The sequence below is a fragment of the Lissotriton vulgaris genome, chromosome 6, assembly GCF_964263255.1.
Source record: "Lissotriton vulgaris chromosome 6, aLisVul1.2, whole genome shotgun sequence".
In the NCBI taxonomy this organism is placed as follows: Eukaryota; Metazoa; Chordata; class Amphibia; order Caudata; family Salamandridae; genus Lissotriton; species Lissotriton vulgaris.
In genome coordinates this window covers 1,451,364,379-1,451,652,736 of record NC_141694.1, presented here as the reverse complement: position 1 = coordinate 1,451,652,736, position 288,358 = coordinate 1,451,364,379, and the positions used below count along the sequence as shown (strand labels likewise).

The window sequence follows — 288,358 nt, the reverse complement described above, 5'->3', positions numbered from 1 at the left end:
GCCGGTGCCAGGGATCGAACCGTGATCCCCAGTCCTAGCCGCGGCGCCACACCCTTGAGAATATAGTTTGAAATATAATTCATATAGGGGACCCACACTTCCAGATGTGAGTTAAAAAGTTTGCTTGGGGATCTGGACCGGGACCTGGTACTTTTGATGGAGGACTGGACCGTATTTCCTCTACTGACTCCCTACACTCAAATTCCATGGTGTTTTGCGTTTTTTTTTTAGCTTGGCTGCCAACAAAGGATAAATACACAACCATGTTGAATATTCCCTGCAGGAATACAGATTGCTAAAATAAGATACCCAATCCTGGGGTTGCACAAAAAAAATTCTACTGCCTTTCTACCAGCTATTTAGTATCTTTACCTGCTCCTTAACCTTATTGACCATTAGCTCCTTTCAACCCATCCCCACCTAACGGCTTTCCCATTATTTGAGAGCGTACCGACCCGGACTGGTGCACAACTAGTTCAGGGGGCTTTAGCTTGGGTACCCAGCTGCGAAAGACTGAGTGCATGATTGTCGTCACTATCAGCCCTTACGATGAGCACCATGTCATGCACAAATGAACAACTCATCAAGCTGATTAGGAAATAGTCAATTTGACTAGTGTGGCCTGGTATGTTAAATGCATGTCTGCCCTCAGTGTCTAAAACTCTCCTACTTGCTGCTCTAAGATAGAATGTTTGAGTTAATATAAGTAGTTGTTCCCCCCTCGGTGACCATTTCAATTTAGGTAGGTCTATGGGAGGGATTCTCCATTTTGCAACCTGCTCAGAAGCCATGAGATTTAATGTGTTTAGATCACCAGCAACTGTAACCCCCCCTTTCCCTTGTATTCTGTGAGGAAATCCTTTACGATGCTTATGGCCTTGTTTTCTCATATCAACCATCAACCCGGTTGTACACATTGAATAGCACCAGAGAATTGCTCCTATGGAAGTCCAGCCTAACTGCCAGTACATCCAAGGATGTGACTGATGGGACTCTTAATAAACATTGCAGTTCTCTCCTTACCTATATCAGACGCCCACCGAAGGTCTTCCTCTAGGTGACTGGATTGCTTGGGCACAAAATTAAGTATACCCATTTCTAGAGATGGGGGAAGCACTCCAAGTCTCCTGCAGGAGACAAATGTCATGATTATCTATGAACAGCCCAACCCCAATTTGAGACCTATGCCTGACACATTCCAGGACAACATTTTGATTAGCTTTGGTTGCATAGAGTCCCCTTGTTAACAATTGACCTATCAGGGGTTGACGGGGAACTAACCCTGCCACTGTCCACCAAGGAGCTATTTACTTTTGATCTGATTACATTATGCCCTTCTCCTGCCATTAGAGGCCTTGCTCTTTCCATGGACTCTGTTAACAATAACTCCAGACCCCCTGGATTGACTAACTACATGCACATCCTGAGTGGCGTTTTTGCTCTGTCAGTCAACATCACCCAACCTGCTATGCCAGTTCGATCCCTGGACTGTTAGCCTTGGGTCATATGAGACTTCTATGCCACCCTTGTATATAATCTAAATTTGTGTACTAGCACTGCATATTCTACGAGCATCCATGGACAAAAGACAGTCGACCAAGTCATAGTCATTCAAAACCACTCTCAACAGGTCGCAGGAATTGCCCGGGGTCTCAGTCTGTTCATCTCTCATTATATTGCTCCTAATGATTGACTAGCCCTTCTTTACATTCCGAAAACAATAGATACGTCTCTTGGTTAAGGAATCCAGATCTTTCCTATTCCCCTGAGTGACTTTGTGGACTGGGGACAGAAAAATCTGGCCCTTGTTCTAGAATGATGATCTGCAAAACTGAGTTCCGTTGGACGCTAAATCTCCCCTGTGATGGTAGTAAGAGTGGGAAGATATATCATGATCATTACATTCCCCATTTGGTACCCCACTGTGTGCATCTGGCTTCCTCGAGTTACCTCAACTTGGGCCAAAACAGTTTGTCCAACGTCCGTCCACCTCCCACACCCCACCTCCCTCCTGGTCGAGGAATCCGTATATATGATGGCTATTCGAATCTTCTAGTGTTAGGGTGGTGAAGAGGTGGCCGGGCCACAGAGCACCGTGCTGGGGGAAGGTCTTAGGGGCATGTCCACCTGTGCTAAAGGAGGAATATGGAGTTCTGAAATTGCATTCTCCCCATGGACCTCAACAGGTGGAATATATTTATAAACATGATTATTACACATATTTATACAAAGAAATACACATATACAGGTACATATATATAATCCAAACAACTGCGTATACACACAGGGATATGCTGAATATTTATGTTTGAGTATGGTGGTTATGTGGGGTAGAGCCAACTCTTCAGTAGTCTTCTGAACATAATGTAGTTATCCATGGATCTTATGTTTGGGGGTAAAGAGTTCCATAGTTTGGGTGCTTGAACAGAGAAGGGTATGCCATCTATGTTTTTTCCTTGTATGGAGGGATTTTGAGGCGAGGTGCCAATCTAGAGCAGAGGTTCGTTTGTTGAATGTATTTGGTGATTTTATTCCTGAAAAAGAGCGGCCCTGTTCCATGTTTCGCTGATATCACACAGACTCATGTAAAGCAGTACTGTTTAAGATATTTAGGATGTTCCAAATGTTGATAATGTTTTCTGAAAGCGATCTCAGGCTGTTGATTCTTACCTATGATTCAGGGGCTCAAAGGGTCAGGTTATGGACCCAGTAATTTCTGTTATTTAAGTACCAAAGTAAATGGGGACGCATTCCAAAAAATTAACAGAAAATTGAAAACTGAGGGGCATATTACCAAGGACCTTATCCCCGCTTTAGCTGCACTTTTTGGTACTAAAGCAATGATTTTTTATCGCCCTATCAGCAAGCTGTCGCTAACAGGCGTTAGCGACAGCTTTCTGGCGAAAGCGGACGGTTTTCCTGTCGCCTTGCATGCCAGAGATAATTATCGCTAATGACATGCAAGGTACGCATTCCCAACTAAAAGCGACTGAAAACAGTCGCTAACATGACTTCCCCCTATTAGCAATGCAGGCGAAGCGATAAAAAAGTCGCGCTAAGCGCGATTATCGCTAGAATTTAACACCTGTTAGAAACATGACTTAGTCTGAAAATCCACCTCCCATTGTGGATACAGGTAAGTCCACCATGGCAATAATGCGGGAATATCGCTGGATTTCCAGCGATATTCAGGCATTTCGCCGCTATCACTGGATATTTTATCACAGTGGAGAAAAACGTTGCTAATAGCATGTTTTCTCCGCAAAAATATCCAGCGATAGGCAGCGATAAATAGGAGCGTTTTGCGAGAAATATCGCAATTTCTTGCTAATATCCCCCTAAATTCCCAAATTGTGCCTTGTGCTTTTATTTTTTTGTAAACATGTTTATTGGCATTTAAGATTTTTTACATACATCACATCTTTCATAGCCGATGGTGTTGGCGTACAAGTTGTCCCGCCCGGGACCGAATATTATGACATGTGAACATATGGTTTTGAAGGATGTTGAGCCTTTTCGCTCAGTCCATTAATTGGCGATGATCCTCATGGGTCTGTGTCCATTTACAAGTAACCTTCATGCATGCCATTCACCCCGCCGTGCTGGGGGTGTGATGTGCAATGTCTCCCCGTACATGAGCTTGTAAGGGTTTTAAAATACCAGCCACATTCTAACCGTGAACTAACTTCGGGTATAAAACTGGGATGCACTGTCTTATGTTATGATTACGAGTATGTGAACGCCTGAGAGCTGTACTTTGCCTTGTGCTTTTATTGTACAATTTCATCATTAAGGCAGACGAGAAAACACCATTCTAGAGGGCGGGAGCAGGAAAAGGGATATTTACTACTTAAGGAACTGCATACACATAAAAACTCTGTTACATATGTGAAGCTTCAAAATAAATACGAACAATTCCCCAAAATGAAGGCTGCACTAACCAGATGCGTGAAAATATATAAATCAGACTTGTCCACCTTACTAAGGAACTTGGGGGCATATCAACAAGGGCCTTATCTACCTTAGTGTTTTGGCTTTAATAGCCAAAAAAGCCAAGATAAAACTATCGCCCTATTTACAAAAAAACGCTATCGCCATTGCACTATGCGTTGTTTATACAGCGCTAGCATGGCGATCATTTCCAGTGATAAAAAATCTCACGTTAAGCGGCGATAATGGGCTTGATAATATGCCTTTTAGAAATCCAATAGAAGCCCATGTTCTGGTGTGAACCTGGGCTTCTAATGGAATTCTCAATGGCATATTATCAATCCCATTATCGTCACTTTAGCAGCAGTTTCCTGCCGCTAAAGCAGCAATAATTTTAATGCTGTTCTTGATAATATGCCCCGATATAAAGATGGTAATGTAGCTTCCAAACGTACAAGATTCTGACACCCACCTGAAACATATTAATTAAAGCGATCATAAAGAAATGGGACACCTGTGGAATTTGTAAAAACACCATTCACCCAACTAACTGGATAACATTTGTAACTCGTTTTTTCTATTTCAGCTTTTCAAAAGAGAAAATAAATATAACTGGAAAAGTGCATTAGAATTGACAGTTAACACCACACAGTGTGCATTAACATGGTCTACACCTCTGTGCATATGTATTAGCAGATCCACCCACTCACACAAAATACCTTCACAGTTATATCGACGCAATAGATATTGCCAGCAGTAATGTGTTGTGTGGGTCCCCGCTGCACTGTTACAATAAATACCATCTTGAATCCACTGGTGAGTGACGGAAGCGAGCCCCTACCCTCTCTCACCACTAGATGGCGCTTGAAAGCAAGCATGCAAAAGCTATATATAGCCCAACACCCAAAAAAAGGGGGGATTTTGAGTGTGCCGCACCTCTCTACTGGTCTGGGGCCCACCCGTCTCCGTTATATGATGAATGCAGAGCTGTTAGCTCCTATGGTGTGCACTACCACTGCCCCTGTTGCTCCCAAGAGGCAATTTGTTTAGAAAAAACAATGAAAATTCCACCCGCTGTCACTTTTTGAAAACAAGAGCAGCCGAATGGTATGCTCATAATGAGATGATTCTTGAGATGACGGATTTCATTCTTTCAAAAAATGATTTCTTACATGACCAACAATGGTATCAACAACTACAGGGGACTGCAATGCAGCAAAATTTGCTCCATCGTATGCCGGACTGTTCATGGGCTACTGGGAAAAAGAACATGCGTGGGGTAGATATGCCTCCCCTTGGATAGAGAACATCATTTTCTGGGGGAGGTATATCGATGACATTCTGGTAATCTGGAATGGCTCTATTACCCACTTGGAAAGTTACTTTGATTTCCTGAACCAAAGTCCCTTTAATGTCAAACTGACTATGGTTCACTCAATGGAAAGAATAGACTTTTTGGACATAACTTTTTTCATTAAAGACAACAAAATTCAGAGCACACTATTTCGTAAATCCACAAAAAGCAATAGCACATTGCATGCGACCAGTGCCCATCCCAAAAGTACCATCACAAGCATCCCCTATGGAGAGATGGTAAGAGTACGTCGCAACTGCAGCACTGACACGCATTTCAGGGAACATCTACAAGAGACCAAGCTAAGATTTAGACAACAGTGGTATGAACAAAGTACCTTGAATATGGCAGAAAACAAGGTAATGCGAATGGATAGGGATATAACTTTAAAGGTAAAACCCGGTAAGAACACTCAAAAAAGGAAAAGGCCAGTTGGCCTAGTGACTAAATATAACCAACAGAGTCCAGAAGTATATAGGATTCTAGCTAAACACTGGCCACTCTTACAGGATATACCAGGCATTAAAGAGGAAATAACAGCTAAACCCAGGGTGATTTACAAAAAGGGCAAGACCCTGAGGGAGATGCTTTGCCCAAGCTACGTGACAAATACCAAGAAAAATGCGGTCACATGGCAACCAGGACCGACGCATGGATTTTTTACATGCACTGACTGTAACATCTGTCAATTTGGGAAAAATAAAACCAAAGACTTTTGTTACAACACAAAGAGGATCTATAATATTAGACATTTGATCACTTGCAAAAGTACATACATCACATACGTATTGGGCTGCACTTGCAATATTATTTATGTAGGCAGCACGATCCGCCCACTGAAAATACGTATCCAGGAACATGTAAGAGCTATCCGTAATCTAGATAGACGATACCCCATGGCACAACATATGAAGGAACATCACGGAGGGAGAACAGACATTTGGTTCCACTGCATAGATCACACACCACCCCATCCTAGGGGGGGGACCGAGAATTGGCATTGAGACAGAGTGAAGCAGGTTGGATTTGTAGATTGCAAAGCACCATGAAGGGACATAATACTGATGATGAATTACATTATTTTCTCTAATATGGTGGGAATATCTGAAAAAAACAAGTATGGGTCTATCAATTCCACGTCACTTTTTAATAATCAGAGATACGCAACATGTGGCCATCTAATTGTAATATAACACAACCCCTGGGAATCCATCCTTTGAGATATAGGGACATCACCGGACGATTAGACATAGGAATCATAATGGGACCCGGGGCAATACAGAACATAGGGTATTACAATGGATAATGCTATTATTATGTAGACGGCTCAGATTATTGTAAGAAAATTGTGGTAGTATCAGATGGAAAATAATATAGCCCGAAAATGACTATGGTCAGATGGGGATGTAAACAACAAGGGAATTTGAAGGATGTATGTATTATATTGTGACTTTATCTTTAAGAACTATGACAAATTGAATCTACATATATACAATCAACAAATCGAACCTATATATACAATCAACAAATTGAATCTATACTTATGTGGACGAGTATGTATATTATAAAAATGTGTTCTCTTAGAAGTTTATTGTGTACACAACTTCTCATGAATTATCCCTCTATGGCTCTAATACTTCCTAGCCTGGTGTCAGATACAGTGCTTCAGTAGTCTCGGGTGAATCCAAGTACGATCTGGATATAAAAAAACACGAGTAGCTTTTTGCTGTCTGTCCCGTAATAAGCACGTGTAGACTCCAATAGAGACTAATATTTGGGGATATTCCCTAATGTAACTTCTCAACTTGAAGATATCAGCGCCGACGTATCATAAATTATATGTTTGTTCACATAGTCACGGATAAATCTGGCCTTAAAAAATTAGGCTACATAGCGGTAAATGTTTTTGAAATAGGTGTAACACATGGCCGCACTTCCGCAGTTGAGCACAACAAAGGTTTAGCCAGGGTGGTCCAATTTGTAGAGACTCCCTTGGTATACACGTTGCGTGAACACCAGGTGCACTGCGGAAATAAAAAGCAGCGTTTTGGGCGTCGGCTGCAAACATTCAAACGGATCCAACATTTGGAAGAGCACGCTACTTTTCTCGGTGAGTAGGGGGTTACAGATGCAGTTCAGTAATGGGGGAGACGGGAGATGTATAGAAAAAACACAAAGTGCAGAGTGCTGAATAATATTTTTAAACGCGAAAGTTTGTAGATTTAACAACGTGTTTTCGATATTAGAAGTAAGATTGCCGTGTGTATTTTAACTCTGGAACAATGCGGTGCATATTAAAAGCCGGGACAAACGCGGTAGTCTAAGAATTGCGGAAAATATGTTCTCTGCAATCAAAGGGGGTAAGGGCACCTCTAATGCAGTGAATTTTAGAAAATAATAAAAAAAGCCTCCGTATATTGCAGAGGCTCGTAAACTCGAAAGAGGGTAAAGGGCACTCCCTACGATGTGCACATTAAAATGTCTTCATCAAAGGGGAGGTTTACGAACATATAAGGGAGCCCCCCAAAAAAAGCTCTAATAATGCGGTTAGAGCGGGAAAGGGGGGACTATATACCCAAGAGGTCGATAAGATTAGGCCTAGACACGACAATTCGTGATGACATCGCCAAAATGTAAAGATGTGCCAAGATTTAATTTATAAGAACAGCGCTCAAATGCAAATTAGAATTTAAATACATAACCTACATGGACTAAGAAAAATATTGCTTTTGCTTCTTAAAATTGGCACAGCAGCCGTTTACTTTTTCTTGGACGCATAACGCAGGGAACACGAAGTGATGTCTGTGCACATTGGACACAGCCAACACGGTAAGACACTACTCTGCACAAGTCCCATATGTATTGATCCCCATACATGGAAGGCCTTGATATTACTAATGCAATAGAATAGTCTAATATAAGATAAAAGTAAAAATTAATTTGCTCACCCTTTTGTAATATTGTAGTTCCCCTAGCTTTTTCAAAATATAGTAGGAATTAGTTTTGGCTCTGTTATCACATATGTACTAAAACAGCGAAATATTTCAATGATGAATATGTATATCTATTTAAAATACTGGGTCTCTCGTAATTCACCCAAAACACTGATGGCACTGGTCTCCACTAGAGTCTACTGGTAACAAAATAAAGTACTGGGCCATAATGAATAATGATATGTTGTAGCTCAAAGCTTGGAAAGGTGGTCCAAAGAAATATGTTGTGGACTAATAAGCTTTGAAGGGTAGTATTAAATAAATGGAGTGTATTAAAATACAAGTGAAGTGCATTTTTGGCGGATAATGAGTATAGAAATCTGGCTCCTCCCTAGACTCACAATTCTGATATCTCTTCCACATGCTAGTAGTGAAAGCAAATGTAAATTTGAAGAATAAGGAGTATAGAAATCTGGCTCTCGCCTAGACCTACAATTGTATAATCTCTTCCATATGCCAGCTGTGCAAGCAAATGTGTATATTGATGAAAGTTGAAGATCATATGTCTTGCAAATTGATGTTTTTTAACAATGTATATATAAAAAAGACTGGATCGGGTTTGAATACCAAGTTGGCATTCTGTTGATATGTAATTATTGTATATATATAATGTATAGTTTGTAAATATATAAAAGAGAAGTATAGAGGATTAGAAATCTATTTAGAAAGGATATGTGTTTCTGTCTTAAGATTGTAAAGATTATGATTGGAAAATTACACTTATTTGTGTATGGTTCTACATGAAATCTTTTTTTAAATGTTTTTACAGCCCTGATGAAGTTCTTTTGAACGAAACACGTTGGCTGCCTAATGAAAATGTAATAAAGAAGAGACAAAAAAACAAAACAACAATTCATGGACATTCTTTATTGACTGCATTTATATTTGTACTAAGGATCTCTGGTGGTGCAACCCGCAGCGGGTGGAATAAGCATGCAAAAGCTGTATACTTTATGAAGGCAAAAGGGGTGCCTTTTATATATCCCAGCAGTTCACCCACAGTTCTCTCCAGTCTATAATATATCATGTTGTCAAATTCCTTCAAATTCCTTTGCCAGTACAATTTCAAACCTGAACACTAACATGATAAGTGCGTGAGACCCGTACTCTCCCAGTTACGTCTTTGATTGACACCTGGCGTCAGTCATCAAACCATATATGTCTGCAGCCTGGCAGGGGAAGACTAATACTTGTGTATACATTCAAACTAAACACGCCTATATCTGCTACAGAGTAAAACACTTTTAAGCAACAAGGAACTGTACAGTCAGAGCTCGTCAGAAATTGTGCATTACAAATCCCGCTCCCATTTCAATAGCGCCCAGTCACCTATGGACCTCAGCCGTGGTGCTTCCATTGGGGCGTAGAGGTGTAGCCCCACTAAGCCTGGTGGACGCACCTGCGGCTGCAGAGAGAGCACCTAATAAAAATGAAGCGCAGCGCTTCAATCGGAGGTTCCGTCCGGGAAAGACCCGAAGGAATAGCTAGTGCGCAGGGGCTGGGTTAGGTTTAGGTTACAAATAACATCAGTGTTTGCTGTGCTGCGCATGAGGAATTTCGGGCGGAAACTAGCCCGCGCATGCGCGTTAGCCGTCAAGTTGACACAGACGGACCGAAGGGGCCAGGGGGTGTGTCTTTAGCAGGGCCCCATCGTTTGAGAAGGTACCAGGGCGAGTAGACTGTGTGCCCCACTAGCCAATCCTGGCGCTTATGCAGCGCCAGGATTGGCTGGTCCACCGCGCCGAAGGTCACAGGCAGCACTTTCAGTCATGGCCAATCACTGTGACTTCAGCATGTGAAGCCATTCAGTGATTGACCATGATTCGGGTACGTGCGCGCTGTGACGTTTCCTGAGGCAGCAGACCGTCACTTGACTTTCCTGCACTTGACTCACTCTGACTGCATGGGAGCTGCCCACCTTGGAGTTCAGCGATTCGTACTTGGACAGCCTGGACTTTCGGGACCGCCTGAAGTGTCACGAGAACGAGCTGGACCGAACCAACAAGTTCATCAAGGAGCTGATCAAGGACGGCAGCATGCTGATCGGGGCTCTGCGAAGTAAGGCGACCGGGCAGGGGGTTGCTGGGGGAGGGGAGAGGACGTCTGGACTCTCCACTGGGGGCTTGCTTGTGTGTTGGCTGGGGGCCTCTGCTCCATGAAAAATGCAACTTTGTTTGTTGCAGATTTTTTTAAACAACGCCGATATTGTGGAAACGTGTAATAATTGAAATATTGCTTGCAATAATTCAGCATGACTTTGTGGCCTTGGTATCTGGGTACACTGGACCGGTACATTGACTTCCCTGGTATCGACAGGATAGCATTTAGCGAGGCCTGTTTTTTTAAATTCTTTATTATGTACTGAGTAACAAGTTGGCCATACCCACAATAGATCAAGTTAAACCTACAGTTCCCCTCATGCTTGGTACTATTAGCTGAAAAAGTGACTTTATGGACTCGACTCTGGGGGCCATTTCCTGCCATGGAACAGTCGAGAGCCGTACCAAAGTATTGAAGACATCACTGACTTCCCAAGCAGTGAAGACTTAGCTTTGAATTGTCAAAATCACGTGCAATTAAACTGGGACAATGAAGTTTTTGCTGGCTGCTTGTGGGGTGCACTAATGCAAGTATTGGCCACAGAGACATGCCAATTTTTAGGGGTGGATGTGCCATGCACAAAGTCCTACTTTGATGTGATGAGATCATGAAACAGCCCATAAATACACATGTAGGATCAGGCTTGGACGGGTCCCTGGGGTGAAAGTGAAATGCAAAAAGGTTTAGAAAAAAAAAAGTGGAGAAATACCTCGAAAGGCAAAAATTTATTAGCCGGCCCTTTGAGCAATGTAACTGGTTCCAGTTAGATCAGCTTTGATCTCGGCCTTGCCTTGGTGCTTTTTATACAGTAGTGTGGGCGGCCTTCCTTTCAAGTGACAAGGCGATCATTAAAAATGGGTCACCCTTCTTTACGCGTAATCTACTGCTGTTTGAAGCCCACATTGGTTTATTTAAGAGGCGCAATCAGTGTAAAATGATGCCGGAGGCTGTTTGCTTGGAATTTGATTAACTCAATCATGGTCTCAAAATTCCTGAATATTTCAAGCTCCTCCCCTGTTCGATCGATCATTAGTTCAGCCATAAGCTATTCATTCAATCACCCGCCAAAAGCATTCTTTCCCTTTTATTCCTTTGGATGAATAAATGAATAAATATGTGTGTATTGCATGCTTCTGCGGACAGAGATGCTTCCAGCATTGCCCAGAAATAAAGGATGGTCCTTGGTTTGGGATAGTCTCACCAGTTGGCAACACAAGTCCAAGTGCATGCTTTATTTCTAATTTTCAAGCACTTTTTACATTCATATTTTATTATCCTCTTTCGAATTCTTACAGTGTTTTAATATTGAGTGCTACATATAAACAACTCATAAATCCAACGTGAGTGTGTAATGCTCTTTCCATTGTGCACCAATAGCTTTAGATCAGGGTTGTTTTAACATTGGTCTAAGAGGGCCTGATCCATGGCCGATTTTTAAGAGAATCACTAAATATGTAAATAATGGAATTTTAGAATTTTACAATGTTTACAGAAGTCAAGTACTGCAATTTTGCACATTCGTAGTTTCAAGTGGAACAATACAAATGCGTCGGTGGTAGAAAATTGGAGTTTATTTGTTGTAGAAAACCAGTGTTTGCTTTTAACATTCATGCCATGGTCCAGACTGACCAGTGCTGTGCAGAATTCCACATGCAGACGCATATTCCACAAGAAGGCCCTTCTCCTCAATCCCTATTGGCTGTACAATTACTGACAAGTGTTCAATAAAACCTATTGCATATTAGAGCTGGATAAGATGTTAAAATTTGTGTTGTGAAGTACATTTTTACACCTTTGATTTTCAAATGATCTTTGCACAGACATAGATAAGTGTATATAATCTCATTGGGCTGGTCCGTGAGTTCAAAGTTCACTGTTGTAAGGCCCGTTCAGCTTTCCATTCTTCCAAAGGTTGACCATCATTAAATTTGGAAATAGTAATGCATACAACTGACAATTGTTGTAAACGGCAAAGGTGTGGTGAGAAGTATTTCTATAACAAATATTACTACTAGTATTATTTTCACAATTATAACTATAGCAATATATTTTTCAATTTCTATGTATCTTAATAGATACTTTATCCACCTAAGTGGAAGTTCATTAATCATTCGGGGTGACACATCAATATGTTTTGAATTCTTGGTCCATGTTGAAGCATCAAACGCATGACTTAGAAACAACTTCAAAAGTTCCAGTTTAGCATCTTTTTGTGGTTAAACTAGGCACAGATTGATGCTTTGTTGTTTTTGCATCCTGAGTAACTGTAGGAAGGCTCTGCAAGAAATAACAACATTAAGGAAGGTGTTCTTACCAAAAGAGGTTTTTGAGGTATTTCAGAATTTTAACCACTTAATTTGGGCTCTTCTCAAAATGTTCATTTGGTCTGACTGATCTTGACCTTGCAGAAGACACTAATTGTGTTTAGTTGTCAACTGGCCCCTTCAAAGAGGGTGAGTTTTCTGTCAATTCTGGTTTATTCAACCCACTGCATTAAGCATGCAAGGAGTAGGGCTTGTAGTTTAATTTTAGCTATAATAAATACGGACCTGCAGGTCTCTTGCCCCTTTTATGAGGGAGAAGTTTTCTGTCAATTCTGTTTTTTCGACCCACTGCATTAAGATTGCAAGGACTTGTAGTTTAATACATACAGACATGCAGGTTTCTGCATGAGAAGGACAGTTGGTTAAACAGACAGGACTGACTTTGTGTCATATCATTTATGGTGACATTTTATATTGGTTGTTATTTTATTGTGTTGTGAATTGTAGTGATATTGCATTTATATAGCTCTTACTACCCCTGACGAGGCGTCAAAGCACTTTTTCACTGAGTAGCACGCTACTCTGGAACCCAAAAAGGATTAGAGGTGAATAAGTATAGTGAAATATGAAAGTAATTTGAGTGGTGGATATGTTAGTAAGTTATTTGTATTGAGAAGGATAGTGGAAGGATAGAAGAGGAAAAAGGTTTGCATTTATTTAGCGCTTGCTGCCCCTGATGGGGTGTTGAATTGATTTTTCCGCGAATAGCACACAACTCCGGGACCCTTAAAGGATTAGTGGTGAATTAGTATAGGGAAATATAAAAGTAATTTGCGTGGTGGATATGTTAGTCAGTTATTTGGATTGAGAAGGATAGTGGAAGCATAGAATAGGGAATAGGTTTACATTCATATAGCGCTTGCTACACCTGATGAGGTGTTGCAGCACGTTTCGATGAGAAGAATGCTACTCCAGAACCCAAACACGATTAGCATAGGGAAATATGCAATTAATTTGAGTGGTGGACATGTTAGTCTGTTATTTGGAATAAAAAGGAATAGTGGAGGGATAAAAGAGGGAAGGTTCTAGATAAGTTCTTTTTTTTGGGGTTGGGGGGGTAATAGCCGTAGGAAGGGGTTTGGGGTGTATTGCACTGGAGTAAAAAACTGATGCTTCCGAGCACTCCTATGACTGCAATAACGTTTCATCTGAGGTTTCATCTGATTTTTGAAGACACTCTGTTATGGTGGATTGCAGTCTACTTACAGTCACTACTAACAACATAAAGAAATTCATAGGACTTTTGCTAACGTGCAAATGGGGAACTAAGATATGGTATGTGGGACCTTTTTGAGATACATATCGGCAGACTTTGACTTGATATGGGAGACATTGACTTTGATATGATTTGAGTGAATTTGACTTTCATACAGTATGAGAGGGCATTGGCAGGCTATCGATCTATTTTGATTGTGATACATATTGAGTATTCTGACCTAGATAGATACTAGGAAACTTTGAACTTGTTTAAAAGGTTTATCTTTCTTTTGATGATTAATTTGCGTCACTCTGAGAAGGTGTTCTTGAAATCCATTCCTGCTCTCGTTCTTTCTGTTGTCATTCACATCTCTGCTTAGTTAACTGGTCTGTTACAATTAGAATATGTATTAAATAAAGCTTTCCTTTAGAACCACTTGTTAAGTATTATAGTTTGTATTTTTTTAGTATATGTTTAACATTTTCAAATTCTGCATGGGTTAACCTCTTCCAGGCCTGTCATCCTTATGCCTGGTGGTTGGTTAACAATTTTTAGGGAACCATGAAAGAACTACTAGAGAACGTGGGAGAGTAGTAACAATTGGCATAACATCAATGTTTGTGCAGAATGAAAAAAGTGGTGTGACCTTTTTTAAAATTAATTCTATTATCAAGAATTCCCTGCTGCACGGGCTTCACTACTTAAAAGGCCTAATAAATATAAAAAAGAATTGTCGATGGCGGACCTGATGCACAAGTTTTTGCTGTGACTAACTGTTGAATTAGTCCTGAGTTACCTTTCTCATAGTAAACGCTTTCTTAATCTGGCCCAGAGAGTTCACGTTTCTTAAAGAACCTGCTAAATCGATATTTATTGAAATAATATATCTATGAATATTATTATTCATTCCTTGTGTACTTACACAAAGATTGTAGTGTTGGCATCATGTGCTTGTACTTTACCAAGGAAGGAAGAGTCACTGCTCAGTGTAACCAATCAGTAAAGAGAGATGCATCACATTGCCAATTGACAACCTGAAACATTACCACATTTTGGTGCCATTTCTCAGCAAACAACCTCAACCTTGGAGGACCCCAACCTCCTTTGCTGCTCTTTCACCCCGGCTGAATAAGCAGCTACCTATGTTATGCCATCTATTAATGTAATAACTGCACTTTCACAATTGCTTTATTAACCTCCCTGCTTTCTCAAATTTGCTTGAAAATGCACGATTTTTCTTCTTTTTTTTCAAAATGTTCGTGGGGAGGTAACCCCCCAAAACCCCCCTTTTGGGGTTCAGGCTCGCTCGCTGCACTCGCTACGGTGCTGTATGCAAATCAATTTGCTCCCCACTACTTTAAAATCTCACCCACCACCCCTGATGGACATGTGCCTCAATGTTAATTAATGTCATCTGGAGATAGCGTGCTTCTTCTCACAAGCTTGTGTCAGGTAAGTGAGTGAAGGAAGAAGCTTAGGTTCGCAGCAAAAGCCCGCCACAACATCCCTCTTTGTCAACATAATCCGTTAGTGCAGTAACATGCGTAGGCCCAGATTTTTAAAACAGTCACGAAACGCAGTGGACAAACTAACAAGATACAGCTTCATTACTATGAAAACTCTGCAACACATTTTTCCCAGCCTGGGATTCCCACACAAGGTCCAGGCTAGCATTGCATATTAATTTCCCACGTGATATGATTTTAGATAGTCAAGCAAAGCTGTAACGATTAGCCATGAGGGCCAGAGAGAGCGGGGTACCTCCACCATGAAGGTCCAGAAATGGAGAATCTTGGGGAATAGACTTCATTCCTCATCGTTAGTCTACTCCATAATTAATGACCAAATCTATTGACTATAGGTGGCATGCTATATCATCAAAATACACCATAAATCTCATGACGTTAGGATGCTGATCTCCGCTAGAGGGTTACCAGAATATGAATACATAATTAGCTCGTTGTATTTACCTGTTTCCAATTGTGAATATAATGAATGCTGAGTTAGTGTTTTCTATGACATTTAGTGGTTAGTATAGCTAAGATTGCTTCTTTCCTTAGGTTATAGTAAGGGTTAAGGATGCATCATGATGGTGTGCTTGGAATGAGTTGTTATCTATGTCAAACGTAACCATCGAGGCATCCTTGGGGGACTAAAGAATTTAAACATTTAGGGTCAGATTTACAAGCCCCGTACACCACTTTTGCGCCGCCGTTGCAGAACTTCTGTGACGCAGCGGCAGCATAAAGCCAGCGCCATTCTGCGGGGTATTTACAACGTGACACATCTAGGGAGATGCGTCACGTTGTAAAGCCCTGCGCCACATGAAACCTGTGTCAGGTTTCATGTGGGCGTTCTGGAGCAGGGGGGGGCATTCCTTCGCAGGAACGCCTCAGAAAAGTTGCAGAGTGAAATCTACAAGATTTCACCCAGTCACTTTTCCGACCCCGATGCGTCTAAACCTCGCGCCTGCTTGAAGCAGGCCTAAGGCTTGACTCACCATGTTAGACATAGGCAGGGTTGGCACAGTGCTGGAGTTGCGTCGCGCTCGCGAAGCAACTCCAGCACTGCGCCAACGTTACGGCAGCAGATACGACACGCATCTGCATTTCCTTGCGCCATGACGCATGTCGCAAGTTTCCTGACGCATCCCTGCTGATTTGCAGGGGTGCGCCAAGAAACGTAAATCTGCCCCTTAAAGTATTAAAGTATACAAACAATTAAATCAGTAACTACGCGTTCCATAATGTGAGAAGAATTGGAACCACTAGGATTCATGAACTACCATAACACACATAATCTGAAATGCCAGTTGAGTATTTCGGCTTCAGGTATCCATTTCCACATGTGATAGATAATTGGTGAAATCCTGTAGCTCAAAGGTTTTGAGGAAGATTCTGTATTTTTTCATTTGGGAAATTATAAATCTTGGTGGGCATACAAAAGAGAAAGGAATGCTATATCTGTCTCATTTTTCATTAGGGCAAGTAATCCCTTTTTCACAAAACTGTGGGGATTTGTACAGCTGAAGTGGGGGATTGAGGCTTTACCAGTCATGGCTCAATGCCTCACTCCGCCACTTCAGAAACGCAAAACTGCACCATATTTATGAGACTATCGTGCAGCCTTGCGTTTCCCCTTGCGCTGGCGCTACACTTAGTAGCCTAACACCAATGCAGGTACCCTTGCACCATAGTGCAATGGTGTCTGCGTGCAGGGGAGAGATGGTTTATGTACCAGAAGCTTAATGCAGCACACATGGAAGTCCCAAAATATCATTTTTGAAAAGATTTTTATGTATGGGAAGGGTCATCCTCCTGTACATAAAAAACCCAAGGCTTTTTTCTGTTTCTATGTGTGCTGCAGAAGGCAGCACACATGGAAAAAGCAAAAAGGAGGAGAAATAGAGCATTTCTCCTTGTTTCGCTAACTTAAGACCAGGTTTTCCCTGGTCTTAACTTTGTACTGCCCTTGTAAATAGGGGGCAGCTTCAAAATCAGTGGGTGTTGCGGTGAAACACCCACCGCAACACCCACTGCCCACCCCTTTTTATACTAAGCATTGCATGAAAAGGGGGCTTGTTTACAAGGCATCGTTAAGCCACGTTAAGTGGCTTAATGCTGGCTTGTAAATAAGGCAAGGCACCTATTGCCACGGGAACGTCACAAAAAGTGATTTTCTCGTTGCGATAGGGGCTTGTACATATGCCCCTGTCTCATTAGCATAATCCTGAGCTATTCCAATCTATGCTGCATTACAGCTGATGCGTTGGATTCTTCTAATTTGTGTTAAGAGCTTTCCATATGTCTGAAAATCGTCAGCCTCAGTTTCATTGGCGACCAGTCATTTTATCTCACACTCATGTATTCACAACACACGCACCCATTCACAACACTCACTCACAAATACACATACATAAAGTCATACATACACACACAAACCAAACATTAAAAAAAACATAAAGCTTACCTTCACTGCAGCTGTCCGTGAGGGAAGCCTCAGAAGTCTCAGGAGAATTGGGAGTGCTGCCTTCTAGGGTCAGCCAATGATAGGACACAGCAGTCCCTCACGGGGAACATCCTTTACAATGAAACTTTTACCACGCAGTACCTTTACGAAGTAACTTTTACAATGCAAACCATTACAACGCATTGCGCTGGGGGGCGCTCTAGGATAGGGAATAAGTTTAATTTACTATCCAACACCTTCCCTAGTGTCCACGGGGACTGGAGTTGGAATAGTAAATTAAACTACTCACTATCCAGCACCCTTTAACATTATGCGTTGTAAAGGCATGCGTTGTAAAACTTGCGTTGTAAAGGCATGCGTGGTCAAAGCATGCGTTGTAATGTCATACATCCGTCCCTCACTCATCACAGAGTAGGATGGAGTCAGTAAGACTGATGACCCCACCCCACCCCACTCCACTCTGTGACGAAGTGTCACTTTTTTACATTCAGCCCTGGCACTTCAGGAATTGGAACTAAAGCGCCCAAATCAGAGGCAATCATTGACTCTCCCCCTCGTCCTGAGGGGATGGACTCAAGGCACTTTTTCCATGCTGAGTAGGTGACGCCCACAGGAATGTGAAATCCTCAGCCTGGCAACGTTCAGCTCAGGCAGCCAGGCTCCTGCATATTTAGCGCATGTTTAGTTCCTGGCTGCCTGATCTGAACAGGAAGAGTGTCTGTTAGGCTGACCTTTGTTCAGCCCAACAGACGCTCTGCTTGTCAGGGGAAAATTTGGCAGGTGTGGCCCCTCTGCTAGTAGGCATGTGCTGCATTTGCTCAGTTGTCAGAAAGTTTTAGATATACCAGGCATAATTTTCATTGAAGTTGGACGCTTGATACCAACCAAGCATCACCAGATTGAATCCTGTTGGCACACGTTGTACTCCATTATACTTTTGGTAAGCTGGCTACCTAGGAGACTTTTTTAAACACTTGTTTAAAAACACCCTCATCACGGATTGGCCCTTGGGTGTTTGATTTGACTAAGGGGACTACATCATGGTTCCTGTGATCTTTTTGGCTATATCTCCCTTTTTTCTTCCTCCTCTCTCACTCTCAACGTCTTTTTCACCTTTGAACTGTCACTCTTACACTACGGCTATTCCTGTCTTTCATAAGATTATTGAGGCGCGGTTCTTTTTCTCTTGGACGAAGACTGTCCATTCTCAATCTTAACTTTTTCTTTACTCTCTCTCTAATAAGAGATATTATGACTTTTCACCACAGATGTCTAAACTATGCTTATGTTGTATGCTATTACAGCCCTGAAGAAGTCCTTTTTAGGGCAAAACGTGTTGGCTGTTTCCAAAGATGTACACCAAGCGTGCATGAAATAAAGACATACATCGACATCAACAAACGACTATTGATTGTTTTTCTGCTTGTACGCTGGCAATTTGCAATTACTGCTCATGTGTATAGCCATAGTTTGTGTCGGCTTCAGAGTGGAAATTTCTGCTAACATCAAAACTGTGCCCTTGGCTGTTAATATACTATCCCACTCTTTGTTTTAACTCCATAAGCCAAGTTAGCTACCATAGTTTGAATAATAACTATTTCAATAGTTTTTATGTGCATGCAAACCTATTCTTGATAGTTTCATACTTACATTATAATTAGTTTTGTGCATCTGTGCCAGAGGACAGTTTGAACAAAGATAGAATCTGAAGACCGTGCAGTTATAAGCTTCCTCTGTATGAAGCTTGAGAAAAGGGATCGATGACATCTTATCGATGAATTGTTTTTGGAACTGTGGGATGAGTTTCAACTTGCTGAATCTTATTTTTTAATCCTACATTGTTAAGTTAGGCAGTTAGATTTGCTCCTGTCTGCCTTTCAATGCCGATGCCACTCTACCTCTCTTGAGACCCTATCCTTATTTTATTTCTGCACATAGAGTTGATCTCTCAAGCAAACACATTTCTCTTCTGTCTGACTGGAACTTTGATTTGGTTCTGCCTTAAAGGCTTCATTTGCTGACATCAGCTGCTTAAACTTCCCCAAACTCACATGAAACCTTAGCTCAGCATTAGCGAGGTTCCCTTCAGGGGACCAAATCCGTCACATCAATATAACCAGGTGATTATTGATTTATGAATAATCTGACTTATTTGAGTTTGTAAATTTTCTAATCTGCTTATAAAACTTTCGTTTGCTAAACCTACTACTTTCTGTCATTCTTGTGAAGAAAATGTGCTTCACTGTTACTGATATGCTGTTGAATATTTCTTTTTAACCCCCAATTTGAGACAAAGATCCATCCACTCGAGTACAGTTGGGATTCGAAATTTGCACCAATCCTTTGCACGAAGCAAACCCCCCCATACCCCACTTCATCAGATGGTTGCAGAGGATGGTTATCATGGAGACGTAGAGATTTAGAATCTGCCCCAGCCCAGTCGCGTTCCTGAGATTCCATAGTCCTGATTGGAGTCTTTTTTTTTTTTTTAATTTTTGGAAAACCTTTATTAATAATTAAATCAGTTACAATCAAAGCAGTGCAGAACATCATAATCAGCCATCGGAACGGGATCAGTCAAAACAAAGCAAGTAGTCCATGGCAGTGCAAGGCTCCGCTCCGCAAATACTCAGTTGCAACCCATGAAAACGCCCTTACCAGAAAGGAACAGGATTAAAGAAGGTTTTGTTTTAAAATAAAGAAAAAGGGCAGGATCTGTGGCATTACACTTAAGACAGAACAAATCAAGGGATATTCGAGAGTCAGGATGTTCATAGTCCAGGAGTACTGTCGGTAAGACATAATTATGCCAACACAGTATCAGGATAGTCAAAATGCAAGCAGTTCTCCCACCGACCAGTTCCTGACCACGGTGGCAAAGCAATCAAAATCACCCTCATTGGTCAAAATAAGAGGAGCATGCAGAGGACTATCTCCACTGTGATCCCAAATAAGAGGAAGAAGGGGGAGAAAGTAAAGTCAGCCAGAAGCAACAGAAATAAGGAAGGCCATAGAAACAAAAAAGAAAACCAAAGAAAACAACAACACCCCTCCCCCATTCCCCCACCCTGCACCCCTGCATGTGGCTACGGCCTACCCCCCTAGCAGCCTGCCTGTCGCCCATTATGAACCCGAAATATAGACAAGAGAATAAGAGAAATAAGGAGAAAGGGAATAACACACCAAAGGTAAGAAGAAAGGAGGAAAAGAAGAATAAACAACAGCCCACGATAGGGAAGGAAATATGAGGGAGATTCCCGGTATGGGAACCCCGACCCCCCCCCACGTCACACAACGATTCAATTGCTCAGAGAGTATAGTCGTAAAATGAGGAGCACCCACTTAAACAGGATAGTGTTAATCGCTACACATTTCAAATCCCACAGGAGGGTATGGGTCTCCCCCAGTGGCAACAATGGCGCCCTGAGCGCATTCGAGTCCCACGGGCCCCCAGGATCAATGGTACAGACCGCACCCGTCATGAGACGCCGGTCCGGGTAAGAAAGTACAAACTGGAGCACTCAAGTCAGTCCAGGAGAAACCAAAGCCTCCTCAAAGTCACACGGAGCAGTCCGCAAACCACCACCAACCGCCATCCACGGGGCCAAGTATCCTGTAATCGATCCGCTGCAAGCCACCAAGGAGTCTCCCAAGGGAGCACGTCCGCAATGGAGCCACCATTAAGTCACATCCATATCCGGCCGCAGCCCCTCCGCAGGGAGTAGTAACATTTATCACACAAGGAGTGACGGGCAAAGCTGGTGGCGGCTTACGATTAAGCGTTGGTTCAAATGTAATCAGAACATCCTCACGCCATTTCCAGTATGCAATTCTTCGGCCCCTTAGGGATATTCATCCGCCATCCCTCAGCGTCCAATACACCCGGCCGCCGCCGTAACTGGAAAGAGTCCATCAAGTCGCCACTTTCCCAGGAAGCGCCATCATGGCGCAGTACAGACAGGCTTAAGAGTCGCCGGCCCCCGCCAGATTGAAAATTGCGAATCGCCGGTGCCCCAGCAATAACGTAGCACAGGATGCCATTCTCCCCCTCCACTGGGTATTGCTTACGGGCCCCCCCAGCACAAAGGAACACATTAACATCATGTCCCCACTGGCACCAGTGAGCCGGAGCGTAAATCGCAGTTCAGTGCGTGCAGGCATGCAAAGTACCTCCAGGGAAACAAGGAGCAGTTCCCAAAGTCCGGCTGCTGATGAGAAGCGCTGGGGGGGGGGGGGGGGGGGGGAGAGAAGCACAGAGGGACTGTGCATCGCGCCTGTGGAGGGTTCCAGCAATGTCGAGAAATATATTGGGCTCCATGATGGGAGACCGGCGTCTCACAGGACCGTGTGGCCGCTGTTGTTGAACTGGCGGCCGGGTGCAGTGCAGCGCGAGGTCCCGGTCGCCGGCATTTGGCGGGCCGCCCTGAGTGGAGGAGCACATCTTCGCCCCTGGAGCGCGGAATTTCGCCGGAGTTGGACGCCTCATCTCGGCGTCCCCTCCGACGCGCAAAAACTCTGTTCTCGCACGGGCAGGCAAGTAAGTCAGGCGGTGAAGGGAGAAGGTCGGCGGAGCCGGGACTCCGTGTGGCCATCTTGGCCGCCAACCCAGCTCCGCCCCCCCCCTGATTGGAGTCTTGGCAGTTTCCCGGCATTCCTGAAGTGTTTAAAGTGTCCTGACAATGTGAGTATAGTAGGGTTATGCATCTTTGAGTGTGTGTTGTGATGTTTGCAGGTTTTGATGAATTTGTGTGTTTTGCGGTGGGGTCGCCAGAAAAGCTATGTACTTTGTTGGGTAGAGGAAGCTGGCTGGAGCGGGACAACACAAATGCTTGCCTTAGTGTTCTTCAGTAAGGAAAGCTGCTGTGGAATAAAATACAGGAGCAAAAGTACTCAAAAAATAGGCAGGCACGGATCATCCTGGAAGAGCAAACTCTGCCAAGGACTTTTGTTGCCACACTGTGGCACTATGCACCCTACCTCTTTGTCTCATTCCCCCCTATTCACTGGCTATTCACATGCTCCTTCCTAGTGCCATTTGCACTGTACCATCCCATTTTTTTTAACCTTCTCAATGTGCCTGGGCACCCATCTCCAGATACTATATTGCACTCTCTCCGTAATCCAAGTGCTTTTCCCTCCCTTCAACCATTAGTGCCTATTGATCTGTGCTAAAGACACCTATTACCCCGTAAAGCTACTGTAAGGATACACAAGATCCTGTTCTTAGTTGCCACTCCCAAGATGCTAATCCCAGTAATCCCCGTCCTTTCCTATATAATGTGTGTGGATTGGAAATCACTTTGCCATCACCCAGTCACTTATGATGCTCTTACTCACTGCAGGGATACTATTTGCATGTCAGGCTTACTTTACCATACCCCACCCATTGTCACGGATACCTTTTCACTGCCTTATTTGTCTCCTAACCCTCTTGCTTTCTGGCTTATGGCTCCCATGTTTCCGGATCAGTAAGAGAAGAGCAGCGCACTCGCGAGGAAAGCCAAGGATCGGGCGCAATAGTCCCATCCAAGAGCTCTACGATCCGACAGGAGCGTGTTAAACAAATGCGCGAGGTACCTTAAAACCTCCAGTACAGAGAAACAGGTCAACAACCTTTTTCTTTCACTTTTTGAGCACTTTGGTTATACTTTCTCACGTTATTTCACCAACGGTCCTGATGAATGCCCGTAAGTCCTAAACCCAGGCATATTGAGGCAGAAACATGTCGACCAATTTTTAAAACACCCCTCACAACCCCCAAACTTTTGATACTCTCAGTGCACCTAATACTCGTAACTCTGTCCATAAGATGCACTACCATAGAGTTTACCAGACCCAAAACCAGGCATAATAAAGAATCAGAATCTCTGGCTTTTGTGTCTTTTTAACAAAACCCTTATCACTGGCTCACTACTGCCTCAACCTTGGGTAAGAACCTCCTGGTGGAGGCTGCATAACCTAAAATAGACCTAATGATTATGCACACACGTGATCCATAAGCGGAGAACCAAGATATACCGCTTCAGATACCACCATACCCATCACGTGCATGAGGGTCTTTTTACACTGGGACATCCTCATTCCTTCCTGCATACCTAAGGGTGAGCAGGACAAGTGATCCATTCCCCTTTGATCATTATGGCTCCCAATGCCATGTGCATCAACGTCATATGCTCCCACCCTCGAGTGCCCTATATACCTTCTCTATGCGGCCGGCATATTTCCCCCTACCGTCCCAATAGGAGTTCTTTATTCATGAGCCTCATATGATTCTCCCAATGCCCCCGCCTGACTTGTCCAGTTACATGCCTTGTTTTCTGGTGGGATAACAACGTAGAAGTCTCGTCACTTAGGTGTTCCCTATTTGACCCTGTTTCGCTGCCTCATATTGTATTGTATTGTATTGTAATTGCATTTATATAGCGCTTACTACCCCTGACGAGGCGTCAAAGTGCTTTTTCGGCTAGTATTCCAATACTCCGGGACTCATAGAGGATTAGTGTTTAATTAGTATCGTGAAACATGCAAGTACATTTTAGGTGGTGGATAGGTTAGTCAGTTATTTGGATTCGGAAGGATAGCAGAAGGATAGAAGAAGGAAAAAAGGTTTGTATTTATAAAACGCTTGTTACCTCTGATGGGGTGTTGAAGCACGCTACTCCGGAAACCCATAAAGGATTAGCGCTGAATTAGTATGGTGAAATATGAAAGTAATTTGAGTGGTGGATATTAGTCAGTCATTTGGAGTGAGAAAGATAGCAGAGGGATAAAAGGGGAAGAAAGGTTTGCGTTCACTTAGCACCTGTTATCCCTGATGAAGCGCTTTTCTGGCGAGCAAGACGCTACTCCAGAACCCATAAAGGATTAGTGTTGAAAATTAGTATAGTAGAATATAAAGTAATTTCAGTGGTGGATATGTTATTCAGTTATTTGTATAGAGAAGGATAGGTTGCGGGATAGAAGAGGGAAAGAGGTTTGTATTTATGTAGCGCTTGCTAACCCTTGATGGGGTTTTGAAACACTTTATTGGCGAGTAGCACATTACTCTGGAACCCATAAGGATTAGTGTTGAATTAGTATGGTGAAACATGAAAGTAATTTGAGTGGTGGATATGTTAGACGGTTATTTGGATTGAGAAGGGTTGGGGAGGGGTAGAAAAGGGAAAATAGGTTTGCATTTATATAGCGCTGGTAACCCTGATGGGGTGTTGAAACGCTTTATTGGCGAGTAGCACGCTATTCTGGAACCCATAAAGGATTAGTAGTGAATTAGTATAGTGGAATATGGAATTTGAGAAATTAACATGTTAGTCTGTTTTTTTTTATTGAAAAAGATAGTGGAAAGATAGAAGAGTGAAAGATTTATTTTTTGAGGTCATAGCAGTAGGAGGAGGCTTTTGGATGAGTAAGAATGGGGTTTTGAGGGGAAGCGTCAGAGGGAAGAGTTTAGAAGGGTTTGTTTTGGGGGATCAGTATAGTAGAGGAGGTGTCAGATGATGCAAGGAGGGGTAGAGTAGGAGAGAGTCTAGAAAGAGTTATTTTGGGGATCATAGTAGTGGTATGGGGTTTGGGATAAATGAGAGTGGATGTAGAGGATATATTGATAGATGTATAGGGTGAGATAGGGTAGTGCATTGGAAAGAGTAGTAGAACGAAGTTTCAGATGATTCAGAAGGTTGGGCTAGAAGATATATTGAGAGAAGTATAGGCTGAAAAATAGGGTAGTGCATTTGAAATGCTAAATTAGAAGAAAGTGATAAATATATAGATCCATAATGACATTGAAAGTATATAGATGCATTAAGGAGGTAAGTATATGTAGATTAAAGATATTGACAGAGGTACAGGATGAGAAATAGGGTAGTGCATTGGATATGCTTTTCAGGAGAAAAGTAACAGACTCACAGATCCAAATACATGGAAGGTACATAGATGCACAATGGAAGTCAGTACATGTAGACCAGAGATGAATTTTATTTATTTATTTATTTATTTATTTATTTTCAACAACATAATTATTCTACATGTTTATACAAAGCAATACACAAAGATCGGTACATATCTATAGTGAAAATAAATGCTTATATACAGAGAGATATGCTGTTAATTTATGTTTGCGTTTGGTGCTTATGTGGGGAAGAGCCAATTCTTGAGTAGTTTTCTGAACATAAGGTGGTTGTCAGTGGGTCTTATGTTGGGGGGTAAAGAGTTCCATAGTTTGGCTGCTTGAACAGAGAAGGATGTGCCACTCATGTTTTTTACTTGTATCTTGGGATTTTGAGGCGAGATGCCCCTTTAGAGTGTAGGTTCCTTTGTTGAATGTGTTTGGTGATTTTATTCCTGATGAAGAGCGGTCCCATTCTATGTATTGCTTTGTGGGTGATACAAAGCAGCTTGAACGTGGATCTTCCGGCAACCGGTATCCAATGCAGGGCTTTCAAGGCAGGGGAGATGTGATCTCGCGTTTGATATGACAGCCGAGTTCTGAATCTGTTGTAGTCTTTTCATGATCATTAAAGGGGATCCGTGGTAGAGGCTATAGGCCTAATTGAGTTTGGACAGAACAAGGGAGATGGTAGCTTGGACCTTGTGTGGAAATCCCAAATGAGGGAAAAATAGTTGCAGTGTTTTTATAGTGACAAAGCTTGATCATGCTAGTTTTTCCATATGGACATTCATCAACAGAATGGATTCCATGGTCATTCCGAGGTTTCTTACTTCCTTCGATACTTTAGGTGGTGATCCCAGTTCATCAGGGAAGGCGGTAAACGGGTCATAATGTTTCCAATAGACTCCTTTCAATAACACCACTCAACTGCTATTGTCTGTGCTTCTTGTGTGTGTGGGGTGGGGGGGACTATTAAAAAATACAGGTATCCTCTTAAGTAATCCCTGCATTTGCCCCTTCCTTCTTTACCTCATATGACCCCTTCAATAATTCCACCCCAAGTGCCCTTAAGGGTATCTTCTTGGGGGAGGAACAATAAAAAGTGGCAGCCAGCCTTGCCCAAGTGTCCTACTTCATCTAGGCTTCACCTTTCAATACCACTTCACTTGTTGTGTGTTTCCAAGACTTATCTCTTGTTCACCTCCGTGGACAACATCTGATGTACACTTTGTGTGTTCTAGATGTCGCCACTTTGTTTCTCCTTTCTCGCACTATGTAGTAGACCCAAGCATGCTTCCCTTACTCCCCTAGATTGCCTGTGTGGAATCGGAAACATGAACATACCAATTCATGCACCATTTAAAGAAGAATGGGCCAGATGCACAAAGCCATTTTGTGATGAAAACATTGTGACTGTATTTTTGGGACATATTAATTAAAGTAATATTGCCAGTCTGGTAAGCCTTTTTAACTAGCAAAATGGGTTTAGTATTGAATCACAGTTAGGAAGGGGTAGAAAGGCGTGGCCCCCTAACTATGATTTGATATGCCATATATCAGTTGTTTCTGAACACAATTGCAGTCACAAACTATTAATCAGTTACAGACAGTTTGAGGAAGGTCATAACTAATCTGCAAAAGGGGCACCTTCGCCTTTGTGAATGGTGTCAGCAGCCTCATAGAAGAGGACAACTGACTCCTCAACCCTCTCTCCTGAAACAAAAAACCGGGGCCTAGATTTTCTAAGCCTATTCATAACGCAAGGCAATGCAGGGAAACACAAAGGCTTATTTGGAATTTTCAAAGCCATGCAATGTCTAATTTGCTTGGCCTTGCGGGCTTTGTAAAGATATGTAATGCAATGCAGCGGCTTGCCCTGCATTATCATACATTTCAAAATGGAAGGCGTTCCATGGTTGGAGCATGGGCGTTCCCTTGCTTCCACCCATGTATTTTGGCTCATTCCCAGATTTACTAAAGCTAGTAAACCTGGGAATGCATCAAAATGCTACGCCTTCGCCAGTGAGGCGCAAACATGCCGGCTGGTACACCACGGAACTAATAACCGCGAAACATGAATACAAGCAACTAGAAGGAAGTGGCGCACCAGCAAGAAGCCCACTGGCTGGACTGCCTTCAAGATATTGCTCAAACAGTACCACCGACTGATGAAAGAACCGAGAAATAATGCCTTCGCCAACTGCATTTAAGCCAGCTCTAACCACTAGGTATTATTTTTGACAAAGACCTCTCCATTTAAAATCACATCAGTGCCATCACTAGAGGAACTAAGCATCAGCTACAAAGAAACTTAAACCTTGCCTCCCCGCGACTGACCTCACAGCTGCGACTCATGGACTTGTGCTTTCGAAACTAGACTATGGTAGTGCTACCCTAGTGGACCTCCCAAAAGCCTCACTTGCTCCTCTTAAGACTACACTTAATGCAGCAGCTAGGCTCATCACGGGTGATCACCCCTGACCTTCAAGCTCTGAATTGGCTACCTTTCTATGCCACGATGCATTTCAAAATTGCTTGCATGACTCATGATGATATACCACAACACTCATTCCTTCCTATCACAGAAATTGACCATTTTGGTAGATAGAGATCCTCCAAGTATGAGCACCTTACTCCTCAAGCCACAAAAATTCAAGTAAAAGAAAACCTACAACAGATCATTTTCTGGAATGGCCCCAAATATCTGGAACGCCCTCCCTACTGAGATCAGACACAACCCATCTATATTCTGCTTCAGGAAAGAAGTAAAACAAAAAAAATCCAACAAATTCCTCTCTCACTGAGCACTTTGCCTCGCCCCTGTTCCCTATTTAGACCCCATCCTTCGTATGTCCGTTGCCTCTTGTCACACCATAACTTGCCTGAGTCTTGGACCTATATTACACTGCATCCTTATGTAAAACTATGCATTTCCATCTTGGCGGAAACTGTGAAGCGACTCTCCCCACCCTTGCATCCCCCTTCCACAACTACCTCAGAACTATTATATACACTGTCTTTCGTATTCTTCTTCTTTGAGTTATTGCTGATATGTATTTTTATGTACACTATGTGACTCGGGTTCTGGCTCCGATTTTGTTTACATATCCCACCTTATTTTGTTTACTCCTTTTTACCATTATTATATATTTTTATTCACTCTCTACGTATCCCTTGTTATTGCTGATATTCTCTCTCTATAAAGTGCTACGTTGGCAATGCTTGTTCATTACTTCGGGACACTATTCATCTACTCTCCCCACCCTGGCAACTTCCCACATATTGCCGATATGTATTTTATTTACGCTTCTTTATTGGATTCTATTTTTATAAAATGTTGCTATGTATTTTTATTTACATTTTATTTAACTCGTGTACTTACTTTTTTGCTTACATACCCCACTGTATATCATTTACTCTTTTTACTGTTGTCATATATTTGATCTATTCTCTATGCACCTCATGTTACTGCTGTTGTGCTAACTCGGTATAGCACTCTTGATACTTTCTGTTAGGCTTGCGCTATATAAAACTCATAAATAAATACCCCTATAACTTCACTGATTACTTTGATTAGTTCCATTTTCGCTAATTTAGTAGCAGTGTATCTGTCTCCCACTCCTGGGATTTAGACAGTAGGCACTCTATGGGGACCCGGAGATTAGGTACACCTTGCTGGATACTCTGCAAGCAGAGTAAGATTCTTGTGCGTTGCCTTTATTGACAGTTTAACCATTTCGACGCTCATGACGAGCTGAGCTCGTCATGAGGCACAGTGGAGCTGTGCTCATGACGAGCTGAGCTCGTCATAACAGCCTTGGAACGCCCAAGCGGGGATAATTGCCCTCCTGTGCGGGGCTTTCCATTGAGTGGGTGGAGTCGTGACGAGCTCAGCTTATCATGAGCAGAGTTCCACTGTGCAGCGTGACGAGCTTAGCTCGTCACGAGCAATGCGGCGCCGCGCGTAGTCCCCCCCCCCTCCCTCCCTCCGCACCGCGGGGGAATTAGCCCCGTGTGGAAGAGGTTAAAAACATGACACTATAGTATACAAAAAACATGATGAATGGAATGCTTAAATTTAATCTCATCCACTGGCAATTACTCATCCTTATTTTGCACACCAGGCCACCTCAGCTTGGACCCAGCCATATGCAAATGAGTCGTGATCCTACTCCAGTTGGAACTGTCCAGCCTGAACTGCCAGGCTTAGTACTCCCTGAACCGAAAGACAAGCAACCTAGGACCATTGTCGCTCTAATTAGGGCTCATCAGTTTATTGCTCATGTGACATCCATCCACAGAGAGCCTGTTGATCACTGAGTAAGCCAGTCATTTTCTGGAAACATTATATAATAAGCTTTAGGCATAGGAGTACATAAATATTTACACAGTCCTTTCGATAACTTCCTCAACTTGATTTTTAGTTTTGTTAATTGTATCAATTTCATTCATGCACCCATCCAGGGCGTCATCATGAATATAATTATTCATCATATTCTTATTCAGAAAGTGTACTCGGTCTTGTGGACTAAATTGACTTCTTTTCAACTGCTTAATTTCGCTTTCGCCTGCTCGTTTAATAAACTCTTTTTCTATGAGGCAATCCGTTTCTGGTCAACCACTACATTCTTCTTGAAGTGCTATTTCTCTCTGGAACCTAGGTCCTCCTGCTGCCTTGTATATTTCTTGTTTCCCGTGTCAGGACTACATTTTGTCAGGTACTTTATCTCTGGAATGCTGCTCAGATTTGCAGTATTTATCGATATCTACTTGGCTCTTTGAAGACACAGGATAGCACTCAGAATATCAGCACCTATCCAGAGGTTTTGTTTGCTTCCGATCTCTCAGGTGGTGTCTCCCTTGCTACTCCCCCTTGTTAATGGTATAATGAATTCTTGCTTTTCTTCTAAACAGATATTTTTGTAACTGTGGTTCATCTTTACAATTTCCTTAAAGTGGTCTTTATTTTTACTTGAGGCTTCAAACGTTTAATTTCCAGACTATCCTCTCCCATGGAAGTACATCCTTAGGATATAATTTGGCAACTGATCCTTTGGGAGAGAGGGGTGGGGGGAGAGTGAGCAGACCCAAAAACCATTGAAGTGTGAAAAAGGCCGCTTTATTGGAACAGGTGCACATTTACAAATACACACAACTCGGCAACCGCCTCACAATCTAAATCACAACCCAAGTTTTTGTTCGTTTTTATTTCAAACCCCAAACCCCGCCCCCACCCCACACCCTCCATCACACCCACCCCCACCCGTACATACCCAACACAAAACCATACAAACCCCAATAACATTATAACATTATAACATCACCTAACAAATATAAAATATCACATCTCCGACTATAAACCAACTGATCATATCCCCCGACCCATATTCTCCGAACCCCACCTCAATCAGTCTGAAAAATCCCCAAACAAGATCCGATTACAACTAACGGGTCCAAACTTGGCCCAAAAATGACCATCACATATCAAAACCGCCACGCACCTGTCCCAAGCGACAAAAGAACAACGTAAAACCCCATGAACACATGTTTCAAACAGCAGCCAAACAATTAAATAAATAATAGAAAAGATCCCCTAAGAAGAGGGAGAGGAGGGCGGGACAAAAATTCTAAGCTCAACCGGCCACCAGGTCACCAAGCCCAAAATGGTGCCCGGAGCGAGGAGCCCCGCCCATTTATAGCGGAACGCACAATACAACCAAAACCAGCCCAAAAAACGCCCAATGGAACCTGCTAGAATAAAAACCCCCACCCAGATCTCCCAAACCGCCCGGGGGAGGAGACCTCCCGGGGGTCGGCTGCCCTCCCCCAAGCCCCCCTTGGGAGAGAGGGGTGGGGGAGAGTGAGCAGACCCAAAAACCATTGAAGTGTGAAAAAGGCCGCTTTATTGGAACAGGTGCACATTTACAAATACACACAACTCGGCAACCGCCTCACAATCTAAATCACAACCCAAGTTTTTGTTCGTTTTTATTTCAAACCCCAAACCCCGCCCCCGCCCCACACCCTCCATCACACCCACCCCCACCCGTACATACCCAACACAAAACCATACAAACCCCAATAACATTATAACATTATAACATCACCTAACAAATATAAAATATCACATCTCCGACTATAAACCAACTGATCATATCCCCCGACCCATATTCTCCGAACCCCACCTCAATCAGTCTGAAAAATCCCCAAACAAGATCCGATTACAACTAACGGGTCCAAACTTGGCCCAAAGATGACCATCACATATCAAAACCGCCGTCCAGAAAGCCGTGGGGTGAAAGATTGATACGGAGAGAGCCCCACCTTTCTGCCCCCCACACCGACCTAAAACAGGGGGGGGGGAGGGTGGGGGGGGGTCGAGGGAGAGCACATAAGAAAAGGAAGGGAAACCAACAACCACAACACCGACTACCACTTATTCACCAACAAACTGTTGCACAGCCAAACAGCGAGATAAAACCTCCCGCAACTCCAGCAGATATAGGTCCATACCCATACGGGACAAATGGACACCGTCCCCCCTAAAAAATTCCACCGCATCATATTTAATGTCACTATGAACGATGCGACCGAAACCCAAGTCCCTACAAAAACGGGAAACCTCCAGATTCACCTTCCTCCGGGATTTATCCACCGCCTTCGGTTTCATCGCATACCTCCAAACCCTCCGCGGCACCATTTCCGTCCAAATGACATGACAACCCGACCACTGGCTGTGCAATAAGGCCAAATCCTTTTTAATTGCCCGGAGCAGGACAACCCCTTTAACAGAACCCATGTCATTTTCACCCAAATGAAGCACCAGAACATCCGGGCAAACCCCCCCTACCAACCAAGCGTTCAAGGCAGGGATAAGTTCCTTCCATAACATACCCCCCCTACCCTTCCAAACCACATTAAACAAACGATCATTGAAACCCAACGATGAACCAAAATAACTCTGACGAGCTTGAACTTGAGCTCTCTTAACGAAGGAATGGCCCACGATCCAAACTGTAATGTAAGCAGCCCGAGGACCAGCCACAGAACCTGTAAAAGAAAACAGAATCAGACAGGCAAAACAGATGAAGACGCCAGCGCTCCAGCAGCCTCATTACGAACATAGCGCCGAAAACAATTAGAAGTCCAGCGCCCCAGACCCATGATGTCCTCCCTCGACCAGCCCCTGTTGAAGGCCTCCGTGGCCGCCCCAATCCGAAAGGAGTGAGTACCGTATAAAGACCCATCCAAACCAATATGTCGCAGCGCTTTACGCAGCACCATGCGCAGTTGATAATTTGTCACACAAGAACCATTAGCATGGCGAAAAACTTGAAGATCCAAAGGCCCACCCGACAGTTTCTTCCAACAAATAGCCCATTTTAAAGGGCACGTTTCCGGAGGCGAAACCGACTCCAACCAGACACCCTTACCCATACTCCTCTGATCCGTTTTGGAGTGTGAGAGCCAGATGTGGACCCCCCGCTCCGATATTTGAACATCCCCCCACAGAAGGCCAGGGGAGGACCTGTTGCCAAGCAATTCAGACACACGAAAGGCTCCAAAAAACATCCACACCATCAACGTGGCAAACAAACACGCTTCCATTCGGTCAGTACACACAACCGGGAGAACAGAAATAACTTGAAACAGCCTTTGCCACGACAAAGGGGATCGCAAAGTGCGAATAGCACCACTCTCTCTAGACCACCCCTCCAACATTCTCCTACCCAACTCCCCAGCCGACGGAGAGTAACCCCACAAAAGCTTACCCATGAAAGAAACACCAGCCAGTTTACCGGAAATAGTAATTCTAGACAACTTCTTATCCATCAAACCCAAAATGAACTGTACCACATCCTCCGACCGTTGCCAATCCAGTTCCCGCCAACAAGCACCCGACTCCAAAAATTCCTTCCAGGCTAACTCATACGCTGTCCTCGTGGAAGGAGCCAGGGAACCTAAAACCAGGTGAAGGACCCGGTGTTGCCTACCGTCCACAGGTGGTCTGGCATGAGAGTCGGCTCCTCGTCTGCCTCCAAAGCAAGCCCACGGAATCTCTTCCACTGTGAACGAGACAAAGCATCCGCAATGTCATTGTCCACGCCAGGAACGTGCAGGGCCCGAAAACAAATATCATGTTTCAGACAACCCAACACAAACACTCTCAGAAGCTTCAAAATCTGGGGATCTCTGGCCGACTGTTTGTTAATCACCTGAACCACGGCCATATTATCGATCCGAAAGAGAACCTTTTTGTGGGCCAACTCCGCCCCCCACAGTGTGACCGCTACAACCACAGGAAAAAGTTCCAGAAAAGCAATACTTCTACCACCATTCTTCCACTGCAGGGGCCACTGTTGAGCACACCACTTTCCTTGCCAGTAGAGACCAAAACCCTCACTACCAGCGGCATCAGAGAAGATCTGTACCTCCCAACACCAATCCACCTCCCAACACAAAGGCACACCATTGAAGGAATGTAAGAAGAAGACCCACATACGTAAGTCCTCTTTCACCCCCGCAGACAGTCTCACCCTATGATGTGGAAGGGAATGACCAGACAAAGCTCTGCCCAACCGCCTACAGAAAGTCCTACCCGCCCGAACCACTCTGCAGGCAAAATTCAGATGTCCCAGCAAAACCTGTATCTCTCTCACAAACACTTTCTCTTTCCCCAACATAGTTCCAACCAGCTCAAGCATTTTCTGTTTCTTGTCCAATGGAAGACGAGCCTGCATCAAATGAGAGTCAAGCTCGATCCCCAAAAAAGACATGGTCGCGCAAGGACCCATGGTCTTCTCCGGGGCCAATGGCACACCCAAGTAACTCATCAATGATTGAAACGATGTGAGAGCCGCTTGGCAAACCAATGAATTGGCAGCACCCACAAAAAAGAAGTCGTCCAAATAGTGAGTGGCAAGGTCATGGCCACTCTGTGTAGTAAACCACCATTGAAGAAATGTGCTGAAAGTTTCGAACAACGCACAAGACATGGAACAGCCCATTGGCAACGCCTTGTCCACGTACCATTTTCCATGGAAATGGATGCCCAGAAGACACCAGTCTTCAGGATGGACTGGAAGGAGCCGAAATGCGGATTTGATGTCGCATTTTGCCATCAGAGCATCAGGGCCCGCAGAGACAACCAGCTGCATGGCTACATCCACCGATGAATAAGATACTGATGCAGCTTCAGCGTCAATGAAATCATTCACCGACCCACCTTCAGGCCACGATAGGTGTTGAATGAGCCGGAACTGACCAGGCTCCTTCTTGGGGACTACACCAATAGGGGATACAATTAGGTTCACCAGAGGCCAATCATCAAACGGGCCCGCCATTCGACCCTCACTTACTTCCTTGTCCAATTTCGACTGTACAATGTCAGGGTGTTCGCTCGCTGACTTCAAATTCTTGGACCAACGTCTTAAACGTGGTCCTTCATACCCCAAACAAAACCCCACTTGAAAACCCAACAACAAGACCGACCGCAGCTCGGCAGGCTCGTAGTCCCGTAAAGCAGCGGCCAATCGAGTAACATTAACCGGCGTACGAGCCTTTGGGCCCAGCACCGGACGAAGACTTCCCTCCCCTGGGAGCTGAGGGTTGCTGTGGTGGCACGAAAGTTCCTGAACTTTGTTGAGAACCCTGGGGCCCTGGAGTCCTAGGACCCCAGCAACGGGATAACGGATGACTCTTCCTCCCACATTGTGAACATTCGTGACGGAATTTACAGAACTGTCTAGTACAGGTCCCGGTATTAAAATCCCAACACGTGCCGGTAGGCGACTGGGTAGTAGAGATGGCCCCCACCCCTCCCCGGGTGGGACGGGACTGAAAGGGACGATATACTATAGGAAGACCGCTGGCTGTAAAAACGGTTTTACCAGAGGCAGACGACCCCATCGTTTGCTGCCAAAGGTCAGAGTCCAACTCACCCCATTTCGCCTCAGGATCCCAAGCCATACGCGCCCTAAACTCCTCATCATATTGAGCCCAAGCATAATCATTCCTAGTTATCTGAGCCTTACGGATAACATCCATGTACTTAAATAAGGACACGCAGCGCTCAGGGAACTTTTCACAGTAGACGCTGGCAAAAATTAAAAAGGCCGCCGTCCAATTTTCTATAGTCAAAGGCACTTTAGGGCGTTTTGCCAATTCAAACTCCTCCTCCTTGGAACCCTCTTTAGCACGGACCTCCCTGTGGAGCAATTTCAACAGTTCCACATACTCACCATTCCATATCCTTTCCTTCGTACTGAGCATCAAATGAGCCCCCAAAGGCTTCGTAACACCCATGTACGGCAACTTTTTGATTTTAAGTTCTTTACTGTGAAGTACATTTTTCGTAGTGCCCAAACCAACCGTGGACGTGCCACTATCCACCTTTTCACTGGTATTGATATCATCCCCGTTTGTACCTACACCTTGATCTCGTACAACACGTCCTTTATGTAACTTGCCATCCTTTTCAGTAGACATTAAATCTACACCAACACCAATAGACACCATATTGGGCCGCACGGCCTGAACCACATTCTCACCTGGACGTAAAAGAGGCGGTTGACTGGCTTCCGTCCTCCACGCCGTCTGTGCACCGTCGTCCGCCCTCCGAGGAGCCCTCACCGAGGGGCCGAGCACTCGTGGCCTTGACGATTCCACACGACTCCGAACCACTTGGTCCTGTAACATATCACGAGAAACATTAACATGCCCCCCCCCCAGACACCAACTCACGAACTTCGCCCTCTTCAGGGCTATCTTCATCATAATCTAAAATGAGCGATTCCTCTAACTGAGGGGGGGCAGGGACAACCACTGAAGTCTGCCTTGACTCCACCGTGTTCGAACGACCATGGGCCTTACCAGCCCTTACTCTGGACCTAGGCGGGGAGGACGACTGAACTCGTCTATACATCCCCCCACCAGAACTACTGACAACCTGTTGACTTCCAGAAAAAGATAAACCAGTAGTATAACCACCACGTGGCACGAGAGAGGTCGTACGTAACCCGCTCCCATGTACAACGCTGGAATCCACCGCTGAGGACGGGAAGGTCGTGCCGGACCCGGAGGCACCGCCCCTGTTGACATCCCTCGATGGGACCATCGAGGTCGTAGTAAACCTGCGTGTGATGGTCGCGGCGGGATCCCTCGAAGGTATGGGACGTGCCGCGCTAGGCTCCACCCGCACTTCTCCTCGGCGTACCCGGGCTGCCTGCCGCCCTGCCAAGTCTGCTGCCGTAGGTCGAGCGTCTTCCTGCAAAGAAAAAGGCCGGACTGGTGTGCCGGGTCCCTCACAAAAACCAACTCTATGTGCAGAAGACAAACCGCCAACAGCAAAACCGCCACCCCTGCCAGACACCACAAAACTTCCAGAACTAACAGCACTTTTTCTTTTTAAAGCATCGCAAAGCCGAGGAGACGGCGGACAAACCTCCTCATCCGAGCTACCATCCAACACAGCCTGAATAATCCTCGAAGCAGTTCCCTGAGCATCCCAATCCTGAACCCCCTTAACAGCAACAGCACCCCGAGATCCAGGCCCCGAAACCACCTTCATACCAGGACACTGAAACTCCCCCGCCAGCCTATAAAAAGACCCTTCTCCATCCTCAAGTTGCCGAACAACATCCTCTCCACTCACTACCCCTCCGATAGGAAGGTCTCCCACCATCTCCAACTGGCGGTAACTCCCCACCGACCCGCCCGCGTCACCCAAATCCCCACCAGGTATAAGAATGTCAGACCGACCAACACCCTCCCCCAAACCCATCTGGGCCCATTCCCCCTCCCCCAAAGAACTGCAACCCCCGGACACAGCTTCCCCCCCAACAGATCCCGAGGGAGAGAACAATAACGGACTCTGCATATCCCTCCCCACAGAACGAACAAGCACACCACGGCCCTCAGGCCCGCCAACTCCAGGATTCGATACCAAAGGACGCGCTATGGGCACACCTACTGCACCACCGTCAACCGTTAATGGGACCTGAACCACATGGCGGCGGATAACGCTCAAAGGAGCGACCACCTCCTGCATGTCCTGACCCGAAGCACCCCGTAACGGCTGCCGCGCCACAGAAACCACATTCAAAATGGCCTCCGCCCGCCCCATCTGTGTGACGTCAGCCCCCACCCCCGCGGAGGCAGAAGCCGAACGCCGCGTGCAACCACGTTGCCTGGAAGCACGACGGCCCCGCAAAACGGGAGCAGAGGCTGCTCTTTCCCGCAAACCCACCTCAGAAACCTCCCCCTCCACAGTAGGAAAACCACCTTCCCCAGCCACTTCCAACAATGAGGAATCCAAAGAAACGGCCGGATCAGAAGAACTGGCATCACTCCCCCGCCGGGCCCTAGAACCCGCCCGCCGAGTCCTGGAACGACCCCGTTCACTTACCCCATCCTGCCTCCGACGTTTCGGAGAGTAACATGCTGCCACCACAGCCGACACCCTCGCAGAGGCCTCCCGCTGGGGGCGCGGGGTCTCAGTCTGACCCCGGTCGCCAATGACCAGGTCCAAACGCCCCGCCTCGCTAAGTAGGCGAATAGCCTCCAACACTCGGTAATCCTCACCAGACATGACCACGAATCAGAAAGAACAAGGAAACAAGACAAAAATTCTAAGCTCAACCGGCCACCAGGTCACCAAGCCCAAAATGGTGCCCGGAGCGAGGAGCCCCGCCCATTTATAGCGGAACGCACAATACAACCAAAACCAGCCCAAAAAACGCCCAATGGAACCTGCTAGAATAAAAACCCCCACCCAGATCTCCCAAACCGCCCGGGGGAGGAGACCTCCCGGGGGTCGGCTGCCCTCCCCCAAGCCCCCCTTCTAATCCAGTGGAGTCACCTTCTAACTCTGGTGCCTGGCCAGATGGACAGGGTCTCTGTTTTAGTACCTAGCTATAATTACTCGGGCCGCTACCTAGCCCATTGTCATTTTGCACCACATGCCACCTAAGTTTGGACCCAGTCATATGCAAATCAGTCTTCATCCTGCTCCAATGGGAGCAGTCCAGCCTGAAGTGCCAGGCCAGGTCCTTCTTAAAACGTCAACAAGCATCCTAGGACCGATTGCACCCTAGTTAGGGCTCATCTGCCAGGCATAGTGTGGTTCCAGTGACACAGTGTGCATGGGACCCACCTCTAATCATACCTGATCCACTTAGGGAGACATATTAAAGTGTACAAAAAAAAGTGATGGATATAATGCTTGAATTTATCTCAGCCACAGGTAATTACTTGGGCTGCATCCTTTTCCACCGTTATTTTGCACAGCATCCCACCTTAGCTTGGACACAGCTATATGCAAAATAGTCTTGATCCTGCTCCAGTGAGAACACTCTAGCCCGAACTGCCAAGCTAGGTCCTCCCTGAACTGGCAGACAAGCGACCTAGGACTGGTTTCGCTATAGTTATGGCACATCAGTTTATTGATCGTGCGATCAAAGTACCAAGATTTTCAATTGATTTAATATGAAGATCAACAGCAGGGGATGGACCGTGTGGCACATGGTTATGATCTAGGCTTATCTTGAGGTGCTGAATTATGGTTTACAACTAATTGGTGTGTTTTATGCGTTTTGCTTTGTTTACCTGGCAATGCTCAATTGTCACTGCCATGGTTTGTGGAATGTCACAGTAGGGCATTGTAGAAAGAAACACACCTATTACAGCCTCATCATCTTTCACACCACTTAGGACTATGTCAAGACAGACCAGGACAGTGAAGTAAAAGTTACTTACCTTCGGTAAAACCTTTTGTGGTAGAGACTCTTCTTTAGCTGTAGATTGATTTCTCATTCTATTAATTACCCCCCGGCACCAGACTGAACCCGCAAACTTTCCAAGCAATTCCCTTACACATCAGTAGGTGGCGTTGTGGGGCTCCCTATCCGATCCTTCCAGCCCCCAATGTGATGTCGGGCCCCTAGATCTATGAGCTGACATCAGCTTCTTTCTATTCTTTAACTGCACCGTTGGACACAGAACCAATAGAAATACGAATAGCAGTGTGCAGGTCAGATACATCAGGGCATATTCCCAAGGACTTATCGGCACTTTAGCGCAGCCAAAATTGCGATAAATTTATCGCCCCATTCACAAGTTGGTGCTAACAGCACATATCACCAGTTTACCTACGATAGCAGCAGCAAAAAACTTTGCACAGATGACACCGGCAACTATCGCTAATGAGATGCGGAGTGGGCATTCCCGTGCAAAAAGCCATGACAACACAGCTTTGCATCATTCTCAACGACCAGCCAGATCAGCGATAAGACCACAAAAAAGGCGAAAAGGCCCGTTAGCAGCAGGAATTTAACACCTGCTCTGACCTGGTGTAAAGTCAGACAACAACCGGCACCAGAACAGAGAGCCAGCCCAGAGCCACACCTGAAGAACAACAGATGCCATGGAGCTACTGATCATGCAGCTCGGAGCCCCAACAGGGCCACAACACTCACCGCCACCACCCCCAGGCCCGGCACCGCCCCCCGAACCCTCCTGCCCCCCCCCCCACCGGGCCACCGCAGAGGCAGCACAGACATAGACAGCGGACCCTCAGGAAACGCACCAGCCTAATAGACTTAACACCAGAGAATGTCACTGCCCACTACAGGCTCAAAAGGACAACCATCCTCCGCATCCTGAGCATCATTGCCCACAGGCTGACAGTACCAACACAGCGGACAACCAACATCCATCCGCAGACAAAGCTGCTGGCAGTGCTGCACCTGTTGGCCTCTGGGACCTTCCAACCAACAACTGCCAGAGTCGTCGGGAGTCAAAAAGCCAGCCCTATCAAAGTTCATCACACCTGTCCTGGATGCCATCATCAGCTTGGTACCCAAGTATCTATATTTCCCCCACACTGCGCAGGAACAGCTGGAGTCCAAGCAAGGCTTCTACACCACAGCTGCCTTCCCTCACATGTTGGGGGCTGGGGGCAATTGACTGCACACATGTCCTACTTGTGCCCCCTGCCAACACTGCACACAATTACCGCAACAGACAGCACACGCATTCCATCAATGTGCAGGCAATAGTGGACCACCAGCATTGTTGTCGTAAACTACCCAGGCAGTGTGCATGAGTCCTACATTTTCCTACAATCCAACATCAACTAGTGCTTCCAGAATGGTAGCTAAGGAAATGCACTGCACGTTGGTGAGTAGCAAATTAAGACACCACACACCCAACTCCACAATCATGCAACTCACAACTCTGGAAATGGACATGTTACAAACTCACATACATGCCAAACAACATGCCCACCTACCACACACAACAGCACAACTTACTGTGGTAACCTGGGCTAGCCATGTACATGAGCCGTCAACAGCATGGCACCTCAGCCACACAATAGCGGAATGTGGGGAGAGGTGGTAACAAAGCATGTGCGGAGAAGGCAAGTGACCCAGGAATGAGAAGGTACACAATGCCAAGTGTGGTGTGGATGTGCTGGACAGACTGCAGAATGTAGACCACACATATATCCATGTCGACATACACCGCTGGTGTATGTCGACATACACCTGGAGTATGTCACCCTAGCCAGTGGAGAAGAGCGCGGAAATGTAGCTTTTTACGTCCCCCCCCTGTAAGCGTGGAGTGGGCTGGGCCGGCATACGCCCGGCTAGCATAGGGGTGTGAATAAAAAGCATGTAGCTCTGGGTGTGGTTCTCTTCCGGAACGCCCAACGTCTCTGCCAGAGAGGTGCCTTTCACCCCACCACGAGGCCGACGCCTTGATCGGTGTTGCCTGCGATCCTGTGCGCCTTCTGCACCCAGGGCCACAGGTCCCCGAACCCGTCTTTCCTGCCCCTGCACACCCAGGCCTCACTAGTCACCTACCGACACCGGCGTGTGTCAAAGAGGGTCCACCATGTGCCGGTGCAAGCTCCAAGCCCGAAGCCAGCGACATTGGCAGCCTCCTCAGACCATCACAGCATCCGCGAGCAAGGCCCGCAGTACTCCTTTCTCGTCGACGTACTCCACTGGCATACACAGCGGACAAGTAGGCCACACATTTGGAACTAAGTCTTGATTACACAATGGCAGAGTACATATTTTATGGCTGAGTCACTATACGCCCTTCGATGTGGTGCCATCAACTCTGTGCATAGCATTCCAACTTCACGTGTCCGAGGGCCCTTGCTGACTTCGGCCTACACAGCGGTCCAGCAGGCCTCACACCAATCCAATACAGCCCGTAACAGGCAGGGCACGGCATCGTCGCAGGCTGCAAACACACTCAGCTCTGGTTCCTCTACCTCCGTCAACCACAAATCATCTCCACGTGCCATTTCAACGTTGTGTGTTAGAGATCCAGGAGGAGCTGCCTGGACAGCGGTTGACCCGCGCTGACTGCTGCCTCAGGCCTACACTACGGTCAAGTAGGTCACACATTTGGAACTGAGTCTTGATTTATTCATGACACAGTTCATATCACAGTATGCAAGGAGAGCAGTAAAAGGAAGACACGGTTCTGTCCGGAGGAAAAAAGGATCTCCGTTACGTAGGTGATCGAACACTACCAATGACTGCACTGGTGCCACTAACTCTGTGCATCGCAAGCCGACGACACGTGGCTATGGGCCACTGCTGGTCGCTGCCTCTGGCACACACTGCGGTCGAGCAGGTCACACAACTGGAACTGAGTCTTGATCTCTTCATATCATTGTACAGGCCTCATCGCAGTCTGCATCCCCTTCCAGCTCTGGTGCCACTGACTGTGCCACGGAAGTCATGGGTACTCTGTGGTTGAACTTTGGTGGCATCTGAGTCTATGGCCTGGGGGTTGTCTACATCATCATGTAGCTGATACTGACATGGTGGTAAACAGGAGACTGTAGCATTCAACTCCTACATATTGTCTGTTTCTGCTTACTTCTGCACTCTACGTCATGCCCTGGATAGTCAGCTTCAACTGTCACCGTAGCACTGCAAAATTCTCCTTGGACATCATCGAGGACTCGCTCAGTTCTCATGGCCTTACCTCAGTGCACCGCAAGTCACTGTCCCGTATTGGTGTGCCTGTGCCGGCCGCAGTGCATCCGGGGCCACTAACTCTGTGCAGCTCAAGTCATGGGCCCTTGCTGTTTGAACTTTGAACTTCTGATTGTCTGATCGCTGTTGTAGTTGTTGCCAGGACCAAGCAACCCCTGAGGGGTGGCTTACACTACCCAACACCCATCCAACACATGCGTCACTGGACATGTGACCCAGGCAATAAAAGGTGACAGGCACACGTGTCCATAGCCAGTTCCACAAATTATCTCAGTGTGTCAGTGTTGTCATTATGTATGCATGAGGGTGCCGGGCCATACCACATTACAATGTGCTGTGTATAGCAGGCGCAACATTGTCACCTCAGGCAGTGGGGTAGACCTGGGACATGTAGCTGTGTCGTACCCCCCTGTGAGCGTAAGCGGAGCAGAGCGGACTGGCGTACGGCAATACAGCATAGGGCTGTGGTAATTCAACACTTGGCTCTGGGCGTGGTTCAGTTTAGGCCTTGCCAAGGAAGTAACTAATGTGTGTGTCTCTGTTGTAGTGTCGGCGCCACCCATCACGCAATATTCAATGTTGCCATGTAGCATGCCCCCGGAGTGCGGGCTCGGCCGAAGGGTGAATGAGGGGGTGCAAGCACGCTCGGGTCAGGGATTATGCATGCCCACTGTTGTGTGTGGTGCTATTAACGCAGCATAAGCCAAAGTTCTACCCGAAAACTGCATGGCAAGTTCAGCCAGGCATGGACTATACATCTGTGTCCGCCCTATCCTTACCATAGGCCTACACACACGTGGCCGCCCACCTTCAGCGCACAAGATCACTGTGTCGTTGTCAGGCTTGTGGACATGCCAGACAGGCATGACAATGGTGTGCCGTAGGGGTGCAAGTGATGCAACCGCGCTTCGCACACTGGTGAATAGGCTCGGGGGAGGGAGTAGCAGCAGTGAGGCTACATAATACACATTGAGGCCACTCATTTGCAACAAGCAGTACATGTCACACAGGAATGACTGAGTCACACATATCACACACCAATGTACCAGTGAGCCTACCAACACATCATGCAGTACGTAGTATTGACTTATGTCTCTCGACACTGTCACAGGTGATCAAGGATATGCACTCTGAGCTTGGATGATGACACTCCTCCGAACCCCGAAAACACAGGCCCAGAGGCAGTACAATTTGGCCCACACACGCACCAGGGGCATAGTGGAATGCACATTTGGCGTGTTGAAGTCACGTTTCAGGTGCCTGGACATCACAGGTGGAAGGCTCTTGTACAGCCCAGACATCGTGTGCAAGATGATCGTTGCATGTTGTGTGTTGCACAACATATGTTTACGCAGTAATGCCCCTTTGATACCAGTGCCAGATGCACTGGACGATGATGAGGAAGATGAGGCAGGGGGACCACACCGCACTGCAGCCGCAGCAGGAATAGCCCATAGGAACACCATCATTGACAATTTCTCAACATGAGCACGTCACATTGTGACAGCCCTTAGCAATCATGGGACAGTACAAAAATTACCACTGGCACAGCATGTGCAAAGAAATGCATTCCAAGACACATTCCCTGAGTGCATGTCACTCATCTGTACAAGCGCATCACTCAGTCAGGTGTGAGTGCGACATGTAGTGCTGACAATTTTATGATTTGTTGATGAATGGTGGGTGTGTCACCTCTGTGCAGAGAGGCGGTTTAGGGTGTCACGTGTTCGACCTGCCAGTTGTGTGTCACAGTTAGTACAGAATCCAACTCTTCACCGTTTCACATGAGTCCCAAATCATTCCATTTTGGCTGTCATTTGTGACCTACAATTGACAACTGGGCTTCTTTTTCGGTCAGTTATGTAACACCATGATGCAGGGATGCACCTCGTGACTCATGTCCCACAACAAGGGCAACATGTACCTAAGTGGGAGTCACTGCCCCTACATACGTCCATGTTTTCATAATTGATTGGTCATGGACATGACATATCTGTGTGCAGGAGGCGTTGATTTTCCCTCTGCAATGTGAAGGGGAGATGTGGGTTCACAGTGTGTTCCATATATTATTCCGCATTGGCGCAGTTTACATGCAGACTGCATGTCCATGTGCATTGTGACTGTTTGTGAGGAGATGCCTATTTGATGTGGGACAATGGTCATTTGTTCTACGTCACAGGTGTGGGGTTGTGCTCGTACATTGTCATCTCACCATTTTTTAACTCTGCTTTTCTGGTGCATTTCCCCCATGGCGCGTGGGAATTGCAGGCCTGTTGCTGGTTATCGCTGATTTTGGTATCGTGATTGGCCTCATCGCCACTTTTTTAGAGTTTGTGTTTCGCATTTTTGCTGCTTCGCGTTGAATATATCACGGACATTTGAAGCGTTATCGTGAGCCTATTGCATGGTACCGCCATGTTGAGAATACGACGTTAACACAGCAATATTTTCCAGCGATAGACTGCGATGTGAAGAGTTGCGTTAAGCTTATTTTGCGGAAATTATCACACGTTCTTGAGAATATCCCCCATAGGCTCTTATTTTATTTTTAAACATTTTATTGATTTTAACAAACAGCACCTAGCAGAGGTACATAGCACGCGGCACAAGTACATCATTATTTCTAACAAGACAACTGAACAACAAAGCAAAAGCACAGGAAAACATGGCACAACATAGTGAGTTCTGGGCTTCCCATCCCATGTGAGAACCACGTGTTTCAAGGCTACGTAAGAGTGTGTCCCCAAAAATGGCCCATGGTCTGGCTGTGCAAGGTTTCAACTGTATACCCTTCATCCAGCACATTCCCTCCAAACTTTGGGGTTTCTTGCCAAATAAACCAGGCGTTCCAATTCCATACTGTAGTTCGTACCTTTAGCCCATGTCTCTATGGGGGTAGTCACTGTGTCTTTCCAGGCTGGTGCAATATCCTGTTTAGCAACGATGAAGACCAGCCAGAGTAATGACTTTTGATATCTATTGGCCACAAAGTCCTCTGTGATGTGCAAAGGATAACTGTGGGGTCTTGGGGAATGTTCCGACCCAACATAACCTCCAATCGACCCAGGACCCTGTTACAGAAGTGTGAGTGTATGGGGCAGTGCCAGATTGTATAGGGTATGTCTCCTTGTGGATCATCACACCACAAACACTTCCCCGTGGATATCAGGCCCAAGCGGTGCAACCGTGCTTTGGTGAGGTAAATGCGATGAAGTAACTTAAGCTGTATCAATCTAAATTGTGATGCGATTACAGCCTCTCTAGGGGCTTCTGCTGCTTCCCTCCTATCCTCATTGTCCATCAGACCTAGCCCCTCCTCCCTCGCCCTCCTCATCCCCACCATTGGATCCGGCAAAATGTGTAAAAGCATTTTATAGATCTCAGACAATGTATGATCTTCAATTTTCGCAAGAAGAATTTTTGCTTCCAGAGGGGAGTATTTAGGGATGGCCTCCTCTGACTGTATAATCAGAAGAAGTGCAGGGCGGAGCTGGAGGTAACAACCCGCCGTACATCATGAATGGCTACGACTGTTGGTGTCTCCAGCGTCAGCCTACCCATTCATTCCATGGATTTCATAGCTGCCTTCCGGACCCCATGAACCAATCTTGTGGCAGACAGGAGGACCGTTGACATGATACCACTGTAAAGTAAATGTGTAGATAGTATCTTATTCGCATACTGCAAGAGTCCAATCGACAGAACGGGAGGCAGGTGGGTCGGTGAAGAATCTGCAGTTGGATAGTCTCTCTACCATAAAACTTGTTACCGAAAGCAAGTAACTTGTTCTTCTGATAGAGAACTCTAACCACAGATTCCTCACCTTGTGAATAGATACTGTATCAGTACTTCCCCAGGTAGTAAGTCTGTGAAATGCTTCAAAACAGAATATCCTGCAGGACACATCAGGCAAAGTGCCCATCCCGCAGGACCCTTTTGTCCAGCCACTAGTGCTTTGTGAACATATGGAGGGAAGCCCACATTGTTGCCTGGCAAATGTCCAGAACTGACACCACACACCAGCACAATGGTGGCAGCTTTTGCTCTGGTGGAATGAGCATTAACAATTTTCTGGGGTCTGCTTTTTGGACAGCCCATAAATTGTAATGCATAATACAAGAGATTGTTCTATTCTACACAACTCTACCCTATTGACTTCAGCAAAACCACCAAAAGATTGGTCATTCAGCCAGTAATCTTTGGTCCAATCGTTATAGGAACTCATAGGGTCTGATTTACCAAATTCTCATGCAACGCAGGGCAGCAGCCAAAAATGGTGTACTGCATCGCGTGAGGAGAAAGTAGGTGACCGCTGTATCTACAGAGATATGTCTCTCTCCTCTCCTCTCCTCCCCCTACCTAGCTCCAGCGCAGAAGTTTGATGCAGAGTGCCAAGCACACATGTTTGCGCCATTGTTTACTGCGCCACCAGGAACTTAATTCCCTGCTCGCGAAACAAATTGCGGTGCTGCAACTTGCACTCGGCGTAGACCTTGGAGTCGTGACTGGATGCCAGGTACCTGAGAAAGACCAAGTGGGGATTAGACACAGACATCAGCCAGTGACAACTCCCTCAAGGTTTAAACCCGAAGGGGACATGTTAGTAACACACTGGGGAGCCATTTACTCAAAATGGGTCGACAAAAGTAAAAAAAAAAAAAGGGACAAAGATGACTGAGGTAGCTTTCCTGATCTACGCCGTTAACGAGGAAAAAAACCAAAAGGGTGGCGCTTATATGGGCACCACAAATTCACTTTAGACATGGACGATGCAGACACAGAGCTGATTGACACCGCCTACACGTGCACAGAGTTACTGCTCAAGATTTTTGGATCCAGTCTGATGCCTTGGGCATATTCTAAGATGAAGAGTCTGCAGTGAGGCGTCTCTATCAGCAATATTGTGAATGGTGTCCCAGCAACATTGAAAGGCACCAACACAATCCTGCATGCATTTTTCCTCTTCAAGTAACTTTAGTGTATCCCTTATATACTGCACTGTCTTGACTGAGCTAATGGAATTTCTTGTATGGAAGGAAGGGCACAGGTGGTAAAGGCGCTGAAGTCCACATCAACAGTGGCAGGAGGAACCAGCAAAGCCTGCCATCGGCACAATGTCTGACAGTGCTGGAAGAGGCCCCAGCGGAACAAAGAAATGCTTGATGCGGATGGAGCACCAGTTAATAAACCCTCAACCATGGACCATTGGATTTCACAGTGGTCCAGAGGGGCCCAACGCCCACCAAAACGTTACTACTATTGCGTAGAAGAAAGGGTCCGACCAGGAACAAGGGGTAGCTTGGTGCCGCTCCCATAAGGGACCGGCGGAGATGGTGGAGGTGGCAGTGGAGCTGGTGGCATCAGAGGATGGTGCTGGTAGAGAGGAGCATGGTGGTGACTGGCCCTTCAATATTGATTGCTTACTATGGGTGTCAGAGCATTTCTTCCTATTATCCTTAAAGGACTTGGACAATGGAGAAGAGCAAGAAGCAGGCCTGGATCTGCTGCCTAGAACCCAGGCACCGAAGGCAGTCCGTCATGGGGGTCTGTGATCGACATTTGGCTGTCACAGTTACAACAGGGCTTTATTTATTTTTTAAGTGGGAGCATACCCCTAATGAACTGCACTGGCTTCATAGAAAAGACTTTTGGAGAGCAGAATTTTGCCTCACGCCTGATGAGAGAAGCTCCGGCTATGCATCGAAAGGCGCAGAAAAAAGTAACTGACGTTATGGTGCCAGGGTAGGCACTACGTGGCTCCTGTGATATCACTCTGACTACAATTCTGGCTCTTAGATGAAACCAGCACTCCCTACTTTCACAGGATATCTGTGTCAAAGGTTTCTAGATCATTTCTAGTTCTTCAGATATTAAAGAGGTGAATCATCTGCAAGGAGAAGTATCCACCATAAGCATCTGTCCTGGGGGTCACAAGAGTCATTGATGTACATCATTTACAATGGTTGGACCCATTCTCTTCTGCAGCCAGAGCCATAGTGGCTGCCCACGGCATGATCCATGCAATGTACAGCCACCTACAGTATGGGAAACAGCAGCCATGCACAGAGGAGCTGTGTGCTCAACTGATACAATATTCCATTCCAGGGAGTGGAGAGTATGCAATGCACTATGCAAAAGAGATAGCATACCTTTCGGGAAAGGACTCAGCCCTCTCTCGAGAGAGGGGGTCATAAAATGTGTGTGCCTGTGTAGGGGGGGGGGGGATAAATTGCTGAATTGTTGCATTAAGTCTCCCAGTGAGAACATTGCTTCACCCCTTTTTTTGGTGCATTGCTCTTAAAGTCCCAGACTAGAAACTGTAGTATTGTATGGCACATTAAAGAAGACTAGGACTATCCTATAATGTGGAGCAGAGAAGCTTTTCTCCATGCCTTTCGACGCCAGGACAATCTATACGTGCCGGTCAGCTAAGCATCCCCAGGTGCCCCACTCTGAGCATCAAGAGGAGGAGCTGGTTCACCTCCATCCCTGCTCCTACTTAGTACTTAAGTTCCCTTACAGTAAGAAAGACAGGCCCTAGGCTGAAGGTTCTCCAACAACAGTTAACGCTCGCCCTGTGGCCATCTCTGCTGTGCCCCACCTCACAATGGGCCTCTTCTGCTCGGTGGGTGCTCTTTGAATACAGGAGGGAGTCACGTGGGCGTTTTGGTGTAGGCGAGTTGGGGCTATGGATAAATTCGTGTCTTTGGAACACGCTCTATAATGTATGGTGGGGATGTGCAAAAAAAAAAAAAAAAGGAGTTTATTTCTGGTGGTTGTCTTCAGTGGGTGCGAGTAAAGCAGGAGAGGAAGGTGCTTTGAGGGTTCCAGTGAGAATAGGACAGCATTCTCTTCACACAACACTGGTAGCGTAATTCTTTTTCGCCCACATTGCTGCAAATAAGGGAGACTCCCGTCCCCCCCACCCCATCTTGCAATACAGGTAGAAATATTTCGCTTTCATGAAACACAGTAATGGACCATAGAGAGAAATGACCGATTCTTTCTTTGGTAAACCTCTTTCTTCTCTTTATTGCTACCAATCAACCCCCTTAACGTACTGTCACCTCCATCTTTTTTAAACATCTGTTTACTGAATTTTACATTTACAATATATAATGCATACATTCGTCATCTCAGTATCACATATCATAGATTATTTCCTGCAGCAAATAAACTGATTTGTGTGCTTGTGCCTCAGAGAAGCATGTGCTTGGTGCACAAGTTACTACTTGTGTAACGATATATCTGTAAGAGACATTACTTAGTGATAGATTCCTTACCTTAGAATATCCCCAGGTGTCAGACTGGATCCGGAAACTTTTGCGTAGCAATACCCCTGCGCGCCGGTAGGCGTCGTCTGCGGCTCCGCATCCGTCGTCGGCGTCGTGAGCGCCGGGATGACGTCGTCGGAGTACTTAGACGGCGCCCATGCGCGCTGACGTCAGTTCTGACACACAGCTTTTCCGCGCCAGATACGCAGAGCCATGATAGAACTAACACTGGTGCCATGAAACTAGGGCCGTGAAAGGGGATGACCTTAACCCTAGATATCGGTTCGCAGAACGGGGAGGATGGGTAGGTCGGTAAGGAATCTATCACTAACTAATGTCTCTTACAGATATATCGTTACACAAGTAGTAACTTGTGCATCTGAAAGAGACACGTTAGTGATAGATTCCTTACCTTAGAATAGATACCCCAGCAATACCAACCCCGGTGGTGGGCCTGCGAACCAATATCACACCAGAAAGTCCTGGAGGACGGAACGGCCAAAGAAGCCATCCCTCCGGACTTGACTGTCCAGGCAGTAGTGTCTTGCAAACGTGTTCAGCGAGGCCCACGTAGCTGCCTGGCAAATGTCCTGTAGGGGGACTCCTCGGCCCAGGGCAGTTGTCGTTGCCGTGGCCCGAGTGGAGTGAGCCCGCAAACCAGCCGGGGGCTCCTTCCTCGCCATGGAATAACATGCTTGGATACACAAGATGATCCACCTAGAGATGGTCCTCTTGTGCACAGCCTTTCCCTTCTTCGCGCCCACGTAACCAACGAAGAGTTGGTCATCCACCCGGAATTGGCGTGCGCGATCTAGGTAGTAGGAGAGCGCACGTTTTGGATCCAGACGGTGGAGCCTCTCTTCCTCTTTTGAGGGATGCGGAGGCGGAAAGAAGGTGGGCAAAGTGATGGACTGCCCGATGTGGAAGGCCGTGACAACCTTGGGCAGAAAGGAAGGTCGTGTACGTAACACCACCTTGTCAGGATGAACAGACAGGAAAGGTGGAGAAGAAGAAAGAGCCTGGAGCTCACTCACTCTCCTGGCAGAGGTGATGCAACCAGGAATGCAGTCTTCAGAGTAAGGAGACGAAGAGGACAGTTATGAAGTGGCTCAAAGGGAGCACACATCAGATAAGTGAGAACAAGATTCAAGTCCCACTGGGGCATCACGAAGGGAACAGGAGGGAACATGTGTGTGATGCCCTTCAGGAATCTACTCACAATAGGGGACTTGAATAAAGGAGGCTGATCTGGTAGCCTCAAGAAGGCGGATAGAGCAGAAAGGTACCCTTTAAGAGTGCCCAGAGCAGAGCCCTGCTGGGCAAGGGAAAGAAGAAAGAGCAGCACTTCCGAAAGGGGTGCAGAGAGAGGATCCACAGCCTTTGCTGTGCACCATGCCACAAATCTGTTCCACCGGCAGGCGTATACCGACTTTGTGGAGGGACGCCTGGCTGCCAGAATGATATCACAGACTTCAGGAGGCAAGTCAAATGGCCTCAACTGCCGCCGCTCAATCTCCAAGCTTGTAGGTGGAGACTGGACAGGTTTGGGTGCAGGACCGTCCCCTGCTGCTGCGACAGAAGGTCCTCCCGAAGAGGCAGACGAATCGGGGGATCGACTGACATGCTGAGTAGCTCGGGATACCAGTATCTTCGTGCCCAGTCCGGAGCCACAAGGATAACCTGGGCCCGGACGCGCCTGATCTTCTTCAGCACTCTGGGCAGAAGTGGTATTGGCGGAAAGGCGTACAACAGACCGCAGCTCCACTCGCGACGAAAAGCGTCTCCGAGCGAGTGCCGCCTTGGAAATTCCAACGCGCAGAACTGATGACATTGCGCGTTCTCTTCTGTGGCGAATAGATCTAACCAAGGCTCTCCCCACTGCTGGAAGAGACCTTGTGCCACGTCCGAGCTCAGACGTCATTCGTGATCCATCATGCACCGACGGCTGAGTTTGTCCGCCCTGGCATTCAGAGAGCCTGCCAGGTGTTGAACCACCAGGGCCACGCCCTGATGTTCCAGCCATTGCCATAGGCGCAGAGCCTCCTGGCAAAGGGTCCACGACCCCACCCCGCCCTGTTTGTTGCAGTACCACATGGCGGTGGTGTTGTCGGTGAACACTTGCACTACTCGTCCCCGGACAGAGGGGAGGAATGCCTTCAGTGCTAGACGAATCGCCCAAAGCTCCAGCAAGTTGATATGGAGCCGGGACTCCGCCGGAGACCAGAGGCCTCTGATCTCCGCCTCTCCCATGTGGCCCCCCCAGCCCTGGAGGGACGCGTCCGTCACAACTACGTGCTCCGGGTGGGGTAGGGAGAGGGATCTGCCACTGACCAAGTCGCGGTCCGTGAGCCACCACTGCAGTTGTCTCACAGTGCCCTCCGAGATCAGGACATGATCGGACAGGTTGCCCTGATGCTGGGCCCACTGAAACTTCAGGTCCCACTGCAGAGCCCGCATCCGCCACCTGGCGTGACGCACCAGAAGGATGCAGGAGGCCATCAGTCCCAGAAGCCGTAGCGTCAACCTGACCGAGACTCGGGATAACGGCTGGAAGATGGGAACCAGAGCCTGAATATCCCGAACCCGCTGCTCGGGTGGATAAACCCGAAACTGCGCCGAGTCGAGAACCGCTCCGATGAAGAGGAGCTTTTGAGAGGGACACAGGTGTGACTTCGGCACATTGATGGAGAACCCCAGCAGGTGCAGGAGGTCGGCCGTAGTCTGGAGGTGGCTGACGACTGTCTGGGGCGAGCCCGCCTTCAACAGCCAGTCGTCGAGGTAGGGGAAGACTGATACCCCCTGCCTGCGCAGATGAGCTGCGACCACCGCCATCACCTTCGTGAACACCCGTGGGGCGCTGGTAAGGCCGAAGGGGAGCACGGTAAACTGAAAGTGCTCTTGGCCTACCGTGAACCGCAGGTAACGCCGGTGGCCCGGCAGGACGGGGATGTGGAAATAGGCGTCCTGCAGGTCCAACGCTACCATCCAGTCTCCTGGGTCCAGGGCAGCCAGGACCTGAGCCAAAGTGAGCATCTTGAACTTCTCCTTCCGGAGGAAGCCGTTGACATTCCGCAAGTCCAAGATAGGGCGTAGGCCCCCTTTGCCCTTCTTGGGCACCAGAAAGTAGTGGGAGTAACAACCACACCCTACTTCTGGCCCAGGAACGCGCTCGATGGCCCTCTTGGCCAAGAGGGCCGAGACCTCCTCTTGCAGAAGTTGCAAGTGATCCCCCGACACACGGTGGTATTGAGGTGGCATGGATGGAGGGGATGCCTCGAAGGGGAGGGAGTAGCCCCTTCGGACAATCTGCAGCACCCACCTGTCCGAAGTGACTGTATGCCAGTGGGAGAGGTGATGGCGAACCCTGCCTCCCACAGGCGTCACATGGGCCTGAAAACTCGGACTAGGAAGGTTTTGAGGCAGGTGCTGCTGAGGGAGGTGTGGACTGGCCTCGCCGCTGGCCCCGACCGCCGCCACGACGGTTTCCACGTCCGCCACCGCGCTGGACATTTTGCGGTGTGTGGCTGACGGTACGTGGTGGGGCGCCTCTTCCGTGGCCATGAAAGGAGCGAAAGGCACCCGTTTGCTGGCGTGGGGCCGTAAGGCCCAAGGACTTGGCCGTAGCCCTGGAGTCCTTGAAACGTTCCAGCGCATGGTCTGCCTTGTCGCCGAAGAGGCGACGGCCATCAAACGGCATGTCCAGGAGTGTAGCCTGGACATCGGCCGACAAGTTGGCGGACCGCCACTGTCGTTGCCATCGCCCTGCCCAGTGAGTCCGTTGTATCCAGCCCACACCGGATAGAAAAGCGTGCTGCATCTCGGCCGTCCGCAAGGGCTTGGCTGAGTTTAGCCTGGACCTCCTCCGGGCATCTAGGCAGCACCTCCGCAACCGTGTCCCACAGAGTGTGGGTGTAGCGGCCCAAGAGACAGGCGGTGTTCACAGACCGCAGCCCTAAGCTTACAGACGAGAAAACCTTCTTCCCGAACTGTTCATATCTCTTGGATTCCCTGTCGGGCGGGGCCGACGGGAATGCGGTTTGGGAGTTTGAGGCCTGGATGACCAGACTCTCGGGGGTGGGATGGGTGGACAAAAAGCATGGGTCGCCCGGTGCCGGGCGGTAGCGTCTGGCCACGTTCCTATCCACAGGGGGGGCCTGTGGCGGGCTTGGACCAAGTGCCCAGAAGAACGTCACATAAGGCCTCATTGAACGGCAGGAGGGGCTCTGCGGAGCCTGACTGCGGTTTGAGGACCTCAGTGAGGAGATTAGTCCTCACGGCCGCGACGGGGAGCTGAAGGTTTAAGGCCTTAGCTGCCTTCGTCAACACTACGCTGTAAGCAGAACCCGCCTCCGAAGCCACAGTCAGGGGCGATGTAAATCCAGTGTCTGGCGAAGCGTCAATACCACTGGCCTCCCCAAGCTCATATGTCCAGTCCTGCTGTGACTGGCAATCACGTGCCAGAGGGACCTTGGACCCCTCCCAATGCTCCTCGTCACCTGTGTCCTGGAGACCAGGATTAGCAGCCAGGGCCTCCTCGTGGAGATAAAAATCTCCAAAGGCCGACGTAATCGGCGCCCAGCGGCGCCCTTCCGACGCCTGAGTAGGACCGTAGGAGACATTGGGGGCGGCAACCACATCGGCTGCCGGGGACGACACCTGAAGGGACGGCGCCGGCGAGGTCGTAAGGTCGACCGGCGAGGTCCCGGATCCGGAGCCGGATCCAGCGAGGTCTTGCAGCGCCGAGACCGAAGTCGCCAGCGGCGTCGGGGCCGAAGCACCCGACGGCGTCGGGGCCGAAGCGCCCGACCCGGAAGGACCTCCAGACGGAACCGATCGGCCCGAAGGCGCCACGGGAACCGACTGAGGAGGGAGGGCCCTCATGGCCATGAGGTACCTCTCGACCTCCTCCGGCGTCGCGCCGTGCCCAGGGACCCGAAGGTGTGGGGCAGGCGGCGACTCTTGCGACTCCCGCGGAGCCGCGTGGGCGGTGTCGCCCGAGTCCCCGGCCGCATCGTGGGAGCGTCGGGGCGGGTCGGAGGATCGATGACGTCGCTCCGACCTCTCATGCCTCTTACCTGAGGACTTGGAACCAGACGATCGGTGTCCACTTCCGGAGCGTCGATGACTCCGACCTCGCGACCTGTCCCTCGACCTCCCGTGGGACCGGGACCGGGACCGGGACCTGGAGCGGCGCGGGGCCGACTGCCTCAGCTCGAGAAGCTTGCGGGACCGCTCCCGCCTAGCCTTCGACGTCAGGGCCCGGCAGTCGGAGCAGGATCGATCATCGTGGTCGAGGCCTAAGCACTTCAGGCACCGGCGATGGGGGTCCGTGACCGACATGAGTCGACCGCACTTCGAACAAGGCTTGAACCCGGGCATCCCTGGCACCGATAGTCGAGTAATCGACAAAAAGAGAGAGATCAAAAAGGATCAAAAATTTTCAGTCAAAAATTGACTGGGGGTAGAGCTTCTTCCGGATCTGCGCTAGCTGGCGCGGAAAAAAGAAGAACTGACGTCAGCGCGCATGGGCGCCGTCTAAGTACTCCGACGACGTCATCCCGGCGCTCACGACGCCGACGACGGACGCGGAGCCGCAGACGACGCCTACCGGCGCGCAGGGGTATTGCTACGCAAAAGTTTCCGGATCCAGTCTGACGCCTGGGGATATTCTAAGGTAAGGAATCTATCACTAACGTGTCTCTTTCAGATTGTTTCCCTACTAGTTACCTGTATGAGAGTTTACGACTATAGTGTCCATTGCTCATTGGTCTAACAGCAGTGTCCATGCTGTATTTGTCATATTCCAAACGAAGAGTCATGCATGTATCATTCAGCAGATATTTAAGTCCATCAGTAATTTTAAACCTAAACAAAGGTAACAGTTGAGCGATGCAGCAATAGTTTCCCCTTGGATAGCAGCCCATCTGGCCACGCCCCCAGTTCCGCCCACAATGTTTGATGACAACAATAGATATTTACGCCCCCATAATCAGGTGTTTGTTAAGCGCGACTTCTCACCCGTAAGGGTCTCAAGGCATTGGCGGGTGGGGTGTCCCAGGTTCCGGTCTATCAAGGATGGGTCTGTCGAAGAGCCAGGTTTTGAGGGTCCTTGCGAAGATGAGGAGCGATGTTATCTGTCTGAGGTGGAGCAGAAGGTCGTTCCAGGCTCTGGCCGTGCTTAAGGAGAAGGAGCGGCCTCCCGATCTGGTCTTTCTGGTGCAGGAGACCACGGTGTAGGAGAGCTGGGCTGATCGTAGGGTCCTTTGGGGTGCGTGGAATTTGTTTCTCCGTGGGTGCAGGTGCTGGTGTCTGTGGATGGTGGGCGTTCTGAAAATAAAGTGGACGCATCAATGGTCAGTCCATGGGAGTTCAGTGGTGTGGCTGAAGGTGATGGAGTTTCCTGTTGTGAAGAGTAGGTCGAGGGTTTGTCCTGCTGAGTGCGTGGGTTCGGTCAAGATCTGGGGGAGTCCAATGTTGTGGAGGTTGTCCAGGAGGGATGTGGTGCTGGGGTCCAGTTGGTTGTCGAAGTGGAAGTTGAGGTCTCCCAGTAGGGTGTAGTTGGTGGACGCGATGGCATGCGGGGAGATGATGTCCGTGATGGAGTTGGCAAAAAGTCAGCCGGTCCAGGGGGGTCGGTAGATGAGGGTTCCTCGGAGGGTGGAGGTAGGGCTGGCCAGTATCTTGAAGTGAAGGTGTTCCATCAGGTCTGTGGTCTTGTCGGGGTGTGTGCTCAGGCGGAGGGTGGATTTGTGGACGATGGCGATTCTTCCTCCCGGGTGGGTTGGGCGGTCCTTCCTGGAGATCTTGTATCCTTGGGGAATGCCGATGACGATGTCCGGTCCCAAGGTGGTGTTGGTCCAGGTTTCGGTAAAGAATGCTATACATACATACAGACTTTGAGAAAGCTGAGACGCCGTTCACCCAGGTGACTGGTATGCTGTGTCGCCATATGCTTTACCCCACACCAGTCGGTCAGGTGGCTGCTCTTCCATGATTTGGTTGCATATAGTGAGGGGCTATCAGTTTCAGGTTGCAACCACTAGAAACCCGCTAACTTGGTGCGGTCGCCTCATGTGTATGCAAGGGGGGCACTCTGTATGTGTCGAACACTGTGAAGTAAATAGTATCGCTGAATGTGTTTGTTGGGGTATGCAATAGGTAGTAGGACTGCCTAAAGTGACTAACCCCTGAGGGATGTGCAAGGGAGCGTCACCAATGGTGGCTTCGCTCTGCAGGGGTATGCCCGCAAACCCCAATATTTAAGAAGGGGGAGGGGAACAGTCATGTGTAAGGGTTCCCCCCAACAAACCACACCCAGCATCTCAATGCCCCAGGGTAAGGTTTGCAATGTCCATCAGGAGAGGGATGAGGAATTGTCTGCTTGTCATCAGGTTGTGTCCCCTGAAAAGCCTGTATGATGGCCTCCCATTGTGCGGCAATAGGCTCCTTGCAGAGACCCCAGGTGCACTCGGCTCGCAACACCGCTCCCTCCGCCCTGGCCCACACCAGAAGCAACTGTCTCCAGGATGATAGGGCAGAAGGGGGGTCAGACCTCTTCCACCTCTTTGTGATCAGTCATTTGGCTGTCAGCAGACCCAGTCCCAAGAACCAGGGAGGACCATCAGCCTTTTGCCTCTAGGATAGAGGTGCAGTATGCATTCCTCCCACGTGCATGTCAGGGTACTGCCAGTACATACCACCAGAGTGTCGCTGACCAGTTGCCTGTAATTCCACGGCAATGGCAGGCCCAGAGCAAGTGAAGAAGGTCAGTGTCCAGCCGATGGCAACTGGGGCATTCAGCATCCGCCTGGTTGTAAAATGTGTTTATTTTCGCTGGGGTGAGGTATGCTCTCTGGATCATGTAATGTTGAATGAATTTGAATCGTGCATTGCGTGGGACATCGGTAGGGCTGCTCAATACCTCTGACCACTCCCAGTCATCGAAAGGACGACCTTTGTCTGTTTCCCACCGCTAAGTGACAACTCCATGTGGTGAAGTAGTGAATCAGCAAACAACAAGTGATGTGTCAACCTTGTCTCCTGACATGCAAGTATTGGATGGTCAAGTGTGGAGACATTTCTGTGGATATGTCTCCCCATTTGTCTCTGAGGGCTGCAAGGAGGGAGTGGGGCAACAGGAAGTGGCCAGGGGGCAGGTCATGTAGTTCTACCAGCGTGTCATATGGTAGGAGCGCACTATCTTGATATAGGTCACCAAACTTATGCACTCCAGGTTCCAACCAGGTCGACAACTCTGCAACAGATGCAACACCACCTCCCAGCGGAGAGCCCTGCAGTGGCAGCACTGGTACGTAGGGCCGTACTGTACTTGGGATGTATAGACTTTTACGAAAGCATTGATGTGCAACTTTAAGGAGTAGTTGCTTGTTGTTCTGCACTTAGAGCAAGGATGGAATAATCAAAGGATGTGTGCCAGTGACTGAGGTGGGTCATCAGTGGCAATGTTATATACTTGTAGCCCTGCTAGCCATCTTGCCGCCCATTACAGCTTCAAAGCTAGATAATATTTCTCCATGTTGGGGACTGCTAGTCCTTCTCTGCCCGTTGGGAGATAAAGCTTGGTGAGGGCTACTCTGCATCAGGAGTTATTCCAGATTAATTATTTCATTGTCCGCTCAAACATGCGGAAGAGTGAAAGTGCAATGTATAAGGGCTAATTAGTAAAATAATAGAGCAGCCTGAGGAGTACTACCATTTTCAGTAAAGTTATCTGGCCCGCAACTGACAGGGGAAGTGTGCGACAGAAGGCCATTTGCGGTAGCAGTGCAGTGATCGCCCTCCCCAGATTGCCATCCAGGAGATCTTCCTTCCGATGGTAAATCCTGACACCTAAATAGCAGGTGTCAGGCTGCCACCTAATGTGGTCTCTGTTGAAAGTGGGCACCGGGTCTAGGTGCCCACGTGTGAAGGGGTAAAGGCAGGACTTGTTCTAGTTAACCAGCAGGCCAGAGAGGTTAGTAAATTCCATTAGAATTTGTGTTAGCACAGGCGGAATCAGGTGCACATCTCTGGGATATACCAAGATATCGTCTGCATATAGAGAGACTGTATGCATGCCACCTCCCAGGGGGATTCCCCATTCTGCCCCTTGCTCACGGAGTAATGCTGCTAGTGGATCTACTGCTAACACAAATAGTAGTGGGGATAACGGGCATCCTTGTCAGATGCCTCAACAGATGGGTATGGGCGCAGAGATGGGACAGCACGTCTTCACTCGTACTGATGGTTTGTGTATAGTGGTCAGACCAAGATGAGAAACCAGCCCGCAACTCCATATTTGGTGTGAACCACAAAAAGGCAGTCCCACTCCAAAGAGTCGAAGGATTTCTTTAGGTCTAGTACCAAGCACCCCAAGTGCAACCACAGTCAGGAAGAATAGGTGGATACTCTAAAGTAGCGTCTAAGGTTCAATGACCTGTTCTGGGATGGGACAAATCAGTTATGGTCATGATGGACTAACACTGGCACCAGCGAGGCCAGTCTATCAACCAGGGTCTTGGCTAAGAATTTATAATTCGTATTTAGTAAGGTCAGCAGATGGTATAATCCAGGGTTGATCTGGTCTTTGTCAGGCTTGGATAGGGCCTCATGCAAAGATGCGGGAAGGAGGCCAGTCCCAAGTACTTCAGGTAATAGCGTATGTATATGTGGTAGGACTGTGTGTGCATATGTAATGTAATATTCAAAAGGGAGACCATCAGTAGCCGGTGTCTTACTCGAGACCGATGCTCTAATGGTCTCACTGATTTCCTGCAGAAGAGCTATGTGGGTGGGCCTGTGCTTTAGGTAAAGTGTAGATAGAGTGGCGACGTGCCGGGTGTGTGCATTCCCCTCACATTCCACGTTAATGTATTTGTGTGGGCCATCTCTGATGCATTGTTTTGTTCTGTGGACTACGCAGCGCCGCTTTATTATGAGGGCCTATTCATTGCTGCACGCAGGATGCGGGCGGGAGATCAGGCATGGTAGAGTAACATCACTCAGCAGAGAAGAAATTAATAAAAACAACAATTCAAGCATAACATATAGAACATTAATAGAGCACTATGTGACAGGGATCCACCCAAACTGATATGCCAAACGCTTGCAACAAATTTGAACCCTTGATTATAGTAGAGAAGGTGTGTACCGTCTATAGGGCAGAAAACCAGATCCCGTGCTCCCCTGCGCCCTTATGGCTGTGCATGTGATGTGCCAGCTGCAGAGTGTGTTTGTGTGGTGGATAAGTCTGAACCGGTGTGATTCTTCTCCCCAACCCCACATCACAACATTTGTGTGTCCCACTAGGTCCGTGTTGACTAGTGTGTTACCCATGATTAATTACTGCAACAGCATACCATATGTTTTCAGTGCCTCAGGGAAGAACATTGGTGACATTATGTCATGATCAGATGACATCTGCAGTCTGTAGCTTTCGTCCGGCAGCGTCGGTGGAGTCATCTTCAATAGTAGATTTGACAGAGTCATTATCTAGGTCCAAGGTGTGGGCTTGGGCATGTAATGCAGCTGTTGTCTGCAGGGCACTTCTCCCTGAAATCATCTGTTCCAGATTGGGCAATTCTGCAGGTGGTCCAGGCCGACCAATTCGACGTCACTGTCCGCACCAGCACCTTCCAGCGTTTCAGGTCTTTTTCTCAGGGTCTGTGGAGCGTGATTCCACTTTCACATGTTCCACAGGCTCTATCCTGTCCATGCATCTTTCGGGGTGTCGAAAAAACGGGTGACAGCATTATCTACTACTCAAAGGCACACCGGGAAGAGCAGAGAATATCATATGTTCAGTTCACGTAGACAGCGTTTTAACAGCTAGGAAGAGGTGCCGGTGCTTCTGTACAGCCAGTGTATAGTCTGGAAACGGCATAAGTACAGCCTTGTTCACTTTGATCTCTTTTAGCCGGCGGGCTTCACAAAGAATGCTGTCTCAGTCTCTGTAGTCGAGGAGTCTAAAAAGGAATGGCCTGGGATTGGCTCCCAGTAGGGGCCTTCCCCAATGGAACGCGGTGCGCCCTCTCAACTGAGAACTGGGGGGACAACTCCTTAGAAGGCATCAGCTCCCGTATCCCGGCATCTGTATATGCCACTGCATCACAGCTCTCCACACCCTCCGGGAGTCCAATCATTCGGATGTTATTACGTCACAACCTTCCCTGCGCATCTTCTACTCGATCTTCTAAGACAGTTCCATGTCCCAGCAGTGCTTGCAATAAAGTTGTGTTTTCTTGGGTGACTGACTGTAGCTCCTCTAGATGTAGCTCAGTGTTGCGCTGTTTGTCCTTGAGTTTGTGCTGGTCTGCACGCAGCAGGTTGAAATCTGTGGTGATCTGGTCTATTTTGCCTTCAAAGAAGTTCCTCATAGTTTCTAGTGCTGTGCCAATTTTCTCCACTGCTGACAGGACGCCATCTAGTTTGTAATTTAGTACCAATCCAGTGCTTGTCGTCACCATCCTTGTGTCCCCTGCCAACTGTTCCACTGCTCCCGAAGCTGATCATGCCGGGGTAGTTGAGCTGGTCGAGCCCATGCGTTCCATTACTATTTGCTGAGCAACGGGCATCTATTGGTCTATAACTTTTCACTTGTATCGTATCCTCATGCCAGGCAGGGGTGATAAGAGTGGTCCCCCGTGTGACCAGTGGCCCGTCAAGTCAGAGTATGCTGTCTGGGCGAGTCACTGACCTAGTGAGAAAGTGTGCTGTTCCCTTAAACCTTAAGCTTTGTATATGCCTGTGAATTGTCCCAGGATATGTCTCCCAGGTTATGCCTCCCACATCCATGCTGGCCCTTCAGAGGAGGGTGAGTCCCAGAACCTCATTAGTATCCGCTTATGGTAGTGTTGTGATGGGGAGGGCAGTAGAATGGCACAAAGGAAGGCAACCAGAGGGCGCTGGAGAGACAGGCTCTCGAGTTGGTATCAACAGGGGCACCTCACAACCTGTACTCAATAGAGCCAAGTCACGCATCTACTCCCATACCCAGGTATTGAGTGATATATCTTTTTACACCCAGATAGTCCAGATCCTGCTAATTTGGGGACTTCAGATCAGCATTATGTAGCAGGCATTAGGGGGTCAACGAATAAAGCTAGCTTACAACAGCCCAAAGAGATCAACGCCCATGTTGCCCCACCGCATCCAACTGACAACGTATCTAATGTTGATACTGTACTTCGCTGCTTGTCTCATACCCAGGCGACCTTGGTCCAGCAGGCAACCGTCCACCCGGCCTCTCGTATGTGCACAGAAGGCAAATTGTTGTATCCCTACCAGTGAGGCCTAGGTCCCGTCTGGCCTCTGAACCAATTTCCAGTGACTCGCTGGTGAAAGGGAGGGGGGCCCTTGTCTCTGCAGTTTTTCCCCATAATTGAGACCATACAACCTGGGCCATATCTCACTTCAGGCCCCAGAGAGATTCAAGGCAGGCCGCCATAGTATAGATGAGAGGAGTGAGCAAGGCTCTTAGGTGTACACAGGTCATTAGTGCAGTTGGACAGCAAGGCAAATAAAGAGTAGGCCCGACCAGGCCGTCAGGCGCCTCGTCAAAGCTGTGCCGCCCACAGAACGGTGCAGTGCTAAAGGATGGCTGATGAGTTTTCCACAGGTCCCATGCCCCAGTGTGTAAGGCTCAAAGTATCTTGGTCAGGTCAAACAGCCATCCTTCTGCAGAGAGGCGTTTTTCTCCCCCCCCCCCCCCCCCCCCCCCCCCCCCCCCCCCCCCACCCCATCACGCCTGGATCCACACAGCACTAGTCCAACAGTTTGGGGAGGAAGAGAAGTGGGGTGGGGAAGTAGGTGCTCACCTTGCAATGGCAGTCTGCTTGGGCTCGTCACCCGCTCTCCTGTGTTCAGTTGTTCGGGGCCTCCCTCACCACCATGCGTAGGCGAGTAGTCTACAGACCGGCCTGCCTGCGTCACGGGCTCTATGTTCAGGCCTGATTGGACCACCGCTCACCCTCCGGGTGCCACGTCTTGTCCAAGGGGCTAGGCATGGGCTGATGCCGCAAGTCCGTCCGCAGCCACAGCCTCCACGCCCCAGTGGCCCAAGCCCAACTTTACTTCTCCTTCACCCAGACGCCAGGGTTTCAATGGCTGATGTGCCCACACAGAGCCTCGCACCCTGCCACCAGTTTGTAGCTCACACTGAACGTTGTGGCCATGCCCACTTTATTCAGCAGTCTGCCATACAGTAGAATTCAGGCCAGTGTAGGCCTCAGGGGGCAGCCCTCTGTCGATCCCCATACTTTTTTATGCAGTTCCTCTCTCTGAGCAGCTGGGAGGTCCCCCCACTGGGTATCGGGGTGTCTCCGGATGGGTGGGATGTAGTGAGAGATTCACAGCCAGGCATGATCTCTGTCTGATTAAGGGCCAGGGACGCAGAGCTTCAGGAATGTGCAACCGCCATCTTAGCCTGCTCGTCAGAAATCAACATACTGTCACCTCCAAGGTGCATTTTGCACACGTACCGGTGCAAAGTCATTGGCCATACCTTGCTGGACATGTTTTGGTTACTCTGCTAAAGTAGCATCCTCCTATATTATTTGAGCCCCTCTTTTCTAGATATCCTTATGTTAGATGCTCATAATGCTTCATCTTAGTCCATTAATAAGCTCTAGGAATGCTTGCTTTTGACCTAGTACTTTTCTTTTTTTCTTTTTTGTAAAACGATTGTGAAAACATTCCATCTCCCTTCCTAATGTCTTCTCTCCCCCTCACCACCATTTCCATTGCTTCCTAGAATACACAGTCTGTTGTAATAAGACTACCCTTGTTATATGTATTTATATGCAGCACAACTCACAGGGGGTGGGGGGTATCGTGGTGCAGGAGCTGTAAAGGTCGAACAAGGTCAAGAGTCAGGTCTTCAGTTTCTTGTGGAATTCAAGAACGGAGAAGGCTCGGATGTGCAGGGGCAGGTGCTTCCGGGATGGAGGAGCAAGATAGGAGAAGGCATTACTGCTGTATCTGGTCCTGTGTATTCATGGGGTGTACGCAAGTAGGAGTCCAGATGAGCGGAGATGTCTGGTAGGTTTGTGGAAGTTTATTTGGTTGTTGAGGTACGTGGGCAAAGTTGTGTAATGTATGTGTCTGAGGAATTTGAAGAGTGCTCATTTGTGGATTGGGAGCAATTAGAACTCTTTGTGGTGTAGGATGATGAGAGTGCAGGGTGGGAGGTTGAGAGTGAGCCTGGTCACAGAGTTTTGTACAGTCTGCATTTTTCTAGTTAGTGGAGCATGGATTCCAGCATAGTGTGTGTTGTCGTAGTCCAGCTTGTTTACAATGAGGCCTTGGGTGATGGTACTGCGAGTATTGGTTGGGAGCCATTTAAAGATCGTTTTGGACATTTTGAGTGTGTGGAAGCAAGAGACCGAGCATGCATTCACTTGGCCGGTCATGGCGAGTTGGTTATCGATTACTATTCAGATTTCTTTACATGGGTTGCCAGGAGGGGTGTGGGTCAGAGTTTGGCAGGCCACGAGGTGGAGTCCCAGAGCGAGGTGCCCTTGCCGGAGATTACTACTTTTGTTATGTCTGTGTTGAGCTTGAGGCAGTTGGTTTTCATCCATTTAGCGATTTCAGTCAGGCAGGTAGAGAAATTGGTCCAGGTGTTTGGCATCGTGTCCAAGAGGGATAGCATGAGCTAAGTGTTGTCAGCATAGTATATGATCATCAGTGGGTGTGGGTGTGGATGATTCTGGCACAAAGGGTCATATAAACATTGAACAGGATGGGGCTGAATGAGAAACTCCACAGATAAGGTTGATAGTGTCCAAGGTGAAGGGGGCCAGGCTGACTGGGTGTAGCCTCTCAGAAAGGAGCAAATTCAGCAAGTGCCAGCTTTATGTAGCTCTTGGATAAGGATGGGGTGGAAGTCCGTCAAAGGCTACGAAAAGATCCAGTACGATGAGTCGCAGGGTTACCTCTGTCCATGATCATCTGGATATTATCGGTGGAGCGAAGAGGGCAGGCTCTGTATTGTGGTTGGGCCTAAATCTGGATTAAAGGGTGTGGTGTCGAAGAGGTGGTTCTCACTGACGTGGGTGGCTAGGTGTGTAAAGTCTTTCTCATGACTTTTGCTGGGTAGGTTAGCAGAGACACAGACCCGTTGTTAGCTAGCTTCTTCGTTTTCTGCTCACTTTTGCCGGGTAGGCTAGCAGGGACACAGGATATAAGTTAGCTAGCTTTTTCGGGTCTGCTGAGGCTTTTTCGAGGTGCCGGGGAAGGGGAGCCATGGGGTTGAGTACTGTGGCGTCTTTTCAGGCATTGGGTAGGTGGCTGTGATGATTGAGTCTGTAGGAGTTCTGCGCTAATGGGGTAAAGTCCTTTGATGAAGACATGGTGAGGGCAGGGGTCAGAGAGTACTTCAGGGTGTATGGACTCCATGTTCATTTTTTTTTGTCATGATGTTGAGCCAGGTTGTCAGGGTGGTCTTCTGGGTTTTGGTAGAGATGGGAAGGATGACTGCGAGGGTGGGTGGGTTCAATCAGGGCTCAAATCTTTGGTACATGATAGCAGCCTTGCTGATGAAGAATATGGACAGCAGAGTGCAGAGATCCTGAGAAGAGGTTAGGCTGGTGACGCTTGCTGAGGGAGAGGTGAAATCTCACTATGGCCAAGATTTCCTTGGTGCTGCTTTCGATGCAGCCAGTGAATGCGGAGCAGTCGGAGACTGATTTGCTGATGGTAGCGGTGAAGTGCTAGTCGGTGTTTTTACAGTATCCATCTGGCGTATACTTTTATTAGACTCCCTCAAGAAGAGGAATCCTCCCTTCAACACTGTTACTCTGCACACACTTGTTAAACCAGGACCATTGATGGCATTGGCTTTTTGCCTGGATTCCATCTGATCCATCTCGGTCCACATTTAGAATATTATTGTCTTGTTTGCCCATCTATGCCTATTACATTTGCATACCACTCACCTGGCGCTGTGCTTAATTTGAGCCGGTGCTCAGCACTGGCAGTTAATTGGTTTCCAGTGCTCGGCCCAGCCACTTAATTGTCATCACCACACTTATGACACTGCCACATAGTGGCACTGCTCATCTAAATTAGAGATGAGCAGAACAATGGTTGTTCATGAATACAATATATACCTAAAAAAAATATTAATACTTGCCTCCAACCCATTCCTTTAGCTTTGGGGACCTGGAATAATCTGAACTGTCACACTTAAAGATGAGAGAGATGGTTAGTAGTAGTTGTGGTATAGCCATTGGCGGCGATGACGGGGCATTGGGTGGTGTACGCTGCAGTGGCCTCCTGGTAAGGGCCCTGGGACCTATTATTTTACAAATTAAGCACTGCTTGGCATTCTCAACTCTTTTTGTGACAACCCTATCTGGTTCTTCCTGATGAGTTATCTTTGCTTGCTTACTCTTCATGCTTCTGCTTTTCGTGGAATGCTTCTGCTTTTCGCGGAATACCAAAATCCAGAATATCACAGTTACTCTCCCTTCTCACATATCTTGACGTATTCTTTTCATATGATACCAACACCAGTCTACTCTACCCAATCCATGGAGTAAATCATCTTCCCTTTTCTCTCGCCTTCTCCCATAGCCTGTCTACATCGTTTCCCCCAATTATCTGTGCCATGACGTAAATTCTCTTCGGGTCCCTACTCTGTTTGCAATTCTCTTCTTCCCTCTGTCAACACCCTACTGTCTTCCTCTTTGTTTCACTCCAATGCCATTTCTTCTACTTTGAACCTTTTACTCTTTCTTGTAAATCTCTTCACTCACGACTTACAAATTACAAAGCTCAGTGAGGGTTCTTCTTGGTAGACAGCTGCATTACCAACATATGCTCACTACTCTCTTCGTCCCAACATATTTCTTCTTTCCTTAATCAGCCCTCTCCTCTAGAACTGCTTATCCTGATTCTGTCTTTACTTAAAGTGCTCCAGACTGCCACTTTCCTCTTACAAACTTGAGAATCTTTTTTTTTACCTTATCTGCATCACCACTCTCCTATATGTCCCTGTCCGTAAATGAATTCTTCCCTTTTCTGATTAAATTGCTTTGCTAAAGCTAAGCACACTGTCGCTCTTTAACCCGCTCCCCTTTCTGATATATACACTTGCCTACTACCTTTCCTTTTTTCATCCGCCCTTCTTCAGACATTTTCCCAATCCCATTTAATTTAAACATGATTTAGTTTAATTTAACTCGATTTACCCATCAAACTATCACTCGGTTCCTCTCTTCTGCTTTCATTCTTAGCCCTTTCAGCAAGTTGTTTTAATCTAGCTAATCTAGCTAACCTAATAGAACTCTATTTTTGCCTTGGTCTCAAACTGCTTTAATTTCTACTGTTAATTCCATAGCCTTAGCCAATTACAACAAACTATCTTCTACCCTTGACGTTTTTTTACTTCTAATACTGTTTACTACGCCATCAGGTCTTCATCTCTCTTTACTCTGAATCACTGGTATGGCACTTCAATCAGTTTTCTCCTTCTGCACGCATCACTTATGTTGTTTTTTGTGCAGGACATAATTCAGAATCCCTCCCTCTTTTTCACTATTCACATGCTCCCCTCCTTTTTAGGTCTCGGCCAGCGTAGGCTGCGCTTGCGCCGTCTCGCCGAGGAGATCTTATGTTTTTGAGTGTGGGCTCTTCTCCATTGGCTGGCTTCCTAAATGGAGGCCAGCCATTGGAGAAGCGGGGCGTCTGTCCGTTTAAGCCCCGTCATTTTGGGATTCGGGGGCGTGTTATTTCATGTTCTTTCTCTCCTCTTCCCATTGGCTGGAATTTTACATTCCAGCCAATGGGAAGAGGAGAGAAAGAAAAACATGCCCCTGAATCCCAAAATGACTGCGTTTCTCCGAGGCATTTCTGCTTGACCTCGGATAAACAGGATGGTGTTTCCGGAGCTGCTCGGCTCCGCTCGCCTCCCCCCTTCCCTCTGCCTTCACCCCTCCTCCGTCCCGCTCTCGCCTCGAATCCCTCCCTTCCCTCTGCCCGCAGCTCTCCTCCGTCCCGCTGTGGCCTCCCCCTCTTCCCTCTGCCCACAGCTCTCCTCCTTCCCGCTCTGGCCTCGCCTCGCCTCCCCCCCCCCTTCCCTCTGCCCATAGCCCTCCTCCGTCCCGCTCTCGCCTCGCCTACCCCACCTTCATTCTTTAGTAGTAGAATACAAAAAAAACTGCACAACATAGTTCCTGAATAATATTTCAAATGTCGCGCACTATTTGTTCAAATATTTTGCACAATACGATATTGATTACAAAAATAAGTTGCTTCAATATTTAATTGAATATATGTCACAACATGTATAGTCAGAATAAATTAAGAAAAAACATAAAAGGAGGCAAAAAAATGTATTTATTTTCCTCAAGTTCAATTGTGAATTGTCAACTCCGGTAGGTAAATATGGCGACCTTGCTGACGAAACTCCTCGCAGTAGCCTAAATAATGTAGTCTTTCTTGCCAAGGCCACGCAAAGGGTATTCAATTACTTCCCAACCTTTGTTCCACCCCTTCTTCCCATGGTTCCTAAAGTAGAGCTAGGTGACTGACCCTAACGTGGCCACACTGGTATGCAGTCTAGATGATTTTGCACAGACTCAGAAATTAATTGTTAGACTGAGTCCTTCCTTACTGTTTATGACAGTGTCCTTTGCAGAGTGCGCTTCAAAATTGTGGCTGTACCAAACAGCGTGTCCGAGTGTCATGTGCATTATCCTGCGTGTGGACTGGTTTTCCTACACTCCGCAAGAGCCCGTGCGAGATGGGGGTCTGCCTGCTTCTGATGATCATGCTACACGTAATATCTGCTCATCAGGTAGCGGACCACAAGGGCTGGGGAAACCCGCAGGCTGACAGTTACCTCACCACACCGCCAGCGTCTCCGAACCTGCCTCCGGCCTAGGGCGGAGGACGCAAAAACAAGGAGCTGAACCCCGCCGGAGCCCAGAGAGGAGACAGCAGCCACCCGAGGTCTGAGCTGACCAGAGACTGCTGGGTAAGGGCTTAGCGACCACCACCCCCTCCGACACTGGTATTTGAAATAACACTGTGTGTTTTGGGTTCATGTTACCTCAGGCTCTCTGCTGTTTGGAAGTTCCTTTGAGGGGCTGGCTGTGGCCTGCTCGCTTTGACCTCGAACCGCCTCTCACTCAGAGAGCTCAGCCAGTTGTGAACGTGGGTGACTTTTTTAAGATCGGTTCTTCATTATGTTCTCGTGAACGCCGCCTTCCTCCCATGTGTGCCCTGTGGTCACACTAGTATGAACTTGTTCTGCCACGGTGGGGAGTGCGCTCACTTACAACTGCTTGCTGGCTCTGCCTTCAACAGTAGATAAATATTGTAATTAAAAGAGCAGGCTGTGGCTTCCTGAGCCCCGCAGCCCCCTTCAGTATATCCGGTCCCATGTCCTGCGTTGTTTCCCTGGTTGTCTAATGAGGGTCATTTTCGACCTCTGGCCTCTTGTTGTTGTGCTTAATAAATCATTTCTTCATTGTCTTTCAACTGAACGTTGGACATGTGTTCCGGTTTGTCTAAATGTCCTATTTGAATTGACCTTGTGCAGGGACGTTTTTCAGGAGATATTTTGCCATCCTGTTGTGAGGAAATTAATTACAATGTGTGCCAGGGTTGTTGTTGGCGATTTAAAAGCAAGCGAGGAGGAAAAGCGGCTGGACTAATAGGGAGGGTACTAGGGCATTTTGCAGAGGCACATAGGAAGGGGAAAAAAGTAGAACGTTTAGTTATGTCTACAGATGCTACAGTATGATGGTATGATACAGACAGTGGAAGAGGTATTAGTTATAAGCATGGCCACTGGAATTATGCAGCAGGAGAGTTTGTGCCCGTTTTTTCTTGCCTCTGTTCCCTGTTTGTGCACGTTTTTTTCTTGCCTCTGTTCCCTGGTTGTGAACGTTTTTTCTTGCCTCTGTTCCCTGGTAGTGTCAGTTTTTTCTTGCCTCTGTTCCCCTGGTTGTGCTGATTTTTTCTTGCCTCTACCCCCTGGTTGTGCTAGTTTTTTCTTGCCTCTGCCTCCTGGTTGTGCTAGTTTTTTCTTGCCTCTGCCCCCTCGTGCCCGTTTTTTCTTGCCTCTGCCCCCTGGTTGTGCTCGGTTTTCTTGCCTCTGTTCCCTGGTTGTGCCCGTTTTTTTAATTGCCTCTGCCCCCTGGTTGTGCTAGTTTTTTCTTACCTCTGCCCCCTGATTGTGCTAGTTTTTTCTTGCCTCTGCCCCTGATTGTGCTAGTTTTTTCTTGCCTCTGCCCCCTGGTTGTGCTCGCTTTTTCTTGCCTCTATTCACTGGGGGGTTACTGGGTAGAGGTGCGCGTGTGGTGAGGGGCAGTACGTGCCCAGGGCATGGACGCCAGCGCACCGGATGACCTGTGTCTCTGTGGTTGTGTGTGTGGCTCTGTGTGTGTGTGGCTGTGTGTGTGGCTCTGTGTGTGTGTGGCTCTGTGTGTGTGTGTGTGGCTCTGTGTGTGTGTGTGTGTGGCTCTGTGTGTGTGTATGGCTCGTTGGGTGTGTGTATGGCTCTCTGTGTGTGTGTGGCTCTCTGTGTGTGTATGTGGCTCTGTGTGTGTATGTGGCTCAGTGTGTGTGTGGCTCTGTGTGTGTGTGGCTGTGTGTGTGTCTGTGGCTCTGTGTGTGGCTCTGTGTGTGTGTGTGTGTGGCTCTGTGTGTGTGGATCTGTGTGTGTGGCTGTGTGTGTGGCGCTCTGTGTGTGTTTGTGGCTCTGTGTGTGTGTGTGTGTGTGACTCTGTGTGTGTGGCTCTCTGTATGTGGTGCTCTGTGTGTGTGGCTCTGTGTGTGGCTCTGTGTGTGGCTCTCTGTGTGTGTGTGTCTGTGTGTGCGCGTGTGTCTGTGTGTGCGTGTGTGCAGCTCTGTGTCCGCTACTACTCTCTAATGCTCACCTATTGCCATTGTAATTGACAATACCATTTATTTATGTTTTTAAAAAAAACAAAAAATGAAAAAAATGCAATTTGCAATGCCAATAGCTCTAACTTTAACAAAGCCGAGACCATTGCATTGTAAATGCTTGTTATTTCTCCCTTTTGAACTTTCACTTCTGTTGCAGAGGACTTCCAGATATTTTGCCTTCTTTGTATCTATACCTAACTCCATCTCCAGCTGCCTATCATTCGATCAGTTTTGAATTCCCTTGATTCTAACCAAAAACTGTATTTCTTTCCCTCTTTTTTCAACTTTAGCCTATTTTCCTTGCGCATTTCTTTCCCTCATCATTCTTCCAAAACTATGGGATATTCTTAGTTCCCTCTCAAGTTGTATCTCCTCAATTGCTTCTTCCTGACCAGTTGAACTCTAAAACCCACAGAAGACCCACCCTTGTTACCTACCACGCTATCAAGATTGCTCTTATTTTCCTCACAACTCATGTTTATTACTGCTACTCTAGACATACATCTTTGTCCCTCTTTGCTTAAGTTTTATTCTTTTTTAAATTCTTTCTTCCATTTCTATTCTATCCCGACTCAATTTTCCCATTTTTCTGTATCACTTGCTTTGCTTCGTCTTCCATGTGTCCAGTCTAGTTTGCTTTAATTTTCATTAAATGCCTAGAAATGGAATTCTCACGTACTACCTACAACTTACACTTTTTTCTTTGTAAACAGTTTGTATTGATCTTTCTGCCACAGTAGCCTAGTACATAACAGTAAGTCAATTTGTTTCACTTGGGCATTAGCTTCTCCACATTCTTCTCATTTGCTACAGAAGTGATCAATCGGAGTGCTCCAGTGATAATAAATTTATAACTTTAACCCCTTGCGTGCTTGTGACGGAACCGTTCCGTCACAAGCCTCGGGTAAGCTGTGCTAGTGACGGAACGGTTCAGTCACGGCCCGCCTGCGCGGCGCTGATTTCGCGCCTGCGCGGCGCGTTCCATTGAGCGGGCGCGTTCGTGACAGAACCGTTCCGTCACAAGCACAGCTCACCCGCGAGCTGTGACGGAGCGGTTCCGTCACAAGCACGGGACCGCCGCGCGACCGCCCCACTCCCTTAGCGCTGCGGCGGAATAGCCACAGCCACCGCCACCGCAGCGAAGGGGCAGCGAAGGGGCTAATTAACCCCGTCCCACCCTCTCCCCGAGTCATCGTAACAGTAAGAGCTCTTGTAAAGGTCTGGGTTTATGTGTGTCATCAGCATTTTAGTTGTGTGAGCAGGGCAGGGTGATTCCATTGTAGTTTAATGCTGGTTAGTATCATGGTGGTTGTTAATTGTGCATATGTTAGCCGTTAATGTGTTGATGTCAGGAGTGTTCTCTTTACGCTGCTTCCCTTTTGTCATCCGAGGGCTCTGGTGCGGAGTATTCTAGATCGTGCACTAGGGTCTCCCAGGCCCTGGTTATCTCTATGTGCCGCAGTCCTCTTTTAGCTTCCCGCATCAGTACTCATGCCTCACATCCCGCCCATTTCAGGAGTTCCTTATGCCAGGTTGCTATCTTAGGACCCCCTTCGTCTTCCAGTTCCTGGTTATTTCCTGTTTTACCAAGATATAGGCTAGGTCTTGAAATCTGCTTGTGACCTTAGTTTTTGATGAATGGGGGAACCAGCCCAGGAGGCAGCGGGCCGGGGTGCATGTCAGTTTTTTTTTATTTATAACCTTGCTCACTGTTTGTACTACTTGTTTCCAGAATTCCTGCAGCTGGGGACAGTCCCAGAACATATATAGTATGTGGGCCTGGAGCGTGCCGCATCATGCGCAGGTCTCGTCCTCCACCAGAAAATAGCTAATTATGGGTTCGGGGGTCAGATATGCTCGGTGTAGGACATAATAGTTTATCAGTTTGAAGCGTGCGTTTCTGGATACTTTCAGTGTCCCAGTTTTTGGTCAGCACGGGTATGCCCAAGTCACCCTCCCACTGGAGACGTAGTTTCTCCAGTGGCCGTAGTCCATCTGAGTGCAGCGCTTTGTATAGACATGACACTGCTTTGATAGTAACCTCTGATAGGGCCATATAGTAGCAAGTCTGCTGTGGTGGGGGTTCTTTGGTCTCTGTTGCCAGTGCTTGTGAATGGCGGTCGTTGGTGACCTATGTATTAAAAAGTGTGACTGTGGTCCAAACTCTGCCCAGAGCGTCTCAAACAGTAGCATCGAAGAGTCCCTGTAGAGGTCACCTGCTAGTCCTCCAAACCATGGTATTGATCCAGAAAATTTGTGGAAGAAACCCACAACAGTCTATAGCTTGGGGGTACCTCGTGATGTTGTTTACAGGCGGCCGGGCCCTCCTACTTAGCTGTCATATGCCACAGTGCATGCTCAGGATACATGTTCAGTGCACTTCCAAAGTTCTGTAGTGTTTGGTCAGGTCTGCGTTTTAAATCAATCACATGCTTCTTGCAGGGTTTGAAAGAACCTGGTTCCGCTTGGCGTCATTACCCTCTGTTTAGCTGGGAAGATCATTGCATATTGGAAGCCCATCTGTCTAAGTGCCTTTTTGATCCCCTGATAGGATGCCCTTTGTCGCTGGACCTCCCTGGAGTAATCCGGAAATATACGCAGTTGTGCACGCTTGATCCAAGATGAAGTCCCGGTCTTTGTAGTGGAGAAGGCGCGCAATTGTTGGGAGAGGTGGAGCTCCCAGCAGGGGAGGTCTGGTAGGGACTCAAAAAATGTAAATATGCCCTTGGGGACAATGCTGGTTCGCAGCCAATTCTCAAGATATTGCGCTGTGTTTGTCCATTCAATTTTCTCCTGCATGCCCACGATGCGAACGTTATTGTGGCGCGACTGGTTCTCAGCATCTTCTGCTCGGTTTTCTAGCAATTTTACCTTGGAATCCATGTAGGCATTTCTGCATCACTGCTATATTCGGGGACATTTCAGCTAGTGCGCATTCATTAGAGGCTACTGTATCTTCAGCTTCTTATGGTCATCCATGAGCAGGCTAAGATCAGTGCCGATAGTATCTATTTTATGCTCTAAAGCTTCCCTAGTTGCAGTGATAGTGTGTAATATATCTTGCAGGGTAGGGCCCTCAGCTGAGTTTGCCACTGGTGGAGCCACCATGCTGGACGCATTTGGCTCGTTTGGTTCCTCCTGTTCAGGATCCTTCCTTCTGGAGGATTTGCCCATTCTGTTCTGCTATGCTGGTGGTCTCAGCACCCGAGGCTTCCTCTGTGTGTCCTCGTTCGCAGCATCTGTCAAATCAAACCAGCAGGGTCCCTGTCAACTTTAGTGGGTGGAAATAGCACGATTGGTTTGAGGATTAGGCAGTTTCCTCACCGGTATGCAGTGCTTTGCTCAACTTCGTAGTGCCCGCTGCTGCATCGCCCTCTTGCTTGGCTCCTTCAGTGGGCGCTTAGTTCAAATACAAGTGTTTCCGTGTCTTCAAACCGGTTGGGTTTTATGCCCAATCTCTAGGCTCACCCTCGGCATCCTCCTCTTAGTGCATCGAGGGTCTCGATTACACCTGATTGGTCCTGCGTCAGATCATAGAATAGCCCATCTGTTTTTGCGGCCGGGCCTCCGTCCCCAGCTCTCCGCTTGTGGTGAAGTTGGGCCTCTCCCTGGGCCCTCCCTTAGCACCTTCCGGGCATTACTCCAAGGATCACTGTTCGCCCAGGGCTGCCTCTCCTCTTTGCAGGTGTTTTTTATTTGGTTTCTTCACTGCCGCTTTTCTCTTGAGACTCTGGGTCGCACTTCTCTATTGCAACTGTCCCCATTGCAGTATGTGCCGTGGCTGCTGCCAGGGTCTCTCCTACCTCCGGTGCTCTTGGGGCAATGCAGGTTCAGGCAAGCTCCTTTGCCGTGGGGGTTTCAGCCCGGCATCGATTTCGGACAGAGGTACCAGCCAGCCCAGGCAGAGGTACAGGTATCAGTCCCACGCGGGACACAGCTTCAAACCAAGACTGCCGTCGCTGCCATTTTGACTTCAGGGAAGGTTGCAGCTGGTGTTGTGTTCAGCACCTTTTCAGGGACGTTCAACTGTGGATCCTACAGGCATCAATGTGCGTCCTGTCCAGTTACATCCAGGTAGGGAAGATTTTAGTTCAGGCAGGCATATATTAGGCAGGATGGAGCCAAATTGGGCCCTGCCGTGAGGAGCGCTGAATCTAGCTGCTCACTCCATGCCCTCTTACACTTTTCCTTTTCTTCTAAGAGATAATCTTCTCTCTTCTCTTGAGTTGCACTAATGTTTACATTTCATTCTTTTGTCTGAATCATGTTTAACTTCGCTGGACATGCTTTAACACTATATAGATTCAAAAATAAGTGTACATGAAAATAGTGGTATACCAGAATTTGCTTTGTCATGAAAAGCGGAATGCAAATGAACAGACACACACGGTTTACAGAAGCATTGTGCTTTTTTGTCGAGCCTTGAGTCAGCGTGCATGAGCTGCTCTGCGAAGCATGCTGTATTTAGTCTGTGGATTTTGAACACACTCACCGCTTTTCATTGGTTACTTGGTGCGCCTTTACTAATTCTAGTTTTTGTTGGTGATTAGTGTAAATTTGTGCCACCTTGTGATTGTTTTGTTCCTGCCCCGCCGACTATCCCTACTGCATGGATCCTTTCAGTATGGACCATATGTTTTTTCAACTGCACTTCTTCTTTCCGCCCTTTTCTTGCTTCTGGCTAGCACAGGGCGCTGGCTGCAGTTCACTTACATTCTTCATAGGTATTCTTTGAAGTTTGCACATACGCGTATTTATTTTTATTGCTAACATTTCCTATATTTTAAAACATCTGCCACTACGCAGACACGAAAGGCTCTTTGGTTGGTAATTATTGGCAGACTTCTGGCCTGGTTTGTTTTTCATAGTATTCAGTCGTCCTTGCATTTTGTACTCTTGTGTTTGAAGGTGGCTTTACAGCAAGAGGTACTGTGGCTTGGTAAGAAATAACCGGCAAACAGCAGAGTTTGGTGTCTCACAACAGGGCAAGCTCTGCTACGCTTTGCAGACTGGCTTCACACCAGGGGCAAGCACGACTAGGCAAAGATCTTTAGCCCTTCCTTCTTTTGTTTCTGCTGTTATACACTGCAGGACTACAAGTACCAAAATGCAAATAGGAAAACCAAACCTGGTTAAAATACCCGCAGCTGAAAAGATCAACCCTCACTCGAACAAGGAGTCGAATGTAAACACGTGGCCTATGGGAGCCATTCTGTCTTTGATGACCCATGAAAACTGCTGGTCCACATCCTTCCCATGGCTCTTGCTCAAAGGCACTGTTTTGATAAGTACAACAAAGGAAAATGGATTTTGACTGCTGTTGCAAAACAAGGAATAAAGAACGCAGATTGCAGGTGCTTCACATCACTTGTGACAATTGCACATAATTCCTGGCTTTTAATCAAAAGTAATGTGCATGCTCGGATTTGTAGCTTCTATTTTTTACCATCATAAGAATGGAATTAGAAAACCCAGAAGGAATATGCTACTTACCAGTATGCATCTGTTCTTGGCATAGAGGGCTGCAGAGTGGTACATTATGAATAGATCGCCATCTGGTGTTGGGCTCGGATGATTGCACTTTGTTTTTCTCTTGGAGAGTCTTTTGTCTCTTGGTGACTCCTCCCTTGGTTGGTAGTGCGCTTGGGCATCGGCTCCATCCTTAGATTGTTTTGCCATAGTAGGGTTAGATGGAGTAGTATAGTAGAATACAGATAAGAGTGCCCATGTAAGTGTATCTAAATAAGATAATGTTGGAACAGACACAGGTTTCCGGGGAGGCTGGGAGGGCATGTACCACTCTGCAGCCCTCTATGCCAAGAACAGATGCACACTGGTCAGTAGCATATTCCGTTCGAGGCATATGGGCTGCAGATGGTACATTATGAATAGACTATATAGCAGTTCTCTCCCTAGCGGTGGTCGCCCGTGTCTGTTGCAACAGTCTGAAACAATGTTTTTAATACTGCTTGTCCCACTCTAGCCTGTTGTGTTGTGTGCACATCTACACAATAGTGTTTTGTGAAGGTGTGCGGTGTAACCCAGGTAGCCGCTTTGCATATGTCATCTAGTGGAATGTTTCCCAGAAATGCCATAGATGCTCCTAGTTTACGTGTAGAGTGAGCTCTAGGAGGAACAGTTAATGTTCTCTTTGCCTTTAAGTAGCATATTTGAATGCATTTTACAATCCATCTGGCAATGCCCGCTTTGGAGATGGGATTGCCTTTATGTGTGGGAGAAAACGCAACAAATAGCTGTTTTGTCTTTCTGAAAGTTTGTGTTCTTTCTATATAGTACAATATGGCCCTTCTAACATCCAGTGTATGTAGGGCTCTTTCAGCTACTGTTTGTGGTTTTGGAAAGAAAACCGGTAATTCCACTGACTGATTGATGTGGAATGCTGAAATAACCTTCGGTAAGAATTTTGGGTTTGTTCTAAGAACCACTTTATTTTGGTGTAGCTGCATAAATGGTTCTTGAATCGTAAAAGCCTGCAGTTCACTTACTCTTCTAAGTGACGTGATAGCTATGAGGAAGGCTACCTTCCATGTGAGGAATTGTATTTCACACCTATGCATAGGTTCAAATGGTGGCCCCATTAGTCTGGTAAGCACTATGTTGAGATTCCAGACAGGGGAAGGTGGTCTTCTTGGTGGAATGACTCTTTTGAGTCCTTCCATGAAAGCTTTAATTGCTGGAACTTTGAACAGTGACAGATGTTGCCTGTTTTGTAGGTACGCCGCTATGGCTGCGAGATGAACTCTGATAGAGGTATATGCTAGGTTACATTGCTGTAAGTGTAACAAATAGCAAATGATTTGTTTAGTGGATGCGTCCAGAGGGTTGATGTGCTTACTGTTACAGTGTATAGCAAACCTCTTCCATTTTGCTGCATAGCATGCTCTGGTGGTAGGACGTCATGCTTGTTTAATGATTTCCATGCATTCTGGTGGTAAATCTAAATACCCAAACTCTATGACCTCAGGAGCCAGATCGCTAGGTTCAGTTGTTTGGGATCTGGGTGCATTATTTCTCCATGGTTCTGTGTAAGATGCATGGGTAATAACCTTAGCTTTTGATGTGGTACTTGTGAGAGTTGTAGCAGCGTGGTGAACCACGGCTGTCTTGCCCACGTGGGTGCCACTAGTATCATTGTCATTGAATGTTGCTGCAGTTTCCGAACCAGTAACGGAATTAGTGGTAGAGGAGGGAACGCGTAAGCAAATCTGTTGGACCAATTTATCCACAGTGCATTGCCCTGGGACCTTTGGTGTGGGTACCTGGATGCGAATTCTTTGCATTTTGCGTTCTGATGATTGGCAAACAGATCTATCTCTGGTTGCCCCCATTTTTGGAAGAATGGCTGTAGTATTTGGTCGTGCAGCTCCCATTCGTGTACTTGCTCTGACTGTCTGCTTAGGATGTCTGCTATTTGATTTTGAACTCCTGGTAGGTGTTCCGCTAACAGGTAGATCTTTTGAGGAATGGCCCATCTCCATATGTCCTGTGCTAGTCTGGACAGTTGGAGAGAGTGTGTTCCCCCCTGTTTTTGAATATAATACATTGCAGTCATGTTGTCTGTTCTGATCAGGACTGCTTTGCCTGTTATTTGCATTTGGAAAGCTTTTAGTGCTAGAAATATTGCTAATAGCTCTAGGTAGTTGATGTGCAGTTTCTTTTGCTGCACACTCCACTTCCCCTGTACTGTGTATCTGTCCATATGCGCTCCACATCCGGAGAGCGATGCGTCCGCTGTTATTATCACTTGTGGAATTGGCTCTAGGAACGACCGTCCCTTGGAAATGTTTTCTGTGTTCCACCACTTCAGAGAGCGATACGTCCGGTCGTCTACCAACACCAGATCTGTAATCTGACCTTGAGCCTGATTCCACTGTGTCGCTAGACACTCTTGTAGTGGGCGCATTTGTAGTCTGGCATGTGGTATTAGCAGTATGCATGAGGACATCATGCCTAATAGTTGCATAAACACTCGTGCTGGTAGTGAGTGTTGTGGTTGAAACCTTTGTATTAACCCGACCATTGTCTGTACTCTGATTGGGTTGGGGTATGCTATTGCCTTTTCTGTGTCTACTGTAGCTCCCAGGTATTGCTGAATCTGGTTTGGTTGCAGGTGTGATTTTTTTGTAGTTCACCGTGAACCCTAGGTGGTGCAGCAATTGAATTGTCTTCTGTGTGTTGTGAAGACATTCTTCCTTTGACTTGGCCTTTATTAGCCAGTCGTCCAAGTATGGGAAGACATGTATTTGTTGTCTTCTTAGGTGTGCTGCTACCACAGCTAGGCATTTTGTGAAAACTCTCGGTGCTGTTGTGACACCGAATGGAAGGACTTTGAACTGATAGTGTTGTCCTTCTAACACAAACCTTAGGTATTTTCTGTGGGCTTTGTGAATTGGGATATGAAAGTAAGCGTCTTTTAGATCCAGTGTAGAAAGAAAGTCCCCTTTCTTCAGTAAAGGGAGTACTTGTTGGAGCGTGACCATGTGGAAGTGCTCTGAATTTATGTAAGCATTGAGAGGTCTGAGGTCTAATATTGGTCGTAGTGACCCGTCCTTTTTGGGGATCAGGAAGTATAGAGAGTATACTCCTGTGCCCTGTTGATCTTTTGGGACCTTCTCTATTGCATGCTTTTGTAGAAGTGCTAGCACTTCTTCTCTTAACAATGTCAGATGATCCTGACTCATTGGACGCTGTTTGGGGGGGATGTTTGGTGGGGTAGCTGTGAGTTCTAGGCAATAACCATGTTGGATAATTTGTCTCACCCACTTGTCTGACGTGATGTTTTCCCAGACAGGTAGGAACTGTGATAGACGTCCCCCGACCGGTGTTATGTGGTCTGGGGGGAGTTCTATGAAGTCACTGTTTTGGTGTTGAGGCGTTGCGGTTGTTATTATTTCCGCGGCCTCTACCCTTATTGTTGTTACCTCTGTAACTACCTCTTGAATTACCTCTGGGTGTGAAAGATGTGGATTGCTGATTCGTTCCTGTGTTTTTTGAGCCCCCTCTATAGGTGGATCTACGAAAGGAACCTCTGTGTGTTGGCTGTTGCAATGCTCCCATTTACTTAGCCGTTTCCGTATCTTTCTTCATTTTTTCTAATGTCTCGTCTGTGCTTGAACCAAACAATGTCTTCTGATCAAATGGTTTGTTCAGTAGGGCTGTTTGTACCTCTTGTTTGAATCCTGAGATTCTAAGCCATGCGTGCCTTCTTAGCATGACACTAGTGTTAATCGATCTTGCTGCAGTGTCTGCTGCGTCTAATGCACATTTAATGGAAGTATTTGTTATTATTTTACCTTCCTGTATTAATTGGTCTGCCTTCTTCTGATGTTCTTTTGGGAGATGTGTAAGAAGTTTTTCTAACTCATCGTAATGTGCCCTCTCGTAACGTGCGAGTAGTGCTTGTGTATTGGCTATACGCCAGCTATTCGCTGCCTGTGATGCTACTCTTTTACCTGATGCATCTATTAACTTCGACTCTTTATCTGGTGGAGGAGCCTCTCCTGTAGATAATGAGTTTGCTCTTTTACGAGCGTTTGAGACCACCAGCGAGTCTAGCGGTACATGCCCTCTAATAAATATTGGGTCCTTTGGAGCCGCTTTGTATTTTTTATCAATTCTTGGGTTTAACACCCTGGCTCTCACTGGGTTTTCGAATATTTCATCTGTGTGAGTAAGAAGACCCTTCAACATAGGAAGAGTACCTGATGTTCTCTGTGCATTGGGTAGAGTCTCTAACAAGAAATCCTCTATTTGAGGTTCTGTATGTATATCTACCTTATGATATTTTGCTGCCCTATTAATGAGCTGCACAAACCCTGTGTTATCATCAGGTGGTGAAGGCTTTGAGGGATATAGCTCTGGGTCGTTGTCCTCATCTGACCCTACATCATAATTTTCCCATGGATCCTCCTCATCTGGGATAGTTTCATCATCCCCTTGAGGTTCTCCCTCCCCTAGATCGCTGTCTACATCTGACTGAGGTGTAGCTGGTCTTGGTGTGGAAGGTGTAGGAATATTTGGCCTATTGTGAGGAATAGGAGAAGAGGGTGTTACTCTAGGATGAGGAGAAGCAGGAGGAGTTATATTCGTCCCCATTGTTCTCTTTTTTGAAGGAAGAGGTTTATCTTCTGACTGTTCACTCTCTCTTCTTCGTGACCACTTTCCCAGTTTGTGGATCAATAAACAAGATCTTTTGTTTGGGATCTGTCTGTTGCTCCTGAATCGGTACCGAGGGACCTGGCTCCGAGAGGTGTTTTTGTTTTCGATCGTCAGATTTTGTTGTTTTCGACACCGAATGTTTGCTCGATTCCGACTTTCTTGGTATCGAGTGTCTCTTGGGCGATAAGTCATATTTATGTTTCGACATGGAATGTTTCGATACCGAGCTCTCCTTTGTATGTAGCCTCGGTGCCGAAGTCGAGGTCGCCCTTTTCTCGGATCCGACATGGTGGGAGTCCGAGTGTTTCGGTTTCGTTGCCGGGCACGAGGGCGGGGCGTCGGAAACTTTTTTCAGCGGTTTGACCGGGCCCGAGGGCGGGGTCGTTACCGCACGGGGTCGGTTTTTCGGTAAGGGGACGTCGTCACTCACGGTTTGTTGCTCGATGAGTTCTTCAACCTCCGACTGGTCCCCTTCCGACCCCGACTGGTCCTCTTCTTCCTCGATTTGTTAGTCTCCGAACAGCTCCGGGATCGCTTCCGCCTGCATTCTGGAAACCTCGTGTCTTCGAGCTCGACGATTTCTAATAGTTAGCTTGGAGGAGAATGCTGCGCAGGCTTCGCAGTCCCTGGATTCGTGTTCAGGCGATAGACAGAGGTTGCACACCTCGTGTAGGTCCTTGTGTGGCAACTTAGCACCACACGTTGGACATTTTTTGAATGGAGTCCTTTCCATGGACTCCGGGCTTGACTGCGTCGAGAAAGGCCTCCTGTTCTTCGACGTAGATCCAAGTTTTTCTCTTCTATTTTGAATTTGTAACGCGTCGGAATGGAAATGAACGCGTTCGAATAACAATACCGTCGAATTGGAAAGGGAATACGCGCCGAAAATCACTTTCTTCTGAAGTTGATCTGGAGCGTCTCGATCTTCATCCGAACCCGATGGCGGAAAAAAACAATCTAAGGATGGAGCCGATGCCCATGCGCACTACCAACCAAGGGAGGAGTCACCAAGAGACAAAAGACTCTCCAAGAGAAAAACAAAGTGCAATCATCCGAGCCCAACACCAGATGGCGATCTATTCATAATGTACCATCTGCAGCCCATATGCCTCGAACATAAATATACTGCTGGTTGAAATGCAAGGCGTGGGTGAACGTTTCACACTTGATCGGGCCACTTTACAGCCATAACTGACTCTAAACAGAACACATTGCATCATTGCACGTTCCTATTACAACTATTAAAATGATGCTGCAAATGGGCCAGTCATGGGTAATCGAAGAAATAAAAGACTTTAGACGTCAGAGACCTAAAATGTAATTCTGGCTTAATTCACGGGCAGTGAAGGTCACTTACAGTTTGGGTCGCTTCTTTTTAATTCGGCAAGTTACCATGTATTATTTTTGGTCAGTTTTTAATTTTACCAATGCACAGTTCGATAAACCAAGGCTGTTCCAATAATCTAGTTTAGCGCAGAAACATGTAGCAACTGCTAAAGCATGTTCTTTAGGGAGAAACATTAACCGGCACACTGTGTGCTGCACGTTAGACATTGTAGCCAACCAGAGTCATCAAGTCCTTTTCAGTAATCAAGAATTTTGCCTAGCAAGCATACAGTTGAAGGGAATTGTGCAAAGCCCACTGTCGGGCTCCACAATTCTGAATGTGAAAAAGTGAATCTAGACAGGTCATAAAATGGTGTGTCGTCAGAATAGTCCCAGATTCCAGCTGCCTAGAGCTCTCTTAACCCCCTACCTACATAATGGAACCTCAACACTGTTCTACCATCTGGTTCTAAGGTTGCCATGGGAGTCAAGCCATTGATTGAGACTTCCCCAGCTCATACCTGCAGTGTAACCACATCTATCAGCCACTGGCCACTTTTGACGCGTTTACCCACACAGAACAATGGCAAAACTTCACTCGTGTTTATACAAGCAGCTTCACTATTACCCAGCTTGTTTAGTCTCATAATCCATCATATAAACAGTATCAGCCGAGTGCTTTGCTGGAGTTGCAATCAGACTTCAGTGCCCAGAAGCGCTGTAGCAGGGGCATAAGCCCACTAACTTGCCCCTCCACAACTGCCCCACCTACTACAGAGTAGAATGCAACAGGGCTCAACACTTTTGTAGCAAATCCCTTCCCCCAAAAACTGTGTCTAAACACAGTAGCCCCCCTCACCCCCCCCCCCCCACACCTATGCAGTGGGGCTTTTGTTACAAGTGGTAGCTAAAAGAGAGATATAGGAGTGGCGATGGATTCTCACCCTCACGTGAACCAGTTTTAAAGTCACTACAGCTTGGACGGATTTTCTAATTTCCTACCAATTTTTTACTTAATCTTACATTAACAATAAGGGTTTGCTTTTTCCAGGATGTGTTTACTTTGTTCCCTTACGCAGGACATTACTCTTGTCTAGTGCATAATTTGAAATGAGTCGAATCCAGGTGTTTATTGCGGGGCACATTTGGGTTGTAGCTGAAATTAGTGCAAGTTTTTCTCAGTGGGGCAGTATGGTCTTCAGTGGGGTGAAAATGTGGCACTATGGCCGGAGCTGCCGAATTTGGAACTGGGGACCCAGGTTCAGCATTCATGACCAGTCCACTCTTCTAAGGGAGCACAGTCCCATGCTAGACCATAGAAGGCCCTGTTAGACCTTAGAAAGATTGCTAGAAGTTCTAGATCGCTGATGTGTCAATCCAGAGACCCTGTATTGTGTAAATCTGGAGATGAGCACACAAACCTATTAAAGATGCATCTGCTGTGAGCACGATCTGTGGAATAGGGTAGATAAAAACATCCTTTTGATACATTTTGTGGGTTCCACCCAGTGCTTAATTCCTAAAATATCAGTGCAGGTACTCTCATTTTTTTAGGGTGGCCACACCCACACACTCCTGGCTCCACCTACTCACTCCACAGACTTCACCCACTTCCTCTATTGGCTCCACCCACCCACACCTAGTATTGCTGAACATGCCATAACAAGGGTTAGACCAAAATCTACAGGTTGAAAGGTCAGGAAATAAGCCATGTGCATCACCACAAGGATGCACTACAGGACGTCTATACACTGTTCTGTGCACCTGTGGCTGAGGGTCAGTCACTAGCCACATGTCATCGAAGCACAGATGGGCCAAGCTGTGACACAGCAAGATCCTGAGGAGGCACCTGTCACCCACAGGGGTGCAAGTCTGAAAACATCACACATCCACCAAGAGAGGTGGGAGATTGAGCACCACACACCCATGACATCTCACATCCACATCCCTAGCCCACAGGAAGCCCATCAAGGCCTTATTAGTTTCTGTATACACAGGCTGACAGGATCTGACTTTCAGAACCCCTGCAGGTGCTCGGCAGTGGGCAGAGAGCCATGCGAAGGACAGAGCTCCTACCTGGAGTCCAGTACTATAGCAAGCAGACCCGGGTAAACTGAAATTAAAGCCCGCCTGTTCATTTCTGATGATGCTTATTCTGGAATGTAACATTCACACTTGACTACCCCACCCCTTCTCCCTAGCTGCAACCGGACCTGACCCTCCAAAACAGAAGCATCAATCAATGCAATGGACTTGTAGGAACACAGGCTCGCAGTCGCAATATGCGATCATAACGTAATGTCTTGCAACCGCTGCACCCTAAATACAGCAGCAGCCTTGGCCCTACCACAGAGAACAAGACATGATTCATTGTGATATTATATATAATATTTATACAATCTATGATTTGTAGGTGAGCCACACCAATACTTCATAGACAAAAGTTGTAGTTGAGCTCTTTTTGCAATTGCTGTTCATATTTAATTTCCTGCTTAATAAGGTCCTCTAAGTTGTTTATCGCCAAGCAATGTCTGATTTTGTTTAGCATTACTTCATATAAGCAAAACATTCCAGTCACCTCTAACCATTCCAAGCTTCAAATCGGGTAAACTGTGAGAAAAAGTGGCAATGAATGTTCAAGGCAACAGCAAACCAACCCTCTCCCTTCCAGCCTCCTGAGAAATTCCAAGTTAAGCAGCCACAAATTACTTACAACAGAAACAGTGCTAATTCATCCTTTGCCGAATGATAAAAAGGCCAGGCAGCCAGAAGATAACTGTGGGTGCGCTAGTGTAAATTACGTGAAAGGGGCACAAAATGTGTGCGAGCGTGATAGTGGTATTTTTGTATTGGACCAAAACACAAATATAGCGTGCATTGTTTACATTCTGCTGTTTTAATTAGTTTCAAGCTTAAAAGAACAATTTTTCAATGTGAAACTACCCCTTTTTTAAAAAAAAAAAGTCACTCATTTTAACGCCATCAGTTGCCATGGAGCCTGGAGGTTCTCCAAGCAGCTTGCCTGAAGAGTGTTGTATTCACTTGATGTTGCCTTGTGTTGGTGGGGAAGCAGTGCAGAGGGAAACTGCCACATGAAACATGGCACAGTCCGGGCCTTTAAGATAATGCGCAAATTTAAAATATCTTTGTGTTCTCAAACAAGGCCTGTCAGAATCATTCAACTGCGTGATTTACATCTAAGGTTACTACAAGCATGGAGATGCTAGAGCCAGGGGTCCTACAGTGAACCAATTTGCGCTAGAAACACAAACATAGATAACCTGCAAGAACTTCTGTCCATACGTGTGTCACTGGGTTCTGCCTAAAACTTGTACTGCAGCTGCAGACAAGTGCTGTAAATTGCCCTTTTTAAGTGGCAGATTCTGCAAAAAGAAAAACATGCTGGTTTACTTATGCGGAAAAGCACTGGCAATTTACTCTGGTAACCCATGAATTGGGAGGTCAGGTGTTACAGAGGAAAAGGGCCGTTGAGTCATGAGGTTCTGAGCTTGAAAAAGCAGAGTTGACAGTTAACTTTTACATTTATTTGCTGCAAAGAAATTGGTGAAGAGGACACAATAGTAAATCAGTTCAAGATTAATTAGCGACTTGTTTTAGTACTATCTACTACTCTCTTACCTATGACCTGCAGTCTCCTTGGCACTGGCTCTATTAGATCGCTGGCAAATAATGTGTTTTGGTTGGCCCAGGCCAAGAACATCAGCATGCAATGCAAATGACAAGTCAAAAGGAATAATTCATGGCCTGCTTCTGCTGGTTTTTCATTTCTGTGCATGTGAGTTGTTAATAGAAAGCAGCTACGCACTTTATTACTTAGACAATGTCGTATTAAGGTTATTGCGGAGACCGGAACTTTCCAGGACCCAGTCTGCCTTGCCCGCAGCTCACCCATCAGCCCACCCTCAACTGTAATAATTAACCAATGCGAAAGAGAACGCTCCTTGAAAGGCAGGCGTGCACTACTGACATCACTAACGTGATACAGTCATCATGCCTGGACCAGGGTGGGCCATCCTGCAGGAAGGAGGATGACACAAGACAGGACTGGTAGGCACTTTTCTTTTTAATAAATATTGGGCTCATCTCACTGGGAAGAAAAATCCAATAGCCCAGTTAAAAAGTGCAGGTGCTTAGCATCTGAAAGCTCCTGCACAAATTAAGCACTGGTTCCACTGCAGAGAGCGATGGGTGTGGCAGTTTACCAACACTAGATCAATGAATCAACCCTGCGGCTGATTCCACTGTCGTGCTAAGCACTTGTAGGGTACGCATGTGAAGTCTTGCATGAGGTATGATTGCTATGCAAGATGCTATCATTCCCAGCAGTTGCATGAAAACTCGATCTGGTAATGTGTGGTTGGATTGAAACTAGTTTGTTAGGTTTAATTTTTTGAATTCTGGCTACACTGGGAGGATAGAGCTTTGGCTGTGACTAGAGTGGCTCCCAAGTAATTTTGCGTTTGTGAAGGGTGTAGGTGCGACTTTTGTGCATGGATTGTAAAACCCAATTGATGAGTTGATCTATTGTGGTCTGAAAGTGTCACAGGCAGTTTGGTGAGTACCGGCTTTCATGAGCCAGTCGTCTTGGTAGAGGAAGACGTGAATGTGTTGTCTTCTGAGATGAGCTGCGGCTACCGCCAGGCATTTGGTAAATACCCTGGGCGCTGTGGTCACTCCAAACAGGACTACTTTGAATTGGTAGTGGTATTTGCGATGAGCTGGATGAATTGGAATATGAAAGTATGCGTCTTTTAGGTCTAGGGTAGACATTAAATATCCTTTATTTTAGAGTGGAACCACCTGTTGGGAGTGTCACCGTGAGAAAATGTTCCAATAGTATATGTAGTTGAGATCTAGAATGGGTCTTGAAGACCCATCTTTTTTGGGAATCAAAAAATACAGAGAGTAAAACTCCTGAACCTTGGTACTGTAATGGGACCGGCTCTATGACTCCTTTTAGTAAAAGATTGCACTTTTTTGTTTGAGCAAGTGGTCTGAAGACCGTTTGTGAAACAGAGGTGGAATCTGTGGAGGATTGGTGGTAAGCTCCAGGCAATAGCCATGTTGGATAATTCAAAACACCCATTTCTCTGTTATAGATTTCCAAATGGGGAGAAATTGTTGAAGTCTTCCTCAGACAGGTGTTGTATGGGGGGGGGGGGGGGGGGGGGGGGGGGGGGGGGGGGGGGGGGAAGAGGCTGGGGGGGCGAGGCAGGGGGACATGTGTAAGCCACTGCTTATTCGGGGAAGGGGAGGTGATAGGTGTGTTTCCCTTACCCCTACATTTAAAGTTGTTTCCCCCTGAAATCTTCGCGAAAAAAGCCTATTAAGGGAGAGGCCTGGTTGTTACTCTTGTAGATGGAAATATTCTGGTCTGAGGATGTGGTTTTAGACCCTGCTTGGTAAAAGGAACGACAAAAGGAACCTCTGTTTAAAGGACACTGGAGCGCTCCCATGGACTTGGCTGCTTCGGTGTCCTTTTTCATCTTTCCAGTTCCTGATCTACTTCCGGACCAAAAAGATCTTTTTGGTCAAATGGTGTGAAGAATGGACTGATGGACCTCAGGCTTAAACCCAGAGATCCTTAACCAAGCATGTCTCCCTAGCAAAATGCTAGTGTTAACTTCACTAGCTGCAGTATCAGCATCATCTAGAGCACCCCTTTTAGAGGAGTTCGAAATTAGCTTACCCTCATTTACTAAACCCTGCGCTTTAGCTTTATGTTCTTGTGGGAGATATTGAAGCAATTGCTCCATTTCATCCTAGTGTGCCCTGTATTACGGTCTGGATCATTATCTGCTGAAGAATAAATTGTATAATCCTCCCAGAGATCTAATTGGTAAATATGACCCCCATCATCATCAAAAGGATGAGATTGTGGAGAATCCAGTGGTGTGATGTGCAAAGGATTTGAAGGTGGAGAAGGAGGTGGTGATGGTAGTGGATGAAAAGGACTGGTCGCAACAGACTTTTTCTTTAAAGGGATCTTGTAAGGAGTGTCCCCACCAGGAAGCTTGTGTTTCTGAGGTAGTTTGGTATGAATCTGACCAGCCTCAGGGTTAATATACAACTTATTTTGCTTAGGATCCACTTTCGGTCGAACAATGTCTAAATTCGGATCCGAAGTACCATCTTTCGGCGTTAGAGTATCCAGTGCGGACGTGTGTTAGCCTTTGGGTAATGAGGATTTCAGCTCTGAAGGCTGCTTGACTTTTGGCATGGAGGATTACAGCTCTGGGCCGGATTTGTGTTTGGAACAGGTAGGCATCAGTTCAGACAAGAATTTGTGCCGACTCTATATCAAGCTGGAAGGTTTGACTGGTTGTTTCATAGCCGGGCCTGGAGGCGGGGCATCGGAAACATGGTCTCACTGCAGACCTTGGCCAGAAGGCAGAGGTGGTGCCGACGCCTTATGTTTTTTCTGGGTGAGTTTGTGGAGCAAGGGGTCTTCTACACTCACGCCACCTTGTCCCTGCGGCAGCTGTCCAGCAGCAAGGGCTATCTCGAGCTCCAAGTCAGTGTCTTGCAAGGTGAAGGCTTCTTCCTCCTCTGCCGCTGATGCACCAACATCCTCTTGACCGGAATCTTCACCGAAGATGTCCGGCGTGTCTTCAATACTTTGATGCTGCAACTCTCGATGTCGAGCCTGACGATTGCGAAGAGTTTTCTTTGATCAAAATGATCTGCAAGCGTCGCAGTCTTCTTCCTTGTGCTCCAGAGACAAGCACAAGTTACACACCTTGTGCGAGTCAGTGCGCGGATACTGCGCACGACACTGAGGGCAGAATTTGAACGGTGTCCGTTCCATCGACAGAGCTGATCCGACGTGGTTAGGCCCAAAGGCCGCCTGCAAAGCTTGTTGATCGGAAAGTAGATTCTGAAACAATACGCGGAAAAGTGGAAAACACGTACAAAACAATACCATCAAGGGTAGAGAGGATTGCACGTTGAGGGGAACCCGAAGAACTGTTTCGAACCAGAGTGAAGCAATACACGTCCAAACCTGATGGCGGAAAAAAACAATCCAACAATGGAGTCAATGACTATGCGCACTATCACTGAAGGGAGGAGTCACCTTGCCTCACGAATAGGAAAGACTTCTTCGAAGAAAAACAACTTGCAAACATCCGGACCCAACACAAGATGGCAGGAGTATGCAAAGCATGTGGATCTACAGCACACATACCTCGAACATAATATTTTACTTGACAAGAAGATTCTTGGCTTTTTACATTCCTGCCAACGCTTGTAAAACATGAAGGAATAAGACATAAGAACATCCAAAGTATGGTAATGCATTCACAAAATAAACTACACAATAAACTACTTTAATTTTTTTTTTAATTCATACAGAATGAAGGGTCCTAAAGTTTCTACAACATATTATGCAGCATGCAGAGGAAAACTAACATTCAACAGAAGTCTTCCCCACACAACCTTAAAAAATTCATCCCCACTAAGGAAAGTTGTTTGCACTATTTTCTAGAACGCCAGCCAAGATATGCACAAGCAAGAGAAATAGAAAGCATTTGCTAAAATGTTCATAACAAATACTTATGTACAAAAAAATTCACAAAAAAAAAAAAAATGACTAGTTCCCCCATGAAGCAGAGCACATGGCAGTTGACACTGACAGATACAACCACTGGCTGGGATTTATTAACCACGCACTGATCTGAGGAATAAAGGTACATGTAGTGGAGATTTTCGGTATCAACATTACCATTTACCAAAATTTGGCAACATTATATTTTTAAAAATATGCAAATTATGTAAACAAGAGGAGCATTTCAAATCGATCTACATGCAAAACTCCATGTCATGCAAGGACATCAAGCACCTAGATTTCTCTCTCACAGACAGAGCCTATGATGTGCAGCACTCAGTTGAAGAACAGCTATGGCAGGCAGGCAGTTGATCTAAGTGGGTATGTAAAATCCACCGCTTCCAAGCTGATTAAATAAAATTTTTAACAGAATCATCAATATATAAGATGTACTGCTCTAAAAATATGTAGTATTTTTCATCTTCCAGCCAATAGTACCATTGCAGAAATGTGAAGGAATAATAGGAACTTGTGGAACGTGATCACTACTTTTATATCACACAAATGTATCAAACTACCTACAATTACAAATCATGATATGGACAAATTTAGAACCAAACCTGCTTGCCAGGTGTTACATCACCCACCTATGGTTTAGCAAGATATTCCCCACTCAACCCAATATACATATATTTATTAAATATTACCAGTTGTTCATGCTGCCTGCAGTAGTTTCTTGTGGAGGGGGAAGATTGTGGTTTAAGCATAATAACCTTAATTGTAAAACAAAACATTTAAAAATGTATATCACCAAATAATGCATAAAATGCATACTTGGAAATTCAGCACAATTTTAAGACCAACTATAATCAACCAATTACAGAAAAACCATTCATGTATATATCAGTTTTATATAAAACACGCCCTGAAATATGTTCATTTACAAATAATTAGGGATATTCCATTTATGCAACTGTGCAACCAGCTCATTTGGTAACAGATAAGTGTCCAAATGTAAACACTCAGCAGTTATTCTATGCACATAGGGATTAAACTCTTGGCATGGTATTAAACTACTTTCTCTCATACTATGAATTATTAAAGCTACTTGCAAAGAGACACAGTCCCTGGTAATATATGAAAAAGCATAAATAAAACACACGTCTCTTATGTCAGATTGTTCAAGAAGCAATGCTGCATGAACTGGTCATTATATAGACATCTCAAACGTCACAAAGAAAAGAAAACCGACCAAACAAGCAGATAAAAGCTTACATTCTTCTACTATATATAAAACTGTGTGAAATAAAAGTAAGGATTGATATTCATAAATTGAACTGTATGTTCTGCTTGGCACTTTGTACTCTAGTTTTGTTTCTGAATCAAGTATATTAAATTAAAGCCCATCTAACTACTACATATAGAAAGCTATATATATATATTTCCTTGTTATAAAAGAAGAAAAATAAATAAAAGCCAAACCCCTTCCCTTTCTCCACCACACTGATATGCTCTTTCCATCTTGCTGTCCTTCAGACTTTAAAGTGCTACACTGGGTTATTGAGAGAGTTGCAGTTCAATAACACTTAGTTGGCTTCATGAGGCTCATGTTGGAAAATGTGGCTTCACAGAGAAAAATACTTCCATTTAAATACACAGAGAGCATTGCCGGACGTCTTGAGCAGATCTTCAGAGATGGAGAAGAAAGCAGAAGTGTTGGGTGGTACTCTGACGAGTCACACATCTACAACCATCTTTTTGTGAATATCTAGGCCTCCTACAACCTGAAAAATACAGAACAAGACAAATATATCACAAGTTGAGAAGGATACAATTTAAGAGTCACATGTTTATATTGTGGGTGTTCATCAACTACAAAATTATTTCCATATACAATTCGGAAAGATAACATACACAAACAAATCATGAAGAGCACGGTTTTGCCACATAAGTATAAAAGTACAAAAGCAACTGAGGGATCCTCCTCAAAGTTGAATGGGCAAGAGTTGGCAGAAGGAGATAAACATTAGCAAACCCACACAAGAATAAGTTACTCCTCTTTCTCAGTGAGATGTTCGCCTTAGTCATAACCCCGCTCAATTCACAATATGCTGTGTCACCACCATTTAGGACATAATTTGTGGTGGCACATTTGTGCCACATTTTACAAACAGTGAGGCATAAAAGGCTGTCCAGTCCACCCATGTACTGGCATTCTTAAAAATGTGTTCTTACACTTGCATAGAGGCCTTTCTCTTCTGAAAGTGTGAAAAATAACAGAAGGGTAGCACCCACCATGGATAGAATGGGCAGAAAACAAGGGAATTGTGTAAGGTGGTTAGTCTCAGCTGCTAGTTAGTCTCTAACAGTGTGGCCATGTAACCCTGCTTGTAGAAAGTATGTCAGCTGTCTTAGGATGATACCCTGAAAATAACAACAAAGAGTATATACATTTACTAAGCAAATACAAAAGCCTTTGCCCTGTTGCAATGAACACTGAAAATTGTCACCAGAAAATTATTCAATAATACACCGCCTTTTTTACGTCGTACCTCTGCCAGGAAACTACTCTGTAAGTAACCGAGGGTGAGAGAATTTCTTGTGTTTGTCAAATTAAAACAAAATCCTTAGAAATACTCTACATCCCATTTTCTTTATGGTTGTCTTTGCCCTATGGGTGTAGGCTAAGGGGGAAATGAAGGAGACTGATGGCATGGTTGATCAACTGGACACATCAAAGCACTAATTACCAGCTAATAACAATGGTTTTACATTAAAAAAAAAAGATTACTTACTTGTAATCCTGTTCCTGAAAGGAAATCTTCACGAGCAGAACACCAAAAAGTTTACACAGGAAAACAATTTCCTTTATACATCAAACCTAACAGACAGAAAAGCTCTCTTGTTGCAAAATGCCTACTGTCAGTTTACCAGATCTTACAATAGGCTGAAAGCCCCCTAATTGTTTACCACTGGTATGCATTGTCACTCGTTTGCTTTTTATTTGATGGCTTGCCTTGTCCAGCATGTTTCTCCCTCCCTTGAAGCATAGCTTATTTACTGGTGTCCTTCCACTGCTCACTTTTAGGGAACTTTTTTGCTTAAGCACTCCACAAGAATGCGTCGGTTGCCCAGCTGTCTCTCTTGTGTGTTTCTCTCCCATCAGCCCTTGTGTTGCTCTCCCACATCCATGTGCTTTCCCTCCACAGTGCTTTTTCTCACCTGTGTGCATCTTCCCTTCTCCATGCTGCTCTTGCTCATCTGTGTGCTTCTATCGCCCTGCGTTCCACGTTTTTCTTTTGCCTATGGGCTTCTCTGCCAGCCCTCTGTGTTTCCCCACCCTCCAGACCTCCATGTTGCTTCTGCTACCCATGTTGCTGCCTCCTTACTGGCACGATCGGGCATTGCTTGAGCCCATTGTATTGCTTGCTCCCACCCTAGCCCTCTGAACTGCTTCCCACCCACTCAAGCCCTCTATAATGCTTTCCTCCATCCGAGCACTCCGTATTGCTTCAACCCCACCTGCTTTAGAAATCAAAGGCGTTGGTGCTTTTTTTTTTTGATTAATCTTGCATCAGAAAATATAAAGAAAAAAAGCTCCTGTGCCATTTTGTAGACATTTATATTGCCAATAGCTTAATTGATTGCATATGCGAGATCTATTGCATTAGCACCCACACACAGAGTAAGTAGTTGAGTGAGTCTTTTTCAGATTTGGGGGCGTGGTTTACTTTACAAAGTTTGTTTAGCATGTTTGAATGCATTTACCAATCCATCTTGCACTACCAGATTTAGAGATGAGATTGCCTTTCTGAGGTATAGCAAATGCAACAAACAATTGTTTTGCTGAATTGTTTTGTTCTTTAAATCTAGTATAGTAAGGCTCTTCTGACAAAGAATATTAGGAGCTCTTTCTCCGACAGAATTGGGTTGAGGAAAGAACACACGCAATTAAACTGATTAATAAAAAAAACAGCAGCAACCAACTTTGGGAAGGAATTTTGGGTTGGTGCGAAGAACTACTCGTGTCTATGAAGTTGAAAGAAGGGTTCTTCTGAGGTTAAAGCCTGTAGCTCCCCAACTTTCCTCAATGAAGTGATCACAAAGAGGAAGGCCACTTTCCATGAAAGAAACTGTAGGGGATGGTTGTGTAATGGCTCAAAAGGTGGACCCATGAGCCGTGTAAGCACAATGTTCAGATTCCAAACTGGTGCTGGAGTCGTCCTGGGTGGTATAACTCTCTTAAGGCCCTCCATAAAGGCTTTAATTACTGGAACCTTGAACAAGGATATATGTTGTCTGTTCTCCAAATATGCAACTACTGCTGCAAGATGCAGTCGAATAGAAGTGTAGGCTAGACCAGCACGCTGTAAATGCAGAAGGTAGCAAATTATATTTTGTGTGGCTGTATCTCGTGGATCAATATTTTAAGTAGTACAATATATAGAAAAAAAATTCCATTTAAATGCATAGCATGCTCTGTTAGTAGGTTTCCTTGCTTCTTTAAGAATGGTTATACATTCTGGAGGCAAGTTAGGATAACCAAACTATGACTTTAGGAGCCAAATCCCTAGATTGAGCTCCATGGGGTTTCAGTGTCTGACTTCTCCATGGTTCTGCGTGAGAAGGCTGGAATTGAGGTGTAGCTTTTGATGTGCAACTAATGACAGTTCTAAGAGTGTCGTGAACATCGGCTGATGGGCCCAAGGGGGTGCCACTAGAATCAGTGTGAGGGATGTTTGCCTGAGCCTCTGAACCAGAAATGGACGGAGAGGTGGAAAACTGTAGGCAAATATCCCTAACCAATTGATCTCTAGGGCATTGCCTTTGGATAGAGGGTGTGGGAACCTGGAGGCGAAGCTTGGGCATTTTGAGTTGTCCACTGTGAAGAACAGATCTGTTTGTGGGAATCACCATTCTTGAAAGTATGGAAGGAGAACATGGGGATAAAGTTCCCACTCCGGTATTTGTTGCCACCTTCTGCTTAGGAGGTCGGCAATCTGATCATCCACTACTGGGAGGTGTTCTGCCAGAAGATGAACTTTGTGACGAATCGTCCAACGCCAAATTGTTTGAGAGAGGTGTGACAGTATAAGAGAATATGTCCCGTCCTCCCCTTGTTTTTGTACATAGCACATTGCTGTCATGTTGTCAGTGCGGACTAGGACAACTTTCCTTATGACGTGAGATTGAAAAGCTTTGAGTGCTAGATATATAGCTAGAAGCTCTAGATAGTTAATGTGCAGAGCTTTTGTACTTGTTGTCCCATTGACCTTGAATTGTCAAGTTGTGAAGATGAGCTCTCCAACCTGCGAGGGATGAGTCTGCTGTTAGCACTATCTGTGGAACAGGGTCGATGAAGGGCCGCCCTTTTGATAAGCTTTGTGCGTTCCACCACTGCAGAGAGTGATGGGTTCAGCTGGCATCCAACACTAGATCTGTTAATTGCCCCTGTGACTGATTCCACTGACATGCCAATCATTCCTATAGAGCTGTAGTTCCCAAACTGTGCGCCCTCCAAACTAGCCAGGGGCGCCGCGCTCCAAAGGTTTAAGATGTTCGAATTCAAGTCATAATAAATTGCCGGTAACATCTTAGAAATGTGAGTTATTTAGTAAAAGTATAAAAACTCTTCGTCCACTAGATGGCAGCAGAAAATTCTTTATTGAGAGTGCACTGCAGAACTGAATGCTTCTAATGGAGATGGGTTATCGTATTTCTTGCTTAAGAAGCCAGCAACCAAGAGCTTCTGCATGGCAAGAGGTCACCTGTGGCTAGGAGAAATACATTCATAAATTATAGAAAGAAAGAAAATTAAACATGGGAGTGATGTCCACATATGTGAATTGATTTGGACCATAAGTTGAATATGAGGTATGTTATTTGCTTAATGATTCCTAAATTTTAATCAGTGGTTTAAATGGAATTATAAACGTGCAGGTATTCACTACCCCAGAGTACCTTAGTCTCTGAAAAGGGCCAGGGCTCTCCGATTAAGTGTACTGCACAATTGAGAAATGCAATTAAGATTTAATTAAGATGCTCGGTACAGGCCAGTACTAGCCCATTTAAAGCATGTTCTTAATACATTTTCATCTATGGTCATTTGAAAGGTACCATCACTTGTGTGAGCAACAGAGGTGAAGGTTTATTCAAAACATATTTTTTCACCTATTCACAATAATGCAACACCTTGTTCACAAAGGTGTTTGCTTTTTAGTTTGTGTTTATTTTATTCAGAAGAGCGCACATTGCACTGCTGATCTTATTTATTTCATAAAGCCTGTGTAACATCCCAGTTCACAGAAAGTGCAGAAAGCAAACAGAGCTCTTGAAGTCACAGTGCACCTTCTCTTGGTGCAGGGCAGCTTATGATCTTTGAAGGTGGCGGAGTGTAATACTTGCCCTGAACTGTAGCGAGTGAGTGAGACCAACCTCTTCTAGAGAAGGTTGGAATGTGTTCTTCCCCAAAAAATGATTTGAGAAAAAAATGGGTTCAAATAGTGCATGTTAAAGTACACTTTTCACATATACTTGCTACAATGCGCTGGGTTCTCAAAGCGATACCAAAGGGGATGATGTCCATCATCCTCTTAGGTTTTGATGTGTTCTGAAAGGGCACTTAAATATTCAAGTCCTTTGTTTGGTGTGCCACGCCATTGAAACCTGACACTTCTCCATGAGTTGACCCTATTTTGTTTCCAAAATGTGCTATGGGTGCCCCATACGTCAAAATTACCTCAATTGTGCCTGGACCTGCATTTTGCCACAGGTATCACCATTTGCCGTGGATGCCGCTTTAGCCCAAATTACATACAATGTGCCAGTGCCAGAATTTTGCCATTATTGTCATCTATATACCATTAGTGACCCTTATGCCACAAATTGCCAGAGGCAGGATTTTCTCATGGTCACCCCTTTCTCATAAACCAGATTTACCTTCCAGGTGCCCACTCCAGAATTTTACCATGGGCGCTCTCCATATTAAGAAGTCCCTCCAGTATGCCAGCTCCAGCGTTTTTCCATAGGTGCCCAATGCCAAGACTTGCTTCCAGTATGCCAGCATCGTCATTTTGCCATGGGTTCCCCATATGCCAAGTTTTGCCACTAGTATGCTAGTGTTTTGTTAAAGGTGCTTTTCATAATAAGATTTGCCCCAGTTACCAGCACTTTGCCATTGGTGTTTGTATAGGTCTGGAATTACCTTCCGTATGCTAGTACCAATGGCAAACTCACATGTCAAACACCGCATCCTCATTCATTAACTCACACACATTGTTAAACACATTCTTAAACATTCATGCTCACATACTTGTACTCACCCATTCATTCTTTTTCACTCTGTTGACTGTCACTCATTCTGACTCATTCACACTCACTTGCAATCTAACTCAGTTTCTCCTTCTCCTTTATTGTGTTTTTATCTAGGAACCTGAATCAATATTGCTATTTTATTCCCTTGTACAGCTATAATCAATAATATCCCTATAATGGCATAGGAATCAGATCCATATTTAAGTAAATAGCCCTTGCAGTCCAAGGCACGGCAGAAGCTACTTCCTTGGATTCCTAGAAAGCACAACTAGTTCTTTCGACACACCAAACATCCAGCAACCTAGGAAATCCCCGTTTGCTTTGTTTTGATTTGTAATAGAACTCGATGTTCTGCCAACCATCTGTTTACTCATTTGTAGATACATGGGCACTCAAAAATTCCATGCTAGAGGATCAATCACACTGATCTCCAAATTCGGAAAGGATCATATTCTATGCTCCTTTTACAGACCCACCTCTCCTAAATATGGAACTATGTCGTTCACAAGGATCCTGGTCCAAAGGCTGAATCGCCTCATGCCCAGCTTTGTCAACCAATCAGATAGGACTTGTAGCTATGATACAAGCTACAAAAAGGATCCTGAATATCATCAACAACATTATAGGGACAAGAAAGAATACCTTGCTCCTGGCAACAGAAAGTGCATTGGCCCCATCTAGAGGAGATTCAAGAGTTCTGGCTTGGGTCATGTTTCGTAAATGGGTATTTTGCGACAACCAGCTTAGATTCTTTAAACCCATCCTCCATACAGAGAGGTACAAAGCAAGACTGCTACTTCTCTCCCTTACTTGATGGTATGTAAATTGAGTTCTTGGCAGAGAGAGAGAGAGTGAGTTGGAGATGGAGATGTTTGAGAGGTTTCTGACAGGGTAAGACATGCAAAAACTGAAATTATATGCGGATGACCATTTGGAGTCACCTAACCCAGTAACTTCCCTCCCAGAACCGATAGTAGAAATAAAGCAATTCGAAGAAGCATCTGTTTTTTTATTTACATTTTCAAAAATCACAGATAATAAATTGGGAGTCTTTACAAAAATGGAATTGGAATAATTTCAAAGAGCCCAAACCACCCCCATATTGTAGAGAATCAGCGGAGAAAATATCCTCAGATTAGTACCCCACCCCACCCCACCCCACCCCAGCAAGAAAGCCTTGTGGTTCACCAACGACCTCAAAAACTCCAAGAAAACATGCCGCACCCCCGAGAAAGCCTGGCGCCACGACCAGACAACGGAGAACATGACAGCCCTCAAGAACACCACCCGCAAACACCACCAGCTGATCCGCACCACCAAAAGGACAACATTCAAAGAACGTCTGGACAACAACACCCACAACAGAAAGGAACTCTTCAACATCGTTAAAGAGCTCTCCAACCCCAGCGCCTGCAACAACAACACACCTTCGCAAGACCGCTGTGACTCACTCGCCTCGTTCTTTCACCACAAGATCGCAGACATGCACAAACAGCTTTGGCGCTCAGACCACACACCCAACCACCGAACCAGCGCACCCCCCCACCACCCTCTGCAACTGGACCCCGATCAGCACCGAAGACACCACCCGCACGATGAACACCATCCACTCCGGCTCCCCCCACCGACCCCTGTCCACACCATATCTTCAACAAAGCAGACTCCATCATCGCACCCCATCTCCGGGACATCATTAACAGCTCCTTCGCATCAGCCCCCTTCCTGGAGAGCTGGAAACATGCAGAACTCAGCGCCCTCTTGAAGAAAGCTACCGCCGACCCCACGGACCTCAAGAACTTCCGCCCCATCTCGCTCCTCCCTTTTCCTGTCTAAGTCATTGAGAAGACCGTCAACAAACAACTCTCAGTCTTCCTCGAGACTAATGGATCTCTCGACCCCTCGCAGTCCAGCACTGAGACCGCCCTCATCGCAGCTATCGACGACATCAGGTCCCTGCTCGACAATGGGGAAACAGCTGCACTCATCCTCCTGGACCTCTCAGCAGCCTTCGACACCATGTGTCACCGCACCCTGATACAACGCCTCAGCAACACCGGAATCCAAGGAACGGCATTGGAGTGGATCGTCTTGTTCCTCGCTGGAAGAACCCAGAGAGTCCGCCTCCCCCCGTTCCGATCCGCGGCCACCGAAGTCATCTGTGGCGTTCCGCAAGGATCCTCGCTCAGCCACACCCTCTTCAACGTCTACATGAGCCCCCTTGCAGCCATCGCTCGCCAACACAACCTCAATATCATCTCCTATGCTGACGACACCCAGCTGATCCTCTCCCTCACCAACGACCCCACCACCCCCAGAGCCAGCCTCCAGGAAGGAATGAGACACGTCGCGGAATGGATGTAGCTCAGTCGTCTGAAGCTGAACTCAGACAAGACGGAAGTCGTCGTCCTGGGACCATCTCCCTCTGCCTGGGATAACTCCTGGTGGCCTACACTGGGCACCACCCCCAAGCCAACGGACCATGCTCGCAACCTGGGCTTCATCCTGGACTCCTCCCTCACGATGTCCAAGCAAGTCAACGCCGTCTCGTCATCCTGCTTTAACACCCTGCGCATGCTCCGAAAGTTCTTCCGGTGGATCCCCACCGAAACCAGGAAGACTGTCACCCAGGCCCTCGTCACCAGCCGACTAGACTACGGGAACACCCTCTACGGTGGAACCACAGCCAAACTCCAGAAAAGACTCCAGCGCATACAGTACGCCTCTGCACGACTCATCCTGGACATCCCCGTCACAGCCACATCTCTGCACATCTGAGAGACCTGCACTGGCTCCCCGTCAACAAGATCACGTTCAGACTTCTCACCAACGCACACAAGGCTCTCCATGACATGGTCCCCAAATACCTCAACAGTCACCTCGCATTCTACACACCCACTCGCCAACTTCGAACCGCCAGCCTCGCCCTCGCCACCGTCCCACGAATTCGCAGATCCACTGCCGGAGGAAGATCCTTCTCCTACCTGGCGGCCAAGACATGGAACTCCCTCCCCACCCACCTACGGCTGACCCAGGATCATCTCGCCTTCAGGAAACAACTCAAGACCTGGCTGTTCGAGCAGTAGCGACCCCCCTCTCCCCAGCGCCTTGAGACCATAGCGGGTGAGTAGCGCGCTCTACAAATTTGCTGATGGATTGATTGAGCAAGAAAGAATACAGGCGATTCTGGGAAATCGGGGTGGGAAGGAGGAGACGCTATGGGTGAGGTGTGATGGGTTGCTGTGGGTGGGAACGTGGAGAGGTGCGAGGGGGTGCTGTGGGTGGGGCAGGGGTACAGGTAAGCTGCTTCACCGATTAAAGAACAGCCGAAAACCAACACGGTACTGGGAGGCTGTTCTGCATGATATAAATACAATCTTTGATACCCAGAGTAGCTTATCATGGACCTTCCAAACACACAATTGAATACCTTGCATTTGCTAATGGGCAGGCAGATGGTATTAGCACCCTGTGCAGTAAAAACAGATCATCAGTTCCTTATGGAGCACTGGTGGGCTACCTGGTCACAAGACGTGTTAATAACGCTTCTGGGACTGGAGAAAATAATGATGAAGAATGAACGCTCCAGTGACTGCTGTAGAAAGATTTAGGCATCATTTATTAATTTACTCTCAGGTGAATTTTGAGAACTTACCTGCTCCAAGTAACTGAGTCTTATGAATTACTGATTACAGCAGTGGGGAGATGTTTTGCTACTAGAAACCACCCTTAAGGAGTTGTTTTCATCCCCCAGGCAAGCACATGGCACAGTATGGATATCCCTGTTCTCTTACACAAAAGTATTGATATAAATAGTTTAAGATCCTTCCGGAAAGTGAATGAAGCTCATGGGGGATGGAGGAGATTATCTCCTAGTTTAAATGTTGTGCTTTATTCCCCTGCCGGCCAGTGGATGCAGGCAGGTGTATGTTGAACCAAGAAGAGGTAGAACAAAATGAAAAAGAAATTACCCATAAAATAGTAAGCCAGAATTCAACTCGGTTACAATGCTCTGTTGGTAAAATAGCACCCCCTGGAAAAGCCACACTGGTCTGGCCTCATCCAAAGTTTAATGCACTTTTTTTTTTAAACCATAATAAATATTAATCAAACCATAAACAGGACATAATATTGTTAAATCTTTCAATAGCAACCAATTTCAACTACAAGTGCTACTGTACACAAATTATACTGTACACAAATTATTAGATTGACCATATCCAGGACTTACAGCACAGAATTCTTCAAAGGATATTCTTCCATCCCCGTCTTTATCTGCATTAATTATGGTTTTGTCTACTATTTGCTGCAACTGTGTATCTTTGAGATTGTTCCCAACCATCATTTTCAATACTTGGAAGAGCTCGCCATTGGAGATGTAGCCATCTTTGTCCATATCATAAATACGGAAAGCAACTGTAGGAAATGTAGCAAAATAATGTAATGGAATACAAGAAATAACAAACAGTTACCAAGTAAACAGTTTTATTTTAAAGAACAACTTCCAAAGATGGACAGATCATCTTATATATTAAATTAGTTTAAGTAACCATGTTAAAGACTAAAACACTAATTCAGGTTTATTAAGTTACCTGCAGTAACGGATTGAATCAATACATCACGCATGACAGGCAAAATCTTCACCTCTATTCACAATTTACAAACTTACATATGGTTTAAAATGCCTTCCTACTTAGGTAAGGGAGACTTGTGATGAGCAACACTCGTGGTGTATACCAGGGTCATGCAGAATGGGCCACTTGTAAAGGACTGTGACTGATGTTGGTTTACTTCTATAACTTACTGTTGTTGATGTCCATATGTATGGACCCATCTGCTTCTGCCACGGACCAACCTCCACAATACATCTCCCAATCCGTGTGCCATTGCCTACATACTCGCATACTCTGAAAGATGTGGCAAAAAGGAAGAGAACACTTTCAGAGAGACCTTACCTTTAAAATAAAACAAATTAAAAACTTTCTATGGCAGTGGATGACCTTTCAAATTATCAGCCAATTCCTCTTCTCTTGTATCTAGTCAGGATTTTTTACTTTTTTAAATGCCATTTGGAAAAATGCAAGCTTTCATGCAAACCTCTGAGGCTCTAAATGTATTTCAGGCATTTTATGAATACTGAGTTGGTGTTTCTGCTGGTGTTGGATGACTTCCGCCATGTTTGACAGCGATGAGGATTGTGTGTTGATCATGCTGGACTTTTCCTCAGAATTCAGCATTACAGACCACCTCTTCTTCTCGGTAGAATCGCAATCTTGAACACCGGAATGAGGCTGCAAAATGGATTCAGTCTTTTCCTTATGACTGCCGCAAAATTACAGGCTTTTTTCATTGTTCACATGCTCTGGATGCCTTTTTCACCTAGAAGGTGATTTTAATGTAGAATTTGAGCCTTTGAATATCATAAACACTTGAGAAAGAGGAAGATGGAGGATACCTATGCTACAACCACCACCACTGTCCATAGGTCTCAAATGTCATTCTACTACTTTCCAATGCACTACCCTATTTCTCACCCTATACATCTCTCAATTTATCCACTACCTCCACTCTCACTCATCGCAAACCCCATACCACTACTATGATCCCCAAAATAACCCTTTCTAAACTCTTCCCTCCACTATCCCTCCTTAAATCATCTCATACCTCTTACTATTCAGATCTCCCATACAAGCCTTTCTAAACCCTTCCCTCCGACTCTCCCCCCTCCACCTCCTATTTACTCATCCTAAACCGCCTCCTTCTCTGCTATGAACACGAACAAAGAAAAAGAAAACTCTAGACCATTCCCTCTTCTATCCCTCCACTATTCCTTTGCAATCAAAATTCCAGACTAACATATCCACCGCTCAAATGAATTTCATATTTCCCGATTCTAAATTCACCACTATTCCTTTTTGGGTTCTGGAGTAGCGCTCTACTGGCCAAAAAGCGCTTCAAGACCTCATTGGGGGTAGCAAGCGTTCTATAAATGCAAAACCTTCTTTCTTCTATCCCTCCATCATTTTCAAGCCAAATAACAGACAAACATATCCACAGCTCAAATTGATTTCATAGTTCATGATACTAATTCACCACAAATCCTTTTTGGGTTCTGAGAAAGCGTGCTACTCGTCGAAAAAGTGATTGGACGCCTCGTCCAGGGTAGTAAGCGCTATATCAATGCAGTTACAATTATAGTGCTTAGAGCGCTGTCATTGGCTTATCTTTCACTGCTCTAAGGGTAGGGACGTGCAACTGATGAATCACTGTTGCCTTCTTGTAGTAGGATGCATGGTGGAGGTTGGTCCGTGGCAGATGGGTCCATCCATACGGGCTTCAACAACAGTATGTTATAGAAGTACTCTGACATCAGTTACAGTCCTGGATAAGTGGTCCAATCTGTATGACCTTCGTATACACCACAAGCGTGGCTCACTAGAGGTATGCTTAGTAGTAACATTTGTGATTTTACCTGTGGGTTTGTTACACTGTACTGTTTTTTTTAAAATTGTAATACATATATATAAAAAAATATGGGCATAAACAAAGAATCAGGTTCAAACAATCCTTCATTACAATAAAACTGACAGACTGCCAATAAAATGTCAGAATGTTAAACTTTTATTGTACTTTTTCAAGACTAACTTATGACGTATACATACCACTATTCCCAAGACAATGCAACCGACAGAGCAATCCAGATAAAAAGACATATTGCTTAATGGTACCTTAAAGACCAGATTCAGAAAACAGGTGTAAAAAAATTTGGAACTTTTGGAAAAAGCTAGATTGCAAAAACAAGCAATAAGTCACAAGAACAGTAGGATTCTGAAAGTTCTGCGGATCTGAAAACTACATTTGTTGTTAACACGAAGAGCCTGAATAAGTGGTACTCCAGCAACATCAACTTGTCTATTACAAGAACGTTTTTTTCTATGTGGATTAAATAAAACAAAGCACCAGCTTCAAGCCAAATCTGTTTTCTTGCTCCCAGTCCAAGATAGGCTTCTTTCTAACCTCCTTTCGCAGGTTGGGGCAGAAAACATCTCCACAAAATGAGACGGCGGTAGACTGCCAAGGTTTATGAATCGTGCATATGCTGATTTAGTGCACTGGGCCCTAGGATCCCACATACAAACAGTTCCCTTCAACTGACATTTCAGTGCGTCAGGATTTTATGCCAACAGCAAAAGTGACAAGGGACATACCGTGAGGAAGAGTAGATAGGTGTCGAAAAGAAGTAGCAGGAATACTAAATTTCTCTTTAACCATGTTCCCACTCCAACTAAGCAGGTTTCCTCCACTAAACCGGTTCTTCCTCTTTTCTGACCTAACTCTACAGCCTAGACCCACTCGTTTTTTAAAGCAAAAACAAATTTGCATAGTTTTAGACAAAAGCTGCTCAATATCTACCGGTGTGACCTTCTTGCTTTTAGCATGCTGCAATGCATATAGTGCATTTTCATATGGTAATACATCTGGGACTCCCTGAATATTAGATTACTGGACTTTACAGCATCCAGATAGGGCTGTCAAACTGGCATGTAGGCTCGGTATATTTGAGCAACTCTTGGCTGCTCCTATATCGCTTCACTGGTTCCCTTTAGAATAAAGGCTTGTACTTAAGAAACATGTATTGTGCTTTACACAAAACCGGGCCTGTCTTTTCAATTAATTTGCTGACACCGCATGTCCCAGTAAGGCCTCTCAAATGTGACGAACTATAAGCGTGCTCATTTAAGGAGGAGCCTTCTGGGACTTGGAGTCTAAACTACGGAATAGTCTTGCACTTGCAACTCGCCTCACTGACAAAAATGTTCTATTGGACAGTGCTCTGAAAACACATCTCGCTATTAGTGACTTTGTTTTCCTTTAGTAAGTGTAGGGTCACTTGGTTCTCGTTCCAATGGTCAATGTATGCATGGATGATAGCTATGCCTGTTAATAAAGACAGATTCTGTAGGCAATTAATGATAGGTCAGCACTGGTGAAATACGCTCCAAGTCTCTAGAGTGCAAGAGCTGAATACATTTTGGAAGGCTTGAATTACACCAATTTAGCAATTTGGCTACAGGTGATTTAGAATCTTTGGTGTCAGTTTATAACCCAACTGCACTAAATACCAAGGTGCTAGATTTCCTGAAGTTATTTCTTTTTTTCAAGTAGAACGAATAGTTTCTTACCTGTGTGTAGTTTTGCAGCTTGAAGATCTTTCTGGATTCACTATGCTGTGCATTATTCCGCGGTCTTGTGGTTGGGTCCGGCATCGTAGTCTTTTCTTTTTCTTTTTTCGTAGCCCAGGTGGGCGTTGACGTCCCACCTTTTGGTGTATTTCCGGTGACGTCGGCACGCTTCCTGCGGAAGTACCCACTCTTGGGCGCCATCTTCGGATTCTTTTTTTTTCCCTCGTGTTTGTTCTGTTACCGAAGTAATGGCAATGTTCTAGTAAGTCATTCACCGCTTTAACCTTCAAGGCTTTTTTGTTCGAGTAATTGTCCATGTTTTCAACCCCTTTCCTCTCCAGCCTCATCTTTCTGGCAGAGGTGGGTGGGTTCGTTAGTGAATCCAGAAAGATCTTCAAGCTGCAAAACTACACCGACAGGTAAGAAACTATTTGTTTTGCAGCGTGAATCTTTCTGGATTCACTAGGCTTTGCATAGACTTTGTAGCGGTTTCTCATGTTTGTGGCGGCTGGGTGGAAGATGAGCGTTGGTTATTGAATATGTGTTGAAGCACCTTTTGTCCGACTTGTGCTTCCTTGTTCAACTGTATATCCACACAGTAGTGCTTTGTGAACGTGTGCACTGAAGCCCATGTTGCTGCCAGGCATATGTCCTGAATGGGTGTATTGGCTAGGAAAGCTATTGTAGCTCCCTTTTTCCTGGTAGAGTGGGCCCTGCCTGTTTGTGGCAGAATTGTATTGTCTGTGCGATCCATCTCGCAATTGTTCCTTTAGTTACTGGTTTTCCCATGAAACTCTTTGCGAAGGAAACAAAGAATTGCTTTATTTTCCTGTGTTCCTTTGTCCTTTCAATGTAGTGCATGACTGTTCTTCTGGCGTCTAGGGTGTGAAGAGCTCGTTCAGCGCTTGTTGTCGGTTTCTGGAAGAAACTTGGTATTTGTATGGTTTGATTCATGTGGAACCCTGACACCACCTTCGGCATGAAGTGTGGGTCCGTTCTCATTACCACCCTATCATTGTGAATTTGGATGTAGGGTTCCTGTAACGTTAAAGCCTGTATTCCGCTTACCCTGCGCAGCGAGGTGATTGCTTCCAGGAAAGCTGTTTTCATAGTTAGCCTCTCTAGGGATGCTTTGTGAATTGGTTTGAAAGGATGTTTCATCAGTTCTGTTAGGACCAGGTTAAGGTTCCATGCAGGTGGTGGCACCCTCTTTGGAGGCGCAATCCTCTTAGCTTCTTCCAGGAATTTTGTAACCACTTGTGAGGTGAAGAAACTCTTAAAGGTTTCCCCTCTTGTGTAAGCGACTATTGCTGCCAAGTGAGCTCTCAAGGAGGATGAGCTTAGTTTCTTGTCTAGTAGGTGCGTGAGGTATCTTCGCACCGTTGAGTCCCTTTGCATCTTATTGGGCAGCTTCTCTCTCCTGCACCACAGAGTGAATCTCTTCCATTTCGATACATAGCACTTTCGTGTGCTGGGCCTTCGTGCCTCCCGACGTACCCTCAGGGTGCTCTCTGGTAGTTTCAGATGCGCAAATTTTAGGTCCTCAGGAGCCACGCTACCAGGCTCAGGCTCTCTGGCTCTGGGTGTAGCAGCTGCCCGTTTTGCATGGAGAGCAGGTCTATTCTCCTTCAGAATCTGTGGGGTGCGCTCTGTGCCATCTCCATGATCTGCGAATACCATGTCTGCCTGGCCCACTGTGGTGCGACCAGTATCAGTGTCATGTTGCTCGCTCTGCACTTGCTGAGGACTTTGTGCATCAGCGGTATCGGGGGAAAAGCGTAGGCAAATGTCCTCGACCAGTCTATCCATAGGGCATTCCCCAGGGAACGCTCCCCGGGCAGCCTGGATGGGATGTTTCGGCATGTTGCATTTTGGCGTGTTGCAAATAGGTCCACCGACGGTGTCCCCCACCTGTCGAACAGCCTTCTTGTCTCCTGTGCATTGAGCTCACATTCGTGGGTTGCCGATGTCTGTCTGCTGAGCCAATCTGCTTCTACGTGGTCCTTCCCTGGCAGATGTATGGCTAGCAGGTCTATGTTGAGAGGGATGGCCTAAGCCCATATCTCCTGTGCCAGCTTCGAAAGCGTGGCCGATTGTGTTCCACCCTGCTTGTTGATGTAGAACATCGCTGTTGTGTTGTCCGTCTGGATCAACACTCTCTGGTTGTAGAGTTTTGTGTGGAAGGCTTTTATAGCGAGGAAAACGGTCTTCAACTCCAGGTAATTGATGTGTTTGACCGCATCAACCACTAGATCCTCCGAACGCCCTGTTGCTTATGACCATTGCTCTTGTAACCACTCCTGTAAAGGTCTCATGTGCAGCCGCACTTTGGCACTAGGTGTATACATGATGCCATCATGCCCATGATCTTGCTCGCTGTTCTCCCTGTCCGAGCTTGCCCTCTCTGGTAGAGCTTTGTCTCCTTCACCAGTGGAACTGACCTCTTCCCGCTTGGGATCACCTTGCTCTGTACGGTGTCTATCTGAGCTCCCAGGAAGATTTTTGTTTGTTCTGGTTAAATTGAGGATTTCCCCAAGTGTATGGAGAATCCCAGGTCCATCAGTGTTCTTGTCACTCTCTGTGCATGCTCCTTGCATATCTGGTATGATCTTGCTTTTATTAGCCAGTCGTCAAGGTAAGGGTATACGTGTATTCCCTCCCTTCTTAGGTGTGCTGCGACGGTTGCTAGGCACTTTGTGAAGACCCATGGCGCAGACTTTAGACCGAACGCTAGGTTTGTGAACTGATAGTGGTGTTCCCCTATGGCGAATCTGAGCAGATGTTTGTGACTTCTGTAGGTAGGCATCCTTTAGGTCTATGGTGACCATGAAGTCTCCTCTTTGCAATTGAGGAAGCAACTCTTGTAGGGAGGTCATTTTGAATTTTTGTGTTCTTATGAATTTAAGAACCTTAGGTCCAGGAAGGGTCTCATTGTTTCGTCTACCTTTGGCACCAGGAAGTACGGTGAATATACCCCCTGTTCCTTTCTCTGTAAGGTACTGGCTCTATGGCTTGTTTTTGCAGGAGCTCTCTTGCTTCCTCTTGAAGTAGCTGCAGCTCTTTTCTTGCTAGTTGCCTTCTTTTTGGCTTTCTGCTTGTTGATGTCTTCCAGTTCTATGCAGTATCTGAACTGCATGATTTTTAGAACCCATTTGTCCGAAGTTATTGCCTTCCACTCCTGGAAGTTAACTTTTTAGTCTTCCTCCCACTGGTCTCACATGTACGCAGGTGTTTAGTGCGCTTGACCCCTGCGTGTTGTCCTTGTGCCTCAGCCTGAGAGTTCTTATTTGGGTGGGCACACGTTGCCTGACCAAGTCACTTGGCGGGGGGTTGCTGTTCCCCCCCCCCCCTATTCTGGCCACGTCCATTGCCTCTCCCGCAAAAAGACTGGCCCCTCTGCTGGTATTGCCAGGACTGCTTCTGTTGCCCTTGCTGTGTTTGGCTCTCCACCGGGTGTGATTGTTGGAACGCCTGGTGCGATGTTCCTGGCTGGTTACCACCCCTGCCGTTGGGCCTTCGTGATGGCGTGCCCCTTTTCGACCCGCTGAACTGCAATGCCCCCATGGACCTTGCCGTCTCATTGTCTTTCTTTAGTTGGCTGAGCTTTTCGTCTACTGGGGCCCCGAACAAGGTCTGTCCGTTGAACGGGTTGTTCAGGATGCTGTGTTGTACTTCTGGCTTGAAGCCTGACACCCTGAGCCAGGCTTGCCTTCTTTCTGTGATGCCTATCATCATGAGCCTACTGGAGGTGTCAGCTCCGTCCAGAGCGGTCTTGATGCAAGAGTTTCCCACATTCTTCCTCTCGTCGACTAGGTTTTCAGTTCTGTCCCTGAATTCCTGAGGCATTTTCTTTATCAACTGGCCTAGTTCCTCCAGGATCTGGTACTGATGCCTGTTTAGTAGTGTGTTGGAATTGGCTATTCGCCAGTGCATTGCGGCATTCCTTTCAATTCTTCTCCCTACCAAGTCCATCCTCTTGCTCTCCTTGTCTGGAGGTGGCCCTGAGGTAGTAGGCACATTAGCCCTTTTCCTTGCTGTGGCAGCAATGATTGAGTCAGGTGAGACCGTGCCCTGGATATAGGGTGGGTCCTTGGATGAATGTTTATACTTCTTTTCAGTCCTTGGGGTGACTGCCTTGCATGTAGCCGGCTCCTTGAAGGCTTCTTTCCCTTGTGCCATGACACTTTCCAGCATTGGCAGGTACTGCTCCTGGTCTGTGTGGGGAGCAATGTCTCGAGAAGGAAGTCAGCCTCCTGCTGCTCTTTGTCGAGTTTCACCTTGAAGACAGCCGCTGTATTCCTGATGACTGTGTTGTACACCCCAATGTCATCTGGCGGCGAAGGCCTCGAAGGATACGTGTTGACGCTTTCTTCAGGACTCTGTCGACTTCTTGCCAGTCTATCTCCTGAGTTTCCGAGGTCGCCGAACCCAGGAGCATCCTGCGGTCGTCCTCATAGTAGTCGAAGGCGGCCTCGTCTTAGTCCGGTTCGTCGAATGCTTCGACATTCTCCGACTGTTAATCGACTTCATCCTCCTCCTCCTCGACCACCTCGTGCACCTGTGGCTTGGGCTTCGTCGGGATTATGTAGTTTTTCATTCTGGCGTCGAAATCCTTCTTTCGTTGCAGGATGTTTTCCCTCTCGGCTTCGAGGCGCCTCTTCTTCTCCATTTCGGCAGCCAGATCTGCGTCTAATGGTTCGGCCGGTCTTTGGCGGTAAATTCGGCGCCAAACCTATTTTCAGCGTCGAAGGTTTCGGAGCCGAGCTAATTTTCGGCATCAGCGCTGGAGCCTTTTTCGGGTCCTTCTCCCTCTGCCTCGGACGTTCCTTTTCGGAGACGTTTTTCGACGGCTTTTGCTGTTCTTCAGCTCTCTGCGCCGAGGACTCCTTCTCAGAGGATCCGCTGGGCCTGGGTTTAGGTGCGGGCGACGAAGCTTTCGGCGCCAGCGCTTTTGAGGATTTTCTCTCGATCTTTCGAGACTCAGGGTCTCTCGGGGCTTTAGGGGCCATAGAGTCTCCTACCTTCTTTGGAGTCTTCGTAATATCGGTCTCTACGGCCGTGTAGCCGTCGTCTTCGGCGGCGTTGTTGTCTTCTTCGTCTGAAGATAGCCCCAGGTCTCGAAGGGATGGAGGCTGGCCCCTTACCCTGCATCGTGGCTTTGGCTACTCTCTGTCTCGCTCAAACTCGAAGAGTTTTCGGCGTAAAGGCGGAGCAGGCGTTGCAGTCGCTGCTCTCGTGGTCTACCGCTAGGCAGAGGTTGCAAACCGGGTGCTGGTCCTTCTGCGCGTACTTGTGGTGGCAATTTGCGCAGAACTTGAAAGGAGTCTTGTACATCTCATGCTTTCTGGGGGCCCCCTGCGCTCGCATTCCTCGATGGAAATTCGAAGTTCTTGAACTTCCTTCCCTCCTTCGTCGATCTGCTCGATGATGCAGTCTCCTGAAGTCTTCTCCAATGTTTTTCGTCCAAACACTGCGTGTTTTCTTCTTTCTCCAAAAATGTCTGGAGCCCTCTCGGGAACGATCCAGACCCAACCGCGGTAAAAATAATCTGAAGATGGCGCCCAAGAGTGGGTGCTTCCGCAGGAAGCGTGCTGACGTCACCAGAAATACACCAAAAGGTGGGACGTAGACGCCCACCTGGGCTATGAAAAAAAAAAAAAAAACAATGAAGACTACGATTCCGGACCCAACCACAAGACCACGGAATAATGCACAGCATAGTGAATCCAGTAAGATTCACGCTGCAAAACTGGAAAGATCTAGCAACCTCATGATTATGAAAAGCCTCCCTTGAAGAAAAAGACTGAGGATAAGATTAATATACTGAAATAGCAAGAAAAATCTCCCCATTTTTATTTTCTCCATTGATCCTTTATTTATTTTTACCATAAATCTATTACTTTTATCAAGTTACATCCACTCTGGTTATCCTATGTCCCCAAGACAGCATTTGACACGGTTAATGAATCAGCAGGCATGGAACCTCTCTCTTTTCCAAGAGTGTCAATTTGCCTGCTCTGCCTCTATGGTAATCTTCAGAAGCTGGTCGTTACAGAATTGCATGAGCATTGGTCTGCTGTGGTAATCAAATTGGCCTTTGAATGGCCTCTAAAGTCCATGGCATTTTTTTTTAAAGCACAAAAGCTGGATCATCGTTTGGCTTTTTCAAGTCAATGTCCGGCTTCTCACACTTGATGCAAAATGGATATCGATAAACTTCCTAGGTTGCTCTTTAAAGTCGTAGAGAAAAGACTCCTCTGTGTTAGTCTTACTCAAGTCGAAGCACTTGGGGGACACTTCTAACTGGGTGTGGAACATCAGCAATAGCGTCTGGAGAAGAGAAATGGCTTGCACTGGTTGGGTGTATGCATATAGTATTTTAATAGAGGGAGCCTACCCAAAAGGCAGCAGAGGGTTGTAGATGGTCAAAGGCAAGCTTAAAGTCGGCTAATAGTAGGAAAAGTGGTGTTGCGGACGGTCAATGCACACTGATGAATAAAGGGATATACTTTATATTCTGGGCACAGAGATGGAAATGGCAGATTGCCTTGGTTTTTCTTTTTTACACTTCTTAGTCTGCAGTCTGGTGGTGGCCTGTCTGCAGAGTTGCCGAGAACCAACAAAGATGACTAGTTTATCTGCACGATAAATAGGGGTACTGGTTGTGATGGCTCTGTACATGATGGAGCTAGTTTTGAAGATTATGTGGGCTGGCAAGCGGAGCCAGAGTGTTCCTTCAGGTTGGGGGTGATGGAATCAGTCTATTCTTCGTTGAGAACGTTGTAGTCTGGTCATTCTTCCCCTTCACAATCATTCTATTCATAGTGGTCTTCTCTTACAACTTTCCTTTCTTCTACCACGTCATTACCCACATTTTCCTCCTAATCCTCCTCACTCATATCTTTGACCTTTGGAGTACCTACAGGTGAAGGGGATTGTCGAGGTTGGGGCAGGGGGCAGAAGGTAGGGCAGAGATGCCAGCAAGCATGGTTGGATTATTAGTGGAGAGGATGGCATGGGCAATCAGACACAAAATTCACCTATCTTGAACTGCAAAGAGTGTAGACAAGCCACCATGGACCATAGAAGGTTTGTGAAAACTAATCTAGAGGGAGATTCTCAAAGTAATGCTTATTTATCTCCTACTAAGTTTTTCAAATGCAATATAGAGATAACTCTTCTACTGCTCCCTCTTTTTCGTCACCTAAGGCTTACTGAGACGTACACCACATATTAAGATGACATGGACTGCAGGTCACTTCTGAGTTGTTTGCTATGCTAAAATCAGCACAAAACGGCAGTGCAGTGTTGGCCCTAGAACGACAGCACTATTGATAGTGTTAGTTGTATCTAATAATGGTGCTCAGCCCCTTGTGGTTACACTGCCAGGGGACTACTAAACGTATGCAATAAATTCTACTGAAGAGGGAATATTACAAGTGTTTTTACACAATTTAAATCTCTGATTCATACAATTAAATCACACAAATTATTCTTCTTTTAGTCCACTGCTCCTCCTTTTTCATCACCTAAGGCATACTCTGACATATACCACACATTTAGATAACTTGGACTGTAGGTAATTTCTGGGTTGTTTACTATGCTAGTTAACACAACTTTTAATAGTGCCATAACCTGGACAGTAGCGACTTCTTCCTGCAGGAGCTGCTCTGACGTTCGCTGCTTTATACATTTCAGCAGCACTGAAAGTGATGGTACCTTCTTGTTTAAAAACAAATAACTTATCGACAAGTGAGATTAGAGGCTGATGGTCCATATCCAGAAGCCAGACCATCTATCTTACACTTCTGTCACACTCTATGCATTAAGCAAGTTAAGTTACAAAAAAACAGAATCAGAACTGTTGCACCTCTCTGAAACTTTACATTCACATCCAACCCCTTCCACAAAGCACTGACCTACTAATTCACTCCCTACCCAACAACTAAATGCAACCATTATAGTAGGTTCTGGCTCAAACAGAAGATGGTTAATCATCTGCAACGCAACTATCTCTCCAAAATTCAGAAAAAAAACGTATACAGGAGTGAATATATTGGGTAACCGTGTAGTGTGGCCCAGTCTTGCAATGGAAGGTTCTGGTAACATAATTCACAAAGGCGGAGTGGTTTATAAAGTTCACCAGAAGAGTGACAGGTCGATGTAAATCCATACTACATGTTACCCATTATGTATTTTTACACTATTATATTATGGGGGTTATTACACTGAAACGTTTATTTCTAAAATTAAGAATTGTTAACTGAAAACAATAAGCGAAATATTGAACTTTATTTCCCTTCACATTGTTAAAAACATCCTGTCTGTAAAATGGAAAGACGGCTGAGGCTGTTCTCTTCAAACTGCAGCTGATGTTAGGTGTAGAATGTTTACATTTTGTTTACTTTTTGTGAATAGATTGGTGACAAAACAAAGAAGAAGGATACGTTACTTAAATTCCTGCATGGTGATTGTGAATTTCTATAACATATCCAGGGATAGTATTGTGGGTATCCTTAATAACTTACAATCAGAGCTAAGAAAAAGGAAGGAAACACTAAAAGGGGAAGTCTTTTTTGCTTGGGTTGGAGACTTCATTTGCAATTTATGTCAGTTTAGTCACAGCAACATCTGTGGACTGGGAATGACTAGGGAAGATAGCTTTCCACACTTTGCCCACCCCCTGCTAGGACATAAATGTAATGAAATAATGCTGCAAATGGACTCTGGTTTTGCTAGTGAACTATGTACCCCAATTGTAACCTTTGCTCCTACTTTTAACGGGAGAGGTTGCAATTCAACAATAGGTTTCATTCTCGCCTCAAGGGGAACTGGTTTTAAGGTTACCTCTTTTAATACTCATGACGTGGTCTTTAGTGACCATTACTCCATGAGTATCATTTTAGATAGGGGCAAGAAATTTAATGCAAGGCATATCGCTAGAGAAAGACACACTACTGACATTACATTAGCTAGCACAAATGGATACTCGTTGAAATGGGCAATGATAGACCCGGAGGTCTTCTCCACATTACTTATCAACCATTTAAATATGGATATCAATATTTGCCGAGACCAAGAAAAGGATGGGGAAGCAATTATAAGGGCGTTCTCCAAGATTACTGAAAAAATTAAGGAAATGTTGTACGTAAAGTGCAAAGGAAAAAACAATTTGGGCAAGATAAATGGGTGGTTTAATCAGGAATGTAGCCTTGCACACAATAGATTAAAGACCACATTAAAACAAGTACCCAAGGATGTAGGTGCTATTAGGATAGCAAGACAAAAATATAAACATGCACAAAAAGATAGACAAATCGAGTTAAAGAGACAGGCCTGGAAAAACTTTCGCGAGGCCAGTATCGATAAAGATAGTATGAAGTTCTGGGAAGTGGTTAATGCCCCGTTCCCAACACCCAGTGACATCAACATCATTGATGTTGCCATTACTGAGGATAAATGGGTGGAGTATTACTCTAATCTATATAACGACAATAAGGAACAAACTAGTAGTGGAAATTTAATGGGTTTAATGGGGAAGTATAAGAAAGCAAAAGGAAACTACTTTGTAGAACGATTAACTGCGGGGAACTGGTTGGATTCTATTTTTCCCTTGGATATTCCTATTTCCTTAGATGAAATAATTGGGGCACTCAAGGAAAGTGCTGCGGGCAAAGCACCAGGACCGGACGGTGTACCGGGCTCCAATTTTTAAAAAAAATTTAGTCAACTGTACTCAACATGGTTTTATACCATCATGGTCAGACTATTATCATCCCTATTTTTAAAAAGGGTAATGGAGAGGAACCGAAGTGTTATCGCCCGATCTCCCTCCTAGACTCGTTATTGAAAGTGGTATGTAGGGTGTTATTAAATAAGTTGCAACACTGGGCAGATGAGAACGGAATTTTATCCAAGCTACAATATGGTTTTAGACCGGGATTAGGGACCGTGGAGCAGGGTTTAAATCCGAGTCTTATCATTGACAAGTATACTAGGGCAAAAAGGGTTAACTTATTTTTTAACTTTTGTAGATTTGAGTACGGCCTTTGAATGTGTAATACACGACAAACTTTGGGATATTTTACAGGATATGGGGGTGGACTCATGTATTTTATCTTTTATAAAAGAATTGTACAGGGAGGCCGGAGCAAGGGTGCGGTTTGGCAAACAAGGGGAGTGCTCTAAACAATTTAAAATAACTAAGGGTGTGAGACAAGGGTGGGTACTCGCACCCTTTCTCTTTTCACTCTATAATAGTCTGGGAAGGAAATTGGCAGAGCACACGTGTGACCACCCAGTAATAAATAACTGCCCCATTCCTGTGCCATTATATGCGGATGATGCCGTTTTAATAGCGAGAACACAAATTGGTTTGCAAAGAACAGTAACAGTTTGTAAATTTTATGCAGGAAAGGGGTTTAATTGTGAATATTTCAAAAACTTTTAGTATGAAATGTGGGAAATCCTTTTTAAAGATGAAATGCAATATTTTTATAAATAGAGATAAAATCGAATGTACGGATAGCTTTGCTTATTTGGTGATACATTTTACATGCATAGGCAACTGGCAAGTAGCAACCCAGACGAGGAAAGTATTGCTCTCTAGAGCAATTGGAGGCCTAGCTTCATTTGCAAGTAAACTAGGAAATAAACCAATCCCGGAATTCATAAGTATATATAAGGCAAAATGCATCTCTACTGCGGTATATGGAGCAGGCATATGGGGTTATGCAAATGTAATGGGCCTACAGCAATGCGAAAATGCCTTTTTAAGCTATTTATTGGCTATCCCCAAATCAATTTCTAATTATGTTTGTCACTCAGAGGTGGGCCTACCGTACTTGTCGGACATAATAAAATCACACCCTCTTCTACTTTGGCATAAAATTTGGGTGACAAAAGAGGCGCATTTCAATCGTGAAATTATAAAAGACTGTATGAAACTTGAAAGATCTTCCCTTATCCCTTGGTTAAGTCATATTAAGGACATATCACGAGAGTTTGGTCGCCCGAAATTTTTAAATGACCCGGAAAGCATGAAATGTATTAGTCGAAAAACTTTAAAAACCAATTATATGGCATTCCTAGCAGAAAAAAGATGGCTGAAGGAAAGGGATAAAAGGACTGTTATGGAGAATTATCTTACTCTTTCAAGCCCAGGGTTGCAGCTGTATCTATCTTGTCTGCAGGGAAGCTATGAGAGGATGTTGCGAACATGATTTCTTATTGGGATACTACATAGAATGGTTACCTTTCCGGAGATAAATGACTGGTCTCACAATCCAACACCTTGCCCATGTGATGAAGAATCCTTACAAACAACTATTCATATTACCCTTTTCTGTAGATTTTATTTGATGCCACGGAAAAGATTTTTAAAGTTGTTTTTAAGAGATCAAGGTCTGAAACAGAGCAAAGTGGCTTTTTTGAAGCTGCAATGTTTAGACAATGAATTAACAATTTGTGTGATGCCGTCTTAATTAAAAATTATTATCAAGTATAGGAAATCAATGCAGTAAATGTTAATGAAGTTATTATCGATTGGTCCCCACGGTGATAAAAGGGTTTTTGTATAATTTGCTGCTGTGTATAATGTTCACATGTGTACCTTTTTCTTTTATGCCTATATGTTTTTTTTAAAGAAAAATCGAATAAAGCTATACTTGACTTGATACGTTACTTACCTGTAATCCTAGTTCTCTTCCAGGTACTCATCAAAGTAATAAGCACTGAATTATCTCCGCCCATGTGCGGGAACCGAGCATATACAAAAATACATATATATATATATGGTTAGCACAATGTTAAGTTCCCATGGAGGAGAGGGAGACCTGACTGGTGGGTAAACATTTCTTAAGCCCTCAAGAAAATCTTTTACCACAGGAATCCTAAACAAATAAGTCTGGTTGGGGGACTTCCTGTAGGCTGTGATCGCTGCAAGGTGAACTTTGATAGAAGAGACCTGGAGACCAGATCTAGCTAAATACAGCAGGTAGGGTAAAATCACCTATTCCTGACCCCGGATGGGATCATGTCCATTATCCACACACCATAGGAAGAACCGCTTCCACTTGAAGGCATAGGATTTCCGTGTGGAAGATCTTTTTGCTTCTTTGAGAATAGCCATACAGTCTGGATTCAATCGTAGGTGTCCATATTGTATGACTTCAGGAGCCATGCTGTCAACCGGAGGGAGGACAGGTTGGGGTGAAATGCTCTCCCTGCCTGTTTGGATAGGAGATCCAGGCGGCATGGCAACCTCTTGTATGGTACTTCCAATAGTTGAAGGAGGTCCGGAAACCTCCACTGGCGAGGTCACTCCGGGTCTATTAGGATAATCCTGGAGTTGATCCTGTACAGCTTGTTGATTACAACTGGTATCAACGGGATCGGTGGAAAAGCGTACAGTAAGCTCGGAGACCATTCGATCAAAAGGGCATTCCCTTTTAGGCACCAATACATTTCGGGCTACCCGCCCTTTCTCAGGGAGCATAACTGAAATATAATCATGGCATACATACTTAAGAGACTTAATTTTATCATACACCAGGTTAAATACATTCCCCCTGTTCTTTTAGTGACTAGAAGCAATTTCCATGCGATAGGTTTGTGCTCGTGAAAATTGCTATTTAAAGAAATATAAAACGGGAAAAAAACATGAACTAACGGCCATGATTATATTTCAGTTATGCTCCCTGAGGAAGGGCGGGTAGCACGAAATACATTGGGCCCTAAAAGGAGATTTGTAGAGAAATGTCAAAAACGTGAAGAAATTAAGATAATTTCTGACTAACTGAGAAATAAACGAAGTCCAACAATATACCCACAAGACTATCTATTTGTCAATCTAATTTGTAGAGAATTGAATAATTCATATTACAGGACAAAAAGGAGTGCCCAGGGGGACGCAACCAATTGAATTTGGAATCGCATCAATGTATTAATGCTTCAAATGTTCTCAGTATTATGGCTCAGTATTAGCAGATACTTCAGTGAAATAAATCATCCAACAGTCTATTCTAGTCGAAGCACGAAGAATTAACATGCTCCTGCTGCCCGAGCAGTCAATCCAATGCTTATACAAGGAAAGTGTTTCCCTCCATCCACAAACAGTATGTAAGTCATGTGATAACCAATCACATAACATGCCCTCAGAGCCCAGAAGTAGAACGAAGACAGCATGTGGAGAGAACAGAAAACCACAACATGATATTCGGTCACATGACGCGCGATGCTCACATCCAGGGGCTATGTGAAAAGGGTGCAGCAAAGACTGAGTGACGCTGCGTGAAACACAAGACATTTGCGGCAGAACCTGCAAACAGCCGTTTGATGCACACAGCTTGATATATGTGGCGCCAAAGGTTCACCTTTTGAATATCCCAAGCATCAGTCTGGATCGGGAACATTTTTTGATTGTGCTCCCATGCCGGCAGGGGGCGTCTGCTCTGCACGCAGCACCATGTGACATCAGTGGAGCCAAAAATTGCTATGGTCGGTGTGATAACGTCAGTTTCCATCCATTTTTTAAAGCACTTTCAAGGCAAACAGGTGAAACTAACATCAATAATATAGGTGCAGTTTTCTTTTAAATGAAAAGAACACAAGAATAGTTCGAAAAGCTGTGCACCGGGAAGGCAGATGTGTCTGTATTGAATCTGCAGAAAGATATTGTAATCATCTGAAAAATCCTTACCAAATGTAAGGAACTTGTCCTTCTGATGGCGATATCTGTATATGCTATGCTATAGTGATTTATATAGCGCACGGCTGCCTCAGCAAAGGGGCGTCCCGGCGCTGCGGAAGGACAGAGTACAGTGAGGTGGAGACGCTAAGGAGGGAACTATTGTTGAAAAAGGTGTGTTTTGATAGCCTTTCTGAAGACTAGGAGATCCTGAATCCCGCGGATAGCTTCAGGGAGACTGTTCCATAGCTTGGCCGCTAGGAAACTGAAAGAGCGGCCGCCCACTCTAGCCAGTCTGGTGCGGGGGACGATCGCAAGATGCTGCCCCTCTGACCGGAGTAATCTCCTAGGGATGTACTTTGACAGAAGTGGGCGAAGCATTGGGGGGGAGGAGGTTTTAAGAATTTTGAAGGCGAAGCACAATGCTTTGAACTGGACCCTTTTGCCCACCGGGAGCCAATGCAGTTTCTTCAAGGTTCCCGATATAGAGGAATGGCGCGGGAGACCAACCAGAGCCCTGGCGGCCGCATTCTGAACTCTTTGCAATCTAGTGATTTCAGCTAGGTTAGCTCCCAATAAAAGGGAACTCGCATAGTCCAGTCTGGAGAGAATGGTCGCCTGGATGATAAGTTGACGAGTGCGGCAATCAAAGAACTTCAGAATGGGCCTGATGTTACGCAAAACGCCAAAGCATGTGGCGGCAACTTTTTTGGTGTGGTGCGTGAATTTTAAAGCAGAGTCCACCCAAACTCCCAGGTTTTTGACACACTCCTTCGGCATAGGGGGAGGGCCTAGCACATCCGGCCACCAGTTGTCACCCCAGGACGAGGTGTTTTTGCCCAGGAGGAGAATCTCCGTTTTCCCGGCGTTTAGTTGAAGAAAATTTGCCGTCATCCAGTTGGTGATGTCGGTGAGTGTCTGTTTGAAGTGTTGAGCCTCCAGACCACTGTTGTCATTAAGTGACACCACCAACTGGGTGTCGTCGGCGTAGGAAACCAGGGCAAGTCCATTTCTTCTAGCTACCTCTGCCAGGGGGCGGACATATACATTGAACAGGGTGGGGCTCAGAGAAGAGCCTTGCGGCACTCCCTGTCCAATGTTATGTTCCTCCGAGATGTAAGGAGGGGTAGAGACTCTAAAAGACCTGTTGGAAAGGAAGTCTCTAAACCATTCCAGCGCTGGCCCTGTGATCCCAATCTCCTCCAATCTCTCAGTGGACCTCGTGTGACACCGTGTCAAAGGCAGCACTGAGGTCCAACAGGACCAGTGCTGCCGTGCCTCCGGTGTCTAGGATGGTACGAAGGTCCTCTGAAACACTGAGCAAGGCGGTCTCGGTGCTATGACCAGCTCTAAACCCGTGTTGAGAGTCATCCAAGATGTTATTGGTAAGGAGGAAATCTGTCAGAATCTTATTGACATGTGCCTCGATGATTTTGGCAGGCCAGGGGAGCAGGGAGATAGGTCTAAAGTTCTCAGGAAGCGAGGGGTCTAGAGTGGGTTTTTTCAGAATGGGAGAAACCCAGGCCTGCTTCCACTTGGAGGGAACTTTAGCAGTCAGAAGGGACCGATTGATGATTTCTCGGATGTGCTCAGTGATTGATTCATGGGCTTCGCGGAAGGTATCCGGTTTAAGGGGATCTGCCGGAGAGCCTGATTTGATCTTTTTGCAGATTTTTTGGAAACTCTCTCGCTCAAGCGTGGGAAAAGAGGAGAGAGAGGGCCTAGTAGGATCAAAGGTAGCAACTGGCTGCGGGCCTTTGGGAAAGGAGTCGTAGATTTTCAGGATCTTGTTGGTGAAGAAATTGGCCATGTTGTTACAGAGGTCAGGGGAAGTGATAGTGGTGTTAACACACCATTTGAATAGACTCCCCAAGCAGTCCGACAAACGGAGGTAGGTGCATGGCTGTTTAACCAAACAATCCTGAAGAATTGACTGAGCAAAGTGACCATTCCTATCGGAATCCAAATAATAGTGCTTTGCAGAAGTGTTAAGGGATGAGAAAGGGGTGAGGGTGCAGTCTGTTGATTTTCACAATCTGTAAAACCCAAAGGTCTGAGGTGATTTTCCTTAACATTTGTGGAAAAGAGGATGCCCGCCCTCTAACTGGTAGTATGTGAACCAAGTCCACGGAACCAAGACTGCTTCCCTGTTGGGGCTGGTGGAGGAGAAGGGGGATGGGTAAAGCAAGCTGTCTATTTGCATGCCCTCTATATTGTCTATAGAGAAGGTTCGTCAGCTGGTGTTGCTGCAGAGTACTGTTGGCACCATCAAAAGGAGAATTTTTAACTAAAGCAACAATATTTTTTAACTGGCGGTTGTCTCTGGGTTGAGTTTTTAGCACAAATGTTCTTTCAGTAGCTTTACATTTTTTTTATATCTTTACAGTGCTAAATCTACCTTAGCACCAAAAGGCTGAGATGCATCGAACTGTAAGGCCATTTATTTTGGATGCACATCCCGTAAAAACCCTGAAAATCTCAGCCAGACATGTCTTCTGAGAGAGACTGAAGTTCCCATAGCTCTGGCTACTGAGTCCTCAGTGCCTAGTCCCGGTTGTTTGGCAGCTGCCTGGTCATATTCCCTTAGCTCCTTAAAGCAGTCTTGAAGCTCAGCAGATAAATGTGGAATCACTGCCTGTGCAGAGTCTAGCAAGGAATGAACAAAGCAACTCATTGGGCAGTTTGTATTGAGAGATTTCAATGCCATACTCCCAGCAGAAAATATCTATTCAGCATATTGTTCAATTTTGATGGACTTCTGTCAGAAAAGACAGCCCCAAACTCCTGCAGTGCTATAGGGAAGCCAACAATGCATTCTTTAACTTCCTTAAACACATTGGGGCTTACCAATTATGCTAAACCATCTACCATGTATTATCATGAAGGCAATGGGTTTGACACTGGTTTGCCAGTTATAGGACCACGTGGATATTGAAAAGCCCGGAAATAATATTCCACAGCGCTGGACTTAGTCGCAGCTGGGTTCCTGCCCTGCTTCCGTTTTGTGGCTCTCTGCACATCTTGTTATAGGCTCTGAAAATAGTGTGTCGTGTCCACTTTGATGGTTTATTCCCACATGCTGTTGCTGCCCTTGTTCTCTGCAACAAAACCACGCACCTCTCAGTCAGATTATCCAGATGTGAGATTCCATTGTTGTCTAGTTTTAAGAGTCCCAGTTTTCTGTTTTACAGATAAATACAGACAGAAAAGATTGCGTTTTCGGTCTCTGTTTTTAAAAGTGGAAAAATATTTCTTGTGAGTAACTCTCCATGCGGTCCTTCATGAATTCCAGGCCAATAGCAGAGCATGTAGATTTAAAAAACAGGATGAGATTTCCTTAACCCCTTAGCTGCGTTAGTCGGCCAATGGCCGTCGCGAGCACTACCTCCGTAGTGCTGCGCACGTCCGTTGGCCGACGCGGCCCGCCCACTCCGCTAAACCGCCGCAGTTAAGCGGTTAAATGCAGACATTAGTTAACATATATTTGTGTATAAAGTATATATATATATATATATATATATATATATATATACACACACATATACATACACACACACGTTGAATAGTGTTTTTTTATTTGTGGTTGCTTAATTTGCTAAAACTCGACAAGCATCAAAGTATGTATGCATGTTTATCAGTTAAATGTGGAAATATACCTTTTTATGACTGTTTATTTTCAAAACATAAAATACATATGGATAAATACCAATAAAATGGCCTAGAAAATAAATATGGATTAATGCATCGCCCAACTCCACAATTCCAGCCACGCAGAGGAAGGGGAAGAGGCAGGCAATGGCCGGGAAGAAATGTAACAGAAGAGGAAAAAGGAGCAAGTGGTGGAACAGAGAGAACAGGAGTGGAGACACGAACCATGAGGCAGAGACGGAAATAACAGATGAATTGCAAGTAATAAACCTATCAAGCAGACAATTGACAACAACGGAAACATCCCTACTTAAGAGGGGAATAAACTTTTGTCCTAAAAGCCATATGAACCTGGCGCAGGTGAGAATAGATCTATACCTGTACATCAGGAAAATCAAATTAGCAAAAGCCTTTAGAGAAAAAACATTGAAAGAGAAAAATACCATCCAATCTGAAACAACTGAGGAAAACTTACAACTCAAAGACGCAGAAGGCTTTCTGACTCTAATGAACATACTCAAGACCCTATGCAAGAAGTGACTATCACAGGCCGTAACACAAGGTGGGGCAGGATTGAGTGGGAAAAAATCAAAATTCTACCCACAACTGCCACCTGGCAATAAAGTGGATTTGTTTCAGGAAGCTGTAATACAGGACCTGTATAAACTGAAGTGGAATTATGGCCAAGATAACCTAACAAAAGAGGAACGATTGGCACTAAAGAATCTATCAGAGGATGACAAAATAGAAATAAAAGTTGCTGATAAGGGCGGCAACGTGATAATCATGGACCGAAATGCATATGTAAAAGAAGCTAACCGACAACTAAGAAACCATATGCATTATGAAAAGTTGAAACAGAACCCAATCATGGAGATAAAGACAAAAATTGATGACAAACTAACTGCATGGAAAACAAAAGGATTAATTGATGAGATGGAACTAAAATTTCTGACTGTGACTCATCCAATAATGGCAACCATTTACTTCTTGCCTAAGATTCACAAGGACCAAAAAAATCCACCTGGAAGACCAATAATATCCGCAAAGGGATCATTATTGGAGCCGATGGCGGAATATATCGATCACTTCCTAAAACCTTCGGTTGCAAAATTAAACTCCTACATACAGGACACGAGTGACCTACTACGTACATTGCTGGACACTCCATGGCAAGAATCATATTGGTTGATCTCAATGGACGTAATTGGTCTATACACCAACATTGAAAATGAAATGGGTGTAAGAGCATGCAATTTTTTCCTAAAAGAGAGAAACTTGGAATTCAGTAGTCGCAATCAGATGCTACTGGAAATGATCACAATCTGTTTGGAACAGAACATTTTCACATTTGGAGGAGAAATTTTCAAACAATGCAGCGGCACCGCTATGGGATTTTCTTTTAGTCCATCATATGCATGTCTCGCGATGGGATGGTGGGAGCAGGAAATAGCTTGGAACTCAATGAATGAAACATCTGTAAATAAAATCATAAGTTGGAAGAGATTCATCGACGATTTGTTGATAATTTGGGATGGTACCGAAGCAGAATTCCAGGAATACTTTCAAACAATGAACAACAGTGTGAAAAACTTAAAATTCACTTACAACATGAGTAAGGAAAGAATCATATTCCTGGACATCGAAATTTACATCAAGGACCAACAAATACACACAACTCTCCATAGAAAGCTAACGTCAACTAATGCTACACTTGAAGCTACCAGCTTCCACCAGAAAACATTACTCAATAGCATACCGTACGGAGAGTTCCTGAGAGTCCGACGGATATGCAGTGAACAAGAGGAATGGGACAAAAACAGCAAAAAAACAATGGAAAGATTCATAAAAAGAAAATACCCAGCTCAAATAGTCAGAAACTGTCTTATAAAAACCAACACAAAGACTAGAGAGGAATGCCTTAAGAGGAAAAACACAGAGGATGACACAGAAACAGATAACATTCGTTTGATCATGGACTTCTCCCAAGAGAGTGACAAAATAGCCAAGATTCTAACGAAAAATTGGAAACTTCTACAATTGGACAATACCGTCAAGGAATTTATGGGAACTCATCCAACAATTACATACAGACGCGCAAGAAACCTGAAGGATCACCTAATACATAGTCATTTCCAGAAGAAACGACAGGATGATTGGTTAAAGACCAAGGGATTCGTAAAATGCCATGGGTGCAAAATGTGCCAGATTGCGAAACAAACTAAAGAAATCGTGTTGGCCAACAAAAAGAAATGGCAAATCAGACAGTGTATTACGTGCAAGACCCCATTTACTGTTTATGTAGTGGAATGCCCGTGCCCTATGCAATATGTGGGGAGTACAACTGTGGAACTAAAAAAAATCGCATTTTACAGCACATGCGTGCAACAATTCACAAGGACCGCTCCAATGCCATAGCTAAACACATGGAACAATCACACCAGGGCGATTGGCAGAAACTGCGATTCTTTGGCATACAAACAATTGCCAAAGGGGAGCGGGGAGGTGATCGAGCAAGAAAATTAAGGCAAGCAGAATCGAGATTTATCATAAACCTGAGGACCCTGCACCCTAATGGGTTGAATCAATCGGAGGAATTGTATGTGCACCTCTAATAAATAGTGTAAAGTAAATTTCATTGCACATTGGACAATCAAATTGCCAACAATGAAGTCAAAATGATGCCTATTGGAAGGCAGAACAAATAATAGAGACATCAGCCTATTGGAAGACGCAAGACAATATGTACTAAACAGTCATTAATAGATTTAATTTGTTTTGTTGGGGTGCGCACTTTGAATGCCTTTTTTGTTTCAAACATCTGGTGCAACTACAAGGACCAGAATCCTTAGCATAACATGTGACAGGAAATTGATTGAATTTTGAAAAAAATGTGTATAAAGGTTTATGGGTGGGGCAAACCCGGTGATCGTGAGAAAGGTGGTGATACACCGAAACGCGTAGATCAATGCGCTATTTGCCCTTTTGTTGATTTGTGAAATAAACAGGATTGCTGTTGAAAACCCAGCTGGTTGTGCGACCCGTTGTTTTCCCCTTTGGGGAATAGTTGTGGAGATATATATATATATATATATATATACATACATACACACACACATATACATACACACACACACACACACATGTTGAATAGTGTTTTTTTATTTGTGGTTGCTTAATTTGCTAAAACTCGACAAGCATCAAAGTATGTATGCATGTTTATCAGTTAAATGTGGAAATATACCTTTTTATGACTGTTTATTTTCAAAACATAAAATACATATGGATAAATACCAATAAAATGGCCTAGAAAATGAATATGGATGAATGCAGACGTGAAATGCTAAAAAACATAAATACCATAAAACCAGGAGTCCTATCTATTTTACACATCACCCTACTCAATTGTCCCACTCTAAACCCCTCTTCTCTGGCATCAAATCTTAGGGAGGAAGAACCATATTACTATTTATGTATTACAAATCACTAAGCGCTGTATTGATTTAACGGATTTCCCTAATTAGAATTGAGAAATATAATACCTTGTTGATAAATGTGGCCTAAAAAATAATGGTGTTTTGGTTGTGTGTTACATTTTACTATATATCAAGTTGTAGAAAGTTGTGACTTAGCGAAAGTGAGATCCACCCAAAAGCCTGAGCTTTGTGCACTCCCCAGCAAACGTACCTTGGCTGCAGGAAACATTTTAATTGTGAACACAGACTCCGAGTGAGTGACACAAACTATGGACACCTTTGAATGCAATTGGGGTTTTATTAACATCTGCTGGAACCCCGTTTAAAAATAACCAATATGCATGGAACCTTCGTAAAGCTCTAGTGATGCCCAGGAAGTTAGCAGTAATCAAGTGTACGGCCCATTGATATCGTAAAGATGAAGTAACTAAAGCAAATATTGTGGCTGATTCAGCTGCTAGAAAAGCCATGCCGTTTGAAAATGCTGATATTACCATGCATGTTGTACAAACCAATTAATTTCCAGTACCTTCGTTGAAAGATTTGTCTGTTTTACAGGGAGAGCCTTGGAGGAAGAGAATCAATGGATCAATCAGAAATTTAAAAGGGTCCCTGGTGGGTTGTTGGATGAAAACACTAGGTGTTTGGTCGTACCAAAACTTCTACATCCCAACCTTGCAAGGTTATACTATAGAGCAGCCTGTGTTGGTAAGGATAGTATGTTAAGTATTACAGTAACCAACAGGCATGCTCCCTTCCTTTACCCAAAATCATTGCCTCTGCTGTGTCAATTGTTAGTCCCATAATAGTGGGAGATGGATCAAGCCCCCTTACCCCCAGCTGCCCTCCTCTTAAGGGCTTTCTTCAAGCACCTGCAGAGTAATTTTGTCCAGATGGGAGTGGGGTCCTCAGCTAAAACTATTCTTGTTGCTGCTTTATCTCCTGCCAGTCAACCATGCTGCTGGGTGCTCCCTTTCTTCATCTGCCCCTCCACTGTCGTGCAATGGTCTCGGCCATCACCCCTCATCATTACCACATCTGCTGAAGGTAGGTGAGGACGTTCTGGATACTGGATCTCTTTGTGAGTCTGGCTTGTGGCTTTCACCATTGCCTTGAGTATCTGGCTCTTGGTGGGATACATCATCACTGCGATATGGTGAGTTAGCGAAAAGCCTCGCTGCTCAGAACCTGTCCTTGTGCAGGGCCACCACTCTGTCTTTGTGAATAACTCCTTTGTGCTGTTGCTGAGAAATACCAACAATTAATCTTCCTTCTTGATGGCTCTTTGCTTAATTGCCTATTGATGTGTAACTTGTCTTGACTTGTTCTGCCATGGGCACCAGCTGTAGGAGTACAATAGTATCTTCCTCCAGTCTTTCTAAGGACTTGAAAAAGGACAATTTCCTTGGCTGCCACCATGCAGATGTGAATTGTACCTTGGTCAGAATAGGGGATGGGTTTGTGATCAAGGAAAACCTAGCAACCATAGTCTTTTTGAGGGCCAAAGAGTGAGTGACACTATTTTAGAGACCATAAGCTTTGGATCTCCCCCATAAGAATAGCGGCTTTCCCCTGGTATGGTGTTTCACAAACGTCATCATGAGGTAGAAGCTAATTTTATTTGCTGAACTAAAGCCTTCCTTTGCTGACCTAGGAGTGGTCTGTAGTCTATTACTCTGGCTACGCCAGCCCTGCGCTATCATACATTTTACTATTCATAATCTCCATGGATGGCAAGGCTGCCTTGAGGTTACTGAAACAGATTCCTTTTCATTTGCTTACCCATGAATGGAATAGGGTAGGCGGTTTGAGAAACTAGATTATTATTAGAAGAATAAAGGAGTGAATGTAACCGCCAAAACTCCGAGACTGATTACTGATCAGTTACTCAGATATCCATAATATGCAAAACGTCACACTGGTAGGACTGTTCTTTGAATGAACAACTGATCCACTGAGGAGCTGAAGCACAACCAGCTAGAAAAATCAACATGAAATATACGGCACGTCAGTGCTCTCCACTCATATTTCAAGGAACAAGACTATGGACGACCAAAATTGCATTAAATGTGTAAAACACAGAAAAAGAGTAAAGATTATAGAAACTCCTAGTTAGAATTTCTGGGGGTAGGAACACTAGAAGCTTCAGGCATCACATTCTTGATTAAGTAAGAGAACCAAAGGGCTCACAGTGTTCCCAAACTTCATGTTATAAGGGTCACTGTTTTCCGCCTACAAACCGCTTTGATTGTTTTGTATTAGAATCGCTGAGTCTCCCAACCAGCCCAACTTTTTAGTCTGCTTCCTTAGTGCTTGTCGATAGTTCTCTAAAGTTCATCTTGATGCCATTTGTTTCTACGTGCATTTGGCCAGTGTTTGTTTCAGTGCGCTATATGAAGGAATGCATTGCTAATTCCTTACTATAATCCAAATCTGTGTTTTCGTTGACAGTTGACTGTGGGTTTGGCAGCTTTAAGACTTGGTGTTTCAGTCTTTTTTTACATCCATGACCTCCTAATGACTGTTTGCACAGGTATGTAACAGTAGAATGAAAGAATGAGAGGAAGTAGAAAGAAAGGAATTAATGAAAGACTACTGCCAGCTATCCAGTGCTGTATATTTTAGACGCAAGAGTAGTGGCAATCGCAGAGAAATAAATCGCCATAATACACCCCCAGAAATCTTCTACCCAGGGATAACTGATCTTACAGTCACGTTCCTCTAGGTTGAGTAGAATATAGACTATCGATGCATTGCTGAAATTGCCAAATAATTCCTATGCATTCCGTTGTGGCCCTTAAAGCACACACAGTGAATCCCAAAAGAGGCAATAATCGGGACCAGTGCAAAAACTCCATGGAGTAGTGAAAAACACTTTCCATTTCTTTTCAATCTTCCCACCATGCATGGCCTAAAGGACAATATTTTTTCCACAATGTTTCCCACTCTTTCTACTTCTCATGAATCTGTGAGGTGTGGTCTAGAGCACCCATATAACGTTTTTCTGAAGCAGGCTCCACTGAATATGTATGTGGTGGTGACCCACATGTTCGTATTTTTAATAGAGATTGCCTCGCTTGTTGGATTGGGTGAATTAAAAATATTCAAAGAGAATTAGGTCCTAAAGAAGGTGGCCTAAAGTATGTGTCCCGCCAAAACGTGCATTAACCAATTTTAGGAACATACTAATTCATGCTGCACCAATGGAAGGCTAAAGAGGAATGGTCTCATTGGCTGTCAATTCAAAATTGTTTGTTCTTGAAGTTTGTATATTTGGAGTTCTTGGGATTGGGGTACGAGTGATAGATAGTGAATGGGGTGAATAATTGTTATGTTGTTGCATGTTTTATCGTCGTGATTTTTGTATTTAATGGAGTACTATTTGTCAATCTTTGGATCAGTTTTAAGCACGTATTTATGAGAAAGTCTACGTGAAAATGAAAATAAGAGAAATTGTCAAAAATAAACTATGTAAAATTAAATCTGTAAATGCATTCGTCTGGGGTCTTTAACATATTGGATTAAGTCAACTGCTGAATGTAGATAGGTTTAGTAGGAAGTGTTATTATTGATTACTGTTGTTTTCCCCTCCTTTCCCAAACATTAAATCATATTTTTTAAGTGGTACCTTTTTGTGTGAAGAAAAAAAGTCCCTTCAACCGCCAGACACTTTTTGGGACCTGCTTGCACCACCTCCCAGCTACCTCAGGTAAATGTACAAATGACTTAAAAATTCAGCACCCACACTCGCTTAGTGGCTATGTGCACTGGGCAAAGAGAACTCCCCACTCCAAGGCTCCTCAGAGAAACCTGTAACAGTGTCAGTACTTTACAAATTCAAAGCATAAGTATGTAATTTGCTACATTCGAAAAAGCCAAGCAAGGGATGAATCAGAAAAACATATACTTACATCGCAATTTTTGCTCTTTATCTCCTTTGACACTGAATTGAGATACTCCCTCTATGAATTCTAGAGTTGGAAGAAAAATAGAATTAAAAGTCCAGAACCTATGTAATAGAATAACTGAAATTTAGAACCTGCAACTTTATTTCACTTCAACTGAAAATGCAATGAAATACAGTAGTCACCATAAAGAGTATTAGCGAAGGTAAGTAACTTGCTCTTCGGATAAATACTTCTAACAGCATATTCCTCACCTCTTGAATAGATACCAAAACTAACTCTCAAAAAGTGGCAGATGTGGGGGAATGGACTTCACACCGGGAAATCCTACAGGGCCAAGTGGGCAAAATGACTGTCCCAGAGGAGCAGAGTCTAAGCTGTTCAGCTGGTGAATGCGTAGATGAACACATATGAAGCCACCTTGCAGATGCCCAGCACAGGAACTTGTATCCAAGGATACGGTGATGGTCTCAGCTTTGATAAACTGAGCCCAAAGGCTTTTATAAGGTTCCTTTTTGGCTATGTTACAACACATTTTAATTCATAGAGCAATCTAGATAAGGAGAAGGTCAATTTCTGGAATGCCTTTAACACCAGTGAACCGCACAAAAACCTTGGTCATACATACACTAGGTGCGCCTTCGTTTGTAAAAACTAATGGCTTGCTTAGGATCCACTAGTAAAGGAAGAGGGCCCCTTTACCCCCAAAGGAATAGGGCACTGAACAGTGGAGAAAGAATAAATTCCTTTGGGCGGAATGATATGTTCTACACGTCATACAGTCAGCATGCATGTATGACTTGTGGCATGCTGACTGTATGACGTGTGGAACATATCATTCCGCCCAAAGGAATGTATTATTTTTCCATTGCTTAGGATCCATCCAGTCGCTCATCCTTCTTAGAAAAATGTGATGGAGAGATTAAAACAGGGGTGCAATACTGTATTAAATGGAAAGGCGATGCCACATTTGGAAGAAAAGATGCTAGAGCCAGAAACACTAGCTTGGGTAGTACTACTGTGGTTGCACTGACAGTGATTGCAGATAAGCTAGATGACAAAGAATCACAGTAAGGAAGACAGTCATGGCCAAGAGCCCCAAGGAACATTTGTTCATAAGTTCGAAAGGTGTTCACATTAAGATGAGTCCCCAATTTAGGTGTCATTCACATAACAAAAGGTGCCGGAGGAAACTTGTGTAAGCCAGTTAAAAAAAGGATCACAACCAGTGACTTAAACAATGAGGGCTGATCAGACAAGGATTAGGTTACTTACCCCATAAGCATCCGTTCTCGGCATGTAGTGCTGTAGAGTCACATGCTTTGCATTAGTCCGGCATCTAGTGTTCAACTCGGATGATTACAAGTTGTTTTTGTCCCAAGATGTTTTCTTCGAGTCTCAAGGCTCGGGTAGGTGAGACTGTAAAAATGCTGTGTATGTAAGCATTGAGATGCCCATGCATTAGTATGAAATAAAGTGTATGAACTGCAACCTACTCAAAACATTTTTGAGAAGGATGCATGGTGCATGTGAATCCACAGCACTACATGCCAAGAACAGATACTTATAGGGTAAGTAATACAATTCATGGGAGGCATGTGTGCTGTAGATACACGTGCTTTACACAGACTGTAAAGCAGTCCCTCTCCCTAGGCAGTGGTTAACTTGTGGCTGTTGCAGTTGTCTGAAAAAGAGGTTTAAGTACAACCTGACCAAGATTGGCTTGTTGGCATGCAAAAACATCCACAATGTTTTGTGAAGGTGTGTCGAGTAGACCATGTTGCTGCTTTACAAATAGGAATGTTCTCTAAAAAAGCCACAGAAGCTCTAATCTTTCTATTGGAGTGTACTTTTGGTGGAACAGGTAAAAGTCGTTTAGCCTATGCATAACATGTCTGTATGCATTTAACAATCCATCTTGAAATGCCCGATTTAGAAATAGCTTTTTCTAAACGAGGCCGTGGTTAGGTTTTTTTATGATTTAGTCCTGTCAATGTAATACATTAAAGCCCTTTTGCATCTAAAGAGTGTAATGAGCTTTCTGCACCTGTATCTGTTTGTGGGAAAAAAACAGGTAAATCAATTGATTGATGATTATGGAAACTGGAAACTACTTTTGATCGGGATTTAGGGTTAGTTCTTAGCACTACCCTGTCTCTGGGTAGTTGAAGAAAGGCTTTTTTAGGGTTAACATCTGCATTTTACTGACTCTTCTAAGAGTCTTTTTAGCAATTAAAAAGGCAAGTTTCCATGAAAGATATTACAATTGACACGAATGTAATGGTTCAAAATGAGTACCATTAATCTTGTGAGGACAATGTTAAAATTCCAGGGCAGGTGGAAGTCTAAGAAGAATTATTCTTTTAAGTCCCTCCATAAAAAACTTTAGAACAGGAATTTTAAACATTGATATGTGTTGTCGAGTTTGGAGACATGCTGCAATATCTGCAAGAAGTAATATTATAGAAGTATATGCTAATTTACAGTTTGTAAATGCAATAGGTATAAGATCAGTGTTTGAACCTTTGCCTGAAGAGGATTAATGTTTTGCTTGTGACAGAACAAAGTGTTTCCATGTTGCTGCATAACCTTGCCTTGTAATTCGTTTTTACGAGCCTGTTCATACAGTCTTGAGGCAAATTTAAGTATCCCAACTCTAAGACTTCAGGAGCCAAATTGCAAGATTAATTTCTTTGGGATATGGATATCGTAATGTTCCATGGTTCTGCACGAGAAGGTGAGGGTTCAGGTGAAGCTTCTCGTGTGGGACTAGAGATAGTTCCATGAGTGTTGAGAACCATGGTTGTCGAGCCCATGTGGGAGATATTAGTATCATGGTGACAGATGTTCGCCTGAGTTTCCTGACCACTAAAGGAAGTAGTGGGAGAGGTGGAAAAGCGTATGCAAATATCCCTGACCAGTTCCTCCACAGAGCACTGCCTTTGGATTGATGGTGTTATCTACTTTTGAAGTGTGGACATTTCACGTTTTCTTTTGTTGCAAACAGGTCTATCTCTGGGGACGCCCACTTGTGAAAGTAGGGTTGAAGAACATTGGGTAAATCACCCATTCAGGGACTTGTAGTTGTGATCTGCTCAGAAAGACTGCAATCTGATTGCTTGTTCCAGGGGACATGTTCTGCTAACAAATTAATGTTGTGGTGTATTGCTAACTTCCATAGTTTCTGAGCTAAGTGAGATAAATGGAGAGTCCCACCCCTCATTTTTGTAAATACACGGTTGTCAAATTGTCTGTTCGAATAAGGACAACCTTATGCTGTAGGTGAGCTAGGAAGGCTTTAAATCGCTGGATGAACAGCTTGCAGCTCTAGGTGACTGATATGGAGATTTTTGTGTTTGGAATCCCGTAGTCCGTGAATAGTAAGGTTGTGGATATGTGCTCCCCCATCCGGTCAGGGAAGCATCTGGTTAGAATTATTTGGGGAACTAGGTCTTGAAACGACCACCATTTGGATAGATTTTGTGGATTCCACCATCGCAGAGAGTGATACGTGCAGCTGTTTAGCAACACTAGATTGTGAAGTACACCCAGTGACTGAGTTCTTTATAGGGAGAGACATTGTTGTAGAGGTCTCGTATTTAGTCTGGCATGTGGGACTATGTAAATACAAGATGCCATCATGCCCAGAAGTCTGAGAAAAAGTTTGGCTGGATAGTGAGTTACTGTTTGAAATTGTGGAATTAATGTTCATATGTCGCAAATTCAGTCTGCGTTTTGGGATGCTAACGCTAGATTTGTATTGAGCATGGCCCCTACAAAGGCTCGAGTAGTAGCTGACTGTAGATGACATTTTTGTAGGTTGATGGCGAACCCTAGTTGATGTAGTAAACCTAGGGTCTTTTCATTGTTTTGTTTGCAAAGTTTGAATGTATTGGCTTTGATTAGCCCGTCTAGTTAAGGAAAGACATTAATGTTTTCTCTGCGCTGACATTTTGTGAATACTCTTGGTGCTGTGGTGATCCTAAAGGGAAGAATATGGAACTGATATGGTTTTCCCTGAAATAGAAATCCGAGGTATTTTCTGTGTGCAGGATGAATTGGTATATGGAAATAGGCGTCCTTTAGCTCTAAGGTTGCCATGAAGTCTCCTTTTTGTAGTAAAGAGATGGGATCATGTGGAAATGTTCTGATATTCTGTAATGATTTAGTGGTCTGAGATCTAGAATGGGCCTAAGGGATTCTTCTTTTTTTGGAATAAGGAAGTACAGTGAATATACCCCTGCCCTTTGAATTTCCTTATTGCCATACTAGATGTGAAACTTACTCCCACATGTTGGCCATGGTCACCAAGTGAATCTGCGGTGACCTTGCTCTGACTCCAGAAGTGATGTTACAGAGCCATGTAGATCCATCACCCCACAGAGATAAAAACAAAACAGATCACCTGTAACACACTGAAAGAAAGACTGTGTACAAAATCTAACGTGGGACCTCCTTAGAACCCTAAAAGTCCTTTCCAAACAACAGGGAAGACAGAGTATCAACTAGACAATATTTGTACAAGGACACCACTATCACCTTCGTAAACTCTAAAGAGGCTGCGGTGAGGCCAAAAGGAAGAACAAACATCTGGAAGGTCTCCGATCCCACTAGGAACCACGAGAAGCACCTGAAACTGAGATGGGCACATGAAAGTGCATGTCCTGCTAGCCCAAGCACACCATCCAGTCCACTGGAACCAGGGTGGAAAGAACATGGTCTAAATTCAACATCTTACATTTTTCCCTTCACTTGAAGTCTAGAATGGAACAGGGTCCTTCATTTTTATAGGCATCAAAAAATAGCAAGCGTAGTATCCCTTGCCATTCTATGCCTCCAGAGCTCGCGCTTTGGCCCCTTTGGCTAGACTTATGACTGAAATTCCTGCAGAAAGATTGAGACATGATCTGCTTAAGTCAGAGCAAAAACAGGTGGTATATAAGGGCGAATGGATTTGGACTGGTGGGTGTAACCCTACTGAATAATCCACAGTACGTAATGGTCTGAAGTTATAGTACATTAGCCAAACTGGAAAAAAAGAATATTGCCCATTGCTGGTCATAATGGACCATGGGAGGGGGAAATCAATGCAGGTTGGCTGCAGAAGCGGACAAGGAAGAAGAGAACTGATGTGCCTGGCAATGTCCAAAACCTATGCCACCATCATGTCCTCTTAAACCCCCAAAGTGGTTTGGTAAGCTGATATAAGGGTTGTGAGGAAAGATTATCGTCTGAATTTTCATTACTGTGAATAGAAAGGACATGCCATAAAGAGCAAACCCAAAGAGTGAGCCATAGCACGGCCCTCATTCAAAACAATCCATCAAAGAATCTTTCTTCCCATCAAAAAGTTTCAATCGTCACTTGGCATATGCATAAGGGTGGCCATATTCCAACATGCAAGCCTGTTTTTAATTTTTATCTGGTTGGAGTAATCAATCACATGAATCTTTAGTGCTAAAAAAAAAAAGGCTTATGATGTGTCATCCAAAAGTAGCCTTCCTCAGCAGGTCTTTATTTTGGAGTATTCCAATCTAGCCTCTGTATTTCTAAGACTGCTTTTTAGGTCTCACTGAGCCAGGGCTTGCGCGGTCTCTAAGAGACATGATGTATTCAGAATATGGGCTTTAAGCCTAAAGCTACGCCCAGTGCTTCTGGTTGGGTGGTCGGCCTGCCTTTTGGAAATTCCTTTACTGTGGGTGGTCAATAGTGTTCATCTGTCCCACCTTCCACTGAACATCACCAATTGTTTCTTTTGGTTGGCCATCTCTGGACATCTGTTGCCTCCTCGCTCGCAGACCACTCCCTCCCTCCAGTTATTGCTGCAGTCCTTCCTTGTTTTCCTAGCATTGTTTTAGTCACTGCATTCTCCATAATTATGTTCGTTCCGGTGTTCCCACTTCACTGGTCTTGTGAAAACAGTAAAAAAGAGGTTAAGTTACAGTTTATTACACAAAGTGAATCCTTACAAGTTGGGGACGTTGAAAAACACATTTGTGGGTTACAGCCATAGTTCCATGGATCCTTCAGGTGACTGGTATAAACGATCTTCCTGTTCTCATTTTCTTAGCCATTTTCACACTTCTGTGTTGAGGAAGATACCATGTTGTTTTGCGAGTATTATAAAGGCAGTATATTGAAAGGTAATTGGAGATCTGCCTTCTATTTTGTTTTTATTTTCGGCATGTGGTGGTGAAGCATAAGACAGTAGCAGCATACCACACCATTACACTTCCACCATAAACAGTGCTACTTCATGACTGTAGATTTGTGTGAGTAAAGTAAATAATATTTAATTTTAATACGGTTTTATTTGGTGCGCTGGCCAGGGTACCCGTTTTGCTGAAATTCATTCTCATTCATTCGCTCTCTCTCTTCACTTCCTCCCTCTTCTTTCCCCCCTCCTCCATCATCCTTCCCTTCCTCCCTCACTACTAGCGAGGGAAACATTTTCTTACAAACATAATTTTGTTGATAGAGCATACCCAAAATGTAAACCTTATCCAAAAATATGCAGTTTATTTGACTGCTTCGGGTGTTCATACATTTTCCGGAGGAACTCTGATCGACGACTAAGGCAAAACCAGTAATGATTTATGTACTCCAAGAAATGTCAGAGAAACTATAAAATAGCATATGACCCAGAGACTTGGGGGCCAAACTTCGAGGGTTTCCACTTTAGGAGAAACTGAGATACGGTTTAACTTCTTAAATGTGCCACTTGATACATCGGGATCTTTTTAAACTGAGTTTACCTTTCAAGGTATAAACTTAAAGCAGAATAGCAATTCGCTTTTTAGGTAGAGACTGGGTAGCGCATGCGCTGCGAGGCATGCTATATTAGACAATGGTCTTTAAGCCCCGCCCATATTTTTCATTGGATTGCGTCATTGCCCTTTGTAAAGGCTGGCTTCTAATTTGTTATTAGGCTCGTTAGTCCCTTCTTAGTATCGCCTGGTCTTCAATTGTAACCTCCCATGAGGACTGACCCTTTTACTTCTGTTACACAGTAGTCCTTATTTAGTCTGTAAGCACTATTTTCTTTAATGAGTTTCTCCTACTTCAGGCACGACATGCTTTATTGAAACATTCAGAGCGCCATGCGTACTTTCATTTTCCACGCAGCTGGGTACAATGGCAGCTGCTTCTTTGAAATGTAATAGGTCTCCTAATTACTAGAGTATGAGCTATTGGCACTGTAAATGACAATGCCTTTTATTTGTGTGTTAATTATCAAACCAGATAAATAAAAGGCATTGTCATTTACAATGCCAATAGCTTAAACTCTAGCAAATACGAGACCTATTGTATTTAAAAATGCTTGTTATAGCTGGGAATCAGTCTCACAACTGTCCTCCCCCTTTCTGGTGGTGCAAATTTCAAACAAAAGTGAGTATATTAGTGTACGATCAGCACCTCATTGCTGTGTGTTTAGCTCGTCTATTCATTCAAAGCTTCACTCTTAACCGAAGACAGTGGGGTAATTTTAGGGTCGAGCTAATGAGAGCATGCACTTGCACACGAGTCTCGCTTGTTTGATTTGCCATTTTTTATTTTAAGGTTGTAACTAGTAATGGTGTTTATTAAAGACTGCTTCTCTAACATTCTATTCATTACCACATAATTACACACCACATATAAGCAAACTATACCACACAGCAACAGATCAGCATTATTTCACTCCATGACACACAACTCAAAGCAACACATATCCATTGCACACCACACAATTCAACAAACCACATTTCTAAGCAACACAATTACATAACACACCACATACATACAATGCGCACAAGCACACACACCATAGATTCTACAAAACACAACATATTTAAACTCCACTACATACAAATCTACAGCACAACATATTTACACCCAATAAAACAATATCATACCTCCAATACACTTGAATTCACCATAATTACTATCCACTTAATTTAACTGCACACCATGCCACATAATACCACTACACAAATCCACTCCACGCCATAGAATTCCACACAATACAATTCCAAAACAAACAAATCCATTACACACCACCACACTCCATAACAATAGGTAAAAGACATTTGCATTTACAACTCCAAGAGCTCTAACTCATTTCTCTCCTTGTCCTTACTTTAAAACCTACCCGCACACATCACATCGTAATATCATTGCTGACAGCAGCTGTTGTAATCTAAGCTATATTGTACATTAGTTCAAAAAACTTTGTTTTTACTTTGATGTCTAACACATATGCTGTGTTAGCTACGTGTATGGCATAGTTCTGTGACTTTTGCCTAAACTGCTGTAGGATTTGAATATTTTTTAAACCATAAATGTGCTGGATAAATAAACCGATCTACCCTACCTACAATAATGTTGCATTACTAAATTTGTATGTTTTACCTGGTTTTTCACATGAACCATAAATAAATCCACTTTTTCCCACATAACAAACCACATAAATACAAGCTACACCATGCCACATAATGTCACTCAACACCACACTGTTCCATGACACACTATTCAACGCCGCACAAATCCATTCTACACCGCATAATTCAATACCAACCCACATTAGTCCCCTCCACAACTCCATTCCACTACACACACCAGATATCCGATTGACAACACAATTTATCATACCACAAAATTCAACAGCACACCACGTAATTAAAATCCACTACATAACACTCCACAACACAGAACATAGTTCCACATGATTACACTCCATTCAACACAATCCCACTCCACAAAATTCCAATACGCTCAAAAGCCCATACTTGCTATCCATATAATACAACTGTACACCAGGACACATAAATCCACTCCACCCCCATGCCACACAATGGCACAACTAACAATTACAATCCAACCTACATAATTCTACTACACACAGCATACATTCCCTCCAATCCATGTCACATAGATAAAAAGACATTTACAATGCCAGTAGTTCCAACTCTCTTTATAAACACCCCAACACAACATTTGCAACGGAGGTCCAACCCATTAGTTCTTTTCTGTCAAAACGCAAAGCTATCCACACAGCTCCAAGCCACACAATTCAACTCTACAAATTTCTAATCCACACCGCATAATTCGACACCAAACCACATAATACAACTCAACAATAGAATTTCACAACCAAATAAATCCAATCCACATCACACAATTCCCTAGTGCCACAAAATTCAACAGCACACCACATAATTAAACTCCACTACATACCACTTCAAAACACAAAATACCATTCTACATAATTGCACTCCATAACACACAATCCCATACCAATTAATTCCAGTAACTCAATACCACATAATTACTATCTACATATTTCCAGAGTACAACATGCCACATAATTCCACTACACAAATTAACTCCACACAACACAATTCCACTCAATACAATTCCACAACTAATGAATCCAATCCAAGACACAATTCCACAACACACCACATACATTAACTCCATAACACATTGCCAGTAGCTCCAACTTAAACAAATAAGAGGTCGATTGCATTTCCAATGCTTTTTCACTTTGGGATAGGTGTTGCTCTGGTGGGACTGGAGGCCTGAGAGGTGGCTTGTATAGATTGAGGCAGAAGTGGTACTATATATAAAGCACTGTTAGACAAACCTCCCATTAATCTTCTAGCTATGTTTGTGTGACCCTTCAAACATACACTGGGCCGCGGGATGGCAATGTATCGGTATTTGGTTAGACGGCAAGTAGATTCCCATTTAGCTGTGGAAAAAGCCACCACCATTTGTTGCAAGTTAGCCGCTTTTTAGGTCTGACAGGCGGCATAGGCCTTTAGCATACAGACCCTGCCATTCCACTAAACTGGGTAACACCTGCTCCACTTTAGGTGGAAGAGTTAGCTATTTTCCCCATAAATTCCACTTCTGATACCACATGTGACAGAAAAGTAGACACGAAGAAGCAGTAAAGTAGTATATGTCACAATAATAGTATTTTGGGGCTGTTCATTGTGCAACAACCAACCTAGTTTCCTTTGTACAGGGGTGCATTTACATGGCTCAGCACTATGGAGATGCTTCCAGATGAAATCCACTAAGGGGCCGTTACCTTCTCCATAAGGGGTATTCCAGTCGATCGCTGAAGAACTAAACATTAATAGGGGAGACCTCCCTTTTGTTACATCCCCCTTATTTTGCTTGCCCTTTCTATAGTTCTCGTCCACTCCTGAAGCACTAATCCCTTCGAATGTCCACATTAGCTGGTGTACAAGGGATAGGGTGAGGATGGTTGTGTCTACCAATTTCTGGCCTCTTAAATAAAAAGCATCCTCTATGGAAGATGGGAAGGAAGCAACAGCGGTTTCCCTAGTCAACTGTCTCGACTATACCACAAACTGCAACTAAAAGAAATGGCAGGTGGGCATCTGTCAGAGCGCTTAAAACAGCAGTCAGGTACACCACATGTATGTAATGGAGTCAGTATGGACTTGAAGGTTTATGTTGAGCCCAAAAAATAAAGTAGATTTTGTTTTTAGAAATTGATGCTGTGCTTTCTGAAAGAATGATGCTTTTGATAGCCAGTCATCCAAGTAGTGAGATGTGCAGTTACTATCGCAATGTGTTTCCTAAAGGAGTGTGCAGCCAAAATGCAGCTGACTAGAGGATATTAGTTTCCCCTGAGAAACAAAGCAAGATGTTTTCCTCCAGAAGAATAAGTTACTTACCTTCAAGTAACACCTTATCTGGTAGTGACTAGATCCAGCCGCAGAATCCTTACATTAAAATTATCCCCAGGCGCCAGACTGGATCTGTAAAGTTTTCTACAGTAGTACTTCTGTGCTTCAGAAGAGGAAGTCAAGCGACTACCTGTTCTTGATACTTCCTCTCCTTACATCTGGCTATGTTTCTCCAGTGTCGGCTGCATGGACCAGTCGAGCATTAGTGCCATGGAAATGGATGGGCATCGTGCAGCTGGTTCTTCCTGCTTCATCTGTATGCGCTGTACCACAACCCACCTGGGTCCTATGTGGCTCTGGCACAATCATGCATGGTTGCCAGTTTTTGTTTGGGCTGGAAGGCAGTTTCCTACAGCCCTGAATTAGGGGGTTGGGTAAGCTTAATAGACCGGGACACCCAATATTGATCACTTTCACTACTACTAATAAATATATCTGCAAGGCGTGAGCTGGGGAAGCACTACCTACTGCTTTCTAGACCAGAAGAGTGACAGGGCACACAGTTGGTTTCACTCCCTATACCATGCCACAAATTAATTGTCTGACCTTGAAAATGCAGTGCATGAACTCTCCTAGGAAAAGCCATAAAATTCACACTTTCCTTAGGTGGTGAGGGTGCACACGCGATAGTGCTCCACGAGATCCACTTGACAAGAGGGGAGGGGCTACATCTCCAAATGAGATGGCGTGTTCAATGTTACTCCACAGATTATTCTGCCTATGCCAGAGGTCTTTCAATTTGGATTCGAACCTCTGTCCTTTTTAGGTCTTGGCTCTAGACGGCATGCATTCACGGTCTCCAAAATAGACCTGTTGTATGTACTTTAGTGGCTTCAGGCAGACCATAAGCTTGCCATTTTCTGGCTCTAAAGTTGCTCTCCCATTCTATATCCCCATTTGTCCATGAAATGCATGTGTCATGCCTCTTCCTCCGTTTACTCCTCCCCAAGAACAGGGACTAAGTAGACAATCCCTCCACTATCAGTCATTTTTTTACCAATTTAAGGACTTTTTTTCCTTCGTTTACCAGCCCACCTCAGGAGCGCTAGTGTTTCAATTTGCAGCAAGCACCGTTTATTTATTACTTTTTCTAATTAATGATCCTGTCCCACTTTTCAGCCGCTCAGTCAATTCCTGGTTGCGCATGGGGAAAGGCGGTGGCACTTGGTCAAACTGTGGTGTGGTTTTGCCGTGGGAGTGTCACACAATTACAACAACTTTGACCGCTATCCCATACCACAACACTGGATACCACGCTCTCTGGCACCCAGGAGCAGGGAAGTGCTCCAGCTAACAGAGGACAAAGGCAGAACTATCATCCTGGTACACAGCCCCAGTCCGGCTTCCCTCTTTATAGTTTTCACACATGAGCCTAGGTTTTTTACTAGCAAAGAGAGCTTCTAGCCGCCATCCCCTTAGTAACTCCTTTTACTTTGATCACATTAAAAAGCACACCTTATCGCTTGCAAACAAACCGGATTTTTTCACCAGCCCCCAGAACCATTACATTTAACTCGAAGTGTGAAGATTCTTTTCACCATATGTCTCTGCTTCATGCGCTCAAGAGGGTGAAGTCGTAGGTTTGGTAAACAGGGAACTGTGGGTGCAGCTTCAAGGCAGAGAAAGCCAAAAATGAAAAGACAAAGATAATATGGTCTGGATTTTGAAGTAAAAGTTGCAGTAATCTTTGATCTTACAATTTGCACTGTGTACGTGCAGATATCCTATTCTTTTGTGCACTTCTGAAGTCCTCGATATTTGATGGAAAACAGCACTGCAAGGAGCCAACCCGGGGAAGCGTGAACATCAACAAAGTGAATAAAAACGACCTATTTTTATAAACCTACTCATAACAAATATTGTCAAGTTTTCAAAATGTAATGATATCCCGACTGTAAGGTCAATGATAAAAGCCATGAAGCGTGTTGTGCCTTTAAGAAAAATCTGCAGTATTTATTACTCGTCAGTGCCGCAAGAAAGCCCATAAGAGTGGGACAGAGTCAGGCACATGGCAGGTGACAGAGGTGAACAGGGCTGGGGCACAGTCAAAGAGGCCTTGGACAGGTAAGAATTTATCAGATTTCACTAGCACCCCATTTGCTCCATGTGGAGGAGTGTGGCTCACTGATTAGAGCGGCAGACCCTGATGCAGAGGTCTGGCCCGAGACCAGGGTTCAATTCCCGACGCGGCAGGGTCCTGAGCCCAAAAATGTCCATGGACTCGATAATTCTCGCCTTGGTGCCTACTCTAATCAGGGGGTCAAACGCTGCAACTCTGGGCAATAGCTTATTAATCTCCACTACGGCGGCCCACCCGCTGCGGGATGCCTGGCTTTCACCTTGGGGATACCCAGTAAGGGTTATCTAACAGGGAAAATCCAGGACGGGTTCCCAAGGCAAGCGCCTTGATGCCTTCAAGTGATACGTGCGCTATAAAAGTCGCAATACATTTACATTTCACTAGCGCCCTAAAAGAGAAGGAAATTACTGACTGTGCCCAGCCCTGAAGCCCTGGACCCTCAAGCTTTCTCCAAATTCCCTTAAAGATATACTATACGAGTGACTGATTACCCCAGCACTACTGGCCTCAAAGAGACCCTTTCTATGGACTTTTCTCCTAATCTCATAAACTTCCGGTACAGACAGACTCAGCCCGCCCTATTCCAGAAGTAATGGTCTACAACAACTTTATCAGACTCTACCATTAGATTTACTCCTCCCAGCCATGCAGAGCGCCCAAGACCCCCAGATCCTTGGTTGACCAAGCCACCCATACAATATGGCCGGTGTGACTACATACTTCCCAGCCCTGTTGCTTAGCGGACAAATATCCCATAGAACTAGTGATGCCTTCATTCACTCCTGACTTCTTTAACAGCATAGTGCTCGTTAGAAACGGTAAACATACACTGCCATCGGAAAACTAAAAACCTCAAGTCCCAGAATGAAAAGTGATGTTGGCTAAAATTTCCAGATTTGCTAAAGTTGTGGGGTTCCTCTGCAGCTCTGTCTTCTAGCCCTGCCTGTCCAGAACACAGCACAGTCCATCAAAGTTTACACATGCACTTAGGTTTCTGTTGCATTTTTGGTGGCCCTGGTTTGCAAGGGTCACCATGCAGGGACCCAGCTGCCCCTGGTGCAGCAGCTGCAGTGGCACCAAAGCCTGGAGCCCAGAGGGGCCCCTTGAAAGCTAGTACGTGCTAGATTTACTACCTCAACTGAAGTCACATTGGCTATTTTCCTTGCTTGCATCCAGGCCCATAGGATCCCTGCTATTCCCGATGCCATGTTCCAGTCAGAGGCTTTGCTTCTAGAGATCACTATGTGAAACAAGCCGACATTATAACTTCTAGAATGCAATACATTATTAGAGGAAACCACAGGACTGGAAAATGTCTCTGTTGAAATGAGTCATCTGGTAATTTATTCTGGTTGTGGTTTTAAATAATTTAGCTCTTTAAAATCCCAGGAAAGGATTAGACAGTCCGAATTTGGTACCGAGAGACAGTGTGGCTCAATGATTAGAGCGGCAGACCCTGATGCAGAGGTCTAGCCAGGGACCAGGGTTCAATTCCCCGCCTCGGCGGGTCTTGGGCTCAAAATTCCACGGACCTGATAATTATCGCCTCGGTGCCTATTCCAATCATGGAGTCCCACTCTGCAACTCTGGGCAATAGCTTGCTTAATCTCCACAACGGCCCCACAGCGCTAAGGATGCCTGGCCTCCACCTTGGGGGTGCCCAGGAGTGGACGCCTCACCGGGAAAGCCAGGATGGGTTCCACAGCGGTATTCGTACAAGCGCCTTGAGACCCTTGTGGGTGAGTAGTGCGCTATACAAGTATCAATTTACAATTTTTATGCAACACTGTTCTCCACTCTACGACATTCTGTTCCACTCTGCATCACACCAGTCTACGACACTCTGCTCCACTCTAAGCCACTGAACTCTACTCCATTCAAGACACTCTGCGGGACTCCACTCTACGACAGTCTATGCCACTCCACTCCGACACTCCACTCCACTCCATTCCATTCCATTCCACGCCACTATCCTTCACACCACAAATTTTTAACCACTCTGACTGAAACTCACCCTAGTGAACAACATAGATTAAAATACACTGGCAAAGCCAATAACCCTCATATAGACAAAACATATTGTCGTTGCCAATGCTCGTTTTCTTAGAGTCGAACTTGATAGGCAGGTATGTTTTTGTTGAAGGTTTTTTTAGATGGGATACCAGTTTTGTCAAAAACTGGTTATTCTCATAATGCAGACATACCACTACTTTTCGTTGAACTCTCTTCCATATTACTAAAAAGCTCACATCTATCTTGGGTTATTGGTGGAGAATTCAACAGTATGTTGGATACTCCACTAACAAGATCCTACTCTCCACTCCCTTGCATCCTTACAATAAACATAGTAGAGAACCTTGTTCAATAGATATCTCGTGGGATATTCGTTGACATTTGGAGTGTCATCTTTCCAAGCAAAACGGGAATACTCCTTTTACTCACCCCAAATGACCTTTGGCTAGATCAGTTTTTCTGCCCTGTCAAACTCCAGCTCCTTAAAATGTAGCATACGTTGAGAAAACCATCACCAACCCTAATCCTCTCAAAGATGAAGCCTTTAGAGGGCAAATTAGAGAGGCCATAATACCTTATTTTGATGGAAATGTGAGTATGGCTACCTATCTTCTCATCGAATAGGATGTACTCAATACAGTCACCTGCGAACAATGTAATTGAACGGTTTGTGACCCTGGAAGAGTAAAGCTGGAGTTGGATAGAGTAGAGTCCTTGTCATATCTGGAACAAAACACAAAACTTGTTGATCAGGCAGAGACTCCCTACTGGCCGCTAAGGCGCAACATGTAAAATTCATGGAGATGGTGAGGAGTATAGATCATAGGACGTCCGGCCAAAACTTATGCAGAGACTAGTAGGTCAGGTAGGCTAATAGTGTGACTGATACAACAAAGTGTCTGGCTCATCTATTTTGGCTACTCAGCACCTTGGGTTGTATAGTCGCAAGCAGACAGCTATGCAGAGTTTTCTAATGTTTAGCATGCCATGTACCGACTCATGATGCGTACCTCCCTAACCTATACTAACAAGTTTCTTTATAAGTTGCCACTACTCGTGACACCCCTAAACCACAGAGACTCGTAACTGAGCAACAGACTTAGGCTGCAATAAGAGACTTGGCCATAGGCAAGACCCCTGACCTACCAATACTTTCATTAGTCGTATACAGATCTCCTGGTCCCACGGCGTGCCACGTTACATAATGGAGTGGTTGATGCTGGGGTGTAACTTCTCACCATGCGGGAGCCTCTAATGATACCCATGCTTAAAGAGTGGTGCGATCCATTGGATGTGGCCTCTTATCAGCCGCAGGCCATCTTAAACAAGGACTACAAAATCTTTTGCAAAGTCTTTGCATCTCAGCTACCATCACTGCTGACAGACTTCGTGAATGAAGACTAGGGTAGATGCAGATGTACTCTTGAATATTCGGTGGCTGTTCAGTTTCATGGTATCCGCTCGAATGGACCGGCCCTTTTCAGCAGGCCTGATATTAGACCTGGAAAATAAATTTGACATGCTGGACTGGGACTACATGTTTGCAGTCCTACGCAAACTGAGCTGCAACATGAATCAATTCATTAAGTTATTATACACTGGTCCGAGCGCTAGGGTTAAAATAGGCCAACTCATTTCTGAGCCCTTTGCTGTCAGAAGGGGGAAAGTCAGGGTTACCCAATCTCCCCCTTGTTGTTTGCACTGGAGATAAAGCCATGGTTCGGCGGTGATGATTAGAGAGGGTCAGAAGTATTCATTTGGCTGAGGAATGGCATGTGGTTTCCTTATGTACTGAGTACTTATTGGTTTATATTAGATTATCTGCTGGTTTATTCCTGGTGTCCGAGGCACTACATGACTTCAGGGCGGCTTCTGTTTGGGTGTTAATCATTCAGTCAAAATCATGCAATTTATCCCTTAGGTACCAATTACCCAAACATCCTATAAATGTGTGACACCAATGGGCCAGATTAAAGGGCTAATATTTTCATTATTTGGGGGTCCAAATAGATCATGCTAATAATGATGTGTTCAACTGCAACCTAATAAACGTAGTGGCTTCACTCAAGGCTCAGATCACATTCTGAAGATCGCTCCTGCGGACTACTCAGGCAAGGGTCGCCTTGGCTGAAATTATTATGCTATCTATGCTTACCAGGTTGCATAGTCTGAACTGCATCAGAGTTCGATTGAATACAGCTTCTAGCCTCTGAAAGTACTGGCATAAAGGCAGAGGATTCCATACTGATGGACTACACTTTGCTTTTGTAATCTCCCGTTCTGCTCCTACATCGCCTTTGGTTGCATGAGGGCACATCTGTCTTACAACTTCAATTTTGTCTGGAGCACAAGCACCAGAGACGCGGGCCCATGACAGACATCTGCTTCCTGCAGCATGGCTTGAATCCTAAAGTTTTTGGTGGAGACACTATTTGTAGCACATAAGAAAACTGAAGCTGGGAACATCTCTGGATGCACATCAAAGGAAGCAGAGGGGGCGTGGCTAAGGCGCCGATGTAGGTGGAAGCGGGACTCCGGAGCTCCTCCGTGCCCGCCTCGCACCACCGCATATCCTGAACCCCGGCTCGCACCCAGACCCCCCAAAAGTACATAGGAGGGCAACGGGGGCACGCAGGGTGAGTTTGGTGGACTGGGGGCCCCTGTGTACACCCCCCCCGGACTTAAGGATTCGAGCGCGGCTCCCGGAGAGGAGAGCGCCCAAAATGGCGGCCGCCGTCCTGACCTGAAGTGCCTGGCGGCTGGTTCCAGGAGGCGAGGAAGGACCCCCTGACGCGGGGACGACTGACCGCTGGCCGGCGGACAACCCCCGGAGACCGGACAAAGGTGAGGGGACCTGGCTGGCACACTCGCGGGCGACGCTGAAGGACGGGAGTCGGCGGACTTGCCTGACCCTAAGATGGCGCCGGCGGAGACCGAGTGACCGCGTTGGCGGCCGGCGACAGAGCTCCTGGTGCTGCGTGGACCGCTGGACCAGCGCACAACACACGACCCGACCTCCTGGTGGTGGCGTTGGGGAGAGCGGAGTTTGAGGGACTGACTGCCCTTCCCCCCCCCTGTCGCGAGGCGCCTACCTGAGCTGGGTGACTGTCTGCGGGGCTGTAGGGGCCGAGTGGAGGCCTGGACCTACGAGGGGCACCTGTCCTGCTATCCCGGTGACGGCCTTGCCAGGGAGCCTGTGCCACTGTGGATTGGCAGCACGCGCACACGGGGGCGAAGAGGGGAACAGGAGACGAGGTGCTGACTCCCCACCCCCATGAATCCCTGAAGCTCCGGGCGGAAAGAGGTGCCTGCCTGACCGGGGGCGTCCGAGCACAGCGGACCAGGTTCTCATCGGTGCCTACCCTGCCTTAGCCTTCTAGGTGCCCGGACCAGGGGCACTGGTGCCACACGACGCCGGCCGAGACTGGCCCTTGAACTGGACCCCACGAGACGCAGGCCCAGTGGTCGGAAGGCACGGCGGACCGGAGGCGGACCAAGGACGGAGTGAGGGAGAGCATCGGTGGCCACCGCAGGGGCGCTTGACGATCACCGACCGCCAGGATGGTGCGGGGCAACAGCAGGAAGAAAGGCTTCGAGGCCCTGAGGCGGGATGACCCGGGGCACCTCGCCGAGGACGACCCGCCGGGGGAAGGGGCCGGGAGCTCGACCCGCCCACGGGATCCCTCTCTGGGGGACATAATGCAGGCGATTGTGGCGTCGCGGGAGGCACTTGAGAAGCGCATGGACACCATAGGGTCGGACCTAAGCCTGTTGAAGGACGACCACAGGAAACTGAAGGAGCGGGTGACGACCTCGGAGGTGGCCCTGAAAACCTTGCCAGGGGACGTGGCGGAGCTCAAAACGTCATTGGCGGTAATGGCCCAGAAGGTGCGGGTTCTGGAGCTCCGAGCAGAGGACAGTGAAGGACGCTCTCGGCGCAATAACCTCCGCCTGGTGGGAGTCCCTGAGAACGCAGAGGGGCGGGATGCGGTCACCTACCTGGAGGGCTGGCTACGATCCGAGGTGGCCCCGGAGGGACTCTCGCCGTTCTTTGCCATTGAGCGCGCACACAGGGTCCCTGCGCGTCCCCCCAAACCGGGGGTGCCTCCGCGCCCGATTGTGCTGCGGCTGCTGCACTTCAGAGACAGAGACCACATACTGCGGAGGGTGAGGGAAATCCCGGACCTGAGAATAGAGAACAGCAGGGTCATGGTCTTTCCGGACTTCACCAGAGATGTGCAGAAGCAGCGTGCCTCCTTCCTGGCGCTCAAACGAAAATTGAGATCACTGCACCTGCCCTACGCTATGCTGTTCCCGGTGCGGCTGCGGGTGGTCGATGGGGAGCGCACTCACTTTTTCCTGACGCCGCAGGAAGCTTGGAGTTGGCTGGACGCGAGAGGGGATCCGGGCGCGGGCCCCACGCCGCAGACCCCCCCCAGGAGACACTCCGCCGAAGGGACACCGACGCGACGATCTGGCTCCCCAACGGGCTGGCAGCAGGAGCGAGCCAAGGCGGTGCAAGCGGTGGCGGCCATCAGCCAGGGGGACGCCAGCCCCTCCAGCAGCGCATCTGAGCAGTCGAAGGACAGCACTCTCAGCCCTGGCTCCAGCAGTGGGCACGAACATTCTGAGACGGACCTGCCGGTGGTGACCCCCCAGACAGCGGAAGGTATCCTTGGCTGAGGAGGAGCGTGAGACCTAGGCCGCACAAGTAAGATAATGGGACATGCAGGTGGGGGGGGGGGGGGACCGCTTCTGGACGCTCTGCAGTGGGATGCGGATGCCCCCCCCGGGACTTCGCACTGGCACCGTGGGGGACGGGGTGAGTCGGGGGGCCTCTCCTGATTGTTGTTAGGGGTAGTGGGGCGGGGGCGGGGGGCTTCGGACCTGTCTGGAGCCGGTATCGCTGCCACTCCAGCCCTACTATGTAGTGATACGCTTTTTGATTCTTGAGTTTGGATGGGGTTTCCACGTTGGTTGTCTGTCCGGGGGTGTGGGAGTTGGGGTAGTTTGATTGTGCAGGTTGGGGGGGGACGGGGGGGGGACCTAGGCGTGCTGGGGGGGTTGCCGGGAGAGTGAATGGAGTGGATGGGGCTTGGCAGACTTCGCCATGGGATCCGACTTAGGCTATAGATGTCTCACATGGAACGTAAGGGGGATGCACTCGATGCACAGGCGCCATAAGATCCACTCATACCTGGTCAGGCGGGGCATACACATTGCCTTCCTTCAGGAAACCCATCTGCTGGACAAAGAAGGGAGGGCACTGCAGCGGCGCTGGAGGGGGCAGGTCTTTCACACCGGCTACTCCGCTTATGCTAGGGGGGTGGCCATCTGGGTGCGGGCGGGGATTCCCTACCAATGCACACGACAGGTGATTGACCCAGAGGGGAGGTACATAATGGTGCGCGGCAAGCTGGACGGGAGGGACCTTAACCTGGGTTGCATATACGCCCCAAATGTGGACCAACCTGCATTCCTCGCACAACTGTCCAATAAACTAGCTCAGTTTCTGGTGGAACCCTTGCTCCTGGGCGGCGACTTTAACAGCGTGGCAGACGTTAACCTGGATAGATCCCACCCTCCCCTTCCGAATGCACCAGCTGGTAAACTTGCACTCGCGCGCTCGGCCTGGCAGCGCCGGTGGGGACTGGTTGACTCCTGGAGGGCTAACCATCCGTCGGACAGGGACTACTCCTTCTCCGCTCTCCACGAACTACATGTCCGCATTGACGCCTTACTATGCTCGCAGGACGTGCACGCGGAGGTGTGCCACAGTGAGTATCTCACGCGCTCGATCTCGGACCACAACCCGCTCCTCATGCGGCTGCGCTGGTCGCAGCTCCGCCCGAGGATCCCGGCTTGGAAGCTCCGCCCTGAGGCGCTGGACGATCAGCTCTTCCGTGCCACGATTGCCTCGGGCATTGAGGCATATTTCCAGGAGAACGCGGGTACGGCGGGGTCGGCCGCGACGGAATGGGACGCCTTCAAATCGGTACTTCGGGGCCAGTGCATTGCAACGGCTTCGGGAGTGCGGAGAACGCTGCTGGAAGACATCGAGAGAGAGGACGAGACCCTGCGGAGACGAGAGAGGGCGAGACCTGAGCGGCCGGACACTCACGAGGCCCTGCTAGGGGCGCGAGAGGCGGTGGCGGCGACAGTGGAGCGTCTCCGATGCTTTGACTACAAGGCCTACCTCACGCGAGTGCACTCGGAACGCGACAAATCGGGGGCTCTCCTGGCCTGGCTGGCCAACCCGTCCCGTCGAAGCTCGGTCATTCTTGAGCTCCGAGACCAGGCGGGGGCGGCGAGGTTCGATCAACAGGGAATTAACGCATTGTTTTATGACTACTACACAGAGCTCTACCGCAGCAGGGTCCTCCCGTCGGCGGAGGAGTTTAGGGCCTTTCTGGAGGGTCTTGACCTACCGGAGCTGGAGGAGGGGATCGCAAAGCGACTTGGGGACAAGATTGAGGAGAGGGAGGTACGGGTTGCCATCAAAAGCATGGCAAGAAATAAGACGCCGGGCACCGATGGATTCCCGACGGAATTCTACCTCACCTACACGGATCTCCTAGCGCCCCGGCTGACGTGGGTTTACAACGAGTCGAGGCGGCTAGGCTGCCTCCCGGCGTCCACGAGAGAGGCGCTGATAGTCCCCCTACTGAAGCCGGGTAAGCAGCCATGGGACAGGTCGGCGTATCGCCCACTGTCCATGCTCAACCTGGACTATAAGATTCTGAGCAAGATCTTGGCGACGCGTTTGCTCCCTCACATGCCCATGCTGGTACATGCGGACCAATCGGGCTTCATCCCGGCCCGCAATACAGCGCTTAACGTGCGGCGACTCCTGCACATACTAGAGGCCGACACTTACGACAGGGATGAGGCAGTGGTGTTTGCTGTCGACATGGAGAAGGCCTTCGACAGCCTGGAATGGCCGTATCTCTTCCATGTGTTGCGAGCGCTGGGCCTGGGCGAAGGCTTCGTAGATTGGACGAGGCTGCTCTATACGAACGCGACGGCAAGGGTCAGGACGGGGAGGATCATCTCTGAGATGTGCGGAGTGGGCAGGGGCACCCGTCAGGGTTGCCCTCTTTCCCCCCTGCTGTTTGCCTTGGCTGTCGAGCCGCTGGCGGCTCGGGCCCGGCTGGGGCAGGCGTATCGGGGCCTGGACGTCTATGGTCAAGACCACCACATCGCACTATACGCAGATGATCTGCTAATGTTCCTGGCGGATTCGACGGACTCCCTGCGAGGAGCTAAGGCCCTCCTGCAATCGCTGGGTAGAATCTCGGGCCTCCGAGTGAACTGGGAGAAGTCCCACCTATTCCCGGCCCGCCCACGGAGGGCATGCCCGCAAACTACAGAGGGAGTGACCTGGGAAGAGAGGAGCCTGCGATACCTTGGCACCTCGATCTTCCATGACAGAGCCGATATCCTTGAGGGCAATATCGGTACGGCGATACGGCACACTAGAGAGAATTTCGACTTTTGGGGCACGCTCCCACTGTCACTTATGGGCAGGGTGGCGTTGCTCAAGATGGTAACCCTCCCGCGGCTGCTTTACTTCTTCGGGACCCTCCCGATCTGGATCCCGGCGAGCTACTTTCGGCGGCTGCGATCGATGGTCATCGGCTTCCTGTGGGGGTCGGGAAGACGCAGGGTGGCCCATGCCACGCTTCTCCGCCCTAGGGCGGAAGGAGGTCTAGCGGTGCCGGACTACGAGCTCTACTACTTAGCGGCGCAGCTGCAATGGCTGACACAGTGGGTGGCTCGGGCCAGGAGGGGGGAGGATGGAGCAGGAGAACCGGCGGGTCCGGTCCAGGTGTTGTCCCGGATTGTCCTGGGACTGCCGATGGGGGACTTCCACCTCACCCAGGAGTTTGCGACGGCCCGGAAATGCTGGAACAGATATCGCCGGAGATGCGGTGTTACGGTTCCTTACGCACCAGAGATCCCGCTTAGACTCTGCGGGGCGCTTCCGCATGGAGGCTCGTGGCGCGGGCTGAGCGGCTGGGACCAGCAGGGGCTGTCATCCATAGGCGACCTGTACGAAAATGGAGTGATGTTGCCCTTCGACCTCCTGCAGGACCGCTTCGAACTGGCGGGTGGGGACTTCCTTCTTCATGCGGCTTTAACGGCGGCGATCCGCAAACACTGGGGGGCGGGCATTTCGGAGCCACCATTGTCCCTGGGATGTCAGTACGTCGTAATGATGGCGGGGACGGTCAAAGCGGTCACGTGCCTGACTCGACGCATGGTCTCGGAATCCACCGCTCCGCTGCGGACCCTGAAGACGAAATGGGAGGCCGATCTGGCGACTGAGATCCCCGAAGAGGCCTGGAATGGTATACTGGAGGGGGCCCGGAACGGCACGCGCAACGCAAGGTTCCAGCTGGTGCACTTTTATGTCCTACATAGGGCGTATCTGACCCCTGATAAATTACATAAGTACTTCCCGGCTCACTCAGCGTCCTGCCCGCGCTGCCCGGCGGATCCCGCAGATTTCCGACACATGTTCTGGTCCTGTCCCGAGCTGGGGCCCTTCTGGGGGGAGGTGGTGGAGGTCCTGAGGGAGGTGACGGAGAGGGACCTGCAACTCACCATGGCACATTGCATACTACATTGGTTCCCACACACATCAAAGAACAAAGTCACTAGCAAGTTCCTGGACTTGGGGCTTCTCCTGGCGAAGCGGGCCATTACGTCCCAGTGGAAGGCGTCCCGGGGCCCCGTGGTAGAGCGCTGGAAGGCTGAACTGCTTAAATGGGCTAGATGTGAGGGTGAGCTTCGCCTGCGAGCTGCGCTCAGGATAGACAATGACTTGGCACTGGAGAGGGCCAGGGCGTGGGAGGGGCTGGTCCTAGATCTCACGCTCCTGGACGAGGAGGAGGAGGAATCCCCGGTACATAGCCCGGCCCCAGAGGGACGCCCGACTGACGGGGGGCGGCATAGACCCGCTCGGCTATTGCACTGCCCTTGCGCTCCATCGAGATGTTGTACGGATGATTGCAGACGGATCCTGGTACCATGCTTCGGGTCTGATCTTGGTGACAAGGTTGAGAGTTCAATTAGGTGATACTCTGGCACGCCTGGGGGGGTGGGGGGGCTGGGTAGGGGGCAGGGAAAGTTGGGGGGGGAATCCTGGACGGGGATGGCGGGGTAGGAAAAGTTGAGGGGGTTTAGGGGAAGGGGAGGGGGGTATGTTCAAGGGAGTTGCACAGGAACTCTTGGCCTCAACTGGACTTGGGACAGAGGAGAGGGAGTGTTAGGTCCGAAAAGCAGCGTTGCCGTTTCCCATCCACTTGTTGGCTGTAGCCACGCACAGAATGTTCTAACGCAGTTTCCTAGGTACCTACGACTTCGCCGCTCGACCTCCGGGGTGCGAGCTGAATGGCTGTGTGATACTGGGGAGTGGGAGCGGAACTCACACTGAACATCAAGGGGAATGGCATAAATTGTACTGTGTAATTATCCATCATAGCTGCAATAAAAAGATATTTACAAAAAAAAAAAAATCAAAGGAAGCAGAAATAAAGGCAACTGGCATTAGCGATCAGGAGTGGAGCTTATATGAGGCTCTGCTCCATCGCTTAAGGGCTCATGGTGCCATCTATGAGCATGAGGGAGCATTGCTGAACATTTCTCTGGATGTAGTCTGTTTGGGGATGTATATAGAGATAGAAGGATGACCAATTTTGGTGGTATTGGCGCTTCACAAATTATAGGCTCTTATTACTCTTCACACCACTGGGTGTATCTGTGGTTGGGTGCCTAGGCATGGGTTGTCATCCTTATCCCCAAGTAATCCTTAGATTAGGTATATAAATGTACAAAGCCTGTCACACCAACAAGAATTATTAATACAAGGTTTTCAACAATATTTCAGTTTCACAAATACAATACAAGTCCGATAGAGATTCAACTTCGTTTAATCTTTAGAGGTTTTCCTCCAGTCCAGCCAACACGTGTTTCGTCGATTGGGATGGAACCCACGACTTCATCAGGGCTGGAAAAAATACAATACAGAGATTGTTCGGGTTATGAGATAAGAATCCCATCCACATTAATTATACACGAGGCATTGAGTTGATACACTGGCAAGTGGGCAATCATCTTCACCATATAAGTCACTTGGCCACGCGGGATCATGCATTAGGAGAGGAACGAGTGCGATGGGAGTGTCAGTACTCCCCCATGTTTAAGAAAAGAGGAGGTTCTCTCATTGTCGAGAGATGGTGCGGGCCCCCACAGTTCGTGGCATTCAATTATCATAGTGCTATGCTATATAGTCGATTAATTTAATGTGCTCATCCCAGTCTTATTGTGATAGCGTATTGTGCTACCTCCCGTGAGAAGTTGTGTCAATTCTGAATAGTCAAATAGCTACAGTGAAATATTTGTGCTCTGTGAGACCTATTTGGGTTGCTGAGTATGAAATACTCAGGCTTACCTGCTATTCGAGATTCCTGCACTTTGCGCCTAAAATATCAAGTATATGGATTGTTCAAAATTCTCAGCTTGTCATGAAATCACATAGTCCAAGCTCAATACAGTCATCATTCTTGAATTACCAGTTTGAAAAGCGTACCTTCTGACTGGTGATAATTCCAACCCAGCCTTATATGGCATGGGTAGTCGTATGCCTTCGAATCTTGTAGTAGCAGAATCTAAAATTTACAAAAGAATCTAACTTAGTACTATATTTAAAACGGAGGATATATGCTCCTCTTATACCATCAACATTTAGGTACTGGGCTTACCTTTAAAAAAATGTTGATTCCGTGATTTGTGTCAATTCTTCACTGGAATCCAGATTGTATTAACTATTCTTTTTCCCAAGTAAATTTGAAGCAATGGTGCTCCCTGCTGTTGGAAATTAGAAAAAGACGGCACTAATTTTAGTGTCAAAATATATAAGGGATGGGCATTTTACTCTCTCTATCTTTACCCCAGAACGGGTCCTTTGTCCGAGCTTACCTTCTTGCTTTCGAAGTCCAGGGGCTGCGAGAGACAGCTATCCACAGCGCGGTCTTCCGTATTTTGGAAGTCCGCGTCTGTCACCCGGAAGTGGTTCATATACTTCCGGTTTCTGTTAAAACTCGCGCTCGAGTCTGTTTGGGCTCGCGCTTCAGTTATTTAGGTCGCGACCGCCGCCATTCCTAAGCGGTGTCATTCATAATATAATCCCCTTACTCTAAGGATATTGTGTACGGTGGTGCACTTAAACATAGCCATATTCCGTGCATCCTGATACGTGAGTGAGTCTAATAGTGAGAGAGAATAAATTATATCTCCAAAATTCGTGATTGTGAACTGTGGGGTCTCGAGTCGCAAATATCAATATGTGTATCAAACATACACATGAAAACAGTTATTATTCATTGACATATGCATTAATTCGATTATGATTATACATAGCATTACATTTCATAATTAACCAGTATAATGATCTTTACATTCATATGGCATATTATACATTATTTTAGATTATCAGGATCTCATATATAATATGCAGAAGAAACAAAGAACATCATTAGAGGGTAAATATTACATATAGAATATTCGTCTCTTATGTGCAATACAGTGTTTGTTAGCATTCATGACTAGGGTGGTAGTGTTATTGTTGTCTCCACAGATATATCTCAATTACCCAGAAAGTAATGTAGTTCCTGATCAGCATTCATACCGTACTCCACCGCACGCATGGTCAGTATCCATGATGCTTCCCTACGTCTCAAGGCTAGTTCTCTATTACCTCCTCTCGGGTCATTCTTTACCTGATCTATAGCACAAAAGCTAATGATTTTCTGTTTGCCTTGTTTGGGACATAGGTTTACATGTGTTGCAGTGTTGTATCTTGTGTCCTGGTATTTTATTGCTCTTATGTGTTCAAAAATTCTCTCTTTGAGAGGTCTTATTGTACTGCCTATATAGAAGCTCCCGCATTTGCACTTAATCATATAAATTACAAAGCAACTATTGCAGTTAAGTAGTTGTTTGATCATAAATTCCTTGCCCCTGTAGTTACGAAAAGTTTTCGTTCTGGTCATTGCACTGTAGCTATTTGACTATTCAGAATTGACACAACTTCTCACGGGAGGTAGCACACTACGCTATCACAATAAGACTGGGATGAGCACATTAAATTAATCGACTATATAGCATAGCACTATGATAATTGAATGCCACGAACTGTGGGGGCCCGCACCATCTCTCGACAATGAGAGAACCTCCTCTTTTCTTAAACATGGGGGAGTACTGACACTCCCATCGCACTCGTTCCTCTCCTAATGCATGATCCCGCGTGGCCAAGTGACTTATATGGTGAAGATGATTGCCCACTTGCCAGTGTATCAACTCAATGCCTCGTGTATAATTAATGTGGATGGGATTCTTATCTCATAACCCGAACAATCTCTGTATTGTATTTTTCCCAGCCCTGATGAAGTCGTGGGTTCCATCCCAATCGACGAAACACGTGTTGGCTGGACTGGAGGAAAACCTCTAAAGATTAAACGAAGTTGAATCTCTATCGGACTTGTATTGTATTTGTGAAACTGAAATATTGTTTGGGGATGTACTAAAGATGAGCAATCTGAGGTTATAAGTATTCATCACTAACCCTGATCCTATTCAACCTTGCAGCAGATTAAATTATGATGGATCACACCATCCTGTTGAGTAGTCTGGAAAAGCTGACGAAGAGTTGCAAACACAGCACTAAATGGGGAGTGGTCCTTTCTCTTGAGTTGGAAGTGGCAAATTAGAATTAACCTGTAATCCCTCCTAATAAGTACACCACATGTGGCACTACGCTGGGATAAGCTGGGATCCTCTATATTGTCGCTGTTCAACATTCACATATCACTGGGTGATTAGAGTGATCAGCAAAAGATAACCATCATCTACCAGAGATATGCATAATTTGGATGATGGAGAGGAAATCTATCTGTAAAGCTTAAAAAAAAGTTCGATCCTTTCAGAAAGTAGTTGTCTTCCCCATTGCCTATGGAAATTGAGACACCACATCACAAGTTTAAAAGGGAGAAAACTGAAAGCTTAGTTTGACACTGTACTGTGACAAATCAGGCTAGAAATAAATCTTAATCACTATACGGAGGTTGAGATGGGTGTTTAAGCTTCGTCAGACAAATGCTAACTCTCAGCCACACTGTCACGAGTACAGTCCTAGCTTGATTACAGCAAAATAATCCACACCCAGAATGCAATGCAAAAATACAAAAGTTACTGGCTTTGAGGGTTTGATCTCACACTGCCTCAACAGAAGGCCATCATATTACAAGTAGGGTGAGGCCCCATTTGCATGCAGTCACACAGGACTTACTTTAGTCAAGAGCACACTAAATATTCTAATCCACTATTTGCACCCCCATAACCACTGCCAAGTGGCCAGAACTTGATAAAAACGGAACATAATAAGAGTCAAGTAAAATAGAAACGAAATCCCATTTTCTTGATAAGTGCTTTTTCAAGGAATTGATCACACATGATATGCAACTTTTTATCAACCTCTTGTATTAAATTAAAGACATAAATCAAAATTTCAGTTGACAATCTATAGCTCAAAGTACATACATGTAACTGTCACTCATACTTGCACTCATCCATCCATTCATCCACCAACTGTCTTATTCTTCATACCCATCTGCAATTAAAAAAAACCTCAACAAAAGCATGCACGTTAAAAGTAGAAAATACGCCCCCGCTTAAACTTGGGGCACACAGGCTTGCAATACAAAAAAAACAAAAAATAGCAACGGGCGAATATCTTGCAATGCTATTCTACATACTGACTAACACAATTATCACGATAAGTCAGGCCTAACACTGTACAATCCATTTATTCAACAACCGATTCAGGCCTACTGTACTCCCATAAGATTCTCCACCAGGTCATTATCTAAATACATTCTTAAAATTATAGGTATTTAAAGGATTATAGCCTGCAAAAAATACAAGCTTTCCTGAACATTAACTAATTTTCTACCCGTGGTTTTTACCACAGGATGTAACTAACACCAACACTCTTCCCTATGAAATGGGTCAGTGAGATTCCCTGTAACAAAACACTTGTCTACAAGCTTTAACACAGTTTAATGACAATTCACCCAGATAGATTTATTGGCTTTTACATATGCTTTTCACAATAAATAAATTAGACCTACTTCCTTTGTCATAATTTCTTGTAATAACCAGTCCAGCTTATAGCTTTGATCAATTGCTTTTCACATAAAGCAACTCAATGCTGCGGTGTTGAGGATAAGCTTCCCCACACAAGGTAAAAAGTGAAGCACACAACATCTGCCCAATCAATATCCACATGCAAAGTAGTCAACATATGGGCAGAGTAAAAGCCCAAGGAGCACTTCCATACTCAAAGTAGCTTCCTCCAGTGAAAAGAATGACAATGAGAAAATCAGTAGTGCTTCCTAAACCTTATTTTCCTGTTGGTCACAAAAGATCACAACAGGAGCACTGACTGTTAAGCCAGACCTAACAAAATCTCATGCTCGCATATACGCATTCATAAACACATCTAATTTAAACCAAAATACATTTTCCACAGCATCTAACTATATATTTTTTGTGAAGCTGTGATGAAAAACAAGCATTTGAAAGCCAATACATCTGGTATAAGCTCCCAGCCTTCTAGCTTGACAAGTGCTCGTTTTGCCATGTTTTTTGTAAAACTGTATTCTTGTGGGATCTGCGGATCCCCATCAAAATAAAAAATAAACAGTGGCTAAAAACACCTTGCTTGCGCCCGGTGCACCTTAAAACAGGTGACCAGGTTGCAATCAGGTAACGTGTGCCCTATTACATGGAATGCGCTGTCCTCAGGGCGGCCGGGAACTCACTCTGCCCTGGGGGCAGCACATTAAGGTGAAAAATGGAGCGGCTGCTTTGAAGTCATTCTGTGTTTCCCTGTGGAGGCGGCAACCTGCCTTCACTTTTAAAGGAGATTAGAGATTCCCTTTCAGGTGGGTGCAGTCAGTGACTGCATCCGCCTGCAAGTGGATGTCCAGGGGGTCCATGGGCCCCCCTCTTTCCCCCTCCAGCGGGCTTGCACTGACAGAGCGCCACCTTTTAGGGGGCGCACTGACAGAGCGCCTCCTGGCAGCTTCCTTGCCTCTGCACTCGCGTCTAAAATACGGCGCAGGGGCAGAAGCAAAGGGATTCCCTCATTTGCAAGGGGCCACGCCCCCATGCAAAGGAGGGAACGTCCTCTAAAGTCAGCTCTTGCGCTTTATGTGTGTCACTGCCATCAGAATTATAGAAGGGTTGCACAAGCATCTGCAGCCCCTTCTGTAATACCAAATGCCCGTTGCGCCCCTGACACTTCCATAATACGGCACCTGATGCTTTATCTGTCCACTTGTGGGACACCCCCGCGTCGCACGGCCACCAGCTGCTGCGTGTGCCCCTTGCCTGCCCTCTGCCTCGCTGCTGCCTCGTTTGCCGGCTGCCGCCACTGCGAGTGTTTTTGCCGTTGTTTTGACGGTTTTTTGTGCTTGCTTTGTCTAACTTGGTTTAACTCTCTTTTTCCCCTGTTTTTTGCGTTAATTTGTGCCTGTTTGCCTGTTTGATCGTATTTGCATTTTCCCCGTGTTTGCTCTCCTTCCTTGTTGTCCGCCTACCGCGCCGCCCCCCGCCCTCCCTTCCCGCCACCCGCCGCTTGTCCCCGCCCCTTTTTTGTCTTCTGTAACCCTCCCCGCTCCCGCCTCCCAGCTGCTCCGCCCACCCGCGCACTTGGCCTTAAATGGCGACCGTGCGACGCAGGTGAGTGTGACCCACTTGTGGGACACCCCCGCGCCGCACGGCCACCAGCTGTTGCGTGTGCCCCTTGCCTGCCCTCTGCCTCGCTGCTGCCTCGTTTGCCGGCTGCCGCCGCTGCGAGTGTTTTTGCCGTTGTTTTGACGGTTTTTTGTGCTTGCTTTGTCTAACTTGGTTTAACTCTTTTTCCCCTGTTTTTTGCGTTAATTTGTGCCTGTTTGCCTGTTTGATCGTATTTGCATTTTCCCCGTGTTTGCTCTCCTTCCTTGTTGTCCGCCTACCGCGCCGCCCCCCGCCCTCCCTTCCCGCCACCGCCGCTTGTCCCCGCCCCTTTTTTGTCTTCTGTAACCCTCCCCGCTCCCGCCTCCCAGCTGCTCCGCCCACCCGCGCACTTCGCCTTAAATGGCGACCGTGCGAACGCGCAGCGGTCACGCGCAGCGGGCGCGCCGATTGTGCGCCGAAGGCGCGCCAAAGGTAAGCCCGTCCGCGACCGGATCGCGACCAGCGCCAGGACCCCTGGACCTCGAAGACCTCGACCTACCCGCCTGACGTACTCAGCCGCCACCCTCATCGCTCTCAACACCGGCCGACTCCCAGAATGCCACCAAGCCACTCCAAGACGCACCCACGGACCTTTCAGCTGCCACGCCTGCAAGTTCTCCTGCATCCGGACCAGCCCCGCACCAGCACCCGCCAAGTCGAACTCCAGCAGCACCCACCTCAAGTGCATCCTGCTCAACACCCGCTCCGTCCACAGACACGCCATCGAACTCTGGAACCTCCTAGACGCCACAGCCCCTGACGTTGCCTTCCTCACGGAGACCTGGATGAACGCCTCTTCAGCTCCCGACATCGCCATCGCTATCCCAGAGGGCTACAAGATCGTCCGGAGGGACCGAAACGCCAACCAGATGGGAGGAGGCATCGCCATCATCCACAGGAACACCATCCGTCTCACGACCAGCACCGACAACACCCTGACCAGCGCCGAACACCTGCATTTCCAATCCACACCAACCCGAACACCACCCTCAGAGGCACCCTGATCTACCGACCCCCTGGACCACGCACGCAATTCAGCGAGGACATCGCCGACTTCATCAGCCCGCATGCCCTCCCCTCCGCTGACTACATCCTCCTGGGAGACCTCAACTTCCATCTGGAGAACAACAACGACCACAACACCAGCACCCTGCTCGACAACCTCGCCAACCTGGGACTCAAGCAACTGGTGTCCACCCCCACCCACCTCGCCGGACACACACTCGACGCCGTCTTCTCATCCAGCACAGACATCGACTTCAGCCACGCCACAGAGCTTCAATGGACGGACCACAGCTGCGTCCACTTCACCTTCAAGAGAACGACGACCCACCAACACCAGCAACAGACCGCCCGCAGAAGCTGGAACAAGATCACAGCAGACCAGCTCGCCACCTCCCTGAGCCAACACCCTCCTGCCAGCTCAGCGAACCCCAGCCAGGCCGCCGACAACCTCACGAAGTGGATCAGCAACTGCGCGGACGAACTCGCCCCGCTGAGGACCCCGCCTAGCAGACCCGGCAGCAAGAAGGCCCCATGGTTCACCGACGAACTCAAGAGCTCCAAGAAGAACTGCCGAGCCCTCGAGAAAGTCTGGAAAAGGGAACCGACACCGGACAACAGGACCTCCTACAAACTTGCCACCCGGAAACACCACCAGCTGATCCGCGCCGCCAAGAAAACAGCATTCAAGGACCGGTTGGACAACAACGCACACAACTGCAAGGAACTCTTCAACATCGTGAAAGAGCTTTCCAACCCCAGCGCAGGAAACAACGACATCACCCCATCGCAAGACCTCTGCAACTCCCTCGCCTCATACTTCCACAACAAGATCACGGACATACACAGCAGTTTCAACAACCAACCAACGCTCACCACGACCGACCAGCCACCCCCCCCCCCCCCACCACCACCCTCCACGCCTGGACCCCGATCAGCACCGAAGACACCATCCGCACGATGAACTCCATCCACTCCGGATCACCGACCGACCCCTGCCCTCACCAAGTCTTCAACAAGGCCGACGCTGTCATCGCACCCCACCTGCGAGACATCATCAACACCTCCTTCGACACCGCCATCTTCCCTGAAAGCTGGAAACACGCCGAACTCAGCGCTCTACTCAAGAAACCAACAGCGGACCCCACCGACCTCAAGAATTACCGCCCCATCTCGCTTCTCCCGTTTCCAGCCAAAGTCATCGAGAAGACCGTCAACAAGCAGATGGCCGCCTTCCTCGAGACGAACGGATCCCTCGACCCCTCACAGTCCGGCTTCCGAGCCAAACACAGCACCGAGACCGCCCTCATCGCCGCCACCGATGACATCCGAGCCCTGATGGACAATGGAGAAACAGCGGCCCTCATCCTCCTAGACCTCTCCGCGGCATTCGACACGGTCTGCCACCGCACCCTAGTACGGCGCCTCAGCAACATCGGAATCCAGGACAAGGCGCTGGAATGGATCATCTCCTTCCTCGACGGAAGAACACAGCGAGTCTGCCTACCACCGTACAAGTCAGAGGCCTCCGAAGTCATCTGCGGCGTCCCCCAAGGATCATCCCTGAGCCCCACCTTCTTCAACGTCTACATGAGCCCCCTCGCGGCCATCGTACGCAAACACCACCTCAGCATAATCTCCTACGCCGACGACACCCAGCTGATCCTCTCCCTGACCAACGACCCCGCCGCCGCCAGAGCCAACCTGCACGAAGGGATGAAAGAGGTAGCCGAGTGGATGACGACCAGCCGCCTGAAACTGAACTCGGACAAGACGGAGGTCCTCATCCTGGGCTCCTCACCCTCCGCCTGGGACGACTCCTGGTGGCCTCCCGCCCTAGGCACCGCACCCAAACCGACAGACCATGCACGAAACCTGGGCTTCATCCTGGACTCCTCCCTCTCCATGACCAGGCAAGTCAACAGCGTCTCCTCGGCGTGCTTCAACATCCTACGCATGCTACGGAAGATCTTCTGGTGGATCCCCTCAGAGACCAGGAAGACCGTCACCCAGGCCCTCGTCACCAGCCGACTGGACTACGGCAACGCCCTCTACGCCGGGACCACCGCCAAGCTCCAGAAGAGACTCCAGCGGATCCAAAACGCCTCAGCCAGACTCATCCTCGACATCCCACGATCCAGCCACATCTCCGGACATCTGAGAGACCTTCACTGGCTCCCCGTCAACAAGAGAATCACCTTCCGCCTCCTCACCCACGCACACAAAGTCCTACACGACCAAGGCCCGAGCTACCTCAACAGCTGAGTCAACTTCTACGCTCCCAAACGCCACCTCCGATCAGCCAACCACGCCCTCGCCGCCGTCCCCCGCATCCGAAGAGCGACTACAGGAGGAAGGTCCTTCTCCTACCTGGCCGCCAAGACCTGGAACTCCCTCCCGTCCGACCTGCGCCTGACCCAAGACCACCTCTCCTTCAGGAAGAAGCTGAAGACCTGGCTGTTCGAGCAGTAGCGGCACCCCCCCCCCCCCCAGCGCCTTGAGACCCTACGGGTATGTAGCGCGCTTTATAAGTGTCACTGATTGATTGATTGATTATCTGCCATCAGTTCACTGGCTAGAAAAAAAAAATCTGGCCTAGCTAAGGATGTCAAATAGCGGTTACGCAGTCACTTGGCAGATGTAACAGGAGAAAAGCTTTGAAGAGGACACTTAATTTTGAGGTCAGACACATGGATCTTAATTACAGAGGGTCAGCTTTAGCCATTTACAATATCTTGCATCTCACTACTCAACAGTAAACTCAGATGCCACATAAACCATCTACTCCCTCATTACCAAACGATCAAATTTTAAATTAATATTTACGTTCTTTGCAAAAGAAAGATCATTTACATGACTTTCTGGAACACAATGATTTAAATAAGTGAAAACTGTAGCAGGAAGGCGCGCAACTATTAATTAACTATACCCAAGTCAACACATGCCACAATGTTCCTACAGTTTCAGTTGCATCAAGCTTACAGTAAAAATCTATTTTTTTTAAAAAGTATATTATATTTGTAGGAAGAACACCTGCACGTAAACTGACCAAGCTTCAAGAAAAAGTGAAATTTTATAGGTGGTCAAGTTAATCTGCTTTTTTCACGGAGGTCCATTTGGAAGATTCTTCGTAGAAAGAACAATAGTCTTAAATGTTCGTATTGTTTAAACTTTGAAAATTGGTCTAAACAGTAAGATAATTCACGCTTGGAATGTCCAATATTCCGTATGGCACGTTCGCAAGAGTCACACTGCCCTTGAAACGGGAAGCCCAACTAAAATGTTTCTGTGCGGACTTATCCCGCACTCAGCATTTTAACGCGCACTCAGCATTTTAACGAACATTCTTTTACGAATTCATAAACGTGAACTTTGGCAAAAACAAATGTACAATTCTTCACGGAAACGCAGACGCAGTTAACATCCACAACTGTGACTGGCAAAACCTTTTAAGAGTTTGCAATTATCAATACATGGTAGGAATACATTTCGTTTTTAACACAATTGTTTGTTTTTGAGAGAAATTTGAAATGCATACAGTAAAAGGAAACTTTCCAACAAACATCGAAAAAATGAATCCTTACCTTTAAAGTCCACTTCTCCATTCCCATCTGTATCGAATATGTCTATTACTCGTTGTACTAAAGGGTTCTGTTGTAACTCTGGCAAGGACATAAACTCTTCGACGCTCAAGGAACCAGAATTGTCCAAATCAAGTTTCTTAAATCTTTTTCCTAGTCGTTTAATTTCATCCGCATCAACTAAAATAAAAGCAGGAGCATAAGTATATACTTTAGTTAACACATTTGGCGATTTTCTTTAAATCTGCATCCCTAAATCCGAGATGTAATACATTTCACGCTATAAATGAAAATTACCTGTCTTTTTGCGCGCAGCAGCCATAATACACGCTGCGATTTAGAGTGGCTTTGCTGACTAGGACTTTTAAACGCAAGGGATTAACAGCGATTAGCCGATTGTCATGTCCACGTGACATGAACACTACATAATCATTCTAGGTACCTCGCACGACGGCCGGTTAAAGGCAGACAATACAATGCACACCAAAAGCACAATTACATTGCTAGCAGACCACAATATTTTGCTGTATGAAGGATGCGACAAAGACTCAAGCTTGACATGCCAATGCAGGGAATATACTGCAGTTAATACACAGGGTTATGTAACAGCAGAGCTAACTTTAGACCAATTACATTTCCCAACTTTGCACAGTTTATACAACGGTAAAGAAACAATTTTTTTAAGTAGCAACAGTTATTACAAGAAAGGTGAAAAATAACGTTGCTTAACGAAAGAGCTTATTCATAATAGTTTAGATAGATTTAGTGTGCTGAAGCAATTAGTTAGCTGTAGAAAAAGTTACTTACATTTTCTAACGTTCTACCAGATGGAGATTTGCCATCTAACTACATACTCCTCCCCCTAAGAATATACCCAAAGGCCAGACTGGATCCTGAGAAGTATGCGGCAATGCTCCCGCGCACTGACAGGTGACATTGTGGCTCTGCAGTGAATCCATAACACCGGAAAGCGACGGGGTGGAGCTGTATACAAGCACCACCCCTGCTACCGGAGGTCGGATCCTTGTACTTTTCTGAGACAAAAAGCAAAGAATAAACTGCCAGAGCCATTGTGCAGATTCCTAACTTGGGGCCTTTATCCACTCCACAAAATGACAATGTGGATATGGGGTTAGACAGAGTATCCATCAGAAACAGCATTACCAAAAGTAAGTAATTAGTTCTTCTGATGGATACTTCGATCCTTGGATTCCTTAACTTCAGAATAGATATAATAGCAGTACCTCACAAAGGAAGAGGGTTTGGGGAATGAACTTCGACCAAAAAGCCCTGCAGAACTGAGGCGGCAAAGTGACTTTCCCATCAGACCAGACTGTCAAGATTGTGGTGGTTCATGAACTTATGCACAGACACCCACGTCCCAGCTTGCCAGATACACAGAACAGGTACCCCTTATGTCAAAGCTGTGGTAGTGGTCTTGGTCCTCGTGGAATGAGCGCATGGGTGTTCAGAAGTTGCTTCTTTGCCAGTGTGTAGCAGATCTTAATATAGATGACTATAGACCTCAAGAGGGTCCTCTTATGCAAGCTTTCCCTTTCTCTGCCCCAAGAAACCTATAAAGAGCTGATCATCCAGCCAATGGTCTTTTGTGCGAGCAATGTAAAAGTTCTGAGCCCTTTTAGAAGAGACAATGAAGTCTTCATTGAGGAAGCACAAAAAATGCTGGCACTGTAATTGACCTGCCAACGTGGAAGGAGTCCCAACCTTTGTCAGGAGGGTGGTGATGGTCCCGAGTGCCAGTTTGTCCAGAAAGAAGGTGGTATAGGGTGATGGAACCAAAACAGCCTGCAGTTTACTTACACTATCTGTTGACAATGATAATGAAGACTGTCTTTAATGTTAAGAGCCTGAAAAGAACAGCTGTGCAAAGCCTCAAAGAGTGTGCACATGAGATACGGCAAGTTCAACTTCAGATCCCACTTGGGAATAACAAATGGTTTGGGAGGAAAACATGAGTCAAACCTTTTATAAACACATCACAACAGGTGACTCAATCCAAGACAGTTGGTATGGGGAACACAGAAAAGCCAAAAGGGTCGAAATATTTCACTGTGCCAACCGCCAGGCCCTGTTGGGCTATAGAAAGAACAAACAAAAGAACATCAAAGCCTATCTTGAAGGTGGTCATTGTTTCAGGCATTACAATAGGCAACAAAGTGGCCCCAGCGACTTTGAGAATGGGCATCTGGCAGCGAGAACAATATCTGCCACCTTGGTCCGCAAATAAAATGCATTTAGCTACAGCTGTTCGATCTCAAAGCATGGAGGTGTGGTTGGTGTAGGTTCTGGAGAAACGGATGCAGGACCCGGTTAGTTGTTGAGACAGAAAATCCTCCTGAAGTGGAAGCTTGATCGGAGGACAAATGCCCCAGGCTAAGGAGTTCTGGGTAGCACATTGTCCTGGCCCAGCCTGGACTGTCATGCAATGCCTCAGAACTCGAGGAAGGAGAGGTAGCGATGGGAATATGTTCAAAGGTCTTTCTGTCCATTACAACCTAAATGCAAATCCTAATGAACACCAATGAGGAAACTTCAGTGCCCATTGCTGATGCTGCATTTTCTCAGCAGTAATGAAGAGATCTATCGCGGGTGTCCTGCACTGAACGAAAATGGAATGTGCCACCCCAGGGTGAAAATGTGGCTTGTGATCTGCAAGACAGTGCCTGCTAAGTTCATCCTCTCTAGCAATCATTGAACCCACAAGGCGAATGGCGACCAGGAAGATGTTTTGCTGGTGCAGTCACCACCAGAGGTGCAGCACTTCCTGGCACAACATCCAGGAAACCGCTCTCCTATGCCTTTTGCAGTACCACATCCCTAGTCCTGATGAGACCCCAATCCTTAAGGGGTCGAAACCCTGTCAAAAAGATTACAGAGACAGCCAACGTTTCCACCTTTTGCTCATATGATTGAATTTATGTATCCATGAGTGTTTTTAATTGAAACTGCTGTCTCATATTTGTGTTAACCAACTACCTGTTTTTGCTGTTGCTTTAGGTCACGGTCTTATCTTTGGTTCTGGTTTGTTTACACACCTGGGGTCTTTTGCTACTATATTTTCTCTCTACACAGTTTTGTGGATTTTTTGGTTCAGTTGAATCGTGTTACTTACTGGTTGAGTTATCATTAAGCCTTACAAACGTGTTTGATTCAACATTGTTATTTTTCGGATTCAGTCCGGAAATATCTAGGATATTCATAATTTTCATCTGAATGAGTTCCATGTGAACACATGTTCCAAAGATCGAAGGATCTCATGGCCAAAAGCCTGAATCTCTTAAAGAATGGAAACCATCTCTATGCCAGAGACCCAGGGCCTAAGGCTCCACCTCTCCCAGATGTCCCTACTACCCAATGCCAAAATAGTGATGTGTCAGACACAACCATGAGCTCTGGGTGGGGAGTGGAAAGAAGCCTGGAGAAGGTTGGGTTGACCTGCACCAACCACTGCTGCAAATCCTACACCATCTCCTTCAGGATCTAAAGGGAGTCTGAGACAGCCCAGATGCTGGGCCACCTGGGATCAGAGGCTTCACCTCAGAGCATGATTGGGCCACCTGGCATTTGAGATGAAGAGGATGCACAAGGCCAGGAGACCATGAAGTCTCAACCTCACAAGGACCCAGGACAAACGTGATCATATCATGAATGACCCAGGCTTGCTGCGGCAGGATTAAGGCTCTGAATACCACGGTGTCAAGAACTGCCCCACTGAAAGCAAGTCTTTGTCTGGGTTCAGGGGGGACTCTGGCTCAATGATGGTGAAACCCAATGATATTAGGAGTGCAGGCATCATCCAGACCAAAGGCTGTCAGAGAGACTGTGGCGAGCCCACCTATAGATGCCAGACATCGCAGTACAGGAATACATGTATTTCTAAACTCCAAAGTTGGGCAGCGACCACTGCCAGCACTTTCACAAACACCGGAAAGGCCGTAGTGAAGCCGAAGGAATGGTAAACTGAAAGTTTTCTTGGCCCACTTTGAACCACAGGTAACACTTGTCTGGCTGCATGATGGCTATATGCAAATGATTATCCTTCCAAGAACGCCATCCTGTATCCTGCGTCTACAGTGGAAAGGATCTGAGAAAGTGAGAATTCTGAATATGTCCCTCCTCAGAAAGGCATTCAGTGTGCAGAGGTGCAAAATAGACCTGAGGCCTCATGAAGTCTTCGTAATGAGGAAGAAACACAAGCAGTGTTCCCTGTAGGATGTGCAAGCACACCAGATCTTTCCCCAGCACTCATACAGTACATCTAAGCATGCACACCACTGCCTGCATCATGCGAGTGTCAAACTGTTCATCAGTGCTTCATTTAAAAAACAAAGCGAAACAAAAGGGGATGAAAGGGGATGATGGACGGAGCGTTTGAGCAAATCAAACACTCACCCCCAGTCAACTGACCTGGGTTTAATCCATCACCATTCTTTAGCTCACTCAGCCACCCCAGTTCAGACATGGCCATATGCAAATCAGTCTGACCCTGTGCCTCATGGGAACGGTCTAGCCCGAACTGCCAAGCCATGTCTTCCCTGGACCGGAAACAAGCATCCTGGGACCGGTTTCGGATTCATAATCCTCATCAGCCTGGCTATCTTGAATCCAGTGGCCAAGTGAGCAAGGGACTCACGTCTGAGCATACCCTGCCAACTTAGGGCGAACAAGGCGAAACAAAGAGTGTTTGATTTGCTCAAACGCTCCGTCCATCAACCCCTTTTGTATCATTTAAAAAACGAGCATTGGCATACCCAATAGGTCTCGCCTTTGGGGCGTTAAAAGTGTTTAGACAGAGCTATTGGCTTTGTAAATGTTTTCAATATGTGATAGAGCATTGTGAATGTTGTGCAGCATGGTGGAAATGTATAAGCTATAATAAAAAAATGTATAACTATTTCTGTCACCTTATATCTAACCGAAAAAAATTATATACAACCGAAGTATTGTACTAAAAACCAGAATGAATACAAAAAATGTGTTCTTGTTTATTTGTTTATGCAATGTTGTCAATTTTTCCTTGCTTGTAAATAGTTTCTTATAGTTTTTATTGTTAGGTGTGGGATATAAACAACAGGAGGGGGAATGTTGTGAAATAGTATTTTAATTAGATAGGAGTAGTGAACAGTTATCTGTGGAGAATTAATAGATGTCAAAATTTTATGCCAAACTCAAGTGGTGTGGAGTGATGCTGAGGTGGTTGGGAGTAGTGGCAGGGGTGATGCTCAGGTGGTCCGGAATGATATTGAGGTGATGCTGAATGATACATAGGTGGTATTGAGTGATGCGGAGGTGTGCTGAGTAATGTTGTGGTGATGAGTTATGCCGATGTGTAGCTGAACTGGTGCTTATGAACTGTCCCCATGTGCTGGCCTCCCACGGAAAACTCTTTATTTAACAATATTCCGCAAAACGAAACATCTCTTAATGCTCAGTGTTCTTTATTTTGTATAGTAGGCACCTTGTGGGATGTTTGGATTGTTTTGGCATATCAATATAATCAGTGTAGCTGAAAAATAAAATAAAAGGTGGCACCGTGGGTCTGTTAAGGGTATTAACGTTCCTGCAGATTAACAAAGCCTAAACACGTACCTCTGTTGCCTCAATCTCGGAGAGGAGACAGTGGGAGGGAGAGAGGGGAAGGGTGAAGGTGGCAGGTGAGGAGCCAGTGAAGGAAGATAAATTGCAGCGATAAGAAACAATACACAGACTGGTTACTGTAGAGGGGTCTGTTGGAAATGTGGGAGGGTTGGTGGGGTCTACCTCCTGTTACAGTGGCGGTACTGGTGTGCTTCCTGTCTGGGCAGCACACGGGCACAGATGTTGCTGCTGCGGATTTAAAAACTAACGACTAGTTTAATAAAGGGCAATAATGTCAATGTAAAAGTTGCTAGGAATAATACAAATTAATAATATTATCATACTATCACAGCAGCTTGTGGCCGTGGAGTTTGGCCCTCGGCCGGAGTGGTGAGGACGCGCCTTGTAAGGAAAGTTGCTAGGTCCAGCACCTTGGTGCTTCTGTCAGGGTGCTTTATAATCCAGCTTATGGAAGTGGGGTCTGTCCCTTGGACAGGGTGGTGGGGAAAAGCCTTGTAGGAAAAGCTGCGAGGTCCAGTGAGCTCACAAATGCTAACATCAGAAACCTGGGCATCTGTGTGTGAAATTTGCTTATTATACAGAAAACGAGAGAACCACGTGGGTGTGATGGAGGGGCCACGTGTACTGGAGTGAAGGAAACGCACCACAGCTGTGCAGTGGGGTGAAAGGAAGCGCGCATCATGGTGATAAAAAAAAGCAAATATTAAAAGGTGCAGTACATTTTTAAGCTGTATACTGTTCAATGGGGGAAAGGAATCACGCACCACAGCTGTACACTGTAAATGTAAATGTAAATGTAAATGTATAGGCATTTATATAGCGCACTACTTACCCGGAGGGTCCAAAGGCGCTGCGACCGCTGCGAAACCCTTCCTGGCTTCCCTGAGAGATGGTCCCTTAATGGGTATCTCCAGGGTGAGACCAGGCATCCCCGGCGGTCTGGTGGGGCCGTTAGTGAAGATGAGGCAAGCTAATGCCCAGAGTTGCCGAGTGTGATCGCTGATCAGAGTGGGCACCGAGGCGAGAGAATTATCGAGTCCGCTGACCCTGGTCCAGAAACCTGCCGCGCCGGGAATCGAACCCTGGTCCCGGGCCGTCCTCTGCTCTCGGGTCTGCCGCCTCTAACCAGTGAGCCACACTACTTCACTGTACAGAGATGTCAGGTAGCACGCACCACAGCTGCGCAGATTTGAAAGGAAGCACGCACCATGGTGATGAAAAAACGTGAATATTAAAAAGGTGCAGTCTATTTCTAAGCTGTGTACTGTGCAATGGAGGAAAGGAAGCACACACCACAGCTGTGCAGAGGTGTGAAAGGAAGCGCGCACCAGAGTGCTGAAAAAAAGTGAATGTTGAAAGGTGCGGTCATTTAAGCTGTGTACTGTGCAATGGGGGAAAGGAAGCACGCACCACAGCTAAGCAGAGGCAATATTTAGCAGCCAGTGCCAGCAAGCACGCACAAAAAGCAAGTGGTAATAATTAAGTGCCCATGTTTGCACCGGTAGACACCGGCTCAAATTAAGCCCCCACCTAGGGCCTGCGTAAGACGCCTGGATCGAGCAAGCACCAAAGTAATGTGGGGAAAGGAAACACGCACCGAAGCTGTGCACTATGCAGAGATGTCAAAGGTAGTACGGACCACAGCTGCGTAGAGAAGTTAAAGGAGGCGCGCACCACTGTGCTGAAAAAACGTGAATGTTAAACGGTGCAGTAAATTTTTAAGCGGTGTACTGTGCAATGGGGGAAAAAGAAGCACGCACAACAGCTGTACACTATGCAGAGATGTCAAAGGTGGTCCGCACCACAGCTGCGTAGAGGTGTGAAAGGAAGCGTGCATCAGGGATGAAAAAACGCCAATGTTAAAAAGTGTGGTCAATTTTTAAGATGGTACCGAAAAAGAGGTGACTATAGAGGGAAACTACAGAGTACAGCAAATGTCTTGACAATAACATACTAATACAAAGATAATGCTGCAGGATGCGAGTGCTGACATGGATGAGTGCTGGAAAAAGAAGCGCATACTCTTGACCGGGGTGGAGGTGACGCGCCTTGCTAGTATCCTATTGTCTTGAAGGAGAGTGCTGGAAAAGAAGCACGCACTCTTGTGGTGGTGGGGTCTGTCCTTTGGCCAGGGTGAAGGGGACGCGCGTTGTAAGGAAAGCTGCAAGGTCTTGAAATGAAACATGATCCACAACAGTTGGCATGCTGCGCACCGCTGCTCGTTCCAGACAGCTAAACGCTGTGGGAGTAAACCTTTTCAGAAAAGGTGGGACATGCACCCTTTTTTGGCCAATTGCGTGCTTTCATTTTTGAACACCACATGTAAAGGCCAATAGCATGTGTGGAAAATCGAACACACACGCACAAGTTTGCAGAAAGTCTGAAGTGATCCCAGGAGGCCTTCTCCTAGAGCAGCGCATGCCCGCCCCCACTAGGCTAGACCTAACAAGCAGCGCAAAAAAATGGCCATTGTTTGCAGCAAAGCAGGACACCCATTAGCAGATCATGCAGAGAAGCAGATCACCAAAGCGGGCACCAGGACATTACAGGAGTGTTCTTCCAGCATCAGAGTTCCAGAAGGGTCACAATGTACAGAGCAGGTGCTCCTAAATATGCCGCTTGCTCTGTGGTTATCCAGGTTGGCGGGCAGCATTCCAGGGAGAGTGTTATACAGACAATCATTCACTGTAAATCATCTCTGACCTTGCCAGCACATACTCGCTGGCTTGGATGTTTTACCAAATCGGGGTCATTTAATTTTGTAACAAATGTGCTATATTTTTACCATTACTCTTCTGTCTTTGTTTACTTTAATTATTAGAGTTCATAAATTTAGCACTAGAACATATTTAAATGTGCTTTCTATTAATATTTCTTATCATGTATTGCTCTAGAGTTGTGTTTAGTGATCCCGGACTAATAGTTAAAGTAAACACAGGCAAAATGTTCATGTTACAAAGACTCACAGTTATGTTATGGTCCTTTGCATACCAACGACTGGTATTTTTCTCTTGGATAGGTGGCAAACTGATCAGATGTTTTAGCATGACTTTGATGCCTTTGTTTGCTTTAAGAATTGCTCAGGGTTCCTTAACGCAGCTCTAGAAAACATTTAAATATGCTTGCCCCCTTACATTTCCTCCTGTTCTAGGGCTAGATTACTAATCCCTTTTTAGGTCGAGCAGACCAACATTCGAAGCGTAAGCATTGATGGTGTCTGCTTTAGACCTATTGTCACCCGTATTTAGGAATGAAGACACACGAGTCAGACGCGTGCTTTTCTTAGTCAGTTTTGACCTCGGGGGCGCGCGTCTGAGCCGCGCTTGCGCAGATGAACTCCCAGCCCCTGCTTTCGCTTCGCTCGCATGCATTAACGGCGCACACACAGACACAGCTAGCCCTCACCCCTCTGCATGCACGCACACACACACACAGGCGCGCGCATGCACACGCAAGCATACACATACAGGCACACAGCCCCCCCCCCCCCTTTACCTCACCGGAGTCGGACTCTGGCTCGCACCATCTGCCAAGGGAGCCCCGCACAGCACTCGAGCTCCTCTGCCACTCTACCAAAAAGCGGAGCTCTCCCCATTGGCATGGGGGCCCCGTAGTCTCCCCGCTGGTCTTCACCCGGGCCCCCTCCTGGGACCCGGGACTTCATGCGGCACTTCCCTTTTCCGGGCTCGCGCTCGTCAAAACAAAACTGAAGAGTGGCGCGCGTGCGCAGGCAGCCCCTGCCCTCCCACTCCTCACAGGCCGGCGAAGAGTTGATGTCAGCGCAGGACTGGTGTTTCTCAATCAGACTACTCTTAGTGATCGCATCGACCTTCGTTGGATGAAAGTTTACGTCTGCCCTACCACGAGTCAACATGTTTGACCTACAGGTTACCCACCCAAATCTTCAGTGGACATGGTCTCAAAAGCTCGAGAAATATTCCAGGAGCTGTGGCGTCCTTTCTGTCCTTTCAAGCTGGTCTTAAAGGCCTTTTTTGTGGACAGTACCTTCAGGCACACACTTCCCAACGGAGCATTTGAAGTCCGTCTCAGACAGCAGACTTCCACCCCTAATCACATTCAAATGTGCGTTCAAAGCGCTCTGTAAACAGCGTGCTTGTCCGAGCCGGGCTGCAGCCGCAGGCAGCGCACACATGCCTCCCGCAGCTCGCGCTCAGAGTATGGCTTTCAGAGCAATCAAAGGACGGCCTGAAATTGCATTAGCAGAGACTTGTAATTAGACCCGCTATCAGGCTCTAGAAAGCATGATGCCACATTGCCTCTGGCACTTCGTTCGCTTGTTTCCACCTGTTGGCACCAGTCGGAGTCTCTTTTCTAGTCACAAAACTTTGGAGTCCGGTCCGTTCCCCGTGCTCGTACAGTATTTCTCTTTGCCACTCCATGTGCAAGCCTGAGCCGTATTTTCGTATATTTCGGCCAGACTATCTCTCCCGTTAGGTAAGCCACGTTTAGTGCACAGTACTGTTACCAATGGAAGGCTGGACTGGCTGCTGAACACAGTCTCCTACGGAAGCCAAGCTTCATAATTATAACAATTTTTCTCAAAAAAACAAGGTTTCTCCTTCATTACCCACTGAGTCTGGCGTGTAAGGACCCTTTTCACTTTCTGATGAAAGTGTATTAGTGGGCTTTTGTTTGCAGCCCAGAGCAGAAGAGTAGCTGCTGTCCAAGGGTAGACGATCGCCCACCATTTAAAACTTAATTCATCAAAACAGAATTTCTCCTTCTTTCCTGCTACCCAGTGTCCTCTACCATTTCATTCCTAGATTAAGTCAGTGAATATCCTCACCTGTAAACGTACCATTGTTAACGGTGCCAAATCCCTCGGAGTCGTCCTGTACTTAAGACAGTCTGCAGTCGCAAGTAAACAACTTGGCCAAATTTGCACAATTTCAAATGCGTTCACTATGAGGATTCATCACCATTCCATAACGAGATCTCAAAACGCTGTTGCAAGCACTAATGCTGTCATGAATAGATCATTGCAGGTCTATCTTGACCGTTCTTTCCAAAATCCATCTTGCTTCTCGAAACCAGTTCTTCGTGAAGCATCACGCTTGGTCTCTGGGGCTAAAATAAAAGATGACATCTTCCAGTCAAAAGAGGGGGCAGGGCCACGATTTATAAAATCCAGGTTTCTATATCAGTGGAACCGAGGACTGGCTAGGAGGTCATATCCTCTCTTATCAGAGATCCTTCTTTTCAGGTAAGTACAAGGGTAGAGGTAAGGAAGACTGGCTAGGATGCAACACCCCTCAATACCACAGGTGCTCCTCCTTTCCAGGTTGAATGCACTAGAGTTCGCCTGGAATTAGATAAATACTAGGAGTGAGAAACCAAGAGGAGAAGCCCAATTACTGTAGGTGACGGGGAATGTGATGCCATTCAAGCATAGAGTAAAAGTTAACTCCAAAGAAACCCATACTCTGAGTATAAGAGTTGTGAACCTGGAATCACAAGCAAGACTGCAATGACAACCCCTGACTGTGAAGATTAACGATGCAAGGAGAGGGCTCATGGACAAGGTAGATGCCATGAAGGGGGGTTAATCTGGCGTGACCTGAAAGACCATATCACAGGTCTGTCATTGGCTAGTCGACGCAGGAGTACTTGGAAGGGATTAGATTCATCTTTGGAAGCATCCCAATACCAGAGTTGAGCTTCCCGGAGCCTGGCTACATATGGGCCCAGAAAGAGCGCACTCAGAAGGCTGTGGTGACCATATTTGGATCCTACAAAACTGATGGTGCTGTCCCTGTAGCTGTTTTGGTGAGACCAAGCTGAATGACATCAATATGACTTCGTCAATGGAGAATGCACAGCCTGTATTGGTGTCATTCTTGACACCCAAGACACTGGTGAAGATCCTGTTATTGTCTAATTGTGAAGTTGGTCACAAAGAGATTTACGTAGTGTCTGCAAGAGCAAGAAATGCCCCAGATAGAGAAAAAGTATAGGCTCAAGTTTTTTTTACTGGTTTTAAGACCTTTTTGATCTTGAACCCATGCATTTTCCAAAGTGTATTTGTCGGTCCCTTCCTCATGTTGATGATGACTAGGCAGATGAACAACTTCCTCAAATACAATTAGTCAGTCAAAGATCTTTATATCCGCACTAAGCCATAAAAGCACATAAAGCAAATAAACCAAAAGGTAAGACAGAATAAAGACATATGGCACAAATTGATCAGGCGTTTGATGGACAGCATATACTTCTTTTCATGTTGTACATCCCCAATGGACCTCAGTCAATGAAAAATATATAATAAAATAGACAGAAGAAGGAAAGGCAGCGCGCTTCCGGTTTCTCTCTGGGGCAGCATTGCTATTTGCGCAACATTATTTCCTCTTTTCCATGTCGTCAGATTCTTACTTACATTTCTGCCAACTCTCGACGGGCCCCGCTGAGCATGGCGTGATCGCTCTGGCGCTCGCAAGGTGTTTCTTCCGGCTTCTGCGGTCCTGGCCGCTCCTCCCCTCGCTCCTGGCCGCCAACCCGTGATGTCAGCACGCACGTCATTAGCTGGCACTACTTCGAAGGGACTACTTTACTAAAAAAGTTACTTTGCCCTTATAACATATTTTTTTAAAATATATATAGCCTATGTCCATCTGCTACCCTGACAATTCCAATGATGTATTGGGTGTTTGGATTGGCTCTGTGGTTCCCGAGTTTACCCGCCTCAAAGGTTCCCAGTTCTCACTTTATAATAGTAGTATAGATATAGATGTCACAAAAAGATGTTAATATTTCACTTCTGTTCTTGGATTTTCGTCACAATAAAATAGAATGAACATAATCTTCACAAAAGTGTTTTACAAAAGTTAAAGCAATTGCCATTATAAATTACAATAACTTTAAGTATTAATTATTTAAAAAAAAAAAGTTATTTATAATATCAATACATCTAAGTCGCGTAAATACAACACCTATTGCATTACAAATGCTATAGGTGTCACATTTGCGAAAGTTAAAACTATTGGCATTGTAAATGACAAAGCTATTAATTTGGTTATTTTCAAAACCAACACATAAATAAAATATTTGCCATTTACAATACCAATAGCTCAAACTTTCCTAATGCGAGACCTATTGCATTGCAAATGCTTGTTTATATAGTATTTATTGCGGTGTCAGCATTACATACAAAACACAGAACAGCATGTAGTCCGTAACCATAATACCAGTCCCTATCCCCCGTGAATCTCATACATCCTTCGGGCCCACATCCCGGAGGCTGCGCGGCGTTAATCTATGTGACAACGTGAATCGTTTCTTCTGTGTTATCTGCTGTTATCGCCATGTATGCCACCATTATATAAAACCAACTTCAAACAAGAGGCACCTGACCTTCATAGCTTCCTCAGTAACCTACGTTCCTCTACCAGATGACACACCCTGTAATTGTTGCCTTAGCGTGCATTCAGTGCTCTCCCCTTCATTATGACCAGTGTGTCGCTCTTCAGTCACCAGTGGTGGGGGAGAGAGAAGGAGGGACTGGCCCTTCCACATTCTCGTCAGCCGTAGCCATTATTCCCAGCCTCCTTCTGTATTCCAAGAACAGACCCCAGTAATTTTTTGGCCTGCTCTTGGGGGGTAATAGCTCGCTGTAGTTCTCCGATTGCGTACAGCAGTAAGTCAAATCCCTCGTCCACTGCTCTATCTTAGGGTAGGGCCCTCTCATCCAGCATATGGCCAGTCTTCTTTTTGCTATCAGCATACCCATTTCCACTATCTTACGTTGTGCCTTTGGCAGCCGCTTTGAAAAACCCAATAGCGCGAGCGCAGGGGATGGTGTGACGACTAACTCTAGTGCGCTGCTTAGTTCCTGAAATACCTTACTCCAGAAGAGTTGAACCCCGGTGCACTCCCACACCAAGTGTAGAAACCCTGCGCTTTACGATCTGCATCTCACATGTCGCGCAGTTGCGTAGCCCAAACCTATGTAATCGCTCCGGTGTGTGGTATACTGTATTTAAGAACTTAAAATTTACCAGTCTATGCCTACCATTCAGGGAGACGGATCTTGTGCTGCTGCAGCAGTAGCTTAAGTAAGAAAGATTCCCTTTGGGATATTATATTGTCATACAATATACACATACAGCACTTCAGCACACAATCGTACTTCCATATTCAACAATATTGTTAAACATACATTGGGCCAATACCAACAGTTACCAGAAAGACTTAAGCGTCTTTGTGGTGTCCTGTCCCTTTGTGTTGTTGGACCCCTCTCTTGTTATTGAGGCTGCAGCAGTAGCGCCACATGCCGTCATCTGTAATCATGTCTAAGTCGTGTTGCCAGTCAAGTCGCACTTAATTGTGCCTGGACTCTCTTTCGGCTATGGCTATCTTGTAAATGATGGAGACCAGTTTCCTTGGGGCCTCCGCTTTAATAACGTGGGTGAGTTCTAAAAGTTCAGGAGGGTCCTGCAAGTCGTCGCCCAACTGTTCCCGCCACGCGTCTCGGACCCTGTGATACTGAAAGCTCTGCAGTATTGTAGGTTGCAGCTTCTGAGCCATCACCTCCGGGAATGTCTTAAGAGTGCCGTGAAGAAACATGTCTCCCAGCGTGTGGATACCTAAGGCCTCCAAGGCTTGGAGTACCCCTTTATCCCTGCAAGGGGCCAACCACACGCCCCACGCAGTAGGCATTCACGGTGAGTATAGCAGCGCCCCAGCGTGGTCCTGTAAAAGGGCTTGCCAGGCGTGTCTAGGTGCGTTTAAGGAGTCGAGTAGTCCGGTACGTCGGTCGGCTTCTTCAAAAACAATCGCCGGCAATGGCAGCGGTGCAGCTAAAAGACTTTCCATCCGCATAAATGGCGCCGTCCCATCGTCATGAATCCAGCTATATAAATGTGCCCCCTGAGCCACTCGGTAATAGAGTTCAAAACCAGGGGCACCCAAGCCTCCCACATGATACGGTAGGATGAGCGTCTTCCACTGCACTCTTGCTTGCTTGCCGGCCCAGGGCAGTTTAATCTTTAGCGATTGTAAGCAGAAGAAGCATTTAGGATGGACCATTGGTATATTCATGAAGAAATATAACAGGCGAGGTAAGACCACCATTTTTATTATCGATATCCTGTCCACCAAGGACAGAGGCAGTCCCATCCACACGTCCAAAATTATCTTCGAGCCGGGAAATGGCTCTGCCATAGTTTTTGCGGAAAACCGTCTCCGCGTCGGTGTGGATTTGGATCCCCAGATAACGGACAGGGTCAGTGGTCCACCTCAGGGGATATTCCATCTCAAACCGGTCAGTGGCCGGGGTAATGGGGAAAGCTATGGACTTACTCCAATTCACAGTAAGTCCCGACAGTGCGCCGAATCTCCCCACCTCCCGCAGGACTGGCGCCAGATTCTTCTCCGGGTCTCTAACATAGAGCAAGGTGTCATCTGCATACGTTGTCATTACTAGTTGGTACGTAGGAAATTGCAGCCCTCTATGTCAGTGGTATTCTCGCATTGCACGAGCTAGTGGTTCGGCAACCAGCGCGTAAAGAGTGGGCGATAGAGGGCAACCCTGCTGGGTGCCTCTCCGGATCTGAATAGGCTCGGTGACATGATTCTCTATCTTAATACGTGCCGCAGGGGCTTTGTAGAGTACCGCTGCCCTCTGCAAGAACACCGGGGCAAGCCCGAGTCTGGTTAGGACTCCACTCAGAAAAGGCCACTCCACAGAATCGAAGGCCTTCTCCATGTCTAAAAATACTGCTATCGCCTTCCCCTCCGGGCGTGTGTGTTGGATGGCTCCGAAGACTGTGCGTAGGTTGTAGGTGATGTTCCTTCCCAGCATAAACCCTGCCTGTTCAGGCACTACCAGCTCCGGGGCCAAGAGAGCAAGTCGAGTCGCTAGCACTTTAGCATATATTTTGGTGTCGACATTTAATAGCGACAGCGGTCTGTATGAGCTGCAATCCTCAGGGGGTTTGTCCGGTTTAGGCATTGCAACAATTAGTGCCTCCTGCATAGTCTCCAGCATGATCCCAGCCTCACACATCTGCAAACAAGGCTGAACGATGTGAGAGCAATACATCCAGGTACGTCTTGTAGAATTTAACCGTCAACCCGTCCGCCCCGGGTGCGCTACAGGCCGCCATACCGTCCAGTGCCTCCCTTATCTCGTCGTCCTCTATGGGGTGCATTAAAAACTCCCTATGTGCAGATAGAAATGGGAGTTCTATGTGCTCCAGGTAATCCAAGATGTCCTCCCCCCCCCCCCGTCGCTTTGGAACTGTATAAGTCAGTGTAATATTCCCTAAATCTATTCGCAATCTCGACTTCTCCAGTAAGCACTACTCCCTCTTTAGATTTGATTTCAGCTACTGTGATTTTTCGCCTTTTTGCTTCACCATGTTGGCTCTGATCGCTCGCGGTCTGTCCCTTTCTAAATATATATTCTAGTGATAGCGTATTTGCCTAGGTGTTTAACTTCGGCATCCGCCTCGGCTTGGTAGTCCGCTAGCAGACGCTTTCCCTCCTCACTGTCAACATTCGGGTCTTTGTTTAATTGACGAGCTTCCCACTCTGCCAATTGGCGCTCTAGACTGACCAGCCTCTGTCGGATCGATCGGAGGGTCCCGAAGTGCTCACTCATGGTGACTCCCCTAATGTAAACCTTAAACGCCTCCCACACCGTTTGAAAAATATCCACAGATCAAATGTTTGTTTCGAAGAATGTTTCTATCGCAGCTTGCAGCTCCTCCCTGAAGACAGGGTCTAATAGGCAATATGGTGGGAATCTCCATAGGGGGGGGGGGGGGGGAACACGGGGGGGGGGGGGGGACTGCTTTCCTCTGCGTTATTAGCTCTAGCAATATGGGAGAATGGTCAGAAAGCATTCGGGCAGCACTTGGCATTTACGTATTTGTGGGAGGAGACCGGTCTCTGCCAGCCAGTAATCAATGTATGTAGATATGTTGTGGAAGGTTGAGTAGTGTGTGTATCCCCCTTGTGTCGGATATAAACTACGCCACACATCAGCTAGGTCCTCGCTAATTAGTATCTTGTCCAGTTTCCTGAATCAATGCTAGATCAATAGTGTCTAGACAGGTAATTCAGCTCCCTGCGCAACTTGCGATAGTCATTCAGTCCCCGTACATTTCAAGTTAGTGCTCTCAGTCCACACGTGGCTGCACTCATTCTCGTTTCATCAACAATATCCTGCATAATTAACGGACGTCAACTCCTTCGGTGAATAAAAAACTGGTAGTAATTCCAGGCTGGTTGTCCCCTCTAAACTTGAACAAAAACATCTGACTTACCCATCCCTCCCAGCCATCCCATCCCTTCCAAATTGAACTCCCCTCAACAGAGTCACAAATCAAAGCCATGTGTACAGTCCCCCACCCGGATCTCACCCATCTCTCCCACAACGGACCACCCCCAACTAGTTCGCGAATAACTTGCCCTGAACCCTGCCTCCCCCCCTCCACTCACCCCGTCCCCCCCAACCAATGTCCCAAACAAGGTGTTACCACATGTGGGCGAAGGTTGCTTCGGACCATTGCTACAAGTCCAATTCGCTCACAGTTCAGTATGTGCGTCCCGGCCTCGCCAGCAGACAACTAGCATACCCACGTAGCCAGAGAGTCTGTCATATTCCCGACATCCAGTTGAGTTAGTACAGTTAGTCTAGACCACCACCTGCAGCTTCATCCCCCGACACTCGCTCCGGAGTACTCCTCCGATCCTTGTCCCAGTCTTTTTGTGCCTTCTGCAAAGCTTTCGGCTCTGTGAAGATGTGCTAATGCCCGTTCTTGTTCACCTTTAGCTTTGCCGGGTAGAGCATTGCATATTCAATCCCCAGATCGCATAGCTGTCTTTTCATTGGGACAAAGTGTTTCCTCGCCTCCTGTACTTTAGCCGTGAATTCGGGGAACAGTGAAATAGTGAAGCCCTCATACGTCAAGGTTTTTCTCTAGCGACACGTAGTGCAGCGTCTCTGTCCCTATAATTCAGCAGTGAGTAGTTTAGCTATTATTGGACGTGGAGGAGCTCCCGGTTTCGGGCGCGGAGCCAATGTGCGCGCTCAACGATGAAAGTGGTTGAGAATACCTCCTCACCCAGAAGAGTGACCAGTAAGCGTTCAACGAAGCGTTCCATCTTGCCCGTTGACGCGGTCTCAGGCAGGCCGACAATTCGCACATTGTAGTGCCGGGAACGGGCTTCTAGGTCCTGAGTCTTAACTTGCAGCAGTTGTATCACTCTTCCGAGTTGTTTGTGCCCAGTGTCCAAGGTAGTTTGCGCTTCCACCACCTTCTTTCTGACATGTCCAGTCTCTCCGCGTGCTTATCAAGCCTCTCACCCATCCTGTCTATTCTGTAAGTGAGCGCGCCCATCTTGGCCCCCAGCGCCGAAAAACCGTCTTGTAGCCCTTTCTCCATGGACTTTAGTATGCCTCGATTGTCCTGCTCCTGCCCCGGGGAGGGGAGAGGGTGCAACGGGTGTACTGTCACTTCCCGCGCCTCCGTCTTGGGATTTGGCGCGCGTCTGGGCGAAGGGTAACTTTGACTGACCTAGGTCAGGTTTCCCCACACTGCGGTGCAAGGTAGGCTCACTCCCCCTTCGCCTTGGTTCACGTCAATAATACAAGGGGGTGGGGGGGGGGGTAGATCTGGCAGCCGTGGGCCCACTACCACGGAATGCTACTACCACGGAATGCTCTATTCCAGTTGTTGAGGTGGTCCGCATCGTTTGGGCCCAGCCGCTCCACTCTCGGGGCTCGCCGGCCGGTGCTCGAAGGCCCATCGTCCAAATCACCGTATGCTGCCCGCACCGCCTGCGAGGCCGCCTTTCCACCCCGCACCCTCACTGTGCCGCCTTCCCGTGGGTGGCGATATTCACAGACCATCCATTGCTGGCATCCTCCGTCAATTGTCACCCGCAGTCCGCGTATGTAGCAGCGGCAGTCCCAATCAGCTATGCGCACCAGCACACCTCCGTCTCCTCCGCCTTTTCACGTATGTGTCGTCTTGGTAGGCCTCCCACTGCCGTCTTTTTTTACTCCCCCTCGGCTCTCAGGCAGGGACAGCCGTAGGATTCTGCTAGGCCCCTCAGTCCTGATGCACAGCAGTTCTCACCCGGACAGATGTCGAAGTCACCTCCAGGAGCACCGGGCCAGCGGTACTCTGCGTTGGTTCTGTGCCGCACGCAGTGTCACGTCGTCTGCACAGAACGAGAGGCCGGTGATCTGCGGCCTGCCGCTCCCGCCGGGGCGTCACCAGTTGGAGTCTCTGCGAGCCATCAAACTCGCCCGTCTTTGCTGGCAATCTGGTGTTGGGAAGTTACACTAGCAAAGTCTGCCAAAAATCGAAGCCTCCAGCTAACTTAGGACTCAGGATTGTGTAGGATTTTGAGTCGGCTTGGAGGAGCTCGGGAATCACACGTCCATCTTGGACTCGAGCAAGCTCCGCCCCCCTATCCCCGATTAATTATTAAAGTTAACAGACAGAAAGCTAATATTCCAAATGATTTTATATACAATACTATTCAAGTATATTTCCGGGTCTTTGCAAAAAAACAAAAAAAAAAAAACCAGACCAGTATTTCCCCATGAAAGATGACGAACCTGTGTGTCAAGTGTCTCCTTCCCTTGTATCTTGTTTTTTCCCCTCATTCCTATTGAAAGGCTGAGTTGCCGCCTTTCCAAAATAAATAATACCAGCCATTTGTTCATGTTTTAGGAGTACCCAAAGACCAAGATCTAATACCTAAACAGAACTTTACTGTTAAAAAAGCCTATAATTGAAAAAAGACAAACCCCCAGAATTGGGAAACTCGTACCCGTCCATCTCACTGTTGAATTTTGAGACTAAGGTTTTGGCCAAGGCGTTGGCAAACAGATAGCTCCAGATTATTTCAAAGGTGGTACACCCCAACCAATCGGGATTTATGCTGCAGAGGAGCACACAGATAAAACTTCTTCTTTACTAAGTCATGCAAATGGCAGTGAACCGCTCACCCGACCGAGACTGCGGCCCTGCTCTCGCTGGATGCCTGCATGGCATTCGACAGCACTGAGTGGCCGTACCCGTCTGCAGTGTTGTCTAGATTGGGTTTTGGTGACAACTTTTGAGAATGGGTCAGACTTTTATACTGCAAACAAATGGTCAGGGTTAACGGAACAATATTTGGGTCTTTCCTGCCGCATAGGGGCAAACATCAGGGTTGTACCAGTCCCCCCATCATCTTTGCGCTACCACTCGAACCACTCACAGCACGGGTACAACATGATCCGCTTGTCAACGGCATCATAGGAGGAGTACATCTCGCTGTACGCTGATGTCCTAATATATGCACACAAACCCAGTCAGACGACCCATAGGCTTCTACACATACTGTTTGTCAGCTGCTCAGGATTCCAGATAAACTGGGACAAGTCCCTGCTGTTCCCGTTGGCCGGTATGGTCCAAAACCCCCCACCCGACATTCACATGCGGGGCCCTGGTGCAGATAGACTAGTTTAGATATCTGGGTATTCGAATCACTAAATTTGAGGGTGAGTTTGTGTCTCCTAACCTTCTCCAGAAGCTGGTGAGATTGTGGGAAGATGTCCATTGGAGTCAGCTTCTGATATCCTTAATGAGTTGGGCTGGCCTTCCCTTGTTTACTGTATGTGCTTCAGAACACCCCCTATAAAATTTCAAATAAATTTTTCCGGCCGATAGATGGCGAGCGTGGGTGGTCTGGGGAGCAGGGGAGTAGTACGCGTATAGCAATGCGCAAACTTCAACGGGGGTGTATGAGGGTGGACTGGCGGTTTTAGACATTACATGATATTACCTGGCATCCCAATTGATAAATATCAAGGACTGGCTATTTGCAGCTACCACTAAATCAGCATACCTGGTGTACTAGCACGCCATGGGAGGAGGTTGCCTAGCAGTGCTCTATAGGAAAAGTCGCAAGAAAAAACTACCAACGCACATGCAGATAGTTGGGCGAGCATGGCGTGAGGCCACAAAATTGTTTGGGTGGGACAACAAGCTGACGGCTAAGACCCCACATTAGGATTATAATGGGATAAATGGGGGGGGGGGGCTGCCTGCAGGGCTTCCGAAGATTGAGTCTTATTGGGATTGACCACCTTGGTGATGTTTGACAGGATGGGGTAATGATCTGTTTCGGGGCCTTACAATTTCAAATTGTGAACAGAGTGCTTCCAGTTAAGACCCGCCTTGAGACGTCATGTGCCAGATGGGGGAAAACTACTGAATACTCCTCTGTGGAGAACAGGCTCTTCTGGATCGGATGGTAGAGAAGGCATCTCTTTCACATACCGAAAGTAACTTGTCCATCTGATAGAGATATCTAGCTGCAGGTTCCTTACCTTTGAACAGATACCCAAGCACTACTACCCCTGGAGGAGGGACTGCGGGACGGCTTAGACCAGAAAATCCTGTAAAACAGAGCGACCAAACAGGCCTTCTATGCGAACCTGAGAATCCAGGCAGTATTGTCTGGCGAACATGTGCAGAGATGCTCATGGGCAGCTTGGTAGCTATCCGAAACGGGACCACCACCCTGGAGAGCCATGGTGGCCGCCTTTGCCCTGGTGGAATGGGCCCAAAGCCCTCAGGGGGATACTTCTTCGCTAGGGCACAACACATTTTTATACAGAGGATGACTCATCGGGATATAGTCCTCTTCTGGACAGCAGGATAGGATAGGATAGGATAGGATAAGATGTAAATTTGTAGAGCGCGAATTGCTGCCCGGAGGCGTCCAAATCGCTAGGAATACCGAAGGTCCAACCATGAGGAGCACAGGGGGGGGGGGGGGGGGAGAGTGAGGAAGTTAGACTGGGTGGAATAGGAAGGTTTTCAATTGTTTACGGAAGGCCGTAAGGTTGGGGTTGGATCTTAAGTACAACGGAAGGGCGTTCCAGGCCCTAGCAGCATTGTGGGAGAACGACCTACCTCCAGATCTGGATCTTTTCACTCTTGGGGTTACTGCTAGGAAGGTCTGGTTAGATCTTAGATTCCTATTGGGCCTGTAATGATTGATTAGGTCCTGTGTGATCCTGGGGCCAGAGTTCCAGAATGACTGGTGGGCTATGCACATGGCTTTGAACATAACTCTGGCGCACCGGTAGCCAGTGGAGAGTAACCAGCCCGGACCTTACTGACCGTCTACGGGGGAGGTCGAGTAGCATGTGTGCAGCACAGTTCTGCACAGTCTGCAGCCTTCTCAAGGTGGATTCCGGGGCGCCGAGGTAAAGAACGTTATTAAAATCAAGGCGGGATTGGATCAGGCCTTGTACAGCTGCTTGTCTGACTTCCATGGGGAGGAGCGGGAAAATTTTTCTAAGCATCTTCATTCTGCCAAAGCAGGTAGCCGAGAGTTTCGCAGCTTGTACATTGAAGGAAAGGGATCTGTCCATCCATATTCCCAGGCTTTTGATGCTGTTTTTGGGGGTTGGTGGAGGGCCCATGCTGGGTGGCCAGAGGGCGGCAGGGAAGCTGGGGATCGAGTTGCCGAGGACCATAAGCTCGGTTTTGTCTCCATTTAATTTTAAGGACGATTGGGACATCCAAGTCTTTACATCCTCCAGACACTCTCTAAGCCCGCCCTGTACAGGTAGATTGGTTTCCTGTGTCAGGGAGACCACAAGCTGCGTGTCGTCCGCGTAGGAAATGATCTTAATCCCGAACGGGCGGACGACATCGGCCAGTGGCCTCATGTACAGGTTAAAAAGTGCAGGGCTTAGAGAGGAACCTTGGGGAACACCGCATTTCAAAGGTCTGCTGGTGGAGACCGACTCGCCTTCGAACACCTGGAAGGATCTGTCTTCTAAGAATGACCGAAACCAGGACCACGCTTTACCCTTGATCCCGACCTGGGACATGCGGTGCAGCAGGGTGACATGGCTGACCGTATCGAAGGCCGCACTGAGATCAAGGAGGATCACTGCCACTGATCCTCCCTGATCTAGGATTTTTCTGGCCTCCTCGGTGACCATGAGGAGGGCGGTCTCAGTCCCATGTTTGGGTCTGAAGCCGGTTTGGGTGGGGTCCAGTAGATGGTGGTCTTCTAGGAAGTTTATTAACTGGTGATTTATGTATTTCTCCAGGATCTTGCTTGCCCAGGGGAGCAGGGATATGGGGCGGTAGTTGCTTAGATCCGTGGGGTCCAGATTGGGCTTCTTTAGCAGGGCTCTCACCATAGCCTGCTTCCAGACTGTGGGATACGCCCAGTGGAGATGGAGGAATTTAAAACCTCTTAATATGGGTAGGGTGATCTGTGAGGCTGCCATTATTATCTCCGGGGGGCTGGATCGTTGGGGGACCCGGATTTGACTTTGTGTGCCAAAGGTTCAAGCGAGGCAAGTTCCAATGGAGGAAAATGAGACCCCGTGGCTGTTGGCTGGGGGGTGATTCGGTGGAGTGTAAGGGGGGAGTTGGAGGAAAGATTGTTCAGGGGGAAGGCCGAGTAGATGGAGCTGATTTTCTGGTGACAAAAATTTGGCAACCTTATTACAGTGGGAAGTGGATTTGTCCATCAATGGGCTGGGCGGTTGTTTTGTTAATTCTTTTATGATTTTGAAAATTTCCTTGGGTTTGGATTTTGCGAGCACGATTTTCTCCGAGAAGTAAGCCGACTGGGCTTCTTTTATCAGATTTTTGTAGTCACTAATAGATTCTCGATAAGAGTTTTTTTATTTTCCGATGAATAGTCTGTTCGCCATCGTCTTTCGAATTTCCTGCAAAGACGTTTGTCTCTCAAAGTCTCCGTGTACCACGGGGCAGTTTTATGGAGGCGTTTCAGCGTGATTTCCTTTTTCGGAAGAACAGTGTCGAGAGATAGGGAAATCCAATTAGCGTATGCCTGATTAGCTAGACCGGGGTTGTCGGTGATCAGGGGTGGATTCCCCATAAGTGTGTTACTCCAATTGTCAACTGTTAAATGAGACCAGGCTCTCGTGAGTCTTGTGGTAGGGGTAGGTTCAGGGGGTTTAGAGATAGTCCAGTTGGTTGGGATCAAGAAATGGTCCGTCCAGGGTAGGGGGATGGGTGGACAGGTTAGGAGGTCAGTGCAGTTGCTGAAGACTGGGTCAAGCAGATGGCCCTTCACATGGGTGGGCGAGGTGACCCGTTGCGAAAGTAGCAGGGCTGCTAGGTCGTCTCCTAAAGTCAAGGCAGTGAGGTCAGAGGCTGAGTCAAAGTGAAAGTTAAAGTTACCTAGCAAGATGAAGTTGGATGTGGAATTAATGCGTTCAGATACATTTGAGGGTAGGCTGATGTGGAACTGCCTTGGGGGGCCCGGAGGTCGGTAGATCAGGGTGCCCGAGAGGCATTTATTAGGTGACAGTTCGATGTTAAAAGTTAGGCTTTCACAGTCTAGAATGGTTTCAGAGACCACTCAGCAATAGAACTGTTCTTTGTGGATTATAGCCAGGCCTCCTCCTCTCTCTTTAGACCGGTCCTGGCGCGAGATTTGGAAACCTGGTGGAAGCGCAGCTATTACGGCTGGGTCGGCTTCCGGGGAGAGCCAGGTTTCTGTTAGGAACAGAATATGAGGTGAGTGTTCTTCTATTAAAAGCGTCATTTCGGCTGTATGTTTGGGGAGGGAGCGGCAATTCAATAAGAACATTCGGATATCAAATAGCGGTTTGGTGATTGTATTGGGTTTGAGGGGGTTTTTGACACTCGGGGCAGAGCTGAGGCACGTTATCAGCGTGATATCTGCGACAACTGTGATTGTTCGTGGAAACCCTCAAACTGTGAAGGAGGTCCGTGCTGTAGTGTATGCGGTCTGTGGCTTGGGGCGCAGGGGTTCTGGCCCTGGTCCCGGACTCGACGCGGACGAGCGCAGACGAGCTTGCCTTATGCGCGCCTTCGGCGCGCATTCGTCGCGCCCGCTGCGCTCGTCCGCTGCGCCTCCGGTGCATACACATTCTTATAGGGCGGGAGGGGCGTGGCCTCGAGGGGGGCGTGTCCCTCGACTCTGCGTGGACGATGGCACCTGGCAAACCTCCTGTGAGCTCTCCTTCCCAGCGCTGGAACCGCTGTTGGGGAGGCTTCTAGCAGGGGCTGAGCAGGTAAAGTGCAATTTGTTTTAAAATCACAAGTATCACAATTTAAAAGGTTTTATGCAAAAGAACGCTATAACTAGCGCCCGGCTGTGCCTCAGGAGGTTGGTGGGATTCTTTACAGCATAGCCCTTCTTCGCACCCACATATCCTATAAAGAGGTGGGCATCCACCCGGAACTCTTTGGTTCAATCAAGGTAAAACGGCAATGCTCTTTTTGGGTCCAATAGAGACGCTCCTCTTCCTTAGAAAGTTGCTGAGGTGCATAGATGGTAGGCAAGGTAACAGACTGTCCCAGATGGATGGGTGTTACCACCTTAGGCAGAAAGGATGCCCTAGCCCCTGGCGGCTAAAATACGCCAGCACTATTGGGACAAAGCTTTTGTATATCCCGAGCGACAAATCTTAATTTCGGTCTATGCGGATGATCTTTCCCTATATCTCCGCAATCCGGAAGAGTCTCTTCCCGATATTGCGCGTACTCATCCATTTTGGGCACTTATCCGGTGTGAATATAAATTGAAGCAAATCACAATTATTCCCCCTTACAGCCAAGACAACAACATTTGAACTGGACTATCCCCCTGGCCTGGAGTAGTGACAGTCACATACTTGGGAATCGTGATAACCAGAGCTAAGGGGGAACTAATGAAAGCTAATTATGGGTGGGTGCTGGATCTCTCGTCTGACAAAATTATTAGATGGATAGCAAACCGATATCCATGGCAGGGAGAGCATTGCTGAAAAAAATGGCAATCCTCTCTAAATTACTGTACTTCTTTATTAATATTCCGTACGTCCCCAGTGGACAGTTCTTTAAAACCCTGAAGTCTCAACTCATCCGTCTCACTTGGGGAGATAAGCAACCCAGACTAAAGTGGGGTACCTCACTCGTCCATTTAGTGCTGGAGAGTTTCAAATTCCGGATATGGAACTATATTTCAGCTGTGCGCAAGCCCACTATCCTGCGTACCCGATGAACCCCCCGCCCTATATGCCCCACTTAGCAGTGGAAAACTGCCAAATGGCCCAAACCCCCTATACGGCTTATCTAAGCTCGCCCACTGTCCCTAGACGCAATGCCCTGACCACGGCCGATTGTAGAAACAGGGCTTGGAAGGACCTGGCCCACCACCTCCAACTTAGCATAATGTATTCTCCTCTGCTGCCCCTTCACGGTATTTTAGACCTCCCTCTCACACAGGAGTGTGGTTGCAGGCAATTACTGTGAAAATTCTAAGTCCAGACATGGGGAGGTTTAAAACGAAAGAGGAATTCTTTGGAGAGACCTCACCCACTCCTCTGGAACTATTCTTATATATTAGACTGACAAGACATCAAGACCCTGACCCCAGACGTCCAACCCAGACCCCCCCCCCTTCCCCCCCCAAATCAGGCCCCCTTACACACACTGCTCCAGAAAGCCACCCACACACATGTAGTATCCTTGCAATATCGCACCACCCAAGCAAAAAATCCACATGAAACCCCCGCTGCGCGAGCGCACAAGGACGACGACTTGGGCCACCCCTTAACAGATGAACAATGGATGTATTGCGGTCAGTGGACTGGGAAAATATCTGCTAGCAGCAGGCTGAGGGTTATCCACTACCTACATCGCCTCTATTACACACCCGCAAGGCTTAAACGCTTTCATTTGAGAGAAACATACTGCTGTGACAGATGTGGAGGGGGCGCGGACACCAAGCACCTCGCCTGGTACTGTGCTATCTTCGGGCGATATTGGACCGGAGTCCTGGAGGCGCTTAAGCAGATGACTGGACTGTATATATCAGACGACCCACTTATCACAATCCTAGGATACACCGGGGAGTTACCTGTCCCATTTCGGAAATACATATCTCTGGCGATCCTGCTAACCAAACGCAGGGTGGCCTGCAGATGGGGTAGAGGGAGGGCACCAAAGTTCAAAGAATGGTTAAATGATCTTATATTTTGTCAAGACCAGCTGAATGCATACGCTGAATTACTGCTGCCATCATACTGCCCACGAGACATTTGGGACCCTTTGAAATTATATCTCGCTACGCAATCAGACCCTCCAGTCGCTGAGGCGGGCGCCTCAGCTCATGATCGAATACATTATCCCGTGGGCAGTGTGCATGGGTCAGCCGAGACTTCGGCGCACCTATAACAGTGTTCTAACACCACAGATCGTGTGTGGAAGGGTCGACTATGAAAGACTACAGTGTGACAATGATGTTATTAAGCTTCATTATTGTGTAATGGTATGTACTAACTGAGTCGTGTGGGAAATTATCATTTGTTACCCCCTTTTTTCTGCCTTTTTTTTCTGTACAATCACGAAATAGAAGCAATAAAAAAAAAAAGAAAAAAAAAAAAAGGCCATCAGATCAGGAGGCTGTGAAAATAATGCTTGCAGTGCACTAACCCTCCTGGCAGAGGTTATGGCCACCAAAAAAGCAGTCTGGATGGTGAGCAACCGCAGAGGACAGTTACACAACGGCTCAAACAGTGAACACATCAGAAAAGTGAGAACCAAATTAAGGCCTCACTGGCATAATTAAAGGTGAAGGAGGAAACAAATGGGTTAACCTATTCAAAAATCTCTGCACCCTAGGAGATTTGAACAGAGAGGGCTGATCAGGTATTCGGAGAAAAGGAGAAAGAACCGAAAAGTAGCCCTTAAATGTGTCCAAAGAAGAGCCCTGCTGAGCTAAAGAAAGTATGAACAAGAGGACTTCTGATAAGGGAGCAGATAGGAGGTCAACAGACCAGTCTGTACAAGATTTACAAAATGTATTCCATCGGCAGGTGTACACCGATTTTGTGGAGAGACGCCTGGCTACCAAGATAACCTCACAGACTTTGCGGGGGGAGGTCAAAAGCTGTAAACTGTTGCCGCTCAATCTCCACACAAGGAGGCAGAGAGTGGACAGGTTTGGGTGGAGAATTCTCCCCTGCTGCTGCGACAGAAGATCCTCCCGAAGGAGAAGCCTGACCGGAGGATCAATGCTCATGTCTAGAAGCTCAGTATACCAAACTCTCTGTGCCCAGTCTGGAGCCACAAAAATAACGTGTACCAGGTCACTCCTGATCTTCTTGAGCACCCTGGGCAGGAGTGCTATGGGTGAAAAAGCATATAGGAGGCCTGAACTCCACTCGCGGTAAAAATCGTCGCCAAGCGAGAGCCACCTTGGAAACTCCAACGCGCAGAACAGTGGCATTGCGTATTCTCTTCGGAGGAGAACAGATCTAACCAAGGCACTCTCCACCGCTGAAAGATACCTTGTGCCACCTCTGGATGGAGACACCATTCGTGATCCACAAGCCACCTTCGGCTGAGCTCGTCCACCCTGACGTTCAGAGAACCAGCCAAGTGTTGAACCACCAGAGAAAAGCCCTGATGTTTCAGCTAAGTTCAGAGACGCAGGGCCTTTTGAGAAAATGTTCACACCTCACTCCGCCCTGTTAGTTGCGATACTACATGGCAGTAGTGTTGTCTGTGACACCTGTATGTGCCTTTCCTTTATAGGCAGCAAAAAGGCTTTCAGTGTCAGCCGGATTATCCAAAGCACCAAAATATTGACATGGAGCTTGGCTTCTGCCAGAGACCACAGCCATGTGATCTCCACCCCTTCCCAGAAAGGAAGCATCTGTCACTACTGGAAGATGGGGCTGGGGGATGGAGAGGGGTCTACCCTTGAACCAATCGTAGTCAGTTAACCACCACTACAGGTCTTTCACAATGTCCTCTGAAATTGAACACGGTCAGGGAGATTTTCTCAATGCTGTGCTCATTGAAAGTTCAGGTCCCACTGAAGAGCCTACTTGTGCCACAGTGCATGGGTCACTAGCAGTATGCCATGAAGCCCAACAGCCTCAGAGTCATTCTCACTGGAATCCAAGATAGAGGCTGAAACATTGGTATCATGGCCTGAATATTTTGAACTCGCCATTCGGGAGGATTGGCCCGAAACGCACCGTGTTCAGAACCGCCCCCATGAAAAAGAGTGTCCGAGAGGGAGTCAGGTGTGACTTCGGCATGTTGATAGTGAACCCCAGCAAATGCAGGACGTTTGTCATAGCTTGGAGGTGGGAGAAAACTGCTTGGGGTGAGCCCGCCTTCAACACCAGTCGTTGAAATAGGGGAAGACTGGAACCCCTGATCTCCGCAGATGTGCTGCGACCACTGCCATCAGCTGTGTAAACACCGGAGGGGCGCTGGTGAGGCCAAATGGGAGCACTGCAAATTGAAAGTGCTCGTGACCCACCGTGAACTGCAGGTAGCAACGATGGGCAGGCAGGATGGGAATATGAAAATAGACATCCTGCAAATCCAGCGCTACCATCCAGTTTCCTGGGTCCAAGGTAGACCGGACCGGAGCAAAGGGTAGCATCTTGAATTTCTCCTTTTTGAGGAAGCAGTTAAGGGCTAGGATAGGACAATGACCTCCATCCTTCTTTGGGACCAGAACGTAGAGGGGTTAGCAATCACTGCCTACTTCAGGCCCGGGAACCGCTATACAAGTCCCTTGGCCAAGACAGTTGTATCTTCCTCGCAGAGCAAAGCAAGATGATCCTACGTCAGCCGATTGCACACTGGAGGCATTAATGGAAGGACAGTCTTGAAGGGGTTGTCCAATGTAATGTTTTGCCAGTGGTGGAGATGATGGCATATTCTGCCACTGACTGGCAGAGAGTAATCCTGGGGGATTGGACTAGGAAAGTTTTGCAGTGGAGGAGGGGACAGTGGCTTGGGTCGACTTCTGGTTTCCCGACCAAAGAGGCTGGGGTGAACCGCATCTACGGCCTGCAGATGTAGCTGAACTCTAGGGGGCCTCTGGCTGGAATAGGGTGGGCGCGGCTGGTATCCCCCTCGGAAGCTACAAAAGGAGCGAAAAGTGGATGAAGCCCTGGGGCAGTGGTGAGGCCATGGACCGAGAGTCTTTAAAGCGCTCAAGGGCAGCATCCTTCTTGTGTACGAAGAGACGGGAGACATCAAGGGCATGTCCATGATATTAGCCTGGACATTCCCGGAAAAACCAGACTTTCTTAAACAGTCGAGGCGACAAAAGGCCACCATAGTGGAAATCGTTCTACCTAGTGAGTAAGTCGTGTTCAAGCCACATCTGAATGGCGAACTTAGCTTCGCCCCTCCCGTCTGAGATAGCTTGGGAGAGTAGAGCCGGGTCCTCCTCCTAGACTCCGGGTAGCACCTGCACTACCATGTGCCATATGGAATGGGAATTACGGCCCAACAGGCATGCAGTGTTTACCAGCCGAAATGACAAACTGGGGGGAAGAAAATATTTTCTTGCTGATCTTCACCAGTCTCTTGGACTCCCTGTCCGGGGGTGCAGAAGGGAATGTGCCACGAGAAGCAGAAGCTTGGACCGCCAAGCTTTGAGGAGTGGGGTGGGTGTTGAGGAAACGTGGGTAGCCCAGTGCAGGGCGATAGCAGCTGGCGAATGTCATGTTCACTGGAGCCCCTGTGCTGGGTTTGGAGCAAGTCCCCAGAAGGACATCTGTTAAGGCCTCATTGAAGGGAACTAGGGGTTCTGAACTCGAGACTCCAGGCTGCAGGACCTCTGTCAAGACAGTCTTTACCGCCACTGTAGGAAGCAGCAGGTCGAGGACCTCCGCACCACCATGGCGAAAGATGCTCCCTCCTCCGATGCCAGGTTGCTGGGGGTGGAGGGGGGAATAAGCATGCAAGCTTATGAGGAGCTGTCCAGGCCACTGGCAGTTCCTCGTACCAGTTCAGATCTTGTTGGTGTAGGATATCTAAGGGGTCCTACTCCCCCTCCCAATCCTCTTCCTCCATTCCTAACTCTTCTGAATAGGGCAGTGTGAACGGCATGGAGCCGTACGTCTCCGTTGGGGCCGGTCTTGGTGTCGGAGGACACCCGACCGGCTCTGTGTCGTCGGGAATGAGGATCGGGGAGGCGCCGGTGGGCGGCGAGGACCTAGACACCAGGGAAGGTTGCTGTGGAGGTGCGACTGGCGTTGGTCCGGACCCGGGAACAGGTCCACTAAGAGGCCGTGGCCGGAGCCGCTGGCGTGGGAACCATGGAGGCCCCTCCAACCTCTGAGCACCGGCAGGGTTAGGCCACCCAAATATGGTGGATATGGCATCATAAAATTCCCTTAGCTGGAGGTCACTCCTGACCCCAGAAATGGAGGGAAATTCATGGTCAACCCAGGAATCCGCTCTACAGAGCAGGGCCTCGAACGCGGAGGTTCCTCCGCCGCATCGGAAGTCGGGCGGGGCGAAGTAGAAACACGCTTCGACTTCTTGTGGTGCCTCTTACCAGACTTTGATGAAGAGGATTTCGATTCACCAAAGTGGTACTCGGACCTTCCTCTCGACCGAGACCTGGACCGGGATAGACCGACGGGGCAACCTCCACAGTGCAGGTCACAAGGCCACAAGAAGCTTTAGGGACCTCTCCCTCAAAGCCTTCGGTGCCATGGCCCGGCAGTCGTGGTCGTGCTCCAAGCACTAAAGACACTAAATGGGGGTGCATGACCGACATGGCAAAGTGACAGGCGCCGCACGACTTGAACCCACCCTGAAGTCTTCTTACTTGACATGACTTCCAACACACAGATTAAGTAGACAAAGTTTGTCAAAAAATAACAGTGGTTAGGTCTCCAACAGATCGGCGCTGATAGAAAAGAACGGACGTCGGCGTGCAGGGGTGTGAAAGTTGAAGAAATTGATGTACATAGACAGCATTCATTCCCCTTCTTCCCCCACTCCTCTCCCTGTGAGCACCATGAATACCGTAAATTATTGACCGTATCACTCTGCTAGTAAGAGCCCATACCCCTATGCATATGTACAGCCATTCTAGGCACCATGGCCTTTTACCCATTGGAATCCCCGGCTTCCCTCCTGCGCGTATCTTAAACCCCCTCTCTCATGCATAGACCATGAAACCCCCTCCCTCTGCACAACCCTGCTGTGAAAGGCAACTCTCCTGCTTGACTCGCACAACACCCCCCCCCCCCCCCATTCCCTCTTGAAGAGGCATCCTTCGCCTTAGCTGACGTAGCCCTCCCCAGCTGCACCTGACTGCCCCCGCTCTCTCATGTACGGGTCATCAGATCTCTCTCTCTCTCTGTGTGACTCCGTCCCTGTGTCCACCCTGGCTACCCCTCCCTTCTCCTCACATGAGCAAGTCATAAACCTTCTTCTTCTGCAAGGCCCTGTCCTTGAGAGTCACGGCCGCGCCTGACCAACACCTCCTTTTCTTCCATGAATACCCCTCTGTTGACGAGCCTTCCCTCCGCGCTCGATTGTCCACGCGGCATGAATACCACCCCTTTGATGACCCCTTCCCCCCGAGTCCGGCTGACCACACATGTCCAAGGCCATCGCCTGAGCCATGAGATACCATTTACTGCCCTTATTGTATGAAGTCACTCCCCTTCAAAGGATCCACTATTGATCCTAGCCACCCCACCCCCGGGGCTATGATCAGGCGTACACATCCTACGGAACACTCAGCTGCGTGATTGCCCTCCCCTCTTATCAGCAGGTCAAGGGTCCCCATTGTGAACATATGTGGGGTAGGATTGACACGAGGATTATAGGGATGTCTTTCTTTTGCGTCATACTGTCCTGATTGTACTATCAAGTGTTTTGTAAGGTATAAAAGCAAGAGTCAGCTCACTTGTTAGAGCACCTCCCGAAAGACACTGTGTTTCGTGTCCGAAATGACTGGCTCTCCTCATGAGAATTAAACTCTGTTCTTGATTCCTGCTTCCAGCGCCCGTCTCTTTATTTGGTAATTATTCAAACATGGGAACTAAGAGGCGGTTTGCGCCAGCGGCCTGGGCATCGATAGAATTATGGGCTCATGTTCCACAATTGGCGTCCCAACGCGGGGTCCATCAGTGACATAAGGTCCGGTAAGAGAGATCCAGACGAAGAAGTGAACATCTAAATGATCGGGGTATGCCTGCCTTGAGAGGGCCCTCGCCCGGCTGCCGATCGAAAGAACTTCACCAATTCTGAACGGACCTCACTTGAGTGACCTATTGTCCTGACTGGAATCCCACAGGAATGCTACATGGAGTAAGAGAACGATCGGGCGCTGGAGGAGGAAGTCGAAGAACTGTCCGTATGGTCCGGTCCGGGTAAGATTAAGTAGGGTGTTTTTACGCCTTATTGGTAGGGTGGTTCTATCCACCTGATTGATTGATTGTTTGTATTGAAATCGGTATTTGTATACTGATATTGTTGGTATTGGTTCATTTAGCTTTGAATGCTACTTGACATATTGGTTCTCTTTTGAGAACGAGACATTCTCTGTTTGCAAACAGCGGCGAATAGGAACGTCGTCCCTCTTTGCAGATAGAGAAGGGTAGGTAATGCAGACTTTTGTCCCCGTTGTAATCCGTCATGCCTACTTTTCTCCCCACTGGATTGTTTGAAATCGATTAATAATCGATTGTTGCTCTTTGAGATCTTCCCTGTCTACAAACTGAGACGAGTAGAAATATTCTGTCTTCCTTTCTGGATAGCGAAGGGCAGGTAATGCAGACGTTTGTCCCCGTTGTAATCCGTCATGCCTGTTTTTCTCCCCACTGATTGGTTGGTTGCCTGGACATTGTTGTTCCAGGAATTGTTTCGTTTGAGGTATTTTCTGCCTGCAAACAACGTGGAGTAGAAATATTCTATCTAGTCTTTGCAAGTAGTAAAGGGTAGGTTATGCCCCTTTGTGAATTCGTCAGTCCTACCCACTCCCCACTGTTTGGTTATTCGGGGGGTAGCTTGCATGGTCCGCCCAGGAGACTACCCTTATGGAGGACATATGCTCCCCGCTCATGGGCCATTTAGTGGAAGTAGACCATCTGGTCCGTCCAGGAGGCTACCCTAGTAAGCGGAAGTACATCGCTCGGTCTGTCCAGGATGATACCCTAATGACGGAATATATGTTCCCCTTTTGATCGATAATGTCGTTCCACCCCGGACCATTTATTGGAGGGAACTCGTCTGGTCCGTCCAGAAGTACCCCCCTAGTGAAAAGGACATATAAAAATATGAAGTGATCACCGTTCCCTACTAACCGAAAACTTTAGCTTGAAACACGCTAAGGAAGAGAAAGAAAAATAAAAGGAAATCAGGCTAAGTCAGTAACCCCCTGATGAGCTTTTGACTTCACTAAAAATAAGAAACATTAGAAATAGTTCGTAATAAGAAATATAAAATGGCAAAAAGTTTGGCAGCAAAAATAGCCACGAGGTAGCTAGGCTCTACTGCCTATTCCTGCTCCCAACATGTCTGCCGCATTGCCCGCCACGCCCAAAATAACGGTCGCATGAAATAGAAACAATTCAATAGGTACCTACCCCCATTCCGGAAGCTCCCGAAATGCAACAGGTCCGCGGTTACGCCCATCCGGAAGGCGAGGCCTCGAGGCACGAGGGGCCCGCCTGGCCACGGTCAGTAGGAGATGATGTTGGGCAGGCGGTCCAAAGGATGACAAGGACCTCTCCATCTCTTCTCTTCTGCCGCCCTGCAGGCCGCGGGGAGAGAGGGGGCTGTCTTGCCTCGGCCACCGACCACCCCTCTCTCTCACCCGATCCGGCTTTCGTTGATGGGCGAAGCCAAGGCAAGGATGGCGGCATTTCTTTGTGCTATAATGGCCGCAACTACACCCAACGCCTGACAGTTGCAAGTAGTCCCGCCACATGTCGACGCCTGGATAGTTACAGGTAGTCCCGCCACATGTCGACGCCTGGACAGTTCCAGGTAGTCCCGCCACATGTCAAGAGAAAAGGGGGGGCTGCCTTGCCTCAGCCGCCGACCACCCCCCCCCCATCTTCAATGGCTGGCACGGCCAATATCGAAGCGACGGAGCCGAGGAACGGCGCGGGGTCGCTGGAAAGGGGAGGCGGCGCGAACGAGCCTCCCCCACCTCCCTCCAGGTGGAGGCTTCCAGCGACACCCCAATGCTCTTACTTAAAGAGGGTCAACATCAAAAAGCGGTCTTCTGCCCAGGACGGGCACACGCCCCATGCCTTCTCTCCTCAACCTTGAAGATTCTATAAGAGCCGGGGGGCACCCCGATCCCTCCGCATGGGCGCCCCCGCCCCCTCACTGGGAACCACGACATCGATGCAACTCCTGCCGGCGCCAGCCTCGGATTGGAAATGGCTAAAATGCAGCCACGGCACAAGACTTGTTCAGTTCCGGAGGAACACCAGAATGACCCGGTAGGAAAATTGTTGCCGCCCTCCCCGCCCTTTGACTAATGGTCCATATTTGTTAGACTGTTAACCACATAGCACAAAACTTTTTGAACTGCCAACGGAAGGTTCTGGGCCAACCATGCGAGACTAGAGACATTCTGACTGTGCCGGAACTCGCCTGACCCCACCCAAAATGGCGCCGACACAAAACGAGACGTTTTGAATAAACTTTGTTGCACCCTGATTGCGCAGCTTTTTGTCCCGAGATATATATGCAGTTTTTGAATAATGAAAGTAGATATGAAGGATGTTGAGTATGTGCTTGGACAGTGAACTGACTTAGGGTGGGTACTGATTATGATTTGGAAAATGAATTGGTGTAATTTAGGTAATGAATGAACATTGGATAATGAATTTATGAATTTATTAAAGATGAATTACTGACATGCATCATGCTTGCTCTGTAGGGAAGTTTTAATACGATTTTATTGCACTGCTGCACTTTATGCAATGAACTGCCACCAATTTTGTTTATTAAAAGTATTTTGAAAAAGAAAGCATGGTTGTAGCAGTTGCATTAATGAGTTTTGGATACCTTACTGCTGTGAGCGAAGAATAAGTATGATGAAGGATGTAGATCAAAAGGGATCAGATATTTAGCAGCTACATTATGTGTCACAGGCAGCCGGAAAAGTGTTTCAGACACCCTTAAAACGACACCACGGAAATGCCACCTGACCGTCACCCTAGCACCCGATAAAGAGGGTTACGACCAAGTAACTCATGTAGATACGCAGATCGTCAATGATTATCTATCTGACATTACTGGTCCCTCTGGGCTTAAACGCCGAGATGGTAAAGAAAGGCGGTACGTGGAGTAAGTGGTAGGTAAAAACATTTTCGGACTACTGCATGCTGATGTACTTTGAATGCTGCCCCCCCACCCCCTCTTTTCCCTCCCTTCTGCAGGTCACGTCAGAACGGCGGCTGAAGTGTGGAAGAGCGATGGTCGGACCACCGACGAAAAGGGAAAGAGGGAATAAGTGTGTAGTCCTCATAACGATAAGTTTTAAGAAAGACGTGGACTTAAACATGACTGTTCCTCCTTAGGACACAGCGACTGAGAGGATGGACTGACATAGAAATTGGACAGGTACTGAATGACGAAAAATTGACTAGAAATGACGCGTTAAATAATGTAACTGGACGTTTGACTAGGTAGGGAAAGGACAAGGAAAAATATACGGGTAAGGGTTGCCACGGCACCACCCGTCTAGGAAGTTAGAAATGTTGCTGATGTTCAAAATGCACTGCCCCCTTTCTCACACTCTTATAGATATAGCCAAGCTGTCGGACTGTTCTCCCGATCAATACTTGCCGTCGCCTCAGCCTGGAGAACCTCCCACCAAAGGAGGGAACTGAAAAATGGTTTAAGATCCAACCATGGGTAACTAGCACGACCAGGTTAATTTCTGATCGACCAACCGAGGTGTGAGTATTGGCAATTGAGAACGTTCGCAGACATAACAAGCGAGAAGGAAAAGGAGGGAAGGGTAGAAAGAACTAAGCACATAGATAAATAGGATAGTAAAGATACGTAGGATATAATATGGATTTTGTTGGCCACCTGTTTCCTGTCTTGTCGTGAATGTCTTATATATGTGTAATACATGTGCCGTCTTCCCTGTTTGAGTTTGTGTGTGTGTAATGTACGGATTTATGTCTTCCCTCCGTCTGTATCTGCGTGTTACCTGACCTTTGCTGTTCTGTGTCGTGAGCGCACTAAATGACCTATTTTCGTACACGTCTCTCTCTCTCTCTCTCTCTCTCTCTCTCTCACCACCTCTTATCTCTCTCTCACTCCCCCTCTCTCTACATGTCATACGTGTACCGAATGGCTCGTTTAGATTGCGGACGACTCTCACTCTCTATGAGAGTCTCCCTATTTTTTCTCCCTCTTTTTGGTAAAATTGTGCCCCACCGGCACCAGTCTGATTTGATACATATTGAACGCGAAGGTGTTCAGCGAAATTGACCGAAACTAAAATGATTGTATCTCGCCATATTACTGCCTCTCCTTTCTGCAAAATGAATGAACTTGAATTGGCTGAAAAAGAAAGGACAGGTAAGACGACTAAAGTCCCCCAAATCTGGCCATTTATAGGGGAACTGTATGTCCATGGCACCTTATGTCTGTTCTTCAGAGACGAACGCCAACGTCTAGATTGACCCCCAATGCCCAGATTGCCCCACCCCCTTTTTTTGCACCCAAGCGCGAGCGCCCGAAGCATCCCCGCCCCATTTTGATAGACCCCAGTTGCTGTCCCGGAGATAAACATGATGACCATGAGTAACTGTTGACCCTCGAGAAAACCTTGTTCTGCCTGACTCTCGATGATGGCATCCCCGCCCTGTTTGAAAAGGTTTGCCAGTCCTGAAGTGAAATGCTCCGTGATGTTGAATATGATGTAATGCACAGTTGATGGGAATCTCATTTATCCTCACTTGAGTTATAAATAGGACGATGAATAAACATGCCATGAACTCAGTAGGAATGCTGACACATGCACTGCTTGGTAATGGACCTCTGACTGTGACCAATGAGCGTATCTCCCAAACGCGTAGAATTGAGGGAGGAATTCACATGCGTAGATATCTTCTTCTGCCATTTCTCTAAAACCTTGTCTTGTACCTATTCAAAGATTCAGGATCACCGAAGGAGATGGGTCAGATGTGACGTACAGCCCGACTGCGGATCTTGGGACACGTGTGACCTCGACAAAAGGTGAAGCCGCAGAGCAACAGGATACGGGACGAGACCGCAATTTCAACGTGGAAAATGAAAAATGATGGGCCGCCTTGAAGCCCTCTGTCTGCTAACCCACGTGTGCCTGGAGTCTCCGTCCCCCTTCTTTGGGCTCGATTGATGGGCCTGCCTGCTTGTTATCCTTTGCTCCCTTGGTCCCTTTTGTGTGTCCCAGGAACTCTGACCCAACTCCGCTCGCTCTCTCTCCTATCGACTATTTGAACCATGCTCACCCTCTTTTCCACGTGACTTTTTGCCAAAAGGAAGAACTGCCTTCATATGGGAATAGGGTGTTGCCACAGGAATATAGGTGCCGAGCATAAGGCGCCGCCAAACGGATTATTTAGGGAACAGGACTGTGGTCTAACAGCAGAGGACTGACCGCACCCTGCAACGCGAAAGGATAGAACTGAGCTGGACCTATAGCTCCACCGCCGGTGCTCAACAGCGCCAACGAGAGCACTCGGACTAGAGCCTACCAGTGATGGCTCAATGATAAAAAAATAAAAAAAAGACACTGTGACGAAGAAATCTTGTGTATTGAACTGAATTCCGCTCTCAACTACCTGGTCAAAACTGTTCATTGGTCACATTTTTAAGTCAGAAAGATTTTTGCTATGTAGTGCGTTTAATTGTCAGGAACACAGCGAAAATGCAATTTCCTTTGTGCTGCATTCTGCCCATCACCTCGACTGTCTATGATTGTACGCCAAATGTTAGTATCGACAAAATGCTAATTCATCAACGATGCCTGTCTACCTGTAAACACATCAATTGCAAAAATGACTGCTGTTATGTAAAAAGGGGCGACTGTGAAAGTTGAAGAAATTGATGTACATAGACAGCATTCATTCCCCTTCTTCCCCCACTCCTCTCCCTGTGAGCACCATGAATACCGTAAATTATTGACCGTATCACTCTGCTAGTAAGAGCCCATACCCCTATGCATATGTACAGCCATTCTAGGCACCATGGCCTTTTACCCATTGGAATCCCCGGCTTCCCTCCTGCGCGTATCTTAAACCCCCTCTCTCATGCATAGACCATGAAACCCCCTCCCTCTGCACGACCCTGCTGTGAAAGGCAACTCTCCTGCTTGACTCGCACAACACCCCCCCCCCCATTCCCTCTTGAAGAGGCATCCTTCGCCTTAGCTGACGTAGCCCTCCCCAGCTGCACCTGACTGCCCCCGCTCTCTCATGTACGGGTCATCAGATCTCTCTCTCTCTCTGTGTGACTCCGTCCCTGTGTCCACCCTGGCTACCCCTCCCTTCTCCTCACATGAGCAAGTCATAAACCTTCTTCTTCTGCAAGGCCCTGTCCTTGAGAGTCACGGCCGCGCCTGACCAACACCTCCTTTTCTTCCATGAATACCCCTCTGTTGACAAGCCTTCCCTCCGCGCTCGATTGTCCACGCGGCATGAATACCACCCCTTTGATGACCCCTTCCCCCGAGTCCGGCTGACCACACATGTCCAAGGCCATCGCCTGAGCCAGGAGATACCATTTACTGCCCTTATTGTATGAAGTCACTCCCCTTCAAAGGATCCACTATTGATCCTAGCCACCCCACCCCCGGGGCTATGATCAGGCGTACACATCCTACGGAACACTCAGCTGCGTGATTGCCCTCCCCTCTTATCAGCAGGTCAAGGGTCCCCATTGTGAACATATGTGGGGTAGGATTGACACGAGGATTATAGGGATGTCTTTCTTTTGCGTCATACTGTCCTGATTGTACTATCAAGTGTTTTGTAAGGTATAAAAGCAAGAGTCTCAGCTCACTTGTTAGAGCACCTCCCGAAAGACACTGTGTTTCGTGTCCGAAATGACTGGCTCTCCTCATGAGAATTAAACTCTGTTCTTGATTCCTGCTTCCAGCGCCCGTCTCTTTATTTGGTAATTATTCAAACATGGGAACTAAGAGGCGGTTTGCGCCAGCGGCCTGGGCATCGATAGAATTATGGGCTCATGTTCCACAGGGGTACTGCTAGGGAAAATCTACCAGATCCAGCCTGACGCCTGGAAGTTCAAAAGTAAGGAATGTGCGGCTAGATGTCGCTATCAGATTATGGACTTTCCAAAAGCAACAATTCATTTCCGTTCCCTATCCAGTGGGTTGGTCAGGGAGGAATTCAGTTTAACCTTACTTGTCAACACTTGAACACTAAGGAGGGTGCTTAGTTATTAAGTCAGACTGGTCTGTCACCTGCCCATACGTTGACCGAGTGGTGGGCATGAAACTGGCTTAGACCATGCACTCAAAAGGGCATTAGTGAAAGCTGTAATAAATGGCAACAACATATGAAGCCAGCCCTTGTGGAAGACTCTCAAACTATTCGATTTAATCTCACCAGCGGGCAACTGTAATTCAGGTGAATAATCTGCTCTCTGAACCACCACTGTATACCAAGTGCTCTCTTCCTCTGTTAGCCCACGTGTCAAATTTAGCTCTGTTTCACTGATATATTGTAAGATGGAATACAAGAAATCTTCATGAGAAAGAGGACAGATTGTCCCTCCTCTTTATACTGAACATGTGTCTAAAGAGACAAATTGCTTCTTGCTCTGGATTTGAATCAGAACCATTAAGTCAGTCAATAACTCTATTCGGCTTTTAGCCAGAAAGGTACACACATTAAATTATACATCATTTATTAATTCATGATTCAAAATTACAATCCAATATTATTGGAGAAAAAATGTTTTTAAAAAAACACCACAAACTGCAAAGAAATACGATCAAAGTGAATATATTTTCCTACTAAAGTGATTTGGGACTAATCTTTGTAGGACCTTAGGACTATCTTCTTAACTGCTAATGCCTTCCGAGCAAAAAACAGGAGCAGAAACTGTAGGCATGCTGAATTATATAGTGTACAGAACAACAAACTGCATAGTGCTTTGAGCAGAAATGTTGTCACACTGACATTTTGAAAGATTGGAAAAATAGCGGTCCTGTTGTAGAAAAGTCACAAGAAAGTTCACAGTGCCTAAACGAAGACAACTAAGAAGGAATCACTTTGGGGTGAACAAAACCAAGTTAAAAATAATTACCTGCCTAAAGTAATTATAGTGTTGTCTAACTGTCTTCATAGACTCTCTGTGCTTTTTAAGGTTCTACTTAAAATCAACATATAGGTTTCAAAGATTAGCTTTTGGAGCCTCAGAATACTAAAGTCTACCAGCTCAAAGTCATTAAAAGTATGTTTCACAATGAATTCATGGAATCCTGTTCATATTTTCCAGTGCAATACAATCCTTGGAAATGAACCTGGAAAAAGGAGCATCAGATAAATATCAAATCTGAACCACAAATGTAACCACCGCTTGAACTTTCGTTATTTCATAGCACGATTTAGTCCCAGGTTGGGCCAAAGTAAGTTTGGTTTCAGAAAACAAAATCAGGGTCAGATCGATTAGTGCTGGTGTAGTCGGTGTTTTCTGCAGTACAGAAGGGCCAGGCATGGACCCTGGTATTGGTGTAAATGTCAGTAAGAAAACAGCATGGTCAGGTTATGGGCCCAACATGGGGTGGACGAGCTGGCGGATTTCTGATTAGAGACACCTGTGACTGAGTGAGCCACTAAGGCACGCCAGAGGGAGCCAGAATCTCGCCAAAGATCTGATGCATGGCCATTTTGAATTCAGTTATTTGCCGCAGGGTCAATAGAGTCCCTGAGAATTGAGAACACTCAGGTACCAACTGCAGGACCTGTTCAGACTCAGTAGACATTGGGTGTGTGTGTTCTTTATCATGATACACGTGTGCCTTCTTGCTAGACTTCGAGTGGCCAAATGTGGTCGAGTCCCACTTCAGTTTCTTGCACTTGTGTTTAGACTTAAAAAGTGTTTGTTTTTTTGGAAGAAGGGGCCTCAAGACCAGAACTTCAAAATGGTTTATGACCTATGATTCAACCATAACCTCATCTGGTGCTCAGATACATGTGGGCGTGCACGTGGGACCACATGCCACAAGAGTTGTTCCACCGCACACACATCGTGTGGGTTCATGATTAACATTTGCTTTCGGCAGTCTCAGCAGGGTTTGATTCCTGCAGTTTTCCTAGCACACTGAACATTTTTGGAGTCATAAGAAAAAGCAACGAAGTTGGGACTGAAGGTCTGCATCTGCATTGAAAAATACAAAAAGAACGAAACTCATATCATCGCACATGCACTCTATTCCATCACTTCTGGAAGGGTACACCGTCGGCTATAATTTAACTGGAATGTAGTAAAGCCAAAATGCTGTAGAGAGGTGTCATTTTACTGACGACAGAGGTGATATACCCTGGACTGAGTTGGAGACTGATGGATACCCGCTGAGTAAGAGATCTCATCCTATGATGGCTGTGGTAGGGAAGACCCAGCTGAAACTGGCTGGTCACGGAGGCAGCACAGACTGAATGTTGTATACTTTCTCGAATTGCTTCCTGCAAAATGGGTATGACAAGTGTGCTTTTTAAGGCATAAGGGCAGAGATATGAAAGCACTGGTCACTGCCATGGCTGAAGGGCAGTAGATGAACTGTTACAACGCCTGACTTAAGGAAAAGAGTAATCTCCAAACAGTATAGAGGAAGCGCTAATCCACAATGACACGAGTCTCACATACTAGTCAGAGGAGTAAACTGTGCTCAATATGACCAATACTTTCTAATAAATTAATAACCAAGCAGCTTCTTTCTCATTATTGAGCCCCTATGCTGCATGCATGCCTTCCTGCACTGGAAGAGTAAACACCAATTATGTATTGGAAGTTTAACAGATTTCTGCATGATTGGGGAGCATGTTATAGTAGGAAGAGCCCAAGGTGAGCCATAGAGCTTTAAAACTGCCTGCCACCCATATACACTGATATTTAATGACATGTCTCCCTTCTCTAAAGAGAGAGATACATATATATATATATATATATATATATATACACACACACACACACACACACATATACACACACACACACATATATATATATTTAGCAGGAAGATAAGCGTTCTGCTAAATGAGAGTATGGCTGTTGGCTAAGAGGAATGCTAATAAGTCGCCCTGGAGTAAACTACAGGGATTCCATTATTGAATTCCACTACTCTTTAAATCTCTACGCCACAATTAGCCCAACAATTATTATTCTGTGAAACTGTTGCCAGCAATTCACAGAAATGAACACAACGCTGTATAAGCCACAATGCCGGAGGCAACTTTGTATCCCTGATGAAAGATCTAACAAAATGAAAGTGTCCTGAGGCTTAGGGGGACTAATTCACAAAAATAAAACAGTGACTAATAATAATATATTATCCTTTAATAATAGATTAGAAGCCACAGAAGAAAGTAAACTACTGTGGAAAACAAAATGTATGATTTTCTAGAATGGGAATAGGGAATATGGCATCTGAGAAATGAAACTATAATCTGGAAGACAGAAATAGAAAGGATAACATACGCTTTTCAAAAATACCCAAAAAAAGGAAAACGAGGATATGGGCACCTCCCTAGCTACATTTATTTCTGACTCCTGGAACTGGTTTTGATCCGAATACAGAATCTCAAAGGTTTCACAGAGATAAAGCGAGAGATCAAGAATAAGAAATGGCCTTTGACCGGTTATAGCCCATTTTCTGAAACATACACAAGGCAGACACATTGTAACCGCAGCTAAAATCATGGCCCTTATTTTGGAGCCCACAAGATTTTGCATCAGGAAGCCTCTCATCTGAGACCAACGCTAAGAGAAGAAATTTCTGGCTTTGAGATCTCGCTTTGAAAAATGGGACATTTGGACAACCCTTCACAATCTGCAATAGTCCGCCATGGATGTGTCCAAGGAGCAAGTTTCTTACCTTTGGTAACACTTTCTGGTGGATACCTAATATAACCAGAGTTTAATCACCTTTACGATATTCCACACAGCCTGACTGGATCTGGACATGTTAAACTGCATTGCACTTGAGTGCCGGTAGGTGGGGTGGATAAGATCTGGGTTGACTTCGTACTGGCCCAGAAGAGACGATGGAGCCACATAATTGCCACCCCAGTGCGTCAACATCAATTTCTTGACTGCCTGCACCCTCAGACGTGGACCCGACAATCAGAGCTATCGGTGTTCAGATCTCTAATTTGGGGCCTTTTTAGATGGGAAAATTGCCAACCTGCAGAACAGGGAAGAGTAAGCACAGCGAGAAACCTACAATTTGAGCCTCCACTAGAAAGTGCATTATAGAAGGTAAGTAACTTGATCTGCTAATGGGCACTTCTAATCACAAATTCCTCACCTTTAGAATAGATGCCAAAGCAGGAGCTCCTAAGGTGGAGGCTTAATACAAAAAGTCCTTCAGAACCAATCAACTGAAATGCCCTTTCTGTCGGACATGGTTATCAAGGAAGTAGTGCCTCTACAGACTGACAGATATCAAGAACAAGCACTCTGCGTACCAAAGCAGCAGTAACAGCCTTAAACTGGTGGAATGGGCCTGCAGTTCCTCTGGAGGCAATTTCTTTGCCAATACGTAGCAGATCTTAACGCAGAGGACTATACACTTTGACCAAGTACTTTTCTGCACTGACTTGCCTTTCATTGCCACAGAGGACTCCACAAAATGTAGATTGTCCATCCAATGGTACCAGGTGCAATCAATGTAAAAGCTCAGTGTTCCCTGGGGTCCAACTGATGGAGCCTCTCTTCCTTTTTCGAGGGGTGAGGTGTAGCGAAGAATGCTGGAAGAGCTGGATTGCCCACAACGTGAAAACCAGTCAGGACTTTCGTCAAACAAGCGGCCCTAGTCGTTAAGATCACTTTATCTGGGGAATTAAGTGATATTGGGTGGGTAATAGAACCACGTCCTCTGCCCCTGTTATTGCCTCCGTAAGTCCCTCTGAAATATCCTCTGCTAGGGGAAGTTTGAGTGGAGCTTTCAATTGCCTAAGAGGTGTTTTCTGTGCTAGTGGTTTTGGAGGCGCCCCTATAAGAGGAGCGACGAAAGGAATCTCTACTAGTTGTTGCTTGTAGAGCCCACATGGATTTGGCTGTTTCTGTGGTCTTTTTTATCTTTTCTAAAGATGTGTCCACAGTAGGTCCAAACAAGTCTTCCTGATCCAAGGGTTGATGGAGGATAGTAGACTGTACCTCGTTTGAAACCAGATATGCGTAGTCATGCAGGTCTGCGCAGTAATACACTTGTATTAATTGTGCGAGATGCTGTATCTGCAGCATGAAAGGCACATTTAATGGAGGTATTTGTAATTAATTTCCCCTCTTGTATAAGATGGTGTGCCTTGGTCTTATAGTGGTCTGGGAGATGCTGCGTGAGCTTTTCAAGCTATTCGTAGAGAGCCCGGTCATACCTTGCTAGTAAGGCTTGTGAGTTGGCGATACGCCAAAAGTTAGCCGCCTGGGACGCAACTCTTTTACCTGATGCATCTAGTAGTTTAGACTCTTTGTCTGGCGGAGGTTCATCACCTGTGGTTTGGTAATTTGCCCGTTTACGGGCATTAGCCACTACCAATGAGTCCAGAGGTAGTGGACTTTTAATGTAAACTGGATCACTTGGAGCTGGTTTGTATTTTTTCTCAACTCTAGTAATAAGCACCCTAACTCAGACAGGGTCTTTAAAAACCTCAGGGGCATGTTTAATCATCCCTTTGAGCATAGGAATCGAGTTTGTTGTCTTTTGAGGCTGTGAGAATGTCTCTACTAAAAAATCCTCTTACAGGGGGTCTGCATGGAGTTGAACCCCATGGTATTGTGATTGTGCAGCTCTATTTATCAGTTGCGTAAACCCTACGTTGTCATCTGGAGGGGTATAAATCTGGCTCAGGTACATCTGGGACATTATAATCTTCCCAACAGTCATGAGGTGGAATACTATGGGTGTCATCATCATTATCTGTATTATGATGTGGTGGGTCTATGTCTTTATCTCCACCCCCTAAATCCTCATCTTCATCTTCATCTTGTGTTGTAAGTGATAGAGGAGGTATTGGTGAGTGTGCTGGAGAAAGTAGAATGGCTGAAGTTATGGAGGTGGTGAAAAAGGCCTCATAAGTGAGGTGGCTGGTCAATTTTCTTTGAAGGTATCTCAGGTGTTTCTGAGGTGTCCAATTTCCTCTTTTTAGGTGGTATAGAGGTGACTTGCCCAAGTAATGGGGGTCAATATGCAGTGTTTTTTGCTTAGGATCCGGTGTATGTGGATGGAAAAGTTCCTTGGATGCACTGTCTTTTTTCGGCGCGGAGGATTTAGGCTCAGAGTGGTGTTTTTGCCTTATGAGGAGTTCTTGTGTACTTTTGCTTAGGTGGAGTTTTCGACTCTAAATATTTGGGCTGCTTTTACGAATCCAAAGTTTTGGATGGAATGAGTAGACGGTACCCTAGGCTTATGTTTCGGTGCCAAAGAGGGCTTTTTGGCACCGTGATGTGGCTGGCTCGATCCAGAGCTGCCTGAAGGCCTAGTGGGCTTTGGAGCCGGGCCAAGAGGCGGGGCTTCTGAAGCAGCATCACGGTGTCGAAACAGACCCAAAGGGGAAGGTGTTACTGGAGCCTTGTGTTTTTTAGGGGCCGGGGCATCGACGTCACTGCTCGCGGTTCGTTGACCTGGAGTAATCGACTGGTCTTCTGAGTCGGATTCGTAAGGCTTCGGAGACGCTGGCTTGTTTATCTCCGGTTCCATATTATCGGGGTCTTCCTCAAAGATGTCTTCCAGCACCACCTGTTGATCTGGACATTTCGTGGCGTTGAGCCCAGAGATCCCATATAGTCTACTTGGACCTGAAAGAATCACCGGCCTGGCAGTGTAGACCCTGGAGAGAGACAAAGGTTGCAGACCTCGTGGAGTGTGTGTGGGAATTTAGCCCAACACTTGCATTTTTTAAATGGAGTCCTTTCCATATGCTGGTTGATGTCGCTGATCGGCCTAACGGCTCACGTCGACGACTGAACTCCTCTTTGGGAAGTAGATGAGTCGAAAGATCGCCGTCGAAACGGTACCGTCAAGCGGTGAGAGTTTGGCGTATCGATGGGGAATCGAAACATCACCGACCCGGAGCACAGCAAATGACATCCGAACCTGATGACGGAAAAAAAACAATCTGGAGACAGAGTCTATGCCCATGCGCACTACTAACCAAAGGAGGAGTCACCTATCTCGTGACTACAAAGACGGATACGTTGTAGGGAGTGTCAAAGACCCATGTGTTCACCCCCCTTTCAATCCACACATGGACAGATTCCTCTCCATGCACACAGAATACATATACTAGTTGGTATATCGCTTAGACTCCATAAAGACAGCAAAAAAAAAGCAGAAAATAAACACCAAACAAAAGGTAAACACACAAATTAAAAGACTGATGTTGAAATCAGTCAGCACTTACAGAAAATATCACTTTAAAAAATGCTACGTCGCTTTTACTGTACAATTCACATTGGATTACCTACTTATTTCAGAAGCACTTCATTTATAGTGTTACATGCTTCCATGAAAATAAAAGTTTTAAGATTTAACATGCACTTTCAAACTTACAATGCGAGCACATTTCCAGGGGGTAGCTTGCCTCGTTTCCCTGAAATAAAAGAAAGCGGGCACATTTAGTATACCGAGAAAAACGGTTAAAACAATAAAACACAAAATGCTAATTTTTATTGAGATTACAACTACACCACTCCTTTAAAAACAGCAAAGCAATGAGATAAGGCAGTTTACAGGTGAAAGCCTGGTGTAACAAGGAAACCTGATATCAAATGCTCCAAGTAAGAAAATAAACAATGATAAACACTTCCTGTAGAATAGAGCCGTTAAAAATCAGATTTCTCAAGTCTTAGAATTCAGAATTAAAGTCTATGTAACACATCTCTAACTTGAAGGGGTCAACCACAGGCAATACATTCATTGGTCTCACTTCTTGAGGTAAAACATTTGGCTCAAGTACTTCCTGTATATCTGTGATCGATGAGCGATTGTTATTTTGTCACACTCATTGTCAAATAAAGGCCTACGCTAACTAGAGTAGCTGTTAAGCATAAGTCATAAATGTAAAGTGGTCAGAATTGCTTTCCTGGTTCTCGCTCATAATTTACAGCAAAGGGGCCTAGCTAGTAACCATTTCTTTTGTTAAAATCGGTAGATTATCCAGTAAATGATGGATTACGTGGCAAATGTGGCTAATTTATACAAATTCAGAAAACGCTGCACCCAAATCGTAGAGTTCCAGTGGCTCTGCATATCATGTACCGCTATTAAATTCCCTTCTCCCACGGAGTAATGTTATGGCTAATGATAATGATTTTTTGAAGAATTTTACTCTCAAACGCAAAAATATTAACAGAATTACAGTATATTAAATTGAAAAACCTCTTTTCACATTTGAGTTTTGTGATTCTCTTCCTACATCTGGTAATTCATTTTTAGATACACTTTACCACTGCATATAATCAAATTAATTTCACAAATTTATGCTAAACTTCTATTTTTTGCTAACTGAAATCAGACTATATCTCACCAAGGGTGATATCTCAGTTGAGGACAAAATGTGTCTAAATCCATCTTTAACACTAAATATTGCAATCTATAGTTTTGTCCATTCACCATACAACAAACTGTAAAAACAAATTTCACAGACGTGGTCTAAGTGCCCTTGCTGTGGATATCCAAACTGGATCATGTACAAATGTGTATCTTCATGGTCCACCCTTCAGGAGATATGCAAACAGGTTACGATTACGTGGTGGAGTTTAAAAAAATACCCAATCTTTTTGGAGCACGTGGTGTGAGACAAATGAGGTACCGGGTAAAACACTTACTGTTGATTCGCTTACATGCCTATTAAAAGTTTTGACCAGAACAAAACGTAATAAATACATGTTGGAAGTGTGTGGATGTGGTGTTCATTCTAGCCAAGAGGTGCATAGCCATGCCGTGGAAATCACCCAGGATATAGGCACCTGATTATGGACTTGAAGAGTTGGGTCAAAGCTGTGTATTAGTGTGAATTAGGCAGCCAAGGAGGTAAAGGGATGAATCTGGGATGTGTTTCTGATGTCCCTAGAAGTAAAATCAGATAATAGACTTCCCTGAACGATCTCCGATCGCTTCGCCTAGATTGCAGAGGTAGCACAGTATTGCACAGGAAGATGCATCAGGTCGGTTTGAAAGTACCTGTGTGAGCCATTGTGATGAGCGCACTCCTTCAAGCATAATGCTCTGTTATCCGTTTGTCCCCTCACATTGTACATTGTACACTATATTGAGCTAGCACTAATCTGCATGTTGATTACGTAGCATGGGGATAGGTCTATGTAAGCCCTTTGGAACACGTTAAATTAGCATGTACTTCCACATAATTAATAAAAGGCTAACATGGAATGCTAAAACATACTGCTAAACAGTGACAGGACACTTTAGTGGTTACGTTTGTTTTTTTTTTTCTTTGTTGCATTACGGTTTTCGAATGGATAATCCAGATCATCAATGAAGTTGGATCATGTACCTGCTATCATTTGGTCGGGGGTCTCCTGTTTCCTGTATAAATTGGTGTATGAAATCTTACTGAAATTATGCCTGCAACCATGTGTGACACTTGTCTACCACAAATTCTAATGCATAAATAAAAACAAATTAATACATACCGGGGGAAAACATCACTGTTGTCAACTTGTATTACTTAACATTTCCAATCGTTTCTTTAAAATACATTTGAAAATTATCTAGAACTAAAGTAACCTTTTCCACGTTATTCTGCTTAGTCCTCACATTACCTACCAGATGTCTGCTAGACGACTCAAAACGGAGACACACATTTCAGACTAATGTTTATAAATACAGTTTTATTTTCAAATCATGTGCCTATTAGTAGCACAAGGCCTGTGGTCTAGTATTCAATTGCACAACGTGCCAAGAGAGCAAAGCTTCCCTTGAAGGATTCCCTTTGCAAATATCAGATTTCACATTTATGTGAAAGGGCAGGGAAGTACTGTTAAAGAGAACCAAGGGTGCAGAGGAGAGATTTCACAAGCTACATTTAGAAATACAGCACACACCAAGTCCAGCATGAAGCATTCCCATGCAAATCCTGCCCATTTTCCAAAAGCTGCAAGATAATTAGGTTTCAACTACCAGCGGCTGCCAAACAGGGTATTAAAGGGATTCTTCTATGAAATTTTAACGTGGTCTAGCACAAACTTTTGTCATCAATGTACAGAAAGTTGCTTAACGTAGTGTGTGCAATTTAGGAAACAAACACCTGACGCAGAGGGAAAAGAAACACATTTATATCAATAAGTAACTAGAATTACCATTCCTTCTTTGATGTTTCCGGATTGAAAGGAAGGTGGCTGAAAAATGCAGCAAAATCATTGCTTTATCAGAAAAGTATGCATTAAGTACTAACAAATCTAGTGTGTCTGCCTTTAAGGTGTTAATGTATGCTACCATAGGCATGCACAAATGATGTCTAAATGCATGATAAGCACATTAACAGCCTGGCATATTTGCTTTGCCAAAAAGAAGAGGCACAAGCCTGGAGTATGCATGATTTTAATGATTACCATAAGGTGCCCTGTTTCAAGTAACAACGGGCTAAAAATGTAAAATGAAATCAGGATATTGAGATTATATATATATATATATATATATATATATATATATATATATATATATATATATATATATATATATATTTGTATTTTTTTTTTACAGAGGAGAAGAGTCATAGTTAAAAAACATCTGCCAGTAGGGAGTTCCACCGGACAGATATTTTGTAAGAGTGGTAGAAGTCTCATGACCAAATATAGCATATGTATGGGACCATGAGACGGTTAGCAAAAGCTTATCTTAAAGCGTGGGAGGGTAGAGGTAAAAGGGAGAGGAGATTGACTTTAGGGTTTGGTGGTCGGCTGAGGTAAAGAAGTGGAGGGTAATGGGCTGGATAAGAGTTAAAGGGGGGTGAGGGTGACTTGAGGGTTCAGGGTGGGTAGAGGTTTAACAGTAGTTTTAGGGTTAAGGGGCACAGCAAATAAGTTAATGTGACAAAGCAGCCAACTTTAAATCAGTAAAAACACAATACTGTATGGCAACAGTCTTAAATGAAGGGAGCACGTTTACAGTTTCATCATCAATAAAAGCGACAGGTGACCAAAATGAAGCTTTCGGAAATTGGTTGCATGCCAGAAAGATTCGTTCTTTCTAATCGTTTGTGTTCAGCTCTTGGAAATACCAGGAAGCACGAGCTTTAACTCTGATGGTTTGAAATAATCTTGGAAAGCAAAAAGAAAACAAAATGCAACAATCTGAGTGCAAGCAAAACGCAAGTGATTTAATAAAGAAATCAATCAGTACATGGTCCATCCATGCTCTAAGGAAAAAACAAACACAGGTAGTCAAAATGAAGCACAAATAAAGCAGGTATGCACTGACGCAATCACCAATAAAAAGGGAAGAAAATAAGAGGGACAACAAGGCGAACCAATGGTAAGTGATGGGAGGCCTAAAAGCCCCCTTTTAGAGTTTAAAAAAAAAAAACAATAGATCATCTCTTGCAACAGCAAATGCGCCGTCTCAGACGAGACCTAAAAATGAAGCAAACACAAGGAGATGATGTACGGAGCGCTGAAACTTTTCAGACACTCACTCCCGCCACAGATCTGGGTTGAATCAATCAGCGTTCTTTAGCTCACTTTACCATACCAGTTCACACCCAGCCAAATGCAAATCAATCTTAACCCGGTTTCTTATGGGAACAGTCCATCCCAAACTTCCAAGCCAGGCCATCCCTGGACCAGAAACAACCATCCTGGGACCGGTTTCAAGGTAACATCACTCATCAGCCACTATGGCATAACGAAACTTAAGGGGGGGGGGGGCCCTGCAAGTTACATGGATGTGTCCACTCTGGATTTTATAAGGATCTCTCAAGCTAGAGTACTGTGCTGAAGGGACCCCCTGCAGCTCGGGTCCCGAGCACTGCAGGGCTGGGGGACCTGTGTTACACCACTGATCAGCCAGGCTAGCTTGAATCTAGTGGCAAAGTAAGCTAGGGACCCACCGTCTGGGCATGCTTTGCCAACATAGGGTGAACAAAGCAAATACAATCATCTACTTGCGTTTGCTATGTTCGCCCTAAGTAGGCAGGGTATGCCCAGACGGTTGTCCCTTTCTCACTTTGCCACTAGATTCAAGCTAGCCTGGCTGATGAGGAGTGTTGCCCTGAAACCGGTACCAGGGTGCTTGTTACCAGTCCAGGGAAGAACTGGCTTGTCCAGCCTATGTGCTACTGCAATGTGTGGTTGATTTCACAGGGCAATCGGTATTGTAAGATTATTCAGCTGGGCCACTTTTGCAGGCAAGAGTACAAGCCGCCTTACAGACTAGTAAGTTTGCACTGTAACTCAACAAGGATCTTGGCATCACAACTTACAATATGCCAAGGTAACTGATCATATAAAAAGCTTCATGAGAAGGAGCTCTCCACAGCCTGTGGCGAATTGTCCAAGTTCATTTAAGTTTTCTATAGCATCTACGAGGTTTGAGTATGCGTTAACTGAAACAATTAACAGACAATACAGAGAATCCACAGATTCAGAGGGGCGCAATTAGTCTACATGAAGATGAAAAAACTACATTTTAAGTAGTTTTCTAAAAGACAGAAATTGGATTGCAGTCTTATTTGTGAAGATATGTACAACATGGTTTGGTTGCCACCCAAGTAAATGACCACTTCAGGGCTTGGGATATTCACAATTTTGGAGGCCTCAAGAGGCAGATTCCGCACAGAGGATTTTTCAGATGGGCAGCTTTAAAGATAAAGAAACTGATATTCTCTAAGGAGCAGGAATATGTTGTCAAAACTCCTCAGTGATGAGAAATCTGGATGATGAATAGAAAAAAAAACAGCTTTTAGCTGGAGGAGGGAGGATTGGGGTCATCTGCCAGTATAACTATTTAAGTCCAGTGAATATATAATTACTAATTAGCAAAAGGACTGTGGTTTTTAGGTCTCGGCCTGCGTAGGCTGCGCTTGTGCAGTCTCGCCTGCGAGATCTTATGTTTTAGTGTGGGGCTTGAACCCGCCCCTATTTAAGCCCAGTCTTTCTGATTCGGGTGTGTTTTTTAGGTTCTTTCGCTCCTCTTCCCATTGGCAGGAATTTTACATTCCAGCCAATGGGAAGAGTAGGGAAAGAAAAACACCCCCAGTCCGAAAATGACAGGGCGTTTCTCAGAGGCATTTCTTCTTGACCTCGGATAAAGATGGTGGTCATTTCCCCCTTGTTTCCGCAATCGGATCAGCCTTAACCACTCCTTCCCAACCTAGTTCGCTCCACCCAAGGTAAAGTTCGCACACTTGAATGCTCTCCAGTCGGGAGATACACATTCAGCCCCGCACCCGTAACTGGCCTCTAGATGGAGGTTGTTTAAAGGCTGATTGACTCCGCTTTTTTACCAACTCTAAACGCATTCAGGAATGGAGTTCAGACAAATCGAAATAAAGAGAAAATACACATGGTCGGCTACACTGGGCTGGCTCATGAGTTATACAACAGTGAGCAGAGCCCGCCACACAAGAGCTCGGTGGACACGTGTCTAACTCTCCAGGCTCCACAGTCTAGTATTTCTCCCGGAAGTGAAACTATTTTTATGCTTCAGCTTCACCTGAAATGTGGCGAAGAGGCATATAAATACATAAAATATTCGAGAAGGAGATTAATTAAAATTCAATCTCCTATCCTCAAAAACCTTTGAGGAGCACGTAATGATGATCGTGTCACTTTTCTATACTTTCGGCGAACGGGGAAAGAAAAGATCTGCTTGTCCGTGCGCATGCTTAAACCCATGGGACTTTGACCGGGAGCAAGAAGGCGGAGGGGGGGTTTGTTGACTCAACTTAACAGAACATCAAAATCACAGCCCCGGAAGAGATAGTATAACTGTCTCCACGTAGATTTGTGGATATTTTAAGAGCATAATAACCAAACATGTTCCTATGTATGGTTATTATGCTCCTACTTTGGCATCAACAGACTAACAGTAGCAGGAGGTTGAGCACAGTATATTTATTCACATTTTGTAGACTCAGGCAAGAAGAGAATGCTATCGATAAGCCAACATATACGCTCCACGTTTGGGAACTGCTGGAGGGATATCAAGACAAGCATTCGCAATGTAATATGTCTCGCATTTACGCAAGTTTGAGCTATTGACATTCCAAATAATAATGCCTTTTATTTTTGTTTTTAAAACATAAATAAAAGGCATTGTCATTTATAATGCCAATAGCGTAAACTTGTTTTTAGAGAGGTGAGCCTTCCACGCCTCCCCTCAGAGAAGCTCCGCTACACTACGGTGGAATTCAGCAGGACATTTGGCATGCAGGCGATGCAGCTTTGAATCCTCCGGGGTATGCACATCGGGTTTGCCTTGTTCCAATCCACCGGGAGCCTCATTAAATTGGACCTCTGCTCCTGCGGGCTGGTTTTCCAGGTGCATTATATTTTTTTACACGTTGGCTGATTTTTATTCCTAGGAAATCATGAATGCAAACCGAGACAGGCAGAGACTTTCTACTTTTCGGATGCTGAAAATGTTGGAAAATTGCAGGCCGACTGGAAACAGAATAGGTGAGTGGAAACCGTGAAGACTATTGATGGTCTCTTTCAACTGCTCTTAAAGTTAGTGAGCAGGAATGTTTTCTAATCTCTTGGTGTAAATTAGCAGAGGAAACGTCCCTTTGATCTGAAGAACCCTAAAACCATTTGGACTAAAGTGTAAACGACGTGCCTGAGTAAGATTGCATGTAAGAGTATCAGATAATAAACTTAATGAAAAGGCCCACCCACCAAATATCTGATAATCCGTTGCTGAGAAATAATTGGCCTGTCAGTGCACTATGCCATCTTATTTCCAGATATCATTTTAATGTTTATGAAAACAGTGTATCTGCAGAATGTCATCGCAAATTTGGTCAGTCCACTGGGTTTCTAAATGTTCATGTATAACGTGCTAATGTTTTGCTAATTTGCCAAGATGATAACTCTGGCAACTCCCCGAAAATGTCGTTGCTGTTTCGGTTGCTGGTTTGGTTTCTGAAAAAGGTCTATTGTGTGTTGAATAGTGATTGAAATGGAAATATAGAAGTGCAGGTAATCACAAAGTACCTGCTTGGTTGTGGGAAGTGCCGGCACTCTCCCATTACATTGTATTGCAGCAGCAATGAGAAGTACACATACTCTCCCTTTTAATTTAAAGAAGCTCAGGTACTTCGTACCGGACAGTACCAGCCTATTTAAAGCACTGGGGTGGAGAATAAAAATCCATAATTCATATAGCCAGCCAAAGCCTGAAGTTAAACATAAAGTAAGTGTGCAGGTGCTAGGTATTTGAAAATATACTTTATCATTGACTCCCTGCCTGCTCGTTTCCACTTCATGTTAGAGAATGTTGGAGGTGAATTGTGCAAATTCTTCACTTCTCCAGGACCATCTTTTGTCCCACGTGAGAACATTGTGGGTAGCTCCACCCCACTATTTCTACTCATTATCCAAGCCAGAAACATAGCTTTCATTTCTGCTCTTGAGGTTATGCGTTACTACAAAACTTTTTATATATATTCATGTGCATTTGAAATTTGTGGTTTGTAAATAATCAAAATGGAAATACGAAGTCAAACAATTAAGGTCTGACAGAATAACTTTGGTCCTTAAAATTATTTGGTAGCATTTTAAGAAGTTTGATTTATAGAGGGGCATAATTGTCTTCCAGCCCCAACTAGATGATACCTTTGCTCTCTACCTGCAAATTACATTCGTGGCTCCCGGAAGTGACGTTCCGCCTCCGCGAGGTGGGACCAGGGCGGAGGCAGCTTTACAGATGGCAGGAGGACGTAGGGCAGCAGCCAGAATTGGGTTTCCCAGCACTGGAAGTCCTCTCATACTTTCAGCCCCCGCAAAACATACAGACAGCAGGAGCAGCGTGTCAAGAGAGGAGAGCCTCTCACCGATGCAACCGGTAAGGGGGAGAAAGAAGGGGGCACGGTTGTTGAAAGGGGATTGTAGTACCACGAAAGACATCAAGGGTGGGGAGGTCGACCCTGGGGTTCCCACTCCATTGCTGGCAGAGAGCCTTCAGAAGCGGTGGAAATCTCTGGATTACATGGTGGAAGGAGGTAAACAACAACATTTAAAAAACAGCGCTACAACCAGATACACCCTCCGGAGTAAAGGCATTTGGGGCCAAGAACTGTCCCCTATTGAGAGTACTCAAGGAGACTTTATACCAAAAGTCATACAAAAGGAGAAAGTGACCCTCACTGAGGGGTGTAAGTCTGTCAGAGGGAATAGAAAAAAAACAGTCCAAGCCGGTTAGAATTGTGAGTTCATGTGTTACTCCCTCCGCACCTATTTTATTTATTTTAAGGTACAAGCCTTGGCCCAAAAACCTCAAAACACACAGACAAGTTCAGTTAATACTAAGCTGAATCTGAATATAAGACCCTCTGGAGATACGAGTGCTGGAAGAGAGTCGGGAGTTATAGAGCAAAGTGAAATTTTGATACCATTGGAAAACAGCTTCTCAGTCTTAGCAGGGCTAGAAGACAACGAGGTCCCTCCACAAAACAATCAAAGTTTGGGAGCAGTGCGGAAGTCTTACAGCACCAAAACTGCACTAGGCGCCACTAAGTCTGTATCTCCAGCTACTCCTCAGAGTTTCAACGCTATGCCTGATGTTTCAGTAATTAACCCCCCACCCCAAGGCGGAGATATTCCAGAGTTAGAAACAGGGTCTACTACTAAAACAGAGAATTTGCTCTTAAATCCGATTAAAGAGATGAGAACTAAAATCTCAATATCTGAAACTAACCAACTAAAGATTCAAGGAACTTGCGAGACTGGAAACTAGACTAAATGATGTTTTGGGTTGCAGTTCAGACCGCTTTGGTCCGGTAGTTCTATTAGTTCTAGTTTCTGGTCTTCATTCGGCCCTAGGGGCCAGGCTATTGTTGGCAGTGACTTTCCAGCATGCCGGGGGTTTTTTCTTTCAGACGCGGCCGGCCCTAATAGGTTGTAGGCAGAACGCTGTGTATAATGATAAGAATTAAGTACAATACTCATGTTATATTACTGCATTTCCTCTGACGCGGCCGGCCCTTATGGGGTTGTAAGCTGATCGCTATGTATATGTCACTTTCTGCGTACTCCCTGCCTCGGGGGTGAAATAAAAACAGACTTGAAACATAAATGATGTTTTGGGTCAAGTTGAGGCAGTGGAAGCAACAGTGGAGAACCTCACAAAGCAAGTAACAGAAAATACAGGGGAGATTAAGAGGCTAAAATGAAAGACAAACTCTTAGCAGATAAACTAGAGAGTCTTGAGAATAACGCTAGGAGAAACATTAGGATTTTAAATATCCCAGAGGACCTTGAAGGTGGAGACAGAAGGTCCTTCATAATAGATCTCCTATGCAACACTCACCCTGAAATTGATAAATCGACCCTGCAAGATGATATCCAGAGGGTCCACCGAGACCCTTTTAACAGACGGCCGGGTAAGAAAATGCCAAGGAAAATATTGGTGAACTTTAAATCTTACTCTTTAGAAGAAGACATTCTTTCACAGGGTTTGAAAAAGGGGGAATATAATAAGGCAAATTGGTCTTTTCGTATTAGATCGGACATCTCACGTACCATCTAGGACAGGCAATGGGAATTGGGAAAGCAGATTCAAGAGTTAAAAAGCCTAGGGGCTACAGCTAAACTCCAATTCCATGCCTCCCTGAAAGTTATGTGGAAGAACAAGATGTTCTATTTCAAAGATCTAGAAGAAGTCAGCTCCTGGATTAAGCAGATTAAAAGCTTGTCAAACTAAGACACAACATTTAACTGATATGTAATTTCCCTGTATGACCTGGGGAGAGGAGAGGCCAAAGGAGAGTGGTGTCTAGTACACCTCTAGAGAAGAGGGAGGGTTCCCCAGGGTAGGCGCCAAAACATAGATAACATTAAAAAACTTTTGTTTCACTGAGTGGGGGTGCCTTATGGAGAGAAAAAAAAAAGTCCTCATTTTCAAAAGTGTGCTCAGAAATAGGAGATGTTATGGCCAAAGTACCGCTGCACAGAAGCGGTCTCTGTTTTCTGTAATCCATGAGTAGCTCTGAAGGGTTAAGGATTTTATCCTGGAACGTGAATGGGCTTAGATTCCCAGCTAGAAGAAGAAAAAATTTAGAATACCTGCGTCTTACTAGTCATGATGTTATTTTTATTCAAGAGTCGCACCTCCTTAAAGAAGAGTGGGCAGCAATACTTAAAATCATAATTGAATTGAACACTGCTTCTCCTCAACACAAACGGTCCCAGTAAAAGGTGTAGCTATTATTTTTAGGAAGAGCAATTGGGTAACCCATAGCAGATGGGTAGTGGTTAGGGCAATGATTAGAGCCACTTGAGAACTCTTGCTAGCTATTATGGCCCGAACTTAGATGATCCGTCCCACCTTCAATCCTTGTTTCTCCAACTAGCTGATGTAAACGATCAAATTATAGGAGGAGATTTTAATTTAGTATTAAATCCTACTAAAGACTCTACGTCTAAAAGAGCTGCAGGGGCAACTCCAAAATCCGTAAACTACTCAAACAACTAATGTCAGAAGAGGGTCTGCATGGGTCAGTACAGACAGGGGGAAAGTATACTTACCACAATAAGAAACACGGCCACCATTCAAGAATTGATTTTTTGTTGGTGGACCGTATTACCTGCAGGGATACGAATAAAATTACCCATTTACCAGAACATTTATCTGACCATGCTGCAATTTCATTAGAAATTACGATACCACAGCATGCTACCCCTCGCAGATGGACTTTGAACCAGGTTATACTGCTTGAACCCACAGTTATTGATACACTAAAAACCGCTACAGCAGTTTTTTTTTGTATTCAACAAAAGCTCAGCAGCTCTTACCATTGTTTGGGACTCCTACAAGGCTTTTTTAAGGGGTTTACTAATCTTCTAATCTGTCATATACAATAAAAAAAATCAAGAGAGGAGATTGGAAAAATAGAAGCTAAAATTGCCCAGAAATCTTTAATAGTAGAACAAGTATAAACTGACCTGCTTATTTTGCAACAGTTATCTTTGGCTAAAAATGAGCTAACAGACTTTTTAGAGGCAATAAAAAAAAAAAAAAATGGGAGGCAAGTAGACTCACCCACCATGACTACAGCGAGGGGTGCGGAAAGATTTTGGCGTAGAAAATCAAATCGGACCTGGTCAGAAACAGTGTGATGAGCCCAACTGTCCAAACACTGCGAGCATCCTGGAAAAAGACATTGATATCGAAGAAGCTTTTGTAAATTTCTTCTCAGATTTATACTGTGAAGATTTAAGCCCTTCGCAAGAGATGTTGGAAATCTTTTTTCAAGGGGTCAAACTTACCACCGTATCCGTTTTACACAGGGAAAAGCTGAACGACCAGATCACGATAGAAGAAGGGGCACAAATAATTAAAACATTAAAAAAGGGGAAAGCTGCAGGTCTGGATGCCATCCCTAACAAAATTTATTTTGCTTTGAAAGATGAACTGGAACCATTTCCATGTCAACTTCTTAACCCCTTGTTTCAAGAAGCGCATGAAATACCATTATCGTGGAATGAGTCAACCATCACGTTAATTTTGAAGCCAAATAAAAACCTGCAAAACTGCGAATCCTATTGACCCATCTCACTTTTTAATAGTGATCATAAAATTTACACCCAAATCCTTAGAAAAAGACTCGACAAAGTAGCAGGCTTAATAGTACATCCTGATCAAAAGGGCTTTGTAAAAGGAGGGCAACTGAAAGAACGAACACAGGACCTAATAGGGGCGATAGATTTTCCATACTCCACTGGCAGTTTTAACATTCGATGCTGCCAAGGCCTTCAATAGGGTCAGCTGGCCCTTTCTAATCGAAGTAATTAACCGCTTTAAATTGGGAGGTAGCTTTGTAGCGGCAGTTAAAGCTCTTTATAAACATCCCTCGGCAAGAATACTTGTCAATGGGAATCTAACAAAGCAATTCCGGGTCTTCCGAGGGACCAGACAAGGCTGCCCCCTTTCGCCTCTCCTTTTCAATCTCTATATAGAGCCCTTGGCCTGCAAATTAAGATCATGTCAAGCTATTCCACCTTTTATCTGTATGGGCTGGGAGAAAAAGATAGGGCTCTTTGCAGCTGATTTAATGATCCTGACAGGAGATTTGGAACAAGCGCTTCCAGATATTTGGGCACAGTTAAAAAATTTCAGGAAGGTATCAGGCTACTCTATAAACCAGCAGAAAACAGAGCCGATGCCGTGGAACTCCCCCTATAAGAGCTCACTTTTAAAAACGCAAATCCGATATCTCGGGGTTCAAATAACAAAAGATATTGACAAGATCGCTCAATTAAATTTTGAGAAAACCCGTCGCAGCGTTGAACAGCAAATGCAGGCATGGGAGAAATTTCCTTGGTCAATTATAGGCAGATCTAATCTATTAAAAATGACGATCTTACCAAGGTTTACCTTCCTTTTCGACACTATCCCCTTAGAATTCCACAGAACTTGGTTTAAGAAAGCACAAGGGATCTTGTCCTCATTTATTTGGGGAAGGAAGACCTAGAATTTCACAAAGTCAACTCAGGAGAAAGAAATCTAATGGTGGCATAGCTAACCCGGATCTCTATCTCTACTACTGTGCTTTCCATCTTAAAAGCTTTTGCCAACTCCTTAATAACTCCGACATATTCCACTCTTTTTGTAGCCTTAACTAAGCCTTTTAATCTTCAAGCCAATTCATTCCTGTTACAATTTGGCCACCCAAAAATTCTATAAAAAGGTGAGGCTGAAGACTCACTGCTGCCCTAAAAGTTTGGGTTCAAACTAGGTCGTTATTGGATATACCGGACTACTGTCAGGAATCACCTATATGGGACTCCCCGGGTACCCCGGCATTTTTGCAAGAGATTTTGACTCTACCACTACTCAGAGCCGGGATAGCTAAATGGGGAGAGCGGATAGTGGAAAAAGACAATTCCATGGCAGTGTTTTTCTGCCGTAACAAACACTGTCTCAAGGTTTAAGTACGTGCAAATCCTTGGCTGGTCAAGATCAATTAGAAAGGAATTATAAGGAGATGGGGCGGTCATAAAACTAATCGCCACAAGATCAACGCGAAAGGAAGTGGTAGTATGGTATTGGTTTTTGACTGAGACTGGAGACAACAAAGCGATCCCCCTACACAGAAAGCTGGAAGAAGGACATACCGGATGAAGACCTCGACACTCTCGGGCAAGTATCCATGTCTACTCTTTGGCAATGTGTGAAAGCTGCCCCACTGAAAAGAAATCATATTTTTACTGTCCATAACGCTTATTGGATACCCTCGAAACTTTCAAAATGGTGGAGGGGATTGGCAAGGAAGTGCCCGAAGTATGGAGACATCAATGTAGACGAGGTACATAGGTTTTGGAAATGTCCTTCAATCAAGCTCTTCTAGGATCATGTGAGTAGTATCATTTCTGAAATCTTGGGTGGAATGGTGGGGTTAACCACATCAACAGGGATTTTTGGGGTATGTGTAAAGGAGATGGAAAATCAGGTTCTCTCAAGGGACCAGAGGGCACTTCTTTTTGTTTTAATCCTCTTGGCACGACGAGAGCTCTGCATTAAATGGGTTGTTCCTATCCCACCCTCCAAATCAGAATGGATAAGCTCAGTCCAACGTATTTCTACTCTTGACAGAGCAAGTAAAAGGGGTAAAAAAACAGGATATTGGGACCTATGGGATAGTTGGTTTATATCCTTTTCCTCTAGTTAGGTTTTTTTTTTATATTGCTTTATACTGCCTTATATTGTCCTCGGCTGTTTTCTTTCCTTTTATTGTGTTTTCTCTGTTAGGATATTTGTTTTTTCTCCGATCCAATGATTACAAATGGCTCGCATGGTCGAAAGGACAGAAGACTAGCTAAGGCTAGGTGGGAGTGGCCTATATAGTGGAGGAGAGTTGTTTTTTTCTACTATAAACTGCGGTTGTAGATAAATACCCGGGGGCTATTTTAACCCCCCTTCCTTGGGAAGTGACCGGATGTTTTTTCCTTTTCACTCCACTTTGAATAGTGGCTTGCAGTTTTTTCCTGAATAAACCGGTTATATTTCTCCAAACTTTTGAGCTTTTTTGTTAAATGAGGACAAAAAATAAAAAATTGAAGCAGAGAAATTTCTAGGCAAGAGACAGCTAAAATAAGTCATTAAGTCTCTGCTAGCGAAGGCTGCACTTGCGCAGTCTCGCTGGCGAGATCTTATGTTTTCAAGAGTGGGGCTTGAACCCGCCCCTGTTCTCCATTGGCTGGCTTCCTAAACGGAGGCCAGCCATTGGAGAAGAGGAGCGTCATTCCATTTAAGCCCAGTCTTTTTGGGATTGAGGGGTGTGTTTTTTTAGGTTCTTTCTCTACTTTTCCCATTGGCTGGAATTTTACATTCCAGCCAATGGAAGAGGAGAGAAAGAAAAGCACGCCCCCCAGTCTGAAAATGGCGGGGCTTTTCTGAGAGTCATTTCTGCTGGACCTCGCTACTTATGCATCTCGACTGAGATGCGTTCTCTCAGCCTTCGCAGTTTCCTCCACCTTGTTCTAAATCAGGGGGCCACCCACTTTATGTGCCTCAGTGTTCGAGTAGTGGCAGTGTCTCTTTATCATTTGCAATTCCAGTGGCTTCTACCCTGTCTCACTGGCGGCGGGTCGCTCTTCCACTCAGGTTACTCTTAGCCTTACAGACCCCTCCCCCCCCCCCAAACTCAGATTATATCCAGGGGCCCTCGCACTGTATGCACCTCATTAGATGGGTTTTGGCAGTGTCCTTAATATACATGATGCTGTTCCATGCTGCACCGTCTCACAGCCCGAGTTACGCTCTCCCCCCCTCAGTTGATTTACCGCCCGCGGTCTGTTCCATCCGGGTTTCTGGCAAGGGGAGAGCTGTGGCGGGGAGTCATGTTGCAGATACCGTGCCCGCCGGGGGCTCCCTGGACTCAGCATTCGTGTTGTACCTCTTTGCATCCCCGTGGCCCCAGTTCTGTCCTGTGTTCAGGCGCCCGTTGCTTTACCCCGCAGCATCCCAATGGGATCAGCCACACGAGTCAATCACTCGGGGAGACTGCTGATGAAGGTCGCGGTCCTCGCTGGGCACACTTCTCTAGGTGGAACGCCACTACTGCCCTCCCTCATCACTATTAGGTCAAGTTCTGGGGTCCTGGGCCGCACTTGTGTTCCACTGCATAACGGCAAGCTGCAGGGTAAGGAGTGGGGGGGGGGGGCTTGGGGGGGCGCTGCTTACTTGTAAATGTTGCTGCTGTCCTGGGGAGTCACATTTGTCACCGCGGCTCCCTCGTTAGGTCTTTGGAGAGACAGCCAGACAGCAGTGCAGACTAGCACCGGCATGCTCAGTGGCTGCATCAGGTGTTCCGATTTCAGGAACACTGCATTATGTGGGTGATGAAGCGGTTTAGCACAGCTTTATGGATGATGTGCGCAGTGCTTCCACTGAGCTTCAGCTCCAAGCGCCCATTTTAGTCGCTGGTCCGGCCACGTCCCCCAGAGGTCATCACTTTTGAGATTGGGTCTGCGCTTAAATTATGTAAGGGGCGGCCTACAACATTCAGTTTTGGGGCCCTGTGCTTATTTTTCATCATTGGACTTAGAGCAAGAAAGCGAAAAACAGAAAAGTAATTAAAAACAGACAATATAAAGGATCTGCAAGAGTGGGGGGGGGGGGGGCTCTGTGTGGGGGGGGGGCTCTGTGTGGGTGCAAATGCAATAGGTCTCGCATTTGCGAGAGATTAAGCTATTGGCATTGTAAATGAAAATGCCATTTATTTATATGTTTTAAAAACAAACAAAAATAATGTCATGAGCAATGCCAATAGCTCTAACTTTAACAAAGACGAGACCATTGCATTGTGAATGGAATGGTTGTTTAGTTGAGTAAGGGACAGAGGGAGTTCGAGGGTGCCAGGAAAATGCCCATAAAATTCAGATTCAGATTAATAGCTTATACCTAGTCTTTTTGTTTTACTTAATCAATTAGCATCAGGTCATGAGCTGTGATGATGTACAGCTTCATTTTCATATGATTCAGCATCCAGATGTTTAAGACATACACTGTTGGAGTTTCACAAGAGAAGACCTGAGAGTCAGCGTGACACTAAATGATTTTGTTTTTAGGTCAAGCTGTGCATCACCAGTATATTGAGGAATGTCAATTCGTGTTGGTGCCAAAACAAAATTTATGGAAAAGATTTAGTTTAACCAATGTTTGAGCTACATAACACAGCCTTCAGGGACATTTTTTGGTATCCGTTTTAGAAATGCATTTACCAGATTGACTTGGCTGTGAAAAACTCATTCTAAGTTCCAACATGGTGAACAGTTTGTGTTGGTCGACAGTGCTTTATGCTGCATTTTAAGCAGTAACGGGCAAATGAGAAGGCATAAACAAATCTCTCATCTAGGATGTGCTGTTGGTCATCAAGAACGTTAGATGTAGCATTCTTGATGCATTCTTGATGTTCAAGTCAAACCAAAACAGGTAAATTGCCAAGTAGATGGAGGTCATTGACATACACAATAAACTGATCTGGGACTTCTCATTTATCTTCTTCTCGAAGTCAAAAGATAGAAACGTGTCTAAAATGAGTTAGTACATTACAATTTAGTTAGTTGTTAACAAAAGCTTTGTGTTTTAATATTGTAAAGCACTAGAGTGCCATAAGGCGTCCTGGCACTAGGCAAGAGGGCAGAAACAAATCGGTGCTAGACAATAAAAGGTATGTTTCAAGAGCATAGCGGAAGCGAAGATAGCCGGATTCAGTCTGGAGATTAAGTAGCAGGTTGTTCCTGCTCTGGGCCATAATAATGGTGAACGCTCAACTTTCTGTGCAACTTTGGTACAGTAACGAGCAGAACCATAAAAAAAGCCAAGTTGCCTAACCCGACAGTATTTTGAGAACAAGTCAGTCAAATAATTTGACGCTCCTGCCCTGTGCACCATTTTATGTTAATAATAGAACGTGTTAAAGGTTCAGCATTCACTGTCAGAGAGCCAGTGCTGATTAATTGAATGAGATATTCGGTTGATCTTTTTGGGGGGGATGGGGAGCCCTAATGTAAGCCTGGGTGACACATTTTGTGCCAAGGGCTACATCATATATACTGGGAGGTTTATAAACAGTTACAGTAATCCAGAAACACAAGAGGTTCTTTCTCAACAATTTCAGCAGACAGACTGGAAAGGCCGAAGTAGGACTGCCGCCCGAGACCTCATTTGCAAGAATGATTCAAACCAACTCAGTGTTTTTCCCAGTGAACCTACATATTAAGCCAATGAAGGTTAATTTTATGTGAGCCATTGGGCCTGGAAACAGTAGTAGCCTTGCTTGTGAAGGGACCACAAACCAGGAGAATTCCTTTCTTAGGATGGTTTCCCTCATCCACCAAGGGTATGCTTCCTGGATACATTTCAACAGTTTAGTGTGCCAGAGGTGGAAACTGTAGCCTGTGCAATAAGCTCAATATCCTCAGATGACCCACCTCCCCTATATAATGTCTGCTAACAGTGTGTTCAGTGCCCTTCTGAAGAATTCGTTAAATATGTCCTTTTCTGATGCAGAAACCCTGCTAGCTTGGAAACATGCAGTCCTCCCCCATCTGCAGATACTCTCCCTTTCAAATGAAAGAAGTGCATGTCCTCAGTCCCTGACAGGACAGGTCCATTCATATTCCTGCGAGGGCAGCTCACCCAAGAGTCTCCGGGTATGGGCAAGGCAAAGCATCCCATAGTGCATTCATGACACCCAAAGATGGAAGCACTCTACAGGAGTGTGTCACACACACGGAAGAGAGGGAGAGGGGGAGGGGTAGAAACCATCAGAAGTTCGACACACTGGGTTGTGCAGCGCTCTAGAGTCACCAATCACCAAAAGAAACCGAGGTGCACGGATGGGCTCTCAAACCCTAGAAAAAAACATAAGAACTAAGAAGGAGAAAGAAAATAAGAGCCGCTGATGGAGGAGGAAACAAAGAACGTAGTGAATAGCATGGACTAATTAAATGTGACTGTGGGAGGAAGGCGGCCAAATGACAGATCAAAAGAGGGGGAAGGGATCCACTTGGGGGAGGCCCTCCGCAATAATCCTGCTCGAAATCCTGTTCCACGTAGGTGGATTCTGCTTGCTGACGGGTCACTGACGCGGAACCTGCCTCCCGCTTTCGAATCGGTGGTTCCTACGCTGAACTACGTCGAGTGATGCCCCTTGCCAAGGAAGCGCCATTGTCTCCTCGGTCTCCGCCACTCCGCAAGATAGAGAAGCGTAGTTCTTGGTGGTGATCCCTACTGGCGGAATCCTCATACCGGCTGTGTCTCCTGCCACCAGCCTGGGCTTAACAACTGGCCTAAAACCTCGACCTTGGACATTTCTGGCTCGGACTTGTGTGGGGTGCCCCTCGCCCTCATCGGACCCAACATGGCGGGCAAGGGTGAACCTGAAAGGACGTCGAACAAAGGCGTTCGTGGCAAATCTCAAGTGCAACAGAACAGAATTGATCGCTACGCTCAGATACGCACTTCGCCTGCAGCGGGGGCCTCCACTAAAGACCTCTCCTCTTCGGGCTCGCCCGACGGATCCGAGCCCTCCCTCAGTGACATTATGGGGGCCATCTCCGGCATACGGGCCGAATTACAGAAACAGCACAAGGTTTTAACCCACAAGGTGGACACGATGGCAGTGGATCTCACCCTTATCAGAGCCGACCTGGGTAAAACCAACGACAGGGTGAAGTCGTTGGACTTAAAGACTTCGAGCCTCACCACCGACGTCTCAGACCTGCAAACCGAGGTCCGGACTCTACGGCTCACTTCTGACCAATTCTCCAGGAGACTGGACGACTTTGAGGGTCGTGCCAGGCGGCAGAACGTCCGCATCATTGGCGTTCCAGAAGGATCGGAAGAGGCAGCGGTGGACCTGTTCGTTGAGGACCTGATACAGAACCATCTCGCTCCTCCCGGGCTGAGCAAATTCTTCTCGGTGGAGCGCGCACACCGTGTACCGGGCGGCCAGCCGAAGTCGGGCGTGGCGCCTAGACCCATCATTGCCAGGTTCCTCAACTTCAGGGATCGGGACGCTATTTTGCAGGCGTCCAGAAGACAAGGACCGCTACAATTCCAGAACTCCGAGGTGCATTTTTATCCTGACTTTACCAGGGCGGTTCAGAGGCAATGCCAGAGTTATGCGGGTGTGAAACGGCCACTGGGGGACATGGGCCTAAAGTATTCGATGATGTTCCCGGCCAAGCTTCGGATTGAACATGATGGCCGTGCTTTGTTCTTTGACTTTCCGGACAACGTTAGCGAATGGCTGGACACCCTGCCACAGCGTAGCGATGGCCGAGAGGACAGCGAAAGGGGCGCTGCTGGTGGATCTGATTTGTGAGACTTGGTTCTACGACGAGAACATTTGCGGTTGGTGGTCCTGCAATATGTGGCTATCGTCTTTTTACAGTGTAGAGTTGTCGAATCTCCTGTTGCTTCATGGAGGGCGGCGGGAGGGGTCCACGGGGATTCCTCACTCCTTTTGGGGCTTTTCGTAGATTAGTTAATGGGGCGACAGGCACACTGCTGGTTGGGGGGGGGCTTTTTAGTCTGATGCAGGGGTGCAGGGTGGGGGGTGTTTTTGGACAAGTTCAACTGTTTCTTTGTATATTTTTCCATTCTTTCTCCATGCAATGGGTCGTGTACATTGCTGCACTTTTGTTTCAGCGGAGGTTCCTTGGGGCTGGTTGGGGGGGCGGCAATATGATGGGGGGTAGGAAATTAAAAGTAATCAGTTGGAATGTTAATGGGTTGGGTGACTGAATCAAGAGGGGGATTGTGCTTCAACCTCTCAAACGCCACATGCCTGATGTGGTTTTTCTACAGGAAACGCACTTGATTGGGAACTCCTGTAAAGCGCTCAACCGCAAGGGTTACAAGATGGTGGCACACTCTGGGTTCTCCTCGGGCTCTCGGGGGGCGGGTGTCCTTGTTCGTACGTCCCTCCCGTTTGAGATGGACGTCACCACGATAGATGATAGAGGACGCTACGCTGCGGTAGCTGGGCGGTGGGAGGGACGGGCCCTCATCATACTTTCAGTTTACGTCCCACCTGGCCTACAGACCAGTACTTTTCGAGACCTTGGTGGCGCCATTTTAGCCCTGCCTGATGGCCTATTGATCGTTGGGGGTGACTTCAATTCAGTCTGCTCTGGCTCCCTGGACCGACACCCGTCTAAAGATCTCCGTAACTCCCAATTTTGGCTGCCCTCGTTCATAGAACCAATGGGCCTGGTGGATAGTTGGCGACTCCTGCACCCCACACTTCGCCAATTCTCCTACCTGTCCGGTACACACGGTAGCCTTTCCCGTATAGACTACGTTCTTACCTTAGCGGCGCACGCTATGGCCGTGTCTGAAGCCCGCTTTCTGGCGTGGGGGGTTTCTGACCACTCGTCGCTATGGGTCTCCTTTGATTTTGATATTGTCCTGTCAGCTCGACCGGCTACGGTCAATCCCTGGTATTTTCGTAACCCAAAGACCCGCGCTCTTTTGGCCAAGGCTTTCGACCTTTATTTTTCCGAAAATGAGGGTTCGGTTGGGTCGGCCACGACCCTTTGGGAAGCATTTAAGACCGTATTAAGAGGCGAAGCATTCACTTTAATCGCGGAGGCCCGCAGGAACAGGGATGCCGACCTACTTTGCATCGAGGAAGAGATTCTGAATCTTGACGCCCAGTTGGATCCTGAACCTGCCCCAGACCTCCTACATGCGCTTTCCCTAAAGCAAATGGAGTATCGAGACCTTGCTACGAATGCCGCCCGGACCTTGGCCAGGGAACAAGGCCGTATCTATGATGTCGGCGACAAGGCTGGCAAGCTGTTGGCCTGGTTAGACAGGAAGGAGATGGCCAGCCGTGTTGTACCCGAGATCTTGGGGGATGACGGAACTCCTGTCACTGACCCAAGTGCCATTGCCGAGTCTTTCGCCGACTACTTCCGAGATGTCTACACTTCCACATCTGACTACTCCGAGGCCGACTTGATAGAGCTTCTCTCGACGGTAGACCTCCCCTGCCTCTCTGATGCGGAACGCGAAGATTTGGACAGATATCTACTGACGAGATCGCTCTCGCGATCCGCTCATTGCGGTCTGGCAAGGCGCCCGGTCCAAATGGCATCCCGGTTGAGATCTACAAGATACGGCCTGATGTGGTCTCCCCGCACCTACAAACCATGTTCCTGGAGGCGAGGGACGCTGGCGTTCTCCCCCTCGACCAGAGGCTGGCCACTATTGTGGTCATCCACAAGACAGGGAAGCCGAGGGATGTGTGTCGGTCGTACCGGCCCATTTCCCTCCTGAACGCCGAACCTAAGGTACTCGCCAAACTGCTCGCCAATCGACTGGTTGGGGTCATTGGCGATTTGGTGCATCCGGACCAGTCGGGCTTTATTCCACACCGCAACACTGCCCTCAATCTACGTAGACTCCACGGCGCCATGGCCAGGGCACACACTCTTGTGGAGCCGGCAGTCCTGGCATCCCTCGATGCCACAATGGCGTTCGACTCCCTTGAGTGGAACTACCTTTGGGCAGTGTTGGCCAAGCTCGGCTTTGGTCCGGTCTTTCTGAGCTGGGTAAAACTCCTCTACGCTAGCCCACTGGCCAACGTATCTGTTAACGGCCGTCTGTCGACGCCCTTTACCCTACATAGGGGCACCAGACAGGGCTGTCCTCTGTCGCCTCTCCTCTTTGCTCTGGCTCTCGAACCTCTTGCGGCCATGCTGCGGGTCCACCCCAACCTCCATGGCATCACCTGGGCACCTGGCTTTGAGGACCGCATCTCCCTTTATGCCGACAACATCCTCCTCTACCTGACTTCCCCTTTCAAGTCTCTTATAGTGGCCTGTGATGTTCTCAGACAATTTGGGAGATACTCTGGCCTGATTATCAACTGGGCCAAGTCCTCCCTCTATGTCCTGAAAGGGGATACACCGCGCCTCCCGAGAGGCTGCAATATTCAGGTGGCCACGCAGGGCTTCAGGTACCTGGGGATTTACATCACTGGGAACCCGAAGGCTCGATACGACCAGAACTTACTCCCACCACTACAGCGGCTTCGACGTGACGTGGAGGGCTGGCGTAAGCTCCCGCTCTCCTTGCTTGGCCGAGCGGCCCTGTTTAAAATGATGTCCTTGCCCAGGTTCCTATACGCCTTACAAAACACCCAGGACCCGGTTCCGGCCCGCTACTTTAGGGAGATTGAGGGTCTCCAGCGAGCCTTGCTCTGGGATGGTCGCCCCCGGGTTGAGATTACGAAACTTACGCTCCCGTGGTATGGCGGGGGCATAGCGCTGCCAGATGTACGAAGGTACTACTGGGCCTCCCAGCTTGCAGCTCTCAACCACGGGTTCTATGGCCCGGTGAACAGTCCCGGCTACGCCATGGATAGGTGGCTCCTAGGGGGTAGTAACTACTACCGAGCCCTGTACTCTAGATCCCTTGACCGGCGGATGTCGGGTCCAACAAAGACGGCTGTCTCTATTTGGCGGACGATCACTAAGGCGCAGGGATGGCGGGGCAGACTGACCAGATTCACCCCACTGTATGAATCCGATATATTGGGCAGGCTATGGCACACCAAGGGTTTCGACAAATGGGACCTCATTGGCATCTCTAGGGTAGACGACATGATTTCTAAAGGTACTATCAAGACCTTCCCACAGTTGCAGGCGGAATACCAGCTGGGTGACTCAGAGTTCTTCCGCTATGCCCAGCTGAGGCACGCTTTGCTTTCTGCCATGCCCCCGGAGGGGGATATCCCGGAAAGTTCACCGTTGGAGGACAGAGTACTGGACGGCCATATGCCTGACAGCGCTATTTCACTGTCTTACAAAAAGCTAATTAATGTTCGCACCGACCTCCTCCTGGGATTGCGGGACCCATGGGTGGGGGATGGCCTTGAAATCGACGAGGAGGATTGGCAGAGTGCAGTGTCCTCCCCTAAGGAGGTTGCCATTTCTTCCCGTCTTCGGTTGGTACAATTTAAGATTTTACACAGGGTATACGTCACTGGCCCCCGCCTTGTACACATGGGTTACTCGCCCGACTGACTCTGTCGTAGAGGCTGTGGCGCCCTTGCCACCTTTCTACACATTCGATGGGAATGCCCCGTCATAGCTTCCTATTGGAGGAGAATTCACAGTGTCAGGAGTGAAGTGTCTGGTATTGCGATCACTGCGGAGGCTCATAGATGTCTCCTCAACATTTGGGAACCGACTGATCACAACACAGCCCAGACCCAGTGGGTGACCTTAGGTAACATAGTGGCCAAGCGGGACATAGCTCAGAGGTGGGGGGCCGCTACGGCTCCCCTTGTGGTACAATGGAAAGCCAACATGGATTGGTGTATGTTCCGGGAGAAGACGGTCTATGTTGCTAGGGGTAAACCCCGCAAATGGAATAAAATATGGGGTGCATGGAACTCGTACCGAGGGGATGTATGTCTGCCACCTGAGCCTGTTTCACTGGACGAACATTTGTCACCGTAACCTATGACACCAACTGTGTATGACATCTGCTTGATCCTGTCTTTCCTCTCCCATCCTATTATCCTCCACTCTCCTGTATCACCGAATCTTTGTCATCTCCTCCTTCCCAGCTACCACCTCCTTGCTGCACTCTCTATCCCATTGCTATTTTCCGGCGCCACTTGGCGCCTCCTTTCTTCTTCTTCTTATCGTTATAAAATATTGAAAAACAAACCTTTATATTTCCTGTTGTATCTGTCTTGCACTATTATGCTTCGGACATTATGCTGCCTTGCCTCCGGGATGTTAGGCTGAATAGCTGTGTGCACTTTTGAAATAAAGGTTTTAAAAAATTAAAAAAAAAAAAAAAAAAAAAAAGAGGGGGAAGGAGCTACAGAGGGGAGGAAAGAGGAACAAGAGCCAGGAGTTCGTGTAACAGTTGGGTGGAGACACTGATTGGGGAAATGGGAGCGAGAGAAGCAGAGGGAGGACCACCCAGGAAACCATGCACAGGTTGATGAAAAAGCGCATGATCGCAGGTGAACGAGCGAAGGATGGAAGCCAGAAAAATGAGACAATACCGAATGAGAGCAGCTGAGGGCAAGAGCGTCAAAACAGGACAGACACGAATGACAGCTAAAGATGGAAAACAGACACAGGAAATACACAACAGGGAAGAAAAAAGGTTAAAAAAAACCTGAAAAATGGGAGATATAGGGATGGGAGTAATAGAGGAACATAAGAGCAACCTAAGGAGAAAAAGGAGAGCAGGGAGAGGAGGAATTAAAGAGGCTGGGGAAGAAATATAAACGTGAAATCAACGAAGAGTAGGAGCTTCAGAAGGAAGAAAGGAGCAGGGAACCTGAAGGGGTGAAAGGATAGATCCCCACATCAGTTTGGTGTCTACCTACGGGGCTTATGCGAAAGACCAACCACGACGGGGGAGAGCATCTAGTTAACTTTTAGCTGTATTTGTAAGCTCCCCTCTGAGTAGGGGAAGACCAAACCGACGGGGGAGATCATCTGTTCGGTCAGCCGGGAAGCACTGGAAGGGAGGCAGATGGTGGCTGCGCGCGTGCACGCTTGTGTGAACGCAAGCGTTAGGCCACCAAAGGCCTGGTGGCAGAACTTTGAAAACCCAGATACTGAAGCTCTTGGAGCAGCGCATGCGCTGGCTCGGAGAGACCTAAAAAGCTGACCACCAATTTCGGACCTCCTGGCTTTGCCAGTGCTTGTTTATTTGCTTTCCCATAATTTTATAGAAACTGGTTACACTGATTTTCCATTATGAATATTTTTGGGAGCATCAACATGTTACTAAATGATGCTGCAAAGATATGGTACCTGAAATTTTACAGTAGTTTAGCAAAATGTTTTTTTTTCCTGCTTTATTTTTTTTATGAACATTTTATTTTCAAAGCAAAAAAAATCAAACAATCTTGCTTTCAAGATTCTGCAAATATCTGCATCAAATCAGAGAGCCTTCTGGGAACATTATACATAGCCTCATATTGCTAAACTTTGAAAACAGGTGTGCACATTTTTATACTGGAACCAGTCAGTAATGTAGTCTGTGCTTAAAATATTTACTTAGAGTGCTCTCCCTAACAATAAAGGCTTTCAATTAATGAACTATAAATAGAAGTTTGAACAGAAATTAACATATGGGCAGAAATGTACATTAACTGCAGACCGTGCCTCTTCCCTGATCCGTAATGTGGTAGTGCAAACTGGCATCCAAAAGGTTTGTGCTGCATGGGGTTGGGCCTATTTGTCCCAAGGACAAAATACAAATGAAAACTTGTTGCACTTGACCCCAAACAATATGTCCTGGGCGTCTGACTATAGGAATTCCACATCCTTGAAAGACCCAGCCAGAAGATGGACTACCAGAGAGATAATGTGTTGGTCCAGCCATTTCCAAAGTCTCAATGCCTCCTGACACAAGAGCCAAGAACGCCTGCTACTTTTTTTTTGTTATGTTTTTTTTTTTTTACTACCACATTGTTAGGACCCGTACTGGAATCCCTCTGCTGAATGGGAGAAAAGCTTCTAGAGCCAGCCTAATGACACAAAGCTCTAGTAATCTTATGGGGAGCTTACGTTCCACTGGGTATCCCAGACCCCTGATCCCCCACCTCGCCCAGATGACCACCCGACCCAAAGCTGATGCACCTGTCACCTCCGGGAGCTCTGGATAGAAGGCCTACGGCATGACAAGTTGGTATTTACCTACAACGACCGCACATCTTGGGATGTAAATGTCCCAAAGACAGTCCCTGTATTGCACCCACTGGAAATAGAGATTTCACACCAAGGCCTGTATGTGCCAACGAGCACAAGAGAGGGAGAATGATTTAGGCCAGAAGTCCAAGAAGCATCATAACTAACCTTGTCAAAACCCAGGACTTAGCCCCAATCAACACGATCATAGCTTGAATGTGTTGGATAACTAAAGGAGTGTGAAGGCCTTGAATGCCACTGTCCATAATGAGCCCCAGGGATGAAAGAATGGCATCGGAGGCGAGACCTATTTGAGAAGTCAAGTGTCAAAGAATAGGAATACATGCAATGGTGGACTGTGCCCACCACCATCCTTTGTAAACCACATGAAAGCCATCCTTTGTAAACCACATGAAAGAACATCTCCTGCAAGTCAAAAGATACTCTCCAATCCACCGAATTCAGAGAACCTGGGACAAGGTTGGGAGTGTCATTCTACAGAAAAGCATTCAGGGGGAAACGATCAAAAATTATCCAGAGTCCTCTGCTTCCTGCAGTACCCCTACGGTCTGAAAGCCGTCTTTTGCTGGTGTGGTGGATATGAATTTTTCCCTGGCACATATCTTCGTTGAATTTTGGTTTCAGTACAATTGATGAAGCTGGGAGAGGAGCTCATGATCCACGTAGAAGGATGTGGATTTTGAACAACTTCACAGTACAGGGGTGACATCTACATACAGCTTCCCACCTGCACTTTTGGGGCGGCACAAGGCCAACACGGAGTCACACAACGCCGCCTACCAGCACGAATGAACATTGGGGGTAAAAAAAAAAAAATCCTATTCTAGTGAGGCACCTGGGATTATTCTAAATTTGAGGCACCTGCCGTTAGAAGTATGCATCATAAAAATCATCTCAGCAGAAACGGTAAGTGATTACTGTGCTGTAAGCAGTAAAGAGTTTGAGGGAGCTGCAGGGGATATGTGTTTAAATGAGAAGTTTCCACAGGCTTATTGGTGAATGTCCAAGCCCGAGGTCAATCCAGTTTAGAAGTCTGCTAAAACAAGCTATGAAGACATGATTTAGATTAGCTAAGCTAATAGTAAAATTATTCAAAATCACCACAACAACACAACACAAATTCATACATACTTAAAATGTCTTACAGAATGCAAATTTATCACGAGACAGACAGGTTCCTTGGTCTAATGCGTATTAAAAAACACTATTTTTAAATTGACTCATATTAAAAGTTGTTCTATTAATATCCCCAGAGGCACAACAGCCCGCAACAACCTAGAATTTTGGGAATCACAGCTGTAGCAGCATATCCTCTCCAGTAAAAAGCATGTTCCTAAAGTAATACAACTTCGCAATCTAAGAATCAGACCTGATGCTGAGAAGACCAGGGCAATGCTTCAGAGGCTGGGCAAAAGCTAATTCATGTAAAGGCTAAACCGGCTACCTATCGAACTAATCCTGGTTTGTTACAATTACGTTCCCCTGTAAATTCAGTCTAAAAACAATCTAAAAACGACACACATTGGGGGAGATAAAGTGCAATCAAATACTGATCTGTACAAAGATTAATACCTACAACATCTCAGCAGTGGCCTTAAACGACCCCTGTTAAAGTCCTCATCTACATAAGAGCACCCCAGTCTTGCTAATCTTTCAACTGCCCCAAAGTCTAAGTGAATCAACGCAGAAGGAGATTAGTGCATTAAATGCTAAACAAGTGAAATAACTGGACCCCGGCGACCTGAGAAAAACCCTTGCTTTCCCAACCGGCATACAGACCTTGATGCCTAAAAGATTTTGCCACATCATGGAAGTAACTGGTAAACAAGCACTGTAGAGGCAAGAGGTCTGGCTTAAATTTTTAATAGACAAAAAGAATCGTTTTACTCATACGATACACTGACAAGTGAAATAAATTTATGGGTGATGATTTGGTGTACTTTTGAGAAGTAAAATAATCCACCATGCAATACAACCTCAGGGAAATACTCCACTGGGTGCCAAAGCCCAATACATGTATATTTTAAAGAACTGTTACCATCATGTCAACAAAAAAGTCCTGATGACAAGCTGGAAGACCTAAAACAAATTCCCGGTATTGGATTTTCAATAAATGTCTGTACATTATCTCTATATTTGGGCTCATGAAGTCAGACTATCTGAACATTCGGTAATCTGGGCTAAGGTTCCAGTCAACTGGAAACAAGTATTTTCAATGCAATAAGTCTCGCATTAATAAAGTTTGAGGTATTGGTGTTGCATTATTTAGCAATGCCAATAACTCAAACTTTAATAATGCGAGACCTATTGCATTGAAAATGCTGGTTTAATTCTTGATGTGTGTGTTCCTCCTCTGAGCCCCCACCACAAGACATTGCATAAGCATTACAGAACACGCTTGAACAAGAGACTGTGTCGAGCACGTTGTCCTGGCGCTGTTCCTCGGACAAAAGGATTAGTAAATACATCGGCGGTTGTGCAATCCAAACCCCGCGGATTACCGAAAGTGAGCCAATCGGCAAGCTGCGGCAGGCATGTGATGGTGCTGTGGAAGGAGTGGGTGGGATGTAACCAGAGGCAAGCTCAGCTAACAAGTAAAGCGTAGCTCGCGTCGGCGCGTGTACACTCTCAAATATCAGGAACTTCGACTTTTCAAGAGAGTGAAAAGCGAGATCAGCTTGTTTTCTAAAATAAGGCATTTAGGAGACTGTCCTTGTATTTGCAATGAAATGCCAAGGACGCTATTTGGAACAATCACTAACAACGACAAAAAGAAGCATGTTCTTCATAGCGTTAGTGCACATATGCTCAGAGGCGATGTCAAGTACGCGTGCCTACAAAATAAACCCATAAAACAAACACGTAGTGGTGCACAGGTACATACGCACACAGCACACTTGGGCACACACCGACAATAATGAAAACCAGTAGGGGCGTTACAAGCCTCGTACATGTAGAGACTGCTTTGTCTGAAAATCGGGACTGAAAGCGATCGCGAAAGTGATAGTTATTGAAAAAAACACAGTGGTGCGCCCGCACCACAGAGGAGCGGGGGCCAGAGAGCCTGTCGTCTGTGCCGCGCACTGATGCGTGTGCTGGCCACAGACGGGAATGTGCGGGGCCAAGGCAGGAAATGCGCCAGCCTTTGCCCAATCATGTGCTGTTTTTTTTAAAGCACACGTGCAAGCCAATGTCCGAGGGGGAAAGCAAAACCGCACTCAAGCACCCATTTGTCAACCACGAAACACTTCCTTGCTCTATGAAATGAATGAATGAAATTGGGTTTGTAAAGCGCATAGCTACCCGAGAGCGTCCCAGCGCTATAGAACAAGGAATCCCAAGAAGAGTACCAGAGTCTAAGAGTCCTGGGGGAACAAAAAGGTTTTAAGAAGCTTTCGGAATTTCGGATAATTCGGCTCCTTCCGAATCCCGGCGGAAGGGCGTTCCACAAGGTCGCTGCATTCACTGAAAATCGGCGTCCCCCGGTTCGAGTCAGCTTGATTCTCTGAGCGATGGCCAAATTGCCATGATCGGATCGAAGTGATCTAGTGGCCTTGTATGGGCGGACAAGGTTCCCTAAAATGGGGGGTCCCTTCCCCTGTAAGGACTTGTGAGCAATACATAAGGACTTAAATGTAATCCTTTCACATATTGGTAGCCAGTGAAGGAATCTGAGTGCAGGTCTGGCTGATGATCTGCGAGAGGTCCCAGTGAGTAGCCTCTCTGCCGAGTACTGGACTCGTTGAAGAGTATTAATTGTGGTTTCAGGGGCGGCCAGAAAAGGGCATTGCTGTAGTCTAATCTCGACAGGATTAGTCCCTGAATGAGTAGTTTCCTTGAGTGCTCTGGCAATAGGGGAAGAATCTTTCGAGCAGAGCGAAGTAGCCCCATGCAAATGCCTGCTGTCTTTTTTGCTTGGGTCCTAAAAGTCAGATCCTGCTCCAACCATACCCTCAAACTCTTTAATTCAGTCTTTGGGGTGGGTATGGGTCCCAGACAGGCAGGCTAGATGGAATTAGGTAGAGATGTTATATGGTGGCCTAGCAGCATGAGCTCTGTTTTTGCTCCATTCAGTTTGAGACGTGAACTATTCATCCAAGAATGGATTTCTGAGAGGCAGGAGTGAAAATTTTCAGCGCAATGTTTTTCTCGGGAGAGCGAGAAGACTAGTTGGGTGTCGTCGGCGTAGGGGACTACTTTAATCCCGAATGGGTTTACCTCATCCTCCAGGGGGGCCATATATGCATTGAACAAAGTAGGGCTCAATGATCAGCCCTATGGGACCCCACACTGGAGGGGGGTCAATTTGGAGCTAACTGCACCTTCACATACCTGGAAGGTTCGATTCTCCAAAAAAGATGTGCCATTGCAGCGCTGTGCCTGACACTCCCAAAATGCTCAGCCGATGGATTAAGATCTTATGGTCCACCGTGTCGAAGGCGTCTCTTAGATCCAGGAGGACCACCATTGTTGATCCTCCTGAATCCAAGATGCATCTTGCCTCTCCACCACTGCTAACAGGGCAGACTCTGTTCCCTGCCCTGGGCGGAAACCTGTTTGGGAGTTGCGAAGCAGGTTTTTACTTTCTAAAGGAGGGAAGCTGCTGGTTGGCTATTTTCTCCGCCATCTTGCTGATACCCGGTAGCAGCGAGATTGGTCGGAAGTTAGCCAGCTCTGAAAGATCGAGCTCTGGTTTTTTAAGGAGTGCTTTGATTGTGGCCTGTTTCCAGCTAGGTGGGACAATTCCCTGGGTAAAGGAGGCGTTAAGAAGGTCTGTAATTATTGGGGCGATAGTGGTAGTTACCAGTTTTAAAATATGCAGAGGAGCCGGGTCATTAGGAGAACCACTCTTCACAGTGGGCAGAATTTTTTGGAGATCATCCCTTGAAATCGGGGCAAACGAGTCAAGGCAGGGGCCGGAGGTAAAGGCCGAGGAGTGAGCCAGATCCGGGAGTTGATCGTTCTGTGGCAGAGTTTAGTATACTTTGAATTTTACTTTCAAAGAAGGTGGCAAGTTGATTACACCTAGTTGCCGATGCCTCTTGCACTATTGGGGGGCTCGGTGCCTTAAGGAGATCTTTGACAATCTTAAATGTCTCTCTAGATGAATTAGAGGCAGTTCAAATTTTCTCCTCAAAGTATGAGGTTTGGGCCAATTTACGGGCTAATTTGTAGGTCCTCATAGCTGCTCTGTACTTGAGTTTATTGTTACAGTCTTTCCTCCAGGTACGTTCAGCTTTTTTGCATATTTTCCTTAGTTCTCGTAGCTCAGGAGTGTACCAAGGCGCTTTAAAGACCCTACTCTTCTTTTCCATTATTCTTTTTGGAAGGATGGAATCAAGGGAGCTATTGAGCCAATTTGAGAGGTTTTTATCCGCCTCTATAGGGTCAGGATCAGAAAGGGGAGCAGTCTACTCTAATTTGAGAGTCCAACTTTTGAAGGGGAGTTTGGACCACACTCTCTCTGAAGTACGTGGTACTTAAACCTGTGGATGGTCCGAGTTGAATTGCCACTCAAATGGGACCAAAAAGTGATCAGACCAGGGTAACGGGAGGGGGTGGGGGGGGGGGGGGGGGGCTTTGATGCCAGATGTGAGATGTTTGTGAATAAGGGATCGAGAAGATGCCCTTTAATATGAGGGGCATCTTTATTTTTTAGATCCAGCTCCAGGGATTTTAGCTCAATCTTAAGATCCATTGGCCCCTTATCACATGGGTCATTAAAGTGAATTTTATGAATTCTTGAAAATCAAAGCTGCTCTGACCGCTCGTAACTTCTCTCCCTACACCCCTTGGTTAATACTCCATCTCCCTCGATTTATGTATGCGGGTCACTTTGTCTCTAGGGTTTATAAATTGTTATTACCTCTACCCACGAAAGCTCATAAAAAGGTGGAATTGAAATGGGAGGCTGAACCGAACCCAACGGGAATATGTTTTGATTGGGAAATAATCCATAAGGCTGCTCTTACCCATAAAGTATCTCCCATCCTATTCCAGACAAAATATATGCTTATAAACCGGGCGTTCTGGACTCCGGATAGACTCTTTAAATGTAAATTAAGAGACTCATCAACATGCTGGAACTGCCAGTCAGGTCCAGGGGATCTTGCTCACATGTTGTTTTTACTGTCCTGCTCTAGGAGCTTATTGGGATAGAATATTCGACTGCATCTCTTTCGTTTTCAAGATCAAACCTGCACGGTCCTTCGTATATGTGATCTTAGGAGCCCTTGACCCGCAGCTGTCAAATGATCAAGACCGCCTGCTCCTGGACTTAATGCTTACATTGGCCTGTAAGGTGGTTCTGTGCAAGTGGAAAAGTGCGCATGAGGTGCACTTCAAAATCTGGCAGGAGTGGTTATCATTCCTGAGGGGTGCTAGCAATCCGGCACTTCAGGCATCTACATGGAGGCCATCAAATAAGAAGCTGTGGAAATCATTGGACGCCTCCTCTTTTCACTATAAGCCTCCCTGAGGCAGTCGCTGTTGTACTGTCACGTTCCCCCTGCAGTATTTGAGAAATGCTCTATTTGTTCTCCTAAGGGCCCTTGCCTCTGTATCCATGCACTGAGCGTTATATATGTACTTGTACCTCAACTTAGCAAGCAATGTCTTACTTTATTTTCATATTCTTTGCTTTTGTGTAATTGTACATCGCTAAATGTATCAGTCATCTCTGTAACGGAAGAATTATTGTACTGTGTTTCTTTTGCTTTCTTCTACTTCAATAAAAATGATTTGAAATAAAAAAAAAAAAAAAGTGAAAATTTAAATCCCCCAGTAGGATAAAATTAGGTGAAACCGCGGCTAGGGCGATGATGTTCTCTAGATGTGATCCTGTAAATTGACCAGGACAGCCCGGAGGGCGGTATAACAATAGGCCTGATAGTGATTTATTTGGGGTGATTTGTAAATTAAAGTGAATACTTTCACAGTCGTTGACACCACCCTCTGATATTCTGCAGACGAGTTTGTCACTATATATTATCGCTAATCCACCCCCTTTCCCGAGAGGCCAGTGCTGGGATTGCATACAGAAGCCTGTAGCAAGTGCCGTAACAATATCTGGTTCTGAGTTTGGCGACAACCATGTCTCCGTGTATCCTGAATCAGTAACTTAATTTCTACGGCATGTTTTGGTAGGGACCTACAATTTAAGAGTACCATGTTGAAAAGAGACAAGGTTTTTTCTGTGTTGCTCTTCTCCTGCATGGGCAGCGCCCATCCATTGTTTATCGGCCAAGGGTCATCAGGCCTGAATTTCAACAGTTCCAAGGATTTATTCCTTGGTTTTAATTGCAAAAGTTCTTTGCGTGTGAAGGTAAGACGGTGTCCAGGAGAAACGGCCAAAGTTTCTGGCCCTAGGCCCGGTCCGGCATGGACGGGCACAGACGGGCTTGCCTCTGGCGCCCGCCCGCTGCGCGGACGGGAAGTGGTGTTCATTATATAGTGACTAGGCCTAAATCGCCCACAACACTAGAGCGCTGTCCTCGTCCTCCCCCAAGATGGCGCCCGAAGTCTGCGCCGGGAGGAATTGAGGCCTGTGATCAGCAGGAGCCCGAAGTCTGCTTCCTGAGGTCACAAGAGTCTCTGGAGGTAAAGTGCGGCAAGGGGGGGGCAATTAAAACAGCATAGATGCAAGTGCGTGAGTTAAAAACTAAGCAGCACTAGCTGAGTAAACGGTGATACATTTTAAAAATAAGAGCCCTAAACTCCCGGCTTCCGCCTCAGGAGTCCTTAGTTCGAACAGTAAAATACTTCATGCGTTGAGGGTAATTGGAAAATCAAGTTGATAGTCTGCACTCTTGCTGGCACAGCTGTGCTTTCGGCTATGAACGAATTTCTGTCTTAATACCACCAGAATTCTAATGTCTTCAAAGTTTCAACTCGATAGGATTTGTAGGGATTTTTTTTTTTTTAAGTAGTATTGGTTTTCTATTTTATTTTAACTGAGAACAGGAGGTTTGTTTTCCAGACTGGGAGAGGTTTAATACAGCTACCATGTCCTACAGAATAAAGTAAACTGCCATGTTATACTCATTAAGTGTAGCTGAAACACAGTCTTCTTTAGTAGCACCGTGTTGCATTGATCCTGTGATCAAATGTCCTTTAATGATTTCAACTCCCTGTACTGCCCATTGAAAAACACAGTCCCAAAGTAAAATTGCCTGGGTCGAAAGTATTAGCTTGTTTGTATAAACTTTATTCGAGACAGTTCTCATAAAAGCACATAAAATCAAAACAATTATACAATAATACATTATTACAGAGTAAAAAATCATTAAACATGGAGTACAGCTCATACTACATTTGCATATAAAAACCATTTGTAGCAGATAATATTACATGAATCATTATTAAAAGGAATACCTGGTTACCTGCTTCCCCCCAGGGACCGTCGTCTAATTGCCCATGCCCAACCCAGGTATTTAGCTACCCCTATGACTATCGAATCCTGAGTTGTTGTACGTAAGATTCTTAGAGCCACTGCGCTGTCTCGTGTCCCCAAGTTTTTACATACCGGCGAGAGCCATTTTCTCCTCGGATTTGCGTAAGCATGACATACGAAAAGGAAATGGCCTATGCTCTCCTCGGCATTTTCGCATGCTGGACATAAGTTATTGGTGGGTCTGTGCCAGCCAGATGTCAGTTTCTTAAGGGGGATAGATCCTGATCTTAACTGAAATACAAGTTTCCTGTCCATTGGTACCGTGATGTTATCCCAGTAATTTTCTAGGACAGGAAGAATTTTTGTCTCCAGGAAGCGACCAGACAGAGTCGGCCCTGGTGTCATTCAGCATCTTACCGCCCACCCAATCCCAATATTGTTCTTTGAGGGCTTCTTTGCTAGGGAAGATTTCTCCCTCAGGGTTATTCCAAAGATTTGAAAACCCTAAATTTACTAACATGGACTTCAGATGTTTTAGCCATTTTATCTTATGGAAGATATCTTCCTTGATTATCCATAGAAAACCCTCCGCATATTGTCTTATTTCTGGAGTCGTCCAGAGGCGTCTCCAGTAAAGAACTGGGCGCAATCGGGCTCTATCTACAATGGTACGTCTACCTAGCTCCAAAAACAGTGGGGTTAGGGGGGTGCTCTGTGGGAGTCCTGTAATCCCTCGCATAAACTTGTTCTCCGAAGTCTGGAGAGCCGCTAGACTATCCCAAGCCCATAGCTCCGCGCCATATAATGTGGCACCCAAAACCTTCGCATCATACACTATTAGTGCGGGTTTTATAGGTTTTGTTTTGGATTTGCGGTGTTCCCCCCTTAAAGCACCAGAAAGCTGCTGGTGCTTTAAGACCACTTTATCCACATGATGCGTCCAGCCAATGCCCTCTGCGATCTGTACACCCAGGTACGTAAATTCCGTGACAATGTCTAACCTACTGCTGTTTAAGGTTACCTTGGGGTAATTCCTGCGTCCTGGGGAAAAGGCCATTAGTTTTGTTTTTCCCACATTTACCTCTAGCCCATGCTCTGTGCAAAAAGCATCGAAAATGTTTAATGCACGTTGCAGCCCCATGGGGGTCTTAGACAAGATAAGAGTGTCGTCAGCGAACATCAGGATCGGAACCCTGGTGTCCGCTAACGATGGGGCGTCAACACTAGCCTTCAACATCCTCTCGACAATTCCATTAATAAATAACGAGAAAAGTAAAGGGGCCATGGAACAGCCTTGTCGGACACCCCTTTCCACTGGGAAGTCCGCTGTTGTCTCCCCACTTCCACCCCACTGGACTCTAGCGAAGTTGGATTCGTGCAATCGCATGATTAATGTTAGCAGATCAGCAGGAATCCCCAACTTTTGCAGAACCAACCATAGCTTAAACCGGGGGACTAGGTCGAACGCCGCCCGCAGGTCGACGAACGCGACATACAGGCAGCCCCTTCCCAGTACAACGGTCTTCCACCGTAATATGGTGAAGCGGAAGACCTGGTCAATGGTACTGGTTGCTCGCCTGAATCCCGCTTGGTATGGAGAAAGGGCGTGGTTGTCTTCAACCCAGTCCATAAGCTGGTTTGTTACCATTCTCCCAACTACTTTCTGTATGGTGGCTATTAAGCTTATGGGCCTATAATTAGCAGGCAGTGAACGATCACCCTTCTTGTGGATGGGGATAATGGTTGCGCCTTTCCAGAGATCTGGGACCACTTCCCCCTTAGCTAGGGCATTCGCTACAAGGAGGGTATATCTCGCCCATCTAGTCATATCATGTTTAAAAATATCAGGTGGAATGCCGTCTGGACCTGGCGCCCTCCCACATTTCGCGGAACCAATGGCAATTTCCGCTTCTCTAAGGGAGAACAGATCGTCGGTTGCATAAACCGGTGTTATACTATCAGCTGCCACGGGATGGTTAACTTCCGCATACTGTGGTCTAAAATAATCAACCCAAGCTTCCTCTGCTACATTATTGTCTGGCTTCACAGGACCGGCTCCACTACCCCACTTGATGATTTTCCAAAATGCCCTGGAGTCTTTATTATCAGAGGCCTCTTTTAGTTCGGCCCAGTGGCCTTCATCCCATTTCTTTTTGGCACGATAGATGGCCATTTTGTACAGTTCCCTATTCTTTATCACAGCGGCGCGGTCCCTATTCCTTATGGCTTGTCCCAGGGCTAATCGTGCTGATCTACAGTGACTATCAAACCACCTTCCCACTTCTTTAGATTTCTTCCCTTTCCTTTTTTTAATGAAGAAACATGGTCTCAGGAGGGAGAATAACTTATTGTGGATTTCGGTGATACCACTATCCCCTGGAACCACTGGAACCGCTGTTTCCATCGCGGAAATTGCACTATCAACCACATTATTGATGTAAGTCATAGTGGCCTCATTTGCCAGTACCTTGGGCCATTTTAACCTGCGTTCATCATTACTCATAACAGGGGTTTCATTGTATATCACTAGAGGGTTACCCGCACCAGTATTCCACCACCTATGAGTCACACAGAGGGGGTTGTGGTCACTTTCAACCCGGGGCCTAACTGTCATATCAACAACCCCTTTCCACAGTTGGAGACTACACAAAATGTAGTCGATTCGGCTCCTGTTGATACCATTGTCAAAAGTGTAGCTGCCCTCCTTGTCCCCAGGTGTCCTCCCGTTCAGTGCTCTTAAACCATGTTCCATACAAATTCCATTCAGTAATAAGATCTCTTTTATCCATCTCTTTACAGGTTTTAGGCATAGAGGTGGTACTCCCCAGAGATTATCCTCTTCGCTCTCCAAGAGGTCATTTGTACAGTCCAGAGGTTCAAAAGTCCTGTTAAGGTCCCCTACAATTATCGTTACACTTTCCTGGGACTTGGTCTCTATGGCAGTAGACAACAGCTCAATAGTGGGTAAATTGGTTACGTTGTTACCTCTCACGTAGACATTATACAAATCTATTGGTTGACCCTTGGCTACGGAGATTCTTAATACTTGCAAATCACAATTTCCCAGGTCCAACATTTTGATGTTGATCTGCAGGTCCTGTCTAACCCAAACAGTTAAGCCTCCCTTGGGCTGCCCTCTTCCCCCTTTTGACGCTGGTATACAATAGTTCAAATAACCAAAACAGAAAAGGGGATCACAAGCCCAGGTTTCTTGGAAGCAACAGATGTCATACCCACTTATAAAGTTCACCCAGGATTGGGAATCCAATTTACTGGCCAGCCCAGCAACATTCCAAGATAAAAGCGTACCAATGCTAGCATCTGGCCCATCTCGAGTGTTAGTAAATGGAAATACTTGGGCTAACATTGGGCTTTCAATAGAATTAGTCTGCCTTTGTAGGTCATCTATTGGATCGACTGTCGTATTGACTGTAGCTGGGTATGTTATCTTGACATTTGTATTTAGGATTCCCAGTCTAAAACCACCTTCTTCAACCAAACCCCCCGTCTCGATGTTATTGACCGATAGGTTTGTAACAATAGTATTACCATGAACATCACATTGCCCTTTTGGCTCGTTATTATTCCCACCTATACTGTCTGTGCTGGTTTGTCAATATCCCCATCCCGGCTCCTGCCATCCTACATGAGAGTTGTAATATGTGTATGTGGTATGGTTATGACCAACAGGAGGAGGTGGTAAGGGATTGACTGGCCATGATACAGTGGGGGAATAAGGGGTTCATTGAGTAAACTAGTCGTTACACTAGTGGGTCGGGGGTAGAAAAAGGTAAGGTCTACAATTCCGATACCTCCCTTGTTTGTTCCCCATCCCTGCCTTGTTATCCATCCCGCCACCCTTGGGTCTTGAAAATTAACCACTATACAATCCCCACCCAAGGTTTTCGGTGTATATCCCATCCAATCTATTCTCCTTACCCCTATGATTAGCCCGTCGATGTCGCCAGGCAGAGGACGGTTTTCCTTTAACCAGTGCATGATATTGTTTTTGAGCATCTGGAAAGTTTCTCTCTGTCCTGGGGGTAATGGTGGTACATTTATAAGAACTGCTACATAGGGGAAGGAGTCTGGGGTGAGATTAATTGGTGGTTTTCTGTGGGGTGGCTTTGCCAAGGGCGGTGGGATAGATTAGGGAACTTGGGGGACATATTGGGGGACAGGCTTCAGCGCCTGTTGTTTGTTATTTATTTGGGACGGTACTGAAGTTTTACCTACCAACGGACATGCATTAGCCCTATTCCCTCCCACCGGAATGTTCGGAGCTATCTGCGTGTTATTAATTACGTTTGCAGTTGTTGGTACTTTTCCCGCTTGGTGACGCGCTGTAGCCTCAGCACTCGTTGCGGTTGGTGGATTTTGTGTCGGGGGAATTGTGGGCTGTGTAGGGTGTATTATGGTCGACTGAGGTAAATCAGGACCAACGTTTGCTCTCTCAGTTCTATCTGAGGATTTTACAATGACTTTAGCTGTAGGTTTGCTCTGTTTGGGAGGTAAAGGAGAGCTATTTCGGGGGTTTCTTCCCTTATCCTGAATAACAGGGTTGTTTAGGACCTGAGAGTTTGTGCTTGCTTCCACCCTATTCGCTTTAATCAGTGATTTTGTAGAATAGAAATTGTCTAATGTTGTCTGTTCAAAATGGTTTAGCCTATCTACAAGCTTGGCAATTCTATCCTCAATAGGGGTGAGTAGTGATCTAAACAATTTTTCCAATTCGGGGAGTACATTTACAAGTGATTGCACCTTATCTTTACATGGTACAATGGAGTCAGTACAAGGATTATCATCTGTCCTGGCTATTCAAGGAGACAAGATTAGTGGGTGTAACACTTTCTGTACTTTGAGTTTCATTAGTAACTACCTCTCCTGTGTTCACGAGTTTATGTAACTTCCTGAGTTTTTGTGGGGGTTTGACCACCTTTTTACATTTTCTTACAGATGCTGGTCGTTTCCTTTTGGACCCGATTTTGGGTTGGGCCAATGTAACCTGAGCACCAGAGTCAGTGAGCGGTGCTGGTTGGGTTTTGCTACCACAAGGATTATTTAATTCTGTCACAACATCCTTGTTTAGTTTTTGGGCCTGAACCTCAAAATGTTCATTTGCAACTGGGAGGTTCACTGATGACAGGGGAGTTACCAGGGTGGGGTAAGCTATATTTGAAAACTTATCTGTTGAATTCTTAAGTATTTCGATTGATAGTCTACGCTCTGCGCGCTTCTCTGCCAAGGTCAACTCTTTGTCTATTACCAGTGAACGATTAAAGAAGAATTTATCTAAGGGGCCAATTGCCAGTAGACCAGACTCTACAGGAGGAGTTATTAGATGGCTATTTACAGAGTTTGTTGATGTGGACATTGCCATGTTAATCACTAATCAAATCCAACGTTTCTAAGCCACTTACTGGAGGAGATGTTATATGTCACTGGTAAGGGGGGTGGCCCAGCCCGGCCTCCTTCGGCCCCGGACGGCCACAGACGGTCCCGCCCTTGTCCCGGGCTTCTCCCGCGCTGCGGGAATACTAGTGGCTTAATAAGGAGTGTGAACACAATAGGTGGAAGGGGTAGGAGGGGTCGGGGAGAGCGGCCCAGGTGTAGCTGATCAGGGCTGGCGGGCGCTCCTGGGAAATGCAGTCCCAAAGGAGCTCACGCACTCGCTCGCAGCCCCGTGAAAGTACTTCCCTCGGTATCCCCTTCAAGGCGCTGCAGTCAAACACTCCTCACGCAGCGGGACCCGCGGAGCGGGTTCCGCAAGAAGTAGGCTGGTGGCAGGCAAATCCAGACAGGTAAAAACAAAAGCAGCAAGGCGTCCCCAATTGGGAGCTTGTTATCTGAGCTAGCAGACTACTCCATTTACAGTCAAAACATCTTTTCTATTGACTATCACCAATATCAATTCTCTGAACATGTTCTTTTTTATCTCCATCCATATTCAATGGTCCAAAAGACTAGACACCCTCAAGAACCGGCCAAACAATGTTGTTATTAAGGTGGAGGCCATCTGCATTCAGTCTTATTGCTTAATTTCTCATTTCATTATTGTCTGGCACTATGCAGTTTTAAGAGTTCAAATACTATAATCCTTGCTAAGGTAAACGCGTGTATGTTTCAAACTGAAGGGCTTGATAGAAAGATGAGGCGTTTTCCTCCTGAAACAAAACAGCATGCTTGAGGCGCTGCACATAATCTAGCAGTACAACGCCGAAAGAAAAATATGGTTACATTACTAAAAGAGCGTAGGGCCGAATTACAAGTTTGGCGGTCCATAGGATCGTCCCACTCGCCGTGGAGGTGCAGTGGTGGTCGGGGACCTTCACACCGCTCGTCCAAAAGCCTTATTTAGAGTACAGTGGTGTGACTGTGAGAGGACCGTCGTAGCCGCTCTATATCGGTGATCCCTGGCGTTGCGGTCTTGAGGCCAGAATAGGCTTGGTGGTGCCACTGCGGCACTGCCAAGAATATTACAAAGTTTCCTCACTGCGACCCTAACCACTGCTGTGAGTCCGCATTGGAAAGAATGGTGGTGAGAAAACAAAAGGAGGCCTACAGGATCCCCAGTGACCCAGGCCATGGGATACACGCTGAGGGGCACATGATGTGCCCCTCCGTGAGCATGCACCTCCCTTTCCTACATGGCATGGACTTCACAGGCCATGCCGTGGAGGAACGGGCTTTAACGTTCCAACTGTGGTGCCTTTTTAAAAAGGCACCACTGTGTAAACGGCAGAGTACCACCTGTGAGTCTATGAGGAAACTCGTAATCTGGCAGGCGGTCGGTTAGCGGTAGAGTTAGGCGGTGCGGGCGATCGAGTGCATCCCCACTCTGGCACCGCCAAACTATTAAACAGACCCTTAGTATGCTGCACCAACTGGAGGAAGCTCCTTCCCTCTCCTCCCGAACAGTCCTCAAAGACATTGGGTTAAAATTCGGTCAGCGTTGCAATGAGCATGTGAAGGAAGGGTCTTTCCTCAGAAATAGTTAAAGAGCTCAGTTCTGTTGCCCTCTTTAGAGACAAATTCAGTGATATATTAATTTCTTTTAATAGTAAAGTGGGACCAGAAGTATTCTGTTACTTCAGAACCCGTTGAAATATAAGCACATTTTATACGCAAACTAAGAACGGTTTAAATGAAACGCTACGACTAGATATTAAACTTTCTATGCTGAATTACATTACATTGACATTTTGATCGTGGATGGTTAATACTGGATTCAATACGAGTTACTAAACACAATCAACAGTAATGCATCAGGAATAATAACATTGTGTTACAACGCACATGGTTGCCTAGGACACTCAGACGTGTTTTATCAATTTCCGTACAAAAGGCAGAACATTATGCTCGAGTTCACTATCGCTTAAGCCATCTTTATTTCTTTTTGCTAACAGGATGGGTCCGACTTCCTGCTTAGACAATCGAACTAAAATATCACAAAATAACAGTGCAGCAGGACAACAGAGCGAGGGTAGCTCATATTATTCAGAAGCAGAAAATTTTGAATTGAAATATATGCATCTACAGAAAAATAGTCTGCCTTGCTACTTTGAGACGAGAGGTCTACGGAAGATAACAATCGTAAAGCACAGCACAAAAGTCTTAGTCGCGGATTCATAGACTTGCAAAATGTATTGTAAGCATTCCTAAGGCTTTCGAGATGCACTAGACATTTTGGGGTGAGAGGATTGATAATGGGCTGCATTTAACAACGCAGGAGTAACCTTTCAGAAGTAGTCTGCTGGATTATTCCTTCCGGTGCCATCCGATAAGGATAGATGGATGATGTGGGTAGGTGGAGGCAGCGATTTCATTTGTAATACATAGGAAACCGTACTGTTAGAGCCTGCCATTTCTCTCTACAGGAAGGGCTAAACCCCTGCCAGGTGCAAGATCTAAACGCCCACTATATTATTGTTTTGGGTGCTCCATTCAGAATTTGGGTGCTCCATTCAGAGACACTCCCTGCTGTGAAACCATCACATGAACACAAGGCGTTTTTGCTCTGCTAAGGGAGGTATAGACTATTTGAAGGAACTACCTCAAACCTGGTCTGGAACCGAGAGGATGGAATCAACATTCTCGGTCTAGAAATGGACTATAAGTAAAGGACTGAAAGTGTCCAAAGGAGCTCTAGAAATTGATATGGACTGAAGAGGTTGCACTCTGCGGTGTCAGGGAAATCTTGTGTTCCAGAGTTGTGGGGCTGATAGCTAGTCTTCCATAAGTGAGGGGACCTCACCTGGAGGTCTTTATCTTCCACTCGAGAACTGAAGGTCTACTTTGGTACAGAGCCTTCCTGGCTCACTGCATAGAGTGCAGTAGTATGCAACCCTGCAGGAGGAATACTGCCTAGAGAAGCTGAAGTTTGCTACAGTGTGTGTAAGTGCGGGGGGAGGGGAGGCAGGAGTGCATGTGAAGACCAATGGGTTACCGCAGGAGTTCACCTGAAAGCTGAAGTGGGTATTACTCAAGCAAGAGCATAACCATTGACCCAAAACATCAGACACCTGGACATTGCAGGATCCGACCAGAGTGTTGGATTGGGTCCTTCTGTGCCCCTCAAGTAGACTAGCGTGCTGCATCAACCAAAATGGCCGTGACTGCAGCCCACGGTCTCCCTGTGCTGTATTAGAGGGTTGTGATAAGTATTAGAGCATTGGTGACTGGAGTCTGCACTGCTGCGACATCCGCCTGACTGCAACCGACAACCTAACAGCCAGCTCTAGGGCGGGCTACCATTGTTTGGGTGGGTTGGCGGAGGGGAACCAGCCCTTGGCCTATGTGCCTCTTAAGCTCACTGCCACGTCGCACATAGCCCACGTCTTGCAGTACATCATGCAAGGACCTCATATTTGGGTCCAGCTGCCAAGACAGAAAGTAAACATGAAATCATCTGGACCTAAATTAATGTACGGGCTGGAACTGAGACTGGGGAAGAACCTCTGAATAACCTGAGATCAACCGCCCTTAGAGACTGACCAACAGGACACAGATGTAGTATTTGCACTTTCAACGAAGACTAAACCCGAGTTTGCCTTGCTGGTTACATTAATGCTTTATAACTTTAGAACCATACCGGAAACACTATGCCCCTCCTATTTTTTGCGTAGTATTGAGCAGTGGACAGTAAAGTACTTCTCTTTTTCATAACAACCACTTGCAAAGCCAATGGGTCTTACCTCCGAGAGCTATAGGCTGTGGCAATGTTTTGTAGTCATGCCATACAGCAGCACGAATGCTTTGCAGTTTGGATAAAATGAATGTAAAAAAGTTCTATGATGCAGCAAGGGCTATTGCACTTTTCTTATGCATTAGCGCTAGATGTATCAGTCTTTTTATTTATTATTCATGGATACAATTTAATGCCTAAGTCAGAAATGGGCAAGATGTATAGCATGAACAAAAGGCAATGGCAGAGCCAATACTTTCAAAGGCGAGACTTATTGGGTTTGCCAATCCTCATTAGGTCTGGGCACAACAACCCTGTGATTCTTAGCAAATCAGTTAATCTCCCCATGCTAAGAAACAAAAAATATGGCATTGGCAATTAAAAAAATCCTGCCACATAAAGAAAGCACCTAGGTCTTAGTGAACATACATTTGAAAGCAGATAACACCTGTTGCCACAATAAACATCTATTTAATCTCCCGAATGGAATATACTTCTTACCCACCTTTTACAGCTTGTGGGCAACAACGAACTTCGCCAGTGAGCTACACTGTTCCTCACCACCCCATCACAACCTAAGCATCCTTACTGTGAGAAATCGCACCCTGCTTTACACCTTCGCCTCTCCGGACACTCCCCCCTTCTCTCCTCTGGACCCAGTGCCCCTACCTCATGCGCCACCTCTATCTCTGCGGAGACACTCACCTATGAATACCCTGGTGCTCCTTCACACGGACCAGCCTGCCATTGCTTCCCTTCACCCGAAAGTCTCAGACTCCGCCCCTGTTGGGTGGACCACATATGGAAATTGATATGCCTATTCATACTGCACTGCTGGGACAACCAGGCTACTTAACTAAGGTTTTCCATTCAGAATATGTCTTGATGTTCCTCTTTACCTTGAGATGTATCAATATGGTTCCTCACCCAGTACGCCATATGCTTGCAGTACTACCTACTACTTATAACTGGTTTGATGTAAACCCCTATAAAAGCTGCCGCCTTCTACAAGACATTCTGCAACCAATTGGCTCCCACTTTGACACAACTGTTAACTCCTTTGAGCACACTGGCGCAATCCCAGGAGAGATGCTAGAGGCGGCAGTGGTCGTAATCCCGAAAACCAGAAAAGACAATACGACCTGTTGCGCATATAGACCATTAAGCTCTACACCAGCATTAGGGAGCCCCGATTGGCGCCCTACATGACACAATTGGTCGAACCTGACCAGGCCAGATTTATTTCTCAGAGGCAGACTAGTGACAACACTAAGCGCATACTACACCGAATAGAGAAAGCGTCCCGCACCCAAGGCAAATATATGCTTCTGGCCATCAATGCAGAAAAGGCCTTTGATAGAGTGCACTGGCCCTATTTGGAGATGGTGTTGATTGCAGTTGGCTTTGGTGAAAAGCTCCACACCCGCATCCTAAACAGCTACAGGCCACCAATGGCGACGGTCCACGTTAACGGCCACACGTCTTCCCGTTTCTCTATCGGGAGGGGCACTAGACAGGGTTGCCCCCTGTCTCCCCCTCCTTTTCACACTTTATATGGAACCCCTAGAAACACAGCACAATATCCTGGCTGGGTAGCATAGTAGCTACTAAAATGCCTGTACTCCCTCAAATTTTATACATATTTCAGACCCTTCGACCAACGTTAGGTTGGATTCAGCAAACACAAGCAGACCTCTCGCGTTTTATATGGCACGCCCGCAAGCCGCGCTTCCGCCATCAGGTCGCAATTCCACCTCCAGAGGAGTGGGAGTGCCCGACCTCCAGTCATTTTCATGCCGCTCAGCTCAAATACCTGGTAGAGTGGCAGCGGCTGGAATCAGAAAAGCACTGGCTGTTCCAGGACCAGGCGGTGGCTGGCAGGCCACTACAAGGGATCCCCTTTCTACACAAGGCTCACCTGCCAGCCAATCTTTATGCATCATACATCACAAGCACCATCATGGAATCCTGGGATCGCACCAACACTCATGCACAATTGACCACGTTCCCATCACCTCTCACACCACTATTCTACAACCCAGAGTTTCACCCGGGTACTGAAGCCCGAGCCTTTCAAGCCTGGCATTCCTCCCCTTGCAGATCCCTGGGACATCTTTTTGACTTAAAGGGTATTATCCAGTTTCCGCAGCTTAGGGAACACTATGGTCTCCCCGAAACGGAACGCTTGTCATACCTCCAGGTCCGACACTGGGCACTACACCCTCACATTAGGCTACAAGCACAACAACATTATCCCCATACGAAAAATGGCTGATAACTTGCACCTCAGATAAGAGGATCATATCTAATCTCTATAAGATGCTCCTAGGCCCCACCATCCATACCTATAATACAGGCCGCACCCGATGGGAGAGAGACCTGGGAGAACCCCAAGTCATAAGGAATGGGAGGGCATTTACCACAGGGCACGGCGCTTGGCGTACCATACTGGCCTCACAGAGACCTTGACCAAGATAGTTACTTATTGGTACTATACGCCGGAGCGTGTGCATCGCTTTGAGCCTCGACGCAGGGATCTATGCTGGAGGGAGAGAGGTACACTGGAGGGAGTGGGGGGAGAGAGGTACACTGGAACACGTCCTCTGGACCTGCACCCACATACAGCCATACTGGTCCCAAGTGCTGGATGAAATAGATCTTCACTTAGAAACTCAGCTCCCTTGCTTCCCCTCCTACATCCTATTGGGCTTACCCAACTCATTAATGTACCCACTTAAATCCAGAAGGGGACGACTAATAGCGATTGCCATAGGAGCAGTGCCTTGCAGAACATCTTGATACATTGGCGCACCGCCCAAATCCCGACACACTCTGGCTGGTTTCAACGGCTTTGGATGGTGCTGGGTATGGAGAAACTCTCACTCACACTGGCTGGTAGGGTGTTGAAGTTTCCTGACCTGTGGCGGCCCTTCTTGACTCTCCTGGTGTCCGAATTCCGAGAGTTGACATGCCCCAGATATCTTAGACTACTGCGTCTCCCAGGCACGCAAATTCCAAGTGACAGCTCCACGAAAAGTCGTAAAAGACGACGCTAATCAAGGTGTAGCCTTTTTTGTTTTCGGTGGACGAGGGGTGGGTGGGGGCTAAGTTTGGGAAACTCTTTATTTGTTCTTCTTTTGAGGACTCTCGACCCGCTCCATGCTTCTTGCCTGTGGCAATTTTATTCATTGCGACCTTTTGGTCTCCTTTGCATTATGACGTGGGAGCGGAAGGTCCGGTTCTTATTCCGTCTCAAAAATTAATAAAAGATTTAAACCATAAATGTTGCTATCTTGTCGCATTTACTCTGCTTTCAGAGACAGAGGTCAAGTGTCCGTTTGTTATCCTACTTGACAGAAAGGGCAAGTAGGATCTAAAAATAGCTTGTCCTTATTGAATCTGACTCGCAAATGCGAGCGGGCAAGTGGATTTTTCGAGCCCTGCCTCCTTGCCGCCACATTCGCACGCTCCTCGACCAAGTCCACAACGCAGCCCTCATCCTACTCGACATCTCCGCAGCCTTCTACACCGTCTCCCACTGCACTCTCACAGCCAGACTCCACAACACCAGAATATAGCGAATCACCCTTGCCGGCAGAACCCAAAGAATCAGACTCCCACCTTTGCTCTTAGGAACCTATACAAATAAACTGCAGAGTACTCAAATGATCATTGTTCAGTCCCACGCTCTTCAACATCTACATGGCCTCCATCATCGCCATCGTCAGACAGCATGAACTTAGCATTGTATCCTACGCCGACGACACCCAGCTCATACTCTCCCTCACGAAGAACCCCAAAACCACCAGACTCAGCTTCCAAGAAGGAATGAAAGACGTCGCAACATTGATGAGCAGAAGCTGTCTGAAATTTAACTAGGAGAAGACGGAGGTCCTCGTCCTTGGACCCAACCACTCAGCTTGGGACAACTCCTGGTGGTCATCCACCCTCGGCACCACTCCACCCTCACGGACCACACCTGGAACCGCTGCATCATACTCTACTCCTCCCTCACCATGACGCGACAGATAGTCGCCTTCACATGCTTTAACACCCTCAGAGTCCTCCGCAAGACCTTCTAGTGGATCCCCCCCCGCAGCCAGAAAGACTGTCACCCATGCACTCATAACAAGCAGACTGGACTATGGAAGCGCCCTTTACACTGGAATCAACAAATCCCTGCTATGCAAGCCCCAGACCATCCTGAACACCGCTGCCAGACTTGTCATCATCCCAAGACATGAGCACATCACCAAACACCAGTGTGACCTGCACTGGCTCCCTGTCGAGAAGAGGGTAACCTTTAAGCTACTCACCTACAAATCCCTTTGCAGCACCTGACCCAAATACCTCAGCGAAAGAGTCTCCTTCCACGTACCCAAAAGGAACCTCCACTCAGCAGACCTCGCCCTAGCAGAAACTCTTCGCATCCGCAGAACCAGAGCTAGTGGAAAAGCCTTCTCCTACATCACGGCCAAAGCCTGGAATGAGCTCCCAGTCAACATCAGACGATTTCCTACTCTGGACACTTTCAGGAAGAGCCTCTAGACTTGGCTCTTCGGCTGAACAGGAGCTGCACCCACCCCCCTCCTCCAGCACCTTGAGACCGTCCTCATGAGTGAGTAGCGTTCTTTCAAGCCCCTGATTGATTGAAAGACCCCTACTACATGACGCTTTAAGTAAAAAAAATAAAACTCTCCCACCTCATGTTTATCTACACTTGGTGGGTTGTAAACGTTTGTAGTTCTAAAAAGTTTGGAGAGCACTGGTCTTGGAGGTGAGGTAAAGAAAGTTCAGTGGAGCTGACTTTTTGGCCCAAGAGCTTGGCAAATTCTTCATTTCTGGCGGCTGGGATTGTAAGACTTAAAGAAGGAGGGAATTAATCACTGCCGTAACCATATGACATGAAAGCTCACATCAACTCAATGGCGAAGAATGCCCGCTTTAATTTGAACTACCTAAGGAAAATGAAACCATTCATCTCACCGACAGACCTAAAACTAGCAATACAATCATTAGTAATATCAAGGATTGAATACGGCTGTACAACCCTAGCAGGACTACCAAAAATATCAACGGCTCCGCTCAAAGCATGCCTCAATGCGGCAGCAAGACTCATTACTGGATCGAGGAAATTCAACCATATCTCCCCGCATCTAAAAGCATTAAATTGGCTACCATACGAAGCCAGAATCCTATTCAAAATGGCATGTGTCACCCACAAAGCTATTCATTACAAAACTCCGAGAAACCTGGCCCAGAAGATTGTGCTGTCAGGAGGAGGCAGACCAGTAAGGAACGCCAATCTGCTGTTGCTAAAACCACCCATATTCAGGAAAAAGTAAACATACGAAAGAGCTTTCACAGGGGCAGCCCCCAGAATATGGAACTCGCTCCCTCCAACTATCAGAACAAGCATTAGAAATGCAATAGGTCTCGCAGCATTAGAGTTAGTGCTTTTAGAATTGTTTATGGGTTTTTTTGTAAATCTTTAGCATGAGGTTGAGGGTGAGTGAGGGTGAGGGGTTGAGGGTGAGTGAGGGTGAGGCTGAGGGGTTGAGGGTGAGTGAGGGGTTGAAGGTGAGGGGTTGAGGGTGAGTGAGGGTGAGGGGTTGAGGGTGGGTGAGGGGTTGAGGGTGAGGGGTTGAGGGTGAGGGTGAGTGAGGGTGGGTGAGGGTGAGTGAGGGTGGGTGAGGGTGAGGGTGAGTGAGGGTGGGTGAGTGTGAGTGAGGGTGAGTGGGGGTGAGGGTGAGGGATTGAGGGTGAGGGGTTGAGGGTGAGTGAGGGTGAGGGGTTGAGGGTGAGTGAGGGTGAGGGGTTGAGGGTGAGTGAGGGTGAGGGGTTGAGGGTGAGTGAGGGTGAGGGGTTGAGGGTGAGTGAGGGTGAGGGAGGGTGAGGGGTTGAGGTTGAGGGGTTGAGGGTGAGGGGTTGAGGGTGGGTGAGGGGTTGAGAGTGAGTGGGGGTGAGTGAGGGTGAGTGAGGGTGAGGGGTTGAGGGTGAGTGGGGGTGAGTGAGGGTGAGTGAGGGTGAGTGAGGGTGAGGGGTTGAGGGTGAGTGAGGGTGAGGGGTTGAGGGTGGGTGAGGGTGAGGGGTTGAGGGTGGGTGAGGGTGAGTGAGGGTGAGTGTGAGTGAGGGTGAGTGAGGGTGAGTGAAGGTGGGTGAGGGGTTGAGGGTGATTGAGGGTGAGGCGTTGAGGGTGAGAGGGGTTGAGGGTGAGTGAAGGTGAGGGTGAGGGTGAGTGAGGGTGAGGGGTTGAGGGTGGGTGAGGGGTTGAGGGTGAGTGAGGGTGAGTGAGGGTGAGGGGGTGAGGGTGAGTGAGGGTGAGGGGTTGAGGGTGAGGGTGGGTGAGGGTGAGTGACGGGTTGAGGGTGAGTGAGGGTGAGTGAGGGTGAGGGGTTGAGGGTGAGGGGGTGAGGGGTGAGGGGGTGAGGGGTTGAGGGTGAGTGAGGGTGAGGGTGAGGGGTTGAGGGTGAGTGAGGGTGAGGGTGAGTGAGGGTGAGTGAGAGTGAGGGTGAGTGAGGGTGAGTGAGGGGTTGAGGGTTAGGGGTTGAGGGTGAGTGAGGGTGAGGGGTTGAGGGTGAGGGTGGGTGAGGGTGAGTGAGGGTGAGTGAGGGTGAGGGGTTGAGGGTGAGTGAGGGTGAGTGAGGGTGAGGGGGTGAGGGTGAGTGAAGGTGAGGGTGAGTGAGGGTGAGGGGTTGAGGGTGAGTGAGGGTGAGGGTGAGTGAGGGTGAGGGGTTGAGGGTGAGGGGTTGAGGGTGAGTGAGGGTGGGTGAGGGGTTGAGGGTGAGTGAGGGTGAGGGGTTGAGGGTGAGTGAGGGTGAGTGAGGGTGAGGGGTTGAGGGTGAGTGAGGGTGAGGGTGAGTGAGGGTGAGGGGTTGAGGGTGAGGGGTTGAGGGTGAGTGAGGGTGAGGGTGAGTGAGGGTGAGGGGTTGAGGGTGAGTGAGGGTGAGGGGTTGAGGGTGAGTGAGGGTGAGGGTGAGGGTACATGCTTTTCACTTTCTTCAAAGGTTGTCCGTGCATCAAGGGTAGTTGACTGAACTTTAAGTATAATAATTGTACGTACTCTTCGGTGGCATTGAGCTCACACCCTCGAATGGTCTTCGGTAGTATTGTTTCCTGTAGAATTCTATTTCCTGCTTATAAAGCAGTGGTATGTGCATGTGAAAGTCGGAGAGTTGGAGGCGGTTAAGGAAATGCAGAACATTCAGCAAAAGTAATGGGAAACCATTTTTATCTTGAAACTGTTTTTAACCGACAGTCTTTTATTCCTAATCATAGATGAGTGGGAGTAATACAGGGACTGGAGCAGCAGCGCCTCAGTTTGGATTGGTGTGGCAGGCAGGAGAAAGTCAGGAGAGGGAGGAGGGGGAACTGCTTGCGAAATGAAATTAAAAGCGGCCGGGCGGGAAATGCTCTCGGTAGCATTTGTGTGAAGCAGGGGGCGGGAGCAGCCTTTGATGTGCGGATAATTAGGGGAGGAGTAGCCAGGAGATCCAAGCTGGGGAACAGATGGCTGGCGCGATGAGACTGACACAGTAAAGACATTACGGTGAGGCCGGAAACTGTCCACTCGCAGAGTCCATTTATCTCTCCAGGTCTTCATTAGACATGTGCCTTTGAGACCAGTGTTTTACAAAGGATTCTCTGGAGCTGCTGCGCATAAGCATGAGTGTGGCTGTTGTTGTTGCGAAGGCACATGATCTATCCTGCTGAATAAATCCATTGGCAAGACAAGATTAAATCTGTTAGCTTTCTTCCTGTTGTATGCTAGTCACATACCCTGCCAGGGGCGGAAACTCTTATAAAACAAGTTATACCTCAAAGAACTCCCTTTCTTGACTTTATGTGAAGGGCTAAAACTAATGGGCATGAGGAGCCAACTGGCATGCAGGTGGTGGCGGCGCAGTGGGGCACCTCTCCTTGTGAGAGAAAAAGGGGGTTGTTAATTGCTGGATGATAAGCTGGATCACGTGATAGCGGCTTGAAGTCAAATCAAAGTCAGAAAGTTGAAAGAGCGCCTCTGCTGCTGTTGTTTCCCCTCTCTTCACACGCAACGCTGCTGTGCTGCCTGTGGACGCACAGAAGCGAAGGCTGCAGCTGGGGGCTGCGGGGGAGAGGCGGGGGCGCTGTCACTGGAGAGAGGGGTGAACAGAGAATGGGAGAGTGTGGCAGATGGAATGTCGGTGAGGGAAGGGGGCAGGCAGGTTACTAGCAGAAAGGTGCGGTGTTACTGTTACGGAGGAGAGTGTGACAGGGGCCAGAGTGGAAAGGGCTGACAGGCGGGAAGGAGAGTGTGCCAAGGACTATTGGACAGAGAGCGCAGTAGTGGAGAAGAAAAAGAGTGATCAAGAAAGATAAACTGAGAAGGAAAAAGAGACAAGTAGGAAATCATTAGAACGTGAGAAGTGTATTGTTGTGAACACATGAGTGACTGACATGAATACTACAATAAAGTTGAAGAGTAATACAAAAACAAAATAGTAAGAGATAGAGATGGCATGTGCCGGACTTCAAATACAGTACAGTATTGATCAATTCTAAACGGTACCAAGTGAGTAGCGTTTCAGCAACAGGGTGGACGTGGCAAGTGTAGCACGAATCCTGAGATAGGTCGGAAAACAGATTACAATGCAATGAAAGAGGCAATAGATAAAATTATATCCATCCGTACTATGGGAGCGTACCATAAAATAGAAGGTACATTCGGAAGGGAATGACATGGGTAAAAGGTGATTCAAAAACACCCGCGCTTCTAACGTGTAAACACTAATGGGTGTCAGAGGTTCATACTTAAGACATATGCAAATGTAAACAGGCAAATTAGGTCTGATATGAAAGCAATACCGCGTGGTTAAACAACATACATCACAGAAAACGGCTAAAAAGACTTGTCCGGTAGGCATAATAATGCGTGATGTCATTATAGCCTTCAGTAGTACAAAAATAGTGTGGGCGCTTCGTGTAAAACAGCAAGTGATACTGTGAAGCAAATAACATGGGTGGCAGGTGAATCCAACATGACGTTGTCCAACAACAATTAAAACTGCTAGGAATCCCTGATATGAAAGTAAATCATGTGCAGATATAAATAACTGGGTGCCACTGATTCAAAGGATGACTCTGTGCAAATATAAACAGGGAGATGAGTCTGACATAAAAAAACAATGTGCAGCGTGGTAATGCTGCAAAAATCACGGTGGTCGGCTATTGAAGACAAAAACTGGTAGGCAAAATGGTCCGTGAATGTAAAAACCGGCGCAGTAGAAACCACAAAGAGGTGATCGCGTAAGAAAAAAGATGCTGAGGAAGGACGGGGTGTGTGACAAGGGAGGGAAGGACATAAGATGGAAAGAAAGAAAACTGTGGGTAGATGAGAAAAAGTGAGAGAAAAAGATAGGAGAAAGGGACGACAGCGAATAGTGGTTACAATGAGGTTCGGAGAGAAGAAAGGTAATTTAAAGGGAAAAAAGAAGGAAGAAAAAGAATTACGCATTGAGAGAAGGAAACTGTGGAGTACAGGGAAAGAAGAAGTAAGCCCTGAAGTGAGAGAAGGACTGTCATAGGGAGGATGAGGAAGACGAGGCAGACTGAGGCAGCTGGAGAATAGTGGAACGTGAGAGAGTGATGCGTGGGCAGAGAGAAGGCAGGCTGGAGAGGGAGGGGGTGGGATGCCTAAACAAGTTAAAAGGAGACTAAAGTGAAAGTACGGCCGGCAGGCCGTGAATAATTAGGGGGTGACAAATGCGCTGCAAGGGCTGCCTTTGATGTGGTAATGCGAGGCAGGCAGGCAGGCGGCTGGTGGCATTGTGCACGCGCTTCATGCACTGCAAGGAATCGCCAGCCAGTGGTGGTGTGGATAAAGACTGGATAAGCCCCTATATAGCTTGCCAGCTGTGCTGCGCACAACAGGCGAGCCCTAAAAATTACAAACACGATTACATTCAAAAGGGAAACTAAGATCTTCCTAATGAGTAAGTTCCTGACTTAAGAAAGATTTGATCACGCCACCACGAAAACTGGAGGAGATTGACTTCTCCGAATCAGGATGAAGAATTCTTAAATAATGGATGAGGCTGAACATGATGTACGGGAATATTGACTATACCATACTATGCATTGGCACAGATGCCAAGAGTTTCCTGTTGACTTATCCCGTTCGGACCTCATCGCAGCGGGAAATGTTTATATAGCTAGACACTTATCTACCTCACTAAATATATTATAGATAATGCTATTTTATGGAATTAAGGCACTCTACACTTTTCTACCTCATGCATTAATTATTTTACACTTATCTACCTCATTCATATGTTATTGTGTATGGATATGGAGATATTATGTTAAAACAACTATAGTGATTTTACTGTTTGTGAAGCGCTCTGATACCCAAGGGTCATGTTCGCGCTATATAAAACTCTAAATAAATTTTTAAAAAAAATATGGAAAAGTATATTCCCGCGATTCGAGGCAGTATTTATCAGAAATTTGATGGCCCTAGCATTGAAAATATTTCCCTTACAGCGTCTTCTGGTTTACATAAAACATTTCAAAACAACAAGGAGAGTGATTGCGTTCCAATGTTCTGCCTACAACCCTACTGTGACTGCGATCTCATGCCTCTTGACCTAGGGAAGAGTCAATGAGATCCCTGTACAGAATGAGATAGAAGGTAGAGGCTGGCAAACACCAAAGTGATGGCTGAGAGTGACTATAAGCTTGGAAAACTTATATGGACCATCTTGGTCCTGTACTCATAACATTGCAAGTGAAACCACTGACCTTGCTTAGAGATGTAAGCATTCTGCTGAGAGGAAAGCGGCATTCTCAGGGCCGAGGCGTGTGAAGGTATCCTCATGTACAGCAGCAGATATGGAGAGCCCATGGATACCCTCACGGGGGACATGAAGCGATCTATAAATCTGAGAGACTAAGATACATTCACTAGTGGTACCACGACTAACTGAAAGAAACAAGGAATTGAGACAAGGTACTGAGCAGAGTAACAAGAAATAAAAAGAGAACAAAGAACCAATACACGGCTGATTACAGTACCCCATATGATGGCCTATACATAAGCTCAGGACCATAATAGTTGAACATTGGAGTGAGTCAACCGTATGAAGAAGACTGACTTGGGTAAGTAGCAATGCGATCTCCGTTCATGCTTGAGACACGAACAACGTTGTAAGCTAGGCATGGAGCAACGGTGACAGCCAAAAAGGGAGAGGCTTCTACAGGAGGATCTAGTACACTGCATGACTGAGCTACCGGACCAGCTGTGCAGCATATTTACTGAACAAATGGGAAAGAAAGATTGCAATTAGAGACCTAGCAGAGGCCATTCAGACAATTGGTGAAGGAGTGAATACAAATGGAAGCGCCATAAATGCAACAGGAGCAAAACTGGAAGCTATCTCATCTACCTTCGCATTCATATCTAAGGAAGCAAAGGAGCTCAGAGAAAAATATGACAAACTTGAAGATCACTACAGATGAGACAACGAAAGAATCTGGTTTGCCAGGGAGATGGTGGATGAAGTCAATATGAAGAAGTATTTTCGCATTCTAGTTTGCTATGGCCTGTGTAATCTATAACCAAAGTGACAGAAACAAAATGTTGCAGGCTCTGAGAGAAGAAGGGAGAGACGACACTAGGGAGTAATGGCCACTCAAATGTGGCGAGGCCATTAACTTGGAATGTAAGGGACCTAAACGCCCCAGTTAAAATGCATAAAATGAAAACACCAATGCTACCAGAAACCCCAGATATATGCTTAAATAAAAGCCACCTTATAAGGAAAGTATGTAAACTAATGAACCATAAAATGTATCTTGTTGAAAATTAAGGGTCGGCCAAAGAAAAGGGAAGCAGAATTTAAATTTTGAAATTTGTGAATTAAAGGAATAGGCTGGAGAGCAAGTACATCATGCTTATAGGGGAACTCGAGGATCAACAGATACATTGGTAAAATCCTAGGCCCTCAACATCGAACAAGAGAAATACTTAACTACGTTGATGGGTGCCTTATTTAAATCATGGAAGAAGAATTTACTTACTCACTGTCACAAATGTAGATTTAATAGGTACCCATGTGATACATACACAACGAATGACATGCCGCATTCTACATTAAAGATGCCTTCTAAATGTAGGTTATGTAATGTACACAGGAATATGCATCCGAAAAAGATGGAATAGTCTTTTTTTACCTACATAGCCAGCACAGTTTTTCTAGCAGTGATATGATGTGGAGCAGTGGTGATCTGCTAGCTCTAATAGAAAGGGTAGATCTAGTTATGTTTGATTACGGTCTTGGGCCATGCCCCAGTTTTAGGATTGTAATTTTGGAAACCCTGAAGGAAATATAAAGGAATGGAAATGTGATGCCTCTTTATAAAAACATGTAAAATTAAATAGAATTGATCAATTAGATATACGAATATTTATGATAAATGAGGTAGATCTCACCGGGTGTGCTGTGGAAGCCTTTAAAAGCCATAATTAAAGTCAAGTGCCTGGCACTTATGGCGAATCTCCAACATGACTTTGTAGATAAATAGACTGGGGATACCTTAAAGCAAGGAGAGAGATTGTGATGCTAGGAGGCCAGATTAACTTAATGCTACGCGAGATTAGCGAGGGCACTTTTACATATCAAACTACAATTCTAGGAAAAAGCTGCGTTTGGCTTAGAATCACAAAGCAGAATTCTAGGATTTCAAATATTTTAGCAAGCACAGGAGTAGTGTAAATATTGTCAGAGGGGGAAAAAGAAAACATGCATTGACCGCTTTAGTGCTTAACATATAAGGGAGGTGACTATGCCAACAAATGATGACTATTTCAAGACGTTAACCTACCTAAATTCAGGCCTCTCCAGTGAAACGTTCTAAAGAAGGGGTTCGAGGCAGAGGAGGAGGAATACATTTTAAGGGGTCTTCCGCCTTAAAATAACGCAGGGCTTCAACAGTAATCAATAGGTTTTATTACTGACTCTGTTGCAAGGTATCTCCCCAGTTTATCTTTGAAAGTAATGGAAAAAGACACTGGGCAGTTTTGCATAACAAATTACTAGCTGCTAAACAAGAAAATGCATTCAAGTTTAAAAAAGCACCCCCTTCTCTCAATAAATGATCTGTAGAGGAGATCATAGAATGTAAAGGCTATGGAAATGATCACATATGATGCGAGGAGTAAAGAGATAAATTGACTACTGTATGGTACCTGCTGGTGAAGCATTTGAGGTGCTGCACTCTGCAACTAATCTGCTCAAAGATGTCAAGAATGTTAATGTTCGGGAAGTCCTAATTAGAGACAAGAACTTTGATTTTAATCTATAACTATTAAGAGATTGAGTGTGGAGCAGAGAGATGGGCAGTACTAACTACCGGAGTAAATTCTGCTTCATTCTACTGAAGCAGTCATCGTCTTAGTTCAGAACACTCTGAGGCGGAATGCCGACGAGGGGATCCACCAGGCTCTGGTGTTATTAGATCTATCAGCGGCATTCGACACGGTTGACTATACCATCTTGGTCAACCGTGTCGAACAGGCTGGTCTCAGGGGTCCTGCGTCGAGCTGGATTCGCTCATTTATTACTGGCCGCACCCAATCCGTGAGATTGGGCTCCTTTACGGCCCCCACTATTCCTACCACCTGCGGAGTCCCTCAGGGTTCTTCCTTGTCACCGCTACTTTTTAATTTATATCTACGCCCCCTGCTGTACTCCCTTAGGAACACCAGAGTCACCATCTTCAACTACGCAGATGACTTGCAGCTCATCTTTCCTTTAAACACCGAGGACTCCGTGGTAGTGTTTCAAAACACCATGTCTCACATCCTGAGCTGGATGAGCTGCAGTCACCTGAAGCTCAACCCAGGCAAGACTGAGCTGGTCTTGCCTGGGCAGAGTGTACTCAGCTGGAACCCTGGCTTTTGGCCAGCCAGCATGGGAGCCCCACCATCTAAATCGCTCTCAGTTAAGAGCCTTGGAATTTTTCTTAGCGAAGATCTTTCTCTGAAAAGGCAGGTCAGCGCAGTGGTGTCCTCCAGTTTATTTCAGCTGAAGAAAATTAAGAAAATCGCTTGTTTCTTCTCTCTGGAGGCGCTCACACAGATTGTCATCTCCCTGGTTCTGTCTAGACTGGATTTTTCCAATAGTCTTTACCTTGGGCTCCAGGCCGGCGAGTTAAAACGCCTCCAGTTGATTCAGAATCAGGCAGCCAGACTTATTCTTAATCTACCTAAGAGGCAGTCTGTTAGAGCGGGCCTAAAACAACTACACTGGTTGCCTGTTGAGCAACGGGTGGCTTTTAAGACCGGATGTATTTTATTTAAGTCCTTACACCAATCTGGCCCCCTATTCATCAGAGACTTGTTCAAAAAATATGACCCCTCCAGGAATCTTCGCTCTATGCATAAACATCTTCTGACTGTCCCTACTTACAAAAGGAAGCGTCTTGGAGGTTGCTGCTTTGACCATCTTGCGGCCGCCTTCTGGAACTCCCTTCCTCTTCACCTTAAAACGTGTGGAAACATTCTCAGCTTCAGACACTCCCTCAAAACATGGCTCTTTTCCCGAGCGTTCTGTTGAGCTCCTCTATGCTTCCTCTGTTTGATGCGTTGTGTCCCTGTCTATAGCGCCATGAAGCCTCCGGGCGAACGAGCGCTCTACAAATACATTTCAATATCAATATCAATATCAATAAAGGAAAGACTACTCCTTTTTTCCATAAAATAATCCAAACAATGCGATTCTGATGATTTAATGTCTCTCCTTGTTCACCTGGAATCTCTTTCTTTGTATTCTCACAGCCTCCATGGTTGGTGATGGAAATAGAACGTAGAATTGCAGAGGCCTACTCCATTCGGTGATAACGTTCATAGAGGTTACATATGGAGTTGGTTCTTTTTGATGATTAAACTCAAAGCAATATTGAAAATAAACAGGGCTGAGCATACTGTGGCCACACCGGACTTTCTTCAGTCCCATTTAAGCAAAAGATATCACATACCATAAGTGATGGACTGAACAAAAAATTCTTAAAAAAGGGATCTGGTATAAGCCGGGAGCTAGTCAAGCTGTCAGAGAACTGAAGAGTGCATCAAATTTGATCTCATGTTGCGGAACTTAAAAGCTATTAGGTGAAAATTGATTAGGCCCAAAATAAATCAAATGCAATAATAGAGTCTGAAGCAGACTATGGCAGATACCACAGATCTTTATCATTTGGCTGTATGGAAGGGCAAGTTTCTGTGCAATTTTCATATTTGAAATGTGCAAGAGGATTCTATCACTGAAATCAAAGACACCCTTTGGAGCCCCAAGTCAATTTTCGACACAATATTTCTGACAACGTTGGAGGACTAAAAGGTAAGATCTCATCGCTGCTGGCCAAAATGCATGCTGCATGGGTCTGCATTGCAGACAGTGACTAGAATGCTCTTTTTCCTATATTAATATTCAGTCACTGATTTTTAGCACGCAAAACTGAAGCTCAGTGTCCATGGGCTGCAGACACTGACAAACCACCAACTGCTTGTCGATAAGAAGTTATAATTAAGAGCAGGATAATACTGCTACAGGCACCATCATTAATCAGTGACGAGAGAGCAGCCCCCCTCTGGTGAAAAACATGAACTTTCTAATCAGTCTTGACACACATGAAATAAGAATGAGAGAGAGACAAGGCCCTTCAAGTTGCTTCAACATTTTGAAAATATCACTGCCTGCTTCAGAAACAAAAAGCTAAACAAACTGTTCAAAGCCTTACTTAATTTCAACACAAGAGGTTCTCTCTCAGTATTGAACCTATTATTCCACATTTTGTAAGTCTCGCCTAGCGAAGCAGCGCATGCGCTGCTCGCCTTAGTAGATATATTGTTGTGGGTTTTGCGTCCGAAGGAGGAAGAGATGTGCATTTGCCCGGACAGCCGATGTGCACGCTCACTGCGTGTCTTCTCTGGCGATCTCAGCTTGCGCCCGGACAGCAGATGTTTACGCTCATGGCGTCTCGCGAGCTCCTACCGGGCTTTCACTTTCGAGCGCTCAAACAATGCACTTGTGAAGTCCGAACTCAAAGCGTAACGCAATGGCGGGGATTGTGTGCACTAATCAAACGTTATCACTACCCACAGGAAATTTTTTGTAGCACTAAAGGAGGGGGGAAAAACAAAAAGGTTCTAAACCCACAACTAGAAGTGTGCACAAGGCTTCTTGGTGCTGCTGCTCACTTTGACTTATTAGAAGGACTGCAGATTAGTAAGTACATAGCTGCCAAGGTTTCAGATTGGGAACCCATCTGAGCAATGAGAAACACTTAAATTAAATTAGATGCTGAAAAGCACCAGAATTGGAAGGCCAATAAGGTAGTGAGTGCCCTTCACGACTAGGCCGCCCTAACAGGATGTGTGAGCCCCCAACAAACTCCTACCCCGAAGCAAGTGACCCACAGCCCAGTCGGCATGCTGCTATGCGCTGCTATTTATTTATTTATAACACGTGTAAAGAGCGCTATTACCAACCGGTGTCCTGGCGCTGAAGTGGTAACTCCCTGAGACTCAACCTCTGGAACTAGAGGGGAAAGAGCCATGTTTTCAGATTTTTTCTGAATGCCAACAGGTTCATATTTTGTTTAAGGGCAAGAGGAAGGGCGTTCCAAGCCTTCGCTGTTCCCCTAATGAAGCTTCTGCCCTCTCAGCGCACCTTCCTGATACGAGCCGTTTTGATCAGCCCCATACTGGCCGACCTTAGTTGTCTGCCTGGTCTGTACCATTGGAAGAGCTCTTGGAGGAACACTGGGCCCTGACCATGCAGTGCCTTGAAGACAATGCACAAGGCTTTAAACAAAATCCGCTTCAGCACCGGAAGCCAGTGCAGCTTCTCCAGTTCCCTGGTGACCGTTGAGAACTTGGGCAGGCCCTCTATAGGGCGGGCTGCCGCATTTTGTAGGACCTGCAATTTGCTAAGCAACCCCTGTTGGGCCTCAAGAAGGAGGCTGTTGCAGTAATCGAGGCGAGAAAGCACAAGTGCCGTCACCACTGTCTTTCTGCTCCCGACCGGTAAGAAAGGGAGAACCTTCCTGATAATTTTCAGAGTCCAGTGTATGGAAGAGGTGATCGCCTTCACTTGAGGTTTAAAAGGAGAGTTGGTTATCAATGATAACTCCTAAATTCTTCACCTTCGTAGCCAGCGATGGTGGGGATCCCATATCTGTCGGCCACCACTTGGAGCTCCAGAGGTTTGTGTTAGACCCAAAGATAAGCACCTCGTTCTTGGAGGAATTCAGTTTTAGACAACTCTTTGCCATCCATGAGCTAACTGCTGACATGCAGTCCTGGAACCTAGCTGCCACACCCAGCTCTTTCCCCGGAAGCACTGAAATCACGATCTGGGTATCGTCTGCGTAGGATGTTAATTCGAACCCAAAGGATCGTATCACCGGGGCGAGTGAGGATACATAGATGTTGAATAAAGTGCTATGTGCCCAGCACCGGTGTAACCAGCAGCCCAGATGAGTTGCTGCAATGAGCAATACACTTGAAAGTCATGGACTAACAACACCGGCGGCAGAGCACTGGATATGGCACGCGTTCATTTGGGGGAAGTGGCCGAAAGGCATGCACGTGCACACACAGTGCAGAAGCTGAGTGAGCCAGTGCGCGGTATGATTAAAATGTGCTGCAGCAAGCCGCACTATAACAAAGCAAATTTTACCAGCAGCGACAGAAACAAACTTCAATGCACTGGGAGGCCAGAAGTGCCCGAGAAATGCAGTTTAAGGCTGGGCCACCCGTCTTCTCAGAGTTAGTCCTCCGGGTCACAATAAACTACTTATTGGACTCCCTCAGCCTGGCTGCATTCGAGGCTCAGCTGCAGTATTGTAGCATGTGCCCGAGTTCTAGCGGCAGTCGCGGGGATTCAATTACCGCTAAGCTCTGAGAGCTTTGCCAATTGCTGAGCCAGAGTTCCCAATCTTTAGCCACCCGCTCTCGCCGCCGCAGGAGGCGGAAGCCGGATGTAGGATTCAATTAGCGCTCAGCTCTGAGACCATTGCCAATTGCCCAGCCAGCGCTCTAAACCTTTAGCAACCTGCTCTCGCAGGAGCCGGATGTAACGTCCCTCACAACGGAAATTGCAATTGGCCGGCATGCACTCTCCTGAAACAGATTACTTTCACAAAATAATACGCACCCAGTAACACTCAATACATTGTAGCCAAGCGCTCCGCTTCAGCCAGCCGTAAAGCCTGCTGTGTGGAAAAGCAAGGGCCGTAGTTCCCCAGCTGCCGAGCAGCCAAGAGGCTGCGACTGACTGCGGGAAGGGTCCAACAGCACAGGTTCAGTGAAAGTTGCAGAATTTCCAGCAATGAAAACCCCAAAGTAGGTTTCTTCAGCGCCTTCACTCCACTTCAGCCATTTCTGCCTGTACCCAGTTATAAAGTCCAGGATGTAGTGATCATGATTCATCACCATCATTCACTCAACCCTAGCCTTCGCGAAATTTATTTGAAGATTTTACATGTAAAGGACACCACGGCCTATTCAGTGACCATAACTATACAGAGGGAAACTCAGGGCTGTCTACAAACAGTCAGCATGACGGATAAGAGAGATGTCATGGTCAGAAAATGTATAAGAATCAAAAGACTTAATATGATGCTTATGCAGGGGGTTTAATTTATCCATAGCTCACTACACTTGCTAGAGTTTAATACTGTAGGTGTTCCATCATTCGAGCATGCAAACCGCCACAGAAATGAATAAAGAGTTAAAAAAACATAAGGCTGGTGTTTTCACATAAGAAAAGGTTGTTAAAAAGCACTGTCTAAAATGTACGCTTACGAAAGAAGAAAATCTCAACATGAAGAAAATCGTACATTGTGATGCGGACTCAAAATGTAAGACAAATTTTGATCCTGCAACCAATGTAATATTTACACAGTCGGTGGTCAGCAATAGGCAAAATGGCGCTCTAAGGTCAATCACAAATACAAATCAGTTAAGGCAGGTAATCTGGCAGGGTGCATAAAGTAGGGAAAAACCATCAGATCCCCACGTGTGTGCATAAGGTAGGGAAAAACCACCAGTTCCCATGTGCGTGGCCAGCAAACCATGTATGCTATATATACAAATCCTCTGCACACGTTCAAAAGTAAATACATAAAGTTGAATAAAATATCACATTATTCTTTATATTTTCAGATATCTTTAATTCAAGATCTTTAAGCCTTCTTAGCCAACGAATGTTTCGTTGATGTTACAGGGTAAAATTACCCCGCGACATTTTCAGGGCTGAGGTTAGTTTCAAATAGTCTCTTAATTCCAGTGATAATTCCAATTCCAACCCAGCAGTCTTGATTTGCACAGTGAACATGCCATGGCCTTGAGATCCGAAGGGTTCTACCCAATACTGCTGGATGGGACAACTTCTAAAATAAACTCCCTTACATTTGGAAGCATATTTAGCTTTCCGGACACAAGACTAATTGGTCTACCTCTCTAGGAGCAGAATTTATAGGAACGCCTTCCAAGTTGGAATTATCACTGGAATAAGGAGACTACTTCAAACAGACATCAGCCCTGAAGAAGTCGCTGGGTATTCCCCTGTAACAGCGACGAAACATGTGTTGGCTAAGAAGGCTTAAAGATCTTGAATTAAAGACATCTGAAAATATAAAGACTAGGGTCATTGTGATATTATATGTAACTTTATGTATTTACTTTTGAACGTGTGCAGAGGATTTGTATAATTACTAGAATGTAATCAATTCAAGAGAAGCAGGTGGTAGGGGTGACGCTTGCTTTGCAAACAATTTAAAGAGAAAAAAATAAATTACTTCATGTTCTGCAGTGAATTCCCATGGGGACATTGACTGAAGACTCATTTGGGAAATGAAAATGATCTTGCTTGCTGGAGTAAACAGGTGAACGACAAAAGGATTACAAACCGCACAGCAACAGGTTAGTGAAATTATCCCGTCCTTGGATATTCAGTAGACATTTAAGGAGCCTGTTACTATCAGATTCCATGCCCATGAAATGAATTTTACAACAGCGTTTAGGGCTTGCTCTACGTGCCACAACACGTCACACTTCTGAAATAGACACTTCTTAAATGCCATTTTCTCACATTGGTTCGGCTTCCTTAAATATAACGAGTGCAGTACTGAAGCAATACACATTGCATGTGCTCCACTTTGACAACATTCCACATAAGGAAATATTAATAAATAAAAATACGTATTAAAATGTAGACTGATGTCAGTAAATAAACTGTCAGCGTGTCTTAGGAATTCTGATCAATAACCTAAATGGATTTCCAACTAAAATTTTGGGTCACAAACAGAACTGTATTTCCTTTACTGTGATTACGGTGCCCAAACAGCGCTAATCAATCCTCTTTCTAGAGCCCAGTAATGCAATCGATACAAAATTCATCAACGGGGCAATCAATGTTTGAGCAACGTCGCTGCGGAGAGTTTATGTTAATTATTGACCGGTTCTCAGTTAGGTAAAATGGACCTGTGTCTGCAGCGCTCTCATATCACGTTCTCAGTTTATGATGTACTCTGAACGGTCGGGGAATAATATTGTAAACAGATTTCCCTGAACGGCGCGCACCTCCCATGTCAGGTGCACGTGCGCAGCAGATTTACAGAAATACACACGCCTGGAAGCGATGTAAAAAGGGTATTTCGGCGAAAAATCTGAATGTATAATAAAGGACAGCGTGCTCCTATTTATAGATCGGCTGGTTTAAATGCGCAATTCCCACTATCTGGGCATGATTGGTCAAAAAACATGCATGCCCGACAGACTGAAAATGACAGGAAAGTGGACATATATCACCAAAACCATAAAAATGACCGGACGAGACACCTATCCATAACTATGAGAAGGCCTGAACGTGACACACACAAATGATCTACTCGTGTCAAGATAAAATACACTGACACCCAGATTCCCCCGAGCTTTACGTGAAGCTATTGGATTTAGTTACACAGACTCGCATGCCTATCTATCACCTGAAAGCATATATAGATACAGATGTCATATCACAATCGGCAGACCACACGGTTAACACTACCCCGTGAGCATGTCATGTGTGGGTGGGAGACACATGTCCATCACCATGAGCTTATCCGTAGGCGAAACACACATCAGAATCACAATAAATACACCCACAAAATTATGCACAATCGCATAACACTGAAAGGTGAGGAATGCACAGCTCAAATACCCTGCGCATGTGCAGAAGAACCACCCGCAAACCAATCAGCATATCAGATGCACAACCGATGATCCTGAGCAGATGCCATGGTGACACACATATCTATCACCAGGAGCATACCAGGGGTTAAGGGTGAACACATCCAGCCAAGCATGTTGGGAGAGGATGATTGTGCACATTCGTAACGCATGTGCAGAAGAGAAACCGAACATCTCTCAGCAAGTTAGGAAAGGACATTGCCACGGTTGTTGCCTCAAATTGGGTATAGTACGGTGGGTTGGTTGGGGGCCGAAGGGGGTTTCGCATTCTTGTAACCCTCGGCTCACAGGACTATGCTCATCTCTAAACAATCCTTAATCGCGAAGTACTCTCCCCTAGTACGAAGTAAATACGCCATCTCGCGAACACGGATGTGTCTGTCCCTTACACAGAACATGACAGAGGGTGGATGTTGAGCATAAGCTCACCTTAAAATAGCAAGGTAGCAGCTCCTTTACATTCACTACCACCCTGAGCATGACTGAAGCACATTCACCCCCGCTCCATCGACATGTCAAGTGAAGGAGTCGACACAACATTCTCCCGAACATAACTGAATTGGTGTACACCATGCACGAACCACCATTGCCGCATATAAATAGAACGTGCGAAACAACGGGGAAATGAAGGGTGTAACCATATATTTTCTCCAAAGTAGTAGTCATGGAAGGAAAATCACATAGCCAGCTTCCCCGTGAAGAACAGGAGGCCCATTTAAGCCTTCATCCAACCCCTCCTCCACACCTGAGTAGTGCAACAGACCACCCCCACCTTTTCGCCGAGTACACGAACCCGCCCGGGGAGCGGCGCAGCGAAGACTGATCCGCCTCCATTAATGCAGCAACCACTGCCTTTTACCACCCCTCCCCACCCTGCGCAAATACTGCATTAGTGGATCTGTGTGCACACAGCCAGGAAGGATGGCAGCTAGCGGAGGCGTTTGCTTGAAATGAGTGCAGGAGAAACAAACCACCACGCGCTGCAGTAACAGCGTCGTACACCTGCCTCCCTCCCCGTCCCAAGGCCCTTGGCCTCCTAATCGGGGCCTCCCCACCTTCTTACCATGGTGCCGCGGTGTGTTGGGCGCTGCGCTCCCCGGGCTGCGGTCGGCGATAGGGGCGGGGCTGGTGAAGGGCTGCTAGGGCTCCGCGCGCCGCTCTCGATCCTATGACGAGGACTCCTGCCGCAGTGGCTCGCGCTGCTCCTGACCCACGACTGTAAGACGGCAGCAGAGGGGGGAGGGGAGCCGGAGACAGGGGGAGGGGTGGGGCTGCGACACCAGCATCCGGGGCACCGTGGAGGCGCTGACAGCTCATTTGCATACGTGCGCCCGGGGCTCCATCACTGCGTGCTGAGGTAAACACCCTGCGTCAGAGACAGCAGCTCTTTGAAGCAAAGAAATGGAAAAGGGACTCGCTTCGTCGGAAGGAGTTTAAGGCCGGTCGACGTAGAAAAAGGAGATTGTAGGCAGAGCGCAATTCTATTTTCCTACAGGAGAGAACGTTTATAACAAGCATTTACAATGTAACGGTCTCGCCTTTTGAAAATTTAGAGCTATTAGTATTGTAAATGACAAACTTTTTATTGATGTGTTGGTTTTGAAAACAGAGAAATAAATGGCATTGTCATTTACAATGCCAATAGCTAAATCTCTCGCAAATACGAGACCTCTTGCATTTGCACACACACACACACACACTCACACACAGAGCCACACACACACACACACACACACACACATAGAACCATACACACACAGAACCACACACACATACACAGAGCCACAGACCATGGTGTGTCCTATCTGCGTTGGCAATTATCACCCCACTCTCTGTATTGTTCCCCCGGGTGTTGTTTACTTCGCAGCCAGTTTGCGAAGAAAACTAGTTGAGCAAGAAAATCTCCAAAACATGTTTTTCCCCTCTCTGAGCTTTATGGAATCAGTGTGGCGGAGTTGTATTTTTTCACGCTATGACCGGGGTTTTTGGTGAGAATGTCTTTTGGGTCGCTATTGGTGTTGCAGATGGGTGATTTTCGGGAGGGACAGGGGGGTATGTGGTGCTCTTTTCGGGGAGCGGGGGCTCTCTCTGTGTCTGCCATGCAGCATTTCCTCCTCCCGCAGCCCCCATCTTTCTTTTCTCTCTCCCTGCTCGGAGGGATGGAGAGAGAGTGAGAGAGTGTGTGAGAGAGAGAGTGTGAGAGAGAGAGTGTGTGAGAGAGAGAGTGTGAGAGAGAGTGCGTGTGAGAGAAAGTGAGTGTGTGTGAGAGAGTGAGTGTGTGAGAGAGAGAGTGTGTATGTGAGAGAAAGTGTGAGAGTGTGTAAGAGAGAGAGTGTGTAAGAGAGAGTGTGTGAGAGAGTGTGTAAGAGAGAGTTTATAAGAGAGAGTGTGTGTAAGAGAGATTGTTTGTAAGAGAGAGTGTGTGAGTGAGGAAGAGAGAGAGAGTGGAGTAGTGAGGTAGAGAGAGAATGAGGTAGTGAGGTAGAGAGAGAGAATGAGGTAGAGAGGGAGAGAGAGAGTGAGAGAGTGAGGTAGTGAGAGAGTGAGTGAGAGAGAGTGTGTAAGTGAAAGAGTGTAAGAGAGTGTGTGAGAGAGTGTGTGAGAGAGAGTGTGTGAGAGAGTGTATGTGAGAGAGTGTGAGAGAGAGTGTATGAGAGAGAGTGTGAGAGAGAGTGTGCGAGAGAGAGTGTGTGAGAGACAGAGTGTGTGAGAGAGAGAGTGTGATAGAGTGAGGTAGTGATAGATAGAGAGAGAGTGAGGTATTGAGGTAGTGAGATAGATAGATTGAGGTAGTGAGGGTGAGAAAGAGTGAGGTAGTGAGATAGAGAGAGTGAGGTAGGCCGATCGAGAGAGAGTGAGGTAGTGAGATAGAGAGAGTGAGGTAGTGAGATAGAGAGTGAGGTAGTGAGAGAGAGAGAGAGTGAGGTAGTGAGTGAGAGAGTGAGGTAATGAGGTAGTGCGATAGAGAGAGAGTGAGGTAGTGAGGGAGAGTGAGGTTGTGAGGTAGTGGGAGATGCAGAGTGAGGTAGATAGAGAGTGAGGTAGTGAGGTAGTGAGAGACAGAGAGAGTGAGGTAGTGAGAGAGAGTGAGGTAGATAGAGAGTGAGGTAGTGAGAGACAGAGAGTGAGGTAGTGAGGGAGAGTGAGGTTGTGAGGTAGTGAGATAGAGAGAGAGAGTGAGGTTGTGAGGTAGTGAGATAGAGAGAGAGAGTGAGGTTGTGAGGTAGTGAGATAGAGAGAGAGAGTGAGGTAGTGAGAGAGAGAGAAAGAGAGTGAGGTAGTGAGAGAGTGAGGTAGTGAGTGATAGAGAGAGATAGTGAGGTATTGAGATAGAGAGGTAGTGAGATAGTGAGAGAGAGGTAGTGAGATAGAGAGAGTGAGGTAGTAAGATAGAGAGAGTGAGGTAGTGATAGAGAGAGTGAGGTAGTGAGAGAGAGAGAGTGAGGAAGTGAGAGATAGAGAGAGAGAGTGAGTTAGTGTGGTAGTGAGATAGAGTGGGGTAGGCCGAACAAGATAGAGAGAGAGTGAGGTAGTGAGGGAGAGCTAAAATTAAGTATTGGCCAGAATTATTGACGTTCCTTTTTAAAGACATACTTAAGTCAGGTTGTATCCCGGAGTCATGGAAGGGTAGTATTATTCAACCGATTTATAAAAATGGGCCTCAGGACGACCCCGCAAATTACAGACTAATAACCCTTACAGATGTAGATGCGAAAATATTTTCAAGTTGTCTGTTAGAGGAGTTGGAGATATGGTCGGAAAGAGAAGATCTGATCCCAATTTTCCAAACAGGTTTTAGGAAGGGAGAATCGACTCTTACTAATTTGATTTTATTGTCATTACTGGGAGAAAGAGCACAACGTAGGAAACAAAAGTTGCATATTTGTTTTATTGACTTAAAAGCCTCATTTGATTCTGTACCCAGAAATATATTTTGGACTAAGTTATCAAATTGGGGTATATCGGAAACCCTCTTAAAAATGATTAAAGTATTGTACTCCAACACCTGGGTACAGGTCAAAATTGGAGACGGATGACATACCACCCGCCGTCTTGAAACAAATGTCGGCTTAAAACAAGGCTGTGTGCTCGCTCCCTGTCTTTTTAACTTATGTCTGATCTCCCTACCCATTTTAAGGATGTAAATTCACATTCCCCTGCTGTTATGGGTAAATAAATAAAATACTTACAGTATGCTGACGACACTATTTTAATTAGCCAAACCCTGATAGGATTTAAAAGACTAATAACTTCATTTAATTTATATGTGACTCAAAACGGTTTAACAATTAATACAAAAAAACAAATATAATGTTAATAGGGAATGGCAAACTAGGGGTAAACCATTTGAATATCAATGGGTTGTCTATTGAATGTGTTAAAGCTTATAAATATTTGGGAATTACATTTGATAAGAAACTGTCATTTAGACAGCATTTTGAAAACCTAGAGGCTAAAGGTACCTCACTTGCTTTCGCTGTCAGAAAAATGAGAGACAAGTTACTATGTTTCAATTATGACCACCTGCTTAAAGTTATGAAAGCAAAACTTATTCCCTCTCTGGACTATGGGTCTATCATTTTTAAGGGTAGAGATGTGAAAGTGTTGGAGGATATAGTTGCAAGGACATATAAATCAGTCTTTAGGATTATTGGCATTATCCCGAGCCGATGAGGGCTCGTTGGCCAATATGTGCTGGTGCGAGATTTCGAAAGGCGATTATTCCAAAAGTTGGCAGGAATATTTAGTAGAGTGTCACCTAACTTTTGAATGCCCAAAGTTGGAAGATGAAACAATGAGTAAAATGATTTATAAAAAATTAATCAATTTAACTGTGGCTTTGTTATCAGAAGTTTGTGATAAGGATGAGATGAGGAAGAAAACTCACTTCTGGACCATTGCCAATACTTTTGAGAAAATAATGGCACAACCTTACTTACTTTTTCATCAAAAGTCCTTAATTAAAACAAAATTTATGTTATTACGGTTTGGAATATATCCAACCAAAGATGGAACTCCCAAATGGGAGTCCAAATGGGCGACAAATAATTGTAGGCTATACGCCTTGCATGACGAAACTCTTTTGCATATTGTAACATTATGCCCAAAAATGTTGCAGGAGCGGAAAATAATTTTAAAACCTATTTTTAAAGAAATGGGAGTAAGAACCTGTAGAACGGCACTGATACTTTGTTTAAGTGGTGTCAACGCTCATGTTATACATCAATTTGTCCAATTCATTTTTAGAGTGGAAAAGAAATTATGTAAGGTTGACACACAAAGCAAAGGTTAATATTGATACAACTGGGAAAGGATGATGTTGCTGTATTTAGGGAGTGGATGGATTATTCTAAGGGGACTTTTAACATTTTTATATATGTTGTTTTTAGAGTATTTTCTTAATATTGTCCCGCTTATTGTGCTTATTATCTTTGAGAAAAGTTGTCGGTGCTTTCTATCTCAGTAAGATTGGCACCCACTATAGAGGGTTTTATAAAATTGCATAAGCCGCTAGCACATTGCACTTTCTTTTTTTTATTGTTTTGGAAAAAAGCAAGATCCATTGTAGTATTTTTTAATTCAACAGATAAAGACAGTATGTAAATAGTTTTAATGTGTTTTTTTTGCAATTGTCATTTGTTATTGAACAACTGTCGTTAGCACATTGCTTTTTAGATTTTACCCTGTATCATATTGAATTTTAGTGATATTGTTCTTTAACTAGGATGTTTATTGCCATTGATTATCTCTTGTTTGCTTAATTGGTCTTAAAGCACTAGTCACTTTGATGATGATCTCACAAGTCACTTTAACTTTGTTAATGCAATACGATTGTCATAGAATTGTTTTTTTCTTTTTTTTTAATGAGTCTTTTCAGTGTATATAAATCTATTTTCTTATGGTTAATTGACATCGAATATTGCTGCTAGCATCTTTCACTTTAGATTTTGCCTCGTGAGCAAATAGCAGTTAATTCTGAGAAGGTTGATTCACCGAATGTAAGAAAATATTAGTAGTACGATAATCCCTGACAGGAAAATTTTGACTCACCGAATGTAAGAAAATATTAGTAGTACGATAATCCCTGACAGGAAAATTTTGATCAATGGTGACAATTTCTACTTATGCACTGTATCCTTATACGTTCAACTAGTAATTGTGTTTGACCTGTATTTGTTTTTCTTTTTTGTAATGGTTTTAATTAATCAACAAATGAACTTACTATCTATCTAGTGAGGGAGAGTGAGGTTGTGAGGTAGTGAGAGAGAGAGAGTGAGCTAGTGAGGTAGATAGAGAGAGTGAGGTAGTGAGAGAGAAAGAGTAAGGTAGTGAGAGAGAGTGAGGGAGAGTGAGGTTGTGAGGTAGTGAGATAGAGAGACCCTGACATTTATAGGATTATAAGCTCGGGCATGGAGGGGTCCAGTGAGGCTACCAAAGAGCAGAGGCATGGCAACAAGAATGGCATACACAGGCCGGCAGAGAGTGACTGACGAGAGCACAAGCAGTGGCCGGGGAAGTGAAGGGTGCGGGGAGTCGGAGAACCTCGAGGATAACTTATCCAGAGAGGCGGGGGTAGAGACCTGCGTCAGACATCCACAGATGGGGGGCATGCAGAGCGTAGTGAGAGGTCAGACTTCCACGACGATAGGGCACGCAGGCCGTGGTGAAGGGTCAGGCATTGACGGGAAGAAGGAATTACAAATAGGTAGCATGTGAGACGTCCACGTGAGGAAGACCATGGTGAGGGCAGAGACACCCACAGGGAAAGGGCACGCACAGAGAGGTGAGGGGTCAGAAACCCACAGGGAGAGTGCATGCACAAAGTGGTGAGGGGTCAGACACCTACGGGGAGAGGGCATGCACAGAGTTATGTAATTTATTTTCACAAAATGTTACAAAATGTATTAAAACTATCATGCAATTATTTTCTGGGTACAATGTGGTTTACCAGTATCTCTTGTGATTTATTTTTCATTGTGTATGCATGTGTCTTAAAAAAGACTCATAACGCACCAGGAGAGGACTGGTTTGATCAAAAAGTATCTCTTGGTGGAACACTTTCTGCTTGGACCAGTCTCCCACTTGTATCTTGTAAGACTTTTCTTTTTTACAAAACGCATGTGCTCACTTAAAAAAGGTACGTAAAAATGGGTAATGCAAAATGCTAAGAAGCGTTGCATATTTCCTGAAATGTAAAAGTCAGGAATTTCACAATTTTTTCCAACATCCGAAACCCTCAAAACATGATCAACATCCTTTTGAAGCTCAGAAAATTCACTGGAACCGTACTCCAATGGTTTGCATCCTATCTACCCGATCAACAAATGTCCTTTTAGATGCACACAACAAGCTCCTACCTTTCTCCTGTGGAGTCCTGCCAGGAACCATCTACTTCCTTCTCCTCTTCAGCCTGTACCAGGACTTCTCCAAGTTCTCCTTGCCCACTATCGGCACATGGTTAACTAGTATGCACCTGTATCTAAAAGTCACAACACACAAAGGCACAGCTCCTAGGAGATCTGGCCTATCATCTATCAACCATGAATGTCATGTGTCTCACAGAAAGGAAACACCACCAAAATAGAGTTCACCCGCATCATTAAAAACGGAAAAGAATGCAAAGCGCTATTTGAATGGACTCAGAGGCACACTTCCACCTGAATGGCATTCGGTTTCCTGTGTCGATGGCAACGTGATTTCCCGAAGTTTGAATGTTTTCCCTTTTTTTTAGGTATAAAACAGAAAACGAAAACCTCATAATTTGGCATGGACCATTCGCAACTCCTTCTTCACAATTTCCTTTTGGTGCTTCATCCTCAAGTCCTCACGACCGCATGTACTGTGTTAATGCATATTTATTGCTTATACGCTTTATTAGCGGCCGGCCCGGTTGGGTTGTAGGCGACGAGCTGTGTACTAATCTGTGAAGGCTCAATAAAGGTTTAAAAAAAAAAAAAAAAAAAAAAAAAAAACGGAAAAGAAGTCCAAGTGAAAGACTGTCTCAATTACGTGCAGTTCAACGGATCCTCTGCTCTATTCAGCTTAAACACAGCTCAAAGGTGGCAAGAAGAGCCTCCCCACTAAGAGGTAAGCTTACTGCGACACAAATAAAATGGCTGTATCTTTACATTTTAATGTTGCTTTATATTTCCATTTATTATTCAGCTGTAAAAGCAAGAAAGAAGCTCTGCAGGAGTAAAGGGCACCCAAGGGAAAGCTGTACATATAGGGTAACAGGGCTGACAAGATTGGAGAAGTGTTAAAGTGACCTTCACTGATTGTTAACTTGAATTAGTCCCACATATGCAAAAGTTTGCATCATTTGTTAGTTCATTATGCCACAAATTAAATGAGCTGTTTGTTTCAGTACAGATTGCAGAATAAAACCTGTATCCCGACTAACTTTCATCTAAACTTTGTCGTTGGCCAGTCTCAGCCGAGAAGCCAAGGACTGATGGAGGCCGATCTGTGGTCTACGGTCTGCAAGTCCCATTGAAGCAAATGTTTTGTGAGCTGGTCGGAAGCATTGGGCATGTGCTGTTTGGAGGAAAGGCTGTGCTTCTTTCGGATTCTGTTCACTTGCATTACTTCCACACCATAAAGTAATAGTATAGGCACTTTGAAATTATTTCAGTTAGCATTTTGCACTACGATGAAAACTGGCTTGTGCATTTACTCCTGCAGAAGAGTGTCAAGAGGAGAGTCAGCAGGCGTCCCTGTAGGAGGTAGTGTATTCAAGACTGTGCAATACAATACATGCTCCCTTCCCAACTCACTTGGTCTCGAACGCCCAGTCATACACTGCACCACCATACATTGCGACACAAATCTGGACATACATTAAAACGAAAAACCACCTGTTTGTCTATAGTTGATTGTACTCGGTGGCCTTGAGAGAGGAGGCTGAACTGTGGTGAAACTGCTGGGTTTGTGTGGACGAGGGAGGAGAGGAGTCGTAATTGTGACAGAACTTCTGGGTGTGGGCGAAGGAGCTGGGAAGACCTGGCACAAGAGTGGAGGAGTAGCAGGATCTGAGGGTTGGAGTGGCCTGGGATGACGGGTTTCCGGATGGATGCCTTGAGACAGAGTTTCACTTATACAGTCTGTGCTGCCTGCCTCTCACGTTCAGATGAGTGGGCACAGGTCCTGCAGAGTCCCCTTGCGGAGTTGCGTTGTGCAGAAACATAGCCGCAGAACAACCGTGCATGAACTCCAGCATCCGTGGGGGGTCCATGATGTGATTATCCATGTCTGGGCTGATTCACACAAGCCCAACTCCCCCCACTTCTGGTAGGCCGTTTCATGAAATGTTCACCCCATTGCAGATATTTCCATTTGCCTGTGCTCATTCCTGTTTCGCTGCCTTCTTCTCCTATTCTGCTGCTAAGTCACTTTTCCTACCTCACCACTCTTCTTATAATCTTTTCTGTCTCTGAACACTTCGGCAATTCAGTTTCTCCTCCTATGTCTCATTCTCTTTCTCATTTTCTCCCACTGAATCTTTGCTGGGCCACTTTCTTCCAAATTGTCTTTCTCAGACTCTTTCGGGTCTTATGTACTTCAAACTGCTTGGACCCGCTGAGGGAGACGGTATGTAGGGAAGGGCGACACTGACGGCGGAAGTAGATGAAGCAATGGGGACAGCACGTGCGAGAAGCAACTAGCAGCACAGGGAGGGTGGGGCACACTACGGCAAACGGGCAAGCAAAAACGAACCAGAGAGGATGGGTGGGCTGAAAAGAAAGAGTGCAGCGCTCATGAAATGGGCGCCGCAACCAGTATATGAAAAAAATGGGCCGCACCTTTGAGCCTGGTCCACTGAAATGATGCCACACTAAGCGCATCGACACAGCCAAAAATAATAACAAGAGGGTGGAGAGAGGCGGGGAACGCAGAAAAGAGGTGGAGAGCCTTATGCACACATCAAAAAGGCAAACAAAGCAAAGAGTCACTGGGAAATGCAAAGGAGGAAGGAAATATCTTTTTGCGTTACAAACATGCAAAAGCACAGCCATGAGACGAAGTCAACAAGAACACGTGCCACTGCTCCCCACTCACCAGAATCGAGGACATCCCGAGCTGAGCGCGGGCGTTCATCAGAACAGGACCCCCGCCGGCTGCCATCTTCGGAGAAATGACCAAAACAAAACAAAAAAATTAATAAATAAACCACCGCCCACCGCCGCAATGACGTTCTACAAGGGGCGGAGAGGGAAAAAATCGTAGGAACGCCCACGAATCGCCTCGGGCAATGACGGACAGATCTCTCTTCCAATGGCTAGCCTCCATTTATGGAGTTGGCCAATGGAAGAGAGAGGCGGGACAAAGCCACATACTGTTCCAACATAAGATTTCGCCTGCGCGAACGCTGCTGCGCAGCGGACGCCAGGCAAAACCTAAAAATCGCTGTTGGTTGGCGGCTGTGTTTTGGGCGCAGTCACCTGACTTGAGGATTTTATCGTTGTCTTTCTTATGTCGCATCTTGGGATCTAATTATGAAGGGCTTTCGGGGTACAGCTCCTGTGTTGTTGAAGGGT

General features: G+C 46.3%; 1 pseudogene across 1 annotated transcript; it reads right to left on the bottom strand.

The window, feature by feature from the left end:
• Positions 1–89,796: 89,796 nt before the first annotated feature.
• On the bottom strand, positions 89,797–279,121 carry LOC147708984 (calcineurin subunit B type 1-like; annotated as a pseudogene). The gene is made up of 6 exons (XR_015296667.1): positions 278,884–279,121; positions 212,641–212,680; positions 165,457–165,633; positions 130,235–130,294; positions 101,561–101,745; positions 89,797–91,802 (listed from the first exon to the last, which is right to left on the bottom strand). The product of XR_015296667.1 is annotated as a calcineurin subunit B type 1-like (transcript).
• Positions 279,122–288,358: the final 9,237 nt, after the last annotated feature.